The following is a 288358-nucleotide window of genomic DNA, read 5'->3' as shown; positions in this document are numbered from 1 at the left end:
AAACGTGTCCGCTTTACTTGGTTAACAGTCCATATATCTATCATGTCTATGCAGACTATAGCATTGGAATTTAGCCTGCTAGCTCTCAGCATGGCCGGGAGCTATTGTAAGCATTGTGAAAACATGACAGCAGAAATTCTGAACTGTCATCTGTGATGTTAACACCAGTTGTTAACACCAACATGACTAACAGGCTCTTAGATAAGAAGAATTATATTAGGACAGCACCACCACTGTTACATGCAGCATACCGTTAGCATAGCATTCATCAAATGGGAGGATTTTAACTTAAACCATCCTGAATTAATGAGCCCAACCAGCAGCCAATCACATTCCTAAAGTTGAAAATATCTGTACAGGGTGCCTGACTGGTGGGTGGAATTAACCACACTATTACACTCCCCCTGCTGAATTCCACATGCTCAGTTGCTACAGTGACTGTAACGGAGAACATTACATACCAGGCACAGGAACACGTAACACAGATATATGTGGTCAACAGAAGCTACTTTTTCAAGAAATTACAAAAAATAATAAGAACAAAAATACAGGAAAGAGCAGGCACTGCTATAAATCTGTCATGTATGTTTCAGTCTGAGAAGTATTCTCCAAAAGCATTAGAAGGAAAAGAGGTTAGCTGCTCCCCAAATTGGACACAGATAAACATGCCTCTTCACATGTTAAACACACTCATTGACTGCAACAGACCCCCACGGATGCTTCAGGATCCGTGCTCCTTGGGAGGGGATTCTGTCACGGAATGCTCCCCCCACGAGTCATGTGGTACGGCTTGCCGCGTGCAGGGGAGGTTCACATTTGTTTGTAGCCATACCCTCCGTGATGGCGCACACCTGCACGGGGTTTTGGTGTTAAGTGTTTGTCTGTCTATTTAAACCCCCTCCTGTGTGTGCCTCATCGGTGGTCATTGTTTCTGTTACCAGTATTGTTGGTGTTATTGTGTGTGTGTGTGTGTGTGTGTGTGTGTGTGTGTGTGTGTGTGTGTGTGTGTGTGTGTGTGTGTGTGTGTGTGTATGTGTATAGCCTTTGTTAGCATTCGGTGTTGTTGTTCCTGTCAACACTATTCATTGCTATACATGAGTGCCACAAGTGTCATCAATGTTGTGTCATTAAATGTCTCACTAAATTGAGGGAGTTTGTGCATCCAGTTCCATGCCCTTGCGGCACTGGGGCCCTTACAATCCTCATCTCAATAAGACTAGAAAATGGTTTAAACCACTAAATCATTAAATCACTAAACCATTAACTGCTTATAAGGCAAAGGCGGAATCTGTGGCATCATAGCTTGAGGGAGCTGAAGTAATAAAGTATGCAGTCTCAACTCATCACACTCTCAGTGAGAATGCAAAATATCTGAGACATCTAACACTGAACTAGCTCCAGGAGTCTTGACAACAGGTGAAGCATAGTTCAGGACCACACCCTCAGCACTAGAAATACCTCACAAAGGATAAGAAGACCACCAAAAAAACATCCTGAACTCACTCTGAATGCCTCCTCCAAGAGCTCAGTGTAGGAGACCCTTATCAACTCAATGCACTGGGTCAGACAAAAGGCTTCCTGCTTAGGGCATCAGCAGTAATGTTCTTGGGACCTGGTTTGTAATTGATGCCAAACTCATAAGGTGTCAATTTGGCAACTCACCTCTGCTCACAAGCAGATATTCTAGAAGGTGATTATTTCCATATTTTTCAGCGAGGGGCCTTATTTCTAGTTGTCAGACCAGCAGACGTTTTGCTACCAAAGAGTTGATATAATATGACCACCCAAAGAAATTACCTCAGCTTCTAATGACGTGTATGTCTTGAATTCTCCTTCGTGATGGCAGTGATGGCCTTCACATTGTCAGGGTCATTAGCAACTGTCCACACTGATAGTGTGGCACAGAAACAGCATTGACCAACTATACATAACATAATGTGCATAAGAATCCATAAAAGGATTAAAGGATAAACGTTAGCAAAAGTAAGAGAATTGGAGCCAGATCTACCATCAGGAGGCTCTACAGTGTATATTTAACTACTTTGCATACAATCACAGGCCTTGTGTTTTCTTAATTAAATGGACAGACATCAGCACAACAGTGAGTCAGATCAACATAATATAGAAAAAGCATAAAATTTTAGGCACACGTTTTGCATAACACTCTGGTAATGCTTTTCAGTTTTGACCATGATTGGCCTGCAGAGGACACTGCAGTGCACTATGGGCTTTTAAACCTTTGAAAGTCATGTGGCTTTTAGTATTTGCAAGGTGGACACTAATAAGAGTTAGAAAAAAAGCCAAAACCCCTGAAAATATAATTCATGTTAAAAAATTTACTGCATTCAACTTAATATGAATTGATTACAATCTATGACTTACTGCTCAAATGACAGAAGGTCAGTATGTGCATATTTAGGTTGATTTCATCTTTAAAGACTTCATCAAATTCCACTGCAAATGGGAGCCTTATACAAATTTTGAGCACATAGGGCAGTGTCTCAATATATCAGTGTCTCAGTGTCAAAATATATCAGAACATACATAATGATATATACATAGGTTTTGGAATTAAAAGACCTTGCTGTTGTCATGCTAGTAAAACCTAAGAATGGATCTTATATTCTTAAACAGCAATTACACACTAATGCTCCACTGATTCAAATGAGTCTTTACAGACTTGTACATTTATGGCAAGCCAGCATATGGGCTGCAATAACATGCAAAATGCAGTTTCTCAGTTGACCACTTGCTTCAGATTTTACCAGCCTCGTAATAACAGAGAACAGGCGAATTATAATGTTATATATTGATACCAGATTTAGCAGGCTGATGGATAAGCTTTGTGGACCCTTCTGCCTATACATGCTTGAACCTGGAATTGTTACTTGTTGTTTTTCTCTTGTAAAAGTTAGATCGGTAAGATTGATATACATTTAAAAAAGAACACATTCAAATTTTTAAGTGAACTGAATATATCATGTTTGTATTATCATTACTTTCTTTTGATTATGTTTTGTATTTTATCTTCACCCCACCTCACTCCCACCTCATCATAAATCCACTTAAGAGAATTAACATTTTTGAACTTGAATGAAGACTGACTCTTGTATATTCAGAAATGTCTGATAGAATTTCAGATGTTCTGATGGAGATCCTATGAGTGTCTGTGAAATAGCTTGACTATAAAAAGATGTTTTGTGTGTCATTGTAAGAACAGATTTGGTTAAAAACTAAGAAGGGTTCCCCATTTTCAGGCATAATTGTTAATTTTACTTATGTTTGTATTTCCTGCAACATCTATTTAAAAAAACAACAACAAAGGTTCACTTTGAAGGGGGGGGGGGGTATTTTCTTTATTATTATTATTATTATTATTATTATTATTATTATTATTATTATTATTACTATGTTTATGGGTCACACATTGCTTGTGGTGGTAATGTATGCATAAAAAAACCTGACAAATTACAAATGGTTTCTTTGTTAAAAATATATAAAGTCAGTCTACATTTCAATTAAATTACAGCTTCTATTATATATATATATATATATAAAAGAAAAAATTAACATATATAATATAATATATAAGTGGAAAGAATGTGAAAAAGTTAATTCAAACAAAATGGAAACAAAATTAATTTTGGAAATCCATATTGTACTTTCTGTTTCATTGGGATAAGATATGGCTTGCTACTTTTCTTGTTCTTGTTTCTGTTTAGGTCACAAAGTAAATGTTCTTTCCAGTGTTTGAGTTGGCCTCTTTATGCATATCTCCTAGAAACACCAACAAGACCAATCACTTCTTGAAAAGGTCTGTAATTATAGTTCACAGCACTGTCAAACAATACAGCCATATCTGGAAACCTCTCTGCAAATGTTTCCGCTGCCCTCACTTGGTCTTTCTCTGTAGTGAATGGATCCATTATAAATACCAAATGCCTGGTAAGTGAAGACCCCTCCTCTTGTTGGTACAGGTCTGCTTCTGCTCCAGCACTGGGCAAGAGATCAGCAGCAATCATCTTTATTTAGCCATGTTTTGCTAAGAGATTTGGGATACTTTTGACTACAAACAGTGAAAACAGCTGCGTAACAGAAAAATAATAAGCAAAAAAACTGCAATAAGATGAAACTCTTTGAAAGCATACCAGGTATTCTGTGAGCGTTCAATGCATTTAAACCCCTGCTTAATACAGGGTTGCTAATGTCATTTCAAATTTGATGCACAGTATCTGACCAAGTTATCCCCAAGATTGAAAACTTCTTGGTCTGTTAGTTGAATGAGAGCTTCTTTCAGTGGGTAATTAACATGATTGTTTATCTCCGTTGTTCAATCACATGGTTCTATTGGACAGATAAATTGCACAATGTTTGCATCACATTTGCATTGAAATAGTAATTCTAGCCTACTCCAGCACTGCAAATATATATATATATATATATATTTTACTTTCTCCTTTTCATTGATTACATTTACCTGCTAATTTTCAAACCTGAGCTTGGTCTATTAGAGTAGAAAATTCTAAAATAGGCAGGGTTGTGGTACTCCAGGGGTCATATTACAGAATCTTCTTAACTCTGAAATCTTATTTGTTTAGACACCATGACAACTTCAGTTTGGACTGAGTTTAGAACAGAAGCCATTATAGAACAACAGTTGCTAAGTTCGTAAACTTATCCTAACTCCAGTTAAAAACAGTATTACAGAAACATCATAACTAAATTTCCTAAATTCTGTACTAACTTTAAGACAACTCCAGATGTGTCTTAACCTCTGGTTTAACTCTCTCGTTTTATGCCATGACAGGCAGCACAGTTCACTATAACTAGTATAATGACATTACATTTATCTACATCAAAGAGTTTAGTTTAACCTTTTTTTTTTTTTTTTTTTTGCATGAGAAATGGTAGCTAGCTGTCTGGCTAACTAACTTGATTATTTTGATTATGTGTTTATGTCTCAGCTGTGTGATTATGTTTGGTTGCTTAATAACAGGCATGACTTATCATCAATCAACTTCAATCAAGTAATTTAAGATTTTTTAACTTGAGATAGGATAAGATGCTGTAAAACAAAATAGACTTCTTAAATTAAGATAAGATTTGAATCTGGTATATGAATTTGTGAAAAATCTTATCTTGACCTGTCAGATTTTACCTTAAGAGAAAAAGATAGGACGTTTCTGAAATACATTCTCTGAAGCACAATTGAGAAGCATTGAAAATCATGTTTTAATCACACAGAAAAGTAGGCCTACGTTTGTAGAGTGTGTCTCAACATAGGGAGCTCTGTCTTGTTTGTTCCTATGCATCGCCAGCTTCTCTTGCTTAAAGAGACAAAAATGAAATACTCTGCCATGGTCTACCTGGATTTGATCCCACAGGCCATACTTAATCACAGAAAGAATACCCTATGAGTGCACAGTGATCAGGTATTAAATACAGTCACCTCACTAAATACTAGTTTAAAGTGTAAATTGAATGTTGATTTCTGTAGGTTATTAATAAACTGTAAAATCTCACCTGACAGCATTCTTTGTGGTAAGGTTGGTGAAAATTCCTTAGATCATTGCCAACATGACGTTCAGCTTCATGAACACCTTGTGATGCCAGAAATCCAGATAACATTTTACACCCACATGTGCACCCTGTCTAACAACATCCAATATTAGTCTTTGTAGCATTTGGAAAAAACGTCATAAATCATAAATCCATAGGCAAACATTACCAGATTATTAATTACATTCATCTTAGGTTCAAGAATAAAGCTTTTCTACAAAATCATAGGCTAAATAGATAAATACATGTTCTTCATTAAGTTGGTTGACTTTACTTAGCATATTCCTTTTCTACAGTAAGTTCCAAATTGCTGTCTGATGTATGGTTTCTTCTTATATTTTCTTATATTAGCCCCAGAACACCCTCTTCGGACACCCATGTTGCCCATTTGCATAGAAATCCCATCATGCCTTGTCCTTTATCTTAGTTTTAACGAAATCATAAAATTAGTATACTCAAAATACCGGCAGAAAAAATGTGCCTGTTCCAAATAGCATAGAAATGCGTTACAAATGTCAGATTCGCACTAAAATCTGCAGCCCAACCCATAATTAGCCACAAGCAGGAATGAAAAAATTAATAATTTTAATTTTGATTTGTTCAAATTGATTTTTTTTTTGAATTGTTGTTTTTAGTTTAGTTTATTTTAGTTTATGAGTCAAATTTGGTTGATTGGTAACAATACATTGAGTACAATTATCTTGGGATATCTGTTTATCTTGGCGCAAAGAGAATTCTTTCATATGATTCTTCAGATATGTCTATTATCATGTTATTCAAGAACTTCAGAAAGGACTTTTTAAGGACTTTTTTGTTCTAAGCAATTTTAGCATGCAGGGAAGAAAAGATGAAACATGAAAAATAAAGTAGAAATTTTAAAAAGCCTAATTTTTAATGACAGACATACACACCTTGGTTGTATCCTGATTTTATTTTTGAAGAATCAGAATATAAGAATACTGCTACTATACAACATAGATCTCATTCCTGTGTTTATCACCTCCTATACCATCCTGTAGGAAGCTACAAAGCTCTGAAATTTCTTGACATATTATTTGTTTCTTATTGCTGACATTAAGCATCGTTACCACTTATACCTTGTCTTTACTTCCCTCTGTATCAAATATCTTTAATAGTTAGCAAAAGGTACACTTGCCTAGGCATGCATCTCTGTGCACAAAACACAAGTATTATAACAAACTTTAATATAACTAGTTCTTTTTTCCAAGAGAAAACAATTCAGGGTTGTGCGGGGTATTTTAACTACCGCCTGGTCCATCTTACATGCTTGGCTGATGTTTATTTTTTCACACTTGATCTGTTTTTGCTGCACAGATGTGGATTGGGCATTCTCTTATGTCCCCCGTGGTAAACTGTGCCCAAATTCATCTGGCACAGTAGAGTATCTGACAGCAGTACTGATGAGACATCATGTAAGTATGGCTGTTACCCAAGGATTAGTTGTGGATTAAATAACATTAGGTAAATAATATCAGGTTCAAAGGAACCATTGAGACTTGTGTTTAAGGTCAAAAGTGGGTGTAGGCAATGAATAATAACAATGTTATGAGGATGTGGGAACATTCTTCCTGCCAGCCTAGAATAAGCCAACACTATACAGACAAAATTATTTATAAAAAATCTTGATAAAACTCAAGAGTAACCGAATAAATACCAGTAATGAGTGTATCTATTTTATGAACATATATTTACCCATTCAATATTCTGCTGATTAAGAAAAACAGACAAATAAAATATTACAAAAATATTTGCCTTCAAGAAATTGAGGAAATTAATTGATGAATACATCAAGCACAACAAGATGCATGAGTAAATACTGCATGTTCTTAGACTGTCATGCATATTGTTAGTCATTTTTGTAATTAGGCCTAAAGGATATTCCCCAATTTACACAAAACAAATAATTAAGATACAAAATCACTGCACCATTTGCCATTTAGATGGCAACAAGATCATGTCTCTAAACTCCTTTCAACTTCAAAAGTACTTATAAAACTTCAAATGGAAGGCATGCTTTATAACTCAATTTATAATCAGGAAGCTATTTACAATATAGGTCAATATTGAGATTGCAAAAGTAATATTCAAATTTCAATTTTTAAAACCTCAATACCGGCATATATCAATACATCACATATCACCAATGTGTGTGTGTGTGTGTGTGTGTGTGTGTGTGTGTGTGTGTGTGTGTGTGTGTGTCTGTGTGAGTTTACAGGATTGAACATTTGGTACATTTGTTGTATATGTGTATGATAAAACTCAATTATGGATGCCTGTTACTGCACTCATGTAAGTTTTATTGTCAACTACTGTATACTGTGTACTATGAGACACTGTGAGACCAAGGACTATTTCTGTGTATGTGCAAACATACTTGGCCACTAAAGCCAGATTCTGAAAAGAAATTTGTCTCATGAATGAACAACAAATAGATCATTGTTTATCAGTCTGAAAATGAAAGCTGGACAGATGAGCATTTCAGCATTATGCTAGAAGGGTGTGATTGTATAAATATGGCAGGTAACTAAAACACTCTTGACACAATGACTCTTTGTGTGTGTAAACTAAACAAACCAAGCAAATAATATGAATTATAGTGTTTAGTGAGAAAATGGTCAATCTAGAGACACAAATACATGGTTCTTCTGTGAAGATACAAGCGATATAACTAGTGATCAGCAGGAATGAAATGCAAGTTGAAAGTAAAAATAATTAAGCTTTTATTAGCAAACAAGCAGTAATCTCAGAGAGAGTAACTAGCTCTCATATATGTTGTATTTTAATATGTTCTGAACCTGTATGGCTGCTATCCTGGCCAAGCCTCTATTGTAAAAGAGATTCTTTGATCTCACTGAGACTTCAGGGTAAAATAAAGAAAAATAAATACATAAAATAAAAGGATTAGCTGCATGCCAAAAAGCAGGTAAGCCTCAATGCAAAGCACTGAGAGAGTAGTCAAGGGGCTTTAAATAGTGATGGGCAGAAATAAGGAACAGGTGTGTATAATGATGGTCAGAGGTGAGGTTGGTGGGTGTGCACATACAGCTGCCTCTAGTCTGGGCTTGACTGGATGCCAATTGAGATGCGACAGCTCCCCTCCCGCCAACCTCTCCTTACAAGGTCCTGCCAATGACCTAGTGCAGGGTTGACCCAGGCAACAACAGTGCAGAGCTAAAGGGAGGGCGTGGCTGAAGGAGGGTACCAGATCCAGGTTGAGGATCTGGCTGGCCTTCAGCTCTTTTCCTCTTGTTTATAAACTCCCAGTCAACCAGGTACTTTAGTCTCCCTTTGAAAATCCTGGAGTCCAGCAAAGAACTAATGGTGTCCTATGTCCTCTGGTGGCAGAGGACTGGCAAGCAGGTTGGTAGTCCAAGGGTCCTGGAACAACTGGCTTAAGAAACTGGCTGATGGGTTGCAACTTAAGAGCATGTTGTCTAGAGAGGGCATCTGCATTTGTGTTGTTTGATCCAGGGCAATATGTGATAGGGAACTGGAATCGGAAAAAGAAGAGGTACCACCAGGCTTGGCAATGCTTGAGTAAACTGGGCTGTAACACAAACCACCCACTCCAAATGAGTAACCTTGACATTCAGAATGAATGAGTGAGTGTGACTCACCTGAGTGCTATGAGCTTTTGACTCATGAGGACACAGATGGCAAGCTGATCGCATGTATAAATTAATGCATGCCTGCAGAGATGAGCACTGCCTACCTCGATGGCTCCCTGGCTCGGTGGCAGGGGAAGCTTCATGCAATGATGCAGGCAAAGCTTGCCGTTGGGGGGATGACCATAGAGAACAATGATTCTAGGAGGCATTCGTAGGTGATGGTCTACTTCACCACTCCATCAAAAAAACCACCTCATGACAGACCAGCTCCACCTGGAGTTCCCTTCTAAGGCTGACTACAAACATATTACTCTTTATTCCATTATGTGGCAGCAGTATAATCCGCATCTAAAATAATCCGCATCTGCTGTTTTAGGCACAGCAAGGCCCCCCTCTACTTGGGATGGGGAAACACTGTCATGAGTTATGATAGTCTGATATGTTGATAGTCTGCATTATGAAGCCCTCAAAGCAGGATCCCAATTATACACTTCCAGGGTGGTGATATGGTAATGCTCCTGATTTTGTAATGTGATAATGAGGAACCACTAGGAGTAGTCTTAGAGCCTACTGAAAGGACCTCCATCCAGCTAGCTAACTGATCTACATTGGCGAGGAGTGAACATATCGCTTCCAACTATTCCAGCAGCTCTTCTTTTTGTCATTCAATGGCTGTCCTGTGTAGGCTCAATGTCTCGGGCTGCTTGCCGAATTCGTGTATAGTGCAGGAAGGAGATAAAATAAGTTAAAATAATGAAACTTAGTTAGCAAACAAGCATTTATCTCAGAAAGAACAACTAGCTCTCATAAATAGAATAACTGGTTTGGCAAAGGAAAAAAGAAAGATCTTCAGTGTTCTGCAAAGTAAACAGGGAAAATCAGTTAACACACCTGACTTAAGAAATACCAACACAAAGAATTCACCCATTCTTTTCAAACTTGTTTGAAAAGTCTGGGAGGGCCCATATTACACTACACACAACCAGCTCACCAGGTGTCTTACCTCCTATATATGCATTGAGCACCAAATACAAGCAGTATCAGCCACTGAGTGTACTTGAACCTCTCTAAAAGAGTTCAATTTGCTTGAGATATGGTAGACATCTAGTGTCATCACTATACTGAATTAGGGAAAAAAAATATTGTATTTACATTTTTGGAGTTATTTATTTTCTAACAAAAGGGTAAGTTCATACTGGATTAAATCATTAATCAATATATATAGATGGCAATGCTGGGCACACACACACCCACACACCCACGTGTGTATATATATATATATATATATATATATATATATATATATATATATATATATATATATATATATACACACACACATACGTGTGTTTGTGTGCGTGTGTTTGTGTAAGATAATTCAAATGTTATACACTGAGCAGAAACAATACAAAAATCATTTTTGGTTTTGTTTATGTATTTAGCAATTTCTTGGTTTTGGATATTATTAAATATTACGAAATAGGTATTTCAGCAATGTTGTATTTTGAGACAAAAATGCATTCAGAATAATGCTGTTGGGGGAGTTATTGTACATCTTAACTTATTAAATGAATTGTATATATCATACAGATATGACAAATTAATTCATGCCAGTTTTGAACATTTTAAGCAAGAAATGCCTTACTAAACAGATTCAAGTGTACTGAGCAGTTCAGAATTTCAGTGGTATTTTGCGTTCTGCATACAAAATATGAACACTAAAGCAATGAATTTGTACAGATGCAGGTAAATTCAACATTAAAAAAATTTCCATCTTACCATGCTTTTCCGTCACACTGGAATGTTTTGCACAGGGTAGCACTAATCTTATTCTGTACATAGCTTCTTTGAGTATCAGAGAAGGGCACCTCAAACAATTGTGAAAGGCTTGAGAAATATTGTTTATAGTTTGAATTTAGTAAACATTATAACATGTGAACTCTTCTCATTCTGATGTTTCTGCCTGTACTTCTGCATAAACTTTAGGCATTTTTTGCATATAACAAGTCAACCAAAATATACATGAGGGTCATGTATGAATGTAATAAAGACATTCAAAGATGACATCAGTACATAGGTGTGGAAATGCCTTCAGTTGATGCTTGTGTGAATGCAAGGGTCGCTGTAGGGCAGTAACACTTTTAGAAACACATTGTATAGGGAGAACACAACTGTAACTCAATTATTTTAAAATTAGAAGGATGAAGAAGTGCTGATAGCAAGGTGTAAGAGGTAATGAGAAATTAAATATTGATTTGAATTTTCTGATAATATATGGACTATATTTCTTGTCCTGGCACTAAAAAATAATTTGCCTTTAATGGCAATGTTGACAGAAAATTACATTTTAAAAAGTGCATCCTATTTCATATTAAAAGTATATCACATACACAGATAAATTAAGCAGATAATGCTGTGTATAATCATCACCAATTTCAGATGATGCACTTATCTGGCAGCAAAATAAAGGTTAAATATTTGTAAGATTTTTTATATATTACACAAACTCAACATGGATAAATTTGAAATAAAGTTTAATTAATCTCAAGTCCTAAATCTGTGTTTTATTTAGAATGATTATTCACTGTACATATTGATGTAGCTGGAACACTAACAGTTTTGGATCAAACCTCTCCATGGACAAAAAATTAATGAGAACATAGAGCTAATTTGTCTTTTAAAAGACTTTGCTAAAATAGAATAAACTAAAATATTGGTAAAAATCAGATTATAGATTAGAAACAAACCAAGTCAGAAAATGTCACATTAGTTGTGATTTTAGCTAGTATATAATAGCTTAGTTGTACATATGCTAAACATTCACTGTTAAACTGATCACTGCATTAAGACAATAATTAGATGACTAAACATACAGAAATTCAGATTTGTGGTTTAAGCAGATAACTCTGGGTATAAATTAAGATCATGCAATCAAAAAACTTTCACTTAATAATGATTCAAAATTATATTTTATAAAAAAAACACAATAAAGAAAAGAAATGGTGCAAAAATAGTGTATGGACAGAAATATCACTGAAAAATATAAGGCATGTTAAAAGTTGGCTTAAATGCCCTATGTTGTGTTAGGTAATTCACCACTGGCAGCTACATTATAATATTTCTATTATTACTGTGATGTTATACTATGTTTGCACTTGTAGGTGCAAAAGGAATAATACAAAATGAGAAAACTATGGATGGTTCTACTGATAAACTTATCAGGTAAAAACAATCAAATGACAACAAGCATATTCAGTCTAGTAAAGCAAAGAAAGTATTACAATTCTAAAATAAATATTAATTCGTGTTTAACATTATGAAAGTAAAACATAATGTGAAGATAACAAATGAAAATAATCAAATATTCCACAGTGTTCCTGAAAGGTTTACAGTCAGACATAAATGAGAAAAAATATTCAACTACATGGAGAAGCCTACATTCGGAAATGTCAAACAGACCTTCAACTATTGACATGACACCTTCAACAAAACATGAAAGAACATCACTGTATGAAACAACCTCGATTGAAATCCCAACAAAACATTTTGAAGTAAGTATAACTGAATCCCAAACATCCACACTGAAGATAATAGAAGAAAAGTCAAGCATCCCAACAGCACAAGTCATATCCACTGAAATATTTCATACAAACACACCAACTCAGCAAAAATCAACATTACTTCCAACTAGTGCATCAAGAAACATAGGGACAAGTTCTGCACCAAATAGAGCAGAAACCCGAGCTACATCAACAAGAACAAACATGAATACAGTTGAAGTGATGGAAACAACTACAGAATTAATCCAAAGTACACTGATGAGGCCAAGCTCAACTAGAAGAGAAGTAACAGTATCTGTGGATGAAACAACCTCAGTCAAGATCCCTACAACAATGCAACACTCCTCAACTTCTCCAATCAAAGCCACAAGTAACTTCCTCTCAAGGTCTGGAGCAAGTAAAGTGGAATCGCCAACAACACTCACACTGGTAACAGCTTCAAATGAAGTGAAGGAAATAACCACAGCAGAAATGATACATACCACTGCTAAAGTTACACCTTCAACACCTAAGCAAACAACATCACCGTATGAAACCACCTCATTTAATATCCATAGAGCTATGTACCATTCCGTAACTTCTCCACTGACAGCAGCAAGAAACCTTCAATCAACCTATGTACCAAGTGCAACAGAATCAACATCACCGCTCACACCCACATTTCCAAATGAAGTTCATGAAACAACCAATGCAGAAAGAATGCTTAACACCACTAATATTACAACTTCAACACCTAAGGGAACAACATCGCTGCATGAAACCACCTTGATGAATATCCAAGAAAATTCTAAAGTAACATCTTCAGTTCCAGCCACAACTAATTTTTTTTCAAGCTCTGTACCAATAACAACTGAATCCGAAACATCCACACTGAAGACAATAGTACAAAATTCCAGCATCCCAACAGCACCAGTCCTATCCACTGAAAGCTTTCATACAAACATCCCAACTCAGCAAGAAACAGCATTACTTCCAACTAATGCTTCACAAAATGTTTTGGCAAGTTCTGCATCAAATATAGCAGAAACCCCAGCAGCACCAACACCACCAACCACAAATACAGTTGAAGTGATGGCAACAACTACAGAATTAATCCAAAGTACAGGTCTGAGGCCAATCTCTGCTAGAAGAGAAGAAACAGTATCTGTAGATGAAACAACCTCAGTCAATATCCCTACAACAATGCAACACTCCTCAACTTCTCCAATCAAAGCCACAAGTAACTTCCTCTCAAATTCTGTAGCAAGTAAAGTGGAACCGCCAACAACACTCACACTGGTAACAGCTTCAAATGAAGTGAAGGAAATAACGGCAGCAGAAATGATACATACCTCCTCTAAAGTTACACCTACAACACCCAAAGGAACAGCATCACTGCATGAAAGCACCTCATTTAATATCAATACAACAACGCACCACTCCTCAACTTCTCCAGTTAAAGCCACAAGTAACTTCCTCTCAAGGTCTGTAGCAAGTAAAGTGGAATCGCCAACAACACTCACACTGGTAACAGCTTCAAATGAAGTGAAGGAAATAACCACAGCAGAAATGATACATACCACTGCTAAAGTTACACCTTCAACACCTAAGCGAACAACATCACCGTATGAAACCACCACATTTAATATCCATAGAACTATGTACCATTCCGTAACTTCTCCACTGACAGCAGCCAGAAACCTTCAATCAACCTATGTACCAAGTGCAACAGAATCAACATCACCGCTCACACCCACATTTCCAAATGAAGTTCATGAAACAACCAATGCAGAAACAATGCTTAACACCACTAATATTACAACTTCAACACCTAAGGGAACAACATCGCTGCATGAAACCACCTTGATGAATATCCAAGAAAATTCTAAAGTAACATCTTCAGTTCCAGCCACAACTAATTTTTTTTCAAGCTCTGTACCAATAATAACTGAATCCGAAACATCCACACTGAAGACAATAGTACAAAATTCCAGCATCCCAACAGCACCAGTCCTATCCACTGAAAGCTTTCATACAAACATCCCAACTCAGCAAGAAACAGCATTACTTCCAACTAATGCTTCACAAAATGTTTTGGCAAGTTCTGCATCAAATATAGCAGAATCCCCAGCAGCGCCAACACCACCAACCAAAAATACAGTTGAAATGATGGCAACAACTACAGAATTAATCCAAAGTACAGGTCTGAGGCCAATCTCTGCTAGAAGAGAAGTAACAGTATCTGTAGATGAAATAACTTCAGTCAATATCCCTACAACAATGCAACACTCCTCAACTTCTCCAATTAAAGCCACAAGTAACTTCCTCTCAAATTCTGTAGCAAGTAAAGTGGAATCGCCAACAACACTCACATTGGTAACAGCTTCAAATGAAGTGAAGGAAACAACAGCAGCAGAAATGATACATACCTCCTCTAAAGTTACACCTACAACACCCAAAGGAACAGCATCACTGCATGAAAGCACCTCATTTAATATCAATACAACAACGCACCACTCCTCAACTTCTCCAGTTAAAGCCACAAGTAACTTCCTCTCAAGGTCTGTAGCAAGTAAAGTGGAATCGCCAACAACACTCACACTGGTAACAGCTTCAAATGAAGTGAAGGAAATAACCACAGCAGAAATGATACATACCACTTCTAAAGTTACACGTTCAACAACTAAGCGAACAACATCACAGTATGAAACCACCTCATTTAATATCCATAGAACTATGTACCATTCCGTAACTTCTCCACTGACAGCAGCAAGAAACCTTCAATCAACCTATGTACCAAGTGCAACAGAATCAACATCACCGCTCACACCCACATTTCCAAATGAAGTTCATGAAACATCCAATGCAGAAACAGTGCTTAACACCACTAATATTACAACTTCAACACCTAAGGGAACAACATCGCTGCATGAAACCACCTTGATGAATATCCAAGAAAATTCTAAAGTAACATCTTCAGTTCCAGCCACAACTAATTTTTTTTCAAGCTCTGTACCAATAACAACTGAATCCGAAACATCCACACTGAAGACAATAGTACAAAATTCCAGCATCCCAACAGCACCAGTCCTATCCACTGAAAGCTTTCATACAAACATCCCAACTCAGCAAGAAACAGCATTACTTCCAACTAATGCTTCACAAAATGTTTTGGCAAGTTCTGCATCAAATATAGCAGAAACCCCAGCAGCACCAACACTACCAACCACAAATACAGTTGAAGTGATGGCAACAACTACAGAATTAATCCAAAGTACAGGTCTGAGGCCAATCTCTGCTAGAAGAGAAGAAACAGTATCTGTAGATGAAACAACCTCAGTCAATATCCCTACAACAATGCAACACTCCTCAACTTCTCCAATCAAAGCCACAAGTAACTTCCTCTCAAATTCTGTAGCAAGTAAAGTGGAATCGCCAACAACACTCACATTGGTAACAGCTTCAAATGAAGTGAAGGAAATAACAGCAGCAGAAATGATACATACCTCCTCTAAAGTTACTCCTACAACACCCAAAGGAACAGCATCACTGCATGAAAGCACCTCATTTAATATCAATACAACAACGCACCACTCCTCAACTTCTCCAGTTAAAGCCACAAGTAACTTCCTCTCAAGGTCTGTAGCAAGTAAAGTGGAATCGCCAACAACACTCACACTGGTAACAGCTTCAAATGAAGTGAAGGAAATAACCACAGCAGAAATGATACATACCACTTCTAAAGTTACACGTTCAACAACTAAGAGAACAACATCACAGTATGAAACCACCGCATTTAATATCCATAGAACTATGTACCATTCCGGAACTTCTCCACTGACAGCAGCAAGAAACCTTCAATCAACCTATGTACCAAGTGCAACAGAATCAACATCACCGCTCACACCCACATTTCCAAATGAAGTTCATGAAACAACCAATGCAGAAACAATGCTTAACACCACTAATATTACAACTTCAACACCTAAGGGAACAACATCGCTGCATGAAACCACCTTGATGAATATCCAAGAAAATTCTAAAGTAACATCTTCAGTTCCAGCCACAACTAATTTTTTTTCAAGCTCTGTACCAATAACAACTGAATCCGAAACATCCACACTGAAGACAATAGTACAAAATTCCAGCATCCCAACAGCACCAGTCCTATCCACTGAAAGCTTTCATACAAACATCCCAACTCAGCAAGAAACAGCATTACTTCCAACTAATGCTTCACAAAATGTTTTGGCAAGTTCTGCATCAAATATAGCAGAAACCCCAGCAGCACCAACACCACCAACCACAAATACAGTTGAAGTGATGGCAACAACTACAGAATTAATCCAAAGTACAGGTCTGAGGCCAATCTCTGCTAGAAGAGAAGAAACAGTATCTGTAGATGAAACAACCTCAGTCAATATCCCTACAACAATGCAACACTCCTCAACTTCTCCAATCAAAGCCACAAGTAACTTCCTCTCAAATTCTGTAGCAAGTAAAGTGGAATCGCCAACAACACTCACATTGGTAACAGCTTCAAATGAAGTGAAGGAAATAAAAGCAGCAGAAATGATACATACCTCCTCTAAAGTTACACCTACAACAACCAAAGGAACAGCATCACTGCATGAAAGCACCTCATTTAATATCAATACAACAACGCACCACTCCTCAACTTCTCCAGTTAAAGCCACAAGTAACTTCCTCTCAAGGTCTGTAGCAAGTAAAGTGGAATCGCCAACAACACTCACACTGGTAACAGCTTCAAATGAAGTGAAGGAAATAACCACAGCAGAAATGATACATACCACTTCTAAAGTTACACGTTCAACAACTAAGCGAACAACATCACAGTATGAAACCACCTCATTTAATATCCATAGAACTATGTACCATTCCAGAACTTCTCCACTGACAGCAGCAAGAAACCTTCAATCAACCTATGTACCAAGTGCAACAGAATCAACATCACCGCTCACACCCACATTTCCAAATGAAGTTCATGAAACAACCAATGCAGAAAGAATGCTTAACACCACTAATATTACAACTTCAACACCTAAGGGAACAACATCGCTGCATGAAACCACCTTGATGAATATCCAAGAAAATTCTAAAGTAACATCTTCAGTTCCAGCCACAACTAATTTTTTTTCAAGCTCTGTACCAATAACAACTGAATCCGAAACATCCACACTGAAGACAATAGTACAAAATTCCAGCATCCCAACAGCACCAGTCCTATCCACTGAAAGCTTTCATACAAACATCCCAACTCAGCAAGAAACAGCATTACTTCCAACTAATGCTTCACAAAATGTTTTGGCAAGTTCTGCATCAAATATAGCAGAAACCCCAGCAGCACCAACACCACCAACCACAAATACAGTTGAAGTGATGGCAACAACTACAGAATTAATCCAAAGTACAGGTCTGAGGCCAATCTCTGCTAGAAGAGAAGAAACAGTATCTGTAGATGAAACAACCTCAGTCAATATCCCTAGAACAATGCAACACTCATCAACTTCTCCAATCAAAGCCACAAGTAACTTCCTCTCAAATTCTGTAGCAAGTAAAGTGGAACCGCGAACAACACTCACACTGGTAACAGCTTCAAATGAAGTGAAGGAAATAACGGCAGCAGAAATGATACATACCTCCTCTAAAGTTACACCTACAACACCCAAAGGAACAGCATCACTGCATGAAAGCACCTCATTTAATATCAATACAACAACGCACCACTCCTCAACTTCTCCAGTTAAAGCCACAAGTAACTTCCTCTCAAGGTCTGTAGCAAGTAAATTGGAATCGCCAACAACACTCACACTGGTAACAGCTTCAAATGAAGTGAAGGAAATAACCACAGCAGAAATGATACATACCACTGCTAAAGTTACACCTTCAACACCTAAGCGAACAACATCACCGTATGAAACCACCTCATTTAATATCCATAGAACTATGTACCATTCCGTAACTTCTCCACTGACAGCAGCAAGAAACCTTCAATCAACCTATGTACCAAGTGCAACAGAATCAACATCACCGCTCACACCCACATTTCCAAATGAAGTTCATGAAACAACCAATGCAGAAACAATGCTTAACACCACTAATATTACAACTTCAACACCTAAGGGAACAACATCGCTGCATGAAACCACCTTGATGAATATCCAAGAAAATTCTATAGTAACATCTTCAGTTCCAGCCACAACTAATTTTTTTTCAAGCTTTGTACCAATAACAACCGAATCCGAAACATCGACACTGAAGACAATAGTACAAAATTCCAGCATCCCAACAGCACCAGTCCTATCCACTGAAAGCTTTCATACAAACATCCCAACTCAGCAAGAAACAGCATTACTTCCAACTAATGCTTCACAAAATGTTTTGGCAAGTTCTGCATCAAATATAGCAGAAACCCCAGCAGCACCAACACCACCAACCACAAATACAGTTGAAGTGATGGCAACAACTACAGAATTAATCCAAAGTACAGGTCTGAGGCCAATCTCTGCTAGAAGAGAAGAAACAGTATCTGTAGATGAAACAACCTCAGTCAATATCCCTACAACAATGCAACACTCCTCAACTTCTCCAATCAAAGCCACAAGTAACTTCCTCTCAAATTCTGTAGCAAGTAAAGTGGAATCGCCAACAACACTCACATTGGTAACAGCTTCAAATGAAGTGAAGGAAATAACGGCAGCAGAAATGATACATACCTCCTCTAAAGTTACACCTACAACACCCAAAGGAACAGCATCACTGCATGAAAGCACCTCATTTAATATCAATACAACAATGCCCCACTCCTCAACTTCTCCAGTTAAAGCCACAAGTAACTTCCTCTCAAGGTCTGTAGCAAGTAAAGTGGAATCGCCAACAACACTCACACTGGTAACAGCTTCAAATGAAGTGAAGGAAATAACCACAGCAGAAATGATACATACCACTGCTAAAGTTACACCTTCAACACCTAAGCGAACAACATCACCGTATGAAACCACCTCATTTAATATCCATAGAACTATGTACCATTCCGTAACTTCTCCACTGACAGCAGCAAGAAACCTTCAATCAACCTATGTACCAAGTGCAACAGAATCAACATCACCGCTCACACCCACATTTCCAAATGAAGTTCATGAAACAACCAATGCAGAAACAATGCTTAACACCACTAATATTACAACTTCAACACCTAAGGGAACAACATCGCTGCATGAAACCACCTTGATGAATATCCAAGAAAATTCTATAGTAACATCTTCAGTTCCAGCCACAACTAATTTTTTTTCAAGCTCTGTACCAATAACAACTGAATCCGAAACATCGACACTGAAGACAATAGTACAAAATTCCAGCATCCCAACAGCACCAGTCCTATCCACTGAAAGCTTTCATACAAACATCCCAACTCAGCAAGAAACAGCATTACTTCCAACTAATGCTTCACAAAATGTTTTGGCAAGTTCTGCATCAAATATAGCAGAAACCCCAGCAGCACCAACACCACCAACCACAAATACAGTTGAAGTGATGGCAACAACTACAGAATTAATCCAAAGTACAGGTCTGAGGCCAATCTCTGCTAGAAGAGAAGAAACAGTATCTGTAGATGAAACAACCTCAGTCAATATCCCTACAACAATGCAACACTCCTCAACTTCTCCAATCAAAGCCACAAGTAACTTCCTCTCAAATTCTGTAGCAAGTAAAGTGGAATCGCCAACAACACTCACATTGGTAACAGCTTCAAATGAAGTGAAGGAAATAACGGCAGCAGAAATGATACATACCTCCTCTAAAGTTACACCTACAACACCCAAAGGAACAGCATCACTGCATGAAAGCACCTCATTTAATATCAATACAACAACACACCACTCCTCAACTTCTCCAGTTAAAGCCACAAGTAACTTCCTCTCAAGGTCTGTAGCAAGTAAAGTGGAATCGCCAACAACACTCACACTGGTAACAGCTTCAAATGAAGTGAAGGAAATAACCACAGCAGAAATGATACATACCACTGCTAAAGTGACACGTTCAACAACTAAGCGAACAACATCACAGTATGAAACCACCTCATTTAATATCCATAGAACTATGTACCATTCCGTAACTTCTCCACTGACAGCAGCAAGAAACCTTCAATCAACCTATGTACCAAGTGCAACAGAATCAACATCACCGCTCACACCCACATTTCCAAATGAAGTTCATGAAACATCCAATGCAGAAACAGTGCTTAACACCACTAATATTACAACTTCAACACCTAAGGGAACAACATCGCTGCATGAAACCACCTTGATGAATATCCAAGAAAATTCTAAAGTAACATCTTCAGTTCCAGCCACAACTAATTTTTTTTCAAGCTCTGTACCAATAACAACTGAATCCGAAACATCCACACTGAAGACAATAGTACAAAATTCCAGCATCCCAACAGCACCAGTCCTATCCACTGAAAGCTTTCATACAAACATCCCAACTCAGCAAGAAACAGCATTACTTCCAACTAATGCTTCACAAAATGTTTTGGCAAGTTCTGCATCAAATATAGCAGAAACCCCAGCAGCACCAACACTACCAACCACAAATACAGTTGAAGTGATGGCAACAACTACAGAATTAATCCAAAGTACAGGTCTGAGGCCAATCTCTGCTAGAAGAGAAGAAACAGTATCTGTAGATGAAACAACCTCAGTCAATATCCCTACAACAATGCAACACTCCTCAACTTCTCCAATCAAAGCCACAAGTAACTTCCTCTCAAATTCTGTAGCAAGTAAAGTGGAATCGCCAACAACACTCACATTGGTAACAGCTTCAAATGAAGTGAAGGAAATAACAGCAGCAGAAATGATACATACCTCCTCTAAAGTTACTCCTACAACACCCAAAGGAACAGCATCACTGCATGAAAGCACCTCATTTAATATCAATACAACAACGCACCACTCCTCAACTTCTCCAGTTAAAGCCACAAGTAACTTCCTCTCAAGGTCTGTAGCAAGTAAAGTGGAATCGCCAACAACACTCACACTGGTAACAGCTTCAAATGAAGTGAAGGAAATAACCACAGCAGAAATGATACATACCACTTCTAAAGTTACACGTTCAACAACTAAGAGAACAACATCACAGTATGAAACCACCGCATTTAATATCCATAGAACTATGTACCATTCCGGAACTTCTCCACTGACAGCAGCAAGAAACCTTCAATCAACCTATGTACCAAGTGCAACAGAATCAACATCACCGCTCACACCCACATTTCCAAATGAAGTTCATGAAACAACCAATGCAGAAACAATGCTTAACACCACTAATATTACAACTTCAACACCTAAGGGAACAACATCGCTGCATGAAACCACCTTGATGAATATCCAAGAAAATTCTAAAGTAACATCTTCAGTTCCAGCCACAACTAATTTTTTTTCAAGCTCTGTACCAATAACAACTGAATCCGAAACATCCACACTGAAGACAATAGTACAAAATTCCAGCATCCCAACAGCACCAGTCCTATCCACTGAAAGCTTTCATACAAACATCCCAACTCAGCAAGAAACAGCATTACTTCCAACTAATGCTTCACAAAATGTTTTGGCAAGTTCTGCATCAAATATAGCAGAAACCCCAGCAGCACCAACACCACCAACCACAAATACAGTTGAAGTGATGGCAACAACTACAGAATTAATCCAAAGTACAGGTCTGAGGCCAATCTCTGCTAGAAGAGAAGAAACAGTATCTGTAGATGAAACAACCTCAGTCAATATCCCTACAACAATGCAACACTCCTCAACTTCTCCAATCAAAGCCACAAGTAACTTCCTCTCAAATTCTGTAGCAAGTAAAGTGGAATCGCCAACAACACTCACATTGGTAACAGCTTCAAATGAAGTGAAGGAAATAAAAGCAGCAGAAATGATACATACCTCCTCTAAAGTTACACCTACAACAACCAAAGGAACAGCATCACTGCATGAAAGCACCTCATTTAATATCAATACAACAACGCACCACTCCTCAACTTCTCCAGTTAAAGCCACAAGTAACTTCCTCTCAAGGTCTGTAGCAAGTAAAGTGGAATCGCCAACAACACTCACACTGGTAACAGCTTCAAATGAAGTGAAGGAAATAACCACAGCAGAAATGATACATACCACTGCTAAAGTGACACGTTCAACAACTAAGCGAACAACATCACAGTATGAAACCACCTCATTTAATATCCATAGAACTATGTACCATTCCGTAACTTCTCCACTGACAGCAGCAAGAAACCTTCAATCAACCTATGTACCAAGTGCAACAGAATCAACATCACCGCTCACACCCACATTTCCAAATGAAGTTCATGAAACATCCAATGCAGAAACAGTGCTTAACACCACTAATATTACAACTTCAACACCTAAGGGAACAACATCGCTGCATGAAACCACCTTGATGAATATCCAAGAAAATTCTAAAGTAACATCTTCAGTTCCAGCCACAACTAATTTTTTTTCAAGCTCTGTACCAATAACAACTGAATCCGAAACATCCACACTGAAGACAATAGTACAAAATTCCAGCATCCCAACAGCACCAGTCCTATCCACTGAAAGCTTTCATACAAACATCCCAACTCAGCAAGAAACAGCATTACTTCCAACTAATGCTTCACAAAATGTTTTGGCAAGTTCTGCATCAAATATAGCAGAAACCCCAGCAGCACCAACACTACCAACCACAAATACAGTTGAAGTGATGGCAACAACTACAGAATTAATCCAAAGTACAGGTCTGAGGCCAATCTCTGCTAGAAGAGAAGAAACAGTATCTGTAGATGAAACAACCTCAGTCAATATCCCTACAACAATGCAACACTCCTCAACTTCTCCAATCAAAGCCACAAGTAACTTCCTCTCAAATTCTGTAGCAAGTAAAGTGGAATCGCCAACAACACTCACATTGGTAACAGCTTCAAATGAAGTGAAGGAAATAACAGCAGCAGAAATGATACATACCTCCTCTAAAGTTACTCCTACAACACCCAAAGGAACAGCATCACTGCATGAAAGCACCTCATTTAATATCAATACAACAACGCACCACTCCTCAACTTCTCCAGTTAAAGCCACAAGTAACTTCCTCTCAAGGTCTGTAGCAAGTAAAGTGGAATCGCCAACAACACTCACACTGGTAACAGCTTCAAATGAAGTGAAGGAAATAACCACAGCAGAAATGATACATACCACTTCTAAAGTTACACGTTCAACAACTAAGAGAACAACATCACAGTATGAAACCACCGCATTTAATATCCATAGAACTATGTACCATTCCGGAACTTCTCCACTGACAGCAGCAAGAAACCTTCAATCAACCTATGTACCAAGTGCAACAGAATCAACATCACCGCTCACACCCACATTTCCAAATGAAGTTCATGAAACAACCAATGCAGAAACAATGCTTAACACCACTAATATTACAACTTCAACACCTAAGGGAACAACATCGCTGCATGAAACCACCTTGATGAATATCCAAGAAAATTCTAAAGTAACATCTTCAGTTCCAGCCACAACTAATTTTTTTTCAAGCTCTGTACCAATAACAACTGAATCCGAAACATCCACACTGAAGACAATAGTACAAAATTCCAGCATCCCAACAGCACCAGTCCTATCCACTGAAAGCTTTCATACAAACATCCCAACTCAGCAAGAAACAGCATTACTTCCAACTAATGCTTCACAAAATGTTTTGGCAAGTTCTGCATCAAATATAGCAGAAACCCCAGCAGCACCAACACCACCAACCACAAATACAGTTGAAGTGATGGCAACAACTACAGAATTAATCCAAAGTACAGGTCTGAGGCCAATCTCTGCTAGAAGAGAAGAAACAGTATCTGTAGATGAAACAACCTCAGTCAATATCCCTACAACAATGCAACACTCCTCAACTTCTCCAATCAAAGCCACAAGTAACTTCCTCTCAAATTCTGTAGCAAGTAAAGTGGAATCGCCAACAACACTCACATTGGTAACAGCTTCAAATGAAGTGAAGGAAATAAAAGCAGCAGAAATGATACATACCTCCTCTAAAGTTACACCTACAACAACCAAAGGAACAGCATCACTGCATGAAAGCACCTCATTTAATATCAATACAACAACGCACCACTCCTCAACTTCTCCAGTTAAAGCCACAAGTAACTTCCTCTCAAGGTCTGTAGCAAGTAAAGTGGAATCGCCAACAACACTCACACTGGTAACAGCTTCAAATGAAGTGAAGGAAATAACCACAGCAGAAATGATACATACCACTTCTAAAGTTACACGTTCAACAACTAAGCGAACAACATCACAGTATGAAACCACCTCATTTAATATCCATAGAACTATGTACCATTCCAGAACTTCTCCACTGACAGCAGCAAGAAACCTTCAATCAACCTATGTACCAAGTGCAACAGAATCAACATCACCGCTCACACCCACATTTCCAAATGAAGTTCATGAAACAACCAATGCAGAAAGAATGCTTAACACCACTAATATTACAACTTCAACACCTAAGGGAACAACATCGCTGCATGAAACCACCTTGATGAATATCCAAGAAAATTCTAAAGTAACATCTTCAGTTCCAGCCACAACTAATTTTTTTTCAAGCTCTGTACCAATAACAACTGAATCCGAAACATCCACACTGAAGACAATAGTACAAAATTCCAGCATCCCAACAGCACCAGTCCTATCCACTGAAAGCTTTCATACAAACATCCCAACTCAGCAAGAAACAGCATTACTTCCAACTAATGCTTCACAAAATGTTTTGGCAAGTTCTGCATCAAATATAGCAGAAACCCCAGCAGCACCAACACCACCAACCACAAATACAGTTGAAGTGATGGCAACAACTACAGAATTAATCCAAAGTACAGGTCTGAGGCCAATCTCTGCTAGAAGAGAAGAAACAGTATCTGTAGATGAAACAACCTCAGTCAATATCCCTAGAACAATGCAACACTCATCAACTTCTCCAATCAAAGCCACAAGTAACTTCCTCTCAAATTCTGTAGCAAGTAAAGTGGAACCGCGAACAACACTCACACTGGTAACAGCTTCAAATGAAGTGAAGGAAATAACGGCAGCAGAAATGATACATACCTCCTCTAAAGTTACACCTACAACACCCAAAGGAACAGCATCACTGCATGAAAGCACCTCATTTAATATCAATACAACAACGCACCACTCCTCAACTTCTCCAGTTAAAGCCACAAGTAACTTCCTCTCAAGGTCTGTAGCAAGTAAATTGGAATCGCCAACAACACTCACACTGGTAACAGCTTCAAATGAAGTGAAGGAAATAACCACAGCAGAAATGATACATACCACTGCTAAAGTTACACCTTCAACACCTAAGCGAACAACATCACCGTATGAAACCACCTCATTTAATATCCATAGAACTATGTACCATTCCGTAACTTCTCCACTGACAGCAGCAAGAAACCTTCAATCAACCTATGTACCAAGTGCAACAGAATCAACATCACCGCTCACACCCACATTTCCAAATGAAGTTCATGAAACAACCAATGCAGAAACAATGCTTAACACCACTAATATTACAACTTCAACACCTAAGGGAACAACATCGCTGCATGAAACCACCTTGATGAATATCCAAGAAAATTCTATAGTAACATCTTCAGTTCCAGCCACAACTAATTTTTTTTCAAGCTCTGTACCAATAACAACCGAATCCGAAACATCGACACTGAAGACAATAGTACAAAATTCCAGCATCCCAACAGCACCAGTCCTATCCACTGAAAGCTTTCATACAAACATCCCAACTCAGCAAGAAACAGCATTACTTCCAACTAATGCTTCACAAAATGTTTTGGCAAGTTCTGCATCAAATATAGCAGAAACCCCAGCAGCACCAACACCACCAACCACAAATACAGTTGAAGTGATGGCAACAACTACAGAATTAATCCAAAGTACAGGTCTGAGGCCAATCTCTGCTAGAAGAGAAGAAACAGTATCTGTAGATGAAACAACCTCAGTCAATATCCCTACAACAATGCAACACTCCTCAACTTCTCCAATCAAAGCCACAAGTAACTTCCTCTCAAATTCTGTAGCAAGTAAAGTGGAATCGCCAACAACACTCACATTGGTAACAGCTTCAAATGAAGTGAAGGAAATAACGGCAGCAGAAATGATACATACCTCCTCTAAAGTTACACCTACAACACCCAAAGGAACAGCATCACTGCATGAAAGCACCTCATTTAATATCAATACAACAATGCCCCACTCCTCAACTTCTCCAGTTAAAGCCACAAGTAACTTCCTCTCAAGGTCTGTAGCAAGTAAAGTGGAATCGCCAACAACACTCACACTGGTAACAGCTTCAAATGAAGTGAAGGAAATAACCACAGCAGAAATGATACATACCACTGCTAAAGTTACACCTTCAACACCTAAGCGAACAACATCACCGTATGAAACCACCTCATTTAATATCCATAGAACTATGTACCATTCCGTAACTTCTCCACTGACAGCAGCAAGAAACCTTCAATCAACCTATGTACCAAGTGCAACAGAATCAACATCACCGCTCACACCCACATTTCCAAATGAAGTTCATGAAACAACCAATGCAGAAACAATGCTTAACACCACTAATATTACAACTTCAACACCTAAGGGAACAACATCGCTGCATGAAACCACCTTGATGAATATCCAAGAAAATTCTATAGTAACATCTTCAGTTCCAGCCACAACTAATTTTTTTTCAAGCTCTGTACCAATAACAACTGAATCCGAAACATCCACACTGAAGACAATAGTACAAAATTCCAGCATCCCAACAGCACCAGTCCTATCCACTGAAAGCTTTCATACAAACATCCCAACTCAGCAAGAAACAGCATTACTTCCAACTAATGCTTCACAAAATGTTTTGGCAAGTTCTGCATCAAATATAGCAGAAACCCCAGCAGCACCAACACCACCAACCACAAATACAGTTGAAGTGATGGCAACAACTACAGAATTAATCCAAAGTACAGGTCTGAGGCCAATCTCTGCTAGAAGAGAAGAAACAGTATCTGTAGATGAAACAACCTCAGTCAATATCCCTACAACAATGCAACACTCCTCAACTTCTCCAATCAAAGCCACAAGTAACTTCCTCTCAAATTCTGTAGCAAGTAAAGTGGAATCGCCAACAACACTCACATTGGTAACAGCTTCAAATGAAGTGAAGGAAATAACGGCAGCAGAAATGATACATACCTCCTCTAAAGTTACACCTACAACACCCAAAGGAACAGCATCACTGCATGAAAGCACCTCATTTAATATCAATACAACAACACACCACTCCTCAACTTCTCCAGTTAAAGCCACAAGTAACTTCCTCTCAAGGTCTGTAGCAAGTAAAGTGGAATCGCCAACAACACTCACACTGGTAACAGCTTCAAATGAAGTGAAGGAAATAACCACAGCAGAAATGATACATACCACTGCTAAAGTGACACGTTCAACAACTAAGCGAACAACATCACAGTATGAAACCACCTCATTTAATATCCATAGAACTATGTACCATTCCGGAACATCTCCACTGACAGCAGCAAGAAACCTTCAATCAACCTATGTACCAAGTGCAACAGAATCAACATCACCGCTCACACCCACATTTCCAAATGAAGTTCATGAAACAACCAATGCAGAAACAATGCTTAACACCACTAATATTACAACTTCAACACCTAAGGGAACAACATCGCTGCATGAAACCACCTTGATGAATATCCAAGAAAATTCTAAAGTAACATCTTCAGTTCCAGCCACAACTAATTTTTTTTCAAGCTCTGTACCAATAACAACTGAATCCGAAACATCCACACTGAAGACAATAGTACAAAATTCCAGCATCCCAACAGCACCAGTCCTATCCACTGAAAGCTTTCATACAAACATCCCAACTCAGCAAGAAACAGCATTACTTCCAACTAATGCTTCACAAAATGTTTTGGCAAGTTCTGCATCAAATATAGCAGAAACCCCAGCAGCACCAACACCACCAACCACAAATACAGTTGAAGTGATGGCAACAACTACAGAATTAATCCAAAGTACAGGTCTGAGGCCAATCTCTGCTAGAAGAGAAGAAACAGTATCTGTAGATGAAACAACCTCAGTCAATATCCCTAGAACAATGCAACACTCATCAACTTCTCCAATCAAAGCCACAAGTAACTTCCTCTCAAATTCTGTAGCAAGTAAAGTGGAACCGCGAACAACACTCACACTGGTAACAGCTTCAAATGAAGTGAAGGAAATAACGGCAGCAGAAATGATACATACCTCCTCTAAAGTTACACCTACAACACCCAAAGGAACAGCATCACTGCATGAAAGCACCTCATTTAATATCAATACAACAACGCACCACTCCTCAACTTCTCCAGTTAAAGCCACAAGTAACTTCCTCTCAAGGTCTGTAGCAAGTAAATTGGAATCGCCAACAACACTCACACTGGTAACAGCTTCAAATGAAGTGAAGGAAATAACCACAGCAGAAATGATACATACCACTGCTAAAGTTACACCTTCAACACCTAAGCGAACAACATCACCGTATGAAACCACCTCATTTAATATCCATAGAACTATGTACCATTCCGTAACTTCTCCACTGACAGCAGCAAGAAACCTTCAATCAACCTATGTACCAAGTGCAACAGAATCAACATCACCGCTCACACCCACATTTCCAAATGAAGTTCATGAAACAACCAATGCAGAAACAATGCTTAACACCACTAATATTACAACTTCAACACCTAAGGGAACAACATCGCTGCATGAAACCACCTTGATGAATATCCAAGAAAATTCTATAGTAACATCTTCAGTTCCAGCCACAACTAATTTTTTTTCAAGCTCTGTACCAATAACAACCGAATCCGAAACATCGACACTGAAGACAATAGTACAAAATTCCAGCATCCCAACAGCACCAGTCCTATCCACTGAAAGCTTTCATACAAACATCCCAACTCAGCAAGAAACAGCATTACTTCCAACTAATGCTTCACAAAATGTTTTGGCAAGTTCTGCATCAAATATAGCAGAAACCCCAGCAGCACCAACACCACCAACCACAAATACAGTTGAAGTGATGGCAACAACTACAGAATTAATCCAAAGTACAGGTCTGAGGCCAATCTCTGCTAGAAGAGAAGAAACAGTATCTGTAGATGAAACAACCTCAGTCAATATCCCTACAACAATGCAACACTCCTCAACTTCTCCAATCAAAGCCACAAGTAACTTCCTCTCAAATTCTGTAGCAAGTAAAGTGGAATCGCCAACAACACTCACATTGGTAACAGCTTCAAATGAAGTGAAGGAAATAACGGCAGCAGAAATGATACATACCTCCTCTAAAGTTACACCTACAACACCCAAAGGAACAGCATCACTGCATGAAAGCACCTCATTTAATATCAATACAACAATGCCCCACTCCTCAACTTCTCCAGTTAAAGCCACAAGTAACTTCCTCTCAAGGTCTGTAGCAAGTAAAGTGGAATCGCCAACAACACTCACACTGGTAACAGCTTCAAATGAAGTGAAGGAAATAACCACAGCAGAAATGATACATACCACTGCTAAAGTTACACCTTCAACACCTAAGCGAACAACATCACCGTATGAAACCACCTCATTTAATATCCATAGAACTATGTACCATTCCGTAACTTCTCCACTGACAGCAGCAAGAAACCTTCAATCAACCTATGTACCAAGTGCAACAGAATCAACATCACCGCTCACACCCACATTTCCAAATGAAGTTCATGAAACAACCAATGCAGAAACAATGCTTAACACCACTAATATTACAACTTCAACACCTAAGGGAACAACATCGCTGCATGAAACCACCTTGATGAATATCCAAGAAAATTCTATAGTAACATCTTCAGTTCCAGCCACAACTAATTTTTTTTCAAGCTCTGTACCAATAACAACTGAATCCGAAACATCGACACTGAAGACAATAGTACAAAATTCCAGCATCCCAACAGCACCAGTCCTATCCACTGAAAGCTTTCATACAAACATCCCAACTCAGCAAGAAACAGCATTACTTCCAACTAATGCTTCACAAAATGTTTTGGCAAGTTCTGCATCAAATATAGCAGAAACCCCAGCAGCACCAACACCACCAACCACAAATACAGTTGAAGTGATGGCAACAACTACAGAATTAATCCAAAGTACAGGTCTGAGGCCAATCTCTGCTAGAAGAGAAGAAACAGTATCTGTAGATGAAACAACCTCAGTCAATATCCCTACAACAATGCAACACTCCTCAACTTCTCCAATCAAAGCCACAAGTAACTTCCTCTCAAATTCTGTAGCAAGTAAAGTGGAATCGCCAACAACACTCACATTGGTAACAGCTTCAAATGAAGTGAAGGAAATAACGGCAGCAGAAATGATACATACCTCCTCTAAAGTTACACCTACAACACCCAAAGGAACAGCATCACTGCATGAAAGCACCTCATTTAATATCAATACAACAACACACCACTCCTCAACTTCTCCAGTTAAAGCCACAAGTAACTTCCTCTCAAGGTCTGTAGCAAGTAAAGTGGAATCGCCAACAACACTCACACTGGTAACAGCTTCAAATGAAGTGAAGGAAATAACCACAGCAGAAATGATACATACCACTGCTAAAGTGACACGTTCAACAACTAAGCGAACAACATCACAGTATGAAACCACCTCATTTAATATCCATAGAACTATGTACCATTCCGGAACATCTCCACTGACAGCAGCAAGAAACCTTCAATCAACCTATGTACCAAGTGCAACAGAATCAACATCACCGCTCACACCCACATTTCCAAATGAAGTTCATGAAACAACCAATGCAGAAACAATGCTTAACACCACTAATATTACAACTTCAACACCTAAGGGAACAACATCGCTGCATGAAACCACCTTGATGAATATCCAAGAAAATTCTAAAGTAACATCTTCAGTTCCAGCCACAACTAATTTTTTTTCAAGGTCTGTACCAATAACAACTGAATCCGAAACATCCAACCTGAAGACAATAGTACAAAATTCCAGCATCCCAACAGCACCAGTCCTATCCACTGAAAGCTTTCATACAAACATCCCAACTCAGCAAGAAACAGCATTACTTCCAACTAATGCTTCACAAAATGTTTTGGCAAGTTCTGCATCAAATATAGCAGAAACCCCAGCAGCACCAACACCACCAACCACAAATACAGTTGAAGTGATGGCAACAACTACAGAATTAATCCAAAGTACAGGTCTGAGGCCAATCTCTGCTAGAAGAGAAGAAACAGTATCTGTAGATGAAACAACCTCAGTCAATATCCCTACAACAATGCAACACTCCTCAACTTCTCCAATCAAAGCCACAAGTAACTTCCTCTCAAATTCTGTAGCAAGTAAAGTGGAACCGCCAACAACACTCACACTGGTAACAGCTTCAAATGAAGTGAAGGAAATAACGGCAGCAGAAATGATACATACCTCCTCTAAAGTTACACCTACAACACCCAAAGGAACAGTATCACTGCATGAAAGCACCTCATTTAATATCAATACAACAACGCACCACTCCTCAACTTCTCCAGTTAAAGCCACAAGTAACTTCCTCTCAAGGTCTGTAGCAAGTAAAGTGGAATCGCCAACAACACTCACACTGGTAACAGCTTCAAATGAAGTGAAGGAAATAACCACAGCAGAAATGATACATACCACTGCTAAAGTTACACCTTCAACACCTAAGCGAACAACATCACCGTATGAAACCACCTCATTTAATATCCATAGAACTATGTACCATTCCGGAACTTCTCCACTTACAGCAGCAAGAAACCTTCAATCAACCTATGTACCTAGTGCAACAGAATCAACATCACTGCTCACACCCACATTTCCAAATGAAGTTCATGAAACAACCAATGCAGAAACAATGCTTAACACCACTAATATTACAACTTCAACACCTAAGGGAACAACATCGCTGCATGAAACCACCTTGATGAATATCCAAGAAAATTCTAAAGTAACATCTTCAGTTCCAGCCACAACTAATTTTTTTTCAAGCTCTGTACCAATAACAACTGAATCCGAAACATCCACACTGAAGACAATAGTACAAAATTCCAGCATCCCAACAGCACCAGTCCTATCCACTGAAAGCTTTCATACAAACATCCCAACTCAGCAAGAAACAGCATTACTTCCAACTAATGCTTCAGAAAATGTTTTGGCAAGTTCTGCATCAAATATAGCAGAAACCCCAGCAGCACCAACACCACCAACCACAAATACAGTTGAAGTGATGGCAACAACTACAGAATTAATCCAAAGTACAGGTCTGAGGCCAATCTCTGCTAGAAGAGAAGAAACAGTATCTGTAGATGAAACAACCTCAGTCACTATCCCTACAACAATGCAACACTCCTCAACTTCTCCAATCAAAGCCACAAGTAACTTCCTCTCAAATTCTGTATCAAGTAAAGTGGAACCGCTAACAAAACTCACACTGGTAACAGCTTCAAATGAAGTGAAGGAAATAACGGCAGCAGAAATGATACATACCTCCTCTAAAGTTACACCTACAACACCCAAAGGAACAGCATCACTGCATGAAAGCACCTCATTTAATATCAATACAACAACGCACCACTCCTCAACTTCTCCAGTTAAAGCCACAAGTAACTTCCTCTCAAGGTCTGTAGCAAGTAAAGTGGAATCGCCAACAACACTCACACTGGTAACAGCTTCAAATGAAGTGAAGGAAATAACCACAGCAGAAATGATACATACCACTGCTAAAGTTACACCTTCAACACCTAAGCGAACAACATCACCGTATGAAACCACCTCATTTAATATCCATAGAACTATGTACCATTCCGTAACTTCTCCACTGACAGCAGCAAGAAACCTTCAATCAACCTATGTACCAAGTGCAACAGAATCAACATCACCGCTCACACCCACATTTCCAAATGAAGTTCATGAAACAACCAATGCAGAAACAATGCTTAACACCACTAATATTACAACTTCAACACCTAAGGGAACAACATCGCTGCATGAAACCACCTTGATGAATATCCAAGAAAATTCTATAGTAACATCTTCAGTTCCAGCCACAACTAATTTTTTTTCAAGCTCTGTACCAATAACAACTGAATCCGAAACATCCACACTGAAGACAATAGTACAAAATTCCAGCATCCCAACAGCACCAGTCCTATCCACTGAAAGCTTTCATACAAACATCCCAACTCAGCAAGAAACAGCATTACTTCCAACTAATGCTTCACAAAATGTTTTGGCAAGTTCTGCATCAAATATAGCAGAAACCCCAGCAGCACCAACACCACCAACCACAAATACAGTTGAAGTGATGGCAACAACGACAGAATTAATCCAAAGTACAGGTCTGAGGCCAATCTCTGCTAGAAGAGAAGAAACAGTATCTGTAGATGAAACAACCTCAGTCAATATCGCTAGAACAATGCAACACTCATCAACTTCTCCAATCAAAGCCACAAGTAACTTCCTCTCAAATTCTGTAGCAAGTAAAGTGGAATCGCCAACAACACTCACATTGGTAACAGCTTCAAATGAAGTGAAGGAAATAACGGCAGCAGAAATGATACATACCTCCTCTAAAGTTACACCTACAACACCCAAAGGAACAGCATCACTGCATGAAAGCACCTCATTTAATATCAATACAACAACACACCACTCCTCAACTTCTCCAGTTAAAGCCACAAGTAACTTCCTCTCAAGGTCTGTAGCAAGTAAAGTGGAATCGCCAACAACACTCACACTGGTAACAGCTTCAAATGAAGTGAAGGAAATAACCACAGCAGAAATGATACATACCACTGCTAAAGTGACACGTTCAACAACTAAGCGAACAACATCACAGTATGAAACCACCTCATTTAATATCCATAGAACTATGTACCATTCCGGAACATCTACACTGACAGCAGCAAGAAACCTTCAATCAACCTATGTACCAAGTGCAACAGAATCAACATCACCGCTCAAACCCACATTTCCAAATGAAGTTCATGAAACAACCAATGCAGAAACAATGCTTAACACCACTAATATTACAACTTCAACACCTAAGGGAACAACATCGCTGCATGAAACCACCTTGATGAATATCCAAGAAAATTCTAAAGTAACATCTTCAGTTCCAGCCACAACTAATTTTTTTTCAAGCTCTGTACCAATAACAACTGAATCCGAAACATCCAACCTGAAGACAATAGTACAAAATTCCAGCATCCCAACAGCACCAGTCCTATCCACTGAAAGCTTTCATACAAACATCCCAACTCAGCAAGAAACAGCATTACTTCCAACTAATGCTTCACAAAATGTTTTGGCAAGTTCTGCATCAAATATAGCAGAAACCCCAGCAGCACCAACACCACCAACCACAAATACAGTTGAAGTGATGGCAACAACTACAGAATTAATCCAAAGTACAGGTCTGAGGCCAATCTCTGCTAGAAGAGAAGAAACAGTATCTGTAGATGAAACAACCTCAGTCAATATCCCTACAACAATGCAACACTCCTCAACTTCTCCAATCAAAGCCACAAGTAACTTCCTCTCAAATTCTGTAGCAAGTAAAGTGGAACCGCCAACAACACTCACACTGGTAACAGCTTCAAATGAAGTGAAGGAAATAACGGCAGCAGAAATGATACATACCTCCTCTAAAGTTACACCTACAACACCCAAAGGAACAGCATCACTGCATGAAAGCACCTCATTTAATATCAATACAACAACGCACCACTCCTCAACTTCTCCAGTTAAAGCCACAAGTAACTTCCTCTCAAGGTCTGTAGCAAGTAAAGTGGAATCGCCAACAACACTCACACTGGTAACAGCTTCAAATGAAGTGAAGGAAATAACCACAGCAGAAATGATACATACCACTGCTAAAGTTACACCTTCAACACCTAAGCGAACAACATCACCGTATGAAACCACCTCATTTAATATCCATAGAACTATGTACCATTCCGTAACTTCTCCACTGACAGCAGCAAGAAACCTTCAATCAACCTATGTACCAAGTGCAACAGAATCAACATCACCGCTCACACCCACATTTCCAAATGAAGTTCATGAAACAACCAATGCAGAAACAATGCTTAACACCACTAATATTACAACTTCAACACCTAAGGGAACAACATCGCTGCATGAAACCACCTTGATGAATATCCAAGAAAATTCTATAGTAACATCTTCAGTTCCAGCCACAACTAATTTTTTTTCAAGCTCTGTACCAATAACAACTGAATCCGAAACATCCACACTGAAGACAATAGTACAAAATTCCAGCATCCCAACAGCACCAGTCCTATCCACTGAAAGCTTTCATACAAACATCCCAACTCAGCAAGAAACAGCATTACTTCCAACTAATGCTTCACAAAATGTTTTGGCAAGTTCTGCATCAAATATAGCAGAAACCCCAGCAGCACCAACACCACCAACCACAAATACAGTTGAAGTGATGGCAACAACGACAGAATTAATCCAAAGTACAGGTCTGAGGCCAATCTCTGCTAGAAGAGAAGAAACAGTATCTGTAGATGAAACAACCTCAGTCAATATCCCTAGAACAATGCAACACTCATCAACTTCTCCAATCAAAGCCACAAGTAACTTCCTCTCAAATTCTGTAGCAAGTAAAGTGGAACCGCCAACAACACTCACACTGGTAACAGCTTCAAATGAAGTGAAGGAAATAACGGCAGCAGAAATGATACATACCTCCTCTAAAGTTACACCTACAACACCCAAAGGAACAGCATCACTGCATGAAAGCACCTCATTTAATATCAATACAACAACGCACCACTCCTCAACTTCTCCAGTTAAAGCCACAAGTAACTTCCTCTCAAGGTCTGTAGCAAGTAAAGTGGAATCGCCAACAACACTCACACTGGTAACAGCTTCAAATGAAGTGAAGGAAATAACCACAGCAGAAATGATACATACCACTGCTAAAGTTACACCTTCAACACCTAAGCGAACAACATCACCGTATGAAACCACCTCATTTAATATCCATAGAACTATGTACCATTCCGGAACTTCTCCACTTACAGCAGCAAGAAACCTTCAATCAACCTATGTACCTAGTGCAACAGAATCAACATCACTGCTCACACCCACATTTCCAAATGAAGTTCATGAAACAACCAATGCAGAAACAATGCTTAACACCACTAATATTACAACTTCAACACCTAAGGGAACAACATCGCTGCATGAAACCACCTTGATGAATATCCAAGAAAATTCTAAAGTAACATCTTCAGTTCCAGCCACAACTAATTTTTTTTCAAGCTCTGTACCAATAACAACTGAATCCGAAACATCCAACCTGAAGACAATAGTACAAAATTCCAGCATCCCAACAGCACCAGTCCTATCCACTGAAAGCTTTCATACAAACATCCCAACTCAGCAAGAAACAGCATTACTTCCAACTAATGCTTCAGAAAATGTTTTGGCAAGTTCTGCATCAAATATAGCAGAAACCCCAGCAGCACCAACACCACCAACCACAAATACAGTTGAAGTGATGGCAACAACTACAGAATTAATCCAAAGTACAGGTCTGAGGCCAATCTCTGCTAGAAGAGAAGAAACAGTATCTGTAGATGAAACAACCTCAGTCACTATCCCTACAACAATGCAACACTCCTCAACTTCTCCAATCAAAGCCACAAGTAACTTCCTCTCAAATTCTGTAGCAAGTAAAGTGGAACCGCCAACAACACTCACACTGGTAACAGCTTCAAATGAAGTGAAGGAAATAACGGCAGCAGAAATGATACATACCTCCTCTAAAGTTACACCTACAACACCCAAAGGAACAGCATCACTGCATGAAAGCACCTCATTTAATATCAATACAACAACGCACCACTCCTCAACTTCTCCAGTTAAAGCCACAAGTAACTTCCTCTCAAGGTCTGCAGCAAGTAAAGTGGAATCGCCAACAACACTCACACTGGTAACAGCTTCAAATGAAGTGAAGGAAATAACCACAGCAGAAATGATACATACCACTGCTAAAGTTACACCTTCAACACCTAAGCGAACAACATCACCGTATGAAACCACCTCATTTAATATCCATAGAACTATGTACCATTCCGTAACTTCTCCACTGACAGCAGCAAGAAACCTTCAATCAACCTATGTACCAAGTGCAACAGAATCAACATCACCGCTCACACCCACATTTCCAAATGAAGTTCATGAAACAACCAATGCAGAAACAATGCTTAACACCACTAATATTACAACTTCAACACCTAAGGGAACAACATCGCTGCATGAAACCACCTTGATGAATATCCAAGAAAATTCTATAGTAACATCTTCAGTTCCAGCCACAACTAATTTTTTTTCAAGCTCTGTACCAATAACAACTGAATCCGAAACATCCACACTGAAGACAATAGTACAAAATTCCAGCATCCCAACAGCACCAGTCCTATCCACTGAAAGCTTTCATACAAACATCCCAACTCAGCAAGAAACAGCATTACTTCCAACTAATGCTTCACAAAATGTTTTGGCAAGTTCTGCATCAAATATAGCAGAAACCCCAGCAGCACCAACACCACCAACCACAAATACAGTTGAAGTGATGGCAACAATGACAGAATTAATCCAAAGTACAGGTCTGAGGCCAATCTCTGCTAGAAGAGAAGAAACAGTATCTGTAGATGAAACAACCTCAGTCAATATCCCTAGAACAATGCAACACTCATCAACTTCTCCAATCAAAGCCACAAGTAACTTCCTCTCAAATTCTGTAGCAAGTAAAGTGGAACCGCCAACAACACTCACACTGGTAACAGCTTCAAATGAAGTGAAGGAAATAACGGCAGCAGAAATGATACATACCTCCTCTAAAGTTACACCTACAACACCCAAAGGAACAGCATCACTGCATGAAAGCACCTCATTTAATATCAATACAACAACGCACCACTCCTCAACTTCTCCAGTTAAAGCCACAAGTAACTTCCTCTCAAGGTCTGTAGCAAGTAAAGTGGAATCGCCAACAACACTCACACTGGTAACAGCTTCAAATGAAGTGAAGGAAATAACCACAGCAGAAATGATACATACGACTGCTAAAGTTACACCTTCAACACCTAAGCGAACAACATCACCGTATGAAACCACCTCATTTAATATCCATAGAACTATGTACCATTCCGGAACATCTCCACTGACAGCAGCAAGAAACCTTCAATCAACCTATGTACCAAGTGCAACAGAATCAACATCACCGCTCACACCCACATTTCCAAATGAAGTTCATGAAACAACCAATGCAGAAACAATGCTTAACACCACTAATATTACAACTTCAACACCTAAGGGAACAACATCGCTGCATGAAACCACCTTGATGAATATCCAAGAAAATTCTAAAGTAACATCTTCAGTTCCAGCCACAACTAATTTTTTTTCAAGCTCTGTACCAATAACAACTGAATCCGAAACATCCACACTGAAGACAATAGTACAAAATTCCAGCATCCCAACAGCACCAGTCCTATCCACTGAAAGCTTTCATACAAACATCCCAACTCAGCAAGAAACAGCATTACTTCCAACTAATGCTTCACAAAATGTTTTGGCAAGTTCTGCATCAAATATAGCAGAAACCCCAGCAGCACCAACACCACCAACCACAAATACAGTTGAAGTGATGGCAACAACTACAGAATTAATCCAAAGTACAGGTCTGAGGCCAATCTCTGCTAGAAGAGAAGAAACAGTATCTGTAGATGAAACAACCTCAGTCACTATCCCTATAACAATGCAACACTCCTCAACTTCTCGAATCAAAGCCACAAGTAACTTCCTCTCAAATTCTGTAGCAAGTAAAGTGGAACCGCCAACAACACTCACACTGGTAACAGCTTCAAATGAAGTGAAGGAAATAACGGCAGCAGAAATGATACATACCTCCTCTAAAGTTACACCTACAACACCCAAAGGAACAGCATCACTGCATGAAAGCACCTCATTTAATATCAATACAACAATGCACCACTCCTCAACTTCTCCAGTTAAAGCCACAAGTAACTTCCTCTCAAGGTCTGGAGCAAGTAAAGTGGAATCGCTAACAACACTCACACTGGTAACAGCTTCAAATGAAGTGAAGGAAATAACCACAGCAGAAATGATACATACCACTGCTAAAGTGACACGTTCAACAACTAAGCGAACAACATCACAGTATGAAACCACCTCATTTAATATCCATAGAACTATGTACCATTCCGGAACTTCTCCACTGACAGCAGCAAGAAACCTTCAATCAACCTATGTACCAAGTGCAACAGAATCAACATCACCGCTCACACCCACATTTCCAAATGAAGTTCATGAAACAACCAATGCAGAAACAATGCTTAACACCACTAATATTACAACTTCAACACCTAAGGGAACAACATCGCTGCATGAAACCACCTTGATGAATATCCAAGAAAATTCTATAGTAACATCTTCAGTTCCAGCCACAACTAATTTTTTTTCAAGCTCTGTACCAATAACAACTGAATCCGAAACATCCACACTGAAGACAATAGTACAAAATTCCAGCATCCCAACAGCACCAGTCCTATCCACTGAAAGCTTTCATACAAACATCCCAACTCAGCAAGAAACAGCATTACTTCCAACTAATGCTTCACAAAATGTTTTGGCAAGTTCTGCATCAAATATAGCAGAAACCCCAGCAGCACCAACACCACCAACCACAAATACAGTTGAAGTGATGGCAACAACTACAGAATTAATCCAAAGTACAGGTCTGAGGCCAATCTCTGCTAGAAGAGAAGAAACAGTATCTGTAGATGAAATAACCTCAGTCAATATCTCTACAACAATGCAACACTCCTCAACTTCTCCAATCAAAGCCACAAGTAACTTCCTATCAAATTCTGTAGCAAGTAAAGTGGAACCGCCAACAACACTCACACTGGTAACAGCTTCAAATGAAGTGAAGGAAATAACGGCAGCAGAAATGATACATACCTCCTCTAAAGTTACACCTACAACAACCAAAGGAACAGCATCACTGCATGAAAGCACCTCATTTAATATCAATACAACAACGCACCACTCCTCAACTTCTCCAGTTAAAGCCACAAGTAACTTCCTCTCAAGGTCTGTAGCAAGTAAAGTGGAATCGCCAACAACACTCACACTGGTAACAGCTTCAAATGAAGTGAAGGAAATAACCACAGCAGAAATGATACATACCACTGCTAAAGTTACACCTTCAACACCTAAGCGAACAACATCACAGTATGAAACCACCTCATTTAATATCCATAGAACTATGTACCATTCCGGAACTTCTCCACTGACAGCAGCAAGAAACCTTCAATCAACCTATGTACCAAGTGCAACAGAATCAACATCACCGCTCACACCCACATTTCCAAATGAAGTTCATGAAACAACCAATGCAGAAACAATGCTTAACACCACTAATATTACAACTTCAACACCTAAGGGAACAACATCGCTGCATGAAACCACCTTGATGAATATCCAAGAAAATTCTAAAGTTACATCTTCAGTTCCAGCCACAACTAATTTTTTTTCAAGCTCTGTACCAATAACAACTGAATCCGAAACATCCACACTGAAGACAATAGTACAAAATTCCAGCATCCCAACAGCACCAGTCCTATCCACTGAAAGCTTTCATACAAACATCCCAACTCAGCAAGAAACAGCATTACTTCCAACTAATGCTTCAGAAAATGTTTTGGCAAGTTCTGCATCAAATATAGCAGAAACCCCAGCAGCACCAACACCACCAACCACAAATACAGTTGAAGTGATGGCAACAACTACAGAATTAATCCAAAGTACAGGTCTGAGGCCAATCTCTGCTAGAAGAGAAGAAACAGTATCTGTAGATGAAACAACCTCAGTCAATATCCCTACAACAATGCAACACTCCTCAACTTCTCCAATCAAAGCCACAAGTAACTTCCTCTCAAATTCTGTATCAAGTAAAGTGGAACCGCCAACAACACTCACACTGGTAACAGCTCCAAATGAAGTGAAGGAAATAACGGCAGCAGAAATGATACATACCTCCTCTAAAGTTACACCTACAACACCCAAAGGAACAGCATCACTGCATGAAAGCACCTTGATGTATATCCAAGAAAATTCTAAAGTAACATCTTCAGTTCCAGCCACAACTAATTTTTTTTCAAGCTCTGTACCAATAACAACTGAATCCGAAACATCCACACTGAAGACAATAGTACAAAATTCCAGCATCCAAACAGCACCAGTCCTATCCACTGAAAGCTTTCATACAAACATCCCAACTCAGCAAGAAACAGCATTACTTCCAACTAATGCTTCACAAAATGTTTTGGCAAGTTCTGCATCAAATATAGCAGAAACCCCAGCAGCACCAACACCACCAACCACAAATACAGTTGAAGTGATGGCAACAACTACAGAATTAATCCAAAGTACAGGTCTGAGGCCAATCTCTGCTAGAAGAGAAGAAACAGTATCTGTAGATGAAACAACCTCAGTCACTATCCCTACAACAATGCAACACTCCTCAACTTCTCCAATCAAAGCCACAAGTAACTTCCTCTCAAATTCTGTAGCAAGTAAAGTGGAACCGCCAACAACACTCACACTGGTAACAGCTTCAAATGAAGTGAAGGAAATAACGGCAGCAGAAATGATACATACCTCCTCTAAAGTTACACCTACAACACCCAAAGGAACAGCATCACTGCATGAAAGCACCTCATTTAATATCAATACAACAACGCACCACTCCTCAACTTCTCCAGTTAAAGCCACAAGTAACTTCCTCTCAAGGTCTGGAGCAAGTAAAGTGGAATCGCTAACAACACTCACACTGGTAACAGCTTCAAATGAAGTGAAGGAAATAACCACAGCAGAAATGATACATACCACTGCTAAAGTGACACGTTCAACAACTAAGCGAACAACATCACAGTATGAAACCACCTCATTTAATATCCATAGAACTATGTACCATTCCGGAACTTCTCCACTGACAGCAGCAAGAAACCTTCAATCAACCTATGTACCAAGTGCAACAGAATCAACATCACCGCTCACACCCACATTTCCAAATGAAGTTCATGAAACAACCAATGCAGAAACAATGCTTAACACCACTAATATTACAACTTCAACACCTAAGGGAACAACATCGCTGCATGAAACCACCTTGATGAATATCCAATTAAATTCTAAAGTAACATCTTCAGTTCCAGCCACAACTAATTTTTTTTCAAGCTCTGTACCAATAACAACTGAATCCGAAACATCCACACTGAAGACAATAGTACAAAATTCCAGCATCCCAACAGCACCAGTCCTATCCACTGAAAGCTTTCATACAAACATCCCAACTCAGCAAGAAACAGCATTACTTCCAACTAATGCTTCACAAAATGTTTTGGCAAGTTCTGCATCAAATATAGCAGAAACCCCAGCAGCACCAACACCACCAACCACAAATACAGTTGAAGTGATGGCAACAACTACAGAATTAATCCAAAGTACAGGTCTGAGGCCAATCTCTGCTAGAAGAGAAGAAACAGTATCTGTAGATGAAACAACCTCAGTCACTATCCCTATAACAATGCAACACTCCTCAACTTCTCCAATCAAAGCCACAAGTAACTTCCTCTCAAATTCTGTAGCAAGTAAAGTGGAACCGCCAACAACACTCACACTGGTAACAGCTTCAAATGAAGTGAAGGAAATAACGGCAGCAGAAATGATACATACCTCCTCTAAAGTTACACCTACAACACCCAAAGGAACAGCATCACTGCATGAAAGCACCTTGATGTATATCCAAGAAAATTCTAAAGTAACATCTTCAGTTCCAGCCACAACTAATTTTTTTTCAAGCTCTGTACCATTAACAACTGAATCCGAAACATCCACACTGAAGACAATAGTACAAAATTCCAGCATCCAAACAGCACCAGTCCTATCCACTGAAAGCTTTCATACAAACATCCCAACTCAGCAAGAAACAGCATTACTTCCAACTAATGCTTCACAAAATGTTTTGGCAAGTTCTGCATCAAATATAGCAGAAACCCCAGCAGCACCAACACCACCAACCACAAATACAGTTGAAGTGATGGCAACAACTACAGAATTAATCCAAAGTACAGGTCTGAGGCCAATCTCTGCTAGAAGAGAAGAAACAGTATCTGTAGATGAAACAACCTCAGTCACTATCCCTACAACAATGCAACACTCCTCAACTTCTCCAATCAAAGCCACAAGTAACTTCCTCTCAAATTCTGTAGCAAGTAAAGTGGAACCGCCAACAACACTCACACTGGTAACAGCTTCAAATGAAGTGAAGGAAATAACGGCAGCAGAAATGATACATACCTCCTCTAAAGTTACACCTACAACACCCAAAGGAACAGCATCACTGCATGAAAGCACCTCATTTAATATCAATACAACAACGCACCACTCCTCAACTTCTCCAGTTAAAGCCACAAGTAACTTCCTCTCAAGGTCTGGAGCAAGTAAAGTGGAATCGCTAACAACACTCACACTGGTAACAGCTTCAAATGAAGTGAAGGAAATAACCACAGCAGAAATGATACATACCACTGCTAAAGTGACACGTTCAACAACTAAGCGAACAACATCACAGTATGAAACCACCTCATTTAATATCCATAGAACTATGTACCATTCCGGAACTTCTCCACTGACAGCAGCAAGAAACCTTCAATCAACCTATGTACCAAGTGCAACAGAATCAACATCACCGCTCACACCCACATTTCCAAATGAAGTTCATGAAACATCCAATGCAGAAACAATGCTTAACACCACTAATATTACAACTTCAACACCTAAGGGAACAACATCGCTGCATGAAACCACCTTGATGAATATCCAAGAAAATTCTATAGTAACATCTTCAGTTCCAGCCACAACTAATTTTTTTTCAAGCTCTGTACCAATAACAACTGAATCCGAAACATCCACACTGAAGACAATAGTACAAAATTCCAGCATCCCAACAGCACCAGTCCTATCCACTGAAAGCTTTCATACAAACATCCCAACTCAGCAAGAAACAGCATTACTTCCAACTAATGCTTCACAAAATGTTTTGGCAAGTTCTGCATCAAATATAGCAGAAACCCCAGCAGCACCAACACCACCAACCACAAATACAGTTGAAGTGATGGCAACAACTACAGAATTAATCCAAAGTACAGGTCTGAGACCAATCTCTGCTAGAAGAGAAGAAACAGTATCTGTAGATGAAACAACCTCAGTCAATATCTCTACAACAATGCAACACTCCTCAACTTCTCCAATCAAAGCCACAAGTAACTTCCTCTCAAATTCTGTAGCAAGTAAAGTGGAACCGCCAACAACACTCACACTGGTAACAGCTTCAAATGAAGTGAAGGAAATAACGGCAGCAGAAATGATACATACCTCCTCTAAAGTTACACCTACAACACCCAAAGGAACAGCATCACTGCATGAAAGCACCTCATTTAATATCAATACAACAACGCACCACTCCTCAACTTCTCCAGTTAAAGCCACAAGTAACTTCCTCTCAAGGTCTGTAGCAAGTAAAGTGGAATCGCCAACAACACTCACACTGGTAACAGCTTCAAATGAAGTGAAGGAAATAACCACAGCAGAAATGATACATACGACTGCTAAAGTTACACCTTCAACACCTAAGCGAACAACATCACCGTATGAAACCACCTCATTTAATATCCATAGAACTATGTACCATTCCGGAACATCTCCACTGACAGCAGCAAGAAACCTTCAATCAACCTATGTACCAAGTGCAACAGAATCAACATCACCGCTCACACCCACATTTCCAAATGAAGTTCATGAAACAACCAATGCAGAAACAATGCTTAACACCACTAATATTACAACTTCAACACCTAAGGGAACAACATCGCTGCATGAAACCACCTTGATGAATATCCAAGAAAATTCTAAAGTAACATCTTCAGTTCCAGCCACAACTAATTTTTTTTCAAGCTCTGTACCAATAACAACTGAATCCGAAACATCCACACTGAAGACAATAGTACAAAATTCCAGCATCCCAACAGCACCAGTCCTATCCACTGAAAGCTTTCATACAAACATCCCAACTCAGCAAGAAACAGCATTACTTCCAACTAATGCTTCACAAAATGTTTTGGCAAGTTCTGCATCAAATATAGCAGAAACCCCAGCAGCACCAACACCACCAACCACAAATACAGTTGAAGTGATGGCAACAACTACAGAATTAATCCAAAGTACAGGTCTGAGGCCAATCTCTGCTAGAAGAGAAGAAACAGTATCTGTAGATGAAACAACCTCAGTCACTATCCCTATAACAATGCAACACTACTCAACTTCTCCAATCAAAGCCACAAGTAACTTCCTCTCAAATTCTGTAGCAAGTAAAGTGGAACCGCCAACAACACTCACACTGGTAACAGCTTCAAATGAAGTGAAGGAAATAACGGCAGCAGAAATGATACATACCTCCTCTAAAGTTACACCTACAACACCCAAAGGAACAGCATCACTGCATGAAAGCACCTCATTTAATATCAATACAACAACGCACCACTCCTCAACTTCTCCAGTTAAAGCCACAAGTAACTTCCTCTCAAGGTCTGGAGCAAGTAAAGTGGAATCGCTAACAACACTCACACTGGTAACAGCTTCAAATGAAGTGAAGGAAATAACCACAGCAGAAATGATACATACCACTGCTAAAGTGACACGTTCAACAACTAAGCGAACAACATCACAGTATGAAACCACCTCATTTAATATCCATAGAACTATGTACCATTCCGGAACTTCTCCACTGACAGCAGCAAGAAACCTTCAATCAACCTATGTACCAAGTGCAACAGAATCAACATCACCGCTCACACCCACATTTCCAAATGAAGTTCATGAAACAACCAATGCAGAAACAATGCTTAACACCACTAATATTACAACTTCAACACCTAAGGGAACAACATCGCTGCATGAAACCACCTTGATGAATATCCAAGAAAATTCTATAGTAACATCTTCAGTTCCAGCCACAACTAATTTTTTTTCAAGCTCTGTACCAATAACAACTGAATCCGAAACATCCACACTGAAGACAATAGTACAAAATTCCAGCATCCCAACAGCACCAGTCCTATCCACTGAAAGCTTTCATACAAACATCCCAACTCAGCAAGAAACAGCATTACTTCCAACTAATGCTTCACAAAATGTTTTGGCAAGTTCTGCATCAAATATAGCAGAAACCCCAGCAGCACCAACACCACCAACCACAAATACAGTTGAAGTGATGGCAACAACTACAGAATTAATCCAAAGTACAGGTCTGAGGCCAATCTCTGCTAGAAGAGAAGAAACAGTATCTGTAGATGAAATAACCTCAGTCAATATCTCTACAACAATGCAACACTCCTCAACTTCTCCAATCAAAGCCACAAGTAACTTCCTATCAAATTCTGTAGCAACTAAAGTGGAACCGCCAACAACACTCACACTGGTAACAGCTTCAAATGAAGTGAAGGAAATAACGGCAGCAGAAATGATACATACCTCCTCTAAAGTTACACCTACAACAACCAAAGGAACAGCATCACTGCATGAAAGCACCTCATTTAATATCAATACAACAACGCACCACTCCTCAACTTCTCCAGTTAAAGCCACAAGTAACTTCCTCTCAAGGTCTGTAGCAAGTAAAGTGGAATCGCCAACAACACTCACACTGGTAACAGCTTCAAATGAAGTGAAGGAAATAACCACAGCAGAAATGATACATACCACTGCTAAAGTTACACCTTCAACACCTAAGCGAACAACATCACAGTATGAAACCACCTCATTTAATATCCATAGAACTATGTACCATTCCGGAACTTCTCCACTGACAGCAGCAAGAAACCTTCAATCAACCTATGTACCAAGTGCAACAGAATCAACATCACCGCTCACACCCACATTTCCAAATGAAGTTCATGAAACAACCAATGCAGAAACAATGCTTAACACCACTAATATTACAACTTCAACACCTAAGGGAACAACATCGCTGCATGAAACCACCTTGATGAATATCCAAGAAAATTCTAAAGTTACATCTTCAGTTCCAGCCACAACTAATTTTTTTTCAAGCTCTGTACCAATAACAACTGAATCCGAAACATCCACACTGAAGACAATAGTACAAAATTCCAGCATCCCAACAGCACCAGTCCTATCCACTGAAAGCTTTCATACAAACATCCCAACTCAGCAAGAAACAGCATTACTTCCAACTAATGCTTCACAAAATGTTTTGGCAAGTTCTGCATCAAATATAGCAGAAACCCCAGCAGCACCAACACCACCAACCACAAATACAGTTGAAGTGATGGCAACAACTACAGAATTAATCCAAAGTACAGGTCTGAGGCCAATCTCTGCTAGAAGAGAAGAAACAGTATCTGTAGATGAAACAACCTCAGTCAATATCCCTACAACAATGCAACACTCCTCAACTTCTCCAATCAAAGCCACAAGTAACTTCCTCTCAAATTCTGTATCAAGTAAAGTGGAACCGCCAACAACACTCACACTGGTAACAGCTCCAAATGAAGTGAAGGAAATAACGGCAGCAGAAATGATACATACCTCCTCTAAAGTTACACCTACAACACCCAAAGGAACAGCATCACTGCATGAAAGCACCTTGATGTATATCCAAGAAAATTCTAAAGTAACATCTTCAGTTCCAGCCACAACTAATTTTTTTTCAAGCTCTGTACCAATAACAACTGAATCCGAAACATCCACACTGAAGACAATAGTACAAAATTCCAGCATCCAAACAGCACCAGTCCTATCCACTGAAAGCTTTCATACAAACATCCCAACTCAGCAAGAAACAGCATTACTTCCAACTAATGCTTCACAAAATGTTTTGGCAAGTTCTGCATCAAATATAGCAGAAACCCCAGCAGCACCAACACCACCAACCACAAATACAGTTGAAGTGATGGCAACAACTACAGAATTAATCCAAAGTACAGGTCTGAGGCCAATCTCTGCTAGAAGAGAAGAAACAGTATCTGTAGATGAAACAACCTCAGTCACTATCCCTACAACAATGCAACACTCCTCAACTTCTCCAATCAAAGCCACAAGTAACTTCCTCTCAAATTCTGTAGCAAGTAAAGTGGAACCGCCAACAACACTCACACTGGTAACAGCTTCAAATGAAGTGAAGGAAATAACGGCAGCAGAAATGATACATACCTCCTCTAAAGTTACACCTACAACACCCAAAGGAACAGCATCACTGCATGAAAGCACCTCATTTAATATCAATACAACAACGCACCACTCCTCAACTTCTCCAGTTAAAGCCACAAGTAACTTCCTCTCAAGGTCTGGAGCAAGTAAAGTGGAATCGCTAACAACACTCACACTGGTAACAGCTTCAAATGAAGTGAAGGAAATAACCACAGCAGAAATGATACATACCACTGCTAAAGTGACACGTTCAACAACTAAGCGAACAACATCACAGTATGAAACCACCTCATTTAATATCCATAGAACTATGTACCATTCCGGAACTTCTCCACTGACAGCAGCAAGAAACCTTCAATCAACCTATGTACCAAGTGCAACAGAATCAACATCACCGCTCACACCCACATTTCCAAATGAAGTTCATGAAACAACCAATGCAGAAACAATGCTTAACACCACTAATATTACAACTTCAACACCTAAGGGAACAACATCGCTGCATGAAACCACCTTGATGAATATCCAAGAAAATTCTAAAGTAACATCTTCAGTTCCAGCCACAACTAATTTTTTTTCAAGCTCTGTACCAATAACAACTGAATCCGAAACATCCACACTGAAGACAATAGTACAAAATTCCAGCATCCAAACAGCACCAGTCCTATCCACTGAAAGCTTTCATACAAACATCCCAACTCAGCAAGAAACAGCATTACTTCCAACTAATGCTTCACAAAATGTTTTGGCAAGTTCTGCATCAAATATAGCAGAAACCCCAGCAGCACCAACACCACCAACCACAAATACAGTTGAAGTGATGGCAACAACTACAGAATTAATCCAAAGTACAGGTCTGAGGCCAATCTCTGCTAGAAGAGAAGAAACAGTATCTGTAGATGAAACAACCTCAGTCACTATCCCTATAACAATGCAACACTCCTCAACTTCTCCAATCAAAGCCACAAGTAACTTCCTCTCAAATTCTGTAGCAAGTAAAGTGGAACCGCCAACAACACTCACACTGGTAACAGCTTCAAATGAAGTGAAGGAAATAACGGCAGCAGAAATGATACATACCTCCTCTAAAGTTACACCTACAACACCCAAAGGAACAGCATCACTGCATGAAAGCACCTTGATGTATATCCAAGAAAATTCTAAAGTAACATCTTCAGTTCCAGCCACAACTAATTTTTTTTCAAGCTCTGTACCATTAACAACTGAATCCGAAACATCCACACTGAAGACAATAGTACAAAATTCCAGCATCCAAACAGCACCAGTCCTATCCACTGAAAGCTTTCATACAAACATCCCAACTCAGCAAGAAACAGCATTACTTCCAACTAATGCTTCACAAAATGTTTTGGCAAGTTCTGCATCAAATATAGCAGAAACCCCAGCAGCACCAACACCACCAACCACAAATACAGTTGAAGTGATGGCAACAACTACAGAATTAATCCAAAGTACAGGTCTGAGGCCAATCTCTGCTAGAAGAGAAGAAACAGTATCTGTAGATGAAACAACCTCAGTCACTATCCCTACAACAATGCAACACTCCTCAACTTCTCCAATCAAAGCCACAAGTAACTTCCTCTCAAATTCTGTAGCAAGTAAAGTGGAACCGCCAACAACACTCACACTGGTAACAGCTTCAAATGAAGTGAAGGAAATAACGGCAGCAGAAATGATACATACCTCCTCTAAAGTTACACCTACAACACCCAAAGGAACAGCATCACTGCATGAAAGCACCTCATTTAATATCAATACAACAACGCACCACTCCTCAACTTCTCCAGTTAAAGCCACAAGTAACTTCCTCTCAAGGTCTGGAGCAAGTAAAGTGGAATCGCTAACAACACTCACACTGGTAACAGCTTCAAATGAAGTGAAGGAAATAACCACAGCAGAAATGATACATACCACTGCTAAAGTGACACGTTCAACAACTAAGCGAACAACATCACAGTATGAAACCACCTCATTTAATATCCATAGAACTATGTACCATTCCGGAACTTCTCCACTGACAGCAGCAAGAAACCTTCAATCAACCTATGTACCAAGTGCAACAGAATCAACATCACCGCTCACACCCACATTTCCAAATGAAGTTCATGAAACATCCAATGCAGAAACAATGCTTAACACCACTAATATTACAACTTCAACACCTAAGGGAACAACATCGCTGCATGAAACCACCTTGATGAATATCCAAGAAAATTCTATAGTAACATCTTCAGTTCCAGCCACAACTAATTTTTTTTCAAGCTCTGTACCAATAACAACTGAATCCGAAACATCCACACTGAAGACAATAGTACAAAATTCCAGCATCCCAACAGCACCAGTCCTATCCACTGAAAGCTTTCATACAAACATCCCAACTCAGCAAGAAACAGCATTACTTCCAACTAATGCTTCACAAAATGTTTTGGCAAGTTCTGCATCAAATATAGCAGAAACCCCAGCAGCACCAACACCACCAACCACAAATACAGTTGAAGTGATGGCAACAACTACAGAATTAATCCAAAGTACAGGTCTGAGACCAATCTCTGCTAGAAGAGAAGAAACAGTATCTGTAGATGAAACAACCTCAGTCAATATCTCTACAACAATGCAACACTCCTCAACTTCTCCAATCAAAGCCACAAGTAACTTCCTCTCAAATTCTGTAGCAAGTAAAGTGGAACCGCCAACAACACTCACACTGGTAACAGCTTCAAATGAAGTGAAGGAAATAACGGCAGCAGAAATGATACATACCTCCTCAAAAGTTACACCTACAACACCCAAAGGAACAGCATCACTGCATGAAAGCACCTTGATGAATATCCAAGAAAATTCTAAAGTAACATCTTCAGTTCCAGCCACAACTAATTTTTTTTCAAGCTCTGTACCAATAACAACTGAATCCGAAACATCCACACTGAAGACAATAGTACAAAATTCCAGCATCCCAACAGCACCAGTCCTATCCACTGAAAGCTTTCATACAAACATCCCAACTCAGCAAGAAACAGCATTACTTCCAACTAATGCTTCACAAAATGTTTTGGCAAGTTCTGCATCAAATATAGCAGAAACCCCAGCAGCACCAACACCACCAACCACAAATACAGTTGAAGTGATGGCAACAACTACAGAATTAATCCAAAGTACAGGTCTGAGGCCAATCTCTGCTAGAAGAGAAGAAACAGTATCTGTAGATGAAACAACCTCAGTCAATATCCCTACAACAATGCAACACTCCTCAACTTCTCCAATCAAAGCCACAAGTAACTTCCTCTCAAATTCTGTAGCAAGTAAAGTGGAACCGCCAACAACACTCACACTGGTAACAGCTTCAAATGAAGTGAAGGAAATAACGGCAGCAGAAATGATACATACCTCCTCTAAAGTTACACCTACAACACCCAAAGGAACAGCATCACTGCATGAAAGCACCTCATTTAATATCAATACAACAACGCACCACTCCTCAACTTCTCCAGTTAAAGCCACAAGTAACTTCCTCTCAAGGTCTGTAGCAAGTAAAGTGGAATCGCCAACAACACTCACACTAGTAACAGCTTCAAATGAAGTGAAGGAAATAACCACAGCAGAAATGATACATACCACTGCTAAAGTTACACCATCAACACCAAAGCGAACAACATCACCGTATGAAACCACCTCATTTAATATCCATAGAACTATGTACCATTCCGGAACTTCTCCACTGACAGCAGCAAGAAACCTTCAATCAACCTATGTACCAAGTGCAACAGAATCAACATCACCGCTCACACCCACATTTCCAAATGAAGTTCATGAAACAACCAATGCAGAAACAATGCTTAACACCACTAATATTACAACTTCAACACCTAAGGGAACAACATCGCTGCATGAAACCACCTTGATGAATATCCAAGAAAATTCTAAAGTAACATCTTCAGTTCCAGCCACAACTAATTTTTTTTCAAGCTCTGTACCAATAACAACTGAATCCGAAACATCCACACTGAAGACAATAGTACAAAATTCCAGCATCCCAACAGCACCAGTCCTATCCACTGAAAGCTTTCATACAAACATCCCAACTCAGCAAGAAACAGCATTACTTCCAACTAATGCTTCACAAAATGTTTTGGCAAGTTCTGCATCAAATATAGCAGAAACCCCAGCAGCACCAACACCACCAACCACAAATACAGTTGAAGTGATGGCAACAACTACAGAATTAATCCAAAGTACAGGTCTGAGGCCAATCTCTGCTAGAAGAGAAGAAACAGTATCTGTAGATGAAACAACCTCAGTCAATATCCCTACAACAATGCAACACTCCTCAACTTCTCCAATCAAAGCCACAAGTAACTTCCTCTCAAATTCTGTAGCAAGTAAAGTGGAACCGCCAACAACACTCACACTGGTAACAGCTTCAAATGAAGTGAAGGAAATAACAGCAGCAGAAATGATACATACCTCCTCTAAAGTTACACCTACAACACCCAAAGGAACAGCATCACTGCATGAAAGCACCTCATTTAATATCAATACAACAACGCACCACTCCTCAACTTCTCCAGTTAAAGCCACAAGTAACTTCCTCTCAAGGTCTGTAGCAAGTAAAGTGGAATCGCCAACAACACTCACACTGGTAACAGCTTCAAATGAAGTGAAGGAAATAACCACAGCAGAAATGATACATACCACTGCTAAAGTGACACATTCAACAACTAAGCGAACAACATCACAGTATGAAACCACCTCATTTAATATCCATAGAACTATGTACCATTCCGGAACTTCTCCACTGACAGCAGCAAGAAGCCTTCAATCAACCTATGTACCAAGTGCAACAGAATCAACATCACCGCTCACACCCACATTTCCAAATGAAGTTCATGAAACAACCAATGCAGAAACAATGCTTAACACCACTAATATTACAACTTCAACACCTAAGGGAACAACATCGCTGCATGAAACCACCTTGATGAATATCCGAGAAAATTCTAAAGAAACATCTTCAGTTCCAGCCACAACTAATTTTTTTTCAAGCTCTGTACCAATAACAACTGAATCCGAAACATCCACACTGAAGACAATAGTACAAAATTCCAGCATCCCAACAGCACCAGTCCTATCCACTGAAAGCTTTCATACAAACATCCCAACTCAGCAAGAAACAGCATTACTTCCAACTAATGCTTCACAAAATGTTTTGGCAAGTTCTGCATCAAATATAGCAGAAACCCCAGCAGCACCAACACCACCAACCACAAATACAGTTGAAGTGATGGCAACAACTACAGAATTAATCCAAAGTACAGGTCTGAGGCCAATCTCTGCTAGAAGAGAAGAAACAGTATCTGTAGATGAAACAACCTCAGTCAATATCCCTACAACAATGCAACACTCCTCAACTTCTCCAATCAAAGCCACAAGTAACTTCCTCTCAAATTCTGTAGCAAGTAAAGTGGAACCGCCAACAACACTCACACTGGTAACAGCTTCAAATGAAGTGAAGGAAATAACCACAGCAGAAATGATACATACCACTGCTAAAGTGACACATTCAACAACTAAGCGAACAACATCACAGTATGAAACCACCTCATTTAATATCCATAGAACTATGTACCATTCCGGAACTTCTCCACTGACAGCAGCAAGAAGCCTTCAATCAACCTATGTACCAAGTGCAACAGAATCAACATCACCGCTCACACCCACATTTCCAAATGAAGTTCATGAAACAACCAATGCAGAAACAATGCTTAACACCACTAATATTACAACTTCAACACCTAAGGGAACAACATCGCTGCATGAAACCACCTTGATGAATATCCGAGAAAATTCTAAAGAAACATCTTCAGTTCCAGCCACAACTAATTTATTTCCAAGCTCTCTACCAATAACGCCTGAATCCAAATCATCCACCCTGAAGAAAATAGTAAAAAATTTCAGTATCCCAACAACACCAATCCTATCCACTGAAAGCTTTCATACAAACATCCCAACTCAGAAAAAAACAACATTACTTCCAATTAATGCCACTATAATTGTATGGGCAAGTTCTGCATCAAATAGACCTGAAACCCCAGCAGCACCAAGAACACCAACCACAAATACAGTTGAAGTGATGGCAACAATTACAGAATTAATCCAAAGTACAGGTCTGACGCCAATCTCTGCTAGAAGAGAAGTAACAGTATCTGTAGATGAAACAACCTCAGTCAATAACCCTACAACAATGCAACACTCCTCAACTTCTCCAATCAAAGCCACAAGTAACTTCCTCTCAAATTCTGTAGCAAGTAAAGTGGAATCGCCAACAACACTCACACTGGTAACAGCTTCAAATGAAGTGAAGGATATAACGGCAGCAGAAATGATACATACCTCCTCTAAAGTTACAACTCCAACACTCAAAGGAACAGCATCACTGCATGAAAGCACCTCATTTAATATCAATACAACAATGCACCACTCCTCAACTTCTCCAGTTAAAGCCACAAGTAACTTCCTCTCAAGGTTTGTCGCAAGTAAAGTGGAATCGCCAACAACACTCACACTGGTAACAGCTTCAAATGAAGTGAAGGAAATAACCACAGCAGAAATGATTCATAACACTGCTAAAGTTACACCTTCAACACCTAAGCGAACAACATCACCGTATGAAACCACCTCATTTAATATCCATAGAACTATGCACCATTCTGTAACTTCTCCTCTGACAGCAGCAAGAAACCTTCAATCAACCTATGTACCAAGTGCAACAGAATCAACATCACCGCCCACATCCACATTTCCAAATGAAGTTCATGAAACAACCATTGCAGAAACAATCCTTACGACCACTAATATTACACCTTCAACAGCTAAGGGAAGAACATCGCTGCATGAAACCACCTTGATGAATATCCGAGAAAATTCTAAAGAAACATCTTCAGTTCCAGCCACAACTAATTTATTTCCAAGCTCTCTACCAATAACGCCTGAATCCAAATCATCCACACTGAAGAAAATAGTACAAAATTTCAGCATCCCAACAACACCAATCCTATCCACTGAAAGCTTTCATACAAACATCCCAACTCAGAAAAAAACAACATTACTTCCAATTAATGCCACTATAATTGTATGGGCAAGTTCTGCATCAAATAGACCTGAAACCCCAGCAGCACCAAGAACACCAACCACAAATACAGTTGAAGTGATGGCAACAACTACAGAATTAATCCAAAGTACAGGTCTGACGCCAATCTCTGCTAGAAGAGAAGTAACAGTATCTGTAGATGAAACAACCTCAGTCAATATCCCTACAACAATGCAACACTCCTCAACTTCTCCAATCAAAGCCACAAGTAACTCCCTCTCAAATTCTGTAGCAAGTAAAGTGGAACCGCCAACAACACTCACACTGGTAACAGCTTCAAATGAAGTGAAGGAAATAACGGCAGCAGAAATGATACAAACCTCCTCTAAAGTTACACCTACAACACCCAAAGGAACAGCATCACTGCATGAAAGCACCTCATTTAATATCAATACAACAATGCCCCACTCCTCAACTTCTCCAGTTAAAGCAACAAGTAACTTCCTCTCAAGGTCTGTAGCAAGTAAAGTGGAATCGCCAACAACACTCACACTGATATCAGCTTCAAATGAAGTGAAGGAAATAACCACAGCAGAAATGATACATACCACTGCTAAAGTGACACCTTCAACACCTAAGCGAACAACATCACCGTATGAAACCACCTCATTTAATATCCATAGAACTATGTACCATTCCGAAACCTCTCCACTGACAGCAGCAAGAAACCTTCAATCAACCTATGTACCAAGTGCAACAGAATCAACATCACCGCTCACACCCACATTTCCAAATGAAGTTCATGAAACAACCAATGCAGAAACAATGCTTAACACCACTAATATTACAACTTCAACACCTAAGGGAACAACATCGCTGCATGAAACCACCTTGATGAATATCCAAGAAAATTCTATAGTAACATCTTCAGTTCCAGCCACAACTAATTTTTTTTCAAGCTCTGTACCAATAACAACTGAATCCGAAACATCCACACTGAAGACAATAGTACAAAATTCCAGCATCCCAACAGCACCAGTCCTATCCACTGAAAGCTTTCATACAAACATCCCAACTCAGCAAGAAACAGCATTACTTCCAACTAATGCTTCACAAAATGTTTTGGCAAGTTCTGCATCAAATATAGCAGAAACCCCAGCAGCACCAACACCACCAACCACAAATCCAGTTGAAGTGATGGCAACAACTACAGAATTAATCCAAAGTACAGGTCTGAGGCCAATCTCTGCTAGAAGAGAAGAAACAGTATCTGTAGATGAAACAACCTCAGTCACTATCCCTACAACAATGCAACACTCCTCAACTTCTCCAATCAAAGCCACAAGTAACTTCCTCTCAAATTCTGTAGCAAGTAAAGTGGAACCGCCAACAACACTCACACTGGTAACAGCTTCAAATGAAGTGAAGGAAATAACGGCAGCAGAAATGATACATACCTCCTCTAAAGTTACACCTACAACACCCAAAGGAACAGCATCACTGCATGAAAGCACCTCATTTAATATCCATAGAACTATGCACCATTCTGTAAGTTCTCCTCTGACAGCAGCAAGAAACCTTCATGAAACAACCAATGCAGAAACAATCCTTACGACCACTAATATTACACCTTCAACAGCTAAGGGAAGAACATCGCTGCATGAAACCACCTTGATGAATATCCGAGAAAATTCTAAAGAAACATCTTCAGTTCCAGCCACAACTAATTTATTTCCAAGCTCTCTACCAATAACGCCTGAATCTAAATCATCCACACTGAAGAAAATAGTACAAAATTTCAGCATCCCAACAACACCAATCCTATCCACTGAAAGCTTTCATACAAACATCCCAACTCAGAAAAAAACAACATTACTTCCAATTAATGCCACTATAATTGTATGGGCAAGTTCTGCATCAAATAGACCTGAAACCCCAGCAGCACCAAGAACACCAACCACAAATACAGTTGAAGTCATGGCAACAACTACAGAATTAATCCAAAGTACAGGTCTGACGCCAATCTCTACTAGAAGAGAAGTAACAGTATCTGTAGATGAAACAACCTCAGTCAATATCCCTACAACAAAGCAACACTCCTCAACTTCTCCAATCAAAGCCACAAGTAACTTCCTCTCAAATTCTGTAGCAAGTAAAGTGGAATCGCCAAAAACACTCACACTGGTAACAGCTTCAAATGAAGTGAAGGAAATAACGGCAGCAGAAATGATACATACCTCCTCTAAAGTTACAACTACAACACCCAAAGGAACAGCATCACTCCATGAAAGCCCCTCATTTAATATCAATACAACAACGCACCACTCCTCAACTTCTCCAGTTAAAGCCACAAGTAACTTCCTCTCAAGGTCTGTAGCAAGTAAAGTGGAATCGCCAACAACACTCACACTGGTAACAGCTTCAAATGAAGTGAAGGAAATAACCACAGCAGAAATTATACATAACACTGCCAAAGTTAAACCTTCAACACCTAAGCGAACAACATCACCGTATGAAACCACCTCATTTAATATCCATAGAACTATGCACCATTCTGTAAGTTCTCCTCTGACAGCAGCAAGAAACCTTCATGAAACAACCAATGCAGAAACAATCCTTACGACCACTAATATTACACCTTCAACAGCTAAGGGAAGAACATCGCTGCATGAAACCACCTTGATGAATATCCGAGAAAATTCTAAAGAAACATCTTCAGTTCCAGCCACAACTAATTTATTTCCAAGCTCTCTACCAATAACGCCTGAATCCAAATCATCCACACTGAAGAAAATAGTACAAAATTTCAGCATCCCAACAACACCAATCCTATCCACTGAAAGCTTTCATACAAACATCCCAACTCAGAAAAAAACAACATTACTTCCAATTAATGCCACTATAATTGTATGGGCAAGTTCTGCATCAAATAGACCTGAAACCCCAGCAGCACCAAGAACACCAACCACAAATACAGTTGAAGTGATGGCAACAACTACAGAATTAATCCAAAGTACAGGTCTGACGCCAATCTCTGCTAGAAGAGAAGTAACAGTATCTGTAGATGAAACAACCTCAGTCAATATCCCTACAACAATGCAACACTCCTCAACTTCTCCAATCAAAGCCACAAGTAACTCCCTCTCAAATTCTGTAGCAAGTAAAGTGGAACCGCCAACAACACTCACACTGGTAACAGCTTCAAATGAAGTGAAGGAAATAACGGCAGATGAAATGATACAAACCTCCTCTAAAGTTACACCTACAACACCCAAAGGAACAGCATCACTGCATGAAAGCACCTCATTTAATATCAATACAACAATGCCCCACTCCTCAACTTCTCCAGTTAAAGCAACAAGTAACTTCCTCTCAAGGTCTGTAGCAAGTAAAGTGGAATCGCCAACAACACTCACACTGATATCAGCTTCAAATGAAGTGAAGGAAATAACCACAGCAGAAATGATACATACCACTGCTAAAGTGACACCTTCAACACCTAAGCGAACAACATCACCGTATGAAACCACCTCATTTAATATCCATAGAACTATGTACCATTCCGAAACCTCTCCACTGACAGCAGCAAGAAACCTTCAATCAACCTATGTACCAAGTGCAACAGAATCAACATCACCGCTCACACCCACATTTCCAAATGAAGTTCATGAAACAACCAATGCAGAAACAATGCTTAACACCACTAATATTACAACTTCAACACCTAAGGGAACAACATCGCTGCATGAAACCACCTTGATGAATATCCAAGAAAATTCTATAGTAACATCTTCAGTTCCAGCCACAACTAATTTTTTTTCAAGCTCTGTACCAATAACAACTGAATCCGAAACATCCACACTGAAGACAATAGTACAAAATTCCAGCATCCCAACAGCACCAGTCCTATCCACTGAAAGCTTTCATACAAACATCCCAACTCAGCAAGAAACAGCATTACTTCCAACTAATGCTTCACAAAATGTTTTGGCAAGTTCTGCATCAAATATAGCAGAAACCCCAGCAGCACCAACACCACCAACCACAAATACAGTTGAAGTGATGGCAACAACTACAGAATTAATCCAAAGTACAGGTCTGAGGCCAATCTCTGCTAGAAGAGAAGAAACAGTATCTGTAGATGAAACAACCTCAGTCACTATCCCTACAACAATGCAACACTCCTCAACTTCTCCAATCAAAGCCACAAGTAACTTCCTCTCAAATTCTGTAGCAAGTAAAGTGGAACCGCCAACAACACTCACACTGGTAACAGCTTCAAATGAAGTGAAGGAAATAACGGCAGCAGAAATGATACATACCTCCTCTAAAGTTACACCTACAACACCCAAAGGAACAGCATCACTGCATGAAAGCACCTCATTTAATATCCATAGAACTATGCACCATTCTGTAAGTTCTCCTCTGACAGCAGCAAGAAACCTTCATGAAACAACCAATGCAGAAACAATCCTTATGACCACTAATATTACACCTTCAACAGCTAAGGGAAGAACATCGCTGCATGAAACCACCTTGATGAATATCCGAGAAAATTCTAAAGAAACATCTTCAGTTCCAGCCACAACTAATTTATTTCCAAGCTCTCTACCAATAACGCCTGAATCTAAATCATCCACACTGAAGAAAATAGTACAAAATTTCAGCATCCCAACAACACCAATCCTATCCACTGAAAGCTTTCATACAAACATCCCAACTCAGAAAAAAACAACATTACTTCCAATTAATGCCACTATAATTGTATGGGCAAGTTCTGCATCAAATAGACCTGAAACCCCAGCAGCACCAAGAACACCAACCACAAATACAGTTGAAGTGATGGCAACAACTACAGAATTAATCCAAAGTACAGGTCTGACGCCAATCTCTGCTAGAAGAGAAGTAACAGTATCTGTAGATGAAACAACCTCAGTCAATATCCCTACAACAATGGAACACTCCTCAACTTCTCCAATCAAAGCCACAAGTAACTTCCTCTCAAATTTTGTAGCAAGTAAAGTGGAATCGCCAACAACACTCACACTGGTAACAGCTTCAAATGAAGTGAAGGAAATAACGGCAGCAGAAATGATACATACCTCCTCTAAAGTTACACCTACAACACCCAAAGGAACAGCATCACTGCATGAAAGCACCTCATTTAATATCAATACAACAATGCCCCACTCCTCAACTTCTCCAGTTAAAGCAACAAGTAACTTCCTCTCAAGGTCTGTAGCAAGTAAAGTGGTCTCACCAACAACACTCACACTAGTAACAGCTTCAAATGAAGTGAAGGAAATAACCACAGCAGAAATGATACATACCACTGCTAAAGTTACACCTTCAACACCTAAGCAAACAACATTAGCATATGAAAGCACCTCATTTAATATCCATAGAACTATGCATCATTCTGTAACTTCTCCGCTGACAGCAGCAAGAAACCTTCAATCAACCTATGTACCAAGTGCAACAGAATCAACATCCTCGCTCACAGCCACATTTCCAAATCAAGTTCATGAAACAACCAATGCAGAAACAATGCTTATCACCACTAATATTACACCTTCAACACCCAAGGGAACAACATCGCTGCATCAAACCACCTTGATGAATATCCAAGAAAATTCTAAAGAACCATCTTCAGTTCGAGACACAACTAATTTTTTTCCAAGCTCTCTACCAATAACACCTGAATCCAAATCATCCACAATGAAGACAATAGTACAAAATTCCAGCATCCCAACAGCACCAGTCCTATCCACTGAAAGCTTTCATACAAACATCCCAACTCAACAAGAAACAGCATTAATTCCAACTAATGCTTCACAAAATGTTTTGGCAAGTTCTGCATCAAATAGAACAGAAACCCCAGCAGCACCAACAACACCAACCACAAATACAGTTGCATTGATTGAAACCACTACAGAACTTATCCAAAGTACAGCTCTGAGGCCAACCTCTGCTAGAAGAGAAGTATCAACATCACCTTCCACACCCACATTTTCAAATGAGGTTAAGGAAACAACCAATGCAGAACAAATGCTTACCACTTCTAATATTACAACTTCAACACCTAAGGGAACAACATCGCTACATGAAATGACCTCGATTGATAGCCAAACAACGTCTTCTTTTCCATCCACATCTATTTTCTTGTCAAGTTCTGTACCAACTGTATCCCAAAAATCTACATTGAACACAATAGTGCTAAATTCCCGCTTCCCAACATCACCAATTATTTCCACTGAAAGCTTTCTTCTGAACCCGTATCCTCACCACAAATCATCAATACTTCCAGCCACAGCTTCAAACACAATTTCAGTTTCTGCACCAATTACAGCCGGATTCCCAGCAAAATCTTCAAGAGCAACTATTATTCCTGTTGAAGTATCGGAAACAACTAAAGAATCAATCCAAAGTACAGCTGTGATTCCATCTTCAACTAGAGGAAAAGTATCATCAACTCTGCATGGAATAGCCTCAGTTAATATCTCTAGAACAATGCTCCATTCCTCCATCTCTCCAATTATGATCTCACGTAATGTCCTCTCAAATTCCTTGTCAAGTACTACAATATCAACAATAGCAATATCAACAAATAAAATGTTGGAAACAACTGCCACTGAATTAATTCACACTAACCACTCATTTCCACTTTCAACTACAACAAGATCTCCTCATGATATGACCTCACTGAATATCTCATCTACTCAACAACTGTCTTCAGTTTCAGCTACAACACATTTATCAAATTCAATATCAAATACAATTGAATCACAAACGTCCACACTGAAAACAGTTCAAAATATCAACTTAACTGCTTCTACATCATCACAAGTCACCATCCCAAGTAGCCCCTCTTCTAAAAGAATGACGACACTGACCTCAACTGTAAATTTAGAACCTTCTACTACAAGTTCATCAAATACACATCTTGCAACTACCACTGCTCCAACAATTACCGTACAAACAACACGGCCAGTAACTAGAATTAACACTCTCGCCACAACAATGAAACCACTGCTCCCAGTTACAACTTTAAAGACTAGTGTTACAGCTACCTCAAATTCACTAGCTACAACAAGCACTGCAAAAACTACTGTGTTGACCACAACAGCATCTACTGATCCTCCAACAGAAAAAGAAGGATTCCTTTACCTAAAGTTCAGAATTATCCGTCTTTTCATTCCAGCATATTCTGATCCAATGACATATGAATATCAACAACTGGCAACCAATGTAACAACTGAGGTATTCTTTATATAGAACTTTTGGGTTTAAATATTTCCTTTAAAAATATATCAAAAATAAAAAAAACTCAATGTATTACTGAAAGCTAAGTAATTTATTTATAAAACTTTTTTTTTTTTTTTAGTTGAATAAAGTATACAAATCTTTTTACCTGCTGACCTTCCAAAGATGCATTATCATCAGCTTTTGGTAAGTAAAATTCCATATTAAAACATGAAATATATAAATGCCATTTTACTTCAGATTTTATGTTTGTTAGGTCTAATCAGTTGCCTTTATTCATCACAATTATATAAGGCCATTTATCATTGTGAAATGAGTATACTAACAGTTACCAAGTATTTACAAATAGTTTCAATTTCATCCTTGGGCTATCTTCTGTAAAAAAAAAAAGTCTGCTCAGAGACTGTGTACATCTGAATTTGTCAATTTAACAATACATTCAGTAATAACAAAAGTAGAACCACCACCACCACCAAAAACAATAATAATATTAATTGCACATATGGAAATCATGTTACTGGTATTTCAATTTGAATATTATTGACTTTTATTGTCTCTCAAATCTGAATTGTAATTTCAGACTTTATATATTAACTTATTAACTTTATATATTAACTTATTAATATATTAACATATTTATTAACTAGTTATGCCTTATCAGTAACAGTAAACAGACAAATGTTTGAGAAATTTTGTCCGTAGCAACTGCTCCATCAAGTGTTATTTTATTCCCGTTTTTTTATTATTATTATTATTATTATTATTATTTTTATTTTTTTTTTTACAATTTTCATGTCTTTGTAAATCATATGTATATAACATTTTTTTCCATGAAAAATCTTCAAAAATTTGTTAAATCTGCTTTTTCAATTGCATTAAAATATTTTTGAATTTCATTATGCAGAGTAGTTTTCATGTCATTTCTGACAGTTGAATCTTTGCTGATTTCTTGGAAATTTTTTATAATAAGTATTACTGTCTTTAATGAATTTTCATGATGTGCGGGTAGTCCATTTATAATAAATTGCAGAGCATTTATTAAAATCATTATTCCTTTTTATGAGATTTATAATAGCAATGGTTAATATTATATATTATATTTTGTAAGGTAACCTATGTAAGAAAACTTGTCTCCAATCTTCTTCATTACTAGGCCTGGCTCAGTTGGCGTAACTTCCCAGTTGATTTTTGATAACCAGACAGTGGTGCCCAGCATAACAGACATTGAACAATCCTTAAAGCAAGCAATCAACGCATCCACTGTCTTCATAGATATCATTCCATCCAGTATTCAGGCTGGTCAGTATATCATCTTTAGTTTTTACAAATCTGTGTGTTATTGTAAATAGTGCATAATCTAAAAAAGATATATAAAAACAGATATTAATTTAATGAATTTAAATTGTGCATTGCATTAGGAGCACCAAAATGTCATATTTTTCTATAATTCACAGGACATTTCAAGCTAAATTAATATTTTAATTGCATGCTCATATATATATTTTTTTAAAATATAGATCAACGAAATGCCACTACTACCACCATCAACTCTACCATTACAACAATTGCAACAATGCAAACTGTCCAAACTTCTGCTGCAAGCACTTCCAATGGTGCAATGGCAAGAAACCGACCCAAAGATGTGGTCACTTTTCTTCTCTCTGTCATCCTAATCTATTTTATTTTAGCATCGCAATAACTGTTACCAGATTAAATGTACATATCAGTGATTTCCTAATGAACAGTGCCCATAATACACAGTAGTGTTAATAAGCAAATCCAAGAAAATTGCATAATTTAAAAACAATATTCGATTTTGTAAACACTGGTGTAATATCACAAAACATGGCTTCTAAAAATTAATCATACTATATTTATTTAATCTGTTTTATCTACCATTAAATTTCTCCAAATTATTCTTCAGAAGTCTAAGATCTTAATATATGTAATTCACACTTAAATGTCAGAAAGTCATGATATGTTATGTAATAATTTATATTGAACAAAATGACAGGAAAAACTACACGTGAAAAGTAAATATCTTACAGTCTTAAATGTTAATGGAAAAATAAATCCATTCTTTAAAATGTTTATTTTAATAGGATATGTTCTGCATATTTCAGCATAATCAGCTTTATATCAATAAAGTTATAAATGTATACATGTTTGTACAAACCTTGATTTATTTATGCATAACAGTTGCACAGTAATTTCTAACCTTCTCCAAGTCCTTGTAAACTGTAAAATTGCATCTATAAATCTATTAAGAAATTTAAATATAAATGTAAAATGTAAAGATCTTTTTTGTTTTATCTTGAATAGGTTCATATTCTAAATCATTTCCCTTCATCTGTAATAGGACCACCTTCTGCATGTTGCAGAAAAATAATTTAATTGATCTATAAATGTTTTGCACAAACCAATTGATGTAGTATCATCTGTTTATAATCTTGATCCAATAAACCTCAGTTAATTGAATTAACTGAGTTTTCTTGTGATGGTGGCATCAGACAGGGCAAGAAGTCTATTCTCCATCACACAAACAAAGTAAGGCAACAAGCTGCAGATGAGATTACTGGGTGGGCTTGCACCATTTATCTGACACTTTTATCCAAAGTGACTTACAATTATGACTGAGTTCAACTTGAGGGCCTTGCTGAGGGGCCCACTAGTGGCAGCAGTGGGGCTTGAACCAGCAACCTTCCAATTACAAACAAAGTACCTTAACTACTGCACTACCACTGCCCACTGCACTAGCGCATGAGGGGTAGGCAGCTCAGTAGTCCACTAATGTGCAGTGCCGATGTAAAGAACCTTTGGGCTTAAAGGACAGGGCAAATAAGGAACATGTGAAGATAATTAGTAGGCTGGTGATTGGGACCGGTGCTGTGCGTGGGTATATGCAAGTGTGTGCATGTCTCTCCAGCTGGATGGCCGGCCTGCCGTGATGGTTTTTTTTTTCATTGAGTTAACGCTCAACTATAGGCTGCTAGTAGATATTAATGAAAAGCAAAATTACATTTATAACGACACACACATAAATTTGAGTGAAATGTGCATTCTTAACAATTTGGGAAACAAAAACGATATAAACTTCAAATAGAAGATACTACACTAACAAAGAGGTTTATACATTTTTGTACAGTTAAATTTCAGTTTTTCTCTGATCAAGTTAGGCACCTTAAACACAATAAGTTCTGGAACTCAAAAAATATGGCATGATCTATAAATGATCAGTTTATTAGGTACATTATATTTCCCCATACTGGAAAGTTAACGTTGTCTTAGTTTTAAACTTTTAAACTTCTTCCTATAGCTGTTGTGCTGGCATTTGTATTTTTAAATTGCTCTTGCCTCTACCAGTGGATTTATCAACTTGTAGTTGAAAATTAGGTAAATATTATGATATCCTATTTAGTCTCAGTATGAGATGGCTTCCACCAAAATGTGGACAAAATCTAATATACATCCTTTCCAAGGTATATCAGATTTATTCACTCTGCCAAATAAAAAAGATGCAGCACATTTGTTCGAGATTGCATACTTGCCAGTTTATCAATAAGTTTAATCTCTCAGACATATTGCGTTACAACCCATTAGGTCAATTTATGAAACTCAGATTTATGTTTGATTAATAAAAATTGCATAAACCCGCTTTCACATTTTGATTCACTTTCAAAACAAAGATATGCTTTCCTGTTGTTTATTTTAAGCCATTTTTGTGGTCTGCCTTTGGTTGTGTCTTCACTGTAAGGTAAAATGTCCACACACATTTTAGGGACATGCTATAGGTGATGTGTTCCTTTTTTCCTCCACATTTTCATATTTCCTTCATTTTCATAGAGTTTTGTCTCATTTGTCTATCTCTTAAGTATAATTTCTTATGTAGTTTTTAGAAAACTGCAACACAGCCTTTCTGTTCTTAAGAGTTACTTAAGAGTAAGAAATCCCCTGGCGCTGTGGATACACAGGCATCTCGTCATTTGGGGAAAACTTTAAAATAGGACTCCATGTACTATGACTATGACAAGATCCCAGGTAAGCACCATGGGCCTGCCCGCCTTGATCAATGCTGCAGAGAGGAGCAACCTTCAGCCAAAGACATGAGTAGGCAGAGTGAATGCTCAAATAAATCATTTTAGTGTACTCTGTGTGTTCTCAACTGCAATTGAAATCCCATAGCCCTTGGGAGCTGCCAAGTGGGAATCACCCCGTTTGTACCAGTGGCCAGCCTATAGAAAACCCAGTTGGTTCCTGTCCCTGGCATGGAAGACACCGTCCTGCCACTTCTAGTTCTCTCCATGTCCAGTACCAGGTCTGTTCCTGTGGCTATGCCTCTGGACCTACTGGACCCACAGCCACTGAACGCCGCCATGCCTGCGGACCTACCAGACCTCCTGCTGAATGCTGCAGCCACGCCTCCAGACCTCCTGAACCCACCATCGAACGCCACAGCCTCACCTCCGTGTGTCCCAGGCCCACCACTGAATGTGCAGCTGCGCCTCCAGACCTGCTGCCAGCCACAGCCGCACCTCCAGACCTCCCAGATCCATATCCATTCACTGCCACGCCTTCGGTCCTGCTTCCTGACTCATCTGCTTCATGTTCCTTGCCTGTCTCGCCCTCGCCTGTGACTCCTGTTGCCTCCACCCAGTGGTTCCTACCCATCCTGCCCTGGCCTGTGTCTCCTGTTCCCCATGGGCCTCTCATGTCTCCTTTGTTGCCAGATCCTGCTGCTCCTTAGTGTTAGCCTTCCCCTGTGCCTGGTTTTGTTTTTGCCCCTGTTGTGGTGTTTGTTCCTGTGCCTGTTCCTGTGCCTGGTCTGTGCTGCGTTTTTGTTTTCCTCGTCCTTTTGTGCCTCCGGTTGTCCCTCGTCATTTGTCGCCTTTTGTTACGTCTCCTCATCCTCCCTCCTGGCCTATTTGTTGTCTTCAGTCTGCTTATATGCATGGTTCCATTCTTGCTCCCACTCCCACGTCTGCTCCTGTTTTTTTTTTTTTGTTAGTTTTTTTGCTATTTGGTCTGCTCACATTGTTGCCTCAGTTCCTGTGTCTCCCATATTTATTTGTCTGCTCCCACGTCTGTTTCCTTGCTTCCTCCTGTTGTGTCTCCAGTTTCTTTGTCTACTTCTCTGTCCGTGGTTTCCTTGTCTGCCCTTGTCTATCTGGCTCCTGTTTTTCGCCCCTGGGTCTGTTTCTGCTTCTGCTCCATATCTTGTCTGTTCTATTCCTCTCAGTGTCTTGTCCTAGTCCTCCTCTTGGTCCGTTTTTGCAGCACACTTTGGGGATTAAACGAAGTGTTAAACAAAGCCTGCGTCTTGTGTAATGCTCGTTATACCACGTATTTCAAGCACTGTGTTTTTTTCTGTCTTGTCGCTGGCCATTGTACTCAATGCATTGTATGTGATTGCTTATGTTTGATATTTATTCACATCGCTGCTTATGGTATTCTTCTTGTGTAACCTCCTCCTGTTTTTTGTTTTTGTGTGTTTGATTCCTTGTCATTATGTATTCCTGGACTCTCCATGTTGGCTCCCCGACTTTGGACTGTGATATTGACCCTGATTTTAGATTTGTCCCTAATAAATCTCATTCTTCTCAGCACATGTATCCACCTCCTAATTGCTGACATTACACTTAACTATATTGTCAAAATTGTATTTCTAATCCAGTGTCCTTTATCCATACCATAAGAAATTAAAACTGTAATATTACTTACAGAATGCCCTGTATCATTTATTAGTGTGTGATACAAGTGGCTTGCAGTGCATAAAGCAGGTATTCCCCACCACAAAATAAATAAATTAAATTGAAGTTTTCTGACTTAAGGTAGCATGTACATAGTGACATCTAATTAATGATGTTGCCCATTCTTCAGAATACTAAGGAGGGCCAGGTTGATTAGGCCAGCCTCTGTAGTGAAATTTATAAATTTCATTTGTCAGATTTCCTGTCATTTTGCTGTTGGATTTGCATTACAGAGCAGTTCAAAATATCACAAGAAAGGGCACATAGGAGTGAATCCCTGCTACCATACTAATGAGCAATTTTGATTAGTACCACTCAAACAGAAATGCATCCTATGGTAACCAACAATATGTAAAGTAGCCTATATGAATTGTTTGGTTTTTTTTGTGTTTTTTTATGTTATTGATGAAATATGTCTAAATTATTTTTTCCATCCACTTTTTAGTTAATTAGATTAAATATTTTATATTTAATATAATATAAAATATTTTGGATATTTTGTTAATATTGTGGAACTGGCATAGAAACGCTTACATATTCTAAAATAATTGATATTTGGACTATTAATCCCATCTAAAATGGTTACGAAAAGACCCAAAGTGCTAGTGTTTGTCATGGTAGGCTGGTCAACTAGCAGTTGAGACACATCAACTGCTTCACAGAACCACACTAAAGCACCTACCCTGGTCCCAATCACCCGTTTACTGATCTCAGTCACCTGTTCCTTGTTTTTCCTGTATTTGTTTACGCCCACAGCTTCCTAAAGTCAGCGCTGCACATTAGTGGACCGCTAAGCATATGCGTCAAGTACTTTTTTTTAAAAAAAACTTTGTCGTTGCATTGCAGCTTGATAACCTCACTTGAGTTATGGAAATTAAAGTCTCCTTTACCTCACCCTCACTTCTTGCTCTTTTTGCGCCATCACCGTCACAGACTGCACAGCCTGCAGACAGTGAAGCGAGCAGCCCTGATTGGGCAAAAGCCTGCTGGCTGTTCAGATGGTGGTACTGGAACAGCAAAGGCAGGAACTCTGGTTCTCCTCCATTCCATGGTGCAACAACTTGGATAATGCATGCAAAACCTCTCTGTGAGTCCTGAGAGCAGAATGGTCCCACCTACTATTCCTCCAGTTCCAGAAGGGGTGCGGTCGTCACCCTGGAGGTGTACAGAGGAGAACCCGAAAGCTGTGAGGGGTTGGTGGTTCAGTGTGGACTGTTTTTCAGTTACCAGTCCCCTCTGCCTGACCATGCTATGGTGTTGTTCATAATCTCTTGACTCACGGGGGAGGCACCTAAGGAGTTGCGCTGGTGACCAACTCCTCTTCGCTGTTGACCAACTACCCTGAGTTCATTAAGAAACTCAAGTCGGTGGTCCACCAAGTGGTCCCAGCCACTTTTGAGCAGCTGAGGGGAGCTCGATACTTCACCAAGCAAGACCTACACAGTGTCTATAATCTTATACAGATCAAGGAGGGCAACGAATGGAAAATGGCCTTCAGTATGTCCTCTGGACATTATGAGTACTTGTTTCTGCCTTATGGTCTAGTCACAATCCCCTGCATATTCCAGGCATATATTAATGAGGTCTTAAGGGAGTTTTTGGGTAGATGCGTTGTCGTTTTCATCGACGACATTCTGATTTAGTCATCTGCCTTTGACCGATATGTCCTCTGCACTCTCCTGTGTAACCATCTCTACTGCAAGTTGGAGAAGTGCGAGTTCCGACACAGAGAGGTGTTTCCTGAGATACATCATTTGGGAAGGCTCCTTGTGCATGCAACCATGTAAGGTTGAGGCGGTAACCAAATGGCCGAGACCCCAGACATGCCAGGAGCTACAACAGTTTGTGGGGTTTGCCAGCTTTTACCAGTGGTTCATCAGGTCCTTAGCACCCTGGCCAGGCTTCGCACAGACCTGCTCCAGGTATAAGTAAGCTGGAGGCAGAAAATGAGGCATTCAGGGACCTCAAAACCATTTTTTCTAACACTCTGGTACTGCAGCAACCCGAACCCACTAAGCCCTTCATCATTGAGGTAGATGTTCGGACGTGGGAGTCAGGGCATTGCTCTCTCAACTCACTGCGAAGGAGGTCAAGCTAAAATCAGTAGCCTACTTCTATCATAAACTGAGCCCTTTGGAACGTAATTATGGAGTCAGTTCCTCACCATGAAGTTCGCATTTGAGGAATGGAGGCACTGACTGGAGGCAGCACGGCACCCCTTTATGGTGACCACTGACCACAAGAACCTGGAGTACCTCCAGACAACAAAACAGTTGAACTCAAGGCAGGCTTGGTGGTCTCTCTTTCTCCATGTTGGTTTTCTGGATCACCTTCAGACCAAGATCACTCTCTAAGCAGTACAATGCTGAAGTGCAATCCACCAACCAGGAGCCAGGGCTCCTGCTTCTTGGCAGCTGTGCAATGGGATCTAGACTGCAGCATTGAGGCAGCTAATCCCCATCCTCAATGGCGCTAAATTTCGTGTCTGACACGGGGGTTCAATTCACATCACGGGTATGGTGAGAACTACAGGAAAAACTGAACATCATGTGAGCCTAACATCCATGGATCACCCCAAGGCCAATGGACAGGCAGAAAGAGCCAACCAAGAGTTAGGTAAGTTCTTCTGCTTGTACTTTCAGCAGCAGCCGGAGACATGGTGTACTTACCACTCCTTTGGGCAGAATATGTGAAAAAATCTCCACCACACAGAGACAAGGCTTACTCCCTTTGAGTGTGTCCTAGATTACCAGCCCGCTGTCCAGATGTGGACAGTGCAGTGAACAGGTGTGGGAGGAGTCAGTGCAGTGAACATGTGTGGGAGGAGACGCACCTGTGATTGCATTATGCCATAGCAGCTTTCAAATGGATAGCAGATAAGAGGCTCAGAGAGACCCCACATTACGAGCCAAGTGACAAGGTATGGGTAGCTGCAAAAGACAACCAGGTGGGTCCTGCAGACAAGATGAGCGCAAAATATACCAGTCCATACACCGTGCTTGGTTGGCTTAATGAGGTCACGTACAAGATAGGCTTGCCAGGGAGCCAGCGTGCATCAATGGCCTTCCATGTGTCTTCCTGAAGCTTGTGGTGGAGGGTCCCCTCTCTGACAAGGAAAACCCATTGGGTACGCCGGCAGCGGTGCTGGAAGTGGAGGGAGGACCCACCTATAAGGTGTGTGCCTTGCTTGATGGAGGAGAGGCAAGCAGCTGCAGTATCTCATGGACTGGGAGGTGTACAGTCCAGAGGAGTGTTGCTGGATTCTGACCTCTCAGGTACTGGACCCTGACCTCACTGCATCCTTTCACTGGGAATATCCACAGAAGCCTGCTCCTCGTCAGCCTGGCAGGCTGTGGTCTAGGAGGCTGGTGGGATCTTTGGGGGGTTCTGTCACAGTAGGCCATTCATCTAGCAGGAAGGACACACTAAAGCACCTACCTCAGTCCCAATCACCTGTAGAAAAAAAACATGGCAATTATTATTAGGTTACATGCATATAAAGACTACATTTATGCTCACTTTAATTAGAATAATCAATACTAGCTAATTATTATTAACAATGACTTGTAGCTAATATGGCTTATGACCTGTTAATCTTTCCTACTTTTCCTAGAATTCTGTCAGGTCCTGTCCTATTGACAATTCCATGAAAAATACTGTGTAGTCAATCTGGTTTGGCAAAACTAGGCTTGCCTAGTAATTGTATTAGACAGGTTTGTGATAATGTTACATTAGGTCATTATCCACAAAAGATATATGTGACATCTAGACATGGGGGGTGTCCACCCAGTTTTGCCTTCCTTAATAAAAAAATGTTCTTCGGATGTTCCTGAAAATTCTGATTATCTTGAAACATGACAATCAATAGCATATGTGTCACAGAATGCTCTCCTCCCCACTAGTCACGAGGTACGACCCACCACATGCAATAGGACTTAATTGTCTTGTTTGTAACCACGCCTTTGTAGCACACACCTGCACATGGTTTAGTCTGGTAATGTCTGTGTGTACTTAAACCGCTGTGGGAGTGTGCTTCGTTGTCGGTTATTGATCATGTTCATGTTAGTGTTACTGTTCACGATGTTCTTGTTGCCTTTTTTAATGTTCACCGATAATGTTAGTCGCATGTATATTCATGTTCGAATCTGTACATCCTGCTCCTTGCCTTATGGCGCTGGGCTGCTACAAAAAAACTTACGAAAACTTTTGAAATGTAATGGGTCTCAAACACAGGACAGGACATTGGCATTGTTACACCAGCTGTTGTTTACCATCACACACACTCCGCCGCCTCTCGACTTCCCCGAATCTGCCGTCCTGTCCATGCGGTGAACCGAGAAGAACTCGGCCGGCTGGATAGCGTGGTTTGGTACCGCTGGGTTCAGCCACGACTTGGTGAAGCAGAGGAGATTGCATTGCCGAATGTCCCTCTGGAACTTTATCCTGGCCCGGAGGTCATCGAGCTTGTTATCCAGAGACTGGACGTTGGCTAGCAGGATGCTGGGTAAGGGAGCTCGGTGTGCCCGAGCCCTCAGCCTGTTCCTGATGCCGGCTCGCTTCCCTCGAGGCCTTTTCCTTGCGCAGCGTCTTTTGTTTTCCCTCAGGATCTCCGTCGGCCATCTTGGGTCCGGGGTTACAGACGGCTTGAGGTGAGTGCTATGTAGATTAAATAAGGGCGTCTCTGCTGTATGAGATACGCGCCGTGGTGTGTAGAGAAGGGCTGCGGAGAAATCAGGGGTAGCGGAAAGAGCGAAAAAAGTGCCAGGTGTGGACGGAGCAGTCGTGACGGCAGCCGACCTCACCGGCGCCATCTTTGTCGCCCATCAAGCCTGATTGGTAGTGTACCTGACTCGAGGCCTCCCCCTGGTGGCCGGAGGGGGCCTCAGCCTGGTGCCAACCCTTACAAGAAAAGCCAGACTCCAAAGGAAAACTATTTTCAATTGAGCAAGACTGGATAGCTCCATTCATAAATAAATTATCTATAATTGATAGAAATAGAAATATACTAACAAAGTACATTTTGAAAATTGAAGGGAATAGTTTCTGTTCTATCCAGGATGGGTTAGTGTAACATGCGGTGGCCCGAGTGCCACAGGGTGAGGGGCAGAACACACAGACTCCACTGACTGGGACGTACATTTATTAACATAGAACACTAACGGCACTCACAAGATTCACACATGAGGAACATAAAACGGTTAACGTTAGACAGATACAAGAGTACGCTTTACATTGACACGAAACATCCACACATTACGCCTACAATAACCAACACCCTGCACACTTTGACATACATCTAGATGAACAAGGTGCAGGTGTGGTTAAAAACAAAACTGCCCTCCCACTGCGCGTGGCGGGCCAAACCACGTGACTCGGGGGAGGCGAGTGTTCCGTGACAGTTATTGTGCTAATTGGAACATAGTGTGATAATGTTGTTCATGACACTGAAGCGTGTACTGCAACACAGCACTCATTCATCGAATAATAACTCCTTAATATTGTTTTTGTTGTAAAAGAACATCAGTTATTATATTAAAATAAACTAGGTTTGCTGTAGTTTAAATAAGTGTTCGAATTTCCTACAATGCGAATCCTTTTTCTGTACAATACATTTTTTTCTTACCAACTCTATTAAAGATCTATCCTCTGTCATGTTAACATGTCTATTCTTGGATAGGTGAAAGGCTATGTCAAAAATGGTTTGAGCTAATGACAAATGTCTCTCATTTTTAATACTGCATATTTGATCATGTCTGAACATGTTGCATTTGCTATGTCATTTACATATCTCCATTTACTCATCTTTTTTGCCATCTATATATATATTCATGTATTTATGAATAAAGCATGTGTGCTTCTCAGCATCTCTGACTTTGTGTCAATCCTTCTGAGAAACATGCACCAGGGCCCTTAAAAACCAGAACCAGGCGTGGAAGACAATGGGACCAAAGGGACAGGTTAAGGAAAATAGGGATATTTCCTTGCAATAAGATTGTGGCATACATGTAGCCTAGTGAGATTTTTTTTTAAATTAAGTTTAACTGAAAGTGTATTATTACGACTAAACTATATATGCCCCTAAAACACACATTATATATATATATATATATATATATATATATATATATATATATATATATATATATATATATATATATATATATATATACACACACACACATAATAACATTATCAGTTATTATCTGAATGGTTGCACAAAGTAATAGTTAATAATGTTTAATAACCATTCAGGTAATAATTGCAGTAGCCTGCAACTGCTCTAAATGTGCAACATGTACATTCATTAACACAGCCACTACAATAACAAGGTGCATTGGTGTTCTCTTAACCAGCTTCATGAGGCACCATCAATGATGCTTTTCCATCAGTCTTAAAGACATTCTCACATATGCAGAGCACTTGTAGGATGAGGAATTAAAGTTCTAAATGAAAACTATTTGCTGAGGGTGTATCTAAATTTTTGTGAGTGAAAGTGTGTCATATTAAGGCCACTGTTGCTGCTACAGTTAGTTTTACAGTATTCTTCCACTGTAATAAGTGTCCCCAAAATGCAGTCAAAAGAGCATGGCCAGTGCAGAATAAGCAGTAATAAAGTGCAGTGCAGATGATGCATATATGTACAATCCTACCTGATAAATTGATGAATTAAAGTGCAGAATTGTACAGTCTGATGGCTGCAGGCAGAAATGACTTGTGAAAGTATTCTTTCCTGTAGCGAGGCTGGAGCAGTCTGCTGCTCTCTACACCCTTCTGCCAATGTAGAGTTTTGTGTATAGGGTGGGAAGGGTTCTTCATGATCACTGACACCTTTGCCAGCTTCCTCCTCTCCACTACCATCTCTACTGTGTACAGATTGGCCCCTAGGACTGAGCTGGCCCTTCTGATGATCTTATTCATTTTGTTACCATCCTTTGCTGTAATACTGCTGCCCAACACACAACAGTGTTAAAGCCTAGACACTACATTTATAGAAAGTTCTCAGTAAGTGGCCTCACACGCAAAAGGACTTCAGTCTCTTCAGGAAGTGGAGTTGGTTCTGGCCCTTTGTGTACATCTTGTCCACGTTCACTTCCCATCCTAACTTGTCACATAAGTGAACAACCAGGTACTTTTAGGCGTTCACCACCTCAGTGTTCTCATCATGGATGGTAACAGGAGCCAGAGGAGACCTAATTTTCCAGAAGTCCACCACACCTCTTTTGTCTTCCTGCTGTTTAGTTTGCTTGTGCTGACACCACTTCACAACACTGTTCGCAAGATTCCTCTGCACCTCTGTCCTATCCTTAAAAAACAACAATAACAATGTCATACTACACAACTTTGTGTAGCATGTCTCAGAGTTACATGTAAAATCTGAGGTGTAAAAAGTGAAGGGAAAAAGGGCATGGACAGTCCCCTGTGGAGCATCAGTGATGCTTACAGTCCACACTGACACCCACTTCTGTAGCTGCCCATACTGGAGCCTGCCAGTCAGGTAATCAGTGATCCAGGACACCAGGGCAGAATCCACCTTCTTCACACTCAGCTTCACCTTCAGCAGTAAGGCCTGGATGGTGTTAAAGGCACTAGAGAAGTCGAAGAAATTATGACTCTCACAGTGTGCCCTGCTGTTAGAAATGTTACAAATGCATGATTGAGATACTTATCTGAAGGATGGCCCAAGATGTGCAATTTTGTGGAGTTGGAAGAATGATGTCTTAACTTCTGATCTGATGTGTGTCCAAGGAAAGCATGGAATCAAAGATAACTCTGACACTGTGAATACTAACAGATGGCATTAAAATTTCTATGCCAGTTTCAATACTGAAGCCAGATAAACTGATGTTAAAGTTTTAGTGCCAGTTAAAAGTAACTGTTTTGCTAGTATAAAGTTTCAAAACTTATCCATGACCTGATGTAATGGATGCAGTTAGATAAACAGGTTGGTGGAAGTCTTACTGGAGTCAGTGGTAAAATCAATAAAAAATGATCAACTGTCATGAATGTCCACCCTCCTGACATCCCTGTTTCCATAGTTTCCTGTTGTGCCTGGTTTTGTTTTTGCTCCTGTTGTGTTGTTTGTCCCTGTGCCTGTTTCTGTGCCCATTCCAGTTTCTGTGTCTCCCTTTGTTTCTGTCCCTGTGCCCGTCCGTGTGTCCGTTCCGGTGCCCATGTCTGTTTTTGTTCCTGTTCCTTTTCCCTGGCCTGGCCTGTTTTGCGTTTTGGTAATCCTCATCCTCCCTCCCAGCACTTTTCTTGCCCTCAGTCTGTTTCTGTTGTGAGCTCTGGTTCTGCTTCAGAGTCTGTTCCTGCTGCTGTTTCTGCTCCTGTTTCTGTTGCTTCTTTTCTTGTCACTGCTATTCCTTTGGTTCCTGTGTCTATTCCTGCTTTTGCTCCTGGTTCTTGTCCTGTTCTGTCTTCTCCTGTTGCCCCAGTTCCTGTGTCTCCTCTGTCTGCTCTGTTCCAGTGCCTGTTTCTCATCGTGCCCCTTGTTTGACGTCTGTTTCTGCTCCTGTGTCTCATCTGGGTCCTGTCCCTGCTCCGCATCTTGGCCATTCTGTTCCAGTTGGTGTCTTGTCCTAGTCCTGTTTTGTTTTGGTGGTTGTTGTTTTTGCGTGCCCCGGTGCCTGGTGTTGCATGCTTTTTTTTGGGGGGGGGGGGTACTGTCATGATCAGTCCCTCCCATCTTCCGTGTTCCGTGTTTTGCCATGTCTTGTGTACCTTAGTTCCGTCTGTAGTTTTGTTTTCTCTGACTTCGACTCCTGCCTGACCCTTGGATACCTCCCGGATGCTACCCTGTGTTTAGACCCCAGACCTGCCCCACCACGATTCCCTGTCTGGTTCCACGAATTAGTTTGTTTGCTAAAATAAAACCTCTAGCAACTGAAACCTCTTCTCTGTGTGTGCAAACATTACATCAACACAAAAAATGATGACATTTGATGACATTATGTGAATGTCACGGTTGGCCCCTCCCTAGCATCTCCATCTCTTTGGTTACCTGACTTGTGTCTTTCCTTTGTTTCCTTATTGTTCTGCCACTTGTTTGAGTTTCCCCATCTTTCATTAGTTATACCTGTTTCTAGTTCTCCTTGTTAATGTATATTAACCCTGTGTTTGCTGTGTTTCCTTGCTGGTCTTTGTACACAGCTGCCTTGTTCTAGCCTCTACAGCCTGTTAGTGCTATTCCTAGCCTGTGCTTGTTTTCCTATCATCTTGCTCGTTTCCTTTGCTCATTTTCCGAGCCTGGACCATTATTATTACACCGATATCGGATTTGCCCTTAATAAATCTCACTCCTCTCAGCGTATGCGTCCACCCCGTGATTGCTCCATATTACAGTTATTTTAGTAAATATTTATTTGCATGCTAAATACAACATATAGCATTATTTTGTATAGCATTATTTTGTAAATTACTACCACTTTTAATAGTTTTACGAAATGGTTATTAGGAGTAAGTAAACGCAACTTTTTGTATGAAATATAAACCAGGTGTAGACATTTTTATCCCAAAAGGATTTGTGTGGTTTCGGGTTTTCATTTCCAACAAGGAGGAATATACCAAGTACAACTAATCTGTTTGAAAACTTATACCAAGTGATTTAACAAGTAGAATTAGTTGTGCTCCTGCTTGGATAAAATGGAAATGGGAAACCATCCCATATAGGTATGAATTAGTTACTTTGCAAAACTGACAAATGCTTTTAATTATTTTATGCCAAATAATTGCTATTATGATGCAATTCAAAAACCTGAATGATAAAAAATCTTCCTTGTCTGTTTCGGCTCTGACACTGCAGTATTTATTAATGGAGAATTTGATTCTCAGTTGGAGACTCTTAAAAGAAACAATGATGACAATAATGGTAATGCCTTTTTTCCAAATTGGTAAGCAAGAAAAAAAAATGCATGTGCAAATAAACAGAGTAAAAGCAGACTGTTAGGATTTTTAGCCTAATAAAATAATTGAGTTAACAAGCAAATGTTTTTCCACCAGGAGCACAAAACACCAAAGACTGCCACTGGAACAACTTCTGTTCAGCAATCACTGCAGATGCTGCTTTGAGTGTAGCAGGTGTAGAATCTACCTCTGCTGCTGTTGCTAACTGCTTTCCACACTACAACTGCCTCTGCTCAAACTAATTCTTCACCTGGTGCACTAACTAACACAGCAGCTGGCTCTGGTCTTCTATCTGTTGTATATGTTTCCAGCAAACTTGCTGCTCCATCACTGCCAACAACACAACCCAACACCTAATTTTAGATCAAGTTAGAATTCAGCTCAAAACAGCACTGCTGCATATACACCTCCAACTACTCCAGAATCATCAAACACAGCTGGTGTAAAATTCATATTTATTCAATGAGTCTTCCATGGAATTCTGATGTACCAATATAATAAGGTCTGCAATATATAATGATATGCATTATACTGTGAAAGTGAATCTCAATGCTCGGCCAGGATTAACCCTGTTCTGCACATTCAAGAATATTACACTATTACTACACTATTACTGATGTCTCAGTGGTCTTTTAACGCAGCAACCCTGACTATAGTGAAAGAATGATTATGGTGTTATTTTGCTTGATATTCAATCATGAATATCTCATTTTCATATTCATTTAACTTGAATCCACTTTGGAACACAATACACCATTCTTGCAGTACATGACAGGTCTCAAGACCAAAACTTCTCAGGATAAGGATGACTTCACAAGATCAGTTGAGACATTAGCTAGATAATATTTTAAGAAATGTAAATTAAGGTTTTGCCTGCTTATACACTTTGCAAACTGCTAACTGCAGTTAAAATCCCCACTTTTGAATATTTTAATATAATTTTTGTTAGCAATAAAAATACACCATTTAAGTTCTCTTTTTGCTTTACTGTACACTTCTGACAAATTAGTATGTTTACACAGTAAACTATGTGTGTGTCCTCAACAGTGTAGTTGGCTGCTTTATAAAATTCTTACTATTATTAGCAGTAGAGTGCAGTTGAATGCAGCTTAGCAGGGTCTCCCTGCCACTATGACAACCTAGCTGCAACTGCCACTTCAGAGGTATCCACCTTGACCATGAAGAACTGGTCTGGGTCAGGGTAGAATAGAATTTCGGTCGATGTGAAGGTTTGTTTTAGGTTTCTAAATTCCTTGTCAGCAGCTGGTGTCTGGAGAGGCTATTATATGGAGCACCCTTGAAAGGTGAGGGGAGTTGGCCAGAAATCGAGGTGAATCCATGAAGATAAAGCACTAATAGAAGTGGGCAAACTACTGACCTACTGAACTACTGACTGTCATTCCTCCCCTAGCCAATACTGACCTGACATGGACATGCTCTTCCATGGCTGCAGTGTCTTGGACAGACAGCAGACATGAGTACAGTATACGCAGCAGTGTTTCTGAAGCTTTTACACGTGTCACTGTCACATATGGGCTTACAGTGGCTGGACAACCAAGAAAATATACACACCCAATAGTCGTGTGGTGAGAAAGGGACCATTACTAGATATTAGATGAATTTCAAGAAATTATGCATGGCAGTAGCTGGGCTATAGCCTCTAACTTTACACCTGCAGTGCCATTCAAAAAATAATGATTCCAATTAAGTAGATGGTGAATTTCATAATGTACTATTGCAATCTAAATTGACTGCAGTCTGTCGTGATAAAACGTAGCAAAAACATGCTGGTTTCCCAATACCTGGGAGGAAAAATACATAGTAAGATATCTACTGTTGCATAAAAAATAGTTAAACTTGCGTTGCCAGTGTATTATGACATCTAAACTGATGAATTATTAGACACCCAGTGATCTTATCAACAGTGATGTAACAGATTTGGGCTAGTCACACCCATAAAATAGACTGTAGCGAGAAACAGATACATCTCAGTAACTGTGTAACACATGCAGATTAATCTTTAGAATACAATCAGGTGTCACTGTCCCTGCACCAAACACTTGTCAAAAATACAAATGCAGCTCGATCAATATCCACAGGCAGTGCAACTGCCCTAACTTCTCCCACAATTACTGCTGCCACCACTGACTCAACTCTAGTTCCTACCTCAAAAACAGCTACTGAGGCATCTTCTAACACTGCTGTTGCTGCATCTACAAGTGCTGCTACATCTTCCAACACCACAACCTCGGATCAGTCTATAACAGCTGCACAATCAACGTCCACACGAAGTGCAAGTGCAATTACAAAGTCTACCACAAGTGCTGCGGCCACCGCTGACTGCTTTCATTGCAGGATCCACAACAGCAACTGTGGCTCCTTCCACAGTAGCTGCATCTACAAGTACTGCCACTTCTGCAAGCATAGTCACCATAACAACCTCTGCTCAAATTACAACAGCTTCTAAATCAACATCTGAAAACAGCAGAAGTACAATAACAATTTGTACCATCTAGCAGTACTGTTGTAGCTGACACAACAACAATAACCCCTCCAGCTGTTGCTACATCTTCCAACCCTGTCACTACAACAACTGCTGCTCAGTCTATAACACCTGCTCAGACAACATTCACAGGCAGTGCAAGTAGAATCACAAATTCTTCCATAACTGCTGCTACATTGTCCAGCAGTGGATCTACCCCTGTTTCTGCTTCCATAAGTACAACTGTCACATCTACAAGTACTGCTGCTGCTGACACAACAGTTACCACGACAATTACTGCTAAATCTTCGAACACTGTCCCTGCAACAATCTCTGATCAGAATACAACAACTGCTACTTCAACAGCCTCTGTGCAATCTATTTGCACACTGCAACTACTTCTTCCCCTCCCATTGCTGCTAAGGCTTTCACATCAACACAAACATCTGCTTTTACATCATATATGACTCAAACAATTTAGAACAGTGCTTCTGCCTTGACATCTGTAACTACTTCGGTATCATCTACCACAGAGATAGTCTTCTCTGGAACAGCAATTAGTTTTTGCTGAGTTTCCAAGTAGGACAAATATAGCAGGTATATGCTATAATGTGCATAATATACAGCATATACTGTGCAAGTTTAAATAAACTCGAGTCGATTTTTGAATACTTACTTTTACATACTTCTACTAATTACACTATTTTGCTGTGTAAAAACTGAAAAATGCATACAATATCAAAGAAATACACTCTTAAAGAATATAATTGGCACCAACTGAAGTGTTAGTATTTCCTGTACACAGTGTTTGTAATAATGTGGCAACTAAGCCACCACTTCCAAATGCTTTGCATATTTCTTTTTAAATAAATAAGTCTTATGATTGCTTTAATTAACTAGCAAATGTACTAATTAGAGATTATTCATGATTCCAGTAATGGTAAAATATATATAATTGATTAAGTTGGACCATGGACCATGACTCTCTGTCCAAGACCCCAAAACAGCTGGGGGATGCACATTCAGGGACAAGCATGAGTAAAAAAAGATGAGCTTATAATCACACATACTATGCTTAAACAAAGGTTCACCCTTTTTCATTGAGGTTACAGTTAATCTACCAACAGAATTTTTTTTCCTCTAGCCAAACGTCTCATTGTTTTTAATGAGCTAATGAGCCATGTTTCTTCTACTAATGACAGAGGCAAGCAGGCTAATTCCAGAGGTGGGTACAGTAACTCAAGCTGTCAAATTCATTAAAGTCTCAAAGGATCATAAATTCATATACATGAATAGGATTCACATATTGGGCCTTTCAAAATTTTAAAACATTTAGGCATGGGTGAGGCATGAGAGAGGATGATTTGGTATTAGTTTTATATGAATGCATATATTTCTGACTGACAAATATTTCAAAGATGAACACACACACATACACACACACACACACACACACACACACACACACACACACACACACACACACACACACACACACACACAAACCTAATTAATAAGAATAAGCCCAAACATGAAACTTGGCCTTTAAAAAGAATAAGATCAAACCATTTTCTCATGTTAAATGGTGACAAGACTGAGCTCATTCTCACTGGCTCTAAATCACCCGTATTTTTGTGCTGTTTTATTATGTTTTGCACATATTTAATATTAACATAAAATAAAAGTTGCACAGAGACATCATTCAGAATATTTAGCTAACTTCCAGACTCTGTCTGGCTGAAAAGGTTCAGTTGATGGCAAACCAAAGCAAAATATAACTCACAGTTTAATGAGTAAATGTTTGTCATGACTGTAGCCTAAGTACATGTTGCAGCATGCTGTTCCTTTTGAACATATACATATACAATCAATCTGCCAGTAGTAATTTTGCCAACACATGAAAGGGTTCTATCCATGATAAACCATGGAATGTACACACTTTTTTAGGAGATACAAAATGAGGCATGGTTTACAAAGTATATACAGTATGTATGCACATTAAAAGTGTTCCTTGATCAAAACCAACTAATCTCATGAAAGAGGTCAATAAATACTGACGGCATATATATGGCATATATGCTTTACTGGGAGATAAAAACATTTACTACATGTTTTACAGTGTTCTGAAAACTGGAAATGTTCTAATAATTCCCATCATTAATTAAAAAATTACCTCCAAAATGATTCACTTCTTTAAATCTACCATATAAACCTGCTTTAAGAAACATTCATAAACAAGTCATTTTAATCTATACCATTGTATTACCAAAAGTGACAAGGTATTTGATGGTCACAGAAATGCCTCCTCTCAAAATACTCACTTCTGTTACGTGAGGTTGTACGTGAGAGAACGTATAACATGTCTCAGAGCATTTACGCAAGAACATTGCTGAGTACTCAGAACAAAGGCAGGTGTGTTAAAATGGGTGGTGCTATTTTTAACCAGTATTTTTCCTCTTATGGAAAATAGGGCAGTATTAGAATCTAGCAGTTGTAAATCTTTCATCAGCATTCCAAATTTAAACCTAGAGTGCAGCCCTGTTTTTGAAAAGCAAAAACACAAACAATACAAGGAGCAAAAAAAAATTTGACTGTATTTTACTATTGACCAATATGGCCAATATGACCAAAGGAGCAATTATTTGAGTATTTCACCCTTAAAGTTCAGATATTACTAGAATACAAATACAGACTAAAATAATGTTTAATGCAATACACCTTTTTAGAATTGTAAATTTATCTTGCATTGTTTGCCTCTTTATTATTTTCAGCATACTGTGCTGTATGTACACGTACAATTTCCTAGCAGATTTCAGTAGTTGCAGTGATTGCATTTTTTTCTTGTTTTCTTTAGCAGTGATGGTTAAATCTCTGGTTCCAAATTTAATTAATTAAGAGTTTATGTGAATACTGTACCAAAAGCAAACAAGGACAGGAAAGAATATACATTGTAAGACAGTAAGGCAAGGTTTCATAAACAATATTATGAAGACTGAAAATATTCTTATTTTAACAAAAAAGTGTCTTGCCCACAAAAATAATTTTTCAAAATGAGTCCTGTGCTGAGAAATATCCATGAATAAGAAATGTAACAGTTGCAGCATTCTCCATATAGAGTTCTGGTTACTAAATCAATTTCAAATATCAGACTTGTGACTTTGAGCTTCATAGTTATATTTGCCTTGTTCTTCAATATACCTAAATTTCTTCACTTGTCTAAAGTTGAATGGAAATAGAAGAGAATGGACAACTTCAATGTTTCTTTAAAAATATTAGAAAAAATATATATAAGTTGCTTTATTGGACCAATGGGTAAATGGTGAATTTAATATATAGGATTGTTCAATAATACAGTAATAATTATTAAATATTAATCAAATAAGAACATGCTTCTCTTCTGTGACTAAACTTATGCTAAATGTAAATAGTTAACTTAAACCATCATGTAATGGCCCAAGTGCTGCAGAGCGCGGAGCAGGACAAACAGACTCCCTCGACAGAGACAAACGTTTATTGACAAACATACAAAACAGTGTATACAAACACGAGTATTGACAATGTGAACACGGACACGAATGAAGGAAACGTGAACAGAGGCAAAGACCGATAGTGATACACACACCGACAGGGGTTTAAATATATAAACACACAACAATACTAACTAGGTGCAGGTGTGTGCAAACATGTAGGCGTGATTATAATCAAGACAAACAAGACACTCCCACTGCATGCGGTAGGCCATACCACATGACTACTGAGAGGGGAGTGTTCCATGACACATCATTGCTATGGAGAAATTATGCTGGAAGTTATCACTAATTTATACTCATACCTGTATAAATCATTTTTATAACACTTTTAAAAATAAATATTTGAGGTGGTGCTGTAGCCTCTTCAAACATGTTAAGTATACTAAACATGTCACAAGACCATAACAAATGTAACAGTGTTGTTTGAACTGATGCTTGCAGGCCCAAATTAAGATTACACAAAGCCCTGGTGATACAAGATTTTCATGGGCCACATTTATAGTACTACCAAATATTTCCAAGATTTTTCTGCACCATAGTGTTACCACATACATATTTACAAAATACAACAGTGAATTCAGCACAAACACAAACTTATTGGCATAGGAGCAAGACAATAATGGGTCTTACCATTAAATGGTATGCTTCAAGGGACATGCATGTCAAGTAGACTTTCTCCTGTCTCATAGTAGACGAAAGTAGTATTTTTATTTAATTATTTTAAAATTGCAAACAGTTTAGAAAAGGAGTAGTAACAGCCAAAATGAGGGAAATTTGCAGGGATATATTCACATTACAGAACCATTTGGAAGGTTACCAGGTTGTGATTAGTGTCTGACAATTAATCTGTATATTTTTTACATGCATGCTTTCTATGAGTCACTTTTGTTTGGTCTGTGAGACACCTTTAGCTTCCATTTCATAACTGTGAAATTGTTTTTTTCAGCATTTTAGTGCTGTTGCTCATGTTGCCTTTTTCACAGTTTTTTTTTTCTGAATTGAATATGTGAATTTAAATAATAACTTAAAGTTTGGAATTTTGGGATTCATTTTGTTATTTTCTTCTCTTTTTTTTTCTGAGAAGCACTGTCGATTTTTGAAACATTCTCCTAGTCATCAAATTTGTATTGCGCTAAATTGCCAAACCACTTGTGAGACAGTGTAACTGCCTGAATCGCTCACAATAAGGCAAATGCAGCTTTATTAGAGAACAGGGGAAATCCACAGTCAATATCCAAGGTACAAGCCAACGTCAAAAATCCAAAAATCAGTCCATGACACAACCAAAACAGACAGGGAACTGGCAAAGAGGGAAATCCAAAGACATAAGCAGTAATCCAAATAACAGTGATACACAGACGTTATAACCAACGGCTCAGAAATGCATAAAGGCTGACAAGATTTTGCAAAGACAAATTGAACACACAGGGCATATATACAGAGAGCAAGAGCAAACAAGATACAGGTGAGAGCAATAACAAGAGGCGATATTAACCAGGGGGCGGAACCGACAGAAACCAATACAAGGAAGCATGAGGATAAGCCAGGAAGTAACTAAACAGAAGTGTTGCCATGGGGAGAGGCAAATGTAACATTATACAACTTCAAAAGCATTATGTCCATTGGACCCACAAAACCAAAAATTTGTTTTTTATTTATTTATTTTATTTTATTTTTTACAAATTGTCCCTTTTATTTAGCCATGGAATGAACACTCAATCAAATAATTGCCTGAGTGTGCAAGGAGCCCATTGGCTGACTTTGCCGCACTCCCCAGTCAGCCAATGGGTTCCTTGCACACGCATGCATTGCCCTGGTGGCCTCATTTTAGCGCAGTGGTTGCTCAGTGCTTAAGGCGCTTCACTTCTAATGGGAAGGTTGCTGCTTCAAGCCCCACCACTGCCAAAAAGCCACTGTTGGGCCCTTGAGCAAGGCCCTCAAGTTGTACTAAGTCATAATTATAAGTTGCCTTGGATAAAAAGTATCAGATAAATGTAAATTCAATATAATAAATACTAGACTGGGGCATGTCACAACTTCCAAAATTTTTGAAGGTATTTCTCAGGACAGGGTTATTCTGAAAGATATTATATAGGATTTAATTACACAATATTGACATCACATCTTAAATAAAAAATTTCCATATATATTACAAATGTTCTTGTATTTAGTTACTCAATGTCAGGAGTAAATAATGCAAGAGATCCACTTGTTAATGAGCAGTTTAACGGTTTTGCTAATTAAAAATGCTCTTGACATGAACAGTAAAAAATTGTAGACAACATGAATTACCATTTCAAATAATGCATAATTGTTTGTATTTATTTAGTAATAAATCTCAGCTGCAGCAGATTAAATATGGGGGTAGACCCATTTAAAATAGCCATGTACACAGGCCTCACACATGCTTAAATTGAGCTCAGATAAATGCATTTCTCAAACACAATAACTGACGTTCTTGTGTCAAATTTGTTGCACAAGCAGGGAGAAAACAAGGCTTTATTGTCACAAACAGCAAAAAAGACGACGTTCAGTTGCGCAAGAGTCTTAACTCTTGGCTTTCAAGTTCGTGAATGTGAAGCACTGCACTCGGGCACTTGTGGGGGCTAAACAAAGGTCAGGTGAGTAGGGTAACTAATAAAATGGTGACTGAGACAGCAGGAGTAAAGGAGTGTCATGAAAGGTGTGCGTCGAATAATGGGGCTGGCTGGATAGCAGCCAGGGTGTGACACTAATAACCATAAATCTTGCAGGGTAACATTTTTTTTCAGTAAAAAAACAAAACAAAACTTACACCAAATAAAGATCATGAACCCATAATGTAGTAACAGCTACAGAAATATATTCTTTAAAAAGTCATTTAAACTTAGCTTCCGGTGTGTATGAAGATGGGCATAGGTATGAAACTAAAAGTGTATGACATATCACGTAACAAACAGTTGTGCTACTTTCGTCATTTTCTTCCTTTGAGTGACAGAACGGCTCCTTTGCTCTTGATCTAGCCACTCACATAACACGCAAATTTGTACGCAAGAGAGAGACAGTGACAACAATGACCACTGATAAACGCAAGTAAGGTACAACAGGGGCAGGGTTTTGTTGGCTAACATTTATGTCTCCTGAATATAAGAAGGCAGTTTTAAAACCTGTCAATGAGAGCTTAAACAGCAGCAAGCTACATACTACCATCACGCATTTCCAAAGACAAAAGCATTTTGACTTGAGTTTTCATAGTTTTACTTGCATGGAGTGGTGAGTCAATCTTTTGCAATACATTTAAAAGTAGTATGATTAAATAATTTGAAAAAAAGAATTAAAAATGGGTCATAGATTGAAAATGAGTGAGCTCAACTTTCAAAGTGGAAAATAATGATTTATACAGTTTACCAGTGCCATGACATTTGAATATTAAATATTTGATATTTAGCAGTGAATGTTTCTGCAACATATTTAAACAGTAATCTTATTACGCTCTATGATGTGTAACATTTGGCTTAGAAAAACATAGTTAATTTCCAGTTAAATTATTTCATACCTGTAGGCAATGAGACTGGAACATGTCTGAATGCTGCTTCTCAACCTCTTTTTTCAGGCCAATGAAAGAAATAAGGATGATCATGATTTTTCTCCTAATTGGTAAGTGAAATTGCATAAACGTCAGCAGGATAAAACAAAATATTGATCTTTAGTCCATTAAGATAACTCATTGATTTAATAATCAAAATGTTATATTCATCATCAGGAGCTCAAATCAAAACTATGGCTGGGCAGCCTATTAGTCAAGCTCCAATAACATCAAATGCTGCAGCATCTGTGAGAACAGACATGTCAACAACGATGACAACGACTGGTTTCGTCAATACGGCCTCTGTAAAAACTGCTCAAAAGACGCCTGCTCAAGCCGCGTTCACAGGCAGTGCAAATAATTCTGCAGCACCTCCACCTGCTGCTTCTGACTCTACTCCAATGGATTTCTCAATTCCAAATACAGTATCCACAAGGACTCCTGCTACTGACATAACAGTTACATTTATAACTGATGCTGCATCTTTCAAAACTGCAACTTTGATGCCCATCAATTTTGCTGTGGCTAACTCCACAATAGTTCTGTCTACGGCTGTTGCAACTCCTGCTTTGACAGCTGCAGCTGGGGCGTCTGTTGCCACAACAACCACAGATCCTCCTGCTGCCGCCACTACTACTGTTATAGCTATGGATCATGTAAATCAGATGGCAAATTCATGTGAAATAGCCTGTCGGACGAGTGCTATAATCACTATGTGTCTTGCCATTATTTCACATCTACTGAGCAATTAGCTATGTAGCTATGTGCTTACCCATCAAATGCTAACCAACATGGTCATAACATTCATTCATACAATCATTTGTTTATTGCTGCATTATCTTTTTTCATTGAGCTCTGAATCACTGTATAAGATTATTTGAAGATATATGAAGTTGTTTTCTAAGTACATACATTTTTTAAGTTTATTTAAACTGTGCAATGCATTATGTATGTAATGTACCAAACACTGTATATAGTTTTAATGTTAGCACTTTTAAATTGATCTCTGGAGATTTATTATATTTATTTATCATACAGCCGGCTGTGTAACAAACAATGCAACATACATCAACTTTAAGTAATACATTAAAAATGCTTGTTCCATCACATTTACTTTCGTTTATTTTCCAAGTATGTTTTATTAACAGTTTTTTCTGTTATATGAAAGTGTTCTATTGATCAATTTTATAATAGAGAGAAATACTACTATAAAGTCCAATAAATTTTTTCATAAATAAGTTCTCCATAGTACTGTTTGTGTATATGTCAAACATATTTTGGATACATTTAAACGTACTTTCCTGAGTAACACAGTCACTGAAGTGGCCAAGTACCTGATGACAATAATACTTTTATGATGTTCTTATGCTGTGTGAAGTAACAGTATTTTATTTATTTTTTGTTATGTACAATTGTGGCCAAAGGTTTTGAGAATGACCATTTTTTTTAGATCCTTTTGTCAGAAGTTCTTCCGAACTCCCCAGCGCTGACCACTACCCTTACCTATCTACATCGCACTCATTCCTGCTAGTATCAATTAACTCTTGCACTTGGATCCTCACTTACCTGTGTCTTGGAGTTTGTTACATTGACTTAATATTTACAGTGTTGTCCCTTCTTTTTTTAAGACTTCTGCAATTTGCCTTGGCATGCTGGATATCAGCTTCTGGGAAAATCTTGACTGATGGCAACCCATTCTTGCCTAATCAGTGCTTGGAGTTGATCACAGTTTCTGTGCTTTTGTTTGTCCAGCCTCTTTTTGAGGATTGAGCACAGGTTCTCAATGGGATTGAGATCTGGGGAGTTTCCTGGCCATAGACCCAAAATTTCAATATTTTGTTCACCAAGCCACGTGGTTATCACTTTTGCCTTGTGAAATGTTGCTCCATCATGCTGGAAAAAGCATTGTTGCTCACCAAAATGCTCCTGGATCACTGGAAGTTGCTCTTGGAGGATGTTTTGATACCATTCCTTATTCATGGAAGTGTTCTTATGCAAAGTTTTGAGCAAACCCACTCCCTTGGATGAGAAGCAACCTCACACGTGAATGGTCTCAGGATGCCTCACTGCTGGCATGATGCCTCACAGAACTCATGGTAGTGCTCACCTTTTCTTCTCAGGACAATCATTTGTCCAGATGTCCCAAACAGTCTGAGGGGGGCTTCATTAGAGAAAATAACTTTACCCCATTCCTCGGCAGTCCAATCCCTATACTTCCTGCAGAATGCCAGTCTGTTCTTGATGTTTTTCTTGGAGAGAAGTGGCTTCTTTGCTGCTGTTCTTGACACCAAGCCATCCTCCAAAAGCCTTTGCTTCACAGTGCATGCAGATGCACTCGCACCTGCCTTCTGCCATTTCTGAGCAGGCTCAGCACTAGTGGTGACCTGATCCCGTAGCTGCATCCTCCTTAGGAGACGGTCTTGACACTTGCTTGACTTTCTTGATCACCCTGAAACCTTCTTCACTGCAACTGAACCTCTCTCCTTGAAGTTCTTGATGATTCGATAAATGGTTGATTTAGGTGCTATCTTAAAGGCAGCAATGTCCTTGCCTGTGAAGCTCATTTGATGCAATGCAATGATGACTGCATGTGTTGCCTTGGAGGTAACCACGATTAACAGAAGAAAACTTCAAGCACCCCCAAACTTTTAAAGCAACCAGTCTGCTCTTCGAATCAGCATGACAGAGTGATATCAGCTGCCTTGTCGTCATTAACACTTTCTACTGAGCTAACAAGAAGATCACTGAAATGATGTTAGCAGGCCATTTTGTGGCAGGGCTGAAATGCAGTAGGTGGAATGCACTTATTTTTGTGAATAAATGGATTTTCATGGTAAAGAATGACTTTGCAATGAATTGCAGTTCATCTCATCACTGTACACAATCTATAGATAATGCAAATTTCCACCATAAAAACTGGAGCTGCAAACTTTGTGAAAACCAAAATTTGTGGTAGTCTTGGCCACAACTATACTCACCTCAATAACATTTCGAGGCTCCTTGTTGAAACTATGTGCAAAATAATACATAATATTGTAACGTTGCCCAAGTACCGCAGGGCGTGAAACAGGACGCCCAGACTCCCTCGACATTGTGAAACATTTAACAACATGACATGTAACAGATAACGGTGGCACTCTACTATTGTGAAGGTAAGCTGCAAGAGCCATGACATCCATAGGAGCTGCAGTTACAATCATTTGAGCATTTACAGCTTCATTACGAAGAGGTCCAATCTCAACCCTATTGGCACTTGCATTGAAAGTCCTGCACTGGAACTCCTGCAGTATTAAAATATATGCTGAAACATAACTCCTGCTGTAGCAGCATGAACATCACTGACGTCTCAGACAGCAAGAGGTGATCCATAGCTAGTACAAATACAACAGCAAATCCTGCCACAACTACTTTTAAACCTTTGTCAAAATGCCAGAAGATAAAGAAATAACACCACACAACATGATAAGAACAGAAATAAACATGGATGATAACAGAGATTAAATGACAAAGACAGGTGAGGAAAATGGGTAGGCAACTCATGACTGACAAAGGACACCAGGAACACAAAGGGCTTATCCCAAAACAGTGCTGCTAAGTTGACCACATCTGTCACCATAGTCATCTCATCATCTGTCCATAAGACCAACTGCACTATATGGTAGATATTCGACATATTCAATATTTCATGAGATATTTGGGGCATATAAACATATTGTTTAAACATTTATCATTTAATTTAAAATATATATTTTATTAAAAGATACACACAAGACAGAAAGCATGTTTGACCAACTTGCACTGAAACCAGATTTCAGGGCTGGCAAAAAGGAAACAATAACTAGTCAAAAGTCTATTAAGTATACAATACTTGAGCTGGATTTATTCAATGCAGCCTAGGTATTCTCATTAAATCAGCAGATTGCTGTTAATGACATTCACATGCCACCACCATTTATTGTACAAGGTTGATAGTAATACTGCATTCAAATTTATTCAAATGCCTATTTTCTTTCTTGAAGCAGACTGAATTTGAAGGAAGACTTTAATGGTTAATATAGAAGCAATTGTGTAGCTTAGACCATAACAATAAATCACCTACTCACAGTACAGACATTATACTACAGTACAGTTACAGACTACAGATACCAACTGTGACAACAATGCATCACACTCTTGCCTGTATGGAAGGGAAAGTGTAGGTCCTTAGATGTTACTGGGTTTTTTGTGACTTCACTGCAGCCTTGGAGTGATTTTTGGCCATTCCTTGCAAGAGAAACTGGTGTTGAATTTCCATGTTTTATCATCTGGCTCACAGTGGACTAGTAGAGTCCATGAGAGTTACTCATGGAGATAATGAGGTATTTCTCAGGACAGGGTTATTTCTGAAAGATATTATATAGGATTTAATCACACAATATTGACATCACATCTTAAATCAATCCTTTCCGTATATATTATAAATTTTCTTGTGTTTAGTTACTCAGTCAGGAGTAAATAATGCAAGGGATCCACTTGTTAAAGAGCAGTTTAACGGTACTGCTAACTAAAAATGCCCTTGACATGAACAGGAAAAAATTGCAGGCAACATGAATTAGCATTTCATATAATGCATAATTGATTTAGTAATAAATCTCAGCTGCAGCAGATTAAATATGGGGGTAGACCCATGTAAAAGAGCCATGTGCACAGGCCTCACACATGTTTAATTTGAGCTGAGATAAATGCATTTCTCAAACACAATAACTGACATTCTTGTGTCAAACGTGTTGCACAAGCAGGGAGAAAACAAGGCTTTATTGTCACAAACAGCAAAAAAGACGACGTTCAGTAGCGCAAGAGTCTTAACTCTTGGCTTTCAAGTTCGTGAATGTGAAGCACTAGACTCGGGCACTTGTGGGGGCTAAACAAAGGTCAGGTGAGTAGGGTAACTAATAAAATGGTGACTGAGACAGCAGGAGTAAAGGAGTGTCATGAAAGGTGTGCGTCGAATAATGGGGCTGGCTGGATAGCAGCCAGGGTGTGACACTAATAACCATAAATCTTGCAGGGTAACATTTTTTTTCAGTAAAAAAACAAAACAAAACTTACACCAAATAAAGATCATGAACCCATAATGTAGTAACAGCTACAGAAATATATTCTTTAAAAAGTCATTTAAACTTAGCTTCCAGTGTGTATGAAGATGGGTATATGTATGAAACTAAAAGTGTATGAAATATCACGTAACAAACAGTTGTGCTACTTTCGTCATTTTATTCCTTTGAGTGACAGAACGGCTCCTTTGCTCTTGATCTAACCAGTCCCATAACACGCAAGTTTGTACGCAATAGAGAGACAGTGACAACGATGACCACTGATAAACGCAAGTGAGGAAAACAGGGGCAGGGTTTTGTTGGCTAACATTTTTGTCTCCTGAATATAAGAAGGCAGTTTTAAAACCTGTCAATGAGAGCTTAAACAGCAGCAAGCTACATACTATCATCACGCATTTCCAAAGACAAAAGCATTTTGACTTGAGTTTTCAAAGTTTTACTTGCATGGAGTGGTGAGTAAATCTTTTGCAATACATTTAAAAGTAGTATGATTAAATAATTTGAAAAATTTTTTAAAATGGGTCATAGATTGAAAATGATTGAGCTCAACTTTCAAAGTGAAAAATAATGATTTATACAGTTTACCAGTGCCATGACATTTGAATATTAAATATTTGATATTTAGCAGTGAATGTTTCTGCAACATATTTAAACAGTAATCGTATTACAATCTATGATGTGTAACATTTGGCTTAGAAAAACATAGTTAATTTCCAGTTAAATGATTTCATACCTGTAGACAATGAGACTGGAACATGTCTGAATGCTGCTTCTCAACCTCTTTTTTCAGGCCAATGAAAGAAATAAGGATGATCATGATTTTTCTCCTAATTGGTAAGTGAAATTGCATAAACGTCAGCAGGATAAAACAAAATATTGATCTTTAGTCCATTAAGATAACTCATTGATTTAATAATCAAAATGTTATATTCATCATCAGGAGCTCAAATCAAAACTATGGCTGGGCAGCCTATTAGTCAAGCTCCAATAACATCAAATGCTGCAGCATCTGTGAGAACAGACATGTCAACAACGATGACAACGACTGGTTTCATCAATACGGCCTCTGTAAAAACTGCTCAAAAGACGCCTGCTCAAGCCGCGTTCACAGGCAGTGCAAATAATTCTGCAGCACCTCCACCTGCTGCTTCTGACTCTACTCCAATGGATTTCTCAATTCCAACTACAGTATCCACAAGGACTCCTGCTACTGACATAACAGTTACATTTATAACTGATGCTGCATCTTTCAAAACTGCAACTTTGATGCCCATCAATTTTGCTGTGGCTAACTCCACAATAGTTCTGTCTACGGCTGTTGCAACTCCTGCTTTGACAGCTGCAGCTGGGGCGTCTGTTGCCACAACAACCACAGATCCTCCTGCTGCCGCCACTACTACTGTTATAGCTATGGATCATGTAAATCAGATGGCAAATTCATGTGAAATAGCCTGTCGGACGAGTGCTATAATCACTATGTGTCTTGCCATTATTTCACATCTACTGAGCAATTAGCTATGTAGGTATGTGCTTACCCATCAAATGCTAACCAACATGGTCATAACATTCATTCATACAATCATTTGTTTATTGCTGCATTATCTTTTTTCATTGAGGTCTGACGCACTGTACAAGATTATTTGAAGATATATGAAGTTGTTTTCTAAGTACATACATTTTTTAAGTTTATTTAAACTGTGCAATGTATTATGTATGTAATGTACAACACACTGTATATAGTTTTAATGTTAGCACTTTTAAATTGATCTCTGGAGATTTATTATATTTATTTATCACACAGCGGGCTGTGTAACAAACAATGCAACATGCATCAACTTTAAGTAATACACTAAAAATGCTTGTTCCATTACATTTACTTTCGTTTATTTTCCAAGTATGTTTTATTAACAGTTTTTTCTGTTATATGAAAGTGTTCTGACTATTGATCAATTTTATAATAGAGAGAAATACTACTATAAAGTCCAATAAATTTCTTCATAAATAAGTTCTCCATAGTACTCTTTGTGTATACGTCAAACATAGTTGGGATACATTTAAACGTACTTTCCTGAGTAACACAGTCATTGAAGTGGCCAAGTACCTGATGACAATAAAACTTTTATGATGTTCATATGCTGTGTGAAGTAACAGTATTTTATTATTTTTTTTATGTACAGTTGTGGCCAAAGGTTTTGAGACTGACCGTTTTTTTTAGATCCTTTTGTCAGAAATTCGTCCGAACTCCCCAGCGCTGACCACTACCCTTACCTATCTACCTCGCACTCATTCCTGCTAGTATCAATTAACTCTTGCACTTGGATCCTCACTTACCTGTGTCTTGGAGTTTGTTACATTGACTTAATATTTACAGTGTTGTCCCTTCTTTTTTTAAGACTTCTGCAATTTGCCTTGGCATGCTGGATATCAGCTTCTGGGAAAATCTAGACTGATGGCAACCCATTCTTGCCTAATCAGTGCTTGGAGTTGATCAGAGTTACTGTGCTTTTGTTTGTCCAGCCTCTTTTTGAGGATTGAGCACAGGTTCTCAATGGGATTAAGATCTAGAGAGTTTCCTGGCCATTGACCCAAATTTTCAATATTTTGTTCACCGAGCCACTTGGTTATCACTTTTGCCTTGTGAAATGTTGCTCAATCATGCTGGAAAAAGCATTGTTGTTCACCAAAATGCTCCTGGATCACTGGAAGTTGCTCTTGGAGGATGTTTTGATACCATTCCTTATTCATGGAAGTGTTCTTATGCAAAGTTTTGAGCAAACCCACTCCCTTGGATGAGAAGCAACCCCACACGTGAATGGTCTCAGGATGCCTCACTGCTGGCATGATGCCTCACAGAACTCATGGTAGTGCTCACCTTTTCTTCTCAGGACAATCATTTCTCCAGATGTCCCAAACAGTCTGAGGGGGGCTTCATTGGAGAAAATAACTTTACCCCATTCCTCGGCAGTCCAATCCCTATACTTCCTGCAGAATGTCAGTCAGTTCTTGATGTTTTTCTTGGAGAGAAGTGGCTTCTTTGCTGCTCTTCTTGACACCAAGCCATCCTCCAAAAGCCTTTGCTTCACAGTGCATGCAGATGCACTCACACCTGCCTTCTGCCATTTCTGAGCAAGCTCAGCACTAGTGGTGACCTGATCCCGTAGCTGCATCCTCCTTAGGAGACGGTCTTGGCACTTGCTTGACTTTCTTGATCACCCTGAAACCTTCTTCACTGCAATTGAACCTCTCTCCTTGAAGTTCTTGATGATTCGATAAATGGTTGATTTAGGTGCTATCTTAAAGGCAGCAATGTCCTTGCCTGTGAAGCTCCTTTGATGCCATGCAATGATGACTGCATGTGTTGCCTTGGAGGTAACCACGATTAACAGAAGAAAACTTCAAGCACCCCCAAACTTTTAAAGCAACCAGTCTGTTTAAACATTTATCATAACTCTAACTGATGTTCTTGTTTCAAAAGTGTTGCACAAGCATGGAGAAAACAAGGCTTTATTGTCACAAACAGCAAAATAGACGACGTTCAGTAGCGCAAGAGTCTTAACTCTTGGCTTTCAAGTTCGTGAATGTGAAGCACTGGACTCGGGCACTTGTGGGGGCTAAACAAAGGTCAGGTGAGTAGGGTAACTAATAAAATGATGACTGAGACAGCAGGAGTAAAGGAGTGTCATGAAAGGTGTGCGTCGAATAATGGGGCTGGCTGGATAGCAGCCAGGGTGTGACACTAATAACCATAAATCTTGCAGGGTAACATTTTTTTCCAGTAAAAAAACAAAACAAAACTTACACCAAATAAAGATCATGAACCCATAATGTAGTAACAGCTACAGAAATATATTCTTTAAAAAGTCATTTAAACTTAGCTTCCAGGGTGTATGAAGATGGGTATAGGTATGAAACTAAAAGTGTATGAAATATCACGTAACAAGCAGTTGTGCTACTTTCGTCATTTTCTTCCTTTGAGTGACAGAACGGCTCCTTTGCTCTTGATCTAGCCACTCCCATAACACGCAAGTTTGTACGCAATAGAGAGACAGTGACAACGATGACCACTGATAAACGCAAGTGAGGCAAAACAGGGGCAGGGTTTCGTTGGCTAACATTTTTGTCTCCTGAATATAAGAAGGCAGTTTTAAAACCTGTCAATGAGAGCTTAAACAGCAGCAAGCTACAAACTACCATCACGCATTTCCAAAGACAAAAGCATTTTGACTTGAGTTTTCATAGTTTTACTTGCATGGAGTGGTGAGTCAATCTTTTGCAATACATTTAAAAGTAGTATGATTAAATAATTTGAAAAAAATTTTAAATGGGTCATAGATTGAACATGATTGAGCTCAACTTTCAAAGTGAAAAATAATGATTTATACAGTTTACCAGTGCCATGACATTTGAATATTAAATATTTGATATTTAGAAGTGAATGTTTCTGCAACATATTTAAACAGTAATCTTATTACACTCTATGATGTGTAACATTTGGCTTAGAAAAACATAGTTAATTTCCAGTTAAATGATTTCATACTTGTAGACAATGAGACTGGAACATGTCTGAATGCTGCTTCTCAACCTCTCTTTTCAGGCCAATGAAAGAAATAAGGATGATCATGATTTTTCTCCTAATTGGTAAGTGAAATTGCATAAACGTCAGCAGGATAAAACAAAAATATTGATCTTTAGTCCATTAAGATAACTCGTTGATTTAATAATCAAAATGTTATATTCATCATCAGGAGCTCAAATCAAAACTATGGCTGGGCAGCCTATTAGTCAAGCTCCAATAACATCAAATGCTGCAGCATCTGTGAGAACAGACATGTCAACAACGATGACAACGACTGGTTTCGTCAATACGGCCTCTGTAAAAACTGCTCAAAAGACGCCTGCTCAAGCCGCGTTCACAGGCAGTGCAAATAATTCTGCAGCACCTCCACCTGCCGCTTCTGACTCTACTCCAATGGATTTCTCAATTCCAAATACAGTATCCACAAGGACTCCTGCTACTGACATAACAGTTACATTTATAACTGATGCTGCATCTTTCAAAACTGCAACTTTGATGCCCATCAATTTTGCTGTGGCTAACTCCACAATAGTTCTGTCTACGGCTGTTGCAACTCCTGCTTTGACAGCTGCAGCTGTGGCGTCTGTTGCCACAACAACCACAGATCCTCCTGCTGCCGCCACTACTACTGTTATAGCTATGGATCATGTAAATCAGATGGCAAATTCATGTGAAATAGCCTGTCGGACGAGTGCTATAATCACTATGTGTCTTGCCATTATTTCACATCTACTGAGCAATTAGCTATGTAGGTATGTGCTTACCCATCAAATGCTAACCAACATGGTCAAAACATTCATTCATACAATCATTTGTTTATTGCTGCATTATCTTTTTTCATTGAGCTCTGAAGCACTGTATAAGATTATTTGAAGATATATGAAGTTGTTTTCTAAGTACATACATTTATTAAGTTTATTTAAACTGTGCAATGTATTATGTATGTAATGTACAAAACACTGTATATAGTTTTAATGTTAGCACTTTTAAATTGATCTCTGGAGATTTATTATATTTATTTATCACACAGCGGGCTGTGTAACAAACAATGCAACATGCATCAACTTTAAGTAATACACTAAAAATGCTTGTTCCATTACATTTACTTTCGTTTATTTTCCAAGTATGTTTTATTAACAGTTTTTTCTGTTATATGAAAGTGTTCTGACTATTGATCAATTTTATAATAGAGAGAAATACTACTATAAAGTCCAATAAATTTCTTCATAAATAAGTTCTCCATAGTACTCTTTGTGTATACGTCAAACATAGTTGGGATACATTTAAACGTACTTTCCTGAGTAACACAGTCATTGAAGTGGCCAAGTACCTGATGACAATAATACTTTTATGATGTTCATATGCTGTGTGAAGTAACAGTATTTTATTATTTTTTTTATGTACAGTTGTGGCCAAAGGTTTTGAGACTGACCATTTTTTTTAGATCCTTCTGTCAGAAGTTCGTCCGAACTCCCCAGCGCTGACCACTACCCTTACCTATCTACCTCGCACTCATTCCTGCTAGTATCAATTAACTCTTGCACTTGGATCCTCACTTACCTGTGTCTTGGAGTTTGTTACATTGACTTAATATTTACAGTGTTGTCCCTTCTTTTTTTAAGACTTCTGCAATTTGCCTTGGCATGCTGGATATCAGCTTCTGGGAAAATCTTGACTGATGGCAACCCATTCTTGCCTAATCAGTGCTTGGAGTTGATTAGAGTTACTGTGCTTTTATTTGTCCAGCCTCTTTTTGAGGATTGAGCACAGGTTCTCAATGGGATTAAGATCTAGAGAGATTCCTGGCCATTGACCCAAATTTTCAATATTTTGTTCACCGAGCCACTTGGTTATCACTTTTGCCTTGTGAAATGTTGCTCAATCATGCTGGAAAAAGCATTGTTGTTCACCAAAATGCTCCTGGGTCACTGGAAGTTGCTCTTAGAGGATGTTTTGATACCATTCCTTATTCATGGAAGTGTTCTTATACAAAGTTTTGAGCAAACCCACTCCCTTGGATGAGAAGCAACCCCACAAGTGAATGGTCTCAGGATGCTTCACTGCTGGCATGATGCCTCACAGAACTCATGGTAGTGCTCTCCTTTTCTTCTCAGGACAATCATTTGTCCAGATGTCCCAAACAGTCTGAGGGGGGCTTCATTGGAGAAAATAACTTTACCCCATTCCTCGGCAGTCCAATCCCTATACTTCCTGCAGAATGTCAGTCAGTTCTTGATGTTTTTCTTGGAGAGAAGTGGCTTCTTTGCTGCTCTTCTTGACACCAAGCCATCCTCCAAAAGCCTTTGTGTCACAGTGCATGCAGATGCACTCGCACCTGCCTTCTGCCATTTCTGAGCAAGCTCAGCACTAGTGGTGACCTGATCCCGTAGCTGCATCCTCCTTAGGAGACGGTCTTGGCACTTGCTTGACTTTCTTGATCACCCTGAAACCTTCTTCACTGCAATTGAACCTCTCTCCTTGAAGTTCTTGATGATTCGATAAATGGTTGATTTAGGTGCTATCTTAAAGGCAGCAATGTCCTTGCCTGTGAAGCACCTTTGATGCAATGCAATGATGACTGCATGTGTTGCCTTGGAGGTAACCACGATTAACAGAAGAAAACTTCAAGCACCCCCAAACTTTTAAAGCAACCAGTCTGTTTAAACATTTATCATAACTCTAACTGACGTTCTTGTTTCAAAAGTGTTGCACAAGCATGGAGAAAACAAGGCTTTATTGTCACAAACAGCAAAATAGACGACGTTCAGTAGCGCAAGAGTCTTAACTCTTGGCTTTCAAGTTCGTGAATGTGAAGCACTAGACTCGGGCACTTGTGGGGGCTAAACAAAGGTCAGGTGAGTAGGGTAACTAATAAAATGGTGACTGAGACAGCAGGAGTAAAGGAGTGTCATGAAAGGTGTGCGTCGAATAATGGGGCTGGCTGGATAGCAGCCAGGGTGTGACACTAATAACCATAAATCTTGCAGGGTAACATTTTTTTTCAGTAAAAAAACAAAACAAAACTTACACCAAATAAAGATCATGAACCCATAATGTAGTAACAGCTACAGAAATATATTCTTTAAAAAGTCATTTAAACTTAGCTTCCAGTGTGTATGAAGATGGGTATATGTATGAAACTAAAAGTGTATGACATATCACGTAACAAACAGTTGTGCTACTTTCGTCATTTTCTTCCTTTGAGTGACAGAACGGCTCCTTTGCTCTTGATCTAGCCACTCCCATAACACGCAAGTTTGTACGCAATAGAGAGACAGTGACAACGATGACCACTGATAAACGCAAGTGAGGAAAACAGGGGCAGGGTTTTGTTGGCTAACATTTTTGTCTCCTGAATATAAGAAGGCAGTTTTAAAACCTGTCAATGAGAGCTTAAACAGCAGCAAGCTACATACTATCATCACGCATTTCCAAAGACAAAAGCATTTTGACTTGAGTTTTCAAAGTTTTACTTGCATGGAGTGGTGAGTAAATCTTTTGCAATACATTTAAAAGTAGTATGATTAAATAATTTGAAATTTTTTTTAAAATGGGTCATAGATTGAAAATGATTGAGCTCAACTTTCAAAGTGAAAAATAATGATTTATACAGTTTACCAGTGCCATGACATTTGAATATTAAATATTTGATATTTAGCAGTGAATGTTTCTGCAACATATTTAAACAGTAATCTTATTACAATCTATGATGTGTAACATTTGGCTTAGAAAAACATAGTTAATTTCCAGTTAAATGATTTCATACTTGTAGACAATGAGACTGGAACATGTCTGAATGCTGCTTCTCAACCTCTTTTTTCAGGCCAATGAAAGAAATAAGGATGATCATGATTTTTCTCCTAATTGGTAAGTGAAATTGCATAAACGTCAGCAGGATAAAACAAAAATATTGATCTTTAGTCCATTAAGATAACTCGTTGATTTAATAATCAAAATGTTATATTCATCATCAGGAGCTCAAATCAAAACTATGGCTGGGCAGCCTATTAGTCAAGCTCCAATAACATCAAATGCTGCAGCATCTGTGAGAACAGACATGTCAACAACGATGACAACGACTGGTTTCGTCAATACGGCCTCTGTAAAAACTGCTCAAAAGACGCCTGCTCAAGCCGCGTTCACAGGCAGTGCAAATAATTCTGCAGCACCTCCACCTGCTGCTTCTGACTCTACTCCAATGGATTTCTCAATTCCAAATACAGTATCCACAAGGACTCCTGCTACTGACATAACAGTTACATTTATAACTGATGCTGCATCTTTCAAAACTGCAACTTTGATGCCCATCAATTTTGCTGTGGCTAACTCCACAATAGTTCTGTCTACGGCTGTTGCAACTCCTGCTTTGACAGCTGCAGCTGTGGCGTCTGTTGCCACAACAACCACAGATCCTCCTGCTGCCGCCACTACTACTGTTATAGCTATGGATCATGTAAATCAGATGGCAAATTCATGTGAAATAGCCTGTCGGACGAGTGCTATAATCACTATGTGTCTTGCCATTATTTCACATCTACTGAGCAATTAGCTATGTAGGTATGTGCTTACCCATCAAATGCTAACCAACATGGTCATAACATTCATTCATACAATCATTTGTTTATTGCTGCATTATCTTTTTTCATTGAGCTCTGAAGCACTGTACAAGATTATTTGAAGATATATGAAGTTGTTTTCTAAGTACATACATTTATTAAGTTTATTTAAACTGTGCAATGTATTATGTATGTAATGTACAAAACACTGTATATAGTTTTAATGTTAGCACTTTTAAATTGATCTCTGGAGATTTATTATATTTATTTATCACACAGCGGGCTGTGTAACAAACAATGCAACATGCATCAACTTTAAGTAATACACTAAAAATGCTTGTTCCATTGCATTTACTTTCGTTTATTTTCCAAGTATGTTTTATTAACAGTTTTTTCTGTTATATGAAAGTGTTCTGACTATTGATCAATTTTATAATAGAGAGAAATACTACTATAAAGTCCAATAAATTTCTTCTTAAATAAGTTCTCCATAGTACTCTTTGTGTATACGTCAAACATAGTTGGGATACATTTAAACGTACTTTCCTGAGTAACACAGTCATTGAAGTGGCCAAGTACCTGATTACAATAATACTTTTATGATGTTCTTATGCTGTGTGAAGTAACAGTATTTCATTTTTTTTTTTTTAATGTACAGTTGTGGCCAAAGGTTTTGAGACTGACCATTTTTTTTAGATCCTTTTGTCAGAAGTTCGTCCGAACCCCCCAGCGCTGACCACTACCCTTACCTATCTACCTCGCACTCATTCCTGCTAGTATCAATTAACTCTTGCACTTGGATCCTCACTTACCTGTGTCTTGGAGTTTGTTACATTAACTTAATATTTACATTGTTGTCCCTTGGTTATCACTTTTGCCTTGTGAAATGTTGCTCCGTCATGCTGGAAAAAGCATTGTTCCTCACCAAAATGCTCCTGGATCACTGGAAGTTGCTCTTGGAGGATGTTTTGATACCATTCCTTTGCAATTAATTTCAATTAATCTGATCATTCTTCACAATCCTAAAAACTGAAGCAGCAAAATTTATATATATATATATATATATATATATATATATATATATATATATATATATATATATATATATAGAGAGAGAGAGAGAGAGAGAGAGAGAGAGAGAGAGAGAGAGAGAGAGAGAGAGAGAAACAGGACATGTAGCACTTCTAGAGTGGTTATTATCAGTTATTATCTGAATGGTTAATAACTTTAGAATAGTTAATAATGTTTAATAACCATTCAGTTAATAACTTGTACAGTAGCCTGCAACTGCTCTAAATGTGTGACATGTACATTCATTAACACAGCCACTAACTGGCATAAAAGGATCAATTATCATTACACGTCCCACTTTGTGGATTATTCCTGCTGGTACACAAGTTTTGTTTCGTTTGCAAGAGATATAATCAGCTTTACATTGGAGAAACCAAGAAAAGGCTTGCTGATCGGTTTGTTCATACTATCAGAATTAAGGATTTGTCATTCTCACTGGCAAGGTACTTCAATACTAATTGCATTAATCACATACCTGTTTGCATTGCCAGTTGTTGCTATGGTAGCACTGAAATGCAATGGCTGGAATGCAGTAATTTCTTGTGATTAAGTGAATTTTCATGGCAAAGAATGACTGCAATTAATTGCTATTCATCTGATCACTCTTCACAATCTAGTTAATGCAGATTGCCAAAATAAAGTAGCAAACTTAGTTAAAACCAAAATTTGTGCTAGTCTCAAAACCTTTGGCCACACCTGTTCTCATTTGCATAAAATTTCGAGGCTCCTTGTTCAAACTATGTACATTTACTGCTATGTGCTGCTTTTCTTCTCATTTGTGAGGAAAAAAAAATCACGAGAAAGTAAAAATGTAACACAAATAATGTTTTTTTTATGTTTATGTTGGGGTTAAACAGTCCAGCAACATTCTCTGACACAGACATTCTCTGCTTCATGAGACAGAGAATCTCTGACTGAGATTTTAGCAAAGCCATGCTGGACGATCGGCAAAGGTGTCACAGCTCACCCAAAGTACATTTTTTCAGACTCAAATTATGGTTCGGGTTTCAGGTCCTAGTGCCCCTACATCTCGGTAAAATGTGAATTTAGAGACTAGATGGCACTGTTGAATAAGATAGAATGAATGAGAAATATTTAAACAAATAATGCACGCTTATCTGGGGGTACTAAAGAACATTTTAGGGGGCGCTAAAGCACTCCTAAAACAGGCTTAACGACGCCTATAGGTTTCCTACTAAACAAATGGTTCAGCATGGAAAATGCAATAAAATAGATGCATTAACGTTTCCCTAACATTATATACATCATTAATTAACAAACCATGAACTTCAGCATTCATAAGACATAAGTAATATTAACATAGTAACCTCAGTAGACCAGTGACATCAGAGCAGATTCCATGGTCTGTAAAAAAGCTTTTAGTACTTCTTCACTAATCCCATAAAACTTCATCACTAATCCCATAGACCCTTTCACTAATCCCATAAAACCTCATCACTAATCCCATAGACCCTTTCACTAATCCCATAAAACCTCATCACTAATCCCATAGACCCCTTCACTAATCTCATAAAACCTCTTTTCAACACTGTAATTTGTGAAATGCTGCCACACAGCATAGCAGTAGTAGGGATTCAAAGCAAAGGTAAATCAGATCTAATTCACTAGCTGGCTTTCTTATTTTTTCAAGCCACTCTGTGGCTTAATAGTAAGGATATTAAATGTACTGCATGTGTTTTAAAGTTTTTAAGTTTTTGTTTGTTTATTTGTTTGTTTGCTGCCTAGTGCCGACTTCTAAAACCATAATGTGATCATGTAATCTCTTCCAGAACAGGTCTAATCTTTTTACATTGACTCTTCAACGTTAAGTTTGTCAGTGACTGCCATCAGGGACTGGTAAACAATGAAAATAATGCATGCTCTATATTTCAATAACAAAAAAACATAATAGAGTCATTTGCCAAATAACAAACATCTGAGTCATTTGTTGGAATGTAACCTAACAAACATATCCAAGGCAAGTGAACATATGTGAAATTCAAAAACCATAAACACTGTGAAGTATGCATGGGGAAAACATTCATACTTTTGGGGGAAAAAATTGCATCTTAAATGATCAGTCCCATGTTGTGATGCATAACATGTTCTCTGATAGGTACAGCCTTTGTTCTAAAGCAACTAGCACATCATGTTGATGTTAGTGGTCTTCCCCCATTTTTAACATAAACCACCTGGGAGTTTTTTTGGTAATCATCAAAACAAGAACTGTTGTCTAGATGACAGTTATTTGAGCTCTTGTTTCTTAGGCGACTGAGCCTTTTCAGGTAAAAGGAAGCAGCTTGTGTGTATGACACAGTCAGAGTAGTTGCTTGACACTTCACTAAAATTCTGTTCCTACCACTCTGGGTTTTGCTCTTTCCCATGACTTATCACGTATGATGGCATTTCACCTGACACAGCTGCATTTACAAAGGCAGAAAGTCCCTAATTGCTCTTGTATCCTCTACTCACTAAAGTATCATTCAAGATGTCCTAATAAGTCAAGTTACACAAACACTCTAAATCTTGAAAAAATATTCCACTCATAGCATGACTGATCACATTCAGGCACATGTGGAACAAATGTGAGTGAACCTATTTTGGGTGAGACAATGTAGATGTTTAGTTTTTAAGTCTACATGTGCTTGTTATGAAAACTTTAATGTAAGAAATGTAACAAGAATTATTTTCTCACATTGTCTCTCCAGTTTTTCAAGCTATGAGTTTTACTTAAAAGGTCAGTGGTGTGCTAAAATGCCGAACATACTCTACAAACATACTCAAAAACCATGCATGGTTATTTGTCAGCAAAAATGAGCACACGCAGCCAAGGCAAAAGCATATTTTCAGTGAACATATGTGAAATTTATGCACCCTAAACACTTTAAAGTATGCGTGGGGAAGAAAGTTGTAGCTCAAAATTTGATAACTTAAATATATCAAATAAATAAATAAAATAATAAATTTTACAATACAAAAGAAAAAGAATAATAAAAAAATAAAACAAAACAAAAACACCTGCAAGGTCACTGATGCAAAAGCGCCACCTTTACACAGTGCACCATGTCAGTGCTAATAGTGCCCCTTTGTGGAGAATATTCAGCTAAATGAGTATGCCTGAAGGAGTGTATGACTGAGTTGCCTAGTTTTACATAAATGGAGAAAATTAAAAAATACTGAAAAGCTGATAAAATCATATGCAAATAATAATCTATGATATAAAATAAAAAGTAACTTGATTAATATAAAGATAAGGATATGGGTACAAAATTTTATATATTTTAGACATTTATTTTACAATTTTATACATTTAATTTTTTATAAAATTTAATAACAGACAAAAGAAAAACTAAATGACATGATGAAAACTCCCAATATACAAACAAACCCCAAATACATTTTCTAGGTGTCTGTGTTGAACTCTTGAAATGTCATCACTTAAAGCCCTGTTATGAACATACAGTGGCAGAAGCATATCATTTGAATTTCTGTATGAATGGCAACGATATCTGTTCATCGTCAAAATCATATATTTAACAAATAAAGTACAGATCATTTTAAGTCACCATGTCTTTGTCGGTGAGCATAATCACACACGTGAACAATGAGCGACAAACTACAAACGCAAGGGTTTGTGTTCATACATAAGCGACCTGTTTAACAAGGTGCAGGTGTATGAGAACAAAGGGGGCTAGAAATAAAGGGGACGCCACAGAGAACTGACAACAGACAATCCCCCAGTACGTGGCCGGCCGTACCACATGATGTGTGGGATGGGGAGAATACCGTTCAACAACTTAGCCAACATGCAATTCATATCATGTGTGGCCTATGCACAAAACATTTTGCATCCTCAAATGGCAATATAGCTACTTTGATTAAAGCTGCACTATGTAAGATTTGTTTGTTAAATTTGAAAGAAGGTGCATTACTGAGTCAAGAGGGGGAAAAGAAACTGTGATACAGTGTCTTTCTGCTGCTGTGAGTCATCCTGTAAAGCAAGAAATATTCATTCAGTCAAAACAGTCGCCTAAGATTTGGTGAGAGTTTTCAGAACATGTCAGACATCTTTATGTATTAATGTCACATGCACAAGCTGAAAAAGAAAGTGAATCCAATTCAATGGCCTGGATTCCTGAGTGACATTAGTGAGGGTGCGGCTCGCAGTGCTGACCTGCACAGCTCTGAATAACGTTAGCAAGGGCCGGGCTCACAATGCTGACCTGCACAGCTCTGAGTGACGTTAGCAAGGGCCGGGCTCACAGCGCTGATCTGCACGCATCTTGCCACCCTTTCAGACAGCAGATGACTCAGACTGTGTCCCACCTTTGTTGGTTTTTCGAATAATTCTTTCCTTGAACTTAGGTGAACTCAAGTGTCATGACTACACCAGACCAACAAATAAAAATATTTCCATTTATGTTTTCAAAAGAAAGTATATTTCAGTTATGCTCTCATTATAGGGGTCTACTGCATTTTTGTTGCACTACTGCTGTGGGAAATCTTTAGATGGCCCCCTGGTATAAAGAGGTGATTTAAAACAGGACCTTCATCATCAGTGTTAGGAAAGTCAGTCATGACACTGATTAAAAATAGGCTGGTTAAAATATTCTTAGAGTCCTATGCCCTCCATTATCATGAAGGCTAAAGCAAAATGCCAAACTAAACAAACACAACCAGAAAGCTACACAAATGCACTGAGAAACATGGGGTTTTAGATCCACAGGATAATTGGGAATACAGTAGGGAACATCTGATAAGAATGAAGAGTGATAATGAATGGGGCAGAGCCAGTAACTCTAAGGATGGTAACCTGTGTGGAGACACATGCATGGGGCAGACTAGATAGGATGGGCGAAGACCTGATTGACAGGAGAGGCGGAAACAGTAAGCACATGCTGAATGTAAACAAAGGCAGAAGGGAAACAAAAACCAGTTAGAAGTTGAATCAAAAGGAATTTAGAGGAGCCCTCGCTTACTCCTCAGAGGGAACCGTAACACCCAGGATCACGAACATAGGCATGCAGCTGCTACCATAGTCCAGAAGGCGCACAAGAACTGCTCGCAGGAAGAATGTCGTTGTGCTCACTTTAGAAGAGACACTCTTATTGGAGTTCTTATTAATGCTAATGTTTTGTCAAGCATAAATTAAAAACTTGTGCACCCCGCCGGCATCCTCACGTCACTGCTGAGACTCTGCATAGTTCTAATCTGAGTGTCATAAGTGTCACATTAGCAACAAGGAGTCCTCCACCTACCACGTGATGTCCCTCTCTCCCAACAGTACAGATCTGTTGCTATGGTTACTTCTCATTGTTTTTATGCTGTTTGTCAGCGTTCATTACATGCTAAAGAATGCCTCGGTATGTTCCAGGTTGTGATTGCTGAGATTGTGTTATAGTATTTCCTTTGTCTGCACCTTATCATAATAGTGTTTCCATTGGACTTGCGTGTTAATGTATGCCCTCTGTGTTTTTCTAGTGCTATCTGTGATGTCTAATAGGCACAGTTTACGCATTCAGATTCATCACTCCCTCAGAAACCTCACAATGCAATTGTCCTAGTGTTTTTTAAAGATCTGCATATGCACTCATATACAATACATATGTACACACAACAAGCCACTAATCATCTCAATTTAAATTCATAGAACACTAAGATAAAAACTGTTGTAGTTTTGCCATTCTGAATTTAACTGATTCATATCTCAGCTACAAGATTGTCTACTTTATTGATATTTGTGCTTAATTTTGAGAGATAATAGTACAAGATTTTGTAAATCGCTCTGGATAAGAGTGCCTGCTAAATGGCGTAAATGTAAATGTAAGATCCCATATTCAAATGTTACAACTAGAATGAACATTAGACCTTTACAACAACACAATAACACATAGGTAAACAAGAAACAACTAAGCAGCCAGAATATGAGCAAAGACAAACTATTGAAAAAGAATGTACTAATACGGCTCACAAAATATAGGTTTATCTTCAAATTTACATTGATATTCTGCGGTTTTCAGTATTTCATTTTAAACCCGCCTCACAGTACACAGCCAAAGCAATAAAATGTGGCACATTGACCAGCTACTTACTATCTAAGTAGCCAACATCTTGTTTCATTAATAAGAAAAAAAAAAGTGACACCCTCAGTTCAGTTTAGCACTTCCTATATTTAAATGGTTGTGGAAGAAGATAGACATGGCTAAGGGCACTGCCAAAGTCCCCAAGATTCTCAGACAAGAGTGTAGTAGAAATGATCACATTTTTCTCCCATAACGTCATGTTTTTGCTGCAAAATAAACAGCAGTGTGTCATTGTGATTTTAAAGCAACCCCTTTCTTTTTTTTAGCATTTTTTACAAAAATATGAATGATACAGATCACAAAACATATAACAATAGAAATGTTTGCTGTAATAGGAGTATCTTAGTCATGAGAATCAGTTCACACAGGGAGTAATGTCAGTTATTTTCATCATGGAAACATGCCACAACTCTCGTATTAGGTTATCATATTGAACATTCAAGAATTTAAAACTATTTTAAAATGGACTGACTGACTGATTAACAATTGTTGTGAAGATGACCCATCACTTAAAAAGGGTGAAACATTTAACAGAGTAAGATAAAGAAAATCAAAATCACATTCCTTTATTTAAATTTTTTTTTAAATCAAAATTAATGAAGCAGCCACCTTCACATATAAAATGACTTCAGTATTTAATAAGGTTTAAATCATAATGATTCTCATCCTCCACAGCCTTCATCAGAAAAACAATAAATGAAGTCACAGTCTTGCCAAATTGCAATAATGAAGTCAACTTGGGCATTAATGATGCTGTAATAACAAGGATTTTGATGAAAGAGAAGTCTGCTGCTTTCTTTCCATTTTTATTTGTGTTTTACCTCTTTCGATCAGTTTGTTTTGTTTGTTAGTTTGTTCTGAAACTCTATGAACATTGGTATGCAAGTACACCTTGAATAAGATATTTTCTGTCTTACATCTCCATCTAGTGACCAGAATGCAGAAGGCACTCAGGGTTTCCAGATCACTCCACATCTCATAAGTAAAACCTGTTTTCACAAGCAATCCAGCAAAGATCACATATTTTAACATGCGCATATATATAATTTTTTTTTTTAAATCAGATTTTAAAACAGCATGAAAAAATGACTTGCTCCACCAGAATATATTTTCTCCATGTGAACTCCATGTAGAATCTCTGTTTTAGGTCCTCTAAAGCTCTTTACAAGGCAGTAAGAGAAGTAAATTAAAACTAAATTAAAACAAAGTCAGTTAACCCACATTAAACACAAAGGACTCCCAAGTTTGTTGATCAGGTGATGACCGATATTTCCAGCATTTATAATGTGGACCAAAACAGATTTTTTTTTCAATTTTTCAAATGATACAGATGGTTTATTTAGGGTACATGGGGTGCAGTATATACAAAGTTTGCTGCCATATTTTTTGTCATATCTACCTTAGTGCCAGTGGAACCATCAAAAACATGTAATGGAATCTGTCCAGACACAGGAGAATTCGCACAAAAAAACCCACCTAACAGGGGGGGGGGGGGGGGGGGATAAAATAAAGAAGAAACAACCTCTTGATAAACATACTTATTTTGTATCTGTTTGGATTTAAATGTGGAGACTGATTTGTGTACAAACAAATAAACAGAAACCACTACTGGGTGCAAATTTGAAGGAAAGACAGACTGGTGTATTAGTCCATTACATTATTTACATTAGATTTTCTTTCACTTCATTACATTATTATTTCTGGAGTTTAAAATATATATATATGAAAAACCCCCATCCTGAAAGTCTACAGTTACCTAATACATGCTTTTGTAGAATAAATAAATGATGGAATTAATATAGAGAGATCGAAACAACAGGGGAGTTATAAAGGTTGTGCAGGTTGAGTGTTTCACCCCAATGTCCCATGGAACAGGCTTGCCTTCCCATAGGTCAGCTCTTGATTTCCCTTAAGCTAGTGGTTTCCTAGTGGTGCTGATGCTCTTCAGGGTTAACCATATCCTGTTATCATCAACATTGTTAACCACTGGAGATGTGTGAGGGAAAAACCAAGGGGTTCCTACACTGCAGATATTTAGTGTAAAGGAAGGTTTCATAAAATGCTGACTCATGCTCTTATTTAGGTAGCTGTGTAGTACTGTATTCCAAGATACTGAAAGAGAGAAAGCTAAAAACACTTCTTGAAATGCATAGGCTACCTATAAAATTTGCATGAATTAAATTAATTGCTATATTTAAGTAATGATGAACTCAGGAGCATCACTCTAAATGTATGTATGCAAAGTGCATTTCAACAAACCTATTTCAGTACATCCATGCAAAGTTAGAAAAAGTTGATGTGTACGAGTATTAAAACATATATTGCAATGAACAGAGCACAGAAGTTCAGTATTAATCTATGGTCCCTGGTTGGGTTTTGGGAGATATCTTTATTCAGAACATGTTATTTCTCTTGGGTTTGCTGTATACTTACTGTTTATAATTCCCTATAATTCCCCTCTTCCTCAGATGGAAGACAACTAAACATTTGTTGCATTGATTTCTGGGAAGGCTAATTCTTCCACACTAGTCACTCACATTTGTGTGTTCTAACCAAACTGTTAGAACTGTAGGGGTTTCTACCAAAAGGCTTAGATAAACTGAAAATCTGTGCAGTTGCATGGAACTCTTAACTATGCAACTCCCCACAACTTCTAGAGGTCTAAAATATTTTAAAAGATGCTTATAATAGACCTAGATTGTACACTCACCAGCTGTTTTATTAAAAACACCTACCTTGGGTTTTTTGGGGAGTGTTATACCCCTTGCAACCCCTCAGTGACACTAAATGTGCAAAAGCACTGCTGTGCCTGTTAGATGTGCATCAGCTCATGTTACGCCCCTGTCCAGGCAATGAGGTCGCAAAAACATTGTGATGATGAAAGACTGGTAACTGATAGTGAAATGGTATGTGGAATAACTACACCATGGACTAGTAAATGAGGTGGAACTTGGTGCACTGAATAAAGAATTAAACACCTACCACCATGCCATTGCCCTGTTGGTATTAATGCTGTGAAAAGAATGGTCCCTGCCCAAGATAACATTGAGTCAGCTATAGTCATGCAGGCAGAGGGTGGCTCTCAAATTGCACAGGCCAATAAATGGGCTTCAGGATGGGCTACACTTACTGAATGCATCTATAAGACACCTAATGATGCAACCAGTGGGTGCGGGTTCGTTATTAAAGTGTGGTGATGTTAGGCAAAATCAAACATCCGCTTTGTAAGATTTAGATTATGACAGTGAATCTACACCGACAACCATGGAAAGATGAGGGATTTTCAAACTGCAAAGTGAAACAAAAACCCCTCTGTCCTAATGAGCTACCAAATCAAACCACATTGCCATTTCTATAAAGAAATTATTTTTAGGACCAAAACACCTATGTAGTGCTTATTTATCTACAAAACTGACCATTTTTTTTAGATCCTTTTGTCAGAAGTTCGTCCGAACCCCCCAGCGCTGAACAATACCCTTACCTCTCTACCTCGCACACATTCCTGCTAGTATCAATTAACTCTTGCACTTGGATCCTCACTTACCTGTGTCTTGGAGTTTGTTACATTGACTTAATATTTACAGTGTTGTCCCTTCTTTTTTTAAGACTTCTGCAATTTGCCTTGGCATGCTGGATATCAGCTTCTGGGAAAATCTTGACTGATGGCAACCCATTCTTGCCTAATCAGTGCTTGGAGTTGATCAGAGTTACTGTGCTTTTGTTTGTCCAGCCTCTTTTTGAGGATTGAGCACAGGTTCTCAATGGGATTAAGATCTGTGGAGTTTCCTGGCCATAGACCCAAAATTTCGATATTTTGCTCACCGAGCCACTTGGTTATCACTTTTGCCTTGTGAAATGTTGCTCAATCATGCTGGAAAAAGCATTGTTGCTCACCAAAATGCTCCTGGATCACTGGAAGTTGCTCTTGGAGGATGTTTTGATACCATTCCTTATTCATGGAAGTGTTCTTATGCAAAGTTTTGAGCAAACCCACTCCCTTGGATGAGAAGCAACCTCACACGTGAATGGTCTCAGGATGCATCACTGCTGGCATGATGCCTCACAGAACTCATGGTAGTGCTCACCTTTTCTTCTCAGGACAATCATTTGTCCAGATGTCCCAAACAGTCTGAGGGGGGCTTCATTAGAGAAAATAAATTTACCCCATTCCTCGGCAGTCCAATCCCTATACTTCCTGCAGAATGCCAGTCTGTTCTTGATGTTTTTCTTGGAGAGAAGTGGCTTCTTTGCTGCTCTTCTTGACACCAAGCCATCCTCCAAAAGCCTTTGTGTCACAGTGCATGCAGATGCACTCGCACCTGCCTTCTGCCATTTCTGAGCAGGCTCAGCACTAGTGGTGACCTGATCCCGTAGCTGCATCCTCCTTAGGAGACGTTCTTGGCACTTGCTTGACTTTCTTGATCACCCTGAAACCTTCTTCACTGCAACTGAACCTCTCTCCTTGAAGTTCTTGATGATTCGATAAATGGTTGATTTAGGTGCTATCTTAAAGGCAGCAATGTCCTTGCCTGTGAAGCTCCTTTGATGCAATGCAATGATGACTGCATGTGTTGCCTTGGAGGTAACCACGATTAACAGAAGAAAACTTCAAGCACCCCCAAACTTTTAAAGCAACCAGTCTGTTTAAACATTTATCATAACTCTAACTGATGTTCTTGTTTCAAAAGTGTTGCACAAGCATGGAGAAAACAAGGCTTTATTGTCACAAACAGCAAAATAGACGACGTTCAGTAGCGCAAGAGTCTTAACTCTTGGCTTTCAAGTTCATGAATGTGAAGCACTGGACTCGGGCACTTGTGGGGGCTAAACAAAGTTCAGGTGAGTAGGGTAACTAATAAAATGGTGTCTGAGACAGCAGGAGTAAAGGAGTGTCATGAAAGGTGTGCGTCGAATAATGGGGCTGGCTGGATAGCAGCCAGGGTGTGACACTAATAACCATAAATCTTGCAGGGTAACATTTTTTTCCAGTAAAAAAACAAAACAAAACTTACACCAAATAAAGATCATGAACCCATAATGTAGTAACAGCTACAGAAATATATTCTTTAAAAAGTCATTTAAACTTAGCTTCCAGTGTGTATGCAGATGGGTATAGGTATGAAACTAAAAGTGTATGAAATATCACGTAACATGCAGTTGTGCTACTTTCGTCATTTTCTTCCTTTGAGTGACAGAACGGCTCCTTTGCTCTTGATCTAGCCACTCCCATAACACGCAAGTTTGTACGCAATAGAGAGACAGTGACAACGATGACCACTGATAAACGCAAGTGAGGCAAAACATGGGCAGGGTTTCGTTGGCTAACATTTTTGTCTCCTGAATATAAGAAGGCAGTTTTAAAACCTGTCAATGAGAGCTTAAACAGCAGCAAGCTACATACTACCATCACGCATTTCCAAAGACAAAAGCATTTTGACTTGAGTTTTCAAAGTTTTACTTGCATGGAGTGGTGAGTAAATCTTTTGCAATACATTTAAAAGTAGTATGATTAAATAATTTGAAAATTTTTTTTAAATGGGTCATAGATTGAAAATGATTGAGCTCAACTTTCAAAGTGAAAAATAATGATTTATACAGTTTACCAGTGCCATGACATTTGAATATTAAATATTTGATATTTAGCAGTGAATGTTTCTGCAACATATTTAAACAGTAATCGTATTACAATCTATGATGTGTAACATTTGGCTTAGAAAAACAGTTAATTTCCAGTTAAATGATTTCATACCTGTAGACAATGAGACTGGAACATGTCTGAATGCTGCTTCTCAACCTCTTTTTTCAGGCCAATGAAAGAAATAAGGATGATCATGATTTTTCTCCTAATTGGTAAGTGAAATTGCATAAACGTCAGCAGGATAAAACAAAATATTGATCTTTAGTCCATTAAGATAACTCATTGATTTAATAATCAAAATGTTATATTCATCATCAGGAGCTCAAATCAAAACTATGGCTGGGCAGCCTATTAGTCAAGCTCCAACAACATCAAATGCTGCAGCATCTGTGAGAACAGACATGTCAACAACGATGACAACGACTGGTTTCGTCAATACGGCCTCTGTAAAAACTGCTCAAAAGACGCCTGCTCAAGCCGCGTTCACAGGCAGTGCAAATAATTCTGCAGCACCTCCACCTGCTGCTTCTGACTCTACTCCAATGGATTTCTCAATTCCAAATACAGTATCCACAAGGACTCCTGCTGCTGACATAACAGTTACATTTATAACTGATGCTGCATCTTTCAAAACTGCAACTTTGATGCCCATCAATTTTGCTGTGGCTAACTCCACAATAGTTCTGTCTACGGCTGTTGCAACTCCTGCTTTGACAGCTGCAGCTGTGGCGTCTGTTGCCACAACAACCACAGATCCTCCTGCTGCCGCCACTACTACTGTTATAGCTATGGATCATGTAAATCAGATGGCAAATTCATGTGAAATAGCCTGTCGGACGAGTGCTATAATCACTATGTGTCTTGCCATTATTTCACATCTACTGAGCAATTAGCTATGTTGGTATGTGCTTACCCATCAAATGCTAACCAACATGGTCATAACATTCATTCATACAATCATTTGTTTATTGCTGCATTATCTTTTTTCATTGAGCTCTGAGGCACTGTACAAGATTATTTGAAGATATATGAAGTTGTTTTCTAAGTACATACATTTATTAAGTTTATTTAAACTGTGCAATGTATTATGTATGTAATGTACAAAACACTGTATATAGTTTTAATGTTAGCACTTTTAAATTGATCTCTGGAGATTTATTATATTTATTTATCACACAGCGGGCTGTGTAACAAACAATGCAACATGCATCAACTTTAAGTAATACACTAAAAATGCTTGTTCCATTGCATTTACTTTCGTTTATTTTCCAAGTATGTTTTATTAACAGTTTTTTCTGTTATATGAAAGTGTTCTGACTATTGATCAATTTTATAATAGAGAGAAATACTACTATAAAGTCCAATAAATTTCTTCATAAATAAGTTCTCCATAGTACTGTTTGTGTATATGTCAAACATAGTTGGGATACATTTAAACGTACTTTCCTGAGTAACACAGTCATTGAAGTGGCCAAGTACCTGATTACAATAATACTTTTATGATGTTCTTATGCTGTGTGAAGTAACAGTATTTCATTTTTTTTTTTTTAATGTACAGTTGTGGCCAAAGGTTTTGAGACTGACCATTTTTTTTAGATCCTTTTGTCAGAAGTTCGTCCGAACCCCCCAGCGCTGACCACTACCCTTACCTATCTACCTCGCACTCATTCCTGCTAGTATCAATTAACTCTTGCACTTGGATCCTCACTTACCTGTGTCTTGGAGTTTGTTACATTGACTTAATATTTACAGTGTTGTCCCTTCTTTTTTTAAGACTTCTGCAATTTGCCTTGGCATGCTGGATATCAGCTTCTGGGAAAATCTTGACTGATGGCAACCTATTCTTGCCTAATCAGTGCTTGGAGTTGATCAGAGTTACTGTGCTTTTGTTTGTCCAGCCTCTTTTTGAGGATTGAGCACAGGTTCTCAATGGGATTAAGATCTAGAGAGTTTCCTGGCCATTGACCCAAATTTTCAATATTTTGTTCACCGAGCCACTTGGTTATCACTTTTGCCTTGTGAAATGTTGCTCAATCATGCTGGAAAAAGCATTGTTGTTCACCAAAATGCTCCTGGATCACTGGAAGTTGCTCTTGGAGGATGTTTTGATACCATTCCTTATTCATGGAAGTGTTCTTATGCAAAGTTTTGAGCAAACCCACTCCCTTGGATGAGAAGCAACCCCACACGTGAATGGTCTCAGGATGCCTCACTGCTGGCATGATGCCTCACAGAACTCATGGTAGTGCTCACCTTTTCTTCTCAGGACAATCATTTCTCCAGATGTCCCAAACAGTCTGAGGGGGGCTTCATTGGAGAAAATAACTTTACCCCATTCCTCGGCAGTCCAATCCCTATACTTCCTGCAGAATGTCAGTCAGTTCTTGATGTTTTTCTTGGAGAGAAGTGGCTTCTTTGCTGCTCTTCTTGACACCAAGCCATCCTCCAAAAGCCTTTGCTTCACAGTGCATGCAGATGCACTCACACCTGCCTTCTGCCATTTCTGAGCAAGCTCAGCACTAGTGGTGACCTGATCCCGTAGCTGCATCCTCCTTAGGAGACGGTCTTGGCACTTGCTTGACTTTCTTGATCACCCTGAAACCTTCTTCACTGCAATTGAACCTCTCTCCTTGAAGTTCTTGATGATTCGATAAATGGTTGATTTAGGTGCTATCTTAAAGGCAGCAATGTCCTTGCCTGTGAAGCTCCTTTGATGCCATGCAATGATGACTGCATGTGTTGCCTTGGAGGTAACCACGATTAACAGAAGAAAACTTCAAGCACCCCCAAACTTTTAAAGCAACCAGTCTGTTTAAACATTTATCATAACTCTAACTGATGTTCTTGTTTCAAAAGTGTTGCACAAGCATGGAGAAAACAAGGCTTTATTGTCACAAACAGCAAAATAGACGACGTTCAGTAGCGCAAGAGTCTTAACTCTTGGCTTTCAAGTTCGTGAATGTGAAGCACTGGACTCGGGCACTTGTGGGGGCTAAACAAAGGTCAGGTGAGTAGGGTAACTAATAAAATGATGACTGAGACAGCAGGAGTAAAGGAGTGTCATGAAAGGTGTGCGTCGAATAATGGGGCTGGCTGGATAGCAGCCAGGGTGTGACACTAATAACCATAAATCTTGCAGGGTAACATTTTTTTCCAGTAAAAAAACAAAACAAAACTTACACCAAATGAAGATCATGAACCCATAATGTAGTAACAGCTACAGAAATATATTCTTTAAAAAGTCATTTAAACTTAGCTTCCAGGGTGTATGAAGATGGGTATAGGTATGAAACTAAAAGTGTATGAAATATCACGTAACAAGCAGTTGTGCTACTTTCGTCATTTTCTTCCTTTGAGTGACAGAACGGCTCCTTTGCTCTTGATCTAGCCACTCCCATAACACGCAAGTTTGTACGCAATAGAGAGACAGTGACAACGATGACCACTGATAAACGCAAGTGAGGCAAAACAGGGGCAGGGTTTCGTTGGCTAACATTTTTGTCTCCTGAATATAAGAAGGCAGTTTTAAAACCTGTCAATGAGAGCTTAAACAGCAGCAAGCTACAAACTACCATCACGCATTTCCAAAGACAAAAGCATTTTGACTTGAGTTTTCATAGTTTTACTTGCATGGAGTGGTGAGTCAATCTTTTGCAATACATTTAAAAGTAGTATGATTAAATAATTTGAAAAAAAATTAAAATGGGTCATAGATTGAACATGATTGAGCTCAACTTTCAAAGTGAAAAATAATGATTTATACAGTTTACCAGTGCCATGACATTTGAATATTAAATATTTGATATTTAGAAGTGAATGTTTCTGCAACATATTTAAACAGTAATCTTATTACACTCTATGATGTGTAACATTTGGCTTAGAAAAACATAGTTAATTTCCAGTTAAATGATTTCATACCTGTAGGCAATGAGACTGGAACATGTCTGAATGCTGCTTCTCAACCTCTTTTTTCAGGCCAATGAAAGAAATAAGGATGATCATGATTTTTCTCCTAATTGGTAAGTGAAATTGCATAAACGTCAGCAGGATAAAACAAAATATTGATCTTTAGTCCATTAAGATAACTCATTGATTTAATAATCAAAATGTTATATTCATCATCAGGAGCTCAAATCAAAACTATGGCTGGGCAGCCTATTAGTCAAGCTCCAATAACATCAAATGCTGCAGCATCTGTGAGAACAGACATGTCAACAACGATGACAACGACTGGTTTCGTCAATACGGCCTCTGTAAAAACTGCTCAAAAGACGCCTGCTCAAGCCGCGTTCACAGGCAGTGCAAATAATTCTGCAGCACCTCCACCTGCTGCTTCTGACTCTACTCCAATGGATTTCTCAATTCCAAATACAGTATCCACAAGGACTCCTGCTGCTGACATAACAGTTACATTTATAACTGATGCTGCATCTTTCAAAACTGCAACTTTGATGCCCATCAATTTTGCTGTGGCTAACTCCACAATAGTTCTGTCTACGGCTGTTCCAACTCCTGCTTTGACAGCTGCAGCTGTGGCGTCTGTTGCCACAACAACCACAGATCCTCCTGCTGCCGCCACTACTACTGTTATAGCTATGGATCATGTAAATCAGATGGCAAATTCATGTGAAATAGCCTGTCGGACGAGTGTTATAATCACTATGTGTCTTGCCATTATTTCACATCTACTGAGCAATTAGCTATGTTGGTATGTGCTTACCCATCAAATGCTAACCAACATGGTCATAACATTCATTCATACAATCATTTGTTTATTGCTGCATTATCTTTTTTCATTGAGCTCTGAAGCACTGTACAAGATTATTTGAAGATATATGAAGTTGTTTTCTAAGTACATACATTTATTAAGTTTATTTAAACTGTGCAATGTATTATGTATGTAATGTACAAAACACTGTATATAGTTTTAATGTTAGCACTTTTAAATTGATCTCTGGAGATTTATTATATTTATTTATCACACAGCGGGCTGTGTAACAAACAATGCAACATGCATCAACTTTAAGTAATACACTAAAAATGCTTGTTCCATTGCATTTACTTTCGTTTATTTTCCAAGTATGTTTTATTAACAGTTTTTTCTGTTATATGAAAGTGTTCTGACTATTGATCAATTTTATAATAGAGAGAAATACTACTATAAAGTCCAATAAATTTCTTCATAAATAAGTTCTCCATAGTACTCTTTGTGTATACGTCAAACATAGTTGGGATACATTTAAACGTACTTTCCTGAGTAACACAGTCATTGAAGTGGCCAAGTACCTGATTACAATAATACTTTTATGATGTTCTTATGCTGTGTGAAGTAACAGTATTTCATTTTTTTTTTTTTAATGTACAGTTGTGGCCAAAGGTTTTGAGACTGACCGTTTTTTTTAGATCCTTTTGTCAGAAGTTCGTCCGAACTCCCCAGCGCTGACCACTACCCTTACCTATCTACCTCGCACTCATTCCTGCTAGTATCAATTAACTCTTGCACTTGGATCCTCACTTACCTGTGTCTTGGAGTTTGTTACATTGACTTAATATTTACAGTGTTGTCCCTTCTTTTGGTTATCACTTTTGCCTTGTGAAATGTTGCTCCGTCATGCTGGAAAAAGCACTGTTCCTCACCAAAATGCTCCTGGATCACTGGAAGTTGCTCTTGGAGGATGTTTTGATACCATTCCTTTGCAATTAATTTCAATTCATCTGATCATTCTTCACAATCCTAAAAACTGAAGCAGCAAAATTTATATATATATATATATATATATATATACACAGAGAGAGAGAGAGAGAGAGAGAGAGAGAGAGAGAAACAGGACATGTAGCACTTCTAGAGTGGTTATTATCAGTTATTATCTGAATGGGTAATAACTTTAGAATAGTTAATAATGTTTAATAACCATTCAGGTAATAACTTGTACAGTAGCCTGCAACTGCTCTAAATGTGTGACATGTACATTCATTAACACAGCCACTAACTGGCATAAAAGGATCAATTATCATTACACGTCCCACTTTGTGGATTATTCCTGCTGATACACAAGTTTTGTATCGTTTGCAAGAGATATAATCAGCTTTACATTGGAGAAACCAAGAAAAGGCTTGCTGATCGGTTTGTTCATACTATCAGAATTAAGGATTTGTCATTCTCACTGGCAGGGTACTTCAATACTAATTGCATTAATCACATACCTGTTTGCATTGCCAGTTGTTGCTATGGTAGCACTGAAATGCAATGGCTGGAATGCAGTAATTTCTTGTGATTAATTGAATTTTCATGGCAAAGAATGACTTTGCAATTAATTGCTATTCATCTGATCACTCTTCACAATCTAGTTAATGCAGATTGCCAAAATAAAGTAGCAAACTTAGTTAAAACCAAAATTTGTGCTAGTCTCAAAACCTTTGGCCACACCTGTTCTCATTTGCATAAAATTTCGAGGCTCCTTGTTCAAACTATGTACATTTACTGCTATGTGCTGCTTTTCTTCTCATTTGTGAGGAAAAAAAAATCACGAGAAAGTAAAAATGTAACACAAATAATGTTTTTTTTATGTTTATGTTGGGGTTAAACAGTCCAGCAACATTCTCTGACACAGACATTCTCTGCTTCATGAGACAGAGAATCTCTGACTGAGATTTTAGCAAAGCCATGCTGGACGATCGGCAAAGGTGTCACAGCTCACCCAAAGTACATTTTTTCAGACTCAAATTATGGTTCGGGTTTCAGGTCCTAGTGCCCCTACATCTCGGTAAAATGTGAATTTAGAGACTAGATGGCACTGTTGAATAAGATAGAATGAATGAGAAATATTTAAACAAATAATGCACGCTTATCTGGGGGTACTAAAGAACATTTTAGGGGGCGCTAAAGCACTCCTAAAACAGGCTTAACGACGCCTATAGGTTTCCTACTAGACAAACGTAGTTCAGCATGGAAAATGCAATAAAATAGATGCATTAACGTTTCCCTAACATTATATACATCATTAATTAACAAACCATGAACTTCAGCATTCATAAGACATAAGTAATATTAACATAGTAACCTCAGTAGACCAGTGACATCAGAGCAGGTTCCATGGTCTGTAAAAAAGCTCTTAGTACTTCATCACTAATCCCATAGACCCTTTCACTAATCCCATAAAACCTCATCGCTAATCCCATACACCCCTTCACTAATCCCATAAAACCTCATCACTAATCCCATAGACCCCTTCACTAATCTCATAAAACCTCTTTTCAACACTGTAATTTGTGAAATGCTGCCACACAGCATAGAAGTAGTAGGGATTCAAAGCAAAGGTAAATCAGATCTAATTCACTAGCTGGCTTTCTTATTTTTTCAAGCCACTCTGTGGGATTTCCTAATAGTAAGGATATTAAATGTACTGCATGTGTTTTAAAGTTTTTAAGTTTTTGTTTGTTTATTTGTTTGTTTGCTGCCTAGTGCCGACTTCTAAAACCATAATGTGATCATGTAATCTCTTCCAGAACAGGTCTAATCTTTTTACATTGACTCTTCAACGTTAAATTTGTCAGGGACTGCCATCTGGGACTGGTAAACAATGAAAATAATGCATGTTCTATATTTCACTAAAAAAAAAACATAATAGAGTCATTTGCCAAATAACAGACATCTGAGTCATTTGTTGGAATGTAACCTAACAAACATATCCAAGGCAAGTGAACATATGTGAAATTCCAAAACCATAAACACTGTGAAGTATGCATGGGCGAAACATTTATACTTTTGGCCGAAAAAATTGCATCTTAAATGATCAGTCCCATGTTATGATGCATAACATGTTCTGTGATAGGTACAGCCTTTGTTCTAAAGCAACTAGCACATCATGTTGATGTTAGTGGTCTTCCCCCATTTTTAACATAAACCACCTGGGAGTTTTTTTGGTAATCATCAAAACAAGAACTGTTGTCTAGATGACAGTTATTTGAGCTCTTGTTTCTTAGGCGACTGAGCCTTTTCAGGTAAAAGGAAGCAGCTTGTGTGTATGACACAGTCAGAGTAGTTGCTCGACACTTCACTAAAATTCTGTTCCTACCACTCTGGGTTTTGCTTTTTCCCATGACTTATCACGTATGATGGCATTTCACCTGACACAGCTGCATTTACAAAGGCAGAAAGTCCCTAATTGCTCTTGTATCCTCTACTCACTAAAGTATCATTCAAAATGTCCTAATAAGTCAAGTTACACAAACACTCTAAATCTTGAAAAAATACTCCACTCATAGCATGACTGATCACATTCAGGCACATGTGGAACAAATGTGAGTGAACCTATTTTAGGTGAGACAATGTAAATGTTTAGTTTTTAAGTCTACATGTGCTTGTTATGAAAACTTTAATGTAAGAAATGTAACAAGAATTATTTTCTCACATTGTCTCTCCAGTTTTTCAAGCTATGAGTTTTACTTAAAAGGTCAGTGGTGTGCTAAAATGCCGAACATACTCTACAAACATACTCAAAAACCATGCATGGTTATTTGTCAGCAAAAATGAGCACACGCAGCCAAGGCAAAAGCATATTTTCAGTGAACATATGTGAAATTTATGCACCCTATATACTTTAAAGTATGCATGGGGAAGAAAGTTGCAGCTCAAAATTTGATAACTTAAATATATCAAATAAAAAAATAAAATAATAAATTTTACAATACAAAAGAAAAAGAATAATAAAAAAATAAAACAAAACAAAAACACCTGCAAGGTCACTGATGCAAAAGCGCCACCTTTACACAGTGCACCATGTCAGTGCTAATAGCGCCCCTTTGTGGAGAATATTCAGCTAAATGAGTATGCCTGAAGAAGTGTATGACTGAGTTGCCTAGGTTTACATAAATGGAGATAATGAAAAAATACTGAAAAGCTGATAAAATCATATGCAAATAATAATCTATGATATAAAATAATAAGTAACTTGATTAATATAAAGATAAGGATACGGGTACAAAATTTTATATATTTTAGACATTTATTTTACAATTTTATACATTTAATTTTTTATAAAATTTAATAACAGACAAAAGAAAAACTAAATGACATGATGAAAACTCCCAATATACAAACAAACCCCAAATACATTTTCTAGGTGTCTGTGTTGAACTCTTGAAATGTCATCACTTAAAGCCCTGTTATGAACATACAGTGGCAGAAGCATATCATTTGAATTTCTGTATGAATGGCAACGATATCTGTTCATCGTCAAAATCATATATTTAACAAATAAAGTACAGATCATTTTAAGTCACCATGTCTTTGTCGGTGAGCATAATCACACACGTGAACAATGAGCGACAAACTACAAACGCAAGGGTTTGTGTTCATACATAAGCGACCTGTTTAACAAGGTACAGGTGTATGAGAACAAAGGGGGCTAGAAATAAAGGGGACGCCACAGAGAACTGACAACAGACAATCCCCCAGTACGTGGCCGGCCGTACCACATGATGTGTGGGATGGGGAGAATACCGTTCAACAACTTAGCCAACATGCAATTCATATCATGTGTGGCCTATGCACAAAACATTTTGCATCCTCAAATGGCAATATAGCTACTTTGATTAAAGCTGCACTATGTAAGATTTGTTTGTTAAATTTGAAAGAAGGTGCATTACTGAGTCAAGAGGGGGAAAAGAAACTGTGATACAGTGTCTTTCTGCTGCTGTGAGTCATCCTGTAAAGCAAGAAATATTCATTCAGTCAAAACAGTCGCCTAAGATTTGGTGAGAGTTTTCAGAACATGTCAGACATCTTTATGTATTAATGTCACATGCACAAGCTGAAAAAGAAAGTGAATCCAATTCAATGGCCTGGATTCCTGAGTGACATTAGTGAGGGTGCGGCTCGCAGTGCTGACCTGCACAGCTCTGAATAACGTTAGCAAGGGCCGGGCTCACAATGCTGACCTGCACAGCTCTGAGTGACGTTAGCAAGGGCCGGGCTCACAGCGCTGATCTGCACGCATCTTGCCACCCTTTCAGACAGCAGATGACTCAGACTGTGTCCCACCTTTGTTGGTTTTTCGAATAATTCTTTCCTTGAACTTAGGTGAACTCAAGTGTCATGACTACACCAGACCAACAAATAAAAATATTTCCATTTATGTTTTCAAAAGAAAGTATATTTCAGTTATGCTCTCATTATAGGGGTCTACTGCATTTTTGTTGCACTACTGCTGTGGGAAATCTTTAGATGGCCCCCTGGTATAAAGAGGTGATTTAAAACAGGACCTTCATCATCAGTGTTAGGAAAGTCAGTCATGACACTGATTAAAAATAGGCTGGTTAAAATATTCTTAGAGTCCTATGCCCTCCATTATCATGAAGGCTAAAGCAAAATGCCAAACTAAACAAACACAACCAGAAAGCTACACAAATGCACTGAGAAACATGGGGTTTTAGATCCACAGGATAATTGGGAATACAGTAGGGAACATCTGATAAGAATGAAGAGTGATAATGAATGGGGCAGAGCCAGTAACTCTAAGGATGGTAACCTGTGTGGAGACACATGCATGGGGCAGACTAGATAGGATGGGCGAAGACCTGATTGACAGGAGAGGCGGAAACAGTAAGCACATGCTGAATGTAAACAAAGGCAGAAGGGAAACAAAAACCAGCTAGAAGTTGAATCAAAAGGAATTTAGAGGAGCCCTCGCTTACTCCTCAGAGGGAACCGTAACACCCAGGATCACGAACATAGGCATGCAGCTGCTACCATAGTCCAGAAGGCGCACAAGAACTGCTCGCAGGAAGAATGTCGTTGTGCTCACTTTAGAAGAGACACTCTTATTGGAGTTCTTATTAATGCTATTGTTTTGTCAAGCATAAATTAAAAACTTGTGCACCCCGCCGGCATCCTCACGTCACTGCTGAGACTCTGCATAGTTCTAATCTGAGTGTCATAAGTGTCACATTAGCAACAAGGAGTCCTCCACCTACCACGTGATGTCCCTCTCTCCCAACAGTACAGATCTGTTGCTATGGTTACTTCTCATTGTTTTTATGCTGTTTGTCAGCGTTCATTACATGCTAAAGAATGCCTCGGTATGTTCCAGGTTGTGATTGCTGAGATTGTGTTATAGTATTTCCTTTGTCTGCACCTTATCATAATAGTGTTTCCATTGGACTTGCGTGTTAATGTATGCCCTCTGTGTTTTTCTAGTGCTATCTGTGATGTCTAATAGGCACAGTTTACGCATTCAGATTCATCACTCCCTCAGAAACCTCACAATGCAATTGTCCTAGTGTTTTTTAAAGATCTGCATATGCACTCATATATAATACATATGTACACACAACAAGCCACTAATCATCTCAATTTAAATTCATAGAACACTAAGATAAAAACTGTTGTAGTTTTGCCATTCTGAATTTAACTGATTCATATCTCAGCTACAAGATTGTCTACTTTATTGATATTTGTGCTTAATTTTGAGAGATAATAGTACAAGATTTTGTAAATCGCTCTGGATAAGAGTGTCTGCTAAATGGCGTAAATGTAAATGTAAGATCCCATATTCAAATGTTACAACTAGAATGAACATTAGACCTTTACAACAACACAATAACACATAGGTAAACAAGAAACAACTAAGCAGCCAGAATATGAGCAAAGACAAACTATTGAAAAAGAATGTACTAATACGGCTCACAAAATATAGGTTTATCTTCAAATTTACATTGATATTCTGCGGTTTTCAGTATTTCATTTTAAACCCGCCTCACAGTACACAGCCAAAGCAATAAAATGTGGCACATTGACCAGCTACTTACTATCTAAGTAGCCAACATCTTGTTTCATTAATAAGAAAAAAAAAAGTGACACCCTCAGTTCAGTTTAGCACTTCCTATATTTAAATGGTTGTGGAAGAAGATAGACATGGCTAAGGGCACTGCCAAAGTCCCCAAGATTCTCAGACAAGAGTGTAGTAGAAATGATCACATTTTTCTCCCATAACGTCATGTTTTTGCTGCAAAATAAACAGCAGTGTGTCATTGTGATTTTAAAGCAACCCCTTTCTTTTTTTAGCATTTTTTACAAAAATATGAATGATACAGATCACAAAACATATAACAATAGAAATGTTTGCTGTAATAGGAGTATCTTAGTCATGAGAATCAGTTCACACAGGGAGTAATGTCAGTTATTTTCATCATGGAAACATGCCACAACTCTCGTATTAGGTTATCATATTGAACATTCAAGAATTTAAAACTATTTTAAAATGGACTGACTGACTGATTAACAATTGTTGTGAAGATGAACCATCACTTAAAAAGGGTGAAACATTTAACAGAGTAAGATAAAGAAAATCAAAATCACATTCCTTTATTTAAATTTTTTTTAAAATCAAAATTAATGAAGCAGCCACCTTCACATATAAAATGACTTCAGTATTTAATAAGGTTTAAATCATAATGATTCTCATCCTCCACAGCCTTCATCAGAAAAACAATAAATGAAGTCACAGTCTTGCCAAATTGCAATAATGAAGTCAACTTGGGCATTAATGATGCTGTAATAACAAGGATTTTGATGAAGAGAAGTCTGCTGCTTTCTTTCCATTTTTATTTGTGTTTTACCTCTTTCGATCAGTTTGTTTTGTTTGTTAGTTTGTTCTGAAACTCTGTGAACATTGGTATGCAAGTATACCTTGAATAAGATATTTTCTGTCTTACATCTCCATCTAGTGACCAGAATGCAGAAGGCACTCAGGGTTTCCAGATCACTCCACATCTCATAAGTAAAACCTGTTTTCACAAGCAATCCAGCAAAGATCACATATTTTAACATGCGCATATATATAATTTTTTTTTTTAAATCAGATTTTAAAACAGCATGAAAAAATGACTTGCTCCACCAGAATATATTTTCTCCATGTGAACTCCATGTAGAATCTCTGTTTTAGGTCCTCTAAAGCTCTTTACAAGGCAGTAAGAGAAGTAAATTAAAACTAAATTAAAACAAAGTCAGTTAACCCACATTAAACACAAAGGACTCCCAAGTTTGTTGATCAGGTGATGACCGATATTTCCAGCATTTATAATGTGGACCAAAACAGATTTTTTTTTCAATTTTTCAAATGATACAGATGGTTTATTTAGGGTACATGGGGTGCAGTATATACAAAGTTTGCTGCCATATTTTTTGTCATATCTACCTTAGTGCCAGTGGAACCATCAAAAACATGTAATGGAATCTGTCCAGACACAGGAGAATTCGCACAAAAAAACCCACCTAACTGGGGGGGGGGGGGGGGATAAAATAAAGAAGAAACAACCTCTTGATAAACATACTTATTTTGTATCTGTTTGGATTTAAATGTGGAGACTGATTTGTGTACAAACAAATAAACAGAAACCACTACTGGGTGCAAATTTGAAGGAAAGACAGACTGGTGTATTAGTCCATTACATTATTTACATTAGATTTTCTTTCACTTCATTACATTATTATTTCTGGAGTTTAAAATATATATATATGAAAAACCCCCATCCTGAAAGTCTACAGTTACCTAATACATGCTTTTGTAGAATAAATAAATGATGGAATTAATATAGAGAGATCGAAACAACAGGGGAGTTATAAAGGTTGTGCAGGTTGAGTGTTTCACCCCAATGTCCCATGGAACAGGCTTGCCTTCCCATAGGTCAGCTCTTGATTTCCCTTAAGCTAGTGGTTTCCTAGTGGTGCTGATGCTCTTCAGGGTTAACCATATCCTGTTATCATCAACATTGTTAACCACTGGAGATGTGTGAGGGAAAAACCAAGGGGTTCCTACACTGCAGATATTTAGTGTAAAGGAAGGTTTCATAAAATGCTGACTCATGCTCTTATTTAGGTAGCTGTGTAGTACTGTATTCCAAGATACTGAAAGAGAGAAAGCTAAAAACACTTCTTGAAATGCATAGGCTACCTATAAAATTTGCATGAATTAAATTAATTGCTATATTTAAGTAATGATGAACTCAGGAGCATCACTCTAAATGTATGTATGCAAAGTGCATTTCAACAAACCTATTTCAGTACATCCATGCAAAGTTAGAAAAAGTTGATGTGTACGAGTATTAAAACATATATTGCAATGAACAGAGCACAGAAGTTCAGTATTAATCTATGGTCCCTGGTTGGGTTTTGGGAGATATCTTTATTCAGAACATGTTATTTCTCTTGGGTTTGCTGTATACTTACTGTTTATAATTCCCTATAATTCCCCTCTTCCTCAGATGGAAGACAACTAAACATTTGTTGCATTGATTTCTGGGAAGGCTAATTCTTCCACACTAGTCACTCACATTTGTGTGTTCTAACCAAACTGTTAGAACTGTAGGGGTTTCTACCAAAAGGCTTAGATAAACTGAAAATCTGTGCAGTTGCATGGAACTCTTAACTATGCAACTCCCCACAACTTCTAGAGGTCTAAAATATTTTAAAAGATGCTTATAATAGACCTAGATTGTACACTCACCAGCTGTTTTATTAAAAACACCTACCTTGGGTTTTTTGGGGAGTGTTATACCCCTTGCAACCCCTCAGTGACACTAAATGTGCAAAAGCACTGCTGTGCCTGTTAGATGTGCATCAGCTCATGTTACGCCCCTGTCCAGGCAATGAGGTCGCAAAAACATTGTGATGATGAAAGACTGGTAACTGATAGTGAAATGGTATGTGGAATAACTACACCATGGACTAGTAAATGAGGTGGAACTTGGTGCACTGAATAAAGAATTAAACACCTACCACCATGCCATTGCCCTGTTGGTATTAATGCTGTGAAAAGAATGGTCCCTGCCCAAGATAACATTGAGTCAGCTATAGTCATGCAGGCAGAGGGTGGCTCTCAAATTGCACAGGCCAATAAATGGGCTTCAGGATGGGCTACACTTACTGAATGCATCTATAAGACACCTAATGATGCAACCAGTGGGTGCGGGTTCGTTATTAAAGTGTGGTGATGTTAGGCAAAATCAAACATCCGCTTTGTAAGATTTAGATTATGACAGTGAATCTACACCGACAACCATGGAAAGATGAGGGATTTTCAAACTGCAAAGTGAAACAAAAACCCCTCTGTCCTAATGAGCTACCAAATCAAACCACATTGCCATTTCTATAAAGAAATTATTTTTAGGACCAAAACACCTATGTAGTGCTTATTTATCTACAAAACTGACCATTTTTTTTAGATCCTTTTGTCAGAAGTTCGTCCGAACCCCCCAGCGCTGAACAATACCCTTACCTCTCTACCTCGCACACATTCCTGCTAGTATCAATTAACTCTTGCACTTGGATCCTCACTTACCTGTGTCTTGGAGTTTGTTACATTGACTTAATATTTACAGTGTTGTCCCTTCTTTTTTTAAGACTTCTGCAATTTGCCTTGGCATGCTGGATATCAGCTTCTGGGAAAATCTTGACTGATGGCAACCCATTCTTGCCTAATCAGTGCTTGGAGTTGATCAGAGTTACTGTGCTTTTGTTTGTCCAGCCTCTTTTTGAGGATTGAGCACAGGTTCTCAATGGGATTAAGATCTGTGGAGTTTCCTGGCCATAGACCCAAAATTTCGATATTTTGCTCACCGAGCCACTTGGTTATCACTTTTGCCTTGTGAAATGTTGCTCAATCATGCTGGAAAAAGCATTGTTGCTCACCAAAATGCTCCTGGATCACTGGAAGTTGCTCTTGGAGGATGTTTTGATACCATTCCTTATTCATGGAAGTGTTCTTATGCAAAGTTTTGAGCAAACCCACTCCCTTGGATGAGAAGCAACCTCACACGTGAATGGTCTCAGGATGCATCACTGCTGGCATGATGCCTCACAGAACTCATGGTAGTGCTCACCTTTTCTTCTCAGGACAATCATTTGTCCAGATGTCCCAAACAGTCTGAGGGGGGCTTCATTAGAGAAAATAAATTTACCCCATTCCTCGGCAGTCCAATCCCTATACTTCCTGCAGAATGCCAGTCTGTTCTTGATGTTTTTCTTGGAGAGAAGTGGCTTCTTTGCTGCTCTTCTTGACACCAAGCCATCCTCCAAAAGCCTTTGTGTCACAGTGCATGCAGATGCACTCGCACCTGCCTTCTGCCATTTCTGAGCAGGCTCAGCACTAGTGGTGACCTGATCCCGTAGCTGCATCCTCCTTAGGAGACGTTCTTGGCACTTGCTTGACTTTCTTGATCACCCTGAAACCTTCTTCACTGCAACTGAACCTCTCTCCTTGAAGTTCTTGATGATTCGATAAATGGTTGATTTAGGTGCTATCTTAAAGGCAGCAATGTCCTTGCCTGTGAAGCTCCTTTGATGCAATGCAATGATGACTGCATGTGTTGCCTTGGAGGTAACCACGATTAACAGAAGAAAACTTCAAGCACCCCCAAACTTTTAAAGCAACCAGTCTGTTTAAACATTTATCATAACTCTAACTGATGTTCTTGTTTCAAAAGTGTTGCACAAGCATGGAGAAAACAAGGCTTTATTGTCACAAACAGCAAAATAGACGACGTTCAGTAGCGCAAGAGTCTTAACTCTTGGCTTTCAAGTTCATGAATGTGAAGCACTGGACTCGGGCACTTGTGGGGGCTAAACAAAGTTCAGGTGAGTAGGGTAACTAATAAAATGGTGTCTGAGACAGCAGGAGTAAAGGAGTGTCATGAAAGGTGTGCGTCGAATAATGGGGCTGGCTGGATAGCAGCCAGGGTGTGACACTAATAACCATAAATCTTGCAGGGTAACATTTTTTTCCAGTAAAAAAACAAAACAAAACTTACACCAAATAAAGATCATGAACCCATAATGTAGTAACAGCTACAGAAATATATTCTTTAAAAAGTCATTTAAACTTAGCTTCCAGTGTGTATGCAGATGGGTATAGGTATGAAACTAAAAGTGTATGAAATATCACGTAACATGCAGTTGTGCTACTTTCGTCATTTTCTTCCTTTGAGTGACAGAACGGCTCCTTTGCTCTTGATCTAGCCACTCCCATAACACGCAAGTTTGTACGCAATAGAGAGACAGTGACAACGATGACCACTGATAAACGCAAGTGAGGCAAAACATGGGCAGGGTTTCGTTGGCTAACATTTTTGTCTCCTGAATATAAGAAGGCAGTTTTAAAACCTGTCAATGAGAGCTTAAACAGCAGCAAGCTACATACTACCATCACGCATTTCCAAAGACAAAAGCATTTTGACTTGAGTTTTCAAAGTTTTACTTGCATGGAGTGGTGAGTAAATCTTTTGCAATACATTTAAAAGTAGTATGATTAAATAATTTGAAAATTTTTTTTAAATGGGTCATAGATTGAAAATGATTGAGCTCAACTTTCAAAGTGAAAAATAATGATTTATACAGTTTACCAGTGCCATGACATTTGAATATTAAATATTTGATATTTAGCAGTGAATGTTTCTGCAACATATTTAAACAGTAATCGTATTACAATCTATGATGTGTAACATTTGGCTTAGAAAAACAGTTAATTTCCAGTTAAATGATTTCATACCTGTAGACAATGAGACTGGAACATGTCTGAATGCTGCTTCTCAACCTCTTTTTTCAGGCCAATGAAAGAAATAAGGATGATCATGATTTTTCTCCTAATTGGTAAGTGAAATTGCATAAACGTCAGCAGGATAAAACAAAATATTGATCTTTAGTCCATTAAGATAACTCATTGATTTAATAATCAAAATGTTATATTCATCATCAGGAGCTCAAATCAAAACTATGGCTGGGCAGCCTATTAGTCAAGCTCCAACAACATCAAATGCTGCAGCATCTGTGAGAACAGACATGTCAACAACGATGACAACGACTGGTTTCGTCAATACGGCCTCTGTAAAAACTGCTCAAAAGACGCCTGCTCAAGCCGCGTTCACAGGCAGTGCAAATAATTCTGCAGCACCTCCACCTGCTGCTTCTGACTCTACTCCAATGGATTTCTCAATTCCAAATACAGTATCCACAAGGACTCCTGCTGCTGACATAACAGTTACATTTATAACTGATGCTGCATCTTTCAAAACTGCAACTTTGATGCCCATCAATTTTGCTGTGGCTAACTCCACAATAGTTCTGTCTACGGCTGTTGCAACTCCTGCTTTGACAGCTGCAGCTGTGGCGTCTGTTGCCACAACAACCACAGATCCTCCTGCTGCCGCCACTACTACTGTTATAGCTATGGATCATGTAAATCAGATGGCAAATTCATGTGAAATAGCCTGTCGGACGAGTGCTATAATCACTATGTGTCTTGCCATTATTTCACATCTACTGAGCAATTAGCTATGTTGGTATGTGCTTACCCATCAAATGCTAACCAACATGGTCATAACATTCATTCATACAATCATTTGTTTATTGCTGCATTATCTTTTTTCATTGAGCTCTGAGGCACTGTACAAGATTATTTGAAGATATATGAAGTTGTTTTCTAAGTACATACATTTATTAAGTTTATTTAAACTGTGCAATGTATTATGTATGTAATGTACAAAACACTGTATATAGTTTTAATGTTAGCACTTTTAAATTGATCTCTGGAGATTTATTATATTTATTTATCACACAGCGGGCTGTGTAACAAACAATGCAACATGCATCAACTTTAAGTAATACACTAAAAATGCTTGTTCCATTGCATTTACTTTCGTTTATTTTCCAAGTATGTTTTATTAACAGTTTTTTCTGTTATATGAAAGTGTTCTGACTATTGATCAATTTTATAATAGAGAGAAATACTACTATAAAGTCCAATAAATTTCTTCATAAATAAGTTCTCCATAGTACTGTTTGTGTATATGTCAAACATAGTTGGGATACATTTAAACGTACTTTCCTGAGTAACACAGTCATTGAAGTGGCCAAGTACCTGATTACAATAATACTTTTATGATGTTCTTATGCTGTGTGAAGTAACAGTATTTCATTTTTTTTTTTTTAATGTACAGTTGTGGCCAAAGGTTTTGAGACTGACCATTTTTTTTAGATCCTTTTGTCAGAAGTTCGTCCGAACCCCCCAGCGCTGACCACTACCCTTACCTATCTACCTCGCACTCATTCCTGCTAGTATCAATTAACTCTTGCACTTGGATCCTCACTTACCTGTGTCTTGGAGTTTGTTACATTGACTTAATATTTACAGTGTTGTCCCTTCTTTTTTTAAGACTTCTGCAATTTGCCTTGGCATGCTGGATATCAGCTTCTGGGAAAATCTTGACTGATGGCAACCTATTCTTGCCTAATCAGTGCTTGGAGTTGATCAGAGTTACTGTGCTTTTGTTTGTCCAGCCTCTTTTTGAGGATTGAGCACAGGTTCTCAATGGGATTAAGATCTAGAGAGTTTCCTGGCCATTGACCCAAATTTTCAATATTTTGTTCACCGAGCCACTTGGTTATCACTTTTGCCTTGTGAAATGTTGCTCAATCATGCTGGAAAAAGCATTGTTGTTCACCAAAATGCTCCTGGATCACTGGAAGTTGCTCTTGGAGGATGTTTTGATACCATTCCTTATTCATGGAAGTGTTCTTATGCAAAGTTTTGAGCAAACCCACTCCCTTGGATGAGAAGCAACCCCACACGTGAATGGTCTCAGGATGCCTCACTGCTGGCATGATGCCTCACAGAACTCATGGTAGTGCTCACCTTTTCTTCTCAGGACAATCATTTCTCCAGATGTCCCAAACAGTCTGAGGGGGGCTTCATTGGAGAAAATAACTTTACCCCATTCCTCGGCAGTCCAATCCCTATACTTCCTGCAGAATGTCAGTCAGTTCTTGATGTTTTTCTTGGAGAGAAGTGGCTTCTTTGCTGCTCTTCTTGACACCAAGCCATCCTCCAAAAGCCTTTGCTTCACAGTGCATGCAGATGCACTCACACCTGCCTTCTGCCATTTCTGAGCAAGCTCAGCACTAGTGGTGACCTGATCCCGTAGCTGCATCCTCCTTAGGAGACGGTCTTGGCACTTGCTTGACTTTCTTGATCACCCTGAAACCTTCTTCACTGCAATTGAACCTCTCTCCTTGAAGTTCTTGATGATTCGATAAATGGTTGATTTAGGTGCTATCTTAAAGGCAGCAATGTCCTTGCCTGTGAAGCTCCTTTGATGCCATGCAATGATGACTGCATGTGTTGCCTTGGAGGTAACCACGATTAACAGAAGAAAACTTCAAGCACCCCCAAACTTTTAAAGCAACCAGTCTGTTTAAACATTTATCATAACTCTAACTGATGTTCTTGTTTCAAAAGTGTTGCACAAGCATGGAGAAAACAAGGCTTTATTGTCACAAACAGCAAAATAGACGACGTTCAGTAGCGCAAGAGTCTTAACTCTTGGCTTTCAAGTTCGTGAATGTGAAGCACTGGACTCGGGCACTTGTGGGGGCTAAACAAAGGTCAGGTGAGTAGGGTAACTAATAAAATGATGACTGAGACAGCAGGAGTAAAGGAGTGTCATGAAAGGTGTGCGTCGAATAATGGGGCTGGCTGGATAGCAGCCAGGGTGTGACACTAATAACCATAAATCTTGCAGGGTAACATTTTTTTCCAGTAAAAAAACAAAACAAAACTTACACCAAATGAAGATCATGAACCCATAATGTAGTAACAGCTACAGAAATATATTCTTTAAAAAGTCATTTAAACTTAGCTTCCAGGGTGTATGAAGATGGGTATAGGTATGAAACTAAAAGTGTATGAAATATCACGTAACAAGCAGTTGTGCTACTTTCGTCATTTTCTTCCTTTGAGTGACAGAACGGCTCCTTTGCTCTTGATCTAGCCACTCCCATAACACGCAAGTTTGTACGCAATAGAGAGACAGTGACAACGATGACCACTGATAAACGCAAGTGAGGCAAAACAGGGGCAGGGTTTCGTTGGCTAACATTTTTGTCTCCTGAATATAAGAAGGCAGTTTTAAAACCTGTCAATGAGAGCTTAAACAGCAGCAAGCTACAAACTACCATCACGCATTTCCAAAGACAAAAGCATTTTGACTTGAGTTTTCATAGTTTTACTTGCATGGAGTGGTGAGTCAATCTTTTGCAATACATTTAAAAGTAGTATGATTAAATAATTTGAAAAAAAATTAAAATGGGTCATAGATTGAACATGATTGAGCTCAACTTTCAAAGTGAAAAATAATGATTTATACAGTTTACCAGTGCCATGACATTTGAATATTAAATATTTGATATTTAGAAGTGAATGTTTCTGCAACATATTTAAACAGTAATCTTATTACACTCTATGATGTGTAACATTTGGCTTAGAAAAACATAGTTAATTTCCAGTTAAATGATTTCATACCTGTAGGCAATGAGACTGGAACATGTCTGAATGCTGCTTCTCAACCTCTTTTTTCAGGCCAATGAAAGAAATAAGGATGATCATGATTTTTCTCCTAATTGGTAAGTGAAATTGCATAAACGTCAGCAGGATAAAACAAAATATTGATCTTTAGTCCATTAAGATAACTCATTGATTTAATAATCAAAATGTTATATTCATCATCAGGAGCTCAAATCAAAACTATGGCTGGGCAGCCTATTAGTCAAGCTCCAATAACATCAAATGCTGCAGCATCTGTGAGAACAGACATGTCAACAACGATGACAACGACTGGTTTCGTCAATACGGCCTCTGTAAAAACTGCTCAAAAGACGCCTGCTCAAGCCGCGTTCACAGGCAGTGCAAATAATTCTGCAGCACCTCCACCTGCTGCTTCTGACTCTACTCCAATGGATTTCTCAATTCCAAATACAGTATCCACAAGGACTCCTGCTGCTGACATAACAGTTACATTTATAACTGATGCTGCATCTTTCAAAACTGCAACTTTGATGCCCATCAATTTTGCTGTGGCTAACTCCACAATAGTTCTGTCTACGGCTGTTCCAACTCCTGCTTTGACAGCTGCAGCTGTGGCGTCTGTTGCCACAACAACCACAGATCCTCCTGCTGCCGCCACTACTACTGTTATAGCTATGGATCATGTAAATCAGATGGCAAATTCATGTGAAATAGCCTGTCGGACGAGTGTTATAATCACTATGTGTCTTGCCATTATTTCACATCTACTGAGCAATTAGCTATGTTGGTATGTGCTTACCCATCAAATGCTAACCAACATGGTCATAACATTCATTCATACAATCATTTGTTTATTGCTGCATTATCTTTTTTCATTGAGCTCTGAAGCACTGTACAAGATTATTTGAAGATATATGAAGTTGTTTTCTAAGTACATACATTTATTAAGTTTATTTAAACTGTGCAATGTATTATGTATGTAATGTACAAAACACTGTATATAGTTTTAATGTTAGCACTTTTAAATTGATCTCTGGAGATTTATTATATTTATTTATCACACAGCGGGCTGTGTAACAAACAATGCAACATGCATCAACTTTAAGTAATACACTAAAAATGCTTGTTCCATTGCATTTACTTTCGTTTATTTTCCAAGTATGTTTTATTAACAGTTTTTTCTGTTATATGAAAGTGTTCTGACTATTGATCAATTTTATAATAGAGAGAAATACTACTATAAAGTCCAATAAATTTCTTCATAAATAAGTTCTCCATAGTACTCTTTGTGTATACGTCAAACATAGTTGGGATACATTTAAACGTACTTTCCTGAGTAACACAGTCATTGAAGTGGCCAAGTACCTGATTACAATAATACTTTTATGATGTTCTTATGCTGTGTGAAGTAACAGTATTTCATTTTTTTTTTTTTAATGTACAGTTGTGGCCAAAGGTTTTGAGACTGACCGTTTTTTTTAGATCCTTTTGTCAGAAGTTCGTCCGAACTCCCCAGCGCTGACCACTACCCTTACCTATCTACCTCGCACTCATTCCTGCTAGTATCAATTAACTCTTGCACTTGGATCCTCACTTACCTGTGTCTTGGAGTTTGTTACATTGACTTAATATTTACAGTGTTGTCCCTTCTTTTGGTTATCACTTTTGCCTTGTGAAATGTTGCTCCGTCATGCTGGAAAAAGCACTGTTCCTCACCAAAATGCTCCTGGATCACTGGAAGTTGCTCTTGGAGGATGTTTTGATACCATTCCTTTGCAATTAATTTCAATTCATCTGATCATTCTTCACAATCCTAAAAACTGAAGCAGCAAAATTTATATATATATATATATATATATATATACACAGAGAGAGAGAGAGAGAGAGAGAGAGAGAGAGAGAAACAGGACATGTAGCACTTCTAGAGTGGTTATTATCAGTTATTATCTGAATGGGTAATAACTTTAGAATAGTTAATAATGTTTAATAACCATTCAGGTAATAACTTGTACAGTAGCCTGCAACTGCTCTAAATGTGTGACATGTACATTCATTAACACAGCCACTAACTGGCATAAAAGGATCAATTATCATTACACGTCCCACTTTGTGGATTATTCCTGCTGATACACAAGTTTTGTATCGTTTGCAAGAGATATAATCAGCTTTACATTGGAGAAACCAAGAAAAGGCTTGCTGATCGGTTTGTTCATACTATCAGAATTAAGGATTTGTCATTCTCACTGGCAGGGTACTTCAATACTAATTGCATTAATCACATACCTGTTTGCATTGCCAGTTGTTGCTATGGTAGCACTGAAATGCAATGGCTGGAATGCAGTAATTTCTTGTGATTAATTGAATTTTCATGGCAAAGAATGACTTTGCAATTAATTGCTATTCATCTGATCACTCTTCACAATCTAGTTAATGCAGATTGCCAAAATAAAGTAGCAAACTTAGTTAAAACCAAAATTTGTGCTAGTCTCAAAACCTTTGGCCACACCTGTTCTCATTTGCATAAAATTTCGAGGCTCCTTGTTCAAACTATGTACATTTACTGCTATGTGCTGCTTTTCTTCTCATTTGTGAGGAAAAAAAAATCACGAGAAAGTAAAAATGTAACACAAATAATGTTTTTTTTATGTTTATGTTGGGGTTAAACAGTCCAGCAACATTCTCTGACACAGACATTCTCTGCTTCATGAGACAGAGAATCTCTGACTGAGATTTTAGCAAAGCCATGCTGGACGATCGGCAAAGGTGTCACAGCTCACCCAAAGTACATTTTTTCAGACTCAAATTATGGTTCGGGTTTCAGGTCCTAGTGCCCCTACATCTCGGTAAAATGTGAATTTAGAGACTAGATGGCACTGTTGAATAAGATAGAATGAATGAGAAATATTTAAACAAATAATGCACGCTTATCTGGGGGTACTAAAGAACATTTTAGGGGGCGCTAAAGCACTCCTAAAACAGGCTTAACGACGCCTATAGGTTTCCTACTAGACAAACGTAGTTCAGCATGGAAAATGCAATAAAATAGATGCATTAACGTTTCCCTAACATTATATACATCATTAATTAACAAACCATGAACTTCAGCATTCATAAGACATAAGTAATATTAACATAGTAACCTCAGTAGACCAGTGACATCAGAGCAGGTTCCATGGTCTGTAAAAAAGCTCTTAGTACTTCATCACTAATCCCATAGACCCTTTCACTAATCCCATAAAACCTCATCGCTAATCCCATACACCCCTTCACTAATCCCATAAAACCTCATCACTAATCCCATAGACCCCTTCACTAATCTCATAAAACCTCTTTTCAACACTGTAATTTGTGAAATGCTGCCACACAGCATAGAAGTAGTAGGGATTCAAAGCAAAGGTAAATCAGATCTAATTCACTAGCTGGCTTTCTTATTTTTTCAAGCCACTCTGTGGGATTTCCTAATAGTAAGGATATTAAATGTACTGCATGTGTTTTAAAGTTTTTAAGTTTTTGTTTGTTTATTTGTTTGTTTGCTGCCTAGTGCCGACTTCTAAAACCATAATGTGATCATGTAATCTCTTCCAGAACAGGTCTAATCTTTTTACATTGACTCTTCAACGTTAAATTTGTCAGGGACTGCCATCTGGGACTGGTAAACAATGAAAATAATGCATGTTCTATATTTCACTAAAAAAAAAACATAATAGAGTCATTTGCCAAATAACAGACATCTGAGTCATTTGTTGGAATGTAACCTAACAAACATATCCAAGGCAAGTGAACATATGTGAAATTCCAAAACCATAAACACTGTGAAGTATGCATGGGCGAAACATTTATACTTTTGGCCGAAAAAATTGCATCTTAAATGATCAGTCCCATGTTATGATGCATAACATGTTCTGTGATAGGTACAGCCTTTGTTCTAAAGCAACTAGCACATCATGTTGATGTTAGTGGTCTTCCCCCATTTTTAACATAAACCACCTGGGAGTTTTTTTGGTAATCATCAAAACAAGAACTGTTGTCTAGATGACAGTTATTTGAGCTCTTGTTTCTTAGGCGACTGAGCCTTTTCAGGTAAAAGGAAGCAGCTTGTGTGTATGACACAGTCAGAGTAGTTGCTCGACACTTCACTAAAATTCTGTTCCTACCACTCTGGGTTTTGCTTTTTCCCATGACTTATCACGTATGATGGCATTTCACCTGACACAGCTGCATTTACAAAGGCAGAAAGTCCCTAATTGCTCTTGTATCCTCTACTCACTAAAGTATCATTCAAAATGTCCTAATAAGTCAAGTTACACAAACACTCTAAATCTTGAAAAAATACTCCACTCATAGCATGACTGATCACATTCAGGCACATGTGGAACAAATGTGAGTGAACCTATTTTAGGTGAGACAATGTAAATGTTTAGTTTTTAAGTCTACATGTGCTTGTTATGAAAACTTTAATGTAAGAAATGTAACAAGAATTATTTTCTCACATTGTCTCTCCAGTTTTTCAAGCTATGAGTTTTACTTAAAAGGTCAGTGGTGTGCTAAAATGCCGAACATACTCTACAAACATACTCAAAAACCATGCATGGTTATTTGTCAGCAAAAATGAGCACACGCAGCCAAGGCAAAAGCATATTTTCAGTGAACATATGTGAAATTTATGCACCCTATATACTTTAAAGTATGCATGGGGAAGAAAGTTGCAGCTCAAAATTTGATAACTTAAATATATCAAATAAAAAAATAAAATAATAAATTTTACAATACAAAAGAAAAAGAATAATAAAAAAATAAAACAAAACAAAAACACCTGCAAGGTCACTGATGCAAAAGCGCCACCTTTACACAGTGCACCATGTCAGTGCTAATAGCGCCCCTTTGTGGAGAATATTCAGCTAAATGAGTATGCCTGAAGAAGTGTATGACTGAGTTGCCTAGGTTTACATAAATGGAGATAATGAAAAAATACTGAAAAGCTGATAAAATCATATGCAAATAATAATCTATGATATAAAATAATAAGTAACTTGATTAATATAAAGATAAGGATACGGGTACAAAATTTTATATATTTTAGACATTTATTTTACAATTTTATACATTTAATTTTTTATAAAATTTAATAACAGACAAAAGAAAAACTAAATGACATGATGAAAACTCCCAATATACAAACAAACCCCAAATACATTTTCTAGGTGTCTGTGTTGAACTCTTGAAATGTCATCACTTAAAGCCCTGTTATGAACATACAGTGGCAGAAGCATATCATTTGAATTTCTGTATGAATGGCAACGATATCTGTTCATCGTCAAAATCATATATTTAACAAATAAAGTACAGATCATTTTAAGTCACCATGTCTTTGTCGGTGAGCATAATCACACACGTGAACAATGAGCGACAAACTACAAACGCAAGGGTTTGTGTTCATACATAAGCGACCTGTTTAACAAGGTACAGGTGTATGAGAACAAAGGGGGCTAGAAATAAAGGGGACGCCACAGAGAACTGACAACAGACAATCCCCCAGTACGTGGCCGGCCGTACCACATGATGTGTGGGATGGGGAGAATACCGTTCAACAACTTAGCCAACATGCAATTCATATCATGTGTGGCCTATGCACAAAACATTTTGCATCCTCAAATGGCAATATAGCTACTTTGATTAAAGCTGCACTATGTAAGATTTGTTTGTTAAATTTGAAAGAAGGTGCATTACTGAGTCAAGAGGGGGAAAAGAAACTGTGATACAGTGTCTTTCTGCTGCTGTGAGTCATCCTGTAAAGCAAGAAATATTCATTCAGTCAAAACAGTCGCCTAAGATTTGGTGAGAGTTTTCAGAACATGTCAGACATCTTTATGTATTAATGTCACATGCACAAGCTGAAAAAGAAAGTGAATCCAATTCAATGGCCTGGATTCCTGAGTGACATTAGTGAGGGTGCGGCTCGCAGTGCTGACCTGCACAGCTCTGAATAACGTTAGCAAGGGCCGGGCTCACAATGCTGACCTGCACAGCTCTGAGTGACGTTAGCAAGGGCCGGGCTCACAGCGCTGATCTGCACGCATCTTGCCACCCTTTCAGACAGCAGATGACTCAGACTGTGTCCCACCTTTGTTGGTTTTTCGAATAATTCTTTCCTTGAACTTAGGTGAACTCAAGTGTCATGACTACACCAGACCAACAAATAAAAATATTTCCATTTATGTTTTCAAAAGAAAGTATATTTCAGTTATGCTCTCATTATAGGGGTCTACTGCATTTTTGTTGCACTACTGCTGTGGGAAATCTTTAGATGGCCCCCTGGTATAAAGAGGTGATTTAAAACAGGACCTTCATCATCAGTGTTAGGAAAGTCAGTCATGACACTGATTAAAAATAGGCTGGTTAAAATATTCTTAGAGTCCTATGCCCTCCATTATCATGAAGGCTAAAGCAAAATGCCAAACTAAACAAACACAACCAGAAAGCTACACAAATGCACTGAGAAACATGGGGTTTTAGATCCACAGGATAATTGGGAATACAGTAGGGAACATCTGATAAGAATGAAGAGTGATAATGAATGGGGCAGAGCCAGTAACTCTAAGGATGGTAACCTGTGTGGAGACACATGCATGGGGCAGACTAGATAGGATGGGCGAAGACCTGATTGACAGGAGAGGCGGAAACAGTAAGCACATGCTGAATGTAAACAAAGGCAGAAGGGAAACAAAAACCAGCTAGAAGTTGAATCAAAAGGAATTTAGAGGAGCCCTCGCTTACTCCTCAGAGGGAACCGTAACACCCAGGATCACGAACATAGGCATGCAGCTGCTACCATAGTCCAGAAGGCGCACAAGAACTGCTCGCAGGAAGAATGTCGTTGTGCTCACTTTAGAAGAGACACTCTTATTGGAGTTCTTATTAATGCTATTGTTTTGTCAAGCATAAATTAAAAACTTGTGCACCCCGCCGGCATCCTCACGTCACTGCTGAGACTCTGCATAGTTCTAATCTGAGTGTCATAAGTGTCACATTAGCAACAAGGAGTCCTCCACCTACCACGTGATGTCCCTCTCTCCCAACAGTACAGATCTGTTGCTATGGTTACTTCTCATTGTTTTTATGCTGTTTGTCAGCGTTCATTACATGCTAAAGAATGCCTCGGTATGTTCCAGGTTGTGATTGCTGAGATTGTGTTATAGTATTTCCTTTGTCTGCACCTTATCATAATAGTGTTTCCATTGGACTTGCGTGTTAATGTATGCCCTCTGTGTTTTTCTAGTGCTATCTGTGATGTCTAATAGGCACAGTTTACGCATTCAGATTCATCACTCCCTCAGAAACCTCACAATGCAATTGTCCTAGTGTTTTTTAAAGATCTGCATATGCACTCATATATAATACATATGTACACACAACAAGCCACTAATCATCTCAATTTAAATTCATAGAACACTAAGATAAAAACTGTTGTAGTTTTGCCATTCTGAATTTAACTGATTCATATCTCAGCTACAAGATTGTCTACTTTATTGATATTTGTGCTTAATTTTGAGAGATAATAGTACAAGATTTTGTAAATCGCTCTGGATAAGAGTGTCTGCTAAATGGCGTAAATGTAAATGTAAGATCCCATATTCAAATGTTACAACTAGAATGAACATTAGACCTTTACAACAACACAATAACACATAGGTAAACAAGAAACAACTAAGCAGCCAGAATATGAGCAAAGACAAACTATTGAAAAAGAATGTACTAATACGGCTCACAAAATATAGGTTTATCTTCAAATTTACATTGATATTCTGCGGTTTTCAGTATTTCATTTTAAACCCGCCTCACAGTACACAGCCAAAGCAATAAAATGTGGCACATTGACCAGCTACTTACTATCTAAGTAGCCAACATCTTGTTTCATTAATAAGAAAAAAAAAAGTGACACCCTCAGTTCAGTTTAGCACTTCCTATATTTAAATGGTTGTGGAAGAAGATAGACATGGCTAAGGGCACTGCCAAAGTCCCCAAGATTCTCAGACAAGAGTGTAGTAGAAATGATCACATTTTTCTCCCATAACGTCATGTTTTTGCTGCAAAATAAACAGCAGTGTGTCATTGTGATTTTAAAGCAACCCCTTTCTTTTTTTAGCATTTTTTACAAAAATATGAATGATACAGATCACAAAACATATAACAATAGAAATGTTTGCTGTAATAGGAGTATCTTAGTCATGAGAATCAGTTCACACAGGGAGTAATGTCAGTTATTTTCATCATGGAAACATGCCACAACTCTCGTATTAGGTTATCATATTGAACATTCAAGAATTTAAAACTATTTTAAAATGGACTGACTGACTGATTAACAATTGTTGTGAAGATGAACCATCACTTAAAAAGGGTGAAACATTTAACAGAGTAAGATAAAGAAAATCAAAATCACATTCCTTTATTTAAATTTTTTTTAAAATCAAAATTAATGAAGCAGCCACCTTCACATATAAAATGACTTCAGTATTTAATAAGGTTTAAATCATAATGATTCTCATCCTCCACAGCCTTCATCAGAAAAACAATAAATGAAGTCACAGTCTTGCCAAATTGCAATAATGAAGTCAACTTGGGCATTAATGATGCTGTAATAACAAGGATTTTGATGAAGAGAAGTCTGCTGCTTTCTTTCCATTTTTATTTGTGTTTTACCTCTTTCGATCAGTTTGTTTTGTTTGTTAGTTTGTTCTGAAACTCTGTGAACATTGGTATGCAAGTATACCTTGAATAAGATATTTTCTGTCTTACATCTCCATCTAGTGACCAGAATGCAGAAGGCACTCAGGGTTTCCAGATCACTCCACATCTCATAAGTAAAACCTGTTTTCACAAGCAATCCAGCAAAGATCACATATTTTAACATGCGCATATATATAATTTTTTTTTTTAAATCAGATTTTAAAACAGCATGAAAAAATGACTTGCTCCACCAGAATATATTTTCTCCATGTGAACTCCATGTAGAATCTCTGTTTTAGGTCCTCTAAAGCTCTTTACAAGGCAGTAAGAGAAGTAAATTAAAACTAAATTAAAACAAAGTCAGTTAACCCACATTAAACACAAAGGACTCCCAAGTTTGTTGATCAGGTGATGACCGATATTTCCAGCATTTATAATGTGGACCAAAACAGATTTTTTTTTCAATTTTTCAAATGATACAGATGGTTTATTTAGGGTACATGGGGTGCAGTATATACAAAGTTTGCTGCCATATTTTTTGTCATATCTACCTTAGTGCCAGTGGAACCATCAAAAACATGTAATGGAATCTGTCCAGACACAGGAGAATTCGCACAAAAAAACCCACCTAACTGGGGGGGGGGGGGGGGATAAAATAAAGAAGAAACAACCTCTTGATAAACATACTTATTTTGTATCTGTTTGGATTTAAATGTGGAGACTGATTTGTGTACAAACAAATAAACAGAAACCACTACTGGGTGCAAATTTGAAGGAAAGACAGACTGGTGTATTAGTCCATTACATTATTTACATTAGATTTTCTTTCACTTCATTACATTATTATTTCTGGAGTTTAAAATATATATATATGAAAAACCCCCATCCTGAAAGTCTACAGTTACCTAATACATGCTTTTGTAGAATAAATAAATGATGGAATTAATATAGAGAGATCGAAACAACAGGGGAGTTATAAAGGTTGTGCAGGTTGAGTGTTTCACCCCAATGTCCCATGGAACAGGCTTGCCTTCCCATAGGTCAGCTCTTGATTTCCCTTAAGCTAGTGGTTTCCTAGTGGTGCTGATGCTCTTCAGGGTTAACCATATCCTGTTATCATCAACATTGTTAACCACTGGAGATGTGTGAGGGAAAAACCAAGGGGTTCCTACACTGCAGATATTTAGTGTAAAGGAAGGTTTCATAAAATGCTGACTCATGCTCTTATTTAGGTAGCTGTGTAGTACTGTATTCCAAGATACTGAAAGAGAGAAAGCTAAAAACACTTCTTGAAATGCATAGGCTACCTATAAAATTTGCATGAATTAAATTAATTGCTATATTTAAGTAATGATGAACTCAGGAGCATCACTCTAAATGTATGTATGCAAAGTGCATTTCAACAAACCTATTTCAGTACATCCATGCAAAGTTAGAAAAAGTTGATGTGTACGAGTATTAAAACATATATTGCAATGAACAGAGCACAGAAGTTCAGTATTAATCTATGGTCCCTGGTTGGGTTTTGGGAGATATCTTTATTCAGAACATGTTATTTCTCTTGGGTTTGCTGTATACTTACTGTTTATAATTCCCTATAATTCCCCTCTTCCTCAGATGGAAGACAACTAAACATTTGTTGCATTGATTTCTGGGAAGGCTAATTCTTCCACACTAGTCACTCACATTTGTGTGTTCTAACCAAACTGTTAGAACTGTAGGGGTTTCTACCAAAAGGCTTAGATAAACTGAAAATCTGTGCAGTTGCATGGAACTCTTAACTATGCAACTCCCCACAACTTCTAGAGGTCTAAAATATTTTAAAAGATGCTTATAATAGACCTAGATTGTACACTCACCAGCTGTTTTATTAAAAACACCTACCTTGGGTTTTTTGGGGAGTGTTATACCCCTTGCAACCCCTCAGTGACACTAAATGTGCAAAAGCACTGCTGTGCCTGTTAGATGTGCATCAGCTCATATTACGCCCCTGTCCAGGCAATGAGGTCGCAAAAACATTGTGATGATGAAAGACTGGTAACTGATAGTGAAATGGTATGTGGAATAACTACACCATGGACTAGTAAATGAGGTGGAACTTGGTGCACTGAATAAAGAATTAAACACCTACCACCATGCCATTGCCCTGTTGGTATTAATGCTGTGAAAAGAATGGTCCCTGCCCAAGATAACATTGAGTCAGCTATAGTCATGCAGGCAGAGGGTGGCTCTCAAATTGCACAGGCCAATAAATGGGCTTCAGGATGGGCTACACTTACTGAATGCATCTATAAGACACCTAATGATGCAACCAGTGGGTGCGGGTTCGTTATTAAAGTGTGGTGATGTTAGGCAAAATCAAACATGCGCTTTGTAAGATTTAGATTATGACAGTGAATCTACACCGACAACCATGGAAAGATGAGGGATTTTCAAACTGCAAAGTGAAACAAAAACCCCTCTGTCCTAATGAGCTACCAAATCAAACCACATTGCCATTTCTATAAAGAAATTATTTTTAGGACCAAAACACCTATGTAGTGCTTATTTATCTACAAAACTGACCATTTTTTTTAGATCCTTTTGTCAGAAGTTCGTCCGAACCCCCCAGCGCTGACCAATACCCTTACCTCTCTACCTCGCACACATTCCTGCTAGTATCAATTAACTCTTGCACTTGGATCCTCACTTACCTGTGTCTTGGAGTTTGTTACATTGACTTAATATTTACAGTGTTGTCCCTTCTTTTTTTAAGACTTCTGCAATTTGCCTTGGCATGCTGGATATCAGCTTCTGGGAAAATCTTGACTGATGGCAACCCATTCTTGCCTAATCAGTGCTTGGAGTTGATCAGAGTTACTGTGCTTTTGTTTGTCCAGCCTCTTTTTGAGGATTGAGCACAGGTTCTCAATGGGATTAAGATCTGTGGAGTTTCCTGGCCATAGACCCAAAATTTCGATATTTTGCTCACCGAGCCACTTGGTTATCACTTTTGCCTTGTGAAATGTTGCTCAATCATGCTGGAAAAAGCATTGTTGCTCACCAAAATGCTCCTGGATCACTGGAAGTTGCTCTTGGAGGATGTTTTGATACCATTCCTTATTCATGGAAGTGTTCTTATGCAAAGTTTTGAGCAAACCCACTCCCTTGGATGAGAAGCAACCTCACACGTGAATGGTCTCAGGATGCATCACTGCTGGCATGATGCCTCACAGAACTCATGGTAGTGCTCACCTTTTCTTCTCAGGACAATCATTTGTCCAGATGTCCCAAACAGTCTGAGGGGGGCTTCATTAGAGAAAATAAATTTACCCCATTCCTCGGCAGTCCAATCCCTATACTTCCTGCAGAATGCCAGTCTGTTCTTGATGTTTTTCTTGGAGAGAAGTGGCTTCTTTGCTGCTCTTCTTGACACCAAGCCATCCTCCAAAAGCCTTTGTGTCACAGTGCATGCAGATGCACTCGCACCTGCCTTCTGCCATTTCTGAGCAGGCTCAGCACTAGTGGTGACCTGATCCCGTAGCTGCATCCTCCTTAGGAGACGTTCTTGGCACTTGCTTGACTTTCTTGATCACCCTGAAACCTTCTTCACTGCAACTGAACCTCTCTCCTTGAAGTTCTTGATGATTCGATAAATGGTTGATTTAGGTGCTATCTTAAAGGCAGCAATGTCCTTGCCTGTGAAGCTCCTTTGATGCAATGCAATGATGACTGCATGTGTTGCCTTGGAGGTAACCACGATTAACAGAAGAAAACTTCAAGCACCCCCAAACTTTTAAAGCAACCAGTCTGTTTAAACATTTATCATAACTCTAACTGATGTTCTTGTTTCAAAAGTGTTGCACAAGCATGGAGAAAACAAGGCTTTATTGTCACAAACAGCAAAATAGACGACGTTCAGTAGCGCAAGAGTCTTAACTCTTGGCTTTCAAGTTCATGAATGTGAAGCACTGGACTCGGGCACTTGTGGGGGCTAAACAAAGTTCAGGTGAGTAGGGTAACTAATAAAATGGTGTCTGAGACAGCAGGAGTAAAGGAGTGTCATGAAAGGTGTGCGTCGAATAATGGGGCTGGCTGGATAGCAGCCAGGGTGTGACACTAATAACCATAAATCTTGCAGGGTAACATTTTTTTCCAGTAAAAAAACAAAACAAAACTTACACCAAATAAAGATCATGAACCCATAATGTAGTAACAGCTACAGAAATATATTCTTTAAAAAGTCATTTAAACTTAGCTTCCAGTGTGTATGAAGATGGGTATAGGTATGAAACTAAAAGTGTATGAAATATCACGTAACATGCAGTTGTGCTACTTTCGTCATTTTCTTCCTTTGAGTGACAGAACGGCTCCTTTGCTCTTGATCTAGCCACTCCCATAACACGCAAGTTTGTACGCAATAGAGAGACAGTGACAACGATGACCACTGATAAACGCAAGTGAGGCAAAACATGGGCAGGGTTTTGTTGGCTAACATTTTTGTCTCCTGAATATAAGAAGGCAGTTTTAAAACCTGTCAATGAGAGCTTAAACAGCAGCAAGCTACATACTACCATCACGCATTTCCAAAGACAAAAGCATTTTGACTTGAGTTTTCAAAGTTTTACTTGCATGGAGTGGTGAGTAAATCTTTTGCAATACATTTAAAAGTAGTATGATTAAATAATTTGAAAATTTTTTTTAAATGGGTCATAGATTGAAAATGATTGAGCTCAACTTTCAAAGTGAAAAATAATGATTTATACAGTTTACCAGTGCCATGACATTTGAATATTAAATATTTGATATTTAGCAGTGAATGTTTCTGCAACATATTTAAACAGTAATCTTATTACACTCTTTGATGTGTAACATTTGGCTTAGAAAAACATAGTTAATTTCCAGTTAAATGATTTCATACCTGTAGACAATGAGACTGGAACATGTCTGAATGCTGCTTCTCAACCTCTTTTTTCAGGCCAATGAAAGAAATAAGGATGATCATGATTTTTCTCCTAATTGGTAAGTGAAATTGCATAAACGTCAGCAGGATAAAACAAAATATTGATCTTTAGTCCATTAAGATAACTCATTGATTTAATAATCAAAATGTTATATTCATCATCAGGAGCTCAAATCAAAACTATGGCTGGGCAGCCTATTAGTCAAGCTCCAACAACATCAAATGCTGCAGCATCTGTGAGAACAGACATGTCAACAACGATGACAACGACTGGTTTCGTCAATACGGCCTCTGTAAAAACTGCTCAAAAGACGCCTGCTCAAGCCGCGTTCACAGGCAGTGCAAATAATTCTGCAGCACCTCCACCTGCTGCTTCTGACTCTACTCCAATGGATTTCTCAATTCCAAATACAGTATCCACAAGGACTCCTGCTACTGACATAACAGTTACATTTATAACTGATGCTGCATCTTTCAAAACTGCAACTTTGATGCCCATCAATTTTGCTGTGGCTAACTCCACAATAGTTCTGTCTACGGCTGTTGCAACTCCTGCTTTGACAGCTGCAGCTGTGGCGTCTGTTGCCACAACAACCACAGATCCTCCTGCTGCCGCCACTACTACTGTTATAGCTATGGATCATGTAAATCAGATGGCAAATTCATGTGAAATAGCTTGTCGGACGAGTGCTATAATCACTATGTGTCTTGCCATTATTTCACATCTACTGAGCAATTAGCTATGTAGGTATGTGCTTACCCATCAAATGCTAACCAACATGGTCATAACATTCATTCATACAATCATTTGTTTATTGCTGCATTATCTTTTTTCATTGAGCTCTGAAGCACTGTATAAGATTATTTGAAGATATATGAAGTTGTTTTCTAAGTACATACATTTATTAAGTTTATTTAAACTGTGCAATGTATTATGTATGTAATGTACAAAACACTGTATATAGTTTTAATGTTAGCACTTTTAAATTGATCTCTGGAGATTTATTATATTTATTTATCACACAGCGGGCTGTGTAACAAACAATGCAACATGCATCAACTTTAAGTAATACACTAAAAATGCTTATTCCATTACATTTACTTTCGTTTATTTTCCAAGTATGTTTTATTAATAGTTATTTCTGTTATATGAAAGTGTTCTGACTATTGATCAATTTTATAATAGAGAGAAATACTACTATAAAGTCCAATAAATTTCTTCATAAATAAGTTCTCCATAGTACTCTTTGTGTATACGTCAAACATAGTTGGGATACATTTAAACGTACTTTCCTGAGTAACACAGTCATTGAAGTGGCCAAGTACCTGATTACAATAATACTTTTATGATGTTCTTATGCTGTGTGAAGTAACAGTATTTCATTTTTTTTTTTTTAATGTACAGTTGTGGCCAAAGGTTTTGAGACTGACCATTTTTTTTAGATCCTTTTGTCAGAAGTTCGTCCGAACCCCCCAGCGCTGACCAATACCCTTACCTCTCTACCTCGCACACATTCCTGCTAGTATCAATTAACTCTTGCACTTGGATCCTCACTTACCTGTGTCTTGGAGTTTGTTACATTGACTTAATATTTACAGTGTTGTCCCTTCTTTTTTTAAGACTTCTGCAATTTGCCTTGGCATGCTGGATATCAGCTTCTGGGAAAATCTTGACTGATGGCAACCCATTCTTGCCTAATCAGTGCTTGGAGTTGATCAGAGTTACTGTGCTTTTGTTTGTCCAGCCTCTTTTTGAGGATTGAGCACAGGTTCTCAATGGGATTAAGATCTGTGGAGTTTCCTGGCCATAGACCCAAAATTTCGATATTTTGCTCACCGAGCCACTTGGTTATCACTTTTGCCTTGTGAAATGTTGCTCAATCATGCTGGAAAAAGCATTGTTGCTCACCAAAATGCTCCTGGATCACTGGAAGTTGCTCTTGGAGGATGTTTTGATACCATTCCTTATTCATGGAAGTGTTCTTATGCAAAGTTTTGAGCAAACCCACTCCCTTGGATGAGAAGCAACCTCACACGTGAATGGTCTCAGGATGCATCACTGCTGGCATGATGCCTCACAGAACTCATGGTAGTGCTCACCTTTTCTTCTCAGGACAATCATTTGTCCAGATGTCCCAAACAGTCTGAGGGGGGCTTCATTAGAGAAAATAAATTTACCCCATTCCTCGGCAGTCCAATCCCTATACTTCCTGCAGAATGCCAGTCTGTTCTTGATGTTTTTCTTGGAGAGAAGTGGCTTCTTTGCTGCTCTTCTTGACACCAAGCCATCCTCCAAAAGCCTTTGTGTCACAGTGCATGCAGATGCACTCGCACCTGCCTTCTGCCATTTCTGAGCAGGCTCAGCACTAGTGGTGACCTGATCCCGTAGCTGCATCCTCCTTAGGAGACGTTCTTGGCACTTGCTTGACTTTCTTGATCACCCTGAAACCTTCTTCACTGCAACTGAACCTCTCTCCTTGAAGTTCTTGATGATTCGATAAATGGTTGATTTAGGTGCTATCTTAAAGGCAGCAATGTCCTTGCCTGTGAAGCTCCTTTGATGCAATGCAATGATGACTGCATGTGTTGCCTTGGAGGTAACCACGATTAACAGAAGAAAACTTCAAGCACCCCCAAACTTTTAAAGCAACCAGTCTGTTTAAACATTTATCATAACTCTAACTGATGTTCTTGTTTCAAAAGTGTTGCACAAGCATGGAGAAAACAAGGCTTTATTGTCACAAACAGCAAAATAGACGACGTTCAGTAGCGCAAGAGTCTTAACTCTTGGCTTTCAAGTTCATGAATGTGAAGCACTGGACTCGGGCACTTGTGGGGGCTAAACAAAGTTCAGGTGAGTAGGGTAACTAATAAAATGGTGTCTGAGACAGCAGGAGTAAAGGAGTGTCATGAAAGGTGTGCGTCGAATAATGGGGCTGGCTGGATAGCAGCCAGGGTGTGACACTAATAACCATAAATCTTGCAGGGTAACATTTTTTTCCAGTAAAAAAACAAAACAAAACTTACACCAAATAAAGATCATGAACCCATAATGTAGTAACAGCTACAGAAATATATTCTTTAAAAAGTCATTTAAACTTAGCTTCCAGTGTGTATGAAGATGGGTATAGGTATGAAACTAAAAGTGTATGAAATATCACGTAACATGCAGTTGTGCTACTTTCGTCATTTTCTTCCTTTGAGTGACAGAACGGCTCCTTTGCTCTTGATCTAGCCACTCCCATAACACGCAAGTTTGTACGCAATAGAGAGACAGTGACAACGATGACCACTGATAAACGCAAGTGAGGCAAAACATGGGCAGGGTTTTGTTGGCTAACATTTTTGTCTCCTGAATATAAGAAGGCAGTTTTAAAACCTGTCAATGAGAGCTTAAACAGCAGCAAGCTACATACTACCATCACGCATTTCCAAAGACAAAAGCATTTTGACTTGAGTTTTCAAAGTTTTACTTGCATGGAGTGGTGAGTAAATCTTTTGTAATACATTTAAAAGTAGTATGATTAAATAATTTGAAAATTTTTTTTAAATGGGTCATAGATTGAAAATGATTGAGCTCAACTTTCAAAGTGAAAAATAATGATTTATACAGTTTACCAGTGCCATGACATTTGAATATTAAATATTTGATATTTAGCAGTGAATGTTTCTGCAACATATTTAAACAGTAATCTTATTACACTCTATGATGTGTAACATTTGGCTTAGAAAAACATAGTTAATTTCCAGTTAAATGATTTCATACCTGTAGGCAATGAGACTGGAACATGTCTGAATGCTGCTTCTCAACCTCTTTTTTCAGGCCAATGAAAGAAATAAGGATGATCATGATTTTTCTCCTAATTGGTAAGTGAAATTGCATAAACGTCAGCAGGATAAAACAAAATATTGATCTTTAGTCCATTAAGATAACTCATTGATTTAATAATCAAAATGTTATATTCATCATCAGGAGCTCAAATCAAAACTATGGCTGGGCAGCCTATTAGTCAAGCTCCAACAACATCAAATGCTGCAGCATCTGTGAGAACAGACATGTCAACAACGATGACAACGACTGGTTTCGTCAATACGGCCTCTGTAAAAACTGCTCAAAAGACGCCTGCTCAAGCCGCGTTCACAGGCAGTGCAAATAATTCTGCAGCACCTCCACCTGCTGCTTCTGACTCTACTCCAATGGATTTCTCAATTCCAAATACAGTATCCACAAGGACTCCTGCTACTGACATAACAGTTACATTTATAACTGATGCTGCATCTTTCAAAACTGCAACTTTGATGCCCATCAATTTTGCTGTGGCTAACTCCACAATAGTTCTGTCTACGGCTGTTGCAACTCCTGCTTTGACAGCTGCAGCTGTGGCGTCTGTTGCCACAACAACCACAGATCCTCCTGCTGCCGCCACTACTACTGTTATAGCTATGGATCATGTAAATCAGATGGCAAATTCATGTGAAATAGCCTGTCGGACGAGTGCTATAATCACTATGTGTCTTGCCATTATTTCACATCTACTGAGCAATTAGCTATGTAGGTATGTGCTTACCCATCAAATGCTAACCAACATGGTCATAACATTCATTCATACAATCATTTGTTTATTGCTGCATTATCTTTTTTCATTGAGCTCTGAAGCACTGTACAAGATTATTTGAAGATATATGAAGTTGTTTTCTAAGTACATACATTTATTAAGTTTATTTAAACTGTGCAATGTATTATGTATGTAATGTACAAAACACTGTATATAGTTTTAATGTTAGCACTTTTAAATTGATCTCTGGAGATTTATTATATTTATTTATCACACAGCGGGCTGTGTAACAAACAATGCAACATGCATCAACTTTAAGTAATACACTAAAAATGCTTGTTCCATTGCATTTACTTTCGTTTATTTTCCAAGTATGTTTTATTAACAGTTTTTTCTGTTATATGAAAGTGTTCTGACTATTGATCAATTTTATAATAGAGAGAAATACTACTATAAAGTCCAATAAATTTCTTCATAAATAAGTTCTCCATAGTACTCTTTGTGTATACGTCAAACATAGTTGGGATACATTTAAACGTACTTTCCTGAGTAACACAGTCATTGAAGTGGCCAAGTACCTGATTACAATAATACTTTTATGATGTTCTTATGCTGTGTGAAGTAACAGTATTTCATTTTTTTTTTTTTAATGTACAGTTGTGGCCAAAGGTTTTGAGACTGACCATTTTTTTTAGATCCTTTTGTCAGAAGTTCGTCCGAACCCCCCAGCGCTGACCACTACCCTTACCTATCTACATCGCACTCATTCCTGCTAGTATCAATTAACTCTTGCACTTGGATCCTCACTTACCTGTGTCTTGGAGTTTGTTACATTGACTTAATATTTACAGTGTTGTCCCTTCTTTTTTTAAGACTTCTGCAATTTGCCTTGGCATGCTGGATATCAGCTTCTGGGAAAATCTTGACTGATGGCAACCTATTCTTGCCTAATCAGTGCTTGGAGTTGATCAGAGTTACTGTGCTTTTGTTTGTCCAGCCTCTTTTTGAGGATTGAGCACAGGTTCTCAATGGGATTAAGATCTAGAGAGTTTCCTGGCCATTGACCCAAATTTTCAATATTTTGTTCACCGAGCCACTTGGTTATCACTTTTGCCTTGTGAAATGTTGCTCAATCATGCTGGAAAAAGCATTGTTGTTCACCAAAATGCTCCTGGATCACTGGAAGTTGCTCTTGGAGGATGTTTTGATACCATTCCTTATTCATGGAAGTGTTCTTATGCAAAGTTTTGAGCAAACCCACTCCCTTGGATGAGAAGCAACCCCACACGTGAATGGTCTCAGGATGCCTCACTGCTGGCATGATGCCTCACAGAACTCATGGTAGTGCTCACCTTTTCTTCTCAGGACAATCATTTCTCCAGATGTCCCAAACAGTCTGAGGGGGGCTTCATTGGAGAAAATAACTTTACCCCATTCCTCGGCAGTCCAATCCCTATACTTCCTGCAGAATGTCAGTCAGTTCTTGATGTTTTTCTTGGAGAGAAGTGGCTTCTTTGCTGCTCTTCTTGACACCAAGCCATCCTCCAAAAGCCTTTGCTTCACAGTGCATGCAGATGCACTCACACCTGCCTTCTGCCATTTCTGAGCAAGCTCAGCACTAGTGGTGACCTGATCCCGTAGCTGCATCCTCCTTAGGAGACGGTCTTGGCACTTGCTTGACTTTCTTGATCACCCTGAAACCTTCTTCACTGCAATTGAACCTCTCTCCTTGAAGTTCTTGATGATTCGATAAATGGTTGATTTAGGTGCTATCTTAAAGGCAGCAATGTCCTTGCCTGTGAAGCTCCTTTGATGCCATGCAATGATGACTGCATGTGTTGCCTTGGAGGTAACCACGATTAACAGAAGAAAACTTCAAGCACCCCCAAACTTTTAAAGCAACCAGTCTGTTTAAACATTTATCATAACTCTAACTGATGTTCTTGTTTCAAAAGTGTTGCACAAGCATGGAGAAAACAAGGCTTTATTGTCACAAACAGCAAAATAGACGACGTTCAGTAGCGCAAGAGTCTTAACTCTTGGCTTTCAAGTTCGTGAATGTGAAGCACTGGACTCGGGCACTTGTGGGGGCTAAACAAAGGTCAGGTGAGTAGGGTAACTAATAAAATGATGACTGAGACAGCAGGAGTAAAGGAGTGTCATGAAAGGTGTGCGTCGAATAATGGGGCTGGCTGGATAGCAGCCAGGGTGTGACACTAATAACCATAAATCTTGCAGGGTAACATTTTTTTCCAGTAAAAAAACAAAACAAAACTTACACCAAATGAAGATCATGAACCCATAATGTAGTAACAGCTACAGAAATATATTCTTTAAAAAGTCATTTAAACTTAGCTTCCAGGGTGTATGAAGATGGGTATAGGTATGAAACTAAAAGTGTATGAAATATCACGTAACAAGCAGTTGTGCTACTTTCGTCATTTTCTTCCTTTGAGTGACAGAACGGCTCCTTTGCTCTTGATCTAGCCACTCCCATAACACGCAAGTTTGTACGCAATAGAGAGACAGTGACAACGATGACCACTGATAAACGCAAGTGAGGCAAAACAGGGGCAGGGTTTCGTTGGCTAACATTTTTGTCTCCTGAATATAAGAAGGCAGTTTTAAAACCTGTCAATGAGAGCTTAAACAGCAGCAAGCTACAAACTACCATCACGCATTTCCAAAGACAAAAGCATTTTGACTTGAGTTTTCATAGTTTTACTTGCATGGAGTGGTGAGTCAATCTTTTGCAATACATTTAAAAGTAGTATGATTAAATAATTTGAAAAAAAATTAAAATGGGTCATAGATTGAACATGATTGAGCTCAACTTTCAAAGTGAAAAATAATGATTTATACAGTTTACCAGTGCCATGACATTTGAATATTAAATATTTGATATTTAGAAGTGAATGTTTCTGCAACATATTTAAACAGTAATCTTATTACACTCTATGATGTGTAACATTTGGCTTAGAAAAACATAGTTAATTTCCAGTTAAATGATTTCATACCTGTAGGCAATGAGACTGGAACATGTCTGAATGCTGCTTCTCAACCTCTTTTTTCAGGCCAATGAAAGAAATAAGGATGATCATGATTTTTCTCCTAATTGGTAAGTGAAATTGCATAAACGTCAGCAGGATAAAACAAAATATTGATCTTTAGTCCATTAAGATAACTCATTGATTTAATAATCAAAATGTTATATTCATCATCAGGAGCTCAAATCAAAACTATGGCTGGGCAGCCTATTAGTCAAGCTCCAACAACATCAAATGCTGCAGCATCTGTGAGAACAGACATGTCAACAACGATGACAACGACTGGTTTCGTCAATACGGCCTCTGTAAAAACTGCTCAAAAGACGCCTGCTCAAGCCGCGTTCACAGGCAGTGCAAATAATTCTGCAGCACCTCCACCTGCTGCTTCTGACTCTACTCCAATGGATTTCTCAATTCCAAATACAGTATCCACAAGGACTCCTGCTACTGACATAACAGTTACATTTATAACTGATGCTGCATCTTTCAAAACTGCAACTTTGATGCCCATCAATTTTGCTGTGGCTAACTCCACAATAGTTCTGTCTACGGCTGTTGCAACTCCTGCTTTGACAGCTGCAGCTGTGGCGTCTGTTGCCACAACAACCACAGATCCTCCTGCTGCCGCCACTACTACTGTTATAGCTATGGATCATGTAAATCAGATGGCAAATTCATGTGAAATAGCCTGTCGGACGAGTGCTATAATCACTATGTGTCTTGCCATTATTTCACATCTACTGAGCAATTAGCTATGTTGGTATGTGCTTACCCATCAAATGCTAACCAACATGGTCATAACATTCATTCATACAATCATTTGTTTATTGCTGCATTATCTTTTTTCATTGAGCTCTGAAGCACTGTACAAGATTATTTGAAGATATATGAAGTTGTTTTCTAAGTACATACATTTATTAAGTTTATTTAAACTGTGCAATGTATTATGTATGTAATGTACAAAACACTGTATATAGTTTTAATGTTAGCACTTTTAAATTGATCTCTGGAGATTTATTATATTTATTTATCACACAGCGGGCTGTGTAACAAACAGTGCAACATGCATCAACTTTAAGTAATACACTAAAAATGCTTGTTCCATTGCATTTACTTTCGTTTATTTTCCAAGTATGTTTTATTAACAGTTTTTTCTGTTATATGAAAGTGTTCTGACTATTGATCAATTTTATAATAGAGAGAAATACTACTATAAAGTCCAATAAATTTCTTCATAAATAAGTTCTCCATAGTACTCTTTGTGGATACGTCAAACATAGTTGGGATACATTTAAACGTACTTTCCTGAGTAACACAGTCATTGAAGTGGCCAAGTACCTGATGACAATAAAACTTTTATGATGTTCATATGCTGTGTGAAGTAACAGTATTTTATTATTTTTTTTATGTACAGTTGTGGCCAAAGGTTTTGAGACTGACCGTTTTTTTTAGATCCTTTTGTCAGAAGTTCGTCCGAACTCCCCAGCGCTGACCACTACCCTTACCTATCTACCTCGCACTCATTCCTGCTAGTATCAATTAACTCTTGCACTTGGATCCTCACTTACCTGTGTCTTGGAGTTTGTTACATTGACTTAATATTTACAGTGTTGTCCCTTCTTTTGGTTATCACTTTTGCCTTGTGAAATGTTGCTCCGTCATGCTGGAAAAAGCACTGTTCCTCACCAAAATGCTCCTGGATCACTGGAAGTTGCTCTTGGAGGATGTTTTGATACCATTCCTTTGCAATTAATTTCAATTCATCTGATCATTCTTCACAATCCTAAAAACTGAAGCAGCAAAATTTATATATAAATATATATATATATATATATATATATATATATATATATATATATATATATATATATATAGAGAGAGAGAGAGAGAGAGAGAGAGAGAGAGAGAGAGAGAGAGAGAGAGAGAGAAACAGGACATGTAGCACTTCTAGAGTGGTTATTATCAGTTATTATCTGAATGGTTAATAACTTTAGAATAGTTAATAATGTTTAATAACCATTCAGTTAATAACTTGTACAGTAGCCTGCAACTGCTCTAAATGTGTGACATGTACATTCATTAACACAGCCACTAACTGGCATAAAAGGATCAATTATCATTACACGTCCCACTTTGTGGATTATTCCTGCTGATACACAAGTTTTGTTTCGTTTGCAAGAGATATAATCAGCTTTACATTGGAGAAACCAAGAAAAGGCTTGCTGATCGGTTTGTTCATACTATCAGAATTAAGGATTTGTCATTCTCACTGGCAAGGTACTTCAATACTAATTGCATTAATCACATACCTGTTTGCATTGCCAGTTGTTGCTATGGTAGCACTGAAATGCAATGGCTGGAATGCAGTAATTTCTTGTGATTAAGTGAATTTTCATGGCAAAGAATGACTGCAATTAATTGCTATTCATCTGATCACTCTTCACAATCTAGTTAATGCAGATTGCCAAAATAAAGTAGCAAACTTAGTTAAAACCAAAATTTGTGCTAGTCTCAAAACCTTTGGCCACACCTGTTCTCATTTGCATAAAATTTCGAGGCTCCTTGTTCAAACTATGTACATTTACTGCTATGTGCTGCTTTTCTTCTCATTTGTGAGGAAAAAAAAATCACGAGAAAGTAAAAATGTAACACAAATAATGTTTTTTTTATGTTTATGTTGGGGTTAAACAGTCCAGCAACATTCTCTGACACAGACATTCTCTGCTTCATGAGACAGAGAATCTCTGACTGAGATTTTAGCAAAGCCATGCTGGACGATCGGCAAAGGTGTCACAGCTCACCCAAAGTACATTTTTTCAGACTCAAATTATGGTTCGGGTTTCAGGTCCTAGTGCCCCTACATCTCGGTAAAATGTGAATTTAGAGACTAGATGGCACTGTTGAATAAGATAGAATGAATGAGAAATATTTAAACAAATAATGCACGCTTATCTGGGGGTACTAAAGAACATTTTAGGGGGCGCTAAAGCACTCCTAAAACAGGCTTAACGACGCCTATAGGTTTCCTACTAGACAAACGTAGTTCAGCATGGAAAATGCAATAAAATAGATGCATTAACGTTTCCCTAACATTATATACATCATAAATTAACAAACCATGAACTTCAGCATTCATAAGACATAAGTAATATTAACATAGTAACCTCAGTAGACCAGTGACATCAGAGCAGGTTCCATGGTCTGTAAAAAAGCTCTTAGTACTTCATCACTAATCCCATAGACCCTTTCACTAATCCCATAAAACCTCATCGCTAATCCCATACACCCCTTCACTAATCCCATAAAACCTCATCACTAATCCCATAGACCCCTTCACTAATCTCATAAAACCTCTTTTCAACACTGTAATTTGTGAAATGCTGCCACACAGCATAGAAGTAGTAGGGATTCAAAGCAAAGGTAAATCAGATCTAATTCACTAGCTGGCTTTCTTATTTTTTCAAGCCACTCTGTGGGATTTCCTAATAGTAAGGATATTAAATGTACTGCATGTGTTTTAAAGTTTTTAAGTTTTTGTTTGTTTATTTGTTTGTTTGCTGCCTAGTGCCGACTTCTAAAACCATAATGTGATCATGTAATCTCTTCCAGAACAGGTCTAATCTTTTTACATTGACTCTTCAACGTTAAATTTGTCAGGGACTGCCATCTGGGACTGGTAAACAATGAAAATAATGCATGTTCTATATTTCACTAAAAAAAAAACATAATAGAGTCATTTGCCAAATAACAGACATCTGAGTCATTTGTTGGAATGTAACCTAACAAACATATCCAAGGCAAGTGAACATATGTGAAATTCCAAAACCATAAACACTGTGAAGTATGCATGGGCGAAACATTTATACTTTTGGCCGAAAAAATTGCATCTTAAATGATCAGTCCCATGTTATGATGCATAACATGTTCTGTGATAGGTACAGCCTTTGTTCTAAAGCAACTAGCACATCATGTTGATGTTAGTGGTCTTCCCCCATTTTTAACATAAACCACCTGGGAGTTTTTTTGGTAATCATCAAAACAAGAACTGTTGTCTAGATGACAGTTATTTGAGCTCTTGTTTCTTAGGCGACTGAGCCTTTTCAGGTAAAAGGAAGCAGCTTGTGTGTATGACACAGTCAGAGTAGTTGCTCGACACTTCACTAAAATTCTGTTCCTACCACTCTGGGTTTTGCTTTTTCCCATGACTTATCACGTATGATGGCATTTCACCTGACACAGCTGCATTTACAAAGGCAGAAAGTCCCTAATTGCTCTTGTATCCTCTACTCACTAAAGTATCATTCAAAATGTCCTAATAAGTCAAGTTACACAAACACTCTAAATCTTGAAAAAATACTCCACTCATAGCATGACTGATCACATTCAGGCACATGTGGAACAAATGTGAGTGAACCTATTTTAGGTGAGACAATGTAAATGTTTAGTTTTTAAGTCTACATGTGCTTGTTATGAAAACTTTAATGTAAGAAATGTAACAAGAATTATTTTCTCACATTGTCTCTCCAGTTTTTCAAGCTATGAGTTTTACTTAAAAGGTCAGTGGTGTGCTAAAATGCCGAACATACTCTACAAACATACTCAAAAACCATGCATGGTTATTTGTCAGCAAAAATGAGCACACGCAGCCAAGGCAAAAGCATATTTTCAGTGAACATATGTGAAATTTATGCACCCTATATACTTTAAAGTATGCATGGGGAAGAAAGTTGCAGCTCAAAATTTGATAACTTAAATATATCAAATAAAAAAATAAAATAATAAATTTTACAATACAAAAGAAAAAGAATAATAAAAAAATAAAACAAAACAAAAACACCTGCAAGGTCACTGATGCAAAAGCGCCACCTTTACACAGTGCACCATGTCAGTGCTAATAGCGCCCCTTTGTGGAGAATATTCAGCTAAATGAGTATGCCTGAAGAAGTGTATGACTGAGTTGCCTAGGTTTACATAAATGGAGATAATGAAAAAATACTGAAAAGCTGATAAAATCATATGCAAATAATAATCTATGATATAAAATAATAAGTAACTTGATTAATATAAAGATAAGGATACGGGTACAAAATTTTATATATTTTAGACATTTATTTTACAATTTTATACATTTAATTTTTTATAAAATTTAATAACAGACAAAAGAAAAACTAAATGACATGATGAAAACTCCCAATATACAAACAAACCCCAAATACATTTTCTAGGTGTCTGTGTTGAACTCTTGAAATGTCATCACTTAAAGCCCTGTTATGAACATACAGTGGCAGAAGCATATCATTTGAATTTCTGTATGAATGGCAACGATATCTGTTCATCGTCAAAATCATATATTTAACAAATAAAGTACAGATCATTTTAAGTCACCATGTCTTTGTCGGTGAGCATAATCACACACGTGAACAATGAGCGACAAACTACAAACGCAAGGGTTTGTGTTCATACATAAGCGACCTGTTTAACAAGGTACAGGTGTATGAGAACAAAGGGGGCTAGAAATAAAGGGGACGCCACAGAGAACTGACAACAGACAATCCCCCAGTACGTGGCCGGCCGTACCACATGATGTGTGGGATGGGGAGAATACCGTTCAACAACTTAGCCAACATGCAATTCATATCATGTGTGGCCTATGCACAAAACATTTTGCATCCTCAAATGGCAATATAGCTACTTTGATTAAAGCTGCACTATGTAAGATTTGTTTGTTAAATTTGAAAGAAGGTGCATTACTGAGTCAAGAGGGGGAAAAGAAACTGTGATACAGTGTCTTTCTGCTGCTGTGAGTCATCCTGTAAAGCAAGAAATATTCATTCAGTCAAAACAGTCGCCTAAGATTTGGTGAGAGTTTTCAGAACATGTCAGACATCTTTATGTATTAATGTCACATGCACAAGCTGAAAAAGAAAGTGAATCCAATTCAATGGCCTGGATTCCTGAGTGACATTAGTGAGGGTGCGGCTCGCAGTGCTGACCTGCACAGCTCTGAATAACGTTAGCAAGGGCCGGGCTCACAATGCTGACCTGCACAGCTCTGAGTGACGTTAGCAAGGGCCGGGCTCACAGCGCTGATCTGCACGCATCTTGCCACCCTTTCAGACAGCAGATGACTCAGACTGTGTCCCACCTTTGTTGGTTTTTCGAATAATTCTTTCCTTGAACTTAGGTGAACTCAAGTGTCATGACTACACCAGACCAACAAATAAAAATATTTCCATTTATGTTTTCAAAAGAAAGTATATTTCAGTTATGCTCTCATTATAGGGGTCTACTGCATTTTTGTTGCACTACTGCTGTGGGAAATCTTTAGATGGCCCCCTGGTATAAAGAGGTGATTTAAAACAGGACCTTCATCATCAGTGTTAGGAAAGTCAGTCATGACACTGATTAAAAATAGGCTGGTTAAAATATTCTTAGAGTCCTATGCCCTCCATTATCATGAAGGCTAAAGCAAAATGCCAAACTAAACAAACACAACCAGAAAGCTACACAAATGCACTGAGAAACATGGGGTTTTAGATCCACAGGATAATTGGGAATACAGTAGGGAACATCTGATAAGAATGAAGAGTGATAATGAATGGGGCAGAGCCAGTAACTCTAAGGATGGTAACCTGTGTGGAGACACATGCATGGGGCAGACTAGATAGGATGGGCGAAGACCTGATTGACAGGAGAGGCGGAAACAGTAAGCACATGCTGAATGTAAACAAAGGCAGAAGGGAAACAAAAACCAGCTAGAAGTTGAATCAAAAGGAATTTAGAGGAGCCCTCGCTTACTCCTCAGAGGGAACCGTAACACCCAGGATCACGAACATAGGCATGCAGCTGCTACCATAGTCCAGAAGGCGCACAAGAACTGCTCGCAGGAAGAATGTCGTTGTGCTCACTTTAGAAGAGACACTCTTATTGGAGTTCTTATTAATGCTAATGTTTTGTCAAGCATAAATTAAAAACTTGTGCACCCCGCCGGCATCCTCACGTCACTGCTGAGACTCTGCATAGTTCTAATCTGAGTGTCATAAGTGTCACATTAGCAACAAGGAGTCCTCCACCTACCACGTGATGTCCCTCTCTCCCAACAGTACAGATCTGTTGCTATGGTTACTTCTCATTGTTTTTATGCTGTTTGTCAGCGTTCATTACATGCTAAAGAATGCCTCGGTATGTTCCAGGTTGTGATTGCTGAGATTGTGTTATAGTATTTCCTTTGTCTGCACCTTATCATAATAGTGTTTCCATTGGACTTGCGTGTTAATGTATGCCCTCTGTGTTTTTCTAGTGCTATCTGTGATGTCTAATAGGCACAGTTTACGCATTCAGATTCATCACTCCCTCAGAAACCTCACAATGCAATTGTCCTAGTGTTTTTTAAAGATCTGCATATGCACTCATATACAATACATATGTACACACAACAAGCCACTAATCATCTCAATTTAAATTCATAGAACACTAAGATAAAAACTGTTGTAGTTTTGCCATTCTGAATTTAACTGATTCATATCTCAGCTACAAGATTGTCTACTTTATTGATATTTGTGCTTAATTTTGAGAGATAATAGTACAAGATTTTGTAAATCGCTCTGGATAAGAGTGCCTGCTAAATGGCGTAAATGTAAATGTAAGATCCCATATTCAAATGTTACAACTAGAATGAACATTAGACCTTTACAACAACACAATAACACATAGGTAAACAAGAAACAACTAAGCAGCCAGAATATGAGCAAAGACAAACTATTGAAAAAGAATGTACTAATACGGCTCACAAAATATAGGTTTATCTTCAAATTTACATTGATATTCTGCGGTTTTCAGTATTTCATTTTAAACCCGCCTCACAGTACACAGCCAAAGCAATAAAATGTGGCACATTGACCAGCTACTTACTATCTAAGTAGCCAACATCTTGTTTCATTAATAAGAAAAAAAAAAGTGACACCCTCAGTTCAGTTTAGCACTTCCTATATTTAAATGGTTATGGAAGAAGATAGACATGGCTAAGGGCACTGCCAAAGTCCCCAAGATTCTCAGACAAGAGTGTAGTAGAAATGATCACATTTTTCTCCCATAACGTCATGTTTTTGCTGCAAAATAAACAGCAGTGTGTCATTGTGATTTTAAAGCAACCCCTTTCTTTTTTTAGCATTTTTTACAAAAATATGAATGATACAGATCACAAAACATATAACAATAGAAATGTTTGCTGTAATAGGAGTATCTTAGTCATGAGAATCAGTTCACACAGGGAGTAATGTCAGTTATTTTCATCATGGAAACATGCCACAACTCTCGTATTAGGTTATCATATTGAACATTCAAGAATTTAAAACTATTTTAAAATGGACTGACTGACTGATTAACAATTGTTGTGAAGATGACCCATCACTTAAAAAGGGTGAAACATTTAACAGAGTAAGATAAAGAAAATCAAAATCACATTCCTTTATTTAAATTTTTTTTTAAATCAAAATTAATGAAGCAGCCACCTTCACATATAAAAGGACTTCAGTATTTAATAAGGTTTAAATCATAATGATTCTCATCCTCCACAACCTTCATCAGAAAAACAATAAATGAAGTCACAGTCTTGCCAAATTGCAATAATGAAGTCAACTTGGGCATTAATGATGCTGTAATAACAAGGATTTTGATGACAGAGAAGTCTGCTGCTTTCTTTCCATTTTTATTTGTGTTTTACCTCTTTCGATCAGTTTGTTTTGTTTGTTAGTTTGTTCTGAAACTCTATGAACATTGGCATGCAAGTACACCTTGAATAAGATATTTTCTGTCTTACATCTCCATCTAGTGACCAGAATGCAGAAGGCACTCAGGGTTTCCAGATCACTCCACATCTCATAAGTAAAACCTGTTTTCACAAGCAAATCCAGCAAAGATCACATATTTTAACATGTGCATATATATATATATATATATATATATATATATATATATATATATATATATATATATATATATATATATATATATGCACATGTTAAAATATGTGATCTTATATATATATATTTATATTTATCTTATATATATATATATATATATATATATATATATATATATATATATATATATATATATATATGCACATGTTAAAATATGTGATCTTATATATATATATTTATATTTATCTTATATATATATATATATATATATATATATATATATATATATATATATATATATATATATATATATATATATATATATATATATATATATTATTTATTTTTAATTAGATTTTAAAACAGCATGAAAAAATGACTTGCTCCACCAGAATATATTTTCTCCATGTGAACTCCTTGTAGAATCTCTGTTTTGGGTCCTCTAAAGCTCTTTACAAGGCAGTAAGAGAAGTAAATTAAAACTAAATTAAAACAAAGTCAGTAAACCCACATTAAACACAAAGGACTCCCAAGTTTGTTGATCAGGTAATGACCTGATTTCCAGGATTTATATGGTGGACCCAAACAGAATCTCCTTTCCAAATTTTAAATCAAACGTTTACACATAGAAGGCATCACACCTTCACAAAACAATTTTGCTGGCTTTTGAAAGATTTACCAAGATATTGGTAGTGTGAACAGTTACCATATCATTCATCTTAACATGAATCTTATTCCCTTATAATATGAACAGCTCGTGTTCACATTGGACAAATTGTCTGAAACTGCTTGCAAGCATATCCATGACTCTCCTTTCCGTGACAGAGTTAGCTGAGTGTTTTAGACAACTTAAACATTTTTAAACAAGTATTAAACATAAAGTAATATTTTGGCTGTCTTTTGATGGACACTCATTCCAGCTTCAAGATGGCCTACTTTACTGGTATTTGTGTTTTATTCTGCAAGACATTAGTAACAGATTTCAGACACACATGGCACATCTTCAATGACCTCTATACTTTTGTACACAAAGGTAAAAATAAAACAACTGAACCAGCTAAAGAGGAAAAATCCAAAATTTTCACATCAAAATCACCAGGACAAAACTTAAAATGTGAAAGCCAAAAGGACAAAAACAAGGAGGAAATATAGATGTTTGCACAGTCCAGAGGAAACCCATACAAACGAAACATTTGCAAGGCTTTACAAATAAGTGGAGCAGCAGAGGGATATATAAAAATAAGAGCATGAAAACTTCACATGATACAATCTGTGCTCCATGCCAAAGGTCCATAAACAATTCCCTTATATTCCCTACACATTAATCACATGATGTTGATCAAGGGACCTGCAGTTTATTGAATTCCTTCGTTATAAATACCCTGTAAGGTCATCACATAGGATCTATTATGTACGTCACCGTTTTCATTTCTTTTAACAGCTGGGCAATTACACAGCTCCTTTGTTTCCTAATATGGGTAGACCCAGTGCCAGATTACCAAATAGTCACCAGCCTGTGGGCTCCGCCCCTTTTAGGGGCCCTGCGACAACAGATTTAAAAAATGTATTAGGAGATCATTTGCCCTGAAATTTTGACTGCCTAGGTGTCTCCACAGTGTTTATTCTGTCGCTGGACAAACTGAACTGTATCTATGAAATGCAAAGCTATATTTTGCACATAGAAAGAATATCTGGTTGATGCTGGCTAAAACATTTGCTGTAGCCAGTATTCACCTCAGGAAAACTAACAGCTAACTGGTTAAGAGTTAACAAGTTAAAATCATTTCCGGTTGACTTAGAATATTTTCTTCAAAAGTCACTTCCACATCATTGACAGTGTCAAGAAAAGTTATGAAATAATAAATCCACTCACACACATAAGTGAACTCCGACATATTCCTGTTTATGTGTTGCCCTTTGATAATCATCCAGCCAGCAAGATCAATTCACCAAAGATGAATTGATGAGACACACCATGACTTTCTTCATAGTGATAACCTGTTATTCACTTCTCCCTGTGCAGTTTGAAATTTCCTTCATAGGCATTCCTTAATAGCCTTGGTATTTGCTATCACATCAAGGCAAAGATTTTCCATTTATGACAAGTAAATTCTTGATCTTGGGTATCTCTGTATGACATGACTATATTTATTCGCTGAAAAATCTTCAACTCATTTTTCAGATCTAGGTTTTCTTTTCCTTTTTGACGCACACTATTTAATTTATCAGGTCAACAAAAAAGACATGCACAAAGAAATCCGAATGTTCTATACTTCAGCATTTATTTTCCACAAGGGGGCAAGTGTCCCTCAAACTGAATGTGTTTGCTTTTCAAGACATTCCTGTTTCTGTCCTGCCAGCAGCACTGTCAGGTGTCCCATCTTCTCTTCTGTCTTCACTTCCTCTATGGCTAACTGCTAACATAAACAATACATCTAATGTGCACCAAATAGTATTTTCCAGTAAGAGCATTGTAAACCACAACACAGATAACTAAAATATACTGATTTACAGGAAAGAACATATATTGAAGATGGATTGTCACCAAAATATGAAACACATTTCATAACTGAAATCTAAGATGCATGATGTCCACTGTAGTGCAACTTGTTATTCACTTGTCTTCCTCTACAGGCTATCAGACCTCTCAGACTGATCCAGAACAAAGCAGCATGACTAGTTCTCAGTTTTCTGAACTTCACACACCACTCCACTGCTGCCATCCCTTCACTGGATACCCGTAGCTGCCCGCACTGGATTTCAAACCACGTTCCCCGCGTCAAAGCCAAAAATGGACCCGCCCCTCCTTAAATGACGACAATGATCAAATCCCAATCCATACCTCAAGTACTTTGAACCTCAGGTACTGCTTGGTTTGAAACACCATGCTTGGAAGACCGTGGAAGACAAGCTTTGAGATTATTTTTTGTCCTAGCTCCCTGATGGTGGAATGAGCTTCCACTGGCTGTCCAGACCGAAGAGTCCCCTGGACTTCAAATGTAGACTGAAAACGTATCTATTTGTGAAATGTTTAAATGACCTATGAATTTTCATGTTACTGTTAAGTAACTGAATCTATAGTACACTAGCACTTGTTGTTTGGTATTGTTTGTTATTGTCCTTACTGTTGCCTGATATAGAATTCCTGTTTATTTTTACACATCTTCTAGGTATCACATTGATTCCTGTATGTCAGCAGTATTCTAGTTCAACAGTATCTTGAACTCTAACCTACTGTACTGATTTGGATACTTTCTATGAGTAGTTGTCTAAGCACTTTTGTAATTTGCTCTGGATAAAAGCATCTGCTAAATGCCAAAAATGTAACGTAAATTTAAATATAAATGTTGGACACATGGTTATTCCTAATTTACTGCTTACAAAACAACTATATTTGAACAGCACAACTGTTGTTTTGCTTCTTGGACGTTGCTAAAGCACATGGAGTTACTGACTGTCCATCAGCCTTTTTTGTTTACTATGTGGTTTGTTGCACTTGTACGTTTTGGCCACTGGGTGGCACAGTTCAGGATGTTTATTATCATCCACTGAATACACTCTACTTCAGTTACAACATTAAATTCCATGCACATAGAAGATAATGACTTTTAAACAGCTGTCCAATGTAGTGACCAGTATGCATGAAATGGTTAAAATGGCTGAATTCCTTGTGTAGTCCACATTGCAGGGAACTACTCGAGTGATTGGAATGGACCTACAGCTGACGGTGCATTGGTCCAATACGATGACACTCGTATTGGACACGTGAAATAGTGTGTTCCCCGCGTCATCCAATCGAAATTAGCCGTCGTGCACCGTGCGGCTATGTCTGACAGAACGTTTCTCATTGAAAATGAATGGGATCAGCATTGCATTGTTGCACCGGACCAATGTAAATGCACCTCAAGGCAAAGCGGGAATAATGAGGGGAAGCAATAATTCCTGTGTTAGGCACTACTGGGTGCAGGATAATTATAGGTGATCATTCTAAGCAAAGTTGTGTCATTATCCAATTGTTTATTGTCTAACTACAGCTTAAAAAAGTTGAATAAACATGTCTCAAAGTTTGATAGACTTTATTTAGACAAGAAATATAAACAGTAAAAAAGATAAATATTAGAAATGTATGCTGTAACGATGACAGCAAATTACATTTGCAAAGTGTATAAATCGCCATTATCCTCTCCCAGATCAGTTAAAGGAGAATCAGAGTTCAAACAGAACGGTGAGTTATACACTTTAGAAAAGGAGAATCTAAAAAATCATCACCATTACTAAAGTACCACTGCTCAAATTATTGTACCTTGAAGCATCTAAAATCAAGGAATGATTAGGAATGAAAAACAACTTTAGGTTGACACTGAGTAAGGCAAAGAACATCAAATTCTCAAACACACCATTATTTTAAAAAATGTATCAAGATTGATAAAGCAGCCACCTTCACAACCATCAGAGGGGAAAAAAAAAGAGTCACAGTCAGAAAACACAGAAAGGAAGTAATGACTCATTACAATGAAGAATGAGAAGCTGCTCCTCCTGCCTTTACTTCTTTATTGTTGAAGGGGCCACCTTTATCAGTATTGATCAATACATTTATTGCTTATTTATTTGTTCTGCAGGCTTTTGAATAACGGCATGTGAATTAGATATTGCCTGTCTCTAACCTCCAGTACATCTGTAGAAGGGGTGGAAGCAGGCTCCTGGTTTCACTCCCAGCTCTGCCAGGGTCCTTCATTTTATCATTCTCTTCTTTCAGCATCTGCTTCAGTTGGTCAACAGTGTCAGTGATCTTCAGAACCGGAGGGATCTTAGCATATTTATATTGTTTCGTTAAACAGACACTGCAAGTCATACTCTAAATTATGACATCATTGTTCAAAGGTGAAACATTATGTCCTCATTCAATATTTCCTATTTCCTCATTATAACAGCTTTTTACAAGGCACTAAGTGTCTAGTACATTAAACCGCAATTCAAAGTCAGTACACCTACATTAAACACAAAAGATTCCCCAGTTTGTTGACCAGGTGATGACCGATATTTCCAGCATTTATAATGTGGACCAAAACAGTTTTTTTTTTTTCAATTTTTCAAATGATACAGATGCTTTATTTAGGGTACATGGGGTGCAGTATATACAAAGTTTGCTGCCATATTTTTTGTCATATCTACCTTAGTGCCAGTGGAACCATCAAAAACATGTAATGGAATCTGTCCAGACACAGGAGAATCCAACATGGCTGCTGTTTGCCAGAGGTCCAAAGTAGCCTTTAAAAGCATTGGGCTGAGAGAGAGGACAAGGGAGTAAACCAATAACTGATTGTGCTTTTGGTTTTGCCAAACAACACTATGCAAACCAAAAGAGAAACTCCTGTCAAAGTGGAAATCACCTAAATTCTCATTGTTGTTTTGCACCCCCCCCCCCAAAAAAAAACCCACCTAACTGGGGGGGGGGGGATGAAATAAAGAAGAAACAACCTCTTGATAAACATACTTATTTTGTATCTGTTTGGATTTAGATGTGGAGACTGATTTGTGTACAAACAAATAAACAGAAACCACTACTGGGTGCAAATTTGAAGGAAAGACAGACTGGTGTATTAGTCCATTACATTATTTACATTAGATTTTCTTTCACTTCATTACATTATTATTTCTGGAGTTTAAAATATATATATATGAGAAACCCCCCAGACTCCTGAAAGTCTACAGTTACCTAATACATGCTTTTGTAGAATAAATAAATGATGGAATTAATATAGAGAGATCGAAACAACAGGGGAGTTATAAAGGTTGTGCAGGTTGAGTGTTTCACCCCAGTGTCCCATGGAACAGGCTTGCCTTCCCATAGCTCAGCTCTTGATTTCCCTTAAGCTAGTGGTTTCCTAGTGGTGCTGATGCTCTTCAGGGAGAACCATATCCTGTTATCATCAACATTGTTAACCAGTCACTGGAGATGTGTGAGGGAAAAACCAAGGGGTTCCTACATTGCAGATATTTAGTGTAAAGGAAGGTTTCATAAAATGCTGACTCACGCTCTTATTTAGGTAGCTGTGTAGTACTGTATTCCAAGATACTGAAAGAGAGAAAGCGAAAAACATTTCTTGAAATGCATAGGCTACCTATAAAATTTGCATGAATTAAATTAATTGCTATATTTAAGTAATGATGAACTCAGGAGCATCACTCTAAATGTATGTATGCAAACTGCATTTCAACAAACCTATTTCAGTACATCCATGCAAAGTTAGAAAAAGTTGATGTGTACAAGTATTAAAACATATATGCTTATAATGGACCTAGATTGTACACTCACCAGCTGTTTTATTAGAAACACCTACCTTGGGTTTTTTGGGGAGTGCTATATACCCATCAGTGACACTAAATGTGCAAAAGCACTGCTGCGCCTGTTAGATGTGCATCAGCTCATGTTACGCCCCTGTCCAGGCAATGAGGTCGCAACAACATTGTGATGATGAAAGACTGGTAGCTGATAGTGAAATGGTATGTGGAATAACTAAACCATGGACTAGTAAATGAGGTGGAACTTGGTGCACTGAATAAAGAATTAAACACCTACCACCATGCCATTGCCCTGTTGGTATTAATGCTGTGAAAAGAATGGTCCCTGCCCAAGATAACATTGAGTCAGCTATAGTCATGTGGGCAGAGGGTGGCTCTCAAATTGCACAGGCCAAAAAATGGGCTTCAGGATGGGCTACACTTACTGAATGCATCTCTAAGACACCTAATGATGCAACCAGTGGGTGGGGGTTCTTTATTAAAGTGTGGTGATGTTAGGCAAAATAAAACATCTCAAACATCAGCTTTGTAAGATTTAGATTATGAAAGTGAATCTACACCGACAACCATGGAAAGATGAGGGATTTTCAAACTGCAAAGTGAAACAAAAACCCCTCTGTCCTAATGAGCTACCAAATCAAACCACATTGCCATTTCTATAAAGAAATTATTTTTAGGACCAAAACACCTATGTAGTGCTTAGTTATCTACAAAATGGGGTATTCAAATTTCACAACAGATAAAATACTTGGCAAACTTAAATGATGTCAAACAGCCCCTCCACATTTATTGGTTTACAAAGGAATGAAAAATGTGAAATGCACAGATATACTTAATGTGAAGGCATTCACAAGGACAGATACTTAGTAATATGAAGGCAATATTACAGAGTACATGAGGTTATTTGGTTGTCCTGAATTAACCATTGCAAAACATTCATTTTCAAGCTTTGAACGGATTGCTTACTAAGTCCAGATCTTTCAAAATTCATTCTAACTCTCCATTAATTCATTATATTCTTTTCCTTTATCTCAATTAAATCCAATGTGTTTTACTTGACATGGAGAATTTACAATATTACAGACCCTTCATTGCAGCTCAAAATGCAAACTAAAAATATACAATTACACAAAGCATAATTACATCCTGTCTGACATTTTACACCTATACCTGAAGCTGCAATCCCACATGCACTGCATATACAAGCAAGGATATTTTTTTTTATTCTCAGATGACAGAAAAAGAAATGGAAAATTAAGACAATTATTATTAAGACGTGGAAACAATGGTGCAGGACTCTCACCCCCCTGTAACTTTCTGGTAAGTAATGAACGTTGCCCCAGGCTTCACACCCAGTTCCCCCAGGGTCTTCAGTGCTGGAACAGGCTTGCCGTTGTAGGCGAGGTTCAGCCTTCCCACCAACTCTGGCCTCATCTTCTGGTAACAGCGCTGTAGCTTCCCAATGGTGTCGACGCTCTTCAGAGCGAAGGGAATGCTGGTGCCATCATTAGCGTTGTACACCCTCAACAGAATGGGGAAGGGGGTAGGCTGAGTGGATCCTGCATGGTCATAGATCTGTAGAGTACTGTGTGTAGTGTCAAGAAATGGCTCATAAAGTGCGTGTTGAAGGTCTTCGCTTGGCAGCTGTTTAGGACCGCTTTCACAGCCATAGATGGTTTGCTGCAAGAGAAAGTAAGCTGGAAAATGTCACGTGCACCCACACAGTGCATAAAGCAACAAGTTGAATGCACAAGCCTCAATTTAACAATTGAGTTCTCCATCAGTGAAAACTTTAATACACACATCTAAGTAGTTTGAAAAGGTACATAAGAAGGAACATACCAGTCCATATTCAGCAGGTCTAGCTGTCTGTGTGTTGCTCATGTTTTACAACAAGCTCGTTTTCTGCACTCTGTCTTGCTCAGGGATTCTGATGCACTTTATATAATGTATTGCCTGGAAAGTACCTGAGGGGATGTTCTTTGCCCCTCCTACTGTCTACTATAAATGTTCTCACTGGTTACTTCCTCTTAGCTGGCTATTAGAAAGACATGGCTTATCAGTGCACAGCTTGGACTCTATTCCCATACACAGTCCTGTAGGCTTTCATCAATGTATGCACTTTTTATTTTTCACTTCCTTGCACTTTGAATCATTCCTTCTAAGCATTTCTCTCCAATATCCATGCATCTCATGTTTGAAGGTTCCGATTGACCATTTTCTTTTAACGTACTACATAATGTGCTATAATAAATCAACTTGACCAGTTTCCAGTAATGCTGTTGTCTGCATAGTTTTAGGTAGTTGAGAAAACTTTTTATTGTGAATAATTTAATATTTATTTGAAAGTAAATGGAGATGTTGACTGATCCATATACATTACGGTGATCGTCCCCCCCCCCCCGGCTCATGCATTATGTCTATGCATTCCATAAATACATCAGGTGACTGTGCCATTTCAAATACTGAACATAATGAAAGGTAAAATTGTGGCGAGATTTAGGGAATTTCCATTCATGCAAAAAAGAAAGCAAAACCATTCTTCCAAACCATACCATAACCATGCTATTACCAAACCTAAAAAGTCACGTGATTTCTTATAACAACTACATGCTTGTTTACTCAACGGACTGAATCTCAAGTTTGCCTTTAAGTAAAAATTATTCACATGGACAGACCTTGTTCTATAAAGAAATTTATTTTGGAAAATGTCATACATGAACAGATATTATGAAAACACTATTGCCGATTACATCAGGACTACCAAATACCTTAATTTGCGTTTATGCTTTTATTCCTAAATTTATTGTTAAATTTAAGGGCACTTGCATAACTTACAACTACTGCATTAAATAAGGGTGTATTTTACTGAAATAATCAATAAACATTCATGGTGTCTTGCTTGCGCAAACTGTTAAATTATTTGTTTCACTTTCAGTTGCAAAAGAAGTTTAAGTAGTTCCCTGGTGCTGACAGACCTAACCCAGAAGCCCACCCTGCAGTACTCTACCAACACTAGATTTATAAGGGCTTCCAAGTGAAGCACCATAGCAACAACATCTGCACTGCCGAGCAAACGTCGCACAAATATAATTTCAGATGTTGCTAGGCGACTGAAGAGCACGTGTGATATGCACGTGACCGCACGAGGAGGCAGGGGTGCTGTGTGGCTTCAATGATCAGTGGAAGACGTCTTAACTATGCACCATCTTAAATACCTGAGACTGACAACTTGTTGGGCCTCTCAGCACTAGATTTTTACTCTCTTTTGCTTGCTTTCTTGACAGCTGAGGGCGTTTTCTGCAGGGCCTGAAGGGTGTCCCTCTTCTCGATCTTCCTCAGCTGTTTCTTTTTCATCCTCTTAAGTTTCGCTGTGTTGCGAATCTGAGGGAACGAAGAGAAAATGACGATATGTGAATGCAAGTAGCCATCAGGAAGTGAGACAGAAAACGACATTAAACATTGAAGAGGAAGCAGACTGACAGCAAATATAAGACATTACAAGGACAAGCTGCTGCACAATTCCCCCCCCCCCCCATATCAAGCACTGAAATTGTTCTTCATTTTTAAAGTGAGATGTCAGTTGAGTGTCAGCAGCCAAACAGTGGTTTTATGAAACTGGCAATAACAGATCACAGAGACGTGGTGCGTGTCAGCATGAGAGTCTTACCACTTGCACAATCTCCGCTTTCCTCTCGTTTTCTGCGCGTCTCCTAAGGTTCTCCTCCCTTCTCGTCCTCTTTTCCTGCGGAACACAGAAAGAGCAAGAGGATGCTTTCGTCAGTGGGGGCTTTGGCTTTTTAGGACGTGCAAAACATTTTTTAAATGTTACCTTTCGACATCAAATCTGCTTCACATTTCAAAACATACTGGGACTCAAGGAAATAATTAAAAGACCAAGTAATCCATGTTAGTGGTTAACAAGGAGCTATGCTGCCTTTGGTCTTCAGACATGATCCAGTGCTTTTTGGTCTGCTGGAGTCCATGCATTGCAGGGCCACTATAACCCTGAACAGCCTCTTGGTATATAAAGAGCATTAGGATAAGGGATTGTCCCATTAAATAATACAGTCACCACTATATAAATACTAAACAGTTATACTTTAAAAACAATTTTTTAACTGCACAGAACATTTCCCATAATAGAGAACCTTTGATAAAACTGTACAAATATACTTACACTGCCTGTGTAACCATAGTACATTCTAAACTTATGTATGCACCTGATTTTCCATTTCCATACCCACTATGAACTTCCTGCAACTAAATACTGCATCCACCTTTTCAAAGCTCATGTGTTATACTCTAAGGGCTAGAACACAACAGGGAATTAGCTGCATACACAGGCACCCAGGCTAGAAAAAAACGTAATCCAATTTCTTCAAAACACAGGGATGTCCCAGTAATATTTGAGCTACCCTTGGGGATTTCAAAGCTGATTGTTCATCCTATTACACACGTGTCATCTGGTACTTTCCTAAACTTTCAGAACCTGTGAGACTAATTTTGCATGTGGTATGAAAGCAGTCCAAATGGAACACAGGGTCAGACCAAAAAAGCAGCTATAATAAATTACATATCAACAGTTACCTTTAAATGTGTTAATTTATCAGAAACAGTCTCAAACAGTCTTCAGTAGCTTCCCCAAGTGGAATAAGAGATTTTTAGGCAAGACTATCCTAATAAATCCTGCCTGAAATGTAATGTCAATCACAGCTTTAGAATGCTGCCATAGAAACACAAAAGTACAGTACAGACACACAGTACAGACACACACAGGGATGAGAGACATGGAAATGCACTTTGCATCCTTCCTTTCAGGAACATCCCATAAAGAGTAAATGACATATAGAGGGGACACTATATTTTTGACTTCACGCTGATGTTCATGGAAACACAAATCAATTAGCCGTCTTCAGATATCATCTTCAAACACTGAAACATTATGAGAAATGTTTCTGACAACCAAACTTGCAAACCCAATCCTGACCAACTCAGAAAGTGGCAAGAGGCATCAACCTGTAATCAATATATTAAGGTAGGACACGGTCACCATCTGGTTTCTTGAAGAAAAAAGCCTGAACTGTTGGCGCCACCTGGTGTTGCAATTAATTTATGACCTGATGATGTACTAATATTAAGGGGGGAAAAAAAACAAAAAAACAAACGGACTTGATCATTTGAGGCCAGAAAACATCAGTCAACCTGAAGTTCCTATTAAACTAAAAAACAATTTGCAGTTTAACACAAGACGTGGTTCTGTTGTGATGGTACTGTTAGGTCCAACCACAGTCCCGTGTCCTATGCATTTTTCTAAAATTATTAAATTAAACGTGTCCCGAGTTAAGATTTGACAGACATTCTGGGTCCACAATCTCAAAAATAACATCAGGCATCCAATGAGCGACACACAAACCTCTTTTTTCCTGGCCTTCTCATCTGCAAGCTGCTGACTGTATTTTTTTACAATCTCCTTCTCCCTCTTGGCCTCCATCTTCTTTTGCCAGGAGCTGCGCAGGGGCTTGTCTCTCAAAAGAGCCGAGAACCTACGAGACGAACGCAGCCCTAAACAGTCAGATTAGCGTTCAGTCCACTAAAGGTTTTGGGTGTAATGCCGTGAACTGAGACTGTGTGAACAGACATGTCACGGATGCAGATGGAGGCATTTTTAGTTTTGTTTCGTTCAATATTGTGTGTCGAGAATTAATTCTGAATAATTATGCTGAGTGGGGTCCACTGAAAATAAACTCGCTGTGAACTGTTGGGTCTCCACGAAGTAGTGCAAGCACCCTGCATGAAAGGTTTTAAACCTGTGCTTGTATAACATGCATAAACACGACGGTAAATTTGTTATGATAAATAAAGGGAAATACAAGCTTGAAAACGTGTCATTCACCTTTGCTTATTACGGTCTTTCCATACTCGTCCCGATTTGGGTTTCCCGAGCGGTACCATCCGACCCCCTTTTTCACACGTCTGCGAATGCTTTGTCGTCTTTCTGTTGCTTTTAAGTGTGTCGATGGATACACGCGTGTCCGCGGTGCCCTCACCAGACTGATCAGAGTTCAACGCAATTTCGCCACATGACACCGAAACCTGGTGCCCTTCTGGTTCAGACGGAGATGTAGCAGAGTCTGTGTGGACCGATTCTAGACTGGGAGCGGTGTCGGTGTCGGTGTTCTCTGCGGGAACCTCTTCAGTAGGTTTTCGGAGTCCAGATTTTCTCGGACGGCAGCTAGTTGTTTTAAGACATGGCACCTCCGACTTCTGAATAGCAGCTGGAGTCCGTAAACTGCGACCACTACGCGTCCGAATCACGTTTGGAGACGGTATCGAGGTTTCAGGATCCGTCTCGTTTAGAGGCGAGTCCTCTTGAGAAGACGTCGGCATGTTGATACTTGCTGCGTTTAGTTGAAAACGTAAAAAGCGAACGAAACAACCACACGTGGAGCTCCCGGTGACGATCCAACGTCGGAGAAGTGGAGAAGAACTGCTTGTTGAACATTTACGTGCATTGCCACCTTGCGACCGGGAGTCACATTGCAGTAGTCGCGTGATCAATTTCTACTTCCGCACCGCGTTGCTGAAACTCAGTCATGTCACACAGCTAGGATACAAACCAATAGAGCAGCTATGGTCCTTCCAAGAAGAGACGCAATATTACTCTTCCTGTGTGTTATTACAGTTCCAGTAAGTCTTAACCGATTGCTACTTTTTTATGATGTGCTATTTTCGCAATTCTTCGATGTTTGGTTGGATTTGCTTAACTTATTTTTATTAGCAGATTGATTTAACTATCCACATGTATACAAAGAAACTAATTTATAGTCTAGTAAATAGTAGTCATATTTGTGCACATATTATAATGAGTTGCTATCAAGCATTTTGTCTGAATATGCGAGTTGAAATGATCAGTCTGTTGACTGTAAAATGGCAAACTGCATTAATAACTGATGCATTAATTTAACACCGGTATCCTTGTCCAAAAGTATTATACTGGAGATTGTTTAATTGTAATCAAGTGAGGTGAAGTGAAAATAAAGCTCAACAAACCTGATGTGGTCTGTCATATTACTGTCTTGTGACCTACCATACTTTATGGCGGAGTTTAATAGACTTTTAAAGGCAGCCCTCTGTTCTCCTTTAAAACTGAACCTAACTTAGAAGGGCATAAATACTGAATGTAAAGAGTAGTTGAAGTTCTTATGAATTTGATTATTGCCTCTCAACTAATTTATAATATTGTGAAAAGTATACCTATATAGTATTCCCAGGTCCTTGGAACAGACATGGTTACTGTAAACCTGCGCTTTCTGTTCACCAGTTTGCCACAGCTGGTCCTAGTTTTACAGTGGACTACAAAAAAGACTGTTTCCTCAAAGATGGGGAACCCTTCCGTTACATTTCTGGCAGTATCCACTACAGCAGGGTCCCTAGGGTCTACTGGAAGGATCGACTGCTGAAGATGTACATGGCTGGACTCAATGCCATTCAAACGTAGGCAGATAATTCATTTTGCTTGAATGCTTAGCAGGCTAACTGTGCTGTTTAGGCATTTATATTTTTCATTGAGGAATGAAGGAGGTGAGCCCACACCCCCCCATCCGCCATGCGCTTCATTTTCTTCTGCCAGGTACATACCATGGAACTTCCATGAGCCCACTCCAGGCCTCTATGACTTCACGGGAGACCGGGACCTGCCGCACTTCCTGCAGTTGTGCCAGGACATCGGCCTGCTGGTCATCCTCCGGCCGGGCCCCTATATCTGCGCCGAGTGGGACATGGTGAGGGAGGGTGGGAAGCATGACAGACCCGGAGAGGGTAGGAGGGAAGATGTCTGTGACAGCAAGTGATTGGTAGTCGTGATTTAACAGAAAGGATTGATAAGTGTGTTTTGTTAAGATGTTATGAAATGTTTACATGAAGAACTTTTTTTTTTCCCCCCTTCCAAACTTTATTGCTTAATCAAGGGGGGATTGCCTTCCTGGCTGCTGAAAAAGAAAGACATTGTCCTTCGCTCGTCAGATCCAGGTAGTTACTGATTAAACCTGATGCAGCATTCAGATGTCTTTCATGATGAGGTTGCTTGAGGTTATTGTCCATGACTTCAGCACTTCAGAACTCTTTCCGGTTTAGGCTACATCACAGCTGTGGACAAATGGATGGGCAAGCTGTTGCCTATGATTAAGCCCTTCCTCTATCAGAATGGAGGACCCATCATTACAGTCCAGGTGAGTCAGCTGGATAAACCTTCATTTACAAATCAGTTGCACTGATAGTCATAAGAAATTCCAAAAAATTGGAATAATTTCCATCCCTACACCACTGTGCCTTGTTTTGGCAATATGTTACTCTGAAGGAGTTACCATCTCCCAGTCCAAGCATTGTTTTTATGCTATTCTGTTTTTTTTTCTTTCTTTTTCATCAGGCATGTTACTCACATGCCTATTTATGTCACAATCCCGTTGAATGTGTCTTGGCGACCCGGGTTCACAGGTGGAAAACGAATACGGGAGCTACTTCGCCTGTGACTACAACTACCTCCGGCACCTTGCAAAGCTATTTCGCTCTCACCTAGGGGAGCAGGTGGTTCTGTTCACTACGGATGGTGCAAGCGTAGGCTACCTGAAGTGCGGGGCATTGGAGGGCGCCTACGCAACTGTGGACTTTGGGCCTGGTGAGTAGGGGGGCCTTCCATAACCCCGCAGTCCCAAGTCAGAGTGTTAGGGATATTCTTTACATGCAGTCAGAAATGTTTGCCTCCATCTATACAATAAAGTTGGAGAAGGAAGGCCACCATATATTTATTACAGAGTTAGTGGTAATTCTTTCCAATGAGTGCTGTATGTTTTATGAGTGACTGATTTATTCCTGTCAACTCTGTCACTCAAACAGTGCAATAAAAAGTATTTCAAGAAAGTATTTAAAAAGGTATAAAATGGAAAATGTGAAGCAGGGAGTCGCAAACTAATCAAGGACAGCTGCCAAAAGAAATAATTTCTGTCTCACTATGATTTCATTGATTGTCTGTGGGCATAAATGAGTCAGATCTGGTTCACATTTTTGTGGAAATATCTGGCCTAGAGTCAAATTATTCAGATCTGATTGGCATCTTTGGTGATCTATCTTGCCCATAGTCAGAAATTAAGTTATTTACAGAATGGACTGTATGAGAATGCAACTAGTACTGTGTATGAATATAGCTATTTGTTTGCATTTGGTCTGCTGAACAGGTGGCAATGTTACTGCAGCTTTCGAAGCACAGAGATATGCAGAAGCACGTGGCCCTCTGGTGAGAGGTTCCATTAATTTGACTGTATGCAACCGAGGGGGGAGGGGAAAGAAAAATGTGGGCCAAATTAAAAATATATATGTTAGGCCAGATTAATCGCTTTGTGTTGTTTTCAGGTGAATTCCGAGTTCTACACAGGGTGGCTGGATCACTGGGGAGAGCCTCATTCTGTGATCCCCACAGCAGTTGTGGTCAAATCCCTCAATGAGATGCTGGAAATCGGAGCTAATGTAAACCTGTGAGTGAACATTTTTTATTAGACGAAAAAACATTATTAAAAGTGACACCATACAGCATCACTGGGGTTGAAACTGTTTATTAAAGTTATTTGTAAATTATCAGCAGAAACTGATAGTCAATTGTCTGTAATATAGGTGAATCCATTAATTTAAGACTGTTTGTTTTGTTTTCCTTTTCAAGATACATGTTTATTGGTGGAACCAATTTTGGTTATTGGAATGGTAGGTTTTGCAATGCATATTGACAGACAAATTACTGTCACAAAATAAACCATTGTGTACTAATTGAAATTTTGGGATTGTAGGTGCCAACTCACCCTATGCTCCTCAGCCCACTAGCTACGATTATGATGCCCTCCTCACTGAGGCTGGAGACCTCACAGAAAAATACTTTGCCGTTCGTGATGTCATTAAAATGGTACAGATTCAAGATGGCTTTTTCTTCTAACACATTTGTGTTTGAGAATTCACTTTCGTTCACATAGATGTAGAAAGGATAAAAAAAAATTCAGTACAGATAAAATGCTAACATCTTTCCTGAATCTTTTTGTGACTTTGTTGTTTTGAAATAGTACAAGAAGATTCCAGATGGAGTGGTGCCCCCGTCTACACCTAAATTTGCATATGGACCAGTAGAGATGAAAAAGGTGTGGGTTTTGTTTTTTTGTTTTTTTTGAGTGAAGAATCTAGTGTTAATATAGTAATATATCCTGGATGCCATTAAACCTGACTTTTAATCTTTACTTACTGCTGTACTTTTACATTTTTTTTCCCCAATTCTAACCATAATCACATTTATTGCATAAAAAGTATTATCTAGCCCTATGAACAGTGTTCATCTCTGGTTTTGTAGTTGCGGACAGTTTCTGAATCTCTGGACATTCTATCATTTTCTGGACCTGTCAAATCTCCTTACCCACTCACCTTTGTCGAGCTCAATCAGGTAATCTATTAAAACTGTTTGGTTTAAACCACCTGCTTGACAGAAGAGACCAGCCTCTGTTTTTTGTATTTATATTTTTTTGGGGGTGCGCATGTGCTTTTTAAAATTCTAAATAGTGTTTTTAAATTCTAAATTGCCAGTCGTAGGCCAGTGAATTGATACTGCATTGTAATATGTTTTGTGCTCCCTGTAGTTTGAGGATGAATATGACCAATAATGGCTCATAACAGCATGGGCTTTTGTGTTTTATTTTTTGAATAAGGATTGTTTTTACATTTTGTAATACATGAGCCATGGATAACTGGAGTTATTGATGGTGGGTGGGTGCTTTTTCTCTTCAGGCATTTGGCTTTATGCTTTATCAGACTACACTTCCTATAGACTGCTCAAAGCCTACTCCTCTGTCTTCCCCTTTTAATGGAGTGCATGACCGGGCCTATGTCACCATTGATGGGGTGAGCATGTTGTTTTTTAATGTTTGTTTGGGCCTTGTCTGTCATTTACTTCTTTTGAAGTAAATACAGTTATTGTTACTTTTTAAAATGCACCATTTACCATATTTAATAATAATTATCAATATAGTTATCTATAATAATATATATATATATATATATATATATATATATATATATATATATATATATATATATATATATATATATATATATATAAATATTTCCTTATGCACCCGTTTTTTTATTTTCCTCAGTTTGGACAGAGCACTCTCAAACCATTTCACTGCGAGTTATACCGTGTATGACTATGTACGTGACAAATAAACCGAACTTGAACTTTTAGAGGAGTATGGTGGAAAGTGTCCTTGTAATCCTTTTAAATTGGTGTCAACGATGACAATTAAGCGAAAGATTCTTACCAGTGTATCCCCGCACAACTGCTCGTTGGTTTCTATGAGACTGAGTTTCCTTGTTAGGTTGTTGCTGGCATCCTGGAGAGGGACAAAGCCATCAGCATCAACGTAACAGGCAAAGCTGGCAGCCATATCCACATCCTGGTGGAGAACATGGGAAGGGTGAACTATGGCAAAGGCATCAACGACTTCAAGGTTCGAATGGTTGAGAGTGATGGCACGCATCCTTACTGATGGTTTCGAAAATGTAAATGTTAGAAAAGTTAGAACATTTTAAATGGGGGGGAAAAAAGGATTGTTAAAATTGTTTTATTAAATGCCACCTCTGTCTCTTTGTTTCCCTGTCCTGTGTCCCCCCCCCCGTTGCTCCCCCTGTTGCTCCCCCTCTGCCTGAAGGGCCTGGTGTCCAACCTGACCCTTGGTGCAGACACGCTAACTAACTGGACAGTGTACAGTCTGAGCATAGACGAGGCAGTGAGAGACGGCCTGATCTGGGAGGCTGGCGTTCGTCGGGCGTCCTCTTCTGCTAACCCGTCTCCTCCACCTGCAGCCCTCTCCCAGCCCACGTTTTATGGCGGCACCTTCCAGATCCCAGACGGCATTCCCGATCTCCCTCAGGACACGTACCTCCAGTTCCCTAACTGGAGCAAGGTGGGATAGTTATCAGATTGGCTGTGTACATGCATACACAAGTTAGCAGGAAAGGACATTTCTGAACAGGCTGTCTGATTTCTTCAGAGTTGTGGTTCCTGAGGTTTGTATAAATTAGGCTCATGGACCTTATTAATACACTGCAGGGATAAATTCAGTTTTAGGCCTAGTCTGATCTTGCATACGATGGTTAGTCTTATTTTGCATATGATGGCTAAATCTGAATAATCCACTTATCAGGTGAATAAGTAAATTCATGGCAGTATTTTCTCCATCCGTGTTCCATGCTGCACCCCAACAGGGCCAGGTGTGGATCAATGGATTTAACCTTGGTCGGTACTGGCCATCCCGTGGGCCCCAGGTCACCATCTTTGTGCCGGCCCATGTGCTCAGCACCAGGGCTGTGAACAACGTCACCATCCTGGAGCTGGAGGCAGCCCCCTGTTCCCCCGGCCCCTGTGTGGTCAAGTTCACAGACACCCCCATTATAAATGCCACTGTCAAGGCCATCACACCGTGCATGAGGGAACCACTGAACACACAGCATCACAGCTGGCTACACTGATTTAGTCCCTGCAGTGGTTCTAATGTTTGGATCTCAGGGGAAGTGGATTCTACAATATTGCTACCATCTTCTGCTAATTGAGCCATCATTTAGAAGAAAGTGAATAAACTTATGCGTTTTACACCATTATGTAGTGGACTACGCATATTCAGCCATTGTGTTTGTACATCATCGGATATAAAACTGTTGAATGAAATTTGTATATATTTTAACAGGAAAGCAAAATAGTGCAATCTGAATGTTATTTCTGAATTGTGTTCTTAATGAATGTCCCCTTAGCAGTGGGATGAAAAGTCTGGAAGTCATGTATTATGATACCTCTTACAGACTGCATTTGTGATTTCACCAGTGAGGCTGTGGTTAACACAGGCTTATTATAATGGTTTTTAGATGACTGTGTCAAAATCTGTTATCGCTGTTCCAATTGCTGTATGCAGTTATTTCTTCTAATCATGGTGGAATTATTCACTGTTGTTTCTATACAATGTGCTTTTGAGTTAAATCAGGAATTTTGTGAAGGCTTGATTTTTGGAGGTACATCATGAATTTTGCCTGTTTTAACTTTTCTCCTGGAGCAATGTGCAATAAATTGTACTAGTTTTAGGAATTCAATCTCCATGTCCTAATCAATTTAAACAGTTTTGGGCATTTTATTTAAAGCAAATTACTACAGATTAAAATTGAAATAATTTAAAATTGAAAACAATTGAAACAATTTTCCACAGTTTATACTAAAACTAGTTGACTTTAACTCTGTGCGTATTCTGGACATGAACCCTTGTGTCGTTTTAATCTCTAAGCAACTTTTAATAAATCTTGATTTTCAATAAATCTAAGTAAAGGAATCTTTATTCCTTTCAAGATCCACCCTACTTCAGAACTGTTTCTGTTTACGTCATTACATATACAAGCCACACCCATCACAACCGGAAAAGGTCTGGTTACGGGCGGAAGCTGGCTGGTGTTGGGCTGGTGAGTTAAATTTAACCCGCATAAATGTCTAGATAACTGTACAACACATACAGCTATGTTTAAATGTGTAATGTGCGATAGGATAGCAGAATACGTGAATCAATCAGATACCAGACATAAAGGAAAACGAAGTATCTTCACTTGGATAGCTAATTAATGGCTCTCAAGCTAGCTGGTTAGACAGCTAAGCTATCTTGCTAACCATTTACGCCTCAGTCAACAGGCAATAGACAGGCAGTGGTATGTGTACGCCAGATTGCATTATTTAAGGACAAACCCGACGACTCCTTTAGAGACTCCCACAGATAAAAATGGCCACGTATAACCTATTACTAAACCCCAGGATTGTCTACCAGAATAACGTTTTTGGACCATGCGGCTTTTTGAATAACAAGTGAATTCCCTGCAGTGTTTTCCAGTGTTTGTAGTCTGTGACATATTGGTGTATTAAGAGTAGTTAGTTGTATTTAGTAACTCTGCTTGCTAGCTAGTTTTTCAGAGCAAATAAAAACAGCACTGCTTGTAACGAAGGTACATCTCTCGCTTTTGTCAGCGCCTGTTTGGAGGAAGCAAGATTAGGTTGAAGCGAGTCATTACACCGCGATTAGTTGCCTTGCTGATTGATCGGTTCATTGGGTTTTGTTTATGCCACAATGGTTTTATAATCTGAAATGTTTTTTTTTTCCTTTCAGTATTTCAGATGTGGAATCTGCCCTGGTAAATGAAAACACTAAATCTTACCAATGTCAGATTGTCCATGTCTTCAAAATGAAGCTGTGATATTTTCCTCACTGGAAAACACATCATAATGATTGAGTCTCCTCGTAAATTCTTAAGAAGCTCTCACTTGTTTAATGTACTACGATCAGTATAACCAATTAATGGCACAGTCTGCACTCAGAAATTTGATATTAACTCACAAAGACCTATAGATTGTAGGCTGTAGGAAAGTCTATTAGACACCCCCACCAATTCCCTTACTGTGTGCAGGACTTGCAGAACATTTCTTTTGCCATAGGAAAAATGGTGGATAACCGCTATGCCACCGCACTAGTGATCGGCTCCGTCCTGAGCCTGCTGGCTAGCGTGTACCTGTCTGTAGCAGTGGGTACTCAGCACTGGTACCAGTACCGGAGCCTGCCTGCCAGCAACGACGCCAGCAATGCCTCTGACCTGAAGTCGTTAAAGGAGACTTTCATTGATGATGTGACTGAGAAGTCGTACAGTGAAGCCCTCTTTCGCCTCAATGGCACCCTAGGCCTGTGGTGGCGCTGCATTCTGGTACCTGAAAATACCGTTTGGCCACAACAACCTGGTAAGGAGGAGAGTGGAAAAAGCAGCATAAGCTTTGCAACAAAGCCCTGTTTTCAGGTTGTTGGATATTAGATGTTCGATATAACCAGTTAGATATTTTCACTGCATGCATTTTTGTGTATAGTTGGTGATTTTGGCAGTAGGTCACCAGAGCTGTTTTGAACAGCCAAACAAGAAAGTGTTTGTTTCAAAGCTCTGCACATGCAACATGATATTCCACATCGTGTGCCCTGGCGTAAAATCATTTGTGTGAGCTTTAAGTCTTCATGTGCCTGTAGTGCAGTAAGATGTTTGTACACTTATAGACAAAATTGGTGTGGAATTGTAATGTAGCTAAAGTAGTAAAATATCTATCTCTTTCCTTCTCCCTGCTTTTATCTTCCCTCACTCTCTCGAGGTGTTAACATGGTGACGAAATGCAAGGCCTTCACTTTACCCCAGCAATTTGAAACCAAGTTCAAGCACCCTGGCAACTTCACTGGTGAACAGGATGTGCTCCGTACCTGTAAGTGTGGGCCTCCCATTTGAGAATCCTATTGGCTTCTTTTGTCAGAGTATTAGTTGTACGAACCTCTTATCTTAGGCTCTCAACACGCGCCACATACATAAGGCAGAATGAAAGTGTGTAGACCATAACGCCAGCCCCAAGGTCTGTAGCCCAGCTCTGTGCTGTAATATTTGCAGATGGTTCTATCAGGTTTGCTGAAGGAATGTTGTTTTTTTTTTTTTTTTTGTCCTCAGATCTATGGAGGTGTCAGTTCCTGTTCCCGCTGGTGTCCCTGGGGCTGGTGTTCCTGGGAGCACTGATTGGGGTGTGTGCCTGTCTCTGCCGCAGTATCACCCCCACGCTGTTTGTCGGACTACTTCACCTGCTGGCTGGTAAGAGGTCCTAGATGCACATACTTGCTATTTTGGTCTAAAAAAGATTAGCTAGATGTTTGTGGCATATAAAGCACTTTAATGGCAGGTGTTGGCAGCAAGATCGTATTTTTATGAATGAGGAATCAAAGGGCTTTGCGTTTGCAATGGTGATTTTAATGCAGTTTTGGTGAGCACTATGTTTAAACCATGGACTGATGTGTTCACTCACCACATAACAAGGCTCAATTGCAGTCCACCTGCTTTGCAGCTATAGTCTGCACACAACCATTTTCGACACACTGATGATTCAGAGTGACCTTATATGTCTCCCCTCCTTTCTGCAGGCATGTGCTCTCTGGCCACAGTATGCTGCTTCCTGGCCGGAATAGACCTGCTGCACAGAGCATCCGATTGGTCAGCGTTTCGGGACCACTCCATGGGCTGGTCCCTCTACCTGGCTCTGATCTCTGCCCCACTCCAGATGATGGCCGCCGCCCTGTTCATTTGGGCTGCTAGGAGCCACCGGAAGAACTACACGCGCATGACTGCCTACAGGGTTGCCTAAGCAACGGCAGAACTCTCACATGGCCAGCTCGTAAACCCGGTGGGACAATATTTTCGAGAAGCACCTCCATGTTTTTGTTCAGGTACCTGCTTGACCACTGACTGAAGAACTTTGCTTACATTAGAATTGAACTGCTCAAGGTGACGAACACTATTACCAGACTGGTACAACTGTTTTGTTCCCTATATATGTATGCACACTTTTGATCCCAAGTGCTTAGGTTATCAAAGAATCTTGCAGAGTCACAAGTTCTGCTCCTTCACTTCATTATGGCCTTGTTCACCACTCTGTTAAACCCCTATGCAGCCACACAAAGAGCTGGACGGAAACTCAAAAGAGAACTGTGCAGTGAGTTGTCTAACCGCATAGACTGGTTGCTACAGCAATTACCAAGAAATCGAAGAGGTCACAAACATGTAGAACCAGTTTCCTGGACATGCATTAAGCCTGTGTCAGTCTTGGGCTGAACTGAAATGCCATGAGTTACCATTGGAAATTCATTTTAGTCTAAGCTTTTGTTTATTCTGGGTCTGGGAAACTAATCTAAAATAGCCCAACTGACCTGCACCTATCTGACTACTAACAAATAGCCATTCACATAGATTTGTTAGTACAAGAAGTCATATATTTTTAAATTTTCTTTGACCGACTTTTTTCCTCTGCATATGTGACAATTGATTTAGCAGAACCTGTATTTGTATTTGCCTGCACTGAGCATGTCTCTTCCTTAAATTATGAATCGGGTAAAATTAATTATAGTGTTTTTATGACGTTTTGGACTGTGATGCCACCCCAAAACACATAGCTATTGGTTTATTAGAGGATTTGATACACATTCTCTTGTGGTATATTGAAAGTTTACAGAACTTAAAGAATCAAATAGGCATATTTTTAGAACATGTTTGGTTTGGGTCATTTGGAAAGCGTGTTCTGTGAAATATTGAATTCCCCAGCGGATTAAGCCTAGAAGCCATATTTCATATTTGTGAATACACAGCTAAACTGTAGCCTGTATCTTACTTTCCTAATGTCCTGTGTTTATATATGCTGGTAAAACTGTTAAATGTAACCAGGTTAGTTTTGTCTACATGAATACTATGTAAAATTTTTACCCATCATCTTCTGTGTAAATATGTATTAAAGCTTGCCATAAAAGGAGAAAAAATTGTAGCAACTTCTTGGCTTTACCTCATATAGCAGTAATACAGTAGTGTTGTAAGCACTAAAACCATTCAAACCTTTTACCATTTTCTTTTTTCCCTCTTGTGCTTTACATTGTGGTCCTCTTTGGTTTTATGGTCAAATTACTGTAAGGCTACTGTCGTTTCTGATGGTTCAAGTAACCACTTTAAAACCCTTTAGCATAGATGGTGTGTAAATATTTATAAGTCCATTTGGAATCTTTGTCTTGCATGGACCTCATTGTCTTTGGCCTTCTTCACAATGTTTGAATTTGATTGAATTTCTTAACTGTAGGTTTTTGTAAAAGATGAAAAAAATCTGTTAAATGGAAAATACCTGCATTGAAAACATAAGAGCAATATGTTAAATTTCAGTTTATAATATACCTCACACTAAATTATACTAGTACAGCCCAATGTGACATTTAGTAGTCAGAACAGGCTACTTTCCAAATCGTTTATCTCTTTGGGGGGGTATAAGGTTTTTTTTTTTTAAATATGCCTTCGTTTCAAGGGATCACAATAAACATCTTTTCAAGTAGAGTAATTATTTTGTACTCATTTAGCATTTATTTATTTAGTGATTTTTGAGCACACCTGAGAAGTAAAGTACAATTTTTTAAAAAAGTTGTGATCTGATGTATATTACATTGTTCAAACACTGATTAATTATACCACTGAGAATTTTCAAGGCACATTCATTTTAGGTTAGGATTAGTCTTACACAGTGTCTAGAATACCAGCCCATGGTATGACTGTATATTCAGAACACTTTTTTTTTTTTTTCCTGTGTGTGTGTGTGATTTGTTAAGCACCACTGAGGATAAAGGACAGAGTGTCCAACTCCAGTCCTGGACCAGGGCTGGGCATCTCTAATGAAGAGTTGAAGATATTGTCCACTTGGCCCTTAACCATGGACTTCACATGGTCTGAGGTTTCCTTTAAAGTGCCCTCTGATTTTCCATATTCCTTTCTCAGTCATTCTTCGCTTGTATGTTGGGAATCACCAGTGTCTTCTTGCGAGCCAGATGAAAGGCAATTCCTTTCTCGTAGTAAGCAGCCTCGTTTATGAAGAAGGGATGGAGTGGTTCTTCTTCATCGTACCCCACTGTCTCACCAGAGAATGTGAGGAATAAAGGGTCACCACGTTGGAGGAGACAGAAGTCCTGGTCCTGGAGGATTGATATGGACCACATTTTTATTTACTATGTTCCAAGATTATCTTCTTACCCATCTATCAATGTCATGAAAAGTACTAGAACAATTACAAGAATTATATCTTTATATTGACTTAATTGCTTGAAATGTTTAAACTCCTGTATGTGGCAAAAATAAGCAAGAGAGAATTTCATAATGAAAGGGGACTTAAATTAGAAGACTAGAATGACATCACCACAACCTGTATTATAATCAATTTCCAAAATTGATCTAGACTAGCCATCGTCAAAACTGACTGGAAGGCAATTAAAAACACATCTGTATTGCATTCAAAAAGGTTCCTCATGTTAAACATTCATAACATAATGTGAAGTACAAGGTCATGGAAACTTAGACACACTATAAATATACATAAATATATGTACATTTATAGTGTAAATGTGAAAACTGTGTCATATGAATACCATTCTGAAGTCCAGTAAAGGATGACCAATCCAAACTTATTTTGCTACTTAATTTCAGCATGAAATGGGTGGTCCTTGTGTTGTGAAAAGCTTATATAAGCTTTACTCAGCAGTCAGCTGAAGCCCCCTCCCACTCACGGTGTCACTACTTCTCACCATCTTTGTGTCTCAGCAGCCTAGGTTGTCTCAGTCAAATTTAAACTATAATTTGCATGTTTGAAATGGTTATTTTAAGGGTGCATAGCTGTGCTATCAAACAGCATCTTCAAATGTAATTTTTGTACGAGTGAATTAATATTCTTCAACCATTGTCTTAAAGTAACTGATTTTTACACTGAGCTAAATTTTGTTTTATAAATCACAATTATTTTTATTGTTAAGCACAAATCAGGGCATGACAGAGACACCAAGATTGCATCTTGTAGAATTACAAGTTAATTGTACATGTATCAACAGTCATTATATCAATCTGCGCTGTCATTAACTACAGGAAGATTTAAACATAGTCAGTGCTAATATATTTTGCAGAGAAATCTTTAAAATGTCATTTTCACCATCCAGCTAGCTTGTAGTTTTCTTTTCATCCTCACAGAAAATATAAAACCATTTTGTCAGCACCCGTGGCTGTATGTGGTACCTGAACTACAGAATTACTTTCACTGATATTCTCACTGGGAGCTCTGTCTAGGCACATTATTCTCCATTCTTATATTCAGCCATGCTTGAGTAGCATGGCAGGCTGCGCCCATGCCCAGACTGTTCTTGGATAGGGCTGATCAGCCAGCTTGGTTGGTATTTGAGCAGTGTTTTATCATATTTCTTTTGTTTTTAATTGAAAATGTGAATGCTTTTTGAATGTTTAATATAACACTCTAGTTTAATATCATACAAACATCTTTAATTTTTTAGAATAGGTTCCCTGGGTCTTTAAAAGCATTACTTTGAGACCTGCTGGCTAAGTTATGGTCTAACTATTGTACAGTAAATTCCATTGTTAATACCTGCAGTTGTGGGTGGATGACAGCTAAAGGATTCTGAGTCTCTGTGTCTCTGGGGTAATCGACACTCTTTTCAAACATGAACACATCCACCTCTGCTCCCTCAATTACTTTTCCTAAAAGAAAGAGAAAGAAGTACACGCTGACTTTGCAGACACATTTTAGACCTAATTTTGGAATAGATTTCATTCATTCATTCATCTTCTAAACCACTTAATCCAATTCAGGGTCATAGTAGGCCAGAGCCTATCCCAGCAGCACAGGGTGCAAGGCAGAAACCAGCACTGGACAGAACATACACATACACTGGTACAATGAGTGGGTATGTGCACCAATCAACCTTACATGCCCACCTTTGGAATGTGGGAGGAAACTAGAGTACCTGGAGTAATCAAACACAGACACAGGGAGAATAATAAGATCTATATAGGCAGCAGCCAGGCCAGGAAACACACTTGCAGTGTGATCAAAGTCATTGAAGCTGTAAGGTAACAGTGCTAACCACTGGCCCACTGTGGAACCCCATATTCTTCTTCTTTAATCTTAATTTCTAAATTTCTGTCTATAAAATTCATGATTTGACTTTAACCTATCTCCTGAGAACTGTATATTTAAAACAATGTAACATTTGAAGTCATTTTATCACTACAGCAATGAGTGGCAAGGTTAATACCCAAGCTTTGAATTGTAATTAAGTTGAAACCAGGAAAGGTTCTCGGATCAGAAGTACCTGAGTTGAAGTGTTGAATCCAGTCCAGAACCACATTGACCCCCTCTTTCATAACGTTAAAGATGTCTGCCCTGACAACACCGTGAGGCTGTGGCCCCACCTCTAAGGCTGAGAGACCAAAAGTATGGGTGAGTGAGCACAGCCGAATTGTTTATTATATACACGCAACATTTAAGCACTCACGCACTTACAAATGCCATGCTTGGCCACGGACTCCAAAGAATAAGCATCGCAGATTGGAATGTTAAGCAAAATCAGTCTCACAGGCACTTTGGTGATCTTTTCCTATCAGCCACAAAGAAAAACACATATGCATTAAGCAAATCTATGAATGAGCAAAAAAGTATGTAAAAATATCTACATCTAGAACAGAAAGCTGAAGATGTGAAAATGGGTCTTTCATGTTAAATATTACAAGTCCCATGTTTTGTGCTAAATATTACGCTCATACTACACTAGAGAAGCAATTAATGCAAGTGCTGTCTAAAAGCCATGTGCGTGGATCGGTTAGTCGTGCCTGGAGGTACTTGTAAATGTGCATGATGACCCAGTTGGTGTGCGAGTATGATATGACTGTGAGGCCCATGTTAGCAGTGGTGTTATGGAGGTCACAGATGATGTCTGTGGCATCTGCTGTGCCTTTGGGCCCCAACATAGAGTTCAGCTCCTGAGCTCTTTGAACTTCATAAGGAGTAGTGTCTGTTACAGGAGAACTGAAAAAGAGAAAGTGAATAATTTTCACCTGGTAAATTATACTGAATTATATTGAATTTTCCCCTGTTTTGGGGCAATGAACGTATCGTGTCTATGTAAACACCGAGAACTTGTGCTGGATTGTGTCAGTCCACTCCCAACCTGAGGATGGCGCTGGTGAAGCAGCGGTTCAGGTCCTTATTCACGTATCTCTTGCATTCTTTGACGGCCCGAGGGTTGGACAGCACTGTAGTAACAGGGACGGGCCACAGGGTGTCACCCTTCTCTCTCCTCTGCCTCTCCAACTCAGGCACCAGGTAAACCCCCGTCAGCTCGTTGCCATGGGTGCCACCGCATACGGCCATGCGGCGTATCACGGGTAAAGTGATTAGTCCCATCTAACAGGAAAAAGTGGTGTTATTTTAAACCAGCTCTAGGAATTATGACTGGAGCCTGTATATTTATGTATTAATTGAGGGGTGGGGGTAAATTGAAACTTTTCCTGTGTTTTTGTTTAATGCACATACTCTTCTAAGAGCTGGTTAGAGTACAGTTGCTTTTCTCTGTTTTACCTCTGCAGTGTTCTTTTTTCTTTGCGTTCATCAGACTGCTCTGCACATACAAGCATTCATACCATGGACTGGGTTCACTGCTATTCGTCCCTCTGACAAACGTCACTGTGTGCTGCTGTAACCCAAAAACCTCTTAAACTAAAGGTTACACTGGCCATTCCAGACCCACATCTCTAAGTTACTTATTTAAATCATAGTCTTATTTAAGTCTTATCTACATCATAGTTAGTTTTGTAACTGTACACCTTTCATGCTAATTTTCACACTAATAAATGATTCACAGTAGTTGCTGTAGAACAGGCTTAAAGATTATTCAGCTGGAGTTCTGAAACTCATTTATGTATTCAGGGGGGCAATGGCACTGGGGTGCTACAATTCCAGTGGGGCCCCTTCCATCAGGTCTTCCATCGGAATGGGTCATTCAACAGTATCCCATCACCAGTCAGCCTAAACATACACTGTTTTACACTCTCTGCTATCATTTATACCTCTCTTATTCATAGGGTGTCTCATACATTGGTAGACAAATCGACAAATAGTTCTTAAGGTGATCTTTCAAACATGATCTTTCAAAAGTGATCTTTCTAGACAGGAGAGACTTATTGGTTTGGCTGTTCTGTCTATTGAAAATGCCATATACATAAAGTAGACGCAAAATGGAGAGAGGTAAATAGGTAGGTGGGTAATAGGTAGGTAAATAGTTCTACCATTTAATGTTAGTGAGACAGGATCTTTATAGCTGCCAAACTTTCTGTCTTTGAGCTTCCAAAGTTACAACTATTCACAAATCTTTGAACTGCAAGGGACTTGTGGCCAAAGTGCATGCTTGCTGAAGACACACACACTGGCAAGTTATGGCCTGCTAATTTAGACTGCTGCAAACACACACTGCACCACTGTATACTTTTCCCACATATGCGCACATACACGCATACACACACTGCAGCGTCCTATGCTGCTTTGACGATATGGCTCTTTATTCATGCACACACACACACACACTAACCAGGTGGTAAAACGACACACAGTGGCAAGTAAGTAACTGGTTCGGTGTCTTACCTCCTTCCCTTTCCTCAACTGCAGTGCTCTTCCGTATTCAACCGCCACACTGGTTCAAATTTCACACAGCTGCAGAGACCTCCCCGCTGTAACAGTAGCCCTCTCCGGACTGTAGCGGCTGCTTTATGCTGACATTAGCTCATCAACACTGGTCTCAGGTCAATGTTCAGGAGAAGAGAAAAAAAAAAAAAACAGTGCAACAAACATTTGCTGAGTCATCCATATGGTGTGAGAGAGAAGGGGAGAAGGGAAAGAGGAAGAAAGAACTGTCAGAACAGGCGGAGCAAGAAAGGAGTGTAGTGAGTGAGGAGCGAAGCTGTAGATTGTTTACATTTTCAGCTACACTTTATTCCCAAACCTGCAGGGACTTGAACCTTCAGTTCGAAGAACAGCATGCATATGTAAAACAATAATCTTAATAAAATCTGTAACTAAGCAGCAAATAATTATTAGTTTTATTCTCTGTGCAGGCTTAGGAGGAGAATGTAACATTATTTTGAAATACTTTTATGATGTGCCCCATTCTTTGAGTAAATGTCACAAACTGAGCATTATATAAGAAATTGCAGTGTGGAAGTAATGCAAAAACCATAGTTACACATGAATGGAAATTAGATAACAGCAAACAATGCACTGGCTACTGCACATAGATCTGCAAAGCAAAGACTGCTATCTAACTGCTTTAGAAAGTGAATATTTTACACACATACACACACACACACAGACACACACACACACACACACACACACACACATGCATACAGATCTATAGACACATAAAAATGCATAATCACACAAACACACACACACATGCACGCACGCACACACACGTACGCCCACGCATGCACGCACACACACACACAAACACACACACACACACACACACACACACACACACACACACACACACACACACACACACACACACACACACACACAGTGGGGGTGGACAGTTTATGAATTCTTCAGTCATAATACTGTATACTGAACCAAGAAAAGCAAATACTTATGTTGCCCTCTGTTGGTTTTTCTTATATACTGCATGTCTGGCAGATTGCAGTATTCATAAATCCAGAAAATCCTAACTTTGCATGAAAGTATGCTAGGCATATAATCATACCAGTAAAACCACTTAATGAAATTCACTCTGCTAAAAAAATACATGCAAAAATGTATCAAATTGTAAATGATAGATTTAGTACATATGTATGAAAACAGTCAATCTAGACTACCATGTCAGGCAACTAGATCTTTCTGTTCTGACTTTCTCTGTTCCTAATGCCATCTAACAGCATTATGGTTATTGCTTAAGGCTTATGCTTATGGTAATGCTTAATTTACTTTATCTCCTAACAATTCACTTAAAACTGGAATGTTTAAATAAAAACAAAACCCTCTATGCTTTATTTACCTTTGCCTTTGCCTTTGGTATTGGTATTGGTTTTGGTTTTGGAATTGGTATTGCTGTTTGTATGTGGTGGCTTGCTTCTGCACTTTTTTAGTTCAGTATTTTTTACATTGTGTCAGCGTGCCACATGAGTATTACTCTGAAGGAAGCTACAGTCTCAGATGAATTTCCCCTAAAAAGAAACACATTAGTGTTACCATCCAATTTTCTAGTTATGCACTGTGACAAACATAAGATAAGATGGCATTCCTTTACATTCCCCTAACTATAACCGTCACAATCTATGGTCCATTCAAACTCTCGCATTGTACCTGTCAGAGGCAAAATGAGGTTGCCCACCTCTTCAGGAAAGCAAAATATGGCAGTTGTCTATTTCCCTGTCATTTTGTTCTTCCATCTTTCTGGGTAACAGCCTCTCCACTCGAACTGATGGCAGCCAATCATGCCAAGCAAAAGCAGCAATTTAGCTCACAGAGAGGGGCAAGGACACAAACTTCTGGGAAATAAAAAATTGACCACAAGGGGGGAAAATGGGACCATGATGAGGGTATGTGCTGTAACAGCTCGTCAAGAATCTGCTTTGAAGGCCATTGGTGCATCCAGCTGAGACTTAACGAGCAGAATGTAGAATGCAGAATCTGTGTTTTCAAAGAGTGTTCATTGTATAGGTGCGGTAACAAAGAAACTCTATGGAATGGTGATGTTGTAAAAGAAGCAAAAAAGCAAAGGTAACAAGGTGGTATTGGTGGTGCTGGCTTATCCTGGCTACACTTCAAACATTTAATTTATATTCAGGTTGAACCATTTTTAGAACTGAGTTTTTAAGCCATTTCAAGAATCAGGTAGAACTCATTCAACAGCAGTTATGTGGTTACAGAGGTTCTTTACCACCCTTTAAAAGAATCCTAAAAAAACCTAGTTATTTTCAAACGTGAATTATTTTTTTTTAATCCACATCCTTATCAACAATCTAAGAAGAACCTTTATTTAAGTGTATGATCTAAAACTTCTCTCCTCAAACATAAATATATTCACATGCACACACACATCCGTGCACACACACCTTGTGGATGCAATGGGAGGAAGTGGCTTGGAGATCAGACTCATTAAGGACAGCTATGCTGGCGTTTAATCCTGTTTAATTGCAGTGATGCCCTCAGGCAGAGGTAAGGGGAGCAACGAGACTCTCACGGTGCTCAGACGCCTGCGGAAGCATTAAGAGAATTAGAAAGTGGCAGAGCATGAAAGGCACATAGCCACCTGAACCCAGGCCGCTAAACAAGGCCTTCCACTGTGGTGTTCCTGCATTCAAAACACAGCTGAACATACAGACCCAGACAAACATATACATATATACATTATTGAATTATTTTTGATTGCTTGTTTATTGTTTTATTATGCTGATAAACAGGGAAGCTTAAGTATCATTCCTGAGAACATGGTGAAAATCATTTTTTAAAATATAGTCACTATTTTAATACATGCTACTGCAATCTGTAGATGTGAAATATATATTTTGCTGGTTGCTACATGTTTATAATATACAGAGAGCGAGAGAGAGAGAGAGAGAGAGAGAGAGAGAGAGAGAGAGAGAGAGAGAGAGAGAGAGAGAGAGAGAGAGAGAGAGACTGACTTTCTTGGTAGCTCTGATCCTGGTTGCCAGCCCAATACGCCTTGAATAAGCATTTCTGCGGATCCGTGTGACGGAACGCAAGCGCCTACCTCTCCGAGCATCTGGCACACACAAATACATGGGAATGTCTCCTTATCCGTGATTATTTAGCTCAGGAGAAACTACAAGTGTTCGTCTCTGCCTACGGTACTGATTAGCGCATTTAACTTTGGAGAGAAATAAGATGGAACGACATGCTCGCGAAACGATAATTAAATAAAAAATAATAACTGTTAACCAGCAAAAATAAGCACAGGGAAGGACAATAGCATGGCTGTACCGCAAATCGGTTCAAACATCACGCGCAACTTTACGAATCAGTTTGTGCAGCCGCCGTGGCGCGTTGCGTTATGGTCTGTTGCCTACAGCTCCGTACTAGCGGTGGCGGTTTTCGGAAACCTCATCGTCATCTGGATCATTCTGGCCCATAAACGGATGCGAACCGTGACGAACTACTTCTTGCTGAACTTGGCTTTTTCTGATGCCTCCATGGCTGCCTTCAATACGCTGATCAACTTTATTTATGCCACACACGGCGAATGGTACTTTGGAGAAGCATACTGCAAGTTTCACAACTTTTTCCCCGTCACAGCCGTATTCGCCAGCATTTATTCCATGACCGCTATTGCAGTTGACAGGTAAGGTACTTAGGCTGCTTGTGATATAAATTCAAGATGTTGACTTCGCTATGATTAAAGATGACTTACCATTTAGTCCAACGTTGTCTTGTTCGGATTAAACGATAAAAACCTTTTAAACACTGACCGATACTCTCTTTTTCTTCAACGTTTATGCATACAGTATAAAGGATGGTCAGGCTCTTCTGAATATCTTTAAAAACTCCGTATTCTGAGTCATCCTATGACTTAGGGTATTACCTGAAATAACAACAGTAACTACCTGCAGAAACGTCAGCTGATAGGCTGTCAGGAGGTTTTAATTTGTCTGCTTAGTTGACACATTGTCTCTCTCTTTGTCTCTCTCAACAACAATAATAGTAGTAGTAGTAATAATAATAATAATAATAATAATAATAATAATAATAATGCTTTTCAAATAAACTTTGAAGGTAATGAATAGCAAATGTCATATCCCACTGCTTGACATCCAATAGTTGGATCTTTCTAACAGAACCTTATAAAATGTGGAATCAGAATAGCTCATTATAAATGGGACATTCTTCTGTATTACCTGTGTACATCATCCTCCCCTACTTCTCTTTTGAAAGCAATGTGAAGTGGTATCATCACAATACACAGATCTAAACTATTGCTGTCTCGCACAGATACATGGCAATCATTCATCCCCTGAAGCCGAGACTGTCTGCCACAGCCACTAAGGTGGTGATCATGTGCATCTGGGTTTTGGCGGTGGTCCTCGCCTTACCCCTCTGCTTCTACTCCATCACCCGAAGCCTGCCCTATAGGACCATCTGCTACGTCGCATGGCCACGACCCACAGAGGACTCATTTATGTGAGAGACTGACTACATGTTCCTTCCACGTTCCACGCACCATGTTAACTACACATGTTTAAACCTGAAGCAGCTTTAATTTACAGTGACTAAGATGAACAAGGACATTGAGAACCTTTCATTATGTATCCTCTTTTAGAAATTTTTGAAGTATCACCTCCCACTATCTATATGCTACGGAGAATCAGAATATAAAAGCTTTGTGTAACTCTAACAAGCTATAGAGCCCCTGGTGATAGATCTTGAGGCATTGATCTCTTCCCCTTAGTAACTTTCCTGTCCTCCAGCTATTCTGGATCCTTTCCTTCTGACCTTCCTTCTAACCTTCACCATGCTACATGGAGAGTTTATTTCAATGATTTTACCATGCTAATTTCTGGATTTTCTGACATGTTCTTCCTTGCCCCACAGTCCCTATGTTAGTTTCCCCTTTTACGATACTGATCGTGTTCATGACTGCACAGGTATCACATCATAGTGATGGTACTAGTCTACATGCTGCCCCTAGTAGTGATGGGCATCACCTACACCATAGTGGGCATGACGCTGTGGGGAGGGGAGATTCCTGGAGACTCATCAGACAACTATCAAGGGCAGCTACAAGCCAAGAGGAAGGTATGAGCTTCTACTTCCCTCACTCCTTTCTAATGTGGATACTTGTTACCTGGGGGTAATGCTAGGTAAATGGGTATATAAAAGTGATTTGTCCCAAAACCATCTTGGCTAAATGTCTCAGTGATTATTTGTTAGACGATTTATTTTTCCGACCTCACTCAGCTATCCTTCTTATCCCCTTGACTGGAATGGGATAAGTTAATGATCATAAACCAGAGACTAAATCTGTGAATGAGACTGTGAAAATCTATAAACCATGTGAGCAAAACACTGCCATTTTGAGATCAAAGGTACCAAGGACCATAGGAATCTCAGATATTATTGTCTGTTTTTCATTCAGATTAAGGTCACAGCTCTGAGTATATGTAATATGCCAGCTATGAACTGAAAAGCATGCATTTGCACGCACACACACACACACAAGCACACACACACACACACGCGCGTGTGCTTGCACACAGAGAGAGAGAGAGAGAGAGAGAGAAAGAGAATGAAAGAGAGCGAGAGAGAGAGAAGCTTCAATACTTAAATATCAATATTTATTTAAGGATACAAGAGTTCATTTTGCCTTCCCTGACATTGCCTTTCATAACCCAGTGCTATTATTTTGGAGTCAGAGATTATGATGGGATTGTGGAGTTTTAGGCAGTTTGTTAACTCATCTTTTTAAAACCCATGCCTTCTGACTTGGTCCCATAGAATATTCTGGTTGGTTGGGCAGAGCTGTAGTGTAATCAGCAATGTGGTGTCACTGAATGTTTCGCACACAATGATTTGTTGAACAATGTGACATCATCTAAAACCCTTCATGATACAGCAGCATACACATACACATACATACCCATACATTGTTTCAGATGTCTAACAAATGAATTTGTAGATGTTCAAAAGTTTTGAAACCTATCGTTAGGAATACAGGAGCACTCAAGTGCTTCACCTGTGCATATCTCTGTGTGAAATGGCTCAAATCTGGAAATAAACATCTAGTGCACTGATCACTTTTTATATAAATGTGAACACAACACATCAAAATCTATTTTGCATTATCTGGTCAAACTATTTTGACATACATGATTTAGCTGCAGGATCTGATAATTTGGCTTATCTATATCAGTTGTGTTAGATGAAATTGACCAAATAGTGCCATGGTTGTCCAGGATTAAAAATTTTGGAACTCTGGAATGGACTCATTTCAGGCAAACATTTCACAGTATATCACATAAGTACTCATACTGTGAGCTATTTGCTGTTTCGTCTTCTCCACATAACACTATTCAACACACTCACCTTAAACAGCTGAGATGAAAGTGATTTCATTAAAGATAATATTTGATTAGGCTAACGTGAGGAAAAGGTCTTAGAAAGTCAATCGTGGCCAAACTCCACTAAAAGCAAAATTATCACCATTTAGAATGAGAGGTAAAAATCTTGTAATAAACTTCCATGATCATCTGGATCAGGTGTGTTTCTATGGATTGGTCAAGGCAGATCAAAGGCTGACCTGCAAAGATCTGTCATAGCATACACCTCTGCCAGGATATAATTCCTTCCTGTTGTGCCTATATCCTGCTGGCAGCACATTTCTGCCCCTTGGTTTCCACTGATCTAGAACTCATCCAGCCTACGCTCCCACCTTGGAGACGATCATCAGAACTGATCGTAGATCAGCATGACAAGGCACAGCTTCCCTTGCCACCTCCATTCCTTCCCACCTGCTGCAACAGTTGCGTCATTGCTAACCTTTCCGGGGCTTTGTGTAGCTGTCACTCTGGAACCTAAAGTGAGCCTCGTGTGACCCTATGCTCTTTCTCAGTGGCAGTGGGCTTTCTTGGCCACAAGGTCCCACCTCACCTCATTAAAAGGCATAACATGAATAAACGTTGCCCTCCGATTTCAGCAGACCTGGCACTGTTGTCCATGTTATCCACAGCTCTTTCTTATTATGAAAGAGATAATGAGGCCAATTGTGGAGATGCAGAATTGGCATTTAAGAGGCTGTAGAGGAAACCATTGGGGTGGATCAATTTGCACATCCACAATCTATTGAAAAATGTGTCTAATAGATGGTATTGATATAGTTTTTAGAGGACACAAAGGTAACTTTGAAACAAGACTAAGAATTAAAAATGAAAGAACAGGCAAGAAAAGGTCCTGAACAAACAGTATTCACCCGTTGCAATATTAGAAAACTTCTTGTAAGAAAAATTACCTGATTTTAGAGGTGGTCAAGATCTATAAATGGTATCAAAAAATACATGGTGAAAAAAGACATGGTCAACGCATCTGTAACTGTCAAATATTTCCCGTTTCCCATAAATCTACCATTTAATAAATGTAAACATGATTCTGATATCAGCTTGCTGGCCAGGAGCCTATAATCATGCTCTAGTGCCACTTCAAGAGGATTTGATTGCCATGTCAGCTTTCATCCTTTCTGTGGAAATTATTCAGTTAGTGCAATTCAACTGTGGCAGTTTCTGTTTTTGCCTTTGTTTTTATCAGAAAATCTGTGCTTGCTGATTGGACTTTAGATTGAATCAACAGAAGAGGATGTCTGATGACCAATCAGAAAATGTCTCTGCTGGGTGCCAGTCATTTTTCTGTAAAATGCTTTTTATGTCACTGAAGAACAGCAGTAAATCATTATGGGTAGAGACAATTATTTAAAAAAACCTTTGATTAGTCTGGTACGTCTAAACATAAAAATGAAAAAACTGAAGTTCAAAGCAGAGAAAAGTAGTACTTCTCATGCTTAAACATAATATTCAATGCTGAATTTTAACTGTACTGAGCACAATGGGCATAGTGTTAAGCCTGCCTTAACCTGTCAAGGAATCTGGCCCTTAAGATTTTGAGCTTTGAGTTTTCTATGCTGTGTGCACGATATTTGAGCCTATATAGAACAATTCTCTCTCCTTAGGTGGTAAAGATGATGATCGTGGTAGTGGTGACCTTTGCCCTCTGCTGGTTGCCATATCACGTGTACTTCATTGTGACTGGCCTGAACAAGCAGTTAAACAAGCTGAAATCCATCCAGCAGGTCTATTTATCAGTGCTTTGGCTGGCCATGAGCTCCACTATGTACAATCCCATCATCTACTGCTGTCTCAATGGCAGGTAAGGGGCAGCCAGAGCCACTTTCACACTTCTTCACACACACGCATGAGCAGTCCACGCTAACCGCTGTGGCATGTACAGGTTCCGAGCAGGCTTCAAGAGGGCCTTCCTCTGGTGCCCATTTGTCCACATGTCGAGCTATGATGAGTTGGCACTGCACACAGCCCGCCACCATCCGCGCAATCAGAGCAGCATGTGCACGCTGTCCCGTGTTGACACCAGCATCCATGGCGCTGACCACAGCCGCAGGACCCACAAGAGCACCAAGTCCCAGCACCAAAGCAAGGTTAGCAGTACCAAGGAGAGCACGCTGGGGGCCAGAAACAGTCTCTGCAGGGAGACAACCTTCGCATCTGAGCTGCTTAACTGAGGACGCGAGGTCGATCAATGGACTCCTTTTGGACAGGCAGTTATTGTGTAGGTGAAGCTCCCTAAATAAGTTTGACAGAAGGCAGACAGTCTCTTAGACAGGTTTTAGGCACTCTCTTAGACCCCATGCAGTAGATATTTTAGTATTTTTTCTGCACAATCCCAGCATGGTGGGCCAGGTCATTGTAGTTTGTGTATGTTTTACAGATCACACCAGTGATCTCAACACCACAAACTGCATGCTCAGTTTTGTGCTTAATGTTATTGAATGTACTAAGGTGAACTGAATTTTTCATTTTTCTGTCTTGTCAGTCATTTGACAGAATACAAATGCATTTAATATACAGCATATACATTACACTATACATTAAATACATTCTGTGATGCATTTGTAAGTGTCTACAAATACTATATTGTTATATTGTATATTGTTTTATAATTATAGACTAGTCTTTTATTACCATGCAAATCTGAAATATATTGGTTTATATACTTACATGCCTATATATAATTACATTCTTATGTTTTTACTGTTTATCTTGGTCAGTTTCATTTAAGTGATAAATAAAAGTTTTCTAAGCATTATGTGTTGAGGATCATTGTCAAATGTCACACAAGCTACACTTTTGCTAGATGATATATACTTCAAGATAAGCTACAGAATACTGTCCCAACATTTGCCAGTGAAGAACAGATTCGACAATACCAGTTGCTACATGCAGGAAACAAATTGTTCAAACTTGAGGTTTACATTGTTTTACTATTCTGATTCTGCCAAAACACCTGTCTTGATTATAAGCTTGAAAACTGTTATAGCTGTCAACAATTTTCTGCACTGGTCAGGTGTATGTAGTCTTCACCGTGGCGTATCAGTCAAAACATGGGATGCTTGGTTAACCAGTACGCCAGGTAGGCCAATTTAGGCCATGTGCACACAACACAAAGGTCTGTTGCGCTAAAGCTGTTGTAGCCTGCTCACTCACTTACAACCCTACAGTTTAAACTCAGACACTCGGCTGCTCACTGACCGGGTTCTTGGTCACGTCATGATCAGTTGATTCAGTTTTTATTTAAGGGACCGTGTCTTGTACAAAACCGAAAGTATGAGTTAATATTCGAATGACATTGCGTGCAGTTGAGTGACGGGTAAATGCATTTATGAAGTATTTGCATTGTCTTTTTATTTGAAGAGGACATATATCTGAGTATATATTATTCACCAGTGTCATGATTTCAGGTAAGATTAATTGGCCTGTACATAACCAGGTTCTTCAATATTTTCTCATCTATGTTGCGACACACGCTCTTTCGTATGTAGGCTGTCTTTAAATTGCTTTGAATTATTCAAGAAGCAACATAAGTTGTCAGGGGTAGGAAGGTTTAATGTATAATAGCAGTTTACACGACCCAGCTGGCATATAATCGTTTATTCACCGTGGATCGAGGTTGAATAACCGCTGCATTTTGTTCCGATTTGGAAAAATGAATCAACGACTTTGTGTCAACGTCTACCTTTTCAAAACTGAATTAGCAGAGTTTTTTCGCTATTGTATCAACATACCACAGTTGAATTTGGTTTCAATTTTTAAGATGAAATCATCGTTGATAACACTGAATACATTGCATCTCCATTTTATTCCCCACCGTACACAACTTTGCTTTCAGTTACTCTTTATGCTAGTTTGGAATTGAATCATTTTGTCCCGGTGAGCGAGATTTAAGGGCAAATCCAGAGTCGTAGTCGTTGGAATAGTCCAGGGTCATAGAGCCAAAACGGAGATACATTATAAACAAACACTCGAATGCAAACAATGGAAAAAGGCCAATACCAGGCTAACAAACGAAGCCTTTAAAACACAGACGGGCTTTCATACATCCACCGAACACAATGAACAGCTAAAACACAGCGCATCAGACAAAGTTTAAATACATTAACAAGGTAGAAACGAGGGACAGGTGTGAGCAATCCAACGAGGATAAAACGAAACTACGGCATGGAACTAAAATACACAAGACAGGGAAAACATGGAACACGGAAGAAAGGAGGGGAAAACCGTGGCACATTTACATATTTCATGTTTTCATTTCAATATTTTTCACATTTAATTTACTTGCCATACCATACATACAAGTCATCTTGAATGTGATCCAATGGCACAGTCGGATTTCCAAACCGTTCTATATTTATTGCAAGACTGGGATGTTCCACACTGTATGGGAGGGAAAAAAGCATTATACAAGATTCCAGAATAAAATATTAAAGCAGTTCACTTTTTAGAATATTTTAATCAGAGAACTTGAACAGTACAACAGGAAACTGAATAAGACAGGCAATTAAAAACGCAAATCCCACATTTCTTTATGCTACCAGCACTCATCCTCTCTGGTGCATACCTGAGGTATTTTGCCATGGTCTGCTTTGTGTGTGGTTTTATATGTACTGATAACATCTAAACAACAAAAAACAGGTTAGATTACGATCTCAAATAATGTGCATTTTAGCTAATGTATTACAAATCATGTGTGCATTGTCAACCATTTTCCAGAGCTGTAGTTGTTTAAATACAATTACGTTTAGTTCACACCTCGCATGTTAAGCGACACTCGACTTGTGAAACTAGAAAACCCACTTTGTTGTTGCTATGGAACCACATTCCAGTGAAGTATATCACTTGGCTAAGAACCTCAACAGCAAAGGGTCTACTGTTGATCCTAAACTTGAACAGGCAGAGGACAGTCTCTCTAGGACAGTGTGAAACAAGTTGACAACCATCTGATGTGGGGCACTTTTTCCAGACTGCATGCCAAATTGGGACTGTGCTCACTGCTCACCATAAATGACAGGGTGCACAACCAAGACACCCATCTACTGCATTTATCCAAGCTGACTTACAATTCTGACTGAATACAATTCCATCAATTGAGGGTTAAGGGCCTTGCTCAGGGGCCCAACAGTGGCCACTTGGCAGGGGAAGATAGTTAGGTTAGCCATTTCGGGTGCCGCGTTAGCTACTAAATCTGGGGTCTATAGATACACAAGAGCGATGAAAAACTAACTAGCAAATTAGCAGATATTTTTGCGCCCTAACTAGCTACGTTACACATTATGCACTTTGCCTCTGTGGAAATATCACCAACAACCGCAAAAGCGCAAGTTGACAGTGTGAAAGTGTCAAAACGCACATTATTATTTATCATTGTTTCCTGACCAAGCTAACGCTAGCTAGCTGTATAACTAATGCAGTTAGCTAATAACGAGTTATCTAGCTAATTTAGTCCATAAACAATGCGCGCAAAAACCCTCTTCCGTTACGAGCTACCTCACCTCTGGAGTATTTTTGCGTGAGATATCTATTGTTGTTTTATGTTTTAACATATAAATTAGACCTTTGAAGTGTTTCTGATCAAAATATTAATAATATTTTGCAAATAAAATAATAAAGGCCTAAATTCCAACGTTGATTTATAAGTAATTTACTAACCTTTTCACAACGATTAAACGTTGAAACAACTGACATTATTTCAATCACATTTCAACGTTGAAGGTGGGTCATATGCCAGCTGGATAGCATTAGCGCCTTCAGGGTGGATGAATAAGGGAAACCCCTCTCCGCCCACCTGTTTCTCTGGATTTACAATGGTATTGTTTCAGCAGCATCTATAATCCCTAAGTCTAAATAATGATCATTCGGCATTTCCCAGTTTAGACTACAGCTGGGAGAGTTTAATGGGCGTGACGAGTCATGCGCATGATTAGGCTACAGCTACGAGTCATGCGTCTGATCACACGTCTGTTGAATGGTGTCGTCTAATAGCTAAACCAACAGATTCGTTTTAAGTGAAGTTTACAATAAAAACTCAATCTGGTTTACTTGTACAAGATTCAAAACAACAAATAATGTGAACGCCAATAGTGGTAATAAAGGTTATTAATTAACCATTGATTCTTCAGCAGACTATAACAGCGAAATATATTTATATAATAATGAATTATTGGCTCACAAGTTCCACAAGTCTTTTTATTACAACTGCTAGACGATTTTTTTAAATAATAGTTGTCTATTTATTAAAGGTAAACTGAAACTCAGCTCTACAGTTGCTTTCCTATGATGATAGTTGTTATTTGATAAATTAAAACAACTTAAAACTTAAGCAAAATCTAAACAAGCCTTAATCTGTCTTAAAATGTTACACAGTGTTTACATTTGCATTTATTTACATCTACATTAATTAACAGTCACACTACTGGGATGGGTTTGGCTGTTTCTCCTTCCCACTCTTTGTCATGCTTCCTTCAGTGAGTATGGTTATTAATTATCTAAAAGCTACAATCAACATATTTGGGATTTTGCTGACATTACTGTCAAATCTCTCTGCTCTGCAGAAATGTTCTCAGTGGTTGTTCCACAAGATCCTGTCACAGGGCTCCAGGGGGCATCTGTGTCTCTGCCCTGCACTCTCTCAAATAACACAGATGCTGGATCCCTTGAAGTGCGCTGGTACCGCCCAAATATGTACAATGCCCCAGTTCTGTTCTATAAAAACAGGCAGATCTTGGAGAGCCAAGCAGATCAAAAGTACCAGGGGCGAGTGTCTCTCTTAGGGATACAAGCGAAAGGAAATGTCACTCTGAAGTTGGAGAACCTCACACTAGCAGACAGAGGAGACTATATTTGCCATGTTAGCAGTGAAAGCTGGTATGAAAAGAACAAGGTGTCCCTCCAGATAAAAGGTAAAAGCTGGCTTCTTTATTTTTTTCAAAGCCTTCTTTTGACCATCTTCAGTTCGAAGTCACACAATGTTCCTCCCAGGTTGCAGTAAAAAAAAAAAAAAAAAAAACACTGGGGAAAGTTATTGGTGGATTTAACTGGTTAACATTACTGTTTTTTGCAGTTGTGGGTTCCACTCCTGTCCTCTCTGTTGCTAAAGCAGAAGATGAGAAGTTGAATATTAGCTGTCAGTCACATGGATGGTTTCCTGAGCCATCTGTCATCTGGACAGACAAGAGTGGGACAGACCTGAAACATCTCAGCAAAGTCAAGTTCACCACTGGTAACCCTTCTTAGATACCAAAAAGCAACTAGCATAATTTCTCCATAATTCCATCTATCCCTTAATTCCATCCATCTCATCCAGAAATACAACAAGGATGGTGTAAGGAAAAAGGGCATCTCTCCAAAAGAGAAGAAAAAATTATAGATTTTTATTCCAATAAGCAGTTGCAAAGTACAGTAAAGCACTACAGATTCAGTAGAGCTGGACTGAACACCTACTATTAAAAAAACACCATATTAACATTTGAAAGTAGCACCTCTCACCTGACTACACTTATCCTGTTAAGGATGTGACATCAATTGTGTATGACCGATGTTAAGGATTTCAGAATGAAAATACCACCCCAGTTGTATCTATCATTCCTCAATAGAAATGAAGTTCTAAGACGTTCATGTGTAGGCCAGTTCTCATTGTCAATGATGGTTGTTTATACCTCACTCTCAAAGTTCCTTTAAGTTAATTACAGCAAGAGCTGTTGGCACCTTCCTAACTGGCTTTTTCATATGCTAAATAAGCCACATGGTCTCTCCAATTCAGTGGAGACCCCCTGGTTTGGAACTTTTGTTATGATAGTGAAGCTGCTGAATGCAGTTCAGTAAGCCATTGACCTTTTGATCCCTTTCTTAAAGTGAGCTTGGGAGATATTAGGAGCTTTTGAGAAATGCATTTTGTAGACAGTAACTGTGTCTATACATCCATATGTAACGTTCCTATCCACTTCGTCCTCTTTGTTTCCCTACTCTCTTTCTCTCTCACTCCCCCCATCTGAACTTCTATCTCGCAGACTCTGAAGGGCTGGTGAATGTATGTTCTTGGCTCTTTGTCCCTTCCTCTGAATCAGAGTGGCTTTCCTGCTCTGTGGGTTTATCTACTTCCAATCAGGAGAGGGGAGAAAGCAGAATTCTGCCACATACTCCTGCAGGTGACACTTTACAATCACAAAGAGAAATAAAATTACACAAAACTGCATCCTTCCCCTAGCTATAACAGCATGATGCATCATTTTCCACATTTACGGACATCAAAACAATGAGCATAAATGGGTGGCTAATCCACGAAGGAAACTGCAAAATATATTACTCATTAGCCTAAGATTATCAGTAGACATGATAAGAACAGGATTTCTTACACTATATGGCATACTACCCTTAGTATATACTGTATACTGCATATTGGTCCCTGTATTAGTTTGCAGTATAATATTCAGTATGCGACAAACACAAGCCATACTATGAAGTCACGTGAAGCATATGAAGGTCCCGCCCACTTGTGAAAGATTTTCCACAACGGTTGTGTGATCGGAAGCAGTACACCAAGTAGATAGCTCTGGGTGCATATTTGGTGGAAGTAGTATGTCATCTGGGTATCTTTCGGGTACTCAAATAATTTATTTTGTTCGCAAATGTCTGATTTGGAGCCCAGTTAGTATGCAAGTAGTATGGAGTAGTAGTATATAGCTATTTCAAACACAGTCTAACACTTGTACTAGGCATGTCCAATGAAAATACGGCATCATAGTAGGAACAAATCTCAAAATGGTAATACAAATGATACCTACCTAGTCATTACAGGATCTAGCTAAATATGGAGATCCACAACTCCCAAAGCAGAACACACTCAGGCTTATGAGTTTGTTGGTTTTGTGTGTAGTTGCAGAGTCGATGTATGGACCCTTCATTGTGACGCTCATCTTCTTGCTGCTGTGTGTCACAGGACTTGCAGTATACTGCGTGCTAAATAAAAAAGGTGCTATACAAAAATAGGGTTTCACTGATACTAATATTATTCTCATTACATTCCTCTACAGAAGTGTGCATTTGACTCATAAACTTCTAAAATATGTGAATTTGAATTAAGTGATATTGTGTTGGCTGAGATGTTAGGCTGTAACACTACATGGCACTCTCTGTGTTGTAGGTCTGATTGGCTCCAAGCGAAAGAGAACACAAAGTACAGAAGGTAGGTACTGGGATAAAGTCCATTTTGCTGATAACAACCTGCTAAATGAACAATGATATCTGTTCAACTCTGTAATATCAAAGGAAGTGTTAAAGACGTGGCCATTTTCTCGGTCAGAATCCTGAGCAAGGGGTGAAACTGCAAGTAAATGTGCCATAGATGATATTACACAATTGTAATGAACCTTTGTTTAGATAAAATTAATATTTTGGAGATCTGATTGAGGAAATCATAGAACCATGCTTATGTGGCATTACTGGTTGAAATAGAAAACCAGTTGGCTGGACTGATGGTGAGAGGGTAAGATGCTGGTATACCATAGATGACTTTGCTGACTGTATCAGATCTGTTAAAATCAAATACTGAAATAAGAGCAGTAATTCTTGTGTCAGAAAGGTGTCTTTTTTTGGGGTGGGGGGGTGCAGTTAGATCAGGATTACAATTATGAGCCAAGGGTGAAACTGCAGGTAAATGTGTGTTAGAACAGATGAATGAACTTCGAATACTGAAAATCAAATACTGAAACATTTTTGTATTTTGTAGCGTCAGAAACTGAACGACTGAACACCTTTCCTATGGACACAGATAAGCAGACATGGAATAAATCTCACACTGCAGTTTCATCTGATCAGACTGCAATATTAGGTTAGTCAGAACGCCCATGGGTGAATGTGTGTGCATGTGCAAGTTCACATACTTTGGTTGAACCTACATTTCAATTTTCTGACAGCTCACAACTTAACTACCTTCCACAGAAAATGTTAAAAGGTTTCTGTTCTTGCATTAGGGCAGATTATTATAAGGACTCTGAATCCACTACTTTTTTACTTAAAAATAAAAAACACAGTCAGTCGTAATAAAATGTTACAGCCCAAGTGCCACAGGGTAAGGAGCAGGAGGCAGCAGTGAGTCTTGATAAACACAGACACTTATTCAAAAAACGTAATTCGCTAATGACAAACACAAACAGTACTGAACACACATAAAATGAGTAACGAATGGTACAGACAAAGAATACCTCAATACAAACAAGGAGCATGAAGAATGACCAACAAACATATTACCAACATGGTTTTAATACATACATATATGAAATGATTTAACAGGGTGCAGGTGTAACAAATGATCAACTAAAAAGAAGGGTGTGGCTGCAATCAAGGAATAATCACACGGTGAACAGTCAACAAGGAAACACCACCAGCATGTGGCAGGTCATATCACGTGATTTATTGGATGGGGAGAGTGCCGTTATATAAAATAAATAATTGCTGTTTATCGCAGTCCAATGAAAAGACGTAATGTAGATGGAACTTAGAAATGACTGATGAAAGGAAAGAAAAAAACCCATTTAAAACCAATGTGCTCATCAATATGCAAATGTTTCTAAATGAAAAAGATTGATTTCAATGCAATTTTTATTGTCATACCAACATAGCATTACACAAAGCTTTTTCACTGCCACATGGGTATATACACATTGAAACTGTACTAAAGTCCTCATGGACAAACATTAAGGTACAGTTAGTGACAAACAATGCAAAAAGCATAGACTATTACAGAGTGACAACCAGATGTTACACATAGCAACACTGGTCAGTAATGGACCATAAAGTATACTGAAGCAATGAGTAGTGTGGTAAAACAATATTATTGCTCCATTGTAGTAATATGCATCAGGAAATAAACTGCAGACTTTGACTTGTATCACAATTGATAATATGTATGATGTTATACAGTCCCAACTGGTGAATTCAATATTACAGCAGGCCCAATTCTGCATGAAAACAGAATAATTCAGAGTTAAAGAACCTGAAGTCTGGTGATAAATTTGTGGATCAAGAAGGAGTACTAGAGTGGGCTGAGTACATAGCCATGTGCTCTACCATTGAGAAAGTCCAAAACCCAGTTATATGTAAACTCTGAGTTTATTGATCAGTTTAATGGAATTACTGGTGTTAAATGTTGAGATCAAAGGTTAAAAATAACATTCAGTTAATTATTTCTTTTGTCTAGGTGGGTCAGTGTAAGATAGTGTAACATTCGCAGATAAGTCTTTGATGTGTGTAATCACTAATCCTTCAAAGCACTTCATTATTATAGGGGTGTGGGGTATGGGTCAGTAGTCATTTAGACATGTGATGGCAGTAGTGGTCTTAAAGCAGGTGGAAACAGTAGATATGGGCCAGTGATATGAAGATATCAGCCCAACTTCAGATGGCTGTTGAGGACATGCTCTAAAGAGTAGCTCTCCCTGTGTTTATCTTTCTTTGGCATCTCCGCACATCCTTGGTCACCAGAAACAGCTGGTCCTCAGGAGAAGTTATGGCTCTGCTATATTGCTCTGGGTTGTCGGTATTAACGCATGTAATGAATGTGTTGTGGTAATTTGTTACAAGGATGCGTTTTTGTCTGCCAATCTGGTTTCTGAATGGCCAGGGTGCCAGAGGGGACCTGGACTCCTGCTGCACAAGACAAGGATACAATCAAAGAGAACAATAGCAAACACTGGATATTTGGGTCTTTGATTGACCTTGATAAAATTGTGGTTCTTGGTAAAATATTAAGAGCTGGTACTTGTTCAAACTAATCCAAACCCTTAGGACACTTCAGATTTTCATTTTTTACTATTTTTTTTTACTAATTGCTGGAACATTTTTACTAATAATCTGGTTTTATTAACCCGAACCTTATTCCCAAAAGACAAAATAAGTCCAAATGACTTTAGATATGAAAATTTCAAATACTGAACTGAATATTAATGTTATAAATGTGTTTTATATATCAGCACGTGTAAGATAGATCAAAAACATGTCTGAAAAAATATATACAAAAGTGATTTGTCTATCAGAATTCTATGCACATCTTTATTTGTGGTTATTTATTTGTGCATCACAGAATCAGTTCCAACTGAAACTAATGTCTCTACCAACATCCCAGCCTCAGACCATCTCTGTGCAGGTAATTACTATCTTTTATGGCTCCAAAAATCACTCCTCAAATACCAGAAATTCATCTCCCTGTTATACACATTTATTTTATGGTATTGTAATATGTAAACAGATGTCACACGTTTAAACACTACAAGTGGATTGAGACAGGCTGTGCAGTGTGAGAAAGAAGAATCACTCACTGAAGGACATTGCAGGCACAAATCACATTATAATCAAACACATTATAAAAAGATGAAATACTCAAATGCTCATTATAAGATGAAATCAGTGGGCAAATAGCTTTAAAGGGTCTAAGATAGTTGTTGTTTATTGTAAAATACTTTTATATTTTTTTGGCACACTTGGCATATTATATCATTTTAGAAGTCAGACTGACACTTCCACTTGTGAACAGTGAGCTATTACTGATAGAGTGTCAATAAGAATACAGCCATTAAATATTTTCAATATAATACTTCCATTTACTGTATGATATCCATGACAAAGGAAAGTTAAATAATAAAAGTGGATAAGAACATTTAGCTGAAAGGTCCAGTAAAGTAATACCAGAAATGTTACAGCTTTAATTGGTTTATTAATTTTTAGAAATAAAATGATGAAATATCAACGTGTGTCTAAAATGTGCTCATTCCTCATGATCTCTACCTGTAGATCCTGTTCAGCATAAATCACCAGAAGAACCTTCAACAACAGGTTTTTTTTCCTCACTATTACAAATCAATTTTTCCCAACCCACAAAGTGTGTCCTAAAAATTCTATGAATTAGTACTTACAAACATAATTTATCAAGAAAATTCTATATAGGTCTTCATTTTCTAGTTAATTATTTGAGCTTCACAGATACAATTCAAAGACTAATACTTCTACTTCTTCCCAACTGGATCTAAAATGTGCTCATTCCTCATGATCTCTACCTGTAGATCCTGTTCAGCATAAATCACCAGAAGAACCTTCAACAACAGGTTTTTTTCCCTCACTATTACAAATCAATTTTTCCCAACCCACAAAGTGTGTCCTAAAAATTCTATGAATTAGTACTTACAAACATAATTTATCAAGAAAATTCTATATATGTCTTCATTTTCTAGTTAATTATTTGAGCTTCACAGATACAATTCAGACTAATACTTCTACTTCTTCCCAACTGGATCTAAAATGTGCTCATTCCTCATGATCTCTACCTGTAGATCCTGTTCAGCATAAATCACCAGAAGAACCTTCAACAACAGGTTTTTTTTTTCTCACTATTACAAATCAATTTTTCCCAACCCACCAAGAGTGTCCTAAATAATTCTATGAATTAGTACTTACAAACATAATTTATCAAAAAAATTCTATATAGGGGTTCATTTTCTAGTTAATTATTTGAGTGGGCTGAGTCCATAGCCATTTGCTCTACCATTGAGAAAGTCCAAAACCCAGTTATATGTAGACTCTGAGTTTATTGATCAGTTTAATGGAATTACTGGTGTTAAATGTTGAGATCAAATGTTAAAAATAACATTCAGTTAATTATTTCTTTTGTCTAGGTGGGTCAGTGTAAGATAGTGTAACATTCGCAGATAAGTCTTTGATGTGTGTAATCACTAATCCTTCAAAGCACTTCATTATTATAGGGGTGTGGGGTATGGGTCAGTAGTCATTTAGACATGTGATGGCAGTAGTGGTCTTAAAGCAGGTGGAAACAGTAGATATGGGCCAGTGATATGAAGATATCAGCCCAACTTCAGATGGCTGTTGAGGACATGCTCTAAAGAGTAGCTCTCCCTGTGTTTATCTTTCTTTGGCATCTCCGCACATCCTTGGTCACCAGAAACAGCTGGTCCTCAGGAGAAGTTATGGCTCTGCTATATTGCTCTGGGTTGTCGGTATTAACGCATGTAATGAATGTGTTGTGGTAATTTGTTACAAGGATGCGTTTTTGTCTGGCAATCTGGTTTCTGGATGGCCAGGGTGCCAGAGGGGACCTGGACTCCTGCTGCACAAGACAAGGATACAATCAAAGAGAACAATAGCAAACACTGGATATTTGGGTCTTTGATTAACCTTGATAAAATTGTGGTTCTTGGTAAAATATTAAGAGCTGGTACTTGTTCAAACTAATCCAAACCCTTAGGACACTTCAGATTTTCATTTTTTACTATTTTGTTTTACTAATTGCTAGAACATTTTTACTAATAATCTGGTTTTATTAACCCGAACCTTATTCCCAAAAGACAAAATAAGTCCAAATGACTTTAGATATGAAAATTTCAAATACTGAACTGATTATTAATGTTATAAATGTGTTTTATATATCAGAACGTGTAAGATAGATCAAAAACATGTCTGAAAAAATATATACAAAAGTGATTTGTCTATCAGAATTCTATGCACATCTTTATTTGTGGTTATTTATTTGTGCATCACAGAATCAGTTCAAACTGAAACTAATGTCTCTACCAACATCCCAGCCTCAGACCCTCTCTGTGCAGGTAATTACTATCTTTTATGGCTCCAAAAATCACTCCTCAAGTACCAGAAATTCATCTCCCTTTTATACACATTTATTTTATGGTATTGTAATATGTAAACAGATGTCACATGTTTAAACACTACAAGTGGATTGAGACAGGCTGTGCAGTGTGAGAAAGAAGAATCACTCACTGAAGGACATTGCAGGCATAAATCACATTATAATTAAACACATTATAAAAAGATGAAATACTCAAATGCTCACGATAAGATTAAATCATTTTAGAAGTCAGACCGACACTTCCACTTGTGAACAGTGAGCTATTACTGATAGTGTGTCAATAAGAATACAACCATTAAATATTTTCAATATAATACTTCCATTTATTGTATGATATCCATGACAAAAGAAAGTTAAATAATAAAAGTGTATAAGAACATTTAGCTGAACGGTCCAGTAAAGTAATACCAGAAATGTTACAGCTTTAATTGGTTTATTAATTTTTAGAAATAAAATGATGAAATATCAATGTGTGTCTAAAATGTGCTCATTCCTCATGATCTCTACCTGTAGATCCTGTTCAGCATAAATCACCAGAAGAACCTTCAACAACAGGTTTTTTTCTCACTATTACAAATCAATTTTTCCCAACCCACCAAGAGTGTCCTATAAAATTCTATGAATTAGTACTTACAAACATAATTTATCAAGAAAATTCTATATAGGTCTTCATTTTCTAGTTAATTATTTGAGCTTCACAGATACAATTCAAAGACTAATACTTCTACTTCTTCCCAACTGGATCTTCAAACTCTTTCAACAAGATCATCAAGACCATCAGTCAATTATTCTCACATTAATAAACATTTGTTCTGTAATGTTGTGTTAGACACAGTGAGTGACTCCAGACAGACTCTGCAGTTGCAGGTGAATCATCATGAACAAGAGCCTGTAAAGCCATCAATACCAGGTGAATGTTACAAGACAATTATATAAAATTAAAAATAAAATATATTTGGGATTCTTTGGAGTCTTTGGAGTAAATTGTCATTTAGTTTAATATCACTTCTAATACTGAGTTGCAGTACACATCTTACTGTTTTAAAGCAGTATTTCTTCTGTTTTGGTAATGTTTTGTGCGGTATTCCGGGGAACAGCATGGAACCAGGTGAAAACATGTAAAGGTAAGAAATGAACTCAGTTTAGTTCAACAATACTATATTATTATAAATATGTAGTGTTGGATAATAAAATATTTCCATTTCTGTCTTAAGTGAACATCACCATAGACTCAGAAGAAACTCCAAAGTTTTTTAGAGTTGGGCAGCAGGGAAAGAGAGTGCATTGCATTCAAATAGAAGAGTCTGATGACAACTTAAATGATAGAAACTTCTGCCTGTGTAAAGAGCAGTTTAGTTCTGGAAGAAAATACTGGGAGGTGAAGGTGTGGTCAAAACCTAAAGAAAAGCTGTCTTGGTACGTTGGAGTGGCAAGCGACACAGCTGAGAGAAAGTTCAACATCCCATTAATACCAAAGAATGGTTTCTGGGTCCTTTGTTATGAAAAGGAACGTAAAATATACTTCAAAGATCATCCAGTTCCATTAACAGATGTTATTGAAATTATCACAACAGTGGGAGTGTTTTTAGACTGTGATGAACACACTCTCTCCTTTTATGATGCTGATTCAAAATCACATATCTATACACTATCTAATGTGAAAGCCAAAGCACTGTACCCTCTAATCAGCCCTGGAGTACGAGACAAAACACCTTTACACATTGTAAATAAAACAGACTAAAGGAAACATTTTTAATGTTCTGACAAATGATCATGATCCTAACTTGTTTTATTGCTATACAAAGTTAAATATTTGTAATTCATGTTTTGTCAATTATTGTATTTTAATTGTACTCTTCTGAGTACACCTATTAAATATAACTAGAATAAGTGGGTGTATACACATTTTTCTGTATCTGTAAAGTGAATTTTATTATCCTCAATTTAGAATACAATAGTGACTTTAGATAGTAACAACAGGGTTTAGCTGTACCCTGTAGACTTTTAACACATCAACATAATACCATTTTGAAAAATCCTCTTAATGAAACTGCCTAAGTAAAAGTTTTCAAATTCAAACCTTGACTACCTTCGGCCAGGCCATGTTTTTGCTCTGCTCCAGCTTACACAACACATCTGAGGCCAGCCACCTTGTGGTGATGAGAACTGGAAGAGATCAACAATGTGGTTCAAAGTCCTTGAGAAATATGTCAGGAAGAAATGTCCTAGATTATTCCGTTTCAGATAATTGAAGAAGTTGAGTCAGAAACATACACAGGTTTTGTTTTCCACTGCACTGAAAAAGTTAGCAACTTCATCAAAGTATTAAGCACCATCTCTCATTTTGGCTTACCAAAACATACATGGCTTACATATACATAAACCTACACACCACCGATCAAATGTGCGCTCCACTAAATGGAGACAATTAATTGGCGTTCTGAGCAACATTCTTGATGCTGGCTTGTTTTCATGAGATTTTTGCTCATAAAATAAAAAAAATGTTGTTGTTGGTTTTTTTTTCTAATCTAGCTTTATACAACGCTCAAATGTTTAACACCAAACAATCAACACTCAAAAACCCAAGAAAATCACAAAAGAAAACCATTTAACATTATTTCCTTCCACATTTATTTATGTAACATATTCTTAACATCACTATATTAAAACATAAATAACATGATGCCACATTTCTTTATAGACCCCATGTTTAACTTCACAGTACACGTTTGCATTTCTGTTGACAAAATGATTGCTATCTCTTTCAGCAGTCTTCCTACATGCTATCAGTTTTCCTCCATTGTAAAGTGTTACACTGCTGGAGTGCTGCAGTGTGCTCATGATCTGGTTCGGGATTTGGGGCTGTCTGTGCACCTCGTTGCTGGCCCCGCCCCTCATTTTTGTGCTGTAAAGTGTAGTTAGTTGTGGTGTTTCTTTTGGTAGTGTGGGTTTTGTTTGTTATGTTGGCAAATAACCACTCCCGAAGTTATTCAGTGTTTGTATATAGATGTGTGTGTCTTTGTTCACCATTTAAATACACAAAATTTCACCTCGTCTGCCAGTTTAGTCCAGTGATTAATCATTCCACCTACCATCCTGCTACCAGTCTTTTCAAAGTGCTGTTGCGACCTCACCGCCTAGACAGGGTCGTAACAAAAGAAAGAAGCAGCTGTGCATGTAAAATAAATACCATTATTTCAGGTTGCATGTTACAGGGTTACAGATGTAGAATATAATAATATATCAATATAATAATGGTAATTTAGTTTTCATCACATTACTTCTTACCAATTTTCTTTATCCTTCACATTCCCAAATGCAATGGTATAGATTACTTGTAGGCTTATTACATTTGAGAATGGTATTGTATTGGGGACCATATTGCTTTTGTGACATTTGGAGCAAGGAGTGAAATGCGAGTGTAGGAAGGAGTGTTATGTGCAACTCAAATACAAAGTAAATGGAAAAAGTCCAGAAACCACACCATCACAGAAATCTGTCTCAGCCACTTTCTTAAGGCTTCTTTGCAGCACAAAGGTGAAACACAAAGCGTGTAACTGTGTGCTTAAAAAGGGGAGAGCAAAATGGAGAAATGTAACTCTGTTTTTAAGGCTTTTTCCTACAATTTGGCTTTAGAGATTTTCTGACTTTTCTACCTCACCCTACATAAAAATCTTTTTGCAATATTTGGATGAATTTTTAAAAAATGTTGGTCTTTTTTAATTCTTTTTTTTTTTTTTCAAAATTTGCAAAAACTTGGAGGATGGAAAACCTGCTTGTGTGCATGCATGTGTGTGAGCGCATGTGTGTGGGCTAGGTGCTGACTAAACTGTGGCAGTTTTATTTATACAGCTGCCTTGATTTATATATCTTACGTGACACTTATGTTGGGGGTGAACTAATAAAATCTAAAACCTACTGTATTCAAATGATCTTAAGTAAAAACAACACAAGGATGGAAACAACCCATGAGAGCACACATATGGCATAGTAATACTAAAGTATGGAAATGTTTTATGTTTTAACTGCAATATACCAACAATTCAGCACATAAAAACATATAGCCTATGTAAATATAAATGAAAAAGCAGCCTTCTCTAGTGTGGAAATACCAAGACTATACATCATTTCCCCCCTGTCCTGTGAGCTCTGTGCATATAACTCTTCCAAAAAGCAAAGCCGTTTATAATGTTGACATTTATAGTTATTCCAATCTTAATGGAGCTGGTTAGTAAAGACCACCAGCATAGCCTCTTTGGTGCTTCTAAAGAGCAAAAAAAATGCTCCTAGGTTTGATACCTTTTATTTGAACATGTTTAGGAGGGTAATAAGGCTACACCTGGTTTTTTAGCATACAGAGCTAATGGTCTGTAGTACTTATAATACACAGATGTGCAATTTCATTTTATGGATGAAATTATGCAAAGGTAATTCTAAGTAAAATTATGAGGGCTCATAAGAAATGTGCTTGGGGGAGGTATGTTTGTGCCATATTTTGACCATTCAGAGCATTTTAACACAGATGACTGTCACTGGACTGTGAATGGTAATCAGCATGGTAACAGGATTTATGAACAGTTAATCTTTAATCAATTATCCTTCAATCCAAACCAGAAATTATGATAATTCAGTAGGCTAAGTAGCTGTCTGCATTACAAGCATTTTCTAAAACAGAAAATACATTTCTGATGCATTCTGTCAGTTGAGATAATGGCTGTAAAGAGAATAAAGCTTGGGGGGAAAAGGCAAAGGGATGTGATAGGTTTTACACTTTATTTTGCATCCATCCATAGTAGATAAATAGATCAATACTAAATCTACCTATACACTAACACACCGAAATGTCAACACAAACCACATTGTAATACCAATGTAATAACACAGTATAATAATGCTGCCATAACAGTGCAGTAAGACTATAAAATAACAATATGTAATAACAATGTAGTAATGCTCTGTAATAACACAGTGTAATAACACATTGTGATACCAATGTAAATTCAATGTAATAACAGTGTAATATGTGACACAATAACAATGTAACAACACTGTAGTTACAATGTAATATTTTAATAACACTAATAATACATAGGTAATAACACTACATAAAAATATGTAATAACACTAATAACACTATGTAATAACAAATTATTAACCACCTTAAAACACATTGTAATAACAGCATCATATCACAAAGTAATGTAATACTGAAAAGTCTTAATCACTTACCTTTGTACCACTGAGGGATAGAGCAATGTCCCTCTCAGTAGCATGTTTACCAAAAAGCAGATTTAAGACACTGCAGATTTTAGTTCTGTCTTTCAAGTTCTGTCTTTTAACTAACTATGAATGGTGACCTTCAGCACGCTATTGTTTTCTCACTAATCAGGAGGTATATGTGTTTCCTTGTTTACCTATATACACTGCTAAGCACAGTTTTGTTGGGTTCTAGGTGTTTGGGTCTAGCATGAGTTTGTTTTTTTTAAAGTGAAATGGGCTACATTGGATTAGCTAAGAGACCCTTCACCTGCATGTTTACTCACCTATTTACACAACATCCCACTGTTTGGGCTTCTTTTTTGCTTTGTTGCTGGTTGTGTTTATGCATGTGTGTCCTATAAGCAAGCATGGTAATAGTACCTATGTTACTGTTAAGTAAGCCCTTCTTGGTTCTTCCCATGGGCCTAATGCTTTAGGACTGAGAAGAGCCCATTTTCAAAAAATTTTAAACTCATTTTGTGTTTGTTGTTCAGAATTTTGTACAGAATAAATAAGGAAATTTAAGGCCTCACTTAAGGCTGTTCCTGCTTGTGATTATAAACGTGGTGGAGATTTGGATCCTCACAACCATGTATCTACTCTTTGTGACATTGGCAGCACAGATGAAGCAAGAGGGAAGTCTGAGCTGAAGTGTTCTTTATTTTCCATTTGGATAATAAGGAATGAAAATCCACAAACAACAAAATATGCTGGAGATGTAGAGGTGCATATGTATCCCTGATCCAGGGTTTCCTTAATGTACTGTTCCATGGTTTTCTCCTCCTCCTGAGACAGCAGATACACTTGGCACACTTGCTCCCTCCTTCAGAGGGATAGCACAATCCCAGTCGCAATAATGATGGAGCTGTGTGGCTTGAGTGGAACTGAACACTTGTGCACTTTCCGGTTGGGAAAACATCTACCCTCACAAGAGCGTGCCCAATGTAGGACGCGGTTCTCCTTCCACAACAGGTGCAGGTTGTGAAGGTGCAACCACAGTAAACTGAGCGTGATCTGATGAGAGAGGGAGGTAAGGAGGTAAAATACAAGTTATGGGTAACGTGAGTGATATAACTGGATCCCACCGGTCTCCTGTCAAGCGCTTGCACACTTAGGTGGGAGGGTAAGGTAAAGGCTCTGATTCCCAACTTCCTCGCGAAACCCCAGTCCATTAACTGCAGCTCCAGAATTGACCAGTGCAAGGGCTGAAAGCAATTGTCCTTTATAAGAGACCCGCAAAGGTAATTTAAATAAGGAGACATTCAAAGAGTGACTCACTGGTTTGCCCCTCTTCCTGCAATCCCCAGGCTTTTGCCCTATTTCAGTCACGTCGAGTTGCATGGGCTCTTCTGACACCAGCCCTTGGTTGGATATCGTGGTTTCCTCCCGAGGAGGTAGTCAGTGGAGGTGATGGCGTCTTTCTTGCAAGAGTCTGTCATATGTCACGGTGAGGTGGATTACTTCTTTCAGGGTGCTAGCCTCTTGTTTGCATGCCAATTCCACCTGCAGTTCTGATCTTAAGTCATTTACAGAGGCATCTACCTGAGTGGGTTCGTTCCATCAGGTACCCGCGGCTAGTGTTCGAAACGCCATTGTGTATTCGGTAGCTGGTTTTAATCCTTGCCTCAGGCGTTGTAAGGCTTGTCCATAAAGTCTGCCCTGATGAAGGTGGTGAAACACTGATCTTAGTTCCTGTACAAAACCACTGTAGTTATTCATCAAAGGTGATGAATTAACCACTAATGCAGTGCCCCAGACTCGTACTTTTCCTATGAGCCGGGATATCTTGAATGCCACCTTGGCGTGATCCGGCATGCAGGGTTGATATATGAAAAAGAGCTCAGATTGTATGATAAAACCCTCACATCCTTTGGGGTCTCCTCCGTAAGCTTCGGGAGTGGTGATTACACCTTGGATCCCTTCCTAGATAGGCAAGGTAATTGGAGAGATTGCTCGCTGATCGCAGCCTACGGCCAGGCGATTCACACGTTGACCAAGGCTTTGCACCACTGAATGTATCTCTCCCATCTCCTGCTTCTGCTGCTCCAGTGCTGCCATCTGGGTAGCCAGCAGGTGAGCCCAATCAGGGCTGCTTGCCTCGCTTCCAGTTGGCTGCACATTCTGTGACATTGGCATCACAGATGAAGTGAGAGGCAAGTCCAAGCTGAAGTGTTCTTTATTTTCCATTCAGACAATAAGGAAGGAAAATCCACAAACAACAAAATATGCTGGTAGCAGCGCGATACGCAGCAAGTCTCACAGCATTAGTCTGTCAATGTGCAGAATCCTCTCTCGGGACCTGCAGGATTAAATAGGGGAGTCAAGTTAGAACATGTGTCATACAGGTGTAATGTTGGTGATTGGAAGCATGGCAGAACAGAAGTATGGCCTCTCTCAAGAGTGGGCATGTCCTTCCTGGCTGATGGCTGACCAACTGTGACACTCTTAATGGTACTCAAGGATCTGTTTTGTGAACTGTTATAATTAGCACTGAACCATGTCTGCAAAATTCCAAAGGAGGGATCTGACATACTCACTGTGCTCTGTGGTTACCAGTCTTGCCATTCTGTCTTATATTTTATTTGAAATAATTTAAAGATTATTCAATTGAATATAAAACACAATGAAAAGGAAAAGAAAACTGTGGTTAGTCTGTGATCATTTATGACACTTTGAATGAATGAGACTTTTCTTCCAAGTAAGATGGAGATATACTTTTGGTTTGCTCACAGACCTCTGGTCTGACTCCGTTGTGTGTTTTATAATTTCTTGATTCAACTTTAACTTCTTTTGTTTGTTGCAGTCTCTTAATATGATTTGGCTAATTCTGTCATGTCGATTGTTTGGACCATAATGCCTCCAAAATTGAATAAAGTACTGGGTTAAATGCAATTGCTCATCTGGCCCGTTGTACAAGCTACAGCCTCAGCTGTTGGTACCACTGCCCCCTTGTAGAGGTGTGCACTACAACAGCTGAAATCCAAGCTGGTTGTGCTGTGGCGGCAGAGCTCCAAGACATGAATCTCTGGATTGTTAGAGTCCTTGAAGGTGATTCATTTTCGCTGACCACCTCTAGCGTATCCAAGCTACTTAAAGAGGCATTTTCCTACGATAAATATCCACTGGTGGATAGAGTTCACCACTCCCTGGCTCCCAGACTGAAGCCAAGTGAGTCACCACGTCCCATTATAGCGAGGCTTCACTACTATAAAGACTGCAGTGATATCCTCAAGAAAATTAAACGGCAGCAGCAGATGACTTTTAGGCATAGTGCTCTCAGCCTTCCCTGATTTCATTGCCAAGGTGGTGAGAGCTTGCACTGTGTTAAATACATCATGTTCCATATAAATCATGAACCAAATCATTAAGGTAAACAGTCCAAGTAAAAAAAAAACAGATCAATCATGAACCAGGCAAACTAAAAAAAGGGGCAGGCAAAAATCAGAAGACAGAAGAGCAAAAAACAAAACCAATACACAGGAGAGAATGCTCGGTAAGCACAGTAGATACTAGTGGCAATACTTTGCAATTCTGGGAAGTTCTAGGCAGGTTTACATACAGTTGAATGTAGAGAAACAGGTGATCTCAATATTCCGATGATGAGGATCTGAAGGAATGCGTATGATTGGTTGAGTCGATAGCCATGTAATGAGCAGCATGTTGGGTGTTGTAGTGTGCTTGGGGTTCGGCCGACGTGACAGTAGCCCCCCCCCAAAAAAAGGGTCCTGGACGGCCAAGGCATGAGGATGCCCGTGACGACAAACGACCGGTGTGGAAGACGTTGAACCCACCCAAGAACCCCCAGAAGGAAAGCAGCAAGGGTGTCCCAGAGAACGAGGAGCAGGCCTGTCCAGAAACTGCATGTGGAAATCCGAAAGGAGACCGGGATTCAGGACATCACAACAAGGGACCCAGCTCTGTTCCTTAGGACCACACCCCTCCCAATCAACCAGGTACTGGACCGAATTCCCCCATCTCTGGGAGTCCAGAATGCGACGTACACCATACACTGGCGTGCCATCATAGTCAACCAGTTGAGGTGGAGTGTCGTCAGGAGACACCTCATCCAAAGGACCTGAAACGACAGGCTTGAGAAGTGAGACATGGGATGACCTAGAGATCTGGTAATGTGTAGGCAGATTGAGTTGGTAAGTCACTTTATTTATGCGTTTGTGTACTTCAAAGGGACCGATATATTTAGGACCCAGTTTGTGACATGAACCCGGTTTATGGAAATCCCGCATAGAGAACCATACATGTTCTCCCAGCAGACATGCAGGAGTATTTTCTCTATGGCTATCCACTAGTTCTGAATATTGTTGGAGTGCGTGTCCAATCCACTGGTGCGTCTCCTCCCATACCCTCTTGCTGCGTTGCATCCATTCATCCACAGTGGGGATATCGGTTGTGATTGAGTTCCACAGGGCCATCAGCCTAGGAAACACTCAAAAGGCATTATGCCAGTGGAGGAACTCGTGAGCGAGTTTTTGGGCAATTTCTGCCCAAGGAAGGAACATGGACCAATCTGAGGGATTGTGTAAACAAAAACAGTGCAGGAACTTGCTGAGTTCTTGATTAGTCTATTCGCATTGGCCATTGGTCTGTGGGTGATAACTGGACGCAAGGCTAATAGCAACTCCTATGTGTTCAAAAAAAGCTGACCACACGGGACGTGAATTGAGGTCCTCGGTCCGACAAGATGTGTTCCGGGATGCCGAATATATGGAACACCTGGTTGAACAGGGCCTCTATAGTCTGAAGACCTGTGGGTAATCCTGAGAAAGTAATGAATCATACGCCCAGTGAGAACCGGTCTAATACCATAAGTATAGTAGTATTAACATTTGAGCAAGTTAGGTCAGTGACGAAATCAACAGCTATATGGGACTAGGGTCTTTCGGGTATGGGGAGCAGCATGAGTGTACCTGCAGGTAGGGTCCTAGGGGTTTTGCTTTGGCTGAATACAGAACAGGAAGAAACGTACCTGTGTACGTCACTTGTGACCGTCTCCCACCAATGTCGGCTAGCCAGGAGTTGTTGAGTGTGAGTTTCACCGGGATGTCCCGTAGTGAGTGAAGAATAAACCCAGGTTAACAGCCAATTCTGACATGATGCCGGTACATAATGTTACCCTGCAGGACAATCTTTTGGGATGACAGTACCTTGTGTGGCTTGTTCAATTTTCCTCGTCTATCTCCGATTGTATGGATGCCAAATGTACCCAGGTGGGAAGGATGTTTTCCTGGTCATTAGATTCCTCCTCCATCTCCACTAGGTGAATGCAGGACAGGGCATCATCTTTAGTATTGTGGGACCCCAGATGATACATAATCCTGAAATGGTATCTAGAAAAGAACAATGACCAATGGGCTTGACGGAGGTTCAACCGTTTGGCTGACCGCATATATTCTAAATTCTGGTGATCGGTGATCACTAAAAAAGGATGGTTATCCCCCTCCAACCAGTGTCTCCATTCTTCTAAAGCCAGTTTGATGGCTAACAGTTCACATTCTCCTATTCCATAGTTACGTTCACCTGGGGAAAGTTTAGAGGAAAAATACACCACGGGGTGTAGTTTGGAAGCCTCGTGTCTCTGAGATAGGCCTAGGGGCTGTTCTGTGTTTGAGGTGTCTACCTTCACCACAAACAGAATAGACGGGTCAGGATGTTGAAGGAGAGCAGCAATGGTAAATGCTTCCTTTAGCTGTCTGACTGCTCACTCTGCCTCTTGGCTCCAGCGGAGCTTGGTCACTGCTCCTTTCAGGAGGGTTTGAGAGGAGCTGCGATGCTACTGAAGTTCCTAATGAAGCATTGATAGAAGTATGCGAAGCCAAGGAAACTCTGAAGCTTCTTGATTGTGGTGGGTGTGGGCCAAGTGAGATTGGACTCTATTTTACGGTCATCCATGGTGATACCACCCTGGCTGATTATATATCCCAAGAAGGTTGTAGTGGTGAGATGGAATTCGCATTTCTCTCCTTTCACATACAGTCCGTTGTCCAGGAGTTTCTTCAGAGCAGAACGAATGTGTCGTATGTGAGATTCCAAATCCCGTGAGTATTTGAGGATGTCATCAATGTACATGATCACATAGTTTCCTAAGTATTTGCGAAGTGTGTCGTTGATAAATGCTTGGAAGACAGATGGCGCTACACTGAAACCATAAGGCATAACTTTATATTCATAGTGACCCCTGGTGGTACTGAACCAAGTCTTCCACTTGTCTCCTTTTTTTTAATACATATCAGGTTGTATGCACTACGGAGGTCTAACTTGGTGAAGTATTTGGCTTCTCTAAGTTGTTCTAGGGCAACAGGGACAAGCGGTAATGGGTATGCATATTTTCTGGATATCTGGTTGAGGTTGTGATAATCAATGCATGGATGTAGACCTCCATCTTTCTTCCTTACAAAGAAAAAGCCAGACGCCGGGGGGACGTGGAAGGTTGAATAAAGCCTTGACTTAGTGCCTCGTTAATGGAAGTCTCCATGGCTTTCTCCTCCTGGGAGAGGGGATATATGCAGGCTTTAGGTAACACAGCTCCTTCCAGGAGGTCAATGGGCAATCATATGTGCGGTGAGGGGGTAACAAGGTAGCTCTTTATTTACTGAACATAATAGTGAAATCCTGGTACTCTTGAGGAACAGAAAAGGTGTGATTGTCAGCAGAGCTTTCTACAGAGGTGGAACATAGGTTCACTGTAGGTAACTTTAGACAGTCCTTCTGACAGAGACGACCAATGAATGATCTCCCTTTGAGATTACGATATGCTTGGGTTGTATTGTTTCAACCATTGGAGGCCCAGAATGATTGGGAAGGATGAGGCTTCTATAACCAGTAACAAGATGAGTTCTGAGTGAAGTGCACTAGTGGGGAATCTGACTGGTGTAGTGCAGAGAGTGATGGAACCAGGCCCTACTGCAGACCCATCTAGAGTGGCTAGGCGAAGGGTTTTTGGTAAGGGCTCTGTGGGGATGTCTAAATCTTTTCCCAGGCAGGTGTATATAAAATTGCTCTCTGCTTTGGAGTCAATCAGGGCTGTAAACAGAGAGGACGGAGTGTGAGCCCTAACATAGACAGGTAACGTAAAATACTTCACTATCATCTTTTTAACAGGTATGATTCATACCTTGGCAAGTGGTTTGGAGTCCATGCCTCCTCTATGGTACAAGGAAGTAGACCTGTTGGGTCTAATACAGCATCAAGGAAAGAACACTCAGTAAGCACAGTAGATACTAGTGGCAAGACTTCACAATACTGGGAAGTTCTAGGCAGGTTTAAATACAGTTGAATATAGAGAAACAGGTGATATCAATATTCCAGTGATGAGGATCTGAAGGAATGTGTATGATTGGTTGCGTCGTTAGCCGTGTGACGAACAGCATGTTGGGTGGCGTAGTGTGCTTGGGGTTCGGCCGATGTGACAGTGGGTAGAGGACATATTAATAATAGTAATCATTTTAGACTAAAATTTTCCTGGGTTGGTGATATTTTTCATTCAACATTTAATTCCAAAATCAGGGTAACCATTTTAATTAAAAGAGGGATCCAGTGTTCTGCTGATATTATTATTGCAGATGTGAATGGTAGATATTGCTCAAGGTTCTCTGTTTATCTGTGAAGTTCAGAGAACCGAGACAGAGTGGCTTGTAGGTAAAATAGATTCATTTTAATAGTGAAAGGTATTCCAAACTCATAGTAACAAAACAGGCAAAGGTCAGTATCCAGGTAACTAACAATTACTATATATGAACCAGACAAGGGGCATGCAAGAGAAAGAAAACCAGGAGAACAGACTAAAGTCAAAACCTGACTAACAATGACACAAACAGCTCAGAAACATAAGACCAGGCAAACAAGACTTTGCAAAGACTAACTGGATAGAGCAGCATTTATAGAAAGACACGTAAGATAAAACAAGACACAGGTGGAACTAGTAATCAGGGGATTGGGGACGAACAGGAGGCTTGTGGATAGTGTAGTTTGTAGGAGGCTGGGTTTCTGTAGAAGGCATGACATTAACACTCCAGGGCTCTTGGTAAATATTTATGCTTACTATTTCAATGACATTAATTTTCTGAATAAGATTTTCCTTCTGTTCCCTCCACGAAAATAGTTTTTATTCTAATCTGCACCAAATTTACTCCCGCATCGATTATTTTTTTGTAGATAGCTCCCTCATTCCTAAAATCACCTCGTCTGTGTGCCATCCAATAGTCATTTCAGATCATGCCCCTCTTGCTGTAAATATAACATTTTTAATTGCCCTGTTTTCTCTGCACTCTGGAGACTTAACTCATTACTGTTTACATTTATTTCACCCTCTATTGATGATTTTATGACTATCAGTAAGAATTATACTACTTTTTCTCTTTGATGGGAATCTTTTAAAAAATATCTATGTGGAGAAGTTATTTCCTACAGAACACACTACAGAACACATAGAACACACTACAGAAAGACAAGCTGCAAGCTCTAATGACATAAATTATGGGAAATTAATGGACAAGCTCAATGCAGTTACCTAAATACACATTTAAACACATTAAATATAAAATACCTTTGTCCTTTAAAAGAAGCTCAGCTCAGAAAGAGCATATCATTCAACAGCCTTTGATAAGTAATCAGTAGCATACGTGATAAAGATGGTACAGTAAACAACCTCTCACAGCTATGGAGTAGCTGTATGTGGCCACCTGCTCAAAAAACAAGACTAAGCACAGCTGTAGAGACCAAATGTAATCTATTATTTATTTATACATAGGTACAGAAAATACGTAAGAGACTAAAATAGCCTTTAATACTTAAAATGTAAACACATGGTTTAACACAAAAGACAATGGTGAGACATTTTATACTAATGTCGACATTTGTTAAATAACATTTTGTATATGAAGTTGAAGCATGAATGTCCAGGAAAAAAAACAAAAAAAACAAAAACAGTTTAGCTATTATAAAGTGCTTCAATGTTGGACCAAAGATTCTAGGATAGTTCTCCATAGAAATAGAATTGTCATTGTCAATAGGTCATTTTATTTCTTATGACTCACTTCCATATTGCATAATTTGCAGTGACAAATCTTCAAATTTATTTTAAGGGTATTGAACTATAAAGAACCCCTGACAGAAAACCACCCTGAGGGAAAACTCTACTGGTGGCACAATGTTCTTTTTGGTCACAGTTACCTTTGGGCCAGGAAAAACAGCCTATGTAAGCAAAGCCCAAAATATGAAAGTGATCATGTAAGATTACTAACATTACAGGAATTTATGAAATTTAGAGTTTTATGAAATTTAGGAGGAATAAAGTCCTGAGTTGTGAGCGCAAACTTCCATTAATAGGACATATAGCCTGTAACTGAACTGTTTAGGCTTTTCAGACTAGATGAGATATCCAAGGCAATTCAAGTGTGATAGTATTAAAATCAAACAACAGAAGTGTTGTTTACTACTGCACAAAAAATCACTGACCACAGCACATGCAGTAGTACACAACGATTCATGATATTCAATAGTAACATTACAGAACAATGCGGGTCAAACTCACTTCCTTGTGCTGTCATGTGTTTGTTTGGCTGGGTGGGATTGCAGTGACATGATGTGCACTAGTGACTCTTGTTTATACCTTTGAGTGGTTTGGCACACAATGCCTCAAAACATTTGTTGTGTTTAGTTTAGGCCACCTCCTCTCATCTGAGGTATTTTTTTAAATAAGCTTCAATCTGAATTTTATTACAAAAAAAATGAATCTCTTAAAGAAGTGTCACCAGATCCCACCGTTATTCATCCAGAACCATCCTGAACACTACACATCTGTCTTAACCCTCTTGAAAACACTACACATCTGTCTTAACCCTCTTGAAAACAGCAGGACATGACAGTATGATCACAACTCTCATGTGGGATAAAGAGCATGCGTCAGATCTTCATAAGGCTTCATCAAGCCTTGATGTAAAGCATGCAGCACACACTTTGGAGAAACCACTAACTAGCAGGACTATTATCATTCATTCTTCACTTCTTGTAACAGCCAGTCTCTGTTCTTTGTCCTTTAGTAGAGTGTTCCTTAGCCACCTTACTGAACAGCAGTAGAGAACAATAGCGACACCCATACATATATGTTTTATACAAAAATTGTTTTGATGCATATCTAAAAAAAAATTAGAATCAGGCATCACTGCTGGAACAGGTTGACCTCACCAGTTGATTACAAGGCTGCCCATGAAAGCAAGAAGTTAGACTCTGATTTACAAAGCCTTGCTGGCAGTGTCTGAAACTATGCATGTCATCCATAAGCAGTCTCGTCGATCACTACAAGGAAAAAGCACTGCAAAGGAACAGAGAGCTTCAAGTTTCACGCATGCTAAAGTCACCGAGTGGATGGAGCTCCAGGCTCTTCCTTGCTGGCATCTCAATGGAATCATCTCCATTTTGTTTCTTGCATTGATTTGCATTGAGTTTTGCATTAGGTCCGACACCCTCTTTTGGGCACACACACCACTGAACATATACAAAATGAACTAAAACAGTAAAAAAAGAAATAGAAAAATGACACTAGAGACTCATGAAAACACACAAGTCCATCTATTGTGTGATGAGCTTAGATAAATCACACTACAGTCTCCTTGGCTTTTTCGTTCATGAGAAAAGAGTTGAGCTGAGAAAAGTCCACCACAGCATCGTTCTTATTTATTGAAATGTCCTTTAAGTGGTCCTCATCACTTTGGTCCTTCGCAAAATTGACAAAAACCTAAAGGAAAAAGACAGGGATGGGAGTTTCACATGTGGGTCAAGCTGAAAATATAATAATAATCATGCATTTATATAATAATTATTATTATTTAGAATAATTAGGGAGCTTTCATGCTTGCTATATCCTCTACTAACAATTACTTGCAATTTTTCTGCTTTAGACATTATTAAGGCAAATTTCCCCAATACCTCACAAACTGCGATTACATCTGAACCTGGGCTATTCAATTAAGGGGTGTAGCCTACAAGTTTCTGCTCGAACCTTGCAGAACTCTTATAACCACACCTTTTCAACCAAGACAGAAGCCTAATTAACAAAATTAAGCGTCCGTCCTGGGGGTTGGTTCGAAAACCCACAATCTGGAGGCTGTCAGCTATATGGCCCTTGGTCTAAACATGTGCCCATACTTGGTCTAACGTGGTTTGAGAGACTGAGTAGTCCTCGATGTGGAGCTCCTCCTTGTTCTTGGCAAGGATGCTGAAGATTCGGGCCAGTGAGGAGAGGGAGGAGGGCAGCTGGTACTGCAGCATGTTCCTGTGCTTCTCCTTCAGCGTGCTGCCGGGCAGTTCCTGCTCGATGAACTCCATCACTGGCTCCAGTTGTGGGTCAGCACCGGCCACCCGGAGAACAATGGTGTAACCGTCTCCGAACCTGGCACACACAAGCGCGCACGGATGCTACTCATCAAATACTGTCATTGTGTTATGCATTGTTGAATAACTAGCTTAGTGTCGCGATTGGCCCCTCCCTAGCATCCTGTCATCATGGTTACCCTGTCTCATGTCTTTGTTTTGCTTTACTTCCTTGTTTTGGTTCCCTTCCTGTTCTGGTCCTTGTTTTCGTTTTGTCTTTCTCATTTGTGTCACCTGTTCATTATTAGGTTACATTAGTACATGTATATATACCCTGTGTTTGTTCAGTCTTGTTGCTGGACATTGTTATTCCATACCTCTATCATGTTTGCGCTGCCTGTTGTTATTTTAGCCTCTTGTGTTATAGCCTAGTTTCTAGTGTTTATTTCATTGTTTCTTATCCATTATGTCTAGTATTCATGTTGGTGAGTTATCTGTTTTGGACTGCCCTCGTTATATGACCCTGGACCATGACTATGACCCTGATTTTGGAAATGCTCTTAATAAAGCGCCCCCCTCTCAGTGTTTGCATCCGCCTCCTAATTGCTCTTCATTACACTCAGCAATTGAGACAGGTATAAATTGGGAAGCATCGTACCACAAAGTGCACTTGTTATGTACTAGTAGTGTGTTGCTGTAATTAAAGTGCCTACCTGTTCTTTAAGTGCTGGACACTGCCCAAGCAGCGGAACCTGCCATTGACCATAATGGCCATGCGAGTGCACAGCGCCTCACATTCCTCCATACTGCCAAGGGAAAGGAGATTCAGAAAGGGGGTTACGTAAGATGTGAGCATCACAAACAGACCCCACAAATGGAGTATAATTAAAGTTTGTGATTAACTGATACCAGTTAACATCAGGTTAATGTGTGTTTGAGTAGTATGTCTCTCCTCGTCTCGCTTTCTGTCTCACCTGTGTGAGGTGAGAACGACAGAGCGTCCCTCTTTGATGATGCTGAGGATGCAGTTCCAGAGAGCACGGCGGGCCTTGGGATCCATCCCAGTGGTGGGTTCATCCTGTTACCATCACAACAGCCAGGTTAACCCTCACTCATGGTCTTAAGAGGAACAATAACAGGAAGAATGCCGCAAAAAACAGTAAAAGGGTCTTGAGCACAATCTGACCTATCGAGTGTTAAAGCCCTGCATGAGGGAAGCTGGCAGTGTGGCAAGTGGCAAAGCTACTGTCACAGAGGTCACATAGTTATTGTTTGGATCCTAGAATGGGGAAGCCAGCCAAGCGGATTCATGCTGGGCGCTGCTCCAACCAGCTCCAACTGATGTTGGAACTTGGATGACCTCTGGATATGTTAGCTTAGCTGACCCCAGTAAATAAAGTTTAGTTGTTGTTGTATTTCAAGGTTGAAGTAAAACCTTGAAAAAAGCATCATGTTGTAATAACAGATATGATGACTCAGTAACTTAATACAACTGAAAAACAGTGCGGCAATGGCTTCTTTGGAGGGACAGTTAGAACTGGTATTTTTCTTAGTCAGGACACTGGATTCATTTCCGCAGTACACTCACCAAGAAAACGACTGGAGGACCTCCGATCAGGGCTATGGCGGTAGAGAGCTTCCGCATGTTTCCTCCACTGTAGCTGCCTGCAGCTTTGTCTACATACTTCACCAGCCCCAGTTTACGGATTCCCCACTCTGCCACCTGCAAGACATGCGTGTGGCATGAGTCAATGACACCTGCCAATATCTTATCTCTCCCAGTTGGATCCATGCTAAGCTAACGCTGTTGAGTCGTTTCTAACATGCCAAAAGATCATTCTGACTACTGACAAGTGTACTGGCAAGTAAAGTATTTCAAATCCCGATGTGATTCCGAGGCTAAGATTGCTCTGGGTTTGCTGACCTCACACACTTCTTTCTCTGGAACACCACGCAGGATGGCATAAAACTCCAGGTGCTCCCGGCCAGTGAGCAAGTCATTGATGGCGTCAAATTGTGGACAGTAGCCCATGTTCTGGTGCACCTCGTCAATCTCTGTCAACACACTGAAAGGCCAAACCATGCACTTATAACAAGCCAGTGAAGATAATGTGAAATTTTCACAAAATTTATTTGTATGTTTCTACAGTATTAGTTTTGAGTGATTTACTCACTGTATATTAGGTCATACAGTAAATGCTATATTGCATTTTCTTACCTCTTGCCAGCTAAAAAGGCCTCTCCACTTGTGACAACAGAATCACCAGTGAGCATTTTGAAGGTGGTCGTCTTTCCAGCACCATTAACACCAAGTAATCCAAAACACTGCAAAGAGAAAGGTAATATGAAAAAATCATGGACCCAATATAGCAAAACTGATTAAAAACATCAACTCTTTGAAGTGAACATCATTTTCCTGACTCAAAACAAGTTCAGTAGTTCTTCAACTGAACTGCTTGGTATGAGCATAAAGGTATCTTCTCATAAGGGAGATTGAAGGCTATGTGCTTACTTCTCCGGGTGGAATGCCCACACACAATCTGTCCACGGCCGGTTTCTGCTTCCTCTTATACACCTGCAGCAACATAATATCGTCCGTTTATTACTGAAAGGGCCCCTCTTTACTACAGCAGAGCACTCCTGATTTATTTATGAATTCTTCAAGCCGCCCCTGAAATGTTCAGCTCATCGTCACAAGAGAAAAACCAAATGCTGGATCTTAAAATGGATCCTTCACATCGCTCCTGCTCCCCCGGAGTGTGCTCACCTTGGTCAGCTCCTTGAGCTCCAGGATGTCGCTGTGGCCAGCCCCACTCAGGATCCTCTGTCTCTCCCTGCCCACGTCCTCATCCTCTTCTCCGATTGGCTTCAGGTGAGCGCTAAATCCCCTATGGGCACAATAATAAAGGCAGCACAAAAGCAAAGTGGGTCAAAGAAGAATATTGTATCTTTACTGCATTGTGGTTATTGATTGATATAGAAAATATATGTAAATTAATGACAGTAAGTGGGTGTGGCTGAGGGGGCGTTACCTGGCCTTGATGCAGAAACGGTATTGGATGAGCACGGTGATGCAGAAGAAGACCACGCCTTCCACTGCCATGGCAAAGAGGTTCTTGCCCACCATGTCCCATGCCAGAGGGGAACGGAACCGATTTTCACCTGAGAACACAGTGGAAGGTTACATTACAAATGTACCACATTCAATTATTTAGAAGGGCCCTGCAGGTAAATGTAAGAATCAAGAGACTTGTAAAAACATATGTTGTTCTGCCTTGCACTGTTCAAAATAAAACCTTTCTGAGGAAAGCAATCTAACAGCTTCTACAAGGCAAAAGTTTGTAGCTGAACTGTGTATGAGGGAAGACCTTGGAATCACGGCCCTGTATTTCAGAGGCACTGGTGTTGGTATGTGTGCGTGAATCACTGATGTTTTAAATAAGGGGGTAGCATTTAACAGTGTTCCATTAGTCATTGTGGAAAACTGAATGAACCTGTATGCGATACCCTACCAAATCTCTCTAGGGCATCAGCCATAGCCTGGTTCTTCACCATATCGATCAGTCCTCGACCCAGGCAGAAGTGAGGGAAAATCAGGAACACATTTTTCAAAATGTCATTGATGCCACCAATCTCCTGTATCAGGACAGATTACATAGGTTAGAGCTCTTGACATTTTAAGAAGTCGTGCTAAAATGCCTGTTTCAGTCCAAAGAAAACTTTAATCATTATTTGTACTGCTCATTCTGTGCATGGCTTGTACTTACATTACTGCCAAAAAGCTCCAGTACAAATGTAGACACGCTGCCATTGATTCCAATGAGGATATTCACACTAGTTAGCACCACATAGGCAGTGCTAGGGATTTTAAAGAAGAAGGATGCTGGGTACATCAGAGGGGTTATGGACCACCTGAACACACACACACACACACACACACACACACACACACAAATACACAGACATATGAACACAAATGTATGCTAGCCCCTTGGATGAGCCACCTTAACAACAAAGCTACACAATACCAGTCTTGCTCATATACTCCCCACAACAGCAGCATGAATGTGCTAATGAGCAGGTTAATCAACGCCCTACCCATAGAGCAGTAGAAGGAGAGCCAGAACGGGCAGGTTGGTGGAGGAGACATAGGCCTCCTGCTGAAAACAGATGAAGATGATGATGACAAGGGTCGCTGGGACAATGTAGTTGCACTGGAAGAGAAAGGCAAGGTAAGAACACATTCATATGCATATGTCAGAGCTTGAGCTACCCTGCTCCTCTTCCATTCGATCTGTACACACATTACAGAGCTTCTACTTCTGAAAAACTAATGCATAAATTATAATACCAAAACAGCTGCAAAAACTATAGACTTTATCATCAAAATTTAGACAATATAAATATTAATGTTCATATTTATTAAATGCCACCCTAGGTAATCTAATATTGGTGTCATTTGCTATTTTTGCCAGTAACTTAATGTGCTCTCACCATATCCCAGACAAAGTTGGCCAGCCAGTAGAGGAAAGGCTGTACTCCGCTAATAAACTGCATGTGTTTGGCTTTGTTCACTCTCTCCTGGATGAGAAAGACCACAAAGCTGGCTGGGACGAAGGACATGGCGAAGATAACGCAAATGGAGACCAGAACATCAACAGAGGTGGTCATCCTGCAAAAATTTAGTTAAAGTTAAAAAAAAAAAAAACATAAATATTGTCCTGAGGACTTTGTCTTTTTTCAGTTCATAATCTTCTTGTAAGCCAAACACAGCCTTTACTTACAGTGCCACCTGGGAGAGCTGCTCCTTTGTGAGATTAAGTGGGTGATTGAAAGCTCTGATTGCAAACTTGGCAGGATCCAGACTGGCAGGAAGGCTGGCACGCAGGATGCCATTGTTCATCACATTGAGGAAGGCCCCAATGCTGTGCCAGCCTTTGTTATTGAACCAGATCTGCACAAGGACAGGAGCGGCATGACAGCTTAAAATGACCTGAAATGCCCACATACTTCAGTTTGCAACTGCAACAGTTTCAGTTTATCTTCTATACGTCATCGTTTCAGCTACCTGGTAAATTTGCTGTGTGTGTAAACTTCATTATGGTGGGAATACACTTTTTCAGTTTCAGTTTTTTTCTCTAGCCTTGGCTAAAAATAACACATGCCCAGTGAGAATGATGAACACATCAGCTACCTCAAATCCATTTATAATGGCTCTAGTAGCACTACACTCATGCTGAGTTTTTGTAAGCAGCCATCTCTAAATATTATCACAGGTGTACTGACCTTCACGTTATTCTTGGTGTCCAAGCCTTGGATGAAGCCAGATAGGCTTCTTAAAAATTTGTCACCCGCAGTACCCTGGAACCAAATATCCAGTTTTAGTAAAATGAGACTTGAAGGTAAATTGATTGAACCTCTACTTGTAGGGATGGTCTGATCTGCAAACAGTGTTATCTTTTGTTTGATAACAGATTACTTAGAAATTGTATAGAGAATGGTACTCTGATAGTTTTAGTGTATGAACACAATTGCTTGTATCTTTAAACAAAGAAAATAACATATCATTAAAATATTATATATCTAAGGGGTATAACAGAGGCTAGAACTGACCCTTGCCAGGCTGAAACGACTCCTAATGTGAGATATAGCATCAGTGATCTCATTTGCAGGGGGCATCGCCTGAGAGCTTCTGGCACCCAGTGAGAATCCACCATATCTGTAAACGATCAGTGACGGAAAGAATTGTCAGACAAACAAATTAATGCCCCAGAAATGGGAATATGATGGTATATCCATAAAATGTTTGGCACTTCATTTCTGAATTTTTGTTGTTCAAATGTTAATATTTCCATAATTCCTAAACTGTTTAAATTAAATACCTCCAAGTTTAAACAAGGAACACCAAAACACTATAAAACAAAATGTTTTATAAAGTTGACGATTTGATGGTACATTTTTTATGGTACTTTTTTTTCATTGGCAACTTAAGAATGATTTACAAAATGTTTGAATACTTAGTATGTGCTACTCAGCATTTCAAAGATACATACATACCTGAATTCGTTGACCCAGATCTTGTTCTTCAAGCTGTTGTATGAATACAAACAAGAAGCTGTTAGCAAAATATCACTTGAAACCTATAATGGATGTATTTACTAGAATTCAACTTGCCTTTTTCCAATAATCTGTGCATATGTTTTCACCAGGTAGTCGGAAATATTTCTCCCAGTCAGATTTTGCAAAGTATCTGTAGTGCTGATTTTGATCTACAGAGGGAGATAGAAAGTTCAAGACAGCACACATTTAAACAACATACTGTTAGCCACACTCAGTAACTGTTAATAAACACCTAGAATAAATGTTATGCTTGTGGTTTTTACCTGCGGGGGAGGCAGACCACCTGCGCCTGGCGGACATTCTGGTAGCATCTTCTTCTTCATGTCGCAGCTGCACTCACAGAGAGGAGAGGGGTTTTCCATGGTCCAGTTACCTATCTGAAACATGGTCTGCACAGTCTCAGGAATCTCAGGCTCCACCCACTCCTCTTCTTTAATTGGACATGGGTCATCTCTGTTTTATAGAGGACAAAGAAAGGGATCATTGCTTTTATGTTGCCTTGATTTTCTGACATCAATGTTGTTATACCTTAGAAGCCTGTGACATGTTACAGGGCTTCTGTCATGAGTCAAAGACTTTGACACTCACACAGGCATGCCTGTCTCTGCGCATCGTCCCCTGTAGGCTGGTCTGTTAGTTAAGGCTCGAAGTAGCTTGTTTGTATGTATATCCTTAGTGGCATCATTGCTGGGGTGAAATCGTAATTTATTAGCATGCTGGCATCTAGTTAATTGAACCACAGTATACTGGCTTATATTCAAGTGCTAAAGTGGTGGTGTGTACCTGATGAAGGTGTACTGCTCCTCATACATGCTGGGCTCCAGGGCAAGGCTGGGGTACTTGCCAAAAGGTGGGACTATTAGACTGAAGACCAGGGCGATGCATACAAACACAGCTGGCAACACAATCTGAAATCAGCAATGTTTAGTTAAAAGAAATGCTCTCATTTCTAGAAAGTATTAGAAAACTGGGAGTCAACTGGTGTAGAGGGACTCACCTGAGCAAAGAACCCTTTCCTGGAACGTCGGGCATACAAGAAGCGTTTCCAGAGCAAAGCCACAAACTGCTGTCTCTTCAGACTCCAGCCTTTGACCTGGTATGAGCCTTTGCCATCAGAGCCTCCCAGCCAGTCTGTCTCTCGTGATTCTGGAGACATAATTTAATGACCTGCATTACACCTTAAGTAGCTGGATTAAATTCTGCCTCTTTCCCTCTTTGTCTACACTTTCAAGTGTCAAATAGTTTCATGATTTGACCGAATTAATGTGATCTGTGATGATAATGGAGATGGTAAAGAGAAATGGGTGATGGGTAACAAAACTACCTGGATCAGCTTCTGAGTCATTGAAATCAAAGCTATCATCCTCAGTGAATGGTTTCAGGCAGCTCTGATGGTCACCACCAAATGCATGTCTACGGCTCCTCCTTGAAAGGATAGTTCCATCTGAAAAATGAAGATTCAAAAAGGAGAGTCAAACTCATATTTTTAATCATTCAATGCATAATCCACTTATTTCAATATATACTCTGATGACTCCAGTAAAAGAATAGCTTTATCTTACCTGAGGTCTCAGCATCAACTCCATTGTCATTTGCAACTTTGAGGAAAATCTACATGCCAGAAAAAAAAACTTACTTCTTACTCACTTCTTTCCATGACATTAAATGAAAAGATCAAACTGCACTGTAATCTTGAAGTACCTCTTCTAATGTTGTGTCCGATATGCCATAGCTGGAAATACCAAGGTCTATTAGGCGATCGTCCAGTTCATGGAAGAGTTCTACAAAGGCTCCATCCTTCGCTGCCTCGTAAGGCAGCACATAGAAGAGCTCGTGACCTAGGTCCTCTACCAATCTGGCAGTGGGGACATGCTTGAAGATCACACTGGAGATCAGGGAGACATCTAGATGATAAGAGGAGGTGAGATGTTAAGAATGCAGCTAGGATATATGGGCTGATGTCTGATGTCTGATGAAGCTTAAAGATCTCTTGTTTGGTCTATTTGAATCATACCAATAGCAGTAGTTTCACTTTCATGGTCACTGCCCAAGCCAGCATCAGAACTGCTTTCAGAGACACTGTCTTCCTGTTTAGTTAAAATGTTCAAAATATTTAATTTACTCATCCCTGGTTTACAATAAGTTCAAAGTTGCATTTATGTCATAACAGCTGAATTAGTAGCTGAATTAACCTAGCTTTACTTTGCTTAACTAAATGACCACCCACCTTCTTCAGGCTGGGTTTGGAGTAGGACACGGTGCTGCTGGAGTTGCGGCAGGAGGTGAGAGAGACGTCAAAATCCCTCTTAACCAGCGTCAAGTAATATCCAGTCCCCAGCTGTGTCTTCAAGAAAAGTGAGGATCCAACACAGCACAGCTTCCCATGGGAGATGATGGCAATGCGATCCCCCAAAATGTCTGCCTCATCCATGTGGTGGGTGGAGAGGATGATGGTTCGGCCTGAAATTTTGATAAACACTCTATTGACCAGTGCATCACTTAATTAGCCATGGGAAAATGTGTCAGTTTCCTCAAATACTGAAGGACAAAAGTTTATATGTTAGGGGTATCTAACAATAAACCCATGTGGTATTCAGTTGGCTGAAATGAACTGGACCAGACTACAAATTGTTAATGGAATATCCATATGGTGTACCTTGACGGTACTTCAGCAGTAGGTCCCAGATACCCCTGCGGGCGTAAGGGTCAACCCCAGCCGTGGGTTCATCCAGGATTACGACCTTTGATCCTCCAACAAATGCCAGTGCTACAGACAGCTTCCTTTGCATTCCACCTATAATTAAGTAAACAAAATGAAAAAACGACCTTTTTAATATGTTACACTGTAATAATGCACTACCACCAGGCTTGTCATTTAGTCTTCCAATCTAAACAGTTTTCAAAGTCACATTTTTGACACAAGCTTACCCGACAGCTGACTGGTGCGGGACTTGCGTTTGTGAGGCAGGCCCAGGTCCGCAACTATCTGATCCATCTCAGACTTCACTTTGTCTGCTGGTAGGCCCTTCAACCTGGCATAGAACCAGATGTGTTCCTCCACCGTCAGCCTGGAGCCAGATCATGTTGTACATCAAACAAAATATTATTATACTTCAAGCAACAAATACATCACTTATTTAGGCATTCAGGAGACTGATCAGAGCAACCCGAGATACAGCAGATTAAAATGGGGATCATGTAAAGGTTTTTTATAAATTTTTTCATGCTCATGGATTTTGTCAAGTTTTGAAACAAGCATCTGATATTCTGTGCTTGGAGTTTAATTTATCCCCAGAGGCCTGGACCCACGTACATGCTGAAGAGGACATTGTGCTGAGGGCACACGCCCAAGTTCTGGCGGATGGCGCTCAGATCTGAGCGGATATCTTTGCCCAGAATGTAGGCTGTGCCAGATGTGGGGGGGAATAGTCCAGTAAGGATCGACCTGAGACAGAAAAAAAAATGTATCCTTAGTATCAAACATTCAAAATCAAACAATATGATAATAAACCTTTAATTCTCAGTGGCCTTACATGGTTGTGGTCTTTCCTGCTCCATTGTGGCCCAGAAATGAGGTGATCTGGTCCTCATAGAAGCCCAGAGTCAGACCATCCACTGCCAGCTTGTTGCCATGTCTATACACCTTCACAAGGTTCTCGATGTACACACCAGGCTCCAGATCAGCTGGTACCTCCTCAATACATACCGCTTTAAAAAACACATTGTTCGTTTGCACTTGCAGTCTCATTTACTGAGTGCAGTTTTTGTAATTGGAGATACTGTTAATCTAGATTTTGAACTGGAAGGCATACCTTCTGCATTTTCCTGCTTGTTCATGGATGGTGCTGTAGTCCAACCACATTTCTCTCCACACCAGTAGGATTTTGTTAGGGGGAAATACCACGGCCGCGGAATACCATACTGACCTGTGTGGAGACATGACACATTTAATGGCTCCAATGCACAAAAATGAGAGACTTGGATTTATGATTTTGGTACATTACATTCATATTATCCAGTCATATGAACTCTTTTAATTTTGCATATTATTACAGTCACAGTTTCCACTGAGTAATAATGTGTGCTAATTTATGCCTTACTACTATGAGGATTTGTGACTCATCTCCGAAGTAGCTATTTATGTGATTCTGAATTAAGAGCAAGCACTTAAGTTTGAAACTGTCAGCTAAAGAAGAGGGCAAAGTTTACCTGGGAAGATGGCCTCGATGTACCAGGTCATAATAGCATATAGGACAGCATCAAATAGCATGAGGGAGATGGAGGTGGTGAGGCTGTAGTTATCCTCTTCCATGGGGCTGGAGAGCAGGTTATCCCACTGAATCCCCACACCCTGCTCCTCAAACAGGGCAAAGTACTCACAGCCAAAGCCAAAAGCCACTGGGGACAGGAGACTCTGAGAAAAAGAAAATAAAAGGGGGAGAAAAACAATTATGTCCCATATCAATTCTAAGAGTAACTGGTAGAAGATTATGAAACTTGTCACACATTATGCCTTCTATATTTTCTATGTTGCATTCCACTTAACTTTAAATTTCATGTCAGTTCAGTTATTTGGTCATGGCACTCACCACCACCACTTTGGCCGCAAAGCCCACATAGTCATGCCACGCCACACACAGAACGTAGGGAAGGTAGAGGGTGAAGTAGATAATGCCCCCGCAAGCAGCGGCAAGGTTGGCGCGGGAGAAAAGCGTGCTGATCAGGAAGCACTGCATGATGGTTACTATGGCGAAGGAGACCAAGAAGAGATAGATGACACCTGGGTCACTGTAGGGTAGAAGGTTTCCCATCTGTAACACAGAGAGAAAGGCAAAGCATGAGAGGTGGAATATATTTAAAGGGATAATTTATTTTAAAAAGGTCTTACATATAGGTAGGTGAGAATATTTAAGAAAAACAGGATATATTCACATATTCTCTATATTTTCATACATATTCAGCTATAGTAAGTGTAACGCGGGCTGGCCCGAGTGCCGAAGGGTGAGGGGCAGGACGCACAGGCTCCAGCGACGTGGAAAAACATTTATTAACATATGACGACAACGGCACTCACACGTGTTACAAACAAGAGACATGAACCTAAAACGGTTAACATTAAACAAACACGATCAACACGAATACAGTTAACAATAATGAGATCGAAAACATTTAACATTACCATTTAACATTAACATGTCACATCAACAATGACCAACAGTCTGCACACTTCGACACGGGTTTAAATACATATAAACAAACAAGTTGCAGGTGTGCGCAGGTGTGGCCACAAACAGATCCTCCCACTGCACGTGGCTGGCCAAACCATGTGACTTGCGGGAGGCGAGTGTTCCGTGACAGTAAGGACTTCAGTGGTATAATGACATATACCTTTAGAATGAGGACCAGCAGGGCAGCACTGATAAGCAGGGGGATCAGGCTGCTGATGAACCAGCTCAGCCACAGGATTCCATTATCCAGTCCCATGATCCTCATGGTCTCCTTTAGCCGCGCCTCTTTCTCATAGACCACACCCTTTATGATGATGGCCACAGAGTACATCCAAGCCAGTGTCATGAACAGGGGCATCGAGCGACTCATCACACGCAGGAAACTACAGCAGGGGGAAGGGCACAAACTTCATGAGGCAAAAGAAATCCTTTCAGAAAAGGTCAAACAATACTCTGGTTAATGTTCACTGATCTACAGCTACTAATGATCTGAGTGAGCAAATCAACCTAATATGAGCTGTAATTATCTCAGACTAAGAATCAGGGGTTAGAGGCAAGAAGTTCTTATGAAATTATATGATAATGTAACGTCTCTTACATGTCGTCAACATAGCATGGGTAAGGCATCTGCTGGATGTAGACTCCAGTTTTCTCTTTGCTGCCCGTCAAGGCCCGGATGATCCCTTGTTCGATAACATCCTGCAGGTAAGAGAAGCCACCCCAGATGTAACGCAGGTCCTCAAAAGGATCAGCCCGAGGACCAGGGTCCCAGTACCTGAGAGCACACACCAGGTTGTCAATTTCACACAAGTCATATTCAAAGTAAATGCTTTTTGTTACATAGTGCAACATGTCAGAAACCACTGATCAAAGACATATTTTATATTAAAATTATCTTCAGCCAGCCCTTATGGAAAAAATATTGCCAAGTTTATCAATAGTTTCAGTCGAGGTTGTATGAATGAGCCCATGCAGTGTATGCAATGTATTAATGTTGAAGTATTCAGTGCCTTATATTTATTAAACAGTGGCTTACCCATCCTTGATCTTATTGGTGCGCTCCACATTGTCAATGTCCATGCGGATCTTGTAGCTGACGTTGGCCGGGAGCTCAGAGGAGTTGGCCTGAATATCCGGGAACACAATACCAGCCCAGAACTTCCGATTATCCAGCAGTCGCATAGACTTATTCAGCAACCACTCCTCATTGGCAACAGGCTCCAGCTTATCCAGGTTGATGCACTTCAGCAGAAATCAGAGAGCAGGAGGCACAGTGTTCAGTAAAAGAGAATTAAAACATATTAGATCTAGTAAAACATACTAGATATCAAGAGTATGGAATGTGGTATCTTACAAAACCCTAGTGATGTTGTAATACATTTCATAACCTTTAAGTTATGTTCAAGCATGTATGTCAGTACTGATTATAATTAACTGGTGACATGTCAGAGCGTCACACAGTCTGTTGTTTAATTTTTGTTGGTTTAACACATTAACCCAGAAAAATATCATACTGACACCCGAGTGACAGGAATTTATCTAGCTTTCAATCTAAATCTGCATCACAAACAAAATATAAGTCAGTGACACTAAGACTGAAAAGAAGTATTTCACTGATGTACAAATGAATTAAAGTGTGTGTGAGTGTGTGTGTGTGTGTGTGTGTGTGTGTGTGTGTGTGTGTGTGTGTGTGTGTGTGTGTGTGTGTGCATGTGTTTTTATACCTCCATGAAGCGGGAGATAGTTTGGATGGCTTGGTCTGTCTCATTGAACACCTCCCTCCAGGTGTACCCTGTACCAGGTGGGCGTGCGTCTTCTGAGGACTTGGACAAGAAGCGAATGACGTCCTCCACCTTCCAGTCTGTCCCAGCAAGCTTGCCGTTAAAGAACTGAGCACTGGCATTATTCTGTAGCAGAGTCTACAGAGGGAAGACGCCTTCCATTCAGCACACATTTCACCTTTATGACAGCAGATCATATGATTTTCTAGATAATTTGCACTACGAGTATTAGTCGTTTTAGTATTAGGAGTAATGTATAATACAATACATAATGTAATGTATTATTTAGAATTATGAGAAATAATTGCACAATATACAGTCATCATTGATAATAATTCTTTGAGAAAAATAATATAAATATTAATGGGTCATAAGGTAGGCAAAACACAAAAGCTTGCAGCATGCATGAGAAAGTTAAAAGTTCATGAACATTATGCAAATGTACATTAAAATATCACTTTTTTATACAGTTGAGTGAATCCTTGAATTTGTAATCTTTGTAATGGTTTTTGTGAAAACCAGACTATCTGTGTCCTCACTCAGATATAGCATAACACCACACGTACCTAAACATGCGAGCCAAGGTAACAAGTATCATTTGCAGTGCCAACACTAGCCACTGTGTGGTATTGTGGAACGTTATATTAGACTGGTGCTTCACTGGTCTCAGTTACATGATTCACACTCACTCAGCCTCAACTGACACAGATAAGCAGGATGCATGTGTGACTGAAAGAAGAGAAAGAGTAAGTGAAATTCACCCGGACAAGGTCTATCTCTTCACTGTTCTCTACGAAGTCCCAGACTTTTGTTTTCATCTCCTCCCACATTTCCCCTAGATCCCTCAGCACACCCAGATCTTGAAACGTCTTATTGACCTGAGGGAGGAAGAGAAAGTGAGAGACGTAGAAGCAAAGAAAACACACAAGAAAGGGTACAAAATGGGAAATCATTGCTCAGTACACTTTACACATGAGATCCTCATAAGTGACACATGCTGATAGCTGCCATTCTCCGTCTGGTTTCACCCACCTCGTGTATGATCCTCTGGGTGGCCGGGGTGTCGGGTGTGTACAGGATCTTCCCCATGAGCAGAGGTTTCAGGGCCCTCCAGATCATGCGGGAAATAGGGCTGGACTCCAAACTCTTCATCATGTTGTTACAGTAGGGAGCTGAGAGGAGCAAGAGAGCACTCACAACGTGCAATGGCATGTTCAGCGAATGTTCAGCAACTGCAAGGTCGCTGCTTGTTGTTGAATGCACACACAAACATACAAGTGGAGAGAGACAATGATGGAGAAACAGCTCACATCATTGGATTGCTGAACGGACATGGTAATTGTGCAGATGGTATTCCTGACCACTTGAAAGACACGCACACGGAATTGACGAATCTAGAGAGCAAGCACCAGACTCACTGGACGAGTTGTCATAGATGGAGACTGGCTCGCTGTCGTTGTCGTTGTGGTTGCCAAACAGAGCTTTGTAGTTGTTGTCCTCGTACCAGTTGAGGGACTTGATCTTGAGGCCGCCACCCTCCGGGTGCCCACAGACGATGCGAGACACAGCCTGGTACATGTGGTTGGGCGAGTGCGTGGCATTGGCTGTCAGGTAAAGGATCTCATTACGCATGTCCCGCCAGCTCTTCATACTTGTCAGCTAAGAGCGGAATAGACGATGAGATTTATGTGACATAGGGCACCACTCATGGGAAACAGCGAAATGGACATCATGGTTTAATGTTGTGCCTTATTTTACATGCAATGTGATTAATAGTATCCTGCACAGTAGCTTATTCTAGGTTGGTTTATTTATCATTTTTCACTATACTTGGCCTTGCCAGTATCTTTTCATAACAAGACTGGAAGACTGGAAGTATACTTCTAAACAATTCAGGGAGGCCAGCATTCCTGATGTCAAGTCAAGTGTATTGCCTAATATTATTTACTGGTTTGAAATGAAATTAACAGAACATGGTAAAATAAAAATAAGAAATCATTATTGCTGTTGGTGGAGGTTTGAATTCTCTAAATGTATTCATAACTGGAATCAAGGTCCACCCATCACATTACATCATGCATTCAGAAATCAACAACGCCAAAACAACCTGTAGCAAATATATGAACTTTATTTTTGTATGCATCTGACCAGCACGAACAATCAGCACAACACTTTTGGCATCAGGCATTTGGTGCAATGAGTTTATTATTGGAATTATATGCAAGGTGTTGGTGATTAACCCCAAGCATAACCAAAAAAAACCCTTGTTCTGTTCATCAGAAGTGTTCATCATTTTATGTTTCACTATTCTATAAAGACGCGTTTGTGAGGTTATCGAAAGCTGACCATAAAAAATATAACGAAGAGCACATTGAACCTATTTGTTGTCACACCAGCGTTCAGTGATGCGCAAATCCGGGCTCAGAAGCCGAGCTGTCACGCCTCTTGCCCAGCAACAGCCTGTAGTGCAAGTCTCAGAGCGCGTCTCCGTGAATAGCGAAGCGGGGTTACTGTCGGTCATTTCGCCGTTGTGACGGCAGCAATCCTCCGCCAAAGAGGATAAAAATATGCTTATTAACGTAGTTCTCTCTCTGATACCTTTTCGCCGCGAGTGACTGAGAGACTAAAGTGTCTGGAAAAATCGCAAGATGTATCTGAGTGCTCGGGTAACGCTGTTTGCTGTGAGCGGTAGCTACTGGGGATACTATAGGTCATTTTGCTGAGGATAAACATATGTGGGGATTCTGAGTAAAATAAACATGCGTTTTCTTGGCTAATCAATTAAACCACCTAAGGCATCAAATAGTATGCAGTCATTTGTAGTGTACCTTCACCGTAACAACAGAAAGCTTTATAAATACAGCCGTGGGGTAACTTTCGGTCATGTTGCAAATTAGGGAAGCTTCCTACTGCAACCAACATTTACATTACAATAATTATTCTGAATGTACGATGCACGAAATACAGAAACGTCGGTGAGTAATGTGTGTTTTTTTCCGCTCATTTCAGCTTGTGTCCTGTGTACAGGCGTTCTGCAATTACACTTCACTATCCTGGCTTTACAGGAAGCACCATCATGTCAGCGTTTTTACGCTCTGAATCATATGCAAAAATTAAGAAGGCTTTTGTTAACGTGATGTTGTCACCGTGTTGTCGGTCATAAGATGACAATTGCAACCCGGCAGTCAAAATAAGGCGGGGAAACTCGAGGACTCGAGGATCGTGGAGCGACCTGTGGTAATCCTGCCGCCCGTGACTTCATCATGAGGTTACTGGAGTTCAGGTCGCGCTAGCCACCGCTGCACGCCGTTAGCCCGGAACAAAGAAAAGCTGAGGCTTCTCTGAGCTTGGCTTAGTTTTGATGCGGTTACCGTGTAAATAGCAGACTTTACCTGCTTTAAGAGAGCTCATTATCTAATGTATCGAGTTTCAATGTAACTGATATATTTAATCGCTTCAAACCCAAAGAATTGCAGATTTTTAACCACCATCTTTTAGTTAAAGCAAAGGCAATTTAATAAACTGTGTGTGTGTGTGTGTGTATATGTATATGTATATATATATATATATATATATATATATAAGAAAAAATGTATCTCGCAGACTTGCTTATAGTACACAGAGTTCCCTCATGTTTAGCAAAACCAGCCGTTTCACTCCACCAGGAACAGCCAGCATTAATAAGGGCATCCGGCTGTGTTAAATCACTTACCTCTCACTGTCTAGCCCTGCTCTAGTTTCCAAACCCTGGACCCAAAGGCCTGAGAGTGGCCAAGCTAGCTGAGCATCTGAAGACTGCAGCCAGGCTCAAATATCAAGCCTCCGCTACTATTCCCAAGAGTGTAAATATAGGGGACACTAATAATTTAATTCCAATGGCACGTTAATAACTCCTAAAGTCTGCAGTATTAAAATAAAATTAGGTAAAGCATTACCTAGGTAAATGCTTAACATGTGAAAACATAAAGGATCAGGTGGATACAAAATGCTACAGTGTACTGTTGCAGTATGTACCCTACGATGCACCATTTTGCCTACCCCTTAAACTAATCTTGATCCAGTGACATTTGGCCAGACACAGATATGCAAAAGAATGTTCCGGACCTGTGGCGGAAACTCTATCAGACTTATCAACTGCTTCATTGCCTGGTCCTGCCTCCAAAGAAGGTCATGGGGTATTTTAGGGGCCACTCACCTCTACAGCCAGCGCTCCCAGGCTCTCCAGTAGCTTGTCCGTTGCCATAGACACATCCTGCACAACCTTGGGGTCCGACCTGACATCTTTCTGCACAGTGGGAAAATAAGAAAAGCAAAGCAGGTCATTTTAAATTGCCAAACCCAAGGTGATAAAGCCATGTTGTAAGAGCATAACAGAGTATAATAATAGTCATGCAATCCAAGTTAGTGAATTAATATTTGCTTAACTGCACAAACTCATTAAACTATACAATTGTATTTAGAGGATGAACCAGAGTTTAGTCTCCGCTCTTTTGCCCGCATAAGTAAGCTGGTTAATATTGAGGATGGCCTTTCACCTCACCATTTCAAGGTCTGATTACTTTGATCGGACAAAGACAACATTCACTGTTGTGCCAGTGTGCATCAATAAATGTATGCACTTGGACCATGGCCACTGCTTTCCTGTTACCCAAAAAATGTATTCAATCATACTGACCTAACTGTCCTAGCTTCTCATGTGGTTTACATGCACTCACTGCATAAAAGCATCCACTATGTGATTACAAAATTCTTTCCAGTAACCAAAGAAAGACAAAGTTCAATTCACAAGGGACAAAAATATACTTGTCCTAGTTTGTGGTAATTTGTATGGCGCAACTGTTTCTTACAATCAGTACAAAGTGTCCATTGTAGAAATCAATTTGGGAAGTATCCAGAACTGTCTGTTTTGTCTTCATACAGTTGGATAAAACTGCATGATTATGTTTAAAAGAACAATTGCATGCATTTTTTGTTTGTAAATAATTTGAGTGAATAGCAGACAAACAAGAGACCATTAATTTTGGCCTTCTTTGAATAAGGCAGTCAAAGTAGCTGATTCTGATCAATAAGTTATGAATTTAAAATAACAACACACAGTTAAAAAAACTAAATATCTGATCATGCCACAACATTGCCTTCTCTGCTCACCCATTTTGCACACACCCTTCATTCTGCTCATATGATGTAATGTAATAAGAACTGTAATAGCCTTACCCTTATGGGCTTCAGGAAGTCAAGATTGGACAGGAAGTGGTTCTCTGCACTGCTGAGCCACTCTGCCGATGATTCACAGATGATGCTCTGGGTCAGCTGCGTAACATTGCGATCAGCTATAGTCACAAAGTCCTCTAGAGATGTTGTGTTGCACAGGTCTTTCAGATGGACTCCAAAACCTTTAGTCAGCACCTAAGCATCAGAAAAATAACTATAACAATTTTGTATCTAATAAATAATTTCTTAATAGGCAAAATTGTGTATAATCTTCAGTCAGGGGACTTGTACTTGGACTCTATGCTAAAAGACGTGCTGTTCCCACACATCATGTGCATCATAATTTCCCAACTTTAAAGTCTGGGGGGAAATAAAAGGACAGTTCTGTATTACATCATAGAATAAATTTATTTTTCATGCTTGTTATCAGTAACTGCATTTTCTCCAAGGAGAAAGACATCCTGTACCTATCTGACAATTTCCTGGAGCAGTGCGATGACCTCAAGATGTTCTTTTTCAGATTCTGTGCCCAAAGAACTTCTCACAGCTGTCTCTCACCGTATGTGGCCCAAAGCCTTACTGACTACTCATTTAGTGTTTTATAGAAGCATGAAAGATGGTACTAGAGTTTTGGGGACTGCAATTCTTAGCACATTTTGGTGTGGTCATATTTTTCATGTCTGTATTTTAGTCTATCATTGTCTAATTCTATAGTCATCTGATATAAATATTATTATTTATATTATATTATATGATACACTGCCTGGCCAAAAAAATGTCACCACCTGGATTTAACTAAGCAAATAGGTAAGAGCCTCCCATTGGATAATTACTGCATGTTTCAGCTGGCAAAAAAGTTATTTAACCCTAACTGATGCAGTGAGTAGCTTCTCATTTGTTAAACAACCATGTCGAAAGACACATCCTGTGGTCGTGGAAAAGATGTTAATCTGTTTCAGAAGGGTCAAATTATTGACATGCAGCAAGCAGAGAAAACAGATAAGGAGATTGCTGAAACTACTAAAATCGGGTTAAAAACTGTCCAACGCATTATTAAAAAGTGGAAGGACAGTGGGGAAACATCATCTTCGAAGAAGGAATGTGGTCAGAAAAAAATCTTGAATGATTGTGATCGGTGATCATTTAAATGTGTGGTGAAATCAAATTGTAGAAAAACAACAGCAGAACTCAGGGATATGTTTAATAGTGAAAGTAAGAGCATTTCCACACGTGCAATGTGAAGGGAACTCAAAGGATTGCTAAACAGCTAAACAGCTGTGTAGCCTTAAGAAAATCATTTGTCAGTGAGGCTAAACGGATTCAATTTGCTAGGGAGCATAAAGATTGGGCTCTGGAGCAATGGAAGAAGGTCAGGTGGTCTGATGAGTCCAGATTTACTCTGTTCCAGAGTGATGGGCGCATCAGGGTAAGAAGCGAGGCGGCTGAAGTGATGTACCCATCATGCCTAGTGCCTACCATACAAGCCTGCGGGGGCAGTGCTATGATCTGCGGTTGCTGCAGTTGGTCAGGTCTAGGTTCAGCAATGTTATGTGCCCAAAGATTGAGGTCAGCTGACTACCTGAATATACTTAACAACCAGGTTATTCCATCAATGGACTTTTTCTTCCCTTATGGCACGGGCATATTCCAAGATGAGAATGCCAGGATTCATCGGGCTCAAATTGTGAAAGAGTGGTTCAGGGAGCATGAGACATCATTTTCACACATGGATTGGCCACCACAGAGTCCAGACCTGAACCCCATTGAGAATCTGGGATGTGCTGGAGAAGACTTTGTGCAGTGGTCCAAATCTCCCATCATCAACACAAGATCTTGGGGAAAAATTAATGCAACTCTGGACAGAAATAAATGTGACATTGCAGAAGCTTGTGGAAATGATGCCACAGCGAATGCATGCCGTAATCAAAACTAAAGGCGGTCCAACAAAATATTAGAGTGTGTGACCTTTTTTTGGCCAGGCAGTGTATAATTATATATTATATTAAGTATTAATGTTGAATATGTATATTATGAAGCTATGAAATGTGCTTCCAAAATGAAAAGAAAGGTAAGAATCATGGGGAAGTCGCATGTACTCCTCGTGCTATAGAGAAGGGCAAACACTGGGTGACCTTTTGATGGCAGTAAAGAAACAACATGCACACACACGCTGATCACTGGCCTGCATTGGATCTCAAAAGGCTGTGTCATGATTTCAACACAGCTGGGCAGCTATTCCAGGCTCCCCCCAGGACCCTCCCCACCCTGGGCCTGGCTTGACATCCATCATCTGTCTCCACCCCTCTCTGAGCCATGTCTTCACGCACATGCTGTTCATTGGCCATGTGACTCCCCCTGCCCCAAACCCCCAATAACCACCCCCCTGTGCCATGTCTTGTCATGTGAGCTTTTGTGGACTGCGGTAGTCTTGGGGAAGCTGCTGCGCTGTCAGCACCATCTGCCTGTTTATGCCCATCCTTCTGGACCTTGGATGCCACAACAAGATCATCTGTACAAAACCTCTATAATCAGGTGTGTGGATAAGAGATGATGGATGTTTTTCAAAAGGAGTCTTTGGCTTATTACATAACAGTTGCCAGCTGGACATATGAACAGGTGACATTAATTTGAACTAGTGCTCTGGTGTCAGATATCTCAAGGCCCATAAGTAAGGGTGTGTGGGTGGAAACCTACATGTGCTAAATAAATTTACAAAAAAGCAAGCAGGGAATTGACCACAGGAAAGACATTGTCTTTGAGGTAAGAAGCAGTTCCTCCTGCACTGTACAGTCCTATGCTCATGACGGATGTGTGTCTGGTGGGTGTTAAACACTCTCACCTTTTCCAGGTTGACATCAGCTTCCACTATTTGCTGCACATCATATTTGGTCAGAGTGGCATTCTGCTTCAGGAACTCAGACAAGGTTTCGTTATCGCGGAGAAAATCCTTCAGCTTGAAACCTGCAGACCAAAGGAGAAATAGTTAATACCAAAGAGAGGAGGCCAGCAATAGAACGAAATTATCATACTAAGACTGTCGCCTAGTATGTATCTTTTAATGTATCAAAATATAGTTACATAATGGTTAAGATTTCATGTGTTTTGACACACAATGAAATTCACATCTCATTGCAATGATCATGCGACAAATGATCTAGCTGATAAAGTATGAACTAATGTAATATGGTATTGAGTACTGACAGGCTAGAGAGAGAGAGAGAGAGAGAGAGAGAGAGAAACTGTTCACAGATCTCATGTTTTATATGCCAGAAAATTCCAGTAATGTCTGTATAACCTGGACTGAGTCAGTCTCCCTTTCTCAAAGGTTACTGTAGGTCATTCCCCTTTTTGCAATATTAACACTTGACATAAAGAGCTCACAAAGTATTTTGTTTATTTTTGTTTTCTTTATTTATTTAATGTTGTCTGAATGTTTGTGTGATCCTGTGTAGCAAAAAAAAAAAAAAAAGGCATCAAAAGCATATTACAGACACTGCTTAAGGCCTATATAAGAAGCTTCAAATAAACACTGGACCCCATATGCAGAGTAGTTGCACATTCACCAACACTGCCTTTTTAATGCTAGATTTCAAGAAAGATTTTGACCAGGTGAAGACACATTAATTTGTTTTATACATACCGTGTCTAAAAAGATGAAATCTTTAATACTACTACTTTCTACAAAAGAAATCTAACAAATTCCTGCAACATTCTATAATAACCTATAACCAATGTTCTACAATAACCTCATTAAAAGATCTTAGTGACACCTTAGTGGCAGAAATCCCTTTGGACAAAGAGGAAATTGAGCTCCCTTGAGTACAATGTCTCTGGGTGTTGGGAGGTTTTTGCCCATTTGTAAAGCAGAAGTCATGAGAACACAAAACCCTCTCAGGGACCTTTAATTAAGATCTACCAGCATTATGTAGATAACACTACTACTCCCAGCACACTTTTTACTGCTGACTCCAAGCGCATTAATAGTATAAATACCAAGTGCAGACTCAGCCACTCCACAAACATTTTAGTTTCTGTAGCACAGCCACATAATTGCAAAATATTTTGGGGTTCTGGTGGGTGCGACTAGGGCTAAATGGTGAATCCTGAAAGCATGTGTTGGGTTTTGAGAACTTAATGGTCTTAACAGATTAAGCATGCCTGAAAGGCTTCTGAAAAGCTCAAAAAACAAATTGGTAGCCAGTTAAATAAAATTAGTGTAGAGAAGAGAACGGCTGACAGGCATCACCCTACTGTGTGGGACACAGTTGGATCTGGTGCATGCATGGAAGTTTAAAAACAAACCTAAATCATCTGTGTGTGTGTGTTGTGCCAGATCATCAGAGGGCCAACATGGTGTAACGGTGAGCGGTAAGGAGGTGGACAAATGTGTGGAGAAGAGTGAGATTTATTATGGGACAATCCAAAGTCATTGAGCCAATATGGAGATTATGGAGATACATGATCAAACAAACAAAACACACGAAGGCAAAAAGGGGAAGCAGGCTATTACATAGGCTAGGAAACACAAAGGCTAGGATAACAAATCAGGCTAATAAACGAAGGCTTTGAAATAGATGGGCTTTCAAACATCCAGACATTAAATCAAACGCAATGAACCTAACACAAACGCAACCATCAAATAAACATAAGTGCACGGATACAAAAAAAAAAACCCCACAATCATTAGAATAAACAATGAACAGCCAAGACACAGGGCACATGACAGGGTTTAAATACATGAATTTAAAAAGATAGAAACGAGGGACAGGTGTAAGCAATCAAACGAGGGGGAGAGAAAACAAAACTACGGTATGGAACTGAAATACACAAGACAAATACACATGGAAGCTGGGAGCAACAAACCGTGACACATGGATAGAATATTGTATAGTCTGAATCAGCATGTGAGAGTGTATGTGTTTGTGTAAATGTGCGTGTGTGCGTAGGTGTGTATGCTTATAGTGTCCCATGTGTATGTGTATAGTGTCCCATCAAAACCACCCAATTGCAAAATCAGAGTATTAAATTTATCAGCCTCTTTGTAAAGTATTATGAATAACACAGAATCAATCAGTTGCAAACAGCATAAAAACAGTCTACACCTTGAATTTGGGACACTGTCCAATGTTTAGTATTGCAACAAGAAGACCTGGATATTTGTAAAATTGCAAATTACCCAGATACTCCCATGCTCTTAAAAACCTTGAGGGTGTTTCCAAAAGAAAACAAACTAAGAAAAAAGTAAGCACAGGCAGTATGTAAGCAGTAAACTTTAACTAGGAACGTGCATGTCTCTTGCTGATCATTGCATGTTTTCTGGCTCTGTGTTATGTGTGTATCATGAATTGCTCAGCTAACAGTGGTTAGCCAAAAATGGACCAGCCCCTTTATACATGAGGTCAATGGTCAAAGCCCGATCTGTACCTCGAGTACTCTGAACCTCAAGCACGGCTCGGCTTGAAATACCTTGCTTCAGGTCTTATGGACGACAAGCATTGAGACTATTTTCTGTTCTGGCTCCAAGATGGTGGAATGAACTTCCGCTTGTTGTCCAGACAGCAGAGTCCCTTGCAGTCTTCAAACGCAGACTGAAGACCCATTTATTTGCAGAATATTTAAAGGACAACTGACACTGCTCCCTTATTGACTGACTAATTTAGTACTTATTGTAGGGCATTATTTATGCTTTTTAACAAACTCTAACACTTATTGTTTATAGCACTTATCATTGTTTAAGATAGACCTTATGTATTTTGCACTTCTAGGTATCAGCATTCATCCCTGTATTCTACAGTATTCTAGTTCATTGGTATTTTCAATTCTAACCTAATATACTGTACTTGGATATATTCTATGAGTAAATGACAAAGCACTTTTGTAACTCGCTCTGGATAAGAGCGCCTGCTAAACGCCGTAAATGTAAATGTAAATGTAAATGGTTCCATGCAGCCCAGATGCCATTACAACTAATTAAACAAAAGACACCTGACACTCTGGAATGTCCATTAATGTAATGTGAGCAAATCTGAATTAATTCCCCGGTGTCTTTCTGCCCTTTGTGCAAGAAGCAAATATGTATTTAAAAGGGTGTGCAATGCAATAAAATTCCTAACTTCTTTTATCTGGTATCTAAATGCCATAATTATAAAAGTATTACAATAAACACAGTGCATCTTCCTGAATACACCTAGATGAAATTACAATTTGGAAAGAACATTCCAGAATATTTCTACACAACCAGGAAGTGAAATAATAGACCCATGCCCATGGTGTCTTCCACTTCAGCACTGACTGATACAGAGACTACCTCCCAGCAACTTCTCTCAGGATGTGGGTACCATACATTTCCCTCTAATTAACCCAGTGTGCTAGGATACTTGGAAAGCAAGTTATCTGACGATGCTGAGGACATGGCACATCCAGATACAGCCGGTGAAAGTGAAACTCTCTACACGATCCTCTTCATGAAAACTCCAAATGCCATGTTACAAATGTAGTGCACAGGTTCTGAGCTTAGTGAATTGTTTTGCAAGATAAATCTTACCGGCTGAAGCAGTCTCACAAGGCAAGGCAAGTGGTAATGAAGGAGGATGGACATACCTGCAGTATTCCTTTGTAGTTTTCCGAGGGCCCTGACAAGTCCCTTGTACCCTTCAAAACTCTTGTCGTTTTGGCTGTAAAGCAGGATCTTCTTAGCGTCGGTAAAGAGCCGGGATATTCTGTAAGGTGCAGTATTAAAATCAGTTATATGAGCACCTAACCACAGCTATCTGATTATGTTTATTGAATTTCTAAAGAAATTTTCACGTGTTTACACTCACTGCTTACTTCTCATTAATTTTTCAAAATTTTTTTCTCAGCTCTCACATACCACACTGCCATAGTACCCAAACTGTGGGAGATATGTGGACCTGTGGATTTTGTGACATAAGAAAGCCCCGATTTCGACTGTTGTGAAACAGATCTGTTCTGCCAAAACTCGATCATAGATGACTTACATGGAGTCGTTGAAGTTGCCCACCACCCCAGGCGTCTCTCCAGGGGTAGGGTAGCGGAAGCAGGGGTTGTTGGCGTTGCAGATGATGCCCTGCACCCAGGGGAGGGTTCCTGCTGAAGGCATGGCCTTGTTGGGAAAGTGGCCTACAGAAGGTGGGCAACAGACAGATTTCGTTAGCACAGAATCCAAGTTGATGAAAGTGCAAACTCAAGTAAGCTTAATGTTTAAATCATAATTCTTCCTACTTCTTAGAAAAGGTCCATGAATCTGTCCAATGCAGAAGCTAGTATATGTTTTAAAAAGATATTAAGAGGATCAGTACTGGCAAAACAAATACTGGGACTTCCAGTGTTAATTCCATAAATGATCTTACGTGAGTCAATCAAGTTGAAGTTGTCAGTGGAATTCCTAGCAAAGTAGAACCATTCTCACCAAGTTTTCATAAATGACACATTTAACCAGTGCTTGTCATGTGCACTAAGCTTACTGAGGTGATCGGGGTTATAGGGTTGGGGGTTGTGGGGTGATGAGGTGATGGGGTTATGGGATTATGGAGGTTAAGGGGCGTTGGGGTTATGAGAGTTATGGGGATAAGTTACTTTTCTTACAGTCACCTAGCCTAAAAAACTGCATCTGTTTGTTTAAATGCACAAAAAAAAGATAAATAAACAGAGGTACAGACACAGCAACTGTTAAACAGCCTTACAAGGATAAAACATTCACAACTAGATCAAATACTCTACTACATACTGAAAAACGAAAACATAGTAAGTGGTAATTAAAAAGTAATAAAAGAAAAAGTAGTTTGAGTCATTAACACATTACATTTAAAACAGTGTTGAAAATATAACAGCAGGGAGGAAAGGAATTATCTTAGATTTTAGATTTACAAGGTCAAAATGTGCAAAAACTATTCTTCTGTAGCCCACTCTGGGAATAAAAAGAGTTTGTAAACATGTGAAAAATACTGGGACACTATTTCAGGGGTATTGCATTACATGTATCTCCACACTGTTCTTGGAGCTATTGTGACACCCTTGACTTTCTTGTGGCCTGGTAGACTTTCCACACAAAAGCAAACATTGACAATCTGGATTTTGTGAAATTCTATGAGCCCAATGCAATAGAAAACATGCTTTGTTAAAATCATTAGGTTAAACACATAACTACAGTTTGTACACAGATAAAAGGGTTTAAATGGGTTTTAGTTATCCCTAAAACAGCATTTTTAATACTTTATATTTCTGTCATTGGGAGAAGGTTTTAGTGGGTCAAATCAGCATATGAAAATTGGTTAGTTAATCCATGTTTCATAGTCACTGATGGTAGTCATTTAACTAGTTATGAGAGCAAACTTGATTATCTGTTCTTCATCCAGGGACCATATGATGGTAGAGAATGTGTCCAGCATCAGTATTTTCATATCACAAAAAACAACTCGTACATTCTGAGGCAAAAATCTCTGACTCACTTTGATGATTTGTTTAACGGGATTCAAACCTAGTTTTCTGATTATGACATGACACTGAAGTCTGTTCTTGACAAATGTCTATAGTACCAAAAGCATAATTATCCAAGCAAATCCCTGGAGACTGACATACAGACATGGTGTCAAAGTCACAGACTCATTAGTTAGTACTTCATTTGTAGGGGGTTTTCTATGACTAATATGCTGACTGTTGATGTGTTGACGTCATCATATGAGAACATCAATGAGCAAACTTAATGGCTCAATGGAGCTAGACAATGCATCTTGTATTAGAAGCCACATCTTCATCATCAAGCCACCTACACATGAATTTAAAATGACAAGTAAAATGCAAGAGGGGAAGTGGAAGTGGGCAAGGGAAGAAGGAACAGAGCTCTTTCAGTTTCAAACAGCACTTTCAGGGCTGTGGTGGGGTGTCACAGGCCACTCACATTCATGCTGCTCGTACGGTGGGTAGTGGAGGCGCACGGATATCAGGATGAAGAAGATGAAGAGGGGCCACACAATCTCAATCAGCAGTTGGATCTGAGAGAGGAACAAAAAATTGAGAAATGCTGATGTCAGTGAAGAGCCTGTTCCATTTGTCTACCTCATTACATTATTACTGAGACACAGTGGTAAATAACTGACCAATAAAAACATGTTGCGTTCTATGCATCGGTAAAGTAGACTGAATTGACCATTTGAGTCTGAAGAGGGGGTAAAGTAATTAGGATTTTGTGGAGTGGCAGATGATCATGAGCTATCAGCTGTTTGAGACAGTCCTCCTTTCATCAGGAGGGTTTGTTCCCAGATGCCCCTCTACATCTGCTGGCTGGCCCCACAGCAGATGCTTCAGTACAGGGCCTCCACAAAAAACACCCATGCTGCTTTAATGGGGCTATTGGAACTATATGTCTAACACATAATATAATGTTATTCTTATTCAAATATTTATGTGTTTTATAGTTAAATTTCATAAAATCGACTAATTGAAAGAATAGTTATCAGTTAGTGGCTTCAATCAGATATCACTGTTAGAGAGAGAGATACATGTCTTGAAGATATTCTCAATGTCTGACCATAAATACTGCATATTAGTCTTATCCTGCAAGATGTTCCACTGTGGCTTTAGCATACTGGCTTTAGTAGCTTTTCAAAAGTTAGAATACAGGACAAATTTAAACGTGCAAGAGGAGCAATGTAGGTCTTACTGTCTGTCGCCGTCGGTAGGTGAAGTTCTTCCACAGCAGCAAGCCCAACTGGGTGGAGATGGCCATCTCGCCACAGACCTTCTCTCCCTCTCTGGAACTGCCTAGACAAGAAAGTAGTTTGCTGTCAGGAGAGGTAGCGCTGTCAAGTGAGCAGGTGACCTGAGACACCAGGCTAACTGTACGCAGAGTCCGGCTTTGCCGAGCAAGACTCACGCCACTCTTAGCTCCAAGAGAGCAAGGAGTAATGTGTCGCCATCCCAAACATGACACTGGTGCAGTGATGCCCAAATGTCAACAGAGACTTTAGAACTGGTAAACATATGAACGACCGTGACAAGAAGACCTGCCGCACATGTTCCAGTGTGAGACACTCTCTCTATATATAAACACAGGCTAAATCGCTTAGTGGGGGAGTGAAAAAAAAACAACAGAATGGTACAATACACACTGTAAGAACAACTGCGAGCAGTTGTACTCGGTTGTCCACATTTGTTACCCAGCCCTTGGGTCGTCATGCTTCCACACATTTGTGATTTCCATGCATATCTATGGTTTATTAGTTATCTTTGTGGTTTATTAATTAATTATCTTGTTAAAATTAACTAACAAGACTAACTAAATCAGTGTACCTAAGCTTGAGAATGAAGCAGATATCTTATATATTACTTTAATGGTGTAAAAATTAATGAAATTCTTTGTATCTCGGCTGTACAAATGTGGAACTTTCATGCTGCCTGAAGCAGACGTACGCATTTATGATTATAGTTGCTTAATCCAAGTTTAAATTCTTCAAATAGAGTTGCATTAGGATTCTTTTATTCATAATCACAATGACAGACGGTGCTGGGATTGTTTGGAATCCAGTTACACAACACTGAGCAAATGAGCGCTAGGGGTTGTGCGAGCAATGGTAACTAGATATCGTTTAAATACGTGCGAAACAGTGGTACCCTATGCAGAAAAAAATAGACATCCTCGTTCACAAATTGACGATTAATTATTTTCATTCTGTAGATTAATAAGAATAATAGGCACACCTGCCGGTGCTGTTGGACCGACTCGGTAAAGGAGCGAAGACAAAGACAAAATATTTTGTTGTCACTTATCTTTCCCTTGCAGATATATGACCTCACATGGCGAAGCATACCAACACACATTCTAATCGCAATATACAGCTGCGCCCCTAGCTGGGTTTTCTCGAAATAGCATTTTTCGTGTTGTTTACCCGTTTCTTGCTCATTATGCCTTTACGGTTAATCGTGGTGTTTTATGGGCTTCACTTGCCGTCTCGTTAACTATTACAAGACTTCTAGCTGAAATTGTTGGGTTTTTATTTATTTATTTAATTTAATCAAATACCTAAGCTACTTTAACAGGTATCGACAGGCAAATTGTTACTGCAACTGTTTTTTTTAATGCATTTTGCAGCGTAGAAATTTGAAGGAGATGGTTCTGTCATTCTTGATTCTTTTTATTAAATGAAGGCGTCTTCCAAGTTTCTTTCTTCTCTGGGATTTGATTCATGCTGCCATTCACAACCAATATGTTACAGTCTACAAACAGCAAATCTTGAACTAACCCATTCGGCGTTGTTTAAATGATGAATACAAAATTTCTTATGTAATCCAATTTCAGATGCGTCTATGTTAAAAGTCTATAGAGGAACTTCAGATATTCTGTATCCTATATGCTTTCATTGTTTCGCAGAGAGGGGGTTACTCTCGGTCATTTCGAGCAGACTCTTCTGTAGACAGCAAACGTCGACAGATGCAGGACCGACACGCGTACACTGAGTAAAGCAACACTGTCTTTGTCCTTCAGCGCTCTTCGCAAATGAATGTGTTTACCAGAAATGTCCATTTACACGACCTAAATACACCATAGTGGCTTAAATTATATTATATTGAATTCTAGAGGTATCTGTAAAACGAGGGCGGCTTAATTTAATAAATTCGACTCAAACTGAAAAGTACGCAGGCTAACGTTTTTCTGATAAAGAACACAATAAACAGACATTTTGCAAGTCATTAGGTAAACGAGGAAAATAGTGACTGTATACGAGAAAGCGCCATGTGAACAATTTATAAGACTTGACAGTAGCGTCATTCGCAAAAAGAAACAAAAACAAAACTGATCCACTTACCCTTGTCTTCCAAGTCTCAATGATTATTTATTTTCATAAACGGTAATTCCTTCAAAAAAGAGAAAACACACACCCCTTTAACAGTTACTGTCCTCTCGCTGCTCTGTGTTTTTGTAGAAGTACTTTTTTCGAGCCTCCATCCTTTTATAGCCCGAGCGACGCTGCCGCTTTAGGGAGCGAGGTAACTCTCGGTCAAATGCTGTCCAAGCTTGTCTGTGCTGCCCCCACCTTAACAGAGAAGCACGTGCGAACTCAAAACAGCTCTTAAATGGGTAACGCAAGCCTCGCGACCTACACGTAAACGTAGGTTTTATATTTACTGAAACAAATGCGTAGATCCATTTAACACGCCTGGATTAAGCCATCAATGAGACAAGGATTACCGGATAATTGAAAAAAACCAAAACAAAACAAAAAAAAAAAGCAACAAATTATGCTTCAGAAGACACAAATTTAATCCTGAGGGTCAAATTTAACCCTACTACAACCTAGGTCTGTTTTTTAAAAAGTAAAACTCTGATAGTAGGCTATGTGCACTTTGACACAAATAGTTATATATCAACTGTTTGCTGGTTAAACTGAAAACCAAGAACTTCTTTGCTGTTGGTAGTGGTGTTTGGTAGTTTTTTTTGGGGGGGGGGGGGTGACCATGTGATCTGTGCTCACATCCTGTTTTGTAGCCCACTGTCTCAGTGCATTTGCAGAGAAATTATGTCTACACTACAAATCTGTAAGTGTACGAGAAATGTGGGTTTTACACACTGAAGAAATTAAATACAAATACAAAATTCTATAGCTGGCAGGTGAGGCATGGGAAAATGTCTGGCCATGCAGTAAATGAAAGCGGATGTAATGATACTTTTGATGTAATGACAATTGAGTTCCACATGCCATGCCAATGTTAAAATACATAAGATGAATAATGATGTTATTCTGTAACATTACTCAATAACATTAACTCTAGGTTTCTTCTTAATTCCATTCCTGAAGCAGCCTACTATAGCTGTGTTCTCTTAGCTATAACTGACTCCATTTATATAGGGCTATAAAGAGTTTAGAAATAACTTTCTAATCAGATGACAATCAGGTGAAAGCATTTAATTATGCAGCTACTCCAGGACTGGGAGTGGGAAATACTGGTGGGAAATATAAAGCTTTGCTTATTTATGTTGCAATTACAAGGTAATACAGTATATTTGCACCCATGTTGAAGTCCAGTTATAACACTGTAACCAAAGTACCTGTGTTGAAAAGTTACATGAAGAGCATCAGCTGTGTATTGAGGAAATAAGCAAAAAGACAGGAAGTCTCATGTTCAGCTGTGGTGTGACAAAAGAGCTTTCTAGATTAGTCAGTAGTCAACACTAGTCAACAACTATGTCAGACTGTGCATTTGCTGTCTTATGCATATTTATTATATATGCATATTTATGCAATACTAAAGAATATTATGGATTCCTAAAATAGTGTTGCAGTAACTTTCTGTTGTTTGCTTCAGTTGCTAACTTGATTTATAAGTGACTGAAGCAATTCCACATTTCAGGTTAGTTTCCTTAATATTTCAGCATTATTCTTTCAAGTAAAAAGAGTATCTTAATCATTCTTTTTTTTTTCCTGAAGAAAACTGTACAAAATCGATGTAAAGCAGGTGATGGCCTACTCATACAGCTACAAATAAAGGTGCATGGACCTGCTCTATTAGCACGTTGCCGTTGCCCTTTTAAGAAAGCGTATCTGTGGTTCCTGGTCGGTGCAGCAAAAAAAGAAATAAAAAATAATAATACACGAATACAATTAAATGTGTATAGTGCTGTCAAGTATATTTATATATTTAATTCTGACAATGGAATAGTCAAATTAACATATTCAAATCTGATTCTCCTCGGCAATAGCTTCTAGCCATATTCGAAGACTCAGCAATCCAGAATGCTAAAATGCGAGAGAGGTGAACACAAATAAAAAATATACAAAACAATAACTCGATTGTCTCAAATGTGTAGCATTGATCGCTTTCATAGTGAAAAGATAGGTTTAGATGATTTAGATATAATCGCTCCTGCCTTCATATATTTTTCACTACGTGTTGTAGACTGTTCATTACGAGTGTCATTATACTTCATATGTTGATTCCCGGTGTGTGGAGACAACAATGTAGTTTATGGTCTGAGGAAATAGAAACAAAGCCTCATCCCCTCCATTCATTCCTCGATAAACTCTGTTAAACTGCTGGAGTAGCAGTTTGACCGACAGTAACCTCGAGAGCTGGGGGAGGGGTGCTTTTTGTATAAATATATCGCGGTTCCCCAGAATCTCATGAGCGCGCTAATGAAAAGGATATTCTTCCTTATTGTTCTATCCTTAATGCAAAAACGATATTCATAACTGTAAACAGACGCAATTTTGGCGAATGTGTTTGTTTATGTAATATATGGTTCTTTAAAATGTACTATAGTAAAGACATTCATTAAAGAACGTTTATTATTATTCATGACTTAGCTTAGAATGTTATAGTTTTAAAAGATTATAAGGTGATAATATAATATAAACGAGTTCCACATAAACAATTGTTTTGCTGTTGTTTTAATTTAACAGGATACATTATTACAATATACAAGAACATTAACCTAAGGGAACATTTTTAGATGCAACAGGAATGCATCTACAAGACAAAAGACATAGCACGAGCTTCCTCATTCGCCATTATCTGCAGTGCAGCAATGACCGATAGTAACCTCGCATCCGAGCGCGAGTAGCAGAAACTGGGTGAAAGGGAACATGATGTCATGCCATTAACCATTTCAACGCCCCCATAAAACTGTTGGCTCACCAAACTGACTGTTATTAAATTATGTAAAGCAACGTTCTGCAAACAACAAAAAGCCTGTTATTTATCAAGAAGCTTAAACTATGAAACGTTTAAATGGGTCCATTCACCAAAGAGAATTGGCAATACAGCTTATTAAAGCTAATAGGCTACGCTAGCAAATATAGGTATAATAAGCCGGTCACTTTTCTTCTGTCCAAAAAACTTTCATCATGAAGATTTGATACACTGAAACTTATTATGATTTAAGCAGATTAGGTTTCAGAAGTTATTTAAACATTTAAATTCAAAACACCAATAACATTCCTCTATATCAAGATATCTTTCTTGAATAATAATAATATTTTCTTGAATTATATTGGGAATTGGGAAGTTCCTGAATTATTTAAATTGAGATCCACTGTCTGTATAGAAATGCTTTAAAACACAGCCACCTGACAACATGATATGCAACCAGAAGACAGACCAATAAGTGGAGTTCTGAACCGATATATGGCATGCTATTAACTGATGCACTATATAATAATAATAGAAATGAAAAATAGACTACAACGAGATTTGAAAAGTGAAAACTTGTGTAAGGAAAGGTTTTAGTTAACAAGGCCTACTGAACAAGGCCTACGGATAGCAGGCTTTTACATGTCTAACTGATGCTCAAATCAATTTAGAAATGTGTTTTAATCAGTGGGATGGCCATTGTGGTAGCACCTAAATTCTAACCTGCGTAAGTTACAGCTTAATGACACTGCTGGAATTCTGAAAATTCTGAACCAAGTTAGAGCGTATCCTTAAATTCTGGATTAGACCAGGCCAAGTGTGATCTTGGTCTGTGCTTACATAAATGGTCTTTTTGTATCAAGCCTATGTATAATGCTTTGTGGAACATGAATGCATTGGTGAAATCAAAAATATACACATTCGCTCACATTTGTATACAAAATGAAATCCCTACTGCGATTGTGACATTGATGGCACACAAGGAGTGAGAGACGAGGTTACAATAAAGTGTTCTTTATTGTCCATAGTTTCCAGACTGCAAAGCATTGAAATGAAAAGAAAGAAAAAAAAGTAGATACACGGTGAAGTCAACATTTGATGGCGTTCGGTTATGTCGGTCTACAGTCCTCAAATATGCAGCGCTGACTTCAGGTACCTGTAAACTTAAGTAACAAAGAGGAAAATAAGGAACAGGTGCGTAGGGTTAGTAAATGGGTGATTGTGAGAATTGGCAGGTGTGTGGTGTGGTCCTAAGCAGGAGTGGCCTACTGTGGCATGTGATAAGCATATTAATACTGTAAAGGCTAGATTGATTACCAAATTACAATCACCAATATTAATTTACCTCCTGTGGAAAAAATAAAAGACTAAGGCTAAGGGAGCCAGTTTAGATATGGCGCTAATAAAAGAATTGTAGCCCACATGAGCAATCCATTTTAGAAGCCCTATATTGCTCGGATTAAGGTTCAGACCACAGTTGTGCCATGTGCTGTGACTGCCTAATAATGGAACTGACTGTATTAATACTCTGAAGGTATGAGCTATGAAATGTTAGAATCTATCAATTCAAGTGCTGAGGCATTTCCTCAGAGAAAGCTGGAATGCATTTTGATGGAAATAAAGGTGGTGGATAAATAGCTATCAACTTATTTATTAAATTAACTTAAGTGTTAATTATAAATTATGCCACACTCGATTTCACTATATATGCACACTTATAAACCTATTTAAAACACCCTTAGATGAGAACATTCACCATAGACAACAAATTCATTTTTTAATTATACATCATAACATTTTCTAAAAGATACATTATTGTGTTTTATTTCATTATTTCATAAACATTCTTAAAAAAGAAGACTGCAGCTTGAACATTTAGAAAGATTATATCTATATAATATCTATTAATGATGCTATCAGGTGGGTTATACCCAGTACACTAGCTGACATAATCCTTTACATGTCCAAGATAACAAGTCCACGATGCAACATGGCCACAGATGACAGCAAAGCACTGCCACAACATAGATTACTTAGACTGCAGTATAGTCTAATGTATAAAAATCTCCAACTTTCCAAAGAGAGGTAAGACTGGTCCCAAATCACCACTGTGGGCTACATGCTGTAAACACAAATTACTGAAGGCCTCAGCCTGACTGTTCCCTCTCTGGACATTCTTCCATGTATGTTACTCACACAGAGGGCCTCTGAGAATGAACAGCTGTCTGGAACACCCTGGCTTTCATTTCACGCTCAGTGTGGGGACTGTCCTCAGGGCACACGTGACCATCCTGTTCTACCTACCAGGAGTCTGCAAACAGGAGTGGGTTTTATTTCCTTTCTGTTTTCTGAACAGACTGTTCTGTGGATGCCTTCTGTACAGGATTTCTGCTTATCAAAAGGTCAGTGAGGGTAGCCACTGCAGTACTCAGATCAGCAGGTCAGAATTTGCTCAAAATTACATACCCAAGCACAAAGAAGATTTGTCACTTGGACATTTGTTTTGTACTTTTATTTCAGATATATTTATACTGGGAATGTCAGATCATCTTTAACACGTCATACTCAACATTATGTTAATGGCTTGATTTTTTATATATTTTTTAAAGATCTGCATATAAGATTTTGACTTGATGGCATTTTCCAGAAACTCTTTACAGAAAATTATGCAATTATAGTCTGTTTAGAGTCTCACAAACTCCAGATATAAAATATATAAAACATAAATAAATATGCCATGAATTTTCAAATGCTCTGTTTCTGTCATTGGCACTGAGGCTATAGTTGACTCATTACCACCCCTCCCAATAAAATCTGCATATCTAATAAATGTGCACGTGCACAAACCAAATCTTGTCCAAATCTGCACCCTCTCCAAATCATACCAAATCAAAATCTCTTTCCTGCTCCCTTTCAAGCAGTTACAACAGACATCACTAATATGGGATTTTTAAAACCAAAGATACAAGACCATCTGCTGGGCTTTGTTGCTTTGATTTAATGTCACTGAGGTGAGGGTTTATATGAATTGTGCCATTTGGAGTGGAATCAACAGTGATTGCCAACTAAATCAGAAAATTTTATTGGAGTAGCTAGGTCATGACCTATTGGCACCTGACCTACATTTACATTTTCAGCATTTGGCAAGCATTATGACTGACAGTGTGTACTCCCCTGACAATCGAACACATGGGTCTCTAATTTTGTGGCTGAGCTGGGGCGATAAGGCCCATATTGACAAATTTTACTAATTTCGAAGGGAATATGTGCATCTATCACTGTTATTTAATGTACAATGGTTTTCATTATTTATAAAGTGTATTTTGCTGCATTGCATGTGTGGCGTGTGGAAAAACGGTGTTACTCCTATTTTCTTCAGAGCACTGTCTGGGATGCGGTGACACTCTGTTCATGCAGCCTTTGTGAAAGTGCTGACCTGTTAACATGAACAGCAAGAATTTCCACGGAGAGGGAGCATGTGTGAAAGTAACAAACAATATTTCTGGCGCTCCCACACTTGCTTTCACTATTGTCTAATGTCTTATTTCTGGTCTTATGCTTTGTACTCGAAAACATAGCCTACGAATCTGGTGTTGCTAGCACCTTGCTATTCCTGCTTTGCCAGGTGAGCTGTGGGAGGGGATCACCTTCCAAGATTCCAAGAAGCTACATCCTGCCTCACGCCTCGCTATCATTTGTGATGAAAGAACAGACCTTCTAAAGGATGCAGTGAGCAGAATTGCAGAGGTTTTTAGAGAATGCTTCTGCTTGGCTTGGTATGCCTGCAAGCATGGCAAAGGAACACCAGTGCAAATGATAGGTGGCACATCAGGTCATCGATGGATTAGATCTGTTCCTAGGAAGAGATACTTCCTATTTGGGGGAAAGCAGGGTCACCTGTATTCAAATGGATTTGGTTGGTATTATGCAACTACTAGGGGCAAACCATATCCAGGTCAGTTTACCCCGTCAACTCCCTGACATGGCTCTCTTTCCAGCTATGTCAGCTTTCCTATCTCCAGTAGTCATTCCCCTTGCATGGCTGTCCATGACCCTGGAAAACAAGGTGAGAAATGAGGCTGTAGCAAAGAATCTGGCTGTACCTAGCCAAAAGCATCACCAATACCAAAATACAAGATACCATTCAAACCTCACATTAGAACCAGATCCATAGTCCACTCCCAGTCCTGAGTGTTTGAGTGTTTGCCTGGGTGTTTACCTTCAGTCTCCAGCATTGATGAAGCTGCCCTGTCTCCAGCGAAGAAGGCGCCATCCCTGAACGTTGCCTTCTTGAGTGCTCTATCGCTTTGCCCTGCTCCTGTGTGGGTGCTGCCTGCAGTCCACCAGCTACACTGCTACCCTACTCCCTAGAGAGAACCATCTCTGTTGTGATCTGCTCTGAGGATGGCACAGCTGCTCAGGACTCCCTACTGGGTGCTGCCTGTTCACTGTCACTACCTGTTCCCCTGCCCTTATCTCAAGAGAGTGTTGACACCTCTGCATACTGATACCAAGACAATAAGGTCACCCTTCTAGACCCTCCATCTGGATCCATCACATCTGCCAGACCCACCAGCCAAAACCGCACCTCTTGTGCCACCAGCTGCCCCATTGCCTGACCCACTATCCGCTTATGTCATGGATTTCCCCTCTGGCATCACAAGTCCCATGATGCTGAATGCCATGTGCTTTTGTTTTTGTTTTATTCATTTTCCATGGCAGTTTTGTTTTTGTTTTTGTCTCTTGTCATTCCCTGCCCTTCATTGTATCCAGGTGTTTCTTGTTTTTGTTAATTTGTCTAAGGATTTAAATCTCTTGTTCACTTGTCTTCAACTGTCTTTAATTAAGGTGTTCCTAGTTCTTGGTTCTCCATTTATTTTTCTCTAGTTACTTAGCTTGTTTTGTGTTTTATTTTACCCAGAAACACAAACATTTTCACAGAAGATATAGTTGCATGTGCATGAAGAGCCAAAAGGTCATGCAGTCCTATAAAAAGAAAAATCATTGTCAATGAGTACTCTTTCCATCATCACAGGAAATAAGTGGCTGCCCAAATAAAATGTGGTCAAATATAGTTTCAGCAGTCATGCAATTTATGCTTTGGAAGAAAAATACTCCCATCACAGCTGGCTATCACCTGTGATGCTCTCTAACATATGGTGTTATTTGTGCTGAATGTTTGCTACACCAATGAATTAAGCCAGCAAAGAAGACTACGTAGTTGAGACTTTCTGCACATGCATGTGTGAGTGTGGGTCTCTATCTGCACAAATGGATAACTGAGACCGTGCTCCTGAACATATTAACCTTGCAAAAAGCTCGAAGGTCAGACAAGAACTGCACTGACTGACTGAACTGACCTACCCGGAAATCTGCCCAAATAAGGGCTTACCCTCTCACAGCATATTGAGCACTAGTGGCGTGTGTGTCAGTAGACAGCTGTGAAAAAACTACAGTGAGTAAACCATCTCACCGAATCCAAAGGGGGACTTAGATATCTTGTACACCACAATGTCAGCATGTGACTGAGAGAAAATTCCACCTCTAAAGCCAAAAGGCTTTTTAGCTTCCACACTAGGCTTACTAACAAAGAACAAATTACTAACATTTTTATTGGTTTTGAAACAGTTATTTTACACTTTGGAATGGGTATTTTTACTACTGGTTGATATAAGTGTGTAGTCGGTGAGGACAAGTAGTGGTTATTTCTTGATTTGTACAGATTTGGAGCCAAACTTGAGCTAGTACACAGGCACAGAAGATTGTGAGAATGTACAATGGAAAAAGTGGGAAATTATGAAAGATTAGACCTTTTTTTTCACATACAAAACAAGTGCAAAACAATGCAAGTAACACCATAACTACTTATACACTGTTAAGTTCAGACGGAATGGGCAACATTATCTAAAACATTAAAGTAGAGCAATGCAGTAGACGAGACCTAGGGAACAGAAGAGACACACTCAGAACAAAAAGTAGGCTTAAACTGCCCTATTCCCATTTCTATCTGAAATTCTGTCTCAAGTGTCCACAAATGACACAATATTTAACTGTCTATTGGTAAAGGAATTGAAATCAGATGGAGGCCGTTCTCTGCTCACTTTCTTTCCAAACAATTGTCATTTTCGGTAAATGATGCTTAATTATATCAAACGACAGCATGTGTAGCTAGGTATCGCATGGGGCCATTCTCAGCACTCTGTGTTGCCAAAAAACCGAAACTGTTACTGAAGTAGGTCATATCTTTTATATTTGTCGAAACCAGGTGACAGCGTGAGTCCAGGGAACCTGTCGCCATCTACTGGTGAAAAATATCCATCCAAAGAAACAACAACAACAACAAAAAATCCTTTTTTTTTTTTATCCTTGTAATCAGAGCTTGCAGAACGGCACACTTCAGATGTAGGCTAATCACTTTATATCGTTTAATTTTTAAATAATTTAAAATTAAGTAAATATTACACATTTTTGTCGATGTTCTATTGACTCACCCAAAAACACGTCTTAAATTTTGAATAATGTATTGGAGACTTCTACAGTAACTAGTAAACTGACGCTTTGTCAATCAAATCTGGCGCCGTCTGTCAATCTTTCAAAACTAGATAAGCCGACTCGGGATCAGTTGTGACTTCTAGCGGATACGTTGTCTTGGACTAGTCACAAAAACGCCTGATCCACGTTCAGCAGGCTAAACATGCTCAAGGATTATTTCCGCCCTCGCGTTTGCTACTAGTAGACACAAAATTGAGGAAGTATTCTTCTTCCGACAAATCCCGAGAAATATAAAAAACCCAAAGTTCATCCATTCCGCAAGATACGCGACTTGGAAGTGATAGGACGTGCGACCCGTGTGCGTTTTCTAGTCACTCCACATGCAGACATCTAGAGGTATTGTTCAGGATATTGTTCTGTTTTGCTTGCTTTCCTTAAAAACTAGAACATAACCAGGCAACTCCCGGTTAGTTTAGGTGTTGTTTCCTCCGTAATTACGATTCTCAACTCAGGAGTTTCCTGCAATGGGATGCTGTGGTAGCACAGAGGTAAGCATACAGAAATCTTATTCAATGCATGCATTCCATTGCATATTTGTTGTAGGCTCAATATATTTGATATCACGTTGAAGTATATATTATTTGAAAGAAACAGTTTCGATTGCACTACAGCCGTCATGGCCTGGAGACTGTAGACCTTAGTTTGAACCTACAACAGAGTCCCAGGTTTAGGCCTAATTCATTAGGACTACCATATATGGAGAAATAGCAAAAGAAGGTATTTAAATACCGATATCATAAAACTGGCAGAGGATGAATAAGGCCAGGGTTGGCAATAGTGATGACCTCATTTCCGCCTGAAAGGTGGCTGCCCGCATTTATTTAAAAAAAGTTTTCCTTGTAAACTTTTAGGATGCCGCGCGTGAACAAAAGAAAAATGATTTCGTGTTTTTGGTAGAAAAAGCGAGACTGGAAACCTCTGGAGGATCGCCAGTGCACTGACATTCTATGGCTCCTCCTTTTTGCTATATTCAATATCGGGATGGTGAGTACATGATTTGACATCGACCATTTTACTCGGAACAGCTGAGGCCATTTTAATAGGTTCACATTTCTGTTTATGTGTGTGCATTTCTAGACTGTAGCTTATCCGTTGCCATCCACACTTTGTCAGTCGATGTCTACCGCCTACGTCGATGACCAGTTTTTGAGCAAAGGTTAACCCGCATGATTGCCTATATCATTTTTGGCGATGGAACGTTTCAACACAGCAGTGACATTGACAGGATAGTCGCAAAGGCACAGCAGCATTGCTGGAGTTTGTACTTATGTATAAGTCATCACCGTTTTTAAGAGGGTCCCCCTCACAATAAGGTAGTAGAAGGGTAGGGCACATTCATGGTTACACGGTACAACTAAAAGGTGTACCAAACAAGGGTGATATTTGGGATAAACCTTGAGTGTATTTAAATCCTATAATTAAGAAGTAGTAGGTGTATTCAGAGGCCACTCAAAAACATACTGTTTTACTTTATAAGTTTTGTGAGTCAGATTGTATTTGTTATCTCTTAATATGCTTTGATTTTTATTTTGGTAGCTCTTTATTTGTGGTTTTGCCATATCCACCGGGGCAGCCTCCAGACTCATTTCAGGGTATGACAGCTACGGCAACATCTGCGGGCAGAAGAATGGCAAAATCCCGGGGATCGAACTCAGCGGCCAAGACCAAACCTCAAAAAAGTAAGTAGAGCAAAGAGGAAACTAAACTTCAAAATTGCTCTAATGTTATTAAGGTGAGTTAGACCAGTCTTTGGGGGGGGGGGGGTCGTCATAATCACCTCTGTGATTAGTATTTGATTCAACCCTTGAAAAAGCTGAAATTAAGATGAATGGCAGAATTGGATGGATTCAAGAAACTGCAAGGCACTGATTTGCACCCAACCCCTGGGCTCCTCTGTAGAGCTATAGGACTTTGTCAGCCTTCTTATATTTCAATTAATATGTTGACTATTGGAAACCTGTGCAATTGTCTGAGGAACATTTTGGGGGTAGGTCTAATCATATTAGTTCATGTAAGAAGATTTAACCCTCCCAAAACTGTCAGGCAGCATTTTTTGAAGAGCTGCACACATAAAGATGACCTCTAACCCTGTCCTCACCCTTAACACATCAGTCTTTCTTCTTCTTATGTCTAAAATGTTTATATCCAAGTGACAGGAATGTCATGATGAATGAGAATAGCATACAATAAAACAATAATATTTCTAATTTTATTTATAATGCAAATAAATAGAATTTCATAATATGAAAAAAAATAAAACACCTTTGATGAATTGCCATCCCAGATTTGCATATTTAAGTTTTCCAGGTCTGTATTTCCACATACAGTTTTGTTTCTATTGTGTAGGTATGTTTTTTTCCTGGACCCCTGCAACGTTGATGTAGTGAGAAGGAAGATCAAGTCCATGGCCCTGTGCGTCTCCAGTTGTCCAGAGGCCGAACTGCAAACCTATGAAGATCTCAAAAAGTTCGCAGAGAGCAACGGTTAGCACTTCTTTGCCTTTCCAGAATATTTGAAAAGCTTTTCAAAGAAGTAACTTGGGATCAGTTTCTTTTCATATCTCCATGTCATGAAAAGCCATAAGGAATGATATGACTGGCTGACATTCTTTTTTTCCCCTTAACTTTTAGGATCTTATTTGTGCTCCTATGAACTGAACCCCAGCACATACCCCACTGATCCAAACAGGGCTACCAAATGTCCCAAGCTTCCAGTTCCTCCGAGGTAAAACATATTATAATTCAAAGTCTATTATAAGAATATATTACATTTGAAATTATGGACAAATGCTGCAAGTGGTCATAGGTTTAAGTACAGTGCCTCCAAGAAGTATTCAACCCCCTGCAGATTTTTCAAATTCAGCAAGATGCAAATAATTTGGAGCCTGCAAATTTTGAACAAGAGTAGCATTTATTAAAAGATGCCTAAATATTACGTTGACCTGCTGGAAGCTGAAATGACGACCCATCTTAAGATCCATGATGGAGGGGGTGAGGTTTTTGGCAAAAATCTCTAGGTAGGCTGTGCTATCCATCTTCCTGTGGATATGGACCAGATGGCTGGGCCCCTTGGCTGAGAAGCAGCCCCACAGCATGATGTTGCCACCACCATGCTTGACTGTAGGGATGGTATTCATGGAGTCGTATGCAGTGCCATCCTCCCTTGGCTGAGAAGCAGCCCCACAGCATGATGTTGCCACCACCATGCTTGACTGTAGGGATGGTATTCTTGGGGTCGTATGCAGTGCCATCCTCTTGCCAAATGCCCTGGGTGTGGCTGGCACCAAATAACTCAATCTTGGTCTCATCAGACCAGAGAACCTTGAACCAGTCTGCCTCAGAATTTTTCAAGTGATCATGAGCAAACTTTAGACAGGCCTTGACATGACGCTTTGAAAGTAAATGTACCTTACGGGCTCGCCTGGAATGGAGACCATTGCAGTGGAGTACGTTACTTATGGTATTTATTGAAACCAATGTCCCCACCACCATGAGATCTCCCCAGAGCTCCCTCCTTGTTGTCCTTGACCGTTTGTACAAGCCTGGCCTCAGCATGGGAGGAAACTTTGAAAGGCTGTCCAGGCCATGGAAGGTTAACAATAGTTCCATAACACTTCTGGATGATGCTCCCAATGGTGGAGACAGGTAGGCCCAACTCCTTGGAAAGGGTTTTGTACCTCTTGCCAGCCTTGTGACCCTCCACAATTTTGTCTCTGATGGCCTTGGAATGTTCCTTAATTCTTCCCATGTTGACCATGTATGAGTGCTGTTCACTTGTTTGGGGAGGGGCTTTTATAGTCAGAACAGGTTGGGGGGGGAAAAATGAAAATTAATCCAAGGATGTGAAGCTCATTGTTCTTAATACCTCAATTGCTTCTTAATACTTGAGGGAACCAAACAGAATTCTGGTGGGTTGAGGGGTTGAATAATAATTGACTCTCTGGTTAAAAAAAAAAAAAACCAAAAAAAAAAAACCAGAGAAATAACATTTTTTAGCTGCAGTGCATTTCACATGTCCACGCCCATCTACAGTCCAAATTTCACAATGCTAAGTTAACTCCAAATGTGTAAACCTGCAAAATCTGCAAGGGGTTGAATACTACTTGGAGGCACTGTATATGCAGTAATTAAACTGTATGACCGCCACTTTTGTAATGCGTTTGTGTTGATAATCTGCTCTGTAATTGTGCAGTAAGTCTTTACCAGTTTTCCACCGCTGCACCCCAGCGGACATCGCCTGCTACTCCAAGTTCGCTGAGGCCCTTATCACGTTCGTCAGTGACAACAGTGTGCTGCACAGGGTCATCGCTGGGGTGATGACCTCGAAGGAGATCATTATGGGGCTATGCATGCTCTCATTAGGTAGCTACCCTCTGTTAAGCTCCTCCCACAATATAGAAGGCTCTAATCCCTTAGCCGCCTGCCACTCATGTCTCTTTTGCTCCCTCCAGTTCTCTCCATAATTCTCATGGCACTGATTCGCTTCATCTCAGCTGTTCTGGTGTGGCTTCTCACAGCTATTGTGGTTCTCGGATCCCTGGGTACGTTGTCCTAAGCTTGCTGGTCATGCTTGCTTGTTACACTGTCAGACCTGTTAGCACAAAAAGATAAGATTCCCTTTTCCCAAAACTGGCATCCTAGTCTCTTAAAAACAATCCACAGACTGGGGAATGATTATTCAGGGATTTATGAAGAAATTGCATACTTTCTGATTTATTGGTAAAGTGGAGGCTGGCGGTTAGTTAAATAGCCAGATTTTCCAGATTTTGAAGCTAACATAAGGCATACCATCTTTCAGGTGGTACTGGAGTTCTCTGGTGGCTCTATGTAGACCACCGGGTATCTGCGAACACGACTCTGCCTGCTAGCGAACTCCAGGTGGCTGAGGATAACCAGAAGGCCCTGCTCATCTACGCCATAGCTGCTACAGTCTTCACGGTACTGACCGTGCATGAGTGTGGGTGGGTGTGTGTGTGTGGGGGGGGGGGGGGGGGGGGGGTGTTGTGTTGTCCATTATATTTCTGTGGACATTCAATCCTGAATTTAACTCATGATCACAAAGGTCAAAGCATTGGATATATTTAAGTGTGAATTACATTTTATGTATTAATGAGTATTTATGTGAAATAATATGTTCCGTGTGTAAATGTGAGGAACTTGACAGAATCAAAATACCTGCCAATCTTAAAGTACACATGCAACCACATAGCCTGGGTCTGTCAGAACTGTGCCATTCAAGTTCTCTCTTAATAATTAACATATAGAAGAATTATTATTCAGTAATTATGAAGGCATTGCACACATTCTAATATAAAGTGGCCAGTCACGGGACTGAAAACACTTGTCAGTCAACATGATTCGTGCTCTCACCCATGTCTCCTCCCCTCCCTACCCCCATCAGATTGTGCTGCTCCTGCTGATGTTCTTCATGAGGAAGCGCGTGGCTTTGACTATTGCGCTGTTCCGCGTCGCCAGCAAAGTGTTCGGCCACCTGCCCCTGCTTGTGATGCAACCCTTCTGGACCTTCCTCACCCTCATGCTCTTCTGGGTCTACTGGATCACTGTGCTGCTCCTGCTTGGGACAGCAGGTTCGATTCTGCCCAGCACCATAATGTTTCAAAGAAAATTCATCATTATAATAACCTTTATATACTTGCACTGCAGAAACAGGTACAACGCAAAGGCTCGTCAAATATTTTTGGACGTGTTTTAGGGGATTTATGGGTCAGGCCAAAATGAAAGCACTTTCAGTTAGCCATATGTATTTATTTTAAACTTTGCATTAGCACTATATAAATTAAATTGGTTCTGTGTAAAAGCAATGTAATAATGTGTATTTGAGAATGGCTAGTAACTGTGTTGCCACATGTTTGCAGGAAACCCAGTGAAAAATAACCAGACAGGATTGGTGGAGTTCCAGATGGCTGAGCCTCTGCAGTACATGGTGTGGTACCATGCTGTGGGTCTGATCTGGGTCAGTGAGTTCATCCTGGCCTGCCAGCAGATGACTGTGGCGGGGGCAGTCGTCACGTACTACTTCACAAGGTCAGGGGTCTAAGGTCGTTCAGAATGATGAGTGGTGGGGCTCGTCATATAAAGATGTTTTTTAAATCTGTCACTTTGTTTTTCCTGGCCTGCTAGTTGATGACTGAGGCAAGGCTAGTGGTCACACTATTTCACCAGATCAGAGGTCAAAGGAATGAGGAGGCATGGGGCTTACCACAGAAATTCAGCTTTTACTTGCATCTACTTCAGCAGAAATGCACACCAACAACCAGTTTGTGTGCTACTAGCTTGCCCATGATGATCATGGCACTCATTATCCACTCGCTAACGGTTTCTGCATTCACCTTAGAGATAAGTCGCAGTTGCCACTGACTCCCATCGTTTCGTCGGCAATGCGGCTGATGCGCTACCACCTGGGCACGGTGGCAAAGGGGGCCTTCATCATCACGCTGGTGGAGCTCCCCCGTCTCATCCTCACCTACATCCACAGCCAGCTCAAAGGCAGTGTGAGTGTCCTGCGTAAAATCTCCAGAGGCCGAGCCTCATTTCTGAGACCTTGGTTTAAAACTTGGTTTAACGCTTTGTCAGGCCAAAAAGGTGAGAAATTTATAGTCTTCTTTGGGAGAAGGCAGCTACTGACATACTAAATTTTAAGCAGTTTTGAAGTAATTGATTTAATTAATCCATTTCAGTGCCAGGTTTTCATTCCATACTGTATGTGTGAGTTCAGTGAGGTGATTGAGGGTTACATTGTTATAAACGATTCATGTCATAACATTAATAGTGGTTTAACATTATCTCCCACAGGAAAATGCTTGTGCTCGATGCATGTTGAAAGCCTGTGTCTGCTGTTTGTGGTGTCTTGAAAAGTGCCTCAGCTTCCTGAATCAAGTGAGTAGATACAGACCATGTTTAAAACAACAAGCTCTACCTAGGATTTGATAAGCTGACAGAGCTTGATGTGGTTGGTGTTTATATCATCATTGCTGGTAAAGATGCTATCACCACATTATGATGATGATTGCAATTTTTCTTTGAAGCAAGTTATACACAATTCCTCCTTGTTGATTAACTGTTTAGTTGTGCTTAGAATGAACAATTTAGTATACATTTGTTGCGCCAATATTTGTTGTTGAATATTGACGTTTTTCTTGAAACTGTCTTCCTTCCTCAAGAACGCATATGTAGCTACAGCAATAAACAGCACCAGCTTCTGTACGTCGGCCCGAGATGCCTTCATCATCCTCGCTGAGAATGCGCTTCGTGTCGCTACCATCAATTCTGTTGGAGATTTTGTCCTGTTTTTAGGAAAGGTACTGCAGACAACATGACTTTCGGAGCTAAGTAGCAAATAGAGAATGTTCTGTCAGTGTCGTCCTACCTGAGTTCTCCATAGGTCTGAGTCTTTACATTTAGCATTCTTTATATAAATCCATTTTTCAATTTATTTATTTTTTTAAATTATTATTTTAAATGGACTTTTGCATACTTTATCCGTTTTGCCACTTCCACAATGTTAATCCAGTAGTGTGCAGGTTTTATTGGACACAATGTTGTATTCAAAGTGGGCAGTTGTAACCAAATGGTGGGGGTGGGCTTCCAGGTCCTGATTGTGTCATGCACGGCGTTCGCGGGTGTGCTGGCACTGAACTACCAACGTGAGTACACGGTGTGGGTCCTGCCGCTCATCATTGTGTGCATATTCGCCTTCCTGGTGGCCCACTGCTTCCTGTCCATCTTCGAGATGGTGGTGGACGTACTCTTCCTCTGCTTCGCCATCGACACAAAGTACAACGATGGCAGTCCCGGCAGCGAGTACTACATGGACAAAGCGCTGATGGTAATCCAAGCCATTTGATTATTTGTCTAGATTTCTTTATTGCTTACCCGGTTGAGTGAATCCCTTAACCACGTCCCATCTACTATCCACATAGCAATTAATGAGTGTGATGGCTAACACCTGTTTCCATTGTGATGGAGCTTCTGCTATCATGGTATTGTAGAAGGGCTAAATGCACTTGGAGGACAGCACTACTGCTTTGGTTTTTTGTGACATAAAAGGCACTCTAATTGGATATCATTGCTCTAAGCTGGCTGGGACCATTGTGAGGCTTTACTTTTTAGTAGATTTACACAGTTGCATCAAAGTTTACTTCTGCCATAAATGATTTGTCTGTTTGAAAGCCCCCATTTGGTCAAAACAAAAGGACAGGTTGTTGGTGGCACAGTTTAAAATATCTAATCAAGTAGTTTGTGCATGACGGGGTAAGCCACCTGCTTCAGATGAAATGAGCTAAACAAAATGAAACAGTTTGATCAAATTGACACAGGAGCCCTAAGTCACAGGTGATGTATTGCTATATAGTGTCATTGTCCCTGACACTTCTACCCTGCAACAGGAGTTCGTGGAGAGCAGCCGAAAAGCTGAAGCAGAGGGGAAGAGAGCTGCAGGTGGAGACAGCAGGGAAATGAAACCAATGGTGAGCGCTTAAGTGCTTTTTTTTTTGTTACTTTGTACAGTACTGCCAAAGAAAATAGTTTGAAGGTACTTATCCCATTATGTTCTGTGGGACATGTGCACAGTGCAACACAAACTCCTATATTTGAAAACGTGGACATATTAAGGACACCCACACATGCTGGCATGATGCAGTGCACTGGGCATGTTTGTGTTTCAGACTCGTGCAGGAACGTCGGCATGACGAGGATCAGCCTTTAACACTTGTTACGCCAACAGCAGGTGCTTCTGATGGAGTAGGCTAACGGCTTCACCAGGGATTTTTCCTCACTATGTGATCTAACTACATAAGCACCTGTGAGACAACTATGCATACTTCTTTTGACCGTCTTTTGTATGACTAAATCTGAAATGCTTTTAGCAATACTTTTGTAGATAATTTTTTTTTTTTTGGACCTGTAAGTGGAGTCGTTTTGTATTTAAAGGGTATAAGTTTGAGAACTGTTAACATAACATAAGTTGTTGTTATTGTTGGTTTTCTTATGCTGTCTCAGGTTTTTTTCTAGTTGAGATATGTCTATGATTTATTCTGTACATCATTCAGCTTTTATTTATAATAAAAACGGTAGGCAATCCAATATTGACACTTTTTCCTTTGCCAAAATGGAGTCTTGCTTCTAGTTCCAGAAAACAAAACTTGGTTAAATACAAGTAGCGCATGATAGACCCAATATTTTGCGAAGGACTGATCAGACAATGCAAAAGGTTTGAAATTCTGACTGTGAAATTAAACTAGAAAGACACTAAATTTAAAGTAAATTCGTCCAGTGAGGAATTGAGACTGGAACGTCCTCTCTGCGCTGTATTCTAGGTTCAGGGTATAGGAGTTGGTAGTTGGGGTTTTTAGCAGCACCTGAATGCGAATGTTTTAGAATAAGCTTACATTTTATTGCTAGGATGTCATTTGTATCCTTAACCTACATCTTTGTGTAGGCCTAATGCAAAGGTGTAGTTAGTAGCTGGAACATCAATCACTAGTATTTGTACTACTAGGTACCTGTGGTTTTACTATGATTAAAATTGTACATAAAATGATTAATGAATAGAATTTTGCATGTGGAAACTTTAATTTCCAGTATTCAGTCATTGCAGCATATGAGAGTAAGAAATATTTTTTCAAGAAAGAGGATCCTCTCTCTGTAGTCATTCCTCCAAATCCACAGGGACTGAAAAGACTTGTTAAGAGGCTTGAATTGAGCCTCCTTTCCAGATGGCGTTGTCGCACTCTGATGCAACTACGACCTTTACACTTTTACCCACTAAAGTGTTAAACTCGCACTGCAAGTGCATCTGGAGTCCTGGGAACATCGTCGAGCCACCACAGATGACGTTATTCAAGAGTTCGTTCTTCAGCTTAACGTCACAGATATTAATGTTCATAATCAATATACTTGGCTTCCAAAGGCCAACTAGACAGTTAAAAAAGGACCTCCGGGCACATAAAACACTCGTTACTCAGTATAAGTGTCATTCCATCCGGTAGACAGTGGGTTATGGCGTTATTGTTTTTGTAGGACTCTGTTAATGGACACAACAGTATTTGTTTATTTTATCTAACAAAGCAAAATTATTTAATGTTAGACATGCTAGTTCCTGAGATGCAAACGATACTCTCCAAATAGCAGTTTAGCGTTTCATCGGCATACTCCACTTGTCTGGTTTCATTAGCTGTACGCTATCCATCATTAATGGGAACAACTTCAGACATTGGCCACAGTCTACTACTTGAGATTTTGTTCCACCATAAAAAGCAGACCATATGGATTGGTTGGTAATGCGCGTTGCCGGAACCTTGAAAGTCCTGAGTATGTGTTCAGCGAACTTTCCTCCGGTAGCCGTCGGACATAAAGGTGGATCTGACATATCGTCATGGTGCTCTGGAGACACCAGTTCCTCTAGTGCATCCCAGTTTCTCACCATTCCACTCTTGAGTTGGTTTTACTAGTCTTCTCCATTGACAGAAAACCCCACGCTGGATATTACGCACGACGGGGAATCGTCTCCAGCGAAGCCCGCTTTTGTGTGTCCAGTTCCAATGTCCAGCACCACCGCTATGGGGAATTTTAAAGCGTCGTCCACAGTCACTCATGACAGCTGGGACCTTTCTGTCGTAGTAGTGTGTGAAGAGTTCATTGTCATTAGCTGGTCGTTTGCACGATGGGGACCACGGTCCTATTTAAAGTCAAAAGAAATGCAGTAGGTTTTGCACATTTAAAATCAGCTTGTTCTTGCCCAAATGCTTGTCATTTAATCACACTAAAAATAGCACAGGCAATCAATGCGTCATTAACTGGACCAACACAAAATGTCCTTATGAACGCGAGCCATTTAATTTCAACTTACGAAACAGCTTAAACCTTTAAAACAGAACATTTACTACTGTAACAGAAGTCATCTGTGTCTGTTGCACACACAAACGTATATGTAGTTTGTAAATTATTTACCAGCACTTTAAGGCACCATTTTAAACACCTTAGTGTCCTGGTTATAAAGTATTCCTTGTCTGTAATTGAAACTAACACTTCCATGTACTTTTTCCTACCTATTACAAAACAAAACAAAACCTCTACATACTGAGCTCTTATTTTAAGCCAATAACATATTCGTTTGACTCGCTGACTTTGGGGATGGTTCACGATGGAAGATGAGTTTTGAGATGGTCCTTTAGCTTCGGTATTGTCGCTTGCTCTTTGCGGCAGACATGACAGTGCAACGGCAGCTTCAGCAGCTCACTCGTGCCATCCTTCACGCTCACTTTTCCATCTCGCTCCAACATGGCAATGACGTCTACAAAGCAAACGTTAGACATTAGGATTAAGGCTTTCTGCATCCAGAATTCACTTGTCTGAAACTGTTACTTCAGGCCTTTCTATAAAGTTGAAAATGTTATCACCATGTATAACATCTTGTTTTGATTTTTTACAGTTTAAAAAAAAGCAATTCAGGGAGAGGATTCTGGAATAAATGTGTTTTTAGTGCCACTTTATGTTAGCAGACTGGTTTGTGGATTATTTAATATTTTCCCATGTTTATTTGGACAGTTCCTGTTTTAAAAGCTATTGAAGGTTCTTGGTTATTATCTAGATGTGTTAGAACACTGAAAACTGTCCATTGAAGTGTAAATGGGGTGGATAGTGCCAGATCTATGCAGTAGTCAGTTTTACATCCCACTCACCCTGAGATTCAATGAAGTAGTCTGTGGTAAATGAATTCCAGTGTTTCTTATTCTTCAGACAAGGGGAATCAAAATCTTGACTGATCACGTGCAGGTGAACGTGACTATGAAGGCAACAACACATATCGTAAAATATTACTTCCACATTAGTAAGTCTTGCTGTTTCCTAAACCCACAATGATGCACATTTCCACTGTCAATTTTTATCTCTTCGCCCCTGCGTAACAAGTGTAAGAAAAATACCTTCAAAGCAATTACGGGGTGCCTCTCTCACCTCATACTCGGTATGGCATGGTAGCCCAGGCGGAAGCGCAATGTCTGGCCGTCGGGACACTTTTGTACCATGCTGTCCCCCACCTGCTGCATGTGTTTCAATAGCTGGCAATGCTCGGGCCGCAGGGCCTTCAGGCTGGAGATGAACTCCCAAGGCAGCACCAGCCAGTGGTGCCTTGCCTTCGGGTACTTGTCTTTAATCACTACCACCTTTTCATCCTTGTACACCTTAGGACCAAGGTGGACACAAGGCAAAAGTAGTTGATGTGGGAAGCTACACAATGGCAGGGGCTCTTGCTTTTAGTTCATGGCTGTGCAGATACTGGAGGGACAACTGAATGGTGTCTACTAGATCAGAGGTTTTCAAATAAGCTGGCTAAGGTTTCTCAATGACATGTTGGGAGCCAGAGTGCATGATAAAAGTGTGGTGGTCAATAAGTTTGATCTCTATCAGAGTGTCTGATAATCCATGTCTAGTACTTCACGAGCTCAACTCAAATCAATTCCATCTGAATTAGCAACATTTAATTTCATCATACCTGCATCTTTGGGTCCTGCATTGACACTTTGAGACCCTGACTCCAGTGGCCAGCAGATTCCTGCAGAAAATATGTTCACTGCCTTGATGTAAAACTACATACACAAAACTAATTCTGTAGGATTCAGTCCTGTTCTTTAAAGTAAACCTTTTTTAAAATGTATTTTTATCCATTTTCTCCCATCTTTAGTTGTTATGCCAATTCTCACCCACCAACTAGCAAGCTAACTCTCCTGCGTTGGACAATTGCCAACTGAGAAGTGTGCCAGCAAATGTGTGCTTCCTTTGAGACATGGGAAGCCAAGCATGGCATCTTCTCCAGCAGCTGCCAATGGGTAGCTGAAAACACGTGGAGGCAAGCACTAAATACCCTACAAGCATGAGCACACAGACGTTCATGTCTCATTGACAGGGGATGGATATTCTTTAAAAGCTGATTTCTGCATTGTGAAAGATAATCTTAGCTATACAGAAAGTCGCACAAGTGTCAATAAAAAAATGCGCAAAAAGAAACTCACCACCTTGGCCGACACAGGTGTTGCTTTTTCCACCAGAGGTGGACTGTATGCTGCCCGCGCTTGAAGGGAAGAGGTGGCTACCTTGCTGGCAGGGCTCTCTGCCTCATCCCTGCAAGGGTCCCTTTGGTGGGGCCTCTTAGTTGGCTTGCTTCCCTCCCTGGGAGAAGTGGGGCTGGAGGCATCTTCATTGAAGCTCACTGTGTATGGGAAGAGCTGGTTGACCATATGGAGCTTCTGGCCTTGTTTTAGGGTCACCTGGTTGTAGAGGTGAGGGAAACGGCGTTGACAGGTTGTTATGGCCAGCAACCTGTACGACAGATTCAGTTACTAAGCAACATAGCAAGCATTACACAAATAATGGTTGAAACTATGGCAAAATCAATTCCAAACCAGATGGTCTGGCACAATGGTCACTAATGACAATATGTTTGCACCAACAATGTGTTTTACCTGATTGCCTTTGCCCACAACCACATTATCCACACTTGTCGGGTTAGTACCTAACTGTAAAGCAACATGAACATAATCTGTGCATTGGTAAGGTTAAGCATTGTACCTGACAAGCCTAGCAGAATCATTTATGTTATTTAAAATTATTTTAATCAGCTTCACATGCTAGAATGACTAACCTGTTTCACGAAGATGAATCCTTTGTTGCAGTCTGCTCTTAGTTCAACTATGAAAATAGATAAATATATTATGATTGTCTTGATACATGACGGAGACAAGTCATGACAAGTTCTACCTAGCATTAGATTAAATGGGAAGATAAGTGATAAGTAAGCATCTCAATTTTATTAGATCCAGATTTTTAAAAAGGCTACAATATTAAGGCCCCAAAATGTCAACTATCATTTTACTGAACTCACTGTCATCATTTTATCATCAATATCATGTAGTCTTTTGGAGATATAACTAATAATAAAGTAAGTAACATATAATAGTAGATATTGACCAAGCACATATTAACCGAATAAAAATTACTTGATGTAATATCATTAAAAACACTTGCCTTGAGAGAGTAAACCTGTAGTGATCAGGTACTTACACTTGGTAGATTACGATATTTTGGATTTTCGGGGTGCTGTTACCTTGCATTCTAGAGCACTTTTGGTCTTTAATTCTAGTTTCTGGACTCCGGCCCAGAGTCAGTGCCTGG

The 288358-nt window shown here is 39.1% G+C and overlaps 10 protein-coding genes and 13 long non-coding RNA genes across 37 annotated transcripts in view; 16 read left to right on the top strand and 7 right to left on the bottom strand.

The window, feature by feature from the left end:
• The first annotated feature begins 3842 nt into the window (after positions 1-3842).
• On the top strand, positions 3843-65862 carry LOC145657979 (uncharacterized). Of its 2 annotated transcripts, XR_014123907.1 has the most exons (8): positions 3843-3945; positions 6895-6992; positions 12350-12410; positions 12561-12739; positions 63642-63700; positions 63825-63889; positions 64857-65002; positions 65221-65862. It is a non-coding gene; the product is annotated as an uncharacterized LOC145657979 (long non-coding RNA). The 2 variants fall into 2 exon arrangements; XR_014123906.1 differs by lacking the exons at positions 3843-3945; positions 6895-6992; positions 12350-12410; positions 12561-12739 and having other exon boundaries at positions 61644-63700.
• A 22685-nt stretch (positions 65863-88547) lies between these two features.
• Positions 88548-89886, top strand: LOC145658005 (uncharacterized). Its single transcript, XR_014123930.1, has 3 exons — positions 88548-88617; positions 88958-89001; positions 89108-89886. It is a non-coding gene; the product is annotated as an uncharacterized LOC145658005 (long non-coding RNA).
• Positions 89887-98196: 8310 nt separating this feature from the next.
• On the top strand, positions 98197-99920 carry LOC145657994 (uncharacterized). Its single transcript, XR_014123920.1, has 3 exons — positions 98197-98280; positions 98618-98661; positions 98769-99920. It is a non-coding gene; the product is annotated as an uncharacterized LOC145657994 (long non-coding RNA).
• A 2076-nt stretch (positions 99921-101996) lies between these two features.
• Positions 101997-103619, top strand: LOC145657995 (uncharacterized). Its single transcript, XR_014123921.1, has 3 exons — positions 101997-102084; positions 102423-102466; positions 102574-103619. It is a non-coding gene; the product is annotated as an uncharacterized LOC145657995 (long non-coding RNA).
• Positions 103620-115690: 12071 nt separating this feature from the next.
• Positions 115691-117330, top strand: LOC145657992 (uncharacterized). The gene is made up of 3 exons (XR_014123918.1): positions 115691-115779; positions 116116-116159; positions 116266-117330. It is a non-coding gene; the product is annotated as an uncharacterized LOC145657992 (long non-coding RNA).
• A 2171-nt stretch (positions 117331-119501) lies between these two features.
• LOC145657840 (uncharacterized) lies at positions 119502-120434 on the top strand. The gene is made up of 3 exons (XR_014123714.1): positions 119502-119585; positions 119923-119966; positions 120073-120434. It is a non-coding gene; the product is annotated as an uncharacterized LOC145657840 (long non-coding RNA).
• Positions 120435-133122: 12688 nt separating this feature from the next.
• Positions 133123-134762, top strand: LOC145657993 (uncharacterized). Its single transcript, XR_014123919.1, has 3 exons — positions 133123-133211; positions 133548-133591; positions 133698-134762. It is a non-coding gene; the product is annotated as an uncharacterized LOC145657993 (long non-coding RNA).
• Positions 134763-136933: 2171 nt separating this feature from the next.
• LOC145657841 (uncharacterized) lies at positions 136934-137866 on the top strand. Its single transcript, XR_014123715.1, has 3 exons — positions 136934-137017; positions 137355-137398; positions 137505-137866. It is a non-coding gene; the product is annotated as an uncharacterized LOC145657841 (long non-coding RNA).
• Positions 137867-150554: 12688 nt separating this feature from the next.
• Positions 150555-152197, top strand: LOC145657986 (uncharacterized). The gene is made up of 3 exons (XR_014123913.1): positions 150555-150643; positions 150982-151025; positions 151132-152197. It is a non-coding gene; the product is annotated as an uncharacterized LOC145657986 (long non-coding RNA).
• A 2165-nt stretch (positions 152198-154362) lies between these two features.
• Positions 154363-156004, top strand: LOC145657991 (uncharacterized). Its single transcript, XR_014123917.1, has 3 exons — positions 154363-154451; positions 154790-154833; positions 154940-156004. It is a non-coding gene; the product is annotated as an uncharacterized LOC145657991 (long non-coding RNA).
• Positions 156005-158175: 2171 nt separating this feature from the next.
• LOC145657990 (uncharacterized) lies at positions 158176-159886 on the top strand. Its single transcript, XR_014123916.1, has 3 exons — positions 158176-158259; positions 158597-158640; positions 158747-159886. It is a non-coding gene; the product is annotated as an uncharacterized LOC145657990 (long non-coding RNA).
• An 11727-nt stretch (positions 159887-171613) lies between these two features.
• On the bottom strand, positions 171614-173621 carry LOC145657899 (uncharacterized). The gene is made up of 3 exons (XR_014123848.1): positions 173526-173621; positions 172663-172774; positions 171614-172297 (listed from the first exon to the last, which is right to left on the bottom strand). It is a non-coding gene; the product is annotated as an uncharacterized LOC145657899 (long non-coding RNA).
• A 934-nt stretch (positions 173622-174555) lies between these two features.
• LOC145657898 (uncharacterized) lies at positions 174556-175738 on the bottom strand. The gene is made up of 2 exons (XM_081714621.1): positions 175636-175738; positions 174556-175473 (listed from the first exon to the last, which is right to left on the bottom strand). The coding sequence occupies exons 1-2, from the start codon at positions 175675-175677 to the stop codon at positions 175093-175095; spliced, it is 423 nt and encodes a 140-aa protein (XP_081570747.1). The 5' UTR covers positions 175678-175738; the 3' UTR covers positions 174556-175092.
• Positions 175739-176466: 728 nt separating this feature from the next.
• Positions 176467-180288, bottom strand: ccdc86 (coiled-coil domain containing 86). The gene is made up of 4 exons (XM_027020439.3): positions 179690-180288; positions 179210-179339; positions 177464-177538; positions 176467-177177 (listed from the first exon to the last, which is right to left on the bottom strand). Exons 1-4 carry the CDS (start codon positions 180181-180183, stop codon positions 177052-177054), a joined length of 825 nt encoding a protein of 274 aa, XP_026876240.3. The 5' UTR covers positions 180184-180288; the 3' UTR covers positions 176467-177051.
• Positions 180289-180312: 24 nt separating this feature from the next.
• On the top strand, positions 180313-186355 carry glb1 (galactosidase, beta 1). The gene is made up of 16 exons (XM_027020437.3): positions 180313-180483; positions 181118-181290; positions 181427-181577; positions 181764-181824; positions 181930-182024; positions 182290-182470; positions 183027-183085; positions 183202-183323; positions 183506-183546; positions 183630-183742; positions 183897-183971; positions 184178-184267; positions 184609-184722; positions 185199-185330; positions 185532-185786; positions 186088-186355. Exons 1-16 carry the CDS (start codon positions 180427-180429, stop codon positions 186349-186351), a joined length of 1983 nt encoding a protein of 660 aa, XP_026876238.2. The 5' UTR covers positions 180313-180426; the 3' UTR covers positions 186352-186355.
• An 870-nt stretch (positions 186356-187225) lies between these two features.
• Positions 187226-191787, top strand: cldnd1b (claudin domain containing 1b). 3 transcript variants are annotated; one of them, XM_027020458.3, is made up of 6 exons: positions 187226-187323; positions 188016-188040; positions 188342-188638; positions 189035-189142; positions 189379-189516; positions 189843-191787. In XM_027020458.3, exons 3-6 carry the CDS (start codon positions 188347-188349, stop codon positions 190061-190063), a joined length of 759 nt encoding a protein of 252 aa, XP_026876259.2. In that variant the 5' UTR covers positions 187226-187323; positions 188016-188040; positions 188342-188346; the 3' UTR covers positions 190064-191787. The 3 variants fall into 3 exon arrangements, with proteins under 3 accessions (XP_026876259.2, XP_026876261.2, XP_026876260.2); XM_027020460.3 differs by lacking the exon at positions 188016-188040 and having other exon boundaries at positions 187284-187323; XM_027020459.3 differs by lacking the exon at positions 187226-187323 and having other exon boundaries at positions 188314-188638.
• A 4-nt stretch (positions 191788-191791) lies between these two features.
• On the bottom strand, positions 191792-197186 carry acy3.1 (aspartoacylase (aminocyclase) 3, tandem duplicate 1). Its single transcript, XM_027020457.3, has 7 exons — positions 196919-197186; positions 195450-195685; positions 195112-195307; positions 194786-194879; positions 194595-194702; positions 193868-193980; positions 191792-192416 (listed from the first exon to the last, which is right to left on the bottom strand). The coding sequence occupies exons 2-7, from the start codon at positions 195683-195685 to the stop codon at positions 192219-192221; spliced, it is 945 nt and encodes a 314-aa protein (XP_026876258.1). The 5' UTR covers positions 196919-197186; the 3' UTR covers positions 191792-192218.
• A 2850-nt stretch (positions 197187-200036) lies between these two features.
• Positions 200037-206079, top strand: tacr3l (tachykinin receptor 3-like). Its single transcript, XM_027020464.3, has 5 exons — positions 200037-200636; positions 201284-201472; positions 201937-202087; positions 205008-205204; positions 205286-206079. Exons 1-5 carry the CDS (start codon positions 200269-200271, stop codon positions 205572-205574), a joined length of 1194 nt encoding a protein of 397 aa, XP_026876265.2. The 5' UTR covers positions 200037-200268; the 3' UTR covers positions 205575-206079.
• Positions 206080-206610: 531 nt separating this feature from the next.
• Positions 206611-220510, top strand: LOC113583869 (butyrophilin subfamily 2 member A1-like). 4 transcript variants are annotated; one of them, XM_081714618.1, is made up of 17 exons: positions 206611-206810; positions 209811-209870; positions 209958-210305; positions 210467-210625; positions 211413-211550; positions 212279-212374; positions 212546-212587; positions 213131-213232; positions 215483-215545; positions 216190-216231; positions 216459-216500; positions 216726-216767; positions 217950-218012; positions 218567-218608; positions 218883-218963; positions 219151-219177; positions 219268-220510. In XM_081714618.1, the coding sequence occupies exons 1-17, from the start codon at positions 206801-206803 to the stop codon at positions 219792-219794; spliced, it is 1884 nt and encodes a 627-aa protein (XP_081570744.1). In that variant the 5' UTR covers positions 206611-206800; the 3' UTR covers positions 219795-220510. The 4 variants fall into 4 exon arrangements, with proteins under 4 accessions (XP_081570744.1, XP_081570746.1, XP_081570745.1 ...); XM_081714620.1 differs by lacking the exon at positions 212279-212374; XM_081714619.1 differs by lacking the exon at positions 216190-216231.
• On the bottom strand, positions 206964-209274 carry LOC113583862 (uncharacterized). Its single transcript, XR_003411354.3, has 3 exons — positions 209056-209274; positions 207968-208023; positions 206964-207783 (listed from the first exon to the last, which is right to left on the bottom strand). It is a non-coding gene; the product is annotated as an uncharacterized LOC113583862 (long non-coding RNA).
• Positions 220511-232038: 11528 nt separating the features above from the next.
• On the bottom strand, positions 232039-265044 carry abca1a (ATP-binding cassette, sub-family A (ABC1), member 1A). 3 transcript variants are annotated; one of them, XM_027020478.3, is made up of 50 exons: positions 264800-265034; positions 262657-262753; positions 261895-261988; positions 259976-260117; positions 259578-259696; positions 255817-255938; positions 252981-253172; positions 251962-252051; positions 249185-249425; positions 248799-248938; positions 248528-248644; positions 247710-247904; positions 247022-247227; positions 246584-246760; positions 246146-246368; positions 245347-245568; positions 244967-245171; positions 244570-244683; positions 244291-244465; positions 244071-244202; positions 243686-243825; positions 243414-243551; positions 242985-243217; positions 242772-242844; positions 242459-242661; positions 242320-242368; positions 242082-242201; positions 241755-241903; positions 241541-241665; positions 241346-241444; positions 241021-241210; positions 240812-240906; positions 240695-240727; positions 240251-240356; positions 239924-239998; positions 239422-239591; positions 239132-239309; positions 238736-238851; positions 238405-238549; positions 238150-238273; positions 237670-237799; positions 237405-237525; positions 237150-237212; positions 236856-236962; positions 236562-236703; positions 236226-236360; positions 235612-235715; positions 235351-235443; positions 234473-234716; positions 232039-234062 (listed from the first exon to the last, which is right to left on the bottom strand). In XM_027020478.3, the coding sequence occupies exons 2-50, from the start codon at positions 262720-262722 to the stop codon at positions 233922-233924; spliced, it is 6813 nt and encodes a 2270-aa protein (XP_026876279.2). In that variant the 5' UTR covers positions 262723-262753; positions 264800-265034; the 3' UTR covers positions 232039-233921. The 3 variants fall into 3 exon arrangements, with proteins under 3 accessions (XP_026876279.2, XP_026876278.2, XP_081570743.1); XM_027020477.3 differs by having other exon boundaries at positions 262657-262757; positions 264800-265031; XM_081714617.1 differs by lacking the exons at positions 232039-234062; positions 234473-234716; positions 235351-235443 and having other exon boundaries at positions 235617-235756; positions 262657-262757; positions 264800-265044.
• A 9247-nt stretch (positions 265045-274291) lies between these two features.
• On the top strand, positions 274292-283273 carry slc44a1a (solute carrier family 44 member 1a). The gene is made up of 17 exons (XM_027020442.3): positions 274292-274508; positions 274589-274660; positions 275070-275156; positions 275709-275851; positions 276519-276655; positions 276803-276896; positions 278364-278533; positions 278623-278712; positions 278970-279109; positions 279573-279759; positions 280048-280216; positions 280527-280683; positions 280985-281068; positions 281353-281490; positions 281781-282017; positions 282577-282657; positions 282856-283273. Exons 2-17 carry the CDS (start codon positions 274637-274639, stop codon positions 282877-282879), a joined length of 1962 nt encoding a protein of 653 aa, XP_026876243.2. The 5' UTR covers positions 274292-274508; positions 274589-274636; the 3' UTR covers positions 282880-283273.
• A 470-nt stretch (positions 283274-283743) lies between these two features.
• aptx (aprataxin) overlaps positions 283744-288358 on the bottom strand; it is a 5100-nt gene continuing 485 nt past the window's right edge. The window contains exons 2-10 of one of the 7 annotated variants that reach the window (XM_027020447.3): positions 288291-288358; positions 287829-287875; positions 287650-287703; positions 287200-287454; positions 286683-286742; positions 286145-286371; positions 285871-285974; positions 285316-285482; positions 283744-284867 (exon numbers count right to left, since the gene is read on the bottom strand). The exon at positions 288291-288358 is cut by the window's right edge and continues 66 nt beyond it. In XM_027020447.3, the coding sequence (XP_026876248.2) occupies positions 285328-285482; positions 285871-285974; positions 286145-286371; positions 286683-286742; positions 287200-287454; positions 287650-287703; positions 287829-287875; positions 288291-288358 (970 nt within the window). In that variant the 3' untranslated portion in view covers positions 283744-284867; positions 285316-285327. Of the gene's footprint in view, positions 284868-285003; positions 285483-285870; positions 285975-286144; positions 286372-286682; positions 286743-287199; positions 287507-287649; positions 287704-287828; positions 287876-288211 lie in introns of those variants that run through there. The other 6 variants (XM_027020446.3, XM_027020449.3, XM_081714615.1 and 3 more) reach the window with 6 other exon arrangements.

Source organism: Electrophorus electricus, chromosome 5 (genome assembly GCF_041902795.1).
Source record: "Electrophorus electricus isolate QZ-2024a chromosome 5, ASM4190279v1, whole genome shotgun sequence".
Taxonomy (NCBI): domain Eukaryota; kingdom Metazoa; phylum Chordata; class Actinopteri; order Gymnotiformes; family Gymnotidae; genus Electrophorus; species Electrophorus electricus.
This window is presented reverse-complemented; position numbering and strand designations above follow the sequence as displayed.

Bases quoted from the DNA above. Each gene is read 5' to 3' on its own strand.
- LOC145657898 (XM_081714621.1), bottom strand. From the start codon at position 175,677: ATGAGCAACACACAGACAGCTAGACCTGCTGAATATGGACTG. The intron at 175,474-175,635 runs GTATGTTCCTTC...TTTCTCTTGCAG, and splicing joins GACCTGCTGAATATGGACTG to CAAACCATCTATGGCTGTGA.
- ccdc86 (XM_027020439.3), bottom strand. From the start codon at position 180,183: ATGCCGACGTCTTCTCAAGAGGACTCGCCTCTAAACGAGACGGATCCT. The intron at 177,539-179,209 runs GTTTGTGTGTCG...TGTGTTCCGCAG, and splicing joins AGAAGGCCAGGAAAAAAGAG to GAAAAGAGGACGAGAAGGGA. The intron at 177,178-177,463 runs GTAAGACTCTCA...TCGTTCCCTCAG, and splicing joins AAGCGGAGATTGTGCAAGTG to ATTCGCAACACAGCGAAACT.
- glb1 (XM_027020437.3), top strand. From the start codon at position 180,427: ATGGTCCTTCCAAGAAGAGACGCAATATTACTCTTCCTGTGTGTTATT. The intron at 182,471-183,026 runs GTGAGTAGGGGG...TCTGCTGAACAG, and splicing joins AACTGTGGACTTTGGGCCTG to GTGGCAATGTTACTGCAGCT. The intron at 183,972-184,177 runs GTGTGGGTTTTG...CTGGTTTTGTAG, and splicing joins GACCAGTAGAGATGAAAAAG to TTGCGGACAGTTTCTGAATC.
- cldnd1b (XM_027020458.3), top strand. From the start codon at position 188,347: ATGGTGGATAACCGCTATGCCACCGCACTAGTGATCGGCTCCGTCCTG. The intron at 188,639-189,034 runs GTAAGGAGGAGA...CACTCTCTCGAG, and splicing joins CGTTTGGCCACAACAACCTG to GTGTTAACATGGTGACGAAA. The intron at 189,143-189,378 runs GTAAGTGTGGGC...TTTTGTCCTCAG, and splicing joins ACAGGATGTGCTCCGTACCT to ATCTATGGAGGTGTCAGTTC.
- acy3.1 (XM_027020457.3), bottom strand. From the start codon at position 195,685: ATGGGACTAATCACTTTACCCGTGATACGCCGCATGGCCGTATGCGGT. The intron at 194,703-194,785 runs GTAAGTGCGTGA...TTGGTCTCTCAG, and splicing joins CGTGGCCAAGCATGGCATTT to CCTTAGAGGTGGGGCCACAG. The intron at 192,417-193,867 runs GTATTAACAATG...TCAATCCTCCAG, and splicing joins TCATCCACCCACAACTGCAG to GACCAGGACTTCTGTCTCCT.
- tacr3l (XM_027020464.3), top strand. From the start codon at position 200,269: ATGGCTGTACCGCAAATCGGTTCAAACATCACGCGCAACTTTACGAAT. The intron at 200,637-201,283 runs GTAAGGTACTTA...TGTCTCGCACAG, and splicing joins ACCGCTATTGCAGTTGACAG to ATACATGGCAATCATTCATC. The intron at 202,088-205,007 runs GTATGAGCTTCT...CTCTCTCCTTAG, and splicing joins AGCTACAAGCCAAGAGGAAG to GTGGTAAAGATGATGATCGT.
- LOC113583869 (XM_081714618.1), top strand. The intron at 210,306-210,466 runs GTAAAAGCTGGC...TGTTTTTTGCAG, and splicing joins GGTGTCCCTCCAGATAAAAG to TTGTGGGTTCCACTCCTGTC. The intron at 210,626-211,412 runs GTAACCCTTCTT...TCTATCTCGCAG, and splicing joins CAAAGTCAAGTTCACCACTG to ACTCTGAAGGGCTGGTGAAT.
- abca1a (XM_027020478.3), bottom strand. From the start codon at position 262,722: ATGGCCATCTCCACCCAGTTGGGCTTGCTGCTGTGGAAGAACTTCACC. The intron at 240,907-241,020 runs GTAAAAACCACA...CTCCCTCTGTAG, and splicing joins GTGGTCTGCCTCCCCCGCAG to ATCAAAATCAGCACTACAGA. The intron at 234,063-234,472 runs GTATGGGCACAT...TTTTTCCTTTAG, and splicing joins CTCAAACCACGTTAGACCAA to GTTTTTGTCAATTTTGCGAA.
- slc44a1a (XM_027020442.3), top strand. From the start codon at position 274,637: ATGGGATGCTGTGGTAGCACAGAG. The intron at 274,661-275,069 runs GTAAGCATACAG...TGTTTTTGGTAG, and splicing joins GATGCTGTGGTAGCACAGAG to AAAAAGCGAGACTGGAAACC. The intron at 278,713-278,969 runs GTACGTTGTCCT...ACCATCTTTCAG, and splicing joins TGTGGTTCTCGGATCCCTGG to GTGGTACTGGAGTTCTCTGG.